Genomic DNA, 288,358 nt, shown 5'->3' on the forward strand with positions numbered 1-288,358 from the left:
GTCCATCCCGCTTTGCAGCAGGCTCTGGTGAAAACCAGCGGCACCTTAGACTCCGCTCCCTGGAATGGCCAACATCATCATCCACACAGGTACAGTGGATCCACTACCTCCGTGAGTTTTACACCTCTCCTCCCTTGTAGAGGCCATCTTGCGCATGACAAAGGACTTGTAAATCGCTGATTTGTGCTGTTTTCACAGTGACTGCGCAGGTAAATTTGTAACTTTGCACATGTCTATGGACCTGAGATATCGCTACTTCAGGTCATTGCAACAGCGCTTGCGCATCAGTTTATTATCAGTGCCACAAGTAGTATGATATGTCGGGCTATCCATATACCGTTTTTTTTTATTTCGTCATAAAGTATTGATATATATTCAATTATCGTGTGAGTAGAAATGTGTCCTAGGATATGAATATCCTCTTCTGTTATTATGTAAGTGGGATGTTCCATACAGAGTCCATTCAGTTACTGTATATGTGAGGATGTTCTATATACAGCATTGGGAAACAATAAATAACAATGAGTGCTCCACGGTTACTATGCAGAATAATATTAGTTGGTGAATTACTGATCACAAGTTATTAGTGATGATCACCACCGATTACTATAATTTAGATGGTCACCAATGACCTATTAGTATTACTATGCTCCACATGTATACATAATCATGTTACCTTCTTATAATGTAGTGATGTCATACTTGTGATCACAGGTCATTGTAGATTAGATTGTGCCATTTCCTAATGTGCTCTATCCTACCCTGTCCGTCTACATAGTCCATTATTATTGCCATGTGGTTGTATTTATTCAGAACCACCTGGTTACAATTGACCACTAATGTCCCACTAGATGATCACCGTACTAAATGTGTCCACACAGTCATATCACCTTATATATATATACACCGTATTTATCGGGGTATACCATGCACCGGCCTATAACACGCACCCTCATTTTACCAAGGATATTTGGGTAAAAAAAGTTTTTACCCAAATATCCCTGGTAAAATGAGGGTGCGTGTGTGCGCGTATATACCCCGATACACCCCCAGGAAAGGCAGGGGGAGAGAGGCCGTCGCTGCCCGCTTCTCTCCCCCTGCCTTTCCTGGGGTCTAGAGCCCTGCTGCCGGCCCTTCTCTCCCCCTGGCTATCGGCGCCGCTGCCCGTTCTGTCCCCCTGACTATCGGTGCCGGCGCCCCACTGCCGGCGCCGATAGCCAGGGGGAGAGAAGCGGCGTCGACAGCCAGGGGGAGAGAAGGGGCAGCGGCACCCATTGCCGGCGCCGCTGCCCCGTTGCCTCCCCCCATCCCCGGTGGCATAATTACCTGGGTCGGGTCCGCGCTGCTGCAGGCCTCCGGCGCGCGTCCCCTGCGTCGTTGCTATGCACGGCACGGCGCACTGACGTCATGCGCCGCGCCGTGCAGCGCATAGCAACGATGCCGGGGACGCACGCCGGAGGCCTGCAGCAGCGCAGACCCGACCCAGGTAATTATGCCACCGGGGATGGGGGGAGGCAACAGGGCAGCGGTGCCGGCAATGGGTGCCGCTGCCCTTTCTCTCCCCCTGGCTGTCGGCGCCGCTTCTCTCCCCCTGGCGATAGCCAGGGGGAGAGAAGGGCCGGCAGCAGCGCTCTAGACCCCAGGAAAGGCAGGGGGAGAGAAGCGGGCAGCGACGGCCTCTCTCCCCCTGCCTTTACTGGGGGTGTATCGGCGTATAACACGCCCATAGACTTTAGGCTAAAAATTTTAGCCTAAAAAGTGCGTGTTATACGCCGATAAATACGGTATATATATATATATATATATATATATATATATATATATATGTACAAAAATAGTTTTGTCTTAGGGAACACTTTGCACATAGAACAGTGTCCGCATGGATAAGATCCTGAGGGGGGTTTAGGTAGCCATGTCTAGTTTGTAGGTACAATCTCATTGAGATGGCTGTGGACCAATAGTTCATGTAGGTTTGATCCTCATCTATACGTAATGCTTGGTCTTGTACCCACCTATCTGAGAGGTCTGTATCAGTTACTGCACTTTATCCTCACTTTTTTCTTTTTGGTGGTACCCTTTACCGACAGGTGAAGGGTACCGCTATGGGAACCATATGTGTACCTATGTATGCAAATTAGTTTTACGGGGGTTGGAGCGCACAATTGTTTTTGGTGATGATTTGAGTTTTTACACCCAGCACATTTTATTTTGGGGAAGATACATTGATGACAACAGCAAACCGCTCTGCCAGCTCACAAACTGCCGGTGCCGACCACGGGGCCGGAGTATCGGGACGTCACGAATGTATAGATATATGCATGACTATGATCCAACGTGAATCTGCAGATCCCATAGGATTTGTGTTTCATATTGGCCATATCGAACGGTGTAATAATCTATTTGAGGATCTGGGTTTTGCAGGTGAAAAACGGATTAAAATTATGGTGCACGGCTAATTTTTTGTTCCAAATTCTCATATATATATTACAATGTATATTCTTTAAATTCGAGGTCCCAATTGTCTCTCACTCAGTACAAAATTATTAATGACTTGTGATTATATGATTAAACATATATATATATATATATATATATATATATATATATATATATAGTATCTCCAAGAATGCAGTAAATGGAAATCCTTCATTACGGCCTGTGGGCTTCTGCTTTGCAGTCGATAGATCCATTTAGCCTCTTCCCTGAGCAGGATTTTATCCACATCCCCCTTTCTAGGTCCCATTCTAATTTGGCGAAGACCCCACAATCTAATCTGATCTATGTGATTGCTATGAACCATCCTCATGTGCCTGGCCACTGGGGTATACTAATGTGTTTACCAATGCGACGTTTCAATTCCTGCGTGGTTTTGCCGACATACAAGTTGGGGCAAGTGCAGCTCGCTACTTATAACACATTTTTGCTACTACAGTTCACAAAGTCTAGAATCTTATAGACTCTCCCATCCACCGGATTGGTAAATTGTTTGGTGTTAGGGAACACTTTGCACGTAAAACAGTGTCTGCATGGATAAAATCCTCGCGGGGGTTTAGGTAGCCATGACTGGTTTGTAGGTACAATCTCATTGAGATGGCTGTGGGCCAATAGTTCACGTAGGTTTGGTCCTTCTCAACATAATGTTTGGTCTTGTACCATTCTGAGAGGTCTGTATCAGATTGCCATATATGCTAGTATGTTTGTAGGATCCTATTAATCTGTGGAGTATATGCATCGAAGGTTCCTACTAATCTGATGGTGGATGAATCTGATCTATTAGAATTTGTAGAGCCAAGTGATGCTGTTCTGTTACTGCTTCGCGCTCTGTTATAGGCCTTTCACAGATGTTTTGCCGCGTATCCCCTTGCTTGGAATCTGGACATAAGATTCTTACTATCAGCGGTGAAGTTGTTGTCACGATGCCGGCTGGCAGGTAGTGGATCCTCTGTGCCAGAGAGGGATTGGCGTGGACCGTGCTAGAGGATCGGTTCTAAGTCACTACTGGTTTTCACCAGAGCCCGCCGCAAAGCGGGATGGTCTTGCTGCGGCGGTAGTGACCAGGTCGTATCCCCTAGCAACGGCTCAACCTCTCTGGCTGCTGAAGATAGGCGCGGTACAAGGGAGTAGACAGAAGCAAGGTCGGACGTAGCAGAAGGTCGGGGCAGGCAGCAAGGATCGTAGTCAGGGGCAACGGCAGAAGGTCTGGAATCACAGGCAAGGAACACACAAGGAACGCTTTCACTGGCACTAGGGCAACAAGATCCGGCGAGGGAGTGAAGGGGAAGTGAGGTGATATAGGGAAGTGCACAGGTGTAAACACTAATTGGAACCACTGCACCAATCAGCGGTGCAGTGGCCCTTTAAATCGCAAAGACCCGGCGCGCGCGCGCCCTAGGGAGCGGGGCCGCGCGCGCCGGGACAGAACTGACGGGGAGCGAGTAAGGTACGGGAGCCGGGGTGCGCATCGCGAGCGGGCGCTACCCGCATCGCGAATCGCATCCCGGCCGGAGGTGGTAACGCAGCGCCCCGGGTCCGTGGAACCGACCGGGGCGCTGCAGTGAGGGAAGTGTAGCGAGCGCTCCGGGGAGGAGCGGGGACCCGGAGCGCTCGGCGTAACAGTACCCCCCCCCTTGGGTCTCCCCCTCTTCTTGGGGCCTGAGAACCTGAGGATCAGACTTTTGTCCAGGATATTGTCCTCAGGTTCCCAGGACCTCTCTTCTGGACCACAACCCTCCCAATCCACTAAAAAAAAGGTTCTTCCCCTGACCTTTTTAGAGGCCAAAATCTCTTTGACAGAGAAGATGTCCGAGGAGCCGGAAACAGGAGTGGGAGGAACAGATTTAGGAGAAAAACGGTTGAGGATGAGAGGTTTAAGAAGAGAGACGTGAAAGGCATTAGGGATACGAAGAGAAGGAGGAAGAAGAAGTTTGTAAGAGACAGGATTAATTTGACACAAAACTTTAAAAGGACCAAGATAGCGTGGTCCCAACTTATAGCTCGGGACACGGAAACGGACATATTTAGCGGAGAGCCATACCTTGTCTCCAGGGGAAAAAATGGGAGGAGCTCTTCTTTTCTTATCTGCGAATCTCTTCATGCGAGAAGAAGCCTGTAAGAGAGAATTTTGGGTCTCTTTCCATATGGTGGAAAGATCACGAGAAATTTCATCCACAGCGGGCAGACCAGAGGGCAAGGGGGTAGGGAGGGGGGGAAGAGGGTGACGGCCGTACACCACGAAAAACGGAGATTTGGAGGAAGATTCAGAGATTCTGAAATTATACGAGAATTCGGCCCAAGGTAGAAGATCTGCCCAGTCATCCTGGCGGGAGGAAACAAAATGTCGTAAATAGTCACCCAAGATCTGGTTAATTCTCTCTACTTGTCCATTGGATTGAGGATGGTATGCAGAAGAAAAATTTAATTTAATCTTGAGTTGTTTACAGAGAGCCCTCCAGAATTTAGACACAAATTGGACGCCTCTATCCGAGACGATCTGTGTAGGCAACCCGTGAAGACGAAAAATGTGTACAAAAAATTGTTTAGCCAACTGAGGCGCTGAAGGAAGACCAGGAAGAGGGATGAAATGTGCCATTTTGGAGAATCGATCAACGACCACCCAAATAACAGTGTTGCCATGGGATGGGGGTAAGTCAGTAATAAAATCCATACCAATCAGAGACCAAGGTTGTTCGGGGACAGGTAGAGGATGAAGAAAACCAGCGGGCTTCTGGCGAGGAGTCTTATCCCGGGCACAGATAGTGCAGGCTCGCACAAAGTCCACCACATCAGTCTCTAGAGTCGGCCACCAATAGAAGCGAGAGATGAGTTGCACAGATTTCTTGATGCCCGCATGACCTGCGAGATGGGAGGAGTGACCCCATTTGAGGATCCCAAGGCGTTGGCGTGGAGAAACAAAGGTCTTTCCTGGAGGAGTTTGCCTGATGGAGGCTGGAGAAGTGGAAATCAGGCAGTCAGGAGGAATGATGTGTTGAGGAGAGAGTTCAATTTCAGAGGCATCTGAGGAACGAGAGAGAGCATCGGCCCTAATGTTTTTATCAGCAGGCCGAAAGTGAATTTCAAAATTAAATCGGGCAAAGAACAGAGACCACCTGGCCTGACGAGGATTCAGCCGTTGGGCAGACTGGAGGTAGGAGAGGTTCTTGTGATCGGTGTAAATAATAACTGGAAATCTTGATCCCTCCAGCAGATGCCTCCATTCCTCAAGTGCTAATTTAATGGCTAGAAGCTCTCGATCCCCGATGGAGTAGTTCCTCTCCGCCGGAGAGAAGGTCCTGGAAAAAAAAACCACAAGTAACAGCATGCCCGGAAGAGTTTTTTTGTAGAAGGACAGCTCCAGCTCCCACTGAGGAGGCATCAACCTCCAATAGGAAGGGTTTAGATGGGTCAGGTCTGGAGAGCACGGGAGCCGAAGAAAAGGCAGACTTGAGTCGTTTAAAGGCGTCTTCCGCTTGAGGAGGCCAAGACTTGGGATCGGCATTTTTTTTTGTTAAAGCCACAATAGGAGCCACAATGGTAGAAAAATGTGGAATAAATTGCCTGTAATAATTGGCGAACCCCAAAAAACGTTGGATGGCACGGAGTCCGGAGGGGCGTGGCCAATCTAAGACGGCAGAGAGTTTATCTGGGTCCATTTGTAGTCCCTGGCCAGAGACCAAGTATCCTAGAAAAGGAAGAGATTGGCATTCAAACAGACATTTCTCTATTTTGGCATAGAGTTGATTATCACGAAGTCTCTGAAGAACCATACGGACATGCTGGCGGTGTTCTTCAAGATTGGCAGAAAAAATCAGGATATCGTCCAGATATACAACAACACAGGAGTATAGTAGATCACGAAAAATTTCATTAACAAAGTCTTGGAAGACGGCAGGGGCGTTGCATAGACCAAAGGGCATGACCAGATACTCAAAGTGTCCATCTCTGGTGTTAAATGCCGTTTTCCATTCATCCCCCTCTCTGATGCGGATGAGATTATAAGCACCTCTTAAGTCCAGTTTGGTAAAAATATGGGCACCTTGGAGACGATCAAAGAGTTCAGAGATGAGGGGTAGGGGGTAGCGGTTCTTAACCGTGATTTTATTAAGACCGCGGTAGTCAATGCAAGGACGTAGAGAGCCATCTTTTTTGGACACAAAGAAAAATCCGGCTCCGGCAGGAGAGGAGGATTTACGGATAAAGCCCTTTTTTAAATTTTCTTGGACGTATTCAGACATGGCAAGAGTCTCTGGGACGGACAGAGGATAGATTCTGCCCCGGGGTGGAGTAGTGCCCGGGAGGAGGTCAATGGGACAATCATAAGGCCTGTGAGGAGGTAGAGTCTCAGCTTGTTTTTTGCAAAAAACGTCCGCAAAGTCCATATAGGCCTTAGGGAGACCGGTTACATGAGGAAGCACAGGGACACGGCAAGGTTTACTGGGAACCGGTTTTAAGCAGTCCTTGGAACAAGAGGGCCCCCAACTCTTGATCTCCCCAGTGGACCAATCCAGGATTGGGGAATGGAGTTGAAGCCAGGGAAGTCCAAGAAGGATTTCAGAAGTGCAATTGGGGAGGACCAACAGTTCAATCCTCTCGTGATGAGATCCGATGCACATTAGAAGGGGCTCCGTGCGGAAACGTATAGTACAGTCCAATCTTTCATTGTTTACACAATTGATGTAGAGGGGTCTGGCGAGACTGGTCACCGGGATGTTGAACCTGTTGACGAGAGAGGCTAAGATGAAATTTCCTGCAGATCCAGAGTCCAAGAAGGCCACAGCAGAGAAGGAGAAGGCAGAGGCAGACATCCGCACAGGCACAGTAAGACGTGGAGAAGCAGAGTAGACATCAAGGACTGTCTCACCTTTGTGCGGAGTCAGCGGACGTCTTTCCAGGCGGGGAGGACGGATAGGACAATCCTTCAGGAAGTGTTCGGTACTAGCACAGTACAGGCAGAGATTCTCCATGCGGCGTCGTGTCCTCTCTTGGGGTGTCAGGCGAGACCGGTCGACCTGCATAGCCTCCACGGCGGGAGGCACAGGAACAGATTGCAGGGGACCAGAGGAGAGAGGAGCCGGGGAGAAGAAACGCCTCGTGCGAACAGAGTCCATATCCTGGCGGAGCTCCTGACGCCGTTCGGAAAAACGCATGTCAATGCGAGTGGCAAGATGGATGAGTTCATGTAGGTTAGCAGGGATTTCTCGTGCGGCCAGAACATCTTTAATGTTGCTGGATAGGCCTTTTTTAAAGGTCGCGCAGAGTGCCTCATTATTCCAGGATAATTCTGAAGCAAGGGTACGGAACTGTACGGCATACTCGCCAACGGAAGAATTACCCTGGACCAGGTTCAACAGGGCAGTCTCAGCAGAAGAGGCTCGGGCAGGTTCCTCAAAGACACTTCGAATTTCCGAGAAGAAGGAGTGTACAGAGGCAGTGACGGGGTCATTGCGGTCCCAGAGCGGTGTGGCCCAAGCCAGGGCTTTTCCAGACAGCAGGCTGACTACGAAAGCCACCTTAGACCTTTCAGTGGGGAACTGGTCCGACATCATCTCCAAGTGTAATGAACATTGGGAAAGAAAGCCACGGCAAAACTTAGAGTCCCCATCAAATTTATCCGGCAAGGATAGTCGTATTCCAGAAGCGGCCACTCGCTGCGGAGGAGGTACAGGAGCTGGCGGAGGAGATGATTGCTGGAGCTGTGGTAGTAACTGTTGTAGCATAACAGTCAGTTGAGACAGCTGTTGGCCTTGTTGCGCAATCTGTTGTGACTGCTGGGCGACCACCGTGGTGAGGTCAGCGACAACTGGCAGAGGAACTTCAGCGGGATCCATGGCCGGATCTACTGTCACGATGCCGGCTGGCAGGTAGTGGATCCTCTGTGCCAGAGAGGGATTGGCGTGGACCGTGCTAGAGGATCGGTTCTAAGTCACTACTGGTTTTCACCAGAGCCCGCCGCAAAGCGGGATGGTCTTGCTGCGGCGGTAGTGACCAGGTCGTATCCCCTAGCAACGGCTCAACCTCTCTGGCTGCTGAAGATAGGCGCGGTACAAGGGAGTAGACAGAAGCAAGGTCGGACGTAGCAGAAGGTCGGGGCAGGCAGCAAGGATCGTAGTCAGGGGCAACGGCAGAAGGTCTGGAATCACAGGCAAGGAACACACAAGGAACGCTTTCACTGGCACTAGGGCAACAAGATCCGGCGAGGGAGTGAAGGGGAAGTGAGGTGATATAGGGAAGTGCACAGGTGTAAACACTAATTGGAACCACTGCACCAATCAGCGGTGCAGTGGCCCTTTAAATCGCAAAGACCCGGCGCGCGCGCGCCCTAGGGAGCGGGGCCGCGCGCGCCGGGACAGAACTGACGGGGAGCGAGTAAGGTACGGGAGCCGGGGTGCGCATCGCGAGCGGGCGCTACCCGCATCGCGAATCGCATCCCGGCCGGAGGTGGTAACGCAGCGCCCCGGGTCCGTGGAACCGACCGGGGCGCTGCAGTGAGGGAAGTGTAGCGAGCGCTCCGGGGAGGAGCGGGGACCCGGAGCGCTCGGCGTAACAGTTGTGTTCCTTAGAGCAATTTCGTCTCGCCCTGAGATATTGTCCAATGGGGATAATTTTGCATAATGATAGAGGGTGCCAGCTACTCCAATGGAGAAAGCTGTTAGTTGGCGTCGGTTTGCGGAAGATATTTGTTTGTATTTTTTATCCCCGTCAATGTATATATTCAAGTCCAAAGAATTTATGGATTTCCACCCTCTATCAAAGTAAACCTCCTTCCATTGTTAAAAACTCAAGAGAAAATATAGATAATTGGTTTTCTCAATCCAAAAAATGATAAAGATATCCCTTGGTGAGAGTAAATAGTATATAGCATAAGCGAAAGATCACCAATAAGGTTTAGATATCAAATCTTAATTTATTTAGTTGATAAAATTGTTATCAAAAAGTGTTAACTAATAATGGGAAGGTGAGGGTACAGGTGAGTGCCTACACTCAGAGCCCTACCTATCTAGGGGGGGGGGGCTCCTAAACTAAGTGTGGATAGGAATAGGGGACATAGAGACAATACATACAGATAAGTTAGCCTCTTCTACCAACGCGTTTCGCCTAATGTAGATACATAGGCTCATCAGGGGACATGAGGACAACAAATATATACAACGATAATAAGATATTGGTACATTAAAGCATTAGTGGGTTAACACTTAGGTACTAAACGATTGACATAGGACAGATACATTCAGATAGGTAAAGATAGGTAAAAATTGGTCTCAGTGGTCAGGGACAGTCAAACTTGAATATATGTCGTCAGTATCTAAATGTCAAGATATAGATGAATAGAGACATTTAGAAATGGGATATAGGATAAAGTATCAGACATAAATGATGTATAACAATGTCCTATACAGGTTAAAGTGATAGTAGAGAAATAATCTTCAGAGTATTTCTAGGTTCACTCCATGTAATATTTCATGCACAGATGTTAATGTGTGGTAGGCGCCATGGTCAATAGAAAATGGTGATAGACCAAAGAGTAACGTTAGGGCCTGATACGGAGACCTGTACATGTTAGATATCCCATATAGACCAGATTCGATTGGTTCCAGATCTAAATTGATGACTGTCCACAGCCAATAGCTAGAGTCAGCGTGTACATAGATAAAGTCAGGCCCATCAGCCCGAGGTGAATCCCAGGTAGCTTATTAGATGGAGGTATGATGTCTGCTACCGAGGATGGTGAGCACCAGCTGATAAAGGCTGCACTGGCAGCTGAAACGTTGCATCTGTATTTATAATGGATTAAAGCTACTATCATTTTTTCACCTATTTTGTGTGCTGCAGCCGCTTTTTGCCTTATATATATATATATATATATATATATATATATATATGTATGTATATACATTCATGAAGCTATTTAGTAATTCTATACTTACCTGGTGAATGGAGGTAAACCGTGGATGACTGATAGGGTCCGGTCGGGGTGTCCTCCTGAGAAACACAACAACAAGGTGATATGACTGTGTGGACACATTTAGTAAGGTGATCACCTAGTGGGACATTAGTGGTCAATTGTAACCAGGTGGTTCTGAATAAATACAACCACATGGCAATAATAATGGACTATGTAGACGGACAGGGTAGGATAGAGCACATTAGGAAATGGCACAATCTAATCTACAATGACCTGTGATCACAAGTATGACATCACTACATTATAAGAAGGTAACATGATTATGTATACATGTGGAGCATAGTAATACTAATAGGTCATTGGTGACCATGGTGCACTATGGTAGCACTATCTAAATTATAGTAATCGGTGGTGATCATCACTAATGACTTGTGATCAGTAATTCACCAACTAATATTATTCTGCATAGTAACCGTGGAGCACTCATTGTTATTTATTGTTTCCCAATGCTGTATATAGAACATCCTTACATGTACAGTACCTGAATGGACTCTGTATGGAACATCCCACTTACATAATAACAGAAGAGGATATTCATATCCTAGGACACATTTCTACTCACACGATAATTGAATATATATCAATACTTTATGATGGAATAAAAAAAACGGTATATGGATAGCCCGACATATCATAATACTTGCAGCACTGATAATAAACTGTGATGCGCAAGCTCTGTTGCGATGACCTGAAGTCCATAGACATGCGCAAAGTTACAAATTTACCTGCGCAGTGACTGTGATGACTGCACAAATCGGCAATTTACAAGTCCTATGTCATGCGCAAGACGGCCCTACAAGGGAGGAGAGGAATGACTGACGGGTATCTCCCGGAGGTGCGCAGATGCAGTGACAAGAAGTGAGTATAGAAACTTGCAAGTTTTCGGGCATGTGCGGCGCTGGAAATAGGCGAATCAGGAATGAGGATGACGCAAGTCTGAGGTGGATGAAGCTGATGGCTCTAACTAGAAGCGATCTGATGTTAAGCATGGTGATTGGATGGTTATGATGCGCATAGTGATGCTCTGATGTGACACGTCACAAACAGAGCACATATAGGCCTGGAGGTCCAATCTCGCAGCCATTAGCCTACATTTCAACTCGCAGTCACTCTGGGCCCGGCGTAGACAGGTTGGTACCTTTTTCATCAGAAGGTAGTTCAACAGCTCTCCACGTCTTCCCACTCGTCCTTGACAGGTTAATCTTGACACCCAATGTTGCTCCATGGCACACAGTTTGGCAGTATTCAGATGTGCCAATGGGTTATTATCCATGTAACACTGTCTCTTGCTCTTCAGCCCACTCAACAAGTAGTCTTCCAATGTAGTTCTCCTTCGCTGTACCCCTGAGGAGAGCCATGAGGGGTTCTGCCTGAGCGAAGTGGGGAATGAAGTGGCAGTAGTAGCTGGAAAATCCCAGGAAGCTTTCACTGTGCGCGGGGTAGGCCAGTTCTTGACAATCTCTACCTTCTCAGGATTAGGCTGGACTCCCTGGGCGCTGACAACATGACCTAGGTAGTGTACCTGAGGTATGAGCAGATGACACTTTGACGGCTTAATCTTCAGCCCGTGTTTGATCAAGACTTGGAAGACGGCTGACAGGTGACTAAGGTGCTCCTAGTAAGACTTGGAGTACACAATGACATCATCTAGGTACAACAGGACACTTTAAAAGTTTAGATGGCCCAGGCACTGCTCCATTAGATGCTGGAAAGTAGCAGGGGCATTGTGCAGCCCAAATGGCATACTCTTGAACTCAAACAGTCCTATGGGTGTCACAAAGGCTGTATTCTCTCCGTCTTCCTCGGCCATAGACACTTGCCAATACCCACTGGTTAAGTGCAGGGTGGAGAAGTAAGCAGCTGACCTGAGAGCTGTGAGTGATTCCTCAATTCTTGGAAGGGGATAAGCATCCTTATTTGTGACAGTGTTCAGCTTCCTGTAGTCTACACAAAATGGATGGTCCCATCTTTCTTCTTGACCAAGACAGGGGGGCGCCGCCCAGGGACTCTGACTCTTGAATGACGTCCGTGTCCTTCATGTCTGTTACGCCTAGCGCTCCGGGTCCCCGCTCCTCCCCGGAGCGCGTACGGCGTCTCTCTCTCCGCAGCGCCCCGGTCGGTCCCGCTGACCGGGAGCGCTGCACTGTCATGGCCGTCGGGGATGCGATTCGCACAGCGGGACGCGCCCGCTCGCGAATCGCATCCCAGGTCACTTACCCGTTCCCGTCCCCTGCTGTCATGTGCTGGCGTGCGCGGCTCCGCTCTCTAGGGCGCGCGCGCGCCAGCTCCCTGAGACTTAAAGGGCCAGTGCACCAATGATTGGTGCCTGGCCCAATTAGCTAATTGGCTTCCACCTGGTCCCTGACTATATCTGACCTCCTCCCATGCACTCCCTTGCCGGATCTTGTTGCCTTGTGCCAGTGAAAGCGTTTTGTGTGTCCAAAGCCTGTGTACCAGAACTTCTGCTATCCACCCTGACTACGAACCTTGCCGCCTGCCCCCGACCTTCTGCTACGTCCGACCTTGCTTCTGTCTACTCCCTTGTACCGCGCCTATCTTCAGCAGCCAGAGAGGTTGAGCCGTTGCTAGTGGATACGACCTGGTCACTACCGCCGCAGCAAGACCATCCCGCTTTGCGGCGGGCTCTGGTGAAAACCAGTAGTGACTTAGAACCGATCCACTAGCACGGTCCACGCCAATCCCTCTCTGGCACAGAGGATCCACTACCTGCCAGCCGGCATCGTGACAGTAGATCCGGCCATGGATCCCGCTGACGTCCCTCTGCCTTATATCTCTGATATCACCACGGTGGTCGCCCAGCAATCCCGACAGATCGCCCATCTAACCCACCAGCTGTCGGAAGTGTTCACCATTGTGCAGCAACTTCAGTCGCAACTTCAGCAGCAATCATCTCCTCCGCCAGCTCCTGCACCCCTTCCGCAGCGAGTGGCCACTCCTAGCCTCCGCCTGTCCTTGCCGGACAAATTTAATGGGGACTCTAAGTTTTGCCGTGGCTTTCTTTCGCAATGTTCCCTGCACTTGGAGATGATGTCGGACCAGTTTCCTACTGAAAGGTCTAAGGTGGCTTTCGTAGTCAGCCTTCTGTCTGGAAAAGCCCTGTCATGGGCCACACCGCTCTGGGACCGCAATGACCCCGTCACTGCCTCTGTACACTCCTTCTTCTCGGAAATTCGAAGTGTCTTTGAGGAACCTGCCCGAGCCTCTTCTGCTGAGACTGCCCTGCTGAACCTGGTCCAGGGTAATTCTTCCGTTGGCGAGTACGCCATACAATTCCGTACTCTTGCTTCTGAACTTTCCTGGAATAATGAGGCCCTCTGCGCGACCTTTAAAAAAGGCCTATCCAGCAACATTAAAGATGTTCTGGCCGCACGAGAAACTCCTGCTAACCTGCATGAACTCATTCATCTAGCCACTCGCATTGACATGCGTTTTTCTGAGAGGCATCAAGAGCTCCGCCAGGAAAAAGACTTAGATCTCTGGACACCTCTCCCACAGTCTCCATTGCAATCTGCGCCTAGGCCTCCCGCCGAGGAGGCCATGCAAGTGGATCGGTCTCGCCTGACCCTGGAAGAGAGGAATCGCCGTAAGGAAGAGAATCTTTGTCTGTACTGTGCCAGTACCGAACATTTTTTGGTGGATTGCCCTATCCGTCCTCCACGTCTGGGAAACGCACGCTCGCACCCAGCTCTCGTGGGTGTGGCGTCTCTTGATGCTAAGTCGGCTTCTCCTCGTCTCACGGTGCCCGTACGGATTTCCCCTTCAGCCAGCTCTTCCCTCTCAGCCGTGGCCTGCCTGGACTCTGGTGCCTCTGGGAATTTTATTCGGGAGTCCTTGGTGAATAAATTCCACATCCCGGTGACCCGTCTTGTCAAGCCACTCCACATTTCCGCGGTCAACGGAGCCAGGTTGGATTGCACCGTGCGTTACCGCACGGAGCCCCTTCTAATGTGCATCGGAAATCATCACGAAAAAATTGAGTTTTTGGTCCTCTCCAATTGCACTTCCGAAATTCTCCTTGGACTACCCTGGCTTCAACACCATTCCCCAACCCTGGATTGGTCCACAGGGGAGATCAAGAGTTGGGGTACCTCTTGCTTCAAGGACTGCCTTAAACCGGTTCCCAGTACTCCCTGCCGTGACCCTGTGGTTCCTTCTGTATCCGGTCTCCCTAAGGTCGTTATGGACTCTGCCCGCCTTAAGAAGTGCCTCTCCCCCCCTCCCAGTCCAGTCAGGCAAGCCTCGGTGCCTCCTCATGGCCCTCGTCCTGGTGTCACACTGCCCCGTGCCAGGCCTCGCCCTCTGCCCTCCCTCCCCATTCCCACTCCTGCTGTACTGCCTGCCGTTGAGAAATCCCTCCATCCTTTCCCGGTGTCCTCATCCCAGGGGGGGCAGTTACCGGACAAAGAGAAGGGGAGACCTAAGGGGGGGGGTACTGTTACGCCTAGCGCTCCGGGTCCCCGCTCCTCCCCGGAGCGCGTACGGCGTCTCTCTCTCCGCAGCGCCCCGGTCGGTCCCGCTGACCGGGAGCGCTGCACTGTCATGGCCGTCGGGGATGCGATTCGCACAGCGGGACGCGCCCGCTCGCGAATCGCATCCCAGGTCACTTACCCGTTCCCGTCCCCTGCTGTCATGTGCTGGCGTGCGCGGCTCCGCTCTCTAGGGTGCGCGCGCGCCAGCTCCCTGAGACTTAAAGGGCCAGTGCACCAATGATTGGTGCCTGGCCCAATTAGCTAATTGGCTTCCACCTGGTCCCTGACTATATCTGACCTCCTCCCATGCACTCCCTTGCCGGATCTTGTTGCCTTGTGCCAGTGAAAGCGTTTTGTGTGTCCAAAGCCTGTGTACCAGAACTTCTGCTATCCACCCTGACTACGAACCTTGCCGCCTGCCCCCGACCTTCTGCTACGTCCGACCTTGCTTCTGTCTACTCCCTTGTACCGCGCCTATCTTCAGCAGCCAGAGAGGTTGAGCCGTTGCTAGTGGATACGACCTGGTCACTACCGCCGCAGCAAGACCATCCCGCTTTGCGGCGGGCTCTGGTGAAAACCAGTAGTGACTTAGAACCGATCCACTAGCACGGTCCACGCCAATCCCTCTCTGGCACAGAGGATCCACTACCTGCCAGCCGGCATCGTGACAATGTCCACCAGCATCCTCTTAACGGTTTGATACATGCCTGGAGCGACCTGACAGTGTCTATCTTTGATAGGTGGGCTGTCGCCTGTCAGAATCCAGTGCTGGATCATGGACGTGCATCCAAAGTCTGTTGGGTGTTTACTGAAAGCCTTGTGGTACCTCTTGGTGGCATTGATGACTCCACTGACTTGATCTCTCGGAATGGTCTCGTCTTCCACTTGGAGTTGTGCCCACTGGGGCTCAGGGGGACTTGCAGCGGATCCCACTGTTGGGCCATCTTGCATTCTGTTAAGATGTCCCTTGACTCCAGAAGATACAGCGGGGCAACTGGGGTGCACTTAGGTAAGACTGTAGCAACATCAGACAGATTGAATAGCCGGACTGGAACTCTCCCATTGGTGACAGTGAAAAGGCTTCTTGCAGCTCAGACTAAGAGATGATCTTCCAACTGCATTCACTCCAGCAGGGCTTGATAGTCCTTGTTTCTTACTCCAGGACGTGCACGGCGCCAGATGATTGTTTCTGTGTTGGTTTGTAAGGTCACCGTCCACTTTAAGTGGTGCTGCGCAGCCCGCTGGCTTGAGGAGGACATGTAGGGGAGAGAGGCATGCAAAAAACCTACGATTTTAGCAAAACAGCATTTCATAATATTCATCCCCAATATAAACTCTGCATACCCTTTATCAGACACATCAGTTACAATCACTCCCTGTCCCCTGAGTACATGCTTCCCCAACTAGATGGTGGGCTCCCAATATCTATGTCTGGGTATTGGTTTCCCGTTACCTGCTACTAACCTAAAATCAACATCGTCTGGTTTACACAACAAATTAGCATTCCAGTACTTATTAAAAAAAAAACATCTTTAGATATAGTAGACACTTGTGATCCTGTATCTATCAACGCCTCCAACTGTACACCTTCTGCAATGATCTTTACCTAGGGGCAGGGGGCGACATAAAGTGAGAGTCCCAACTTAGGTCATTCAGGGTCTGGAGTTGGTGACTGTTTTCCTGAGGGCCGCTCAGTGACCTCAGGGGAAATCCGTTTAAATTCCAACATTGCATTTTCCAATGTCCAGATTTATTGCAATAAGTACAGAAGGGTCTTTGAGTCCCCGGGGGCCTATTGGGCGGAAGATTGCGGGGGTTACCATGGCGGGGAGCAGAAACAAAGACAGGTTTCCTATGTAGGGCGGTTCACGGTCAGGTGAAGTGGCCCGATTGGCGAGCTCCTTTACAGCCTGAGTCAATTGGTCAATATCCTGCTTCACACTCTGGAATTCTGAGGCTGTAGCGACTGGTAGGGTAGTGGACACTGGAGCGGGAGCCAGTGTTGGTGGTGACATGGGTCCTGCTACCAACCCTAGTGGCTCTGGGACAGTGGCACAAATTTCTTCTGACCTGAATAACCAGCCTCTTAAAAGCAGGGAAGGACAAACTGGAGTTTTAGTATGGCTACCATCCTCAACAGAGCTTTGTCCCACTTATTATGAGCCCAATCAATAAATCTGTCCATCAATACTTTGTTGCTCTGATCGGGAGTGATACCATCTAACTTTTCAACAGTCTCTAGGGCATTCTGTAGGGCTATGGCTTAAGCTCTTAGAGTCTCACCTGGCTTCTGTCACCTTTCATACAATCGGAGACGTACCTGGTGCAGTCCTTTGAAGATCTGCTCTACAGTCGTCTTCTCGGAGGCAGGCCAGGTGCGCACTTCCTCTAACGCTGATCCCTGGAGTTGTCCTGTGAGCAATTGCACCTGTTGGTTAGGAGGGAGAGAGTAAAAGACTAACAAACACTGGATCTTCTCCTTGAAATCCCTCTGGGTGAAGGTGTCTCTGTTGTAGGTAGGGAGGACAGGATTCCCCAAGAACACTAGTGCTGATGCTGGAACCCCTACATTGTTGATGTGGGCTGCAAGCGAAATCGCAGCATTCTGGCCACTGGAGCAGCAGGCACTCCCGCTGCTGGCGATGAAGGGGCACTGTCGCCAGGTTGATCTGGAAAGCTGGGTGCTGACATCCTGTAGATCTCTTTGGGTGCGCTGTCACTTTAAGATGATTTGAGTGCGCTGTCGCTTTAAAATGATTTGGGTGTGCTGTCTCTTTAAGATGTCTGGTAAGATGCTGCAGCGGCTTAATCTTGGCTGACTGGGACCCTCTGAGTGGTGCTCACCCACTATATGGTCAGTACCCGGTGACACTGCTGGGTACTAATGGGTTAATGTGACTCTCGCCACCATTGCCGGAGACTTACTGCGGGAGATTGTTGGTTTATGCAGAGTCTGTGCTACAGCTGGTGCTTGACTATACATTGCAAAGCCAGACGCAGCTGCCAGAACCTTCAATACGGCTGCGCCCAGAGAACTTGCTGTTTGGTCCGGCTGGTAAAGTCTTCCCCCAATGCAACATGGGCAGAGCTTTAGTTGCTCCTCACACACTGAAGAGGTGTCACCGCTGGGGACTGACGGGGCAGAGCTGAGGCGCTTGCGTGCGTGGGAAATACCAGACTACGTTTAACCAGGTACACTCCGCAACGACAATTAACTGTCTTTCCTTCACCTCCCCATCTATTTCACCAGCACCGCCAGTAACACTTTGTAGTAACAACAGTCTTTTTTGGCACACACTTCTGTCGTTCAGGTTTGCTGTATCTGTCAGCATAGTGTCCAGAGCATGGAGGCACTACCAGGAGACAGGCCAGTACATCAGGAGACGTGGAGGAGGCCGGAGGAGGGCAACAACCCAGCAGCAGGATCGCTACCTCCGCCTTTGTGCAAGGAGGAGCAGGAGGAGCACTGCCAGAGCCCAGCAAAATGCCCATGCAAATGTGCATGTGTCCACTTAAATGGTCAGAAACAGACTCCATGAGGGTGGTATGAGGGCCCGACTTCCACAGTTGGGGGTTGTGCTTACAGCTCAACACTGTCCAGGACGTTTGGCATTTGCCAGAGATCACCAAGATTGGCAAATTCCCCACTGGCGCCCTGTGCTCTTCATAGATGAAAGCAGGTTCACACTGAGCACATGTGACAGATGTGACAGAGTCTGGAGACGCCGTGGAGAACGATCTGCTTCCTGCAACATCCTCCAGCATGACCGGTTTGGCGGTGGGTCAGTAATGGTGTGGGGTGGCATTTCTTTGGGGGGCCGCACAGCACTCCATGTACTTGCCAGAGGTAGCCTGACTGCCATTAGGTACCGAGATGAGATCCTCAGACCCCTTGTGAGACCATATGCTGGTGCGGTTGGGTTCCTCCTAATACAAGACAATGCTAGACCTCATGTGGCTGGAGTGTGTCAGCAGTTCCTACAAGAGGAAGGCATTGATGCTATGGACTGGCCGCCCTTTCCCCTGAATCTGATTGAGCACATCTGGGACGTCTCGCTCCATCCACCACAGACTGTCCAGGAGTTGGCGGATGCTTTAGTCCAGGTCTGGGAGGACATCCCTCAGGAGACCATCCTCCACCTCATCAGGATCATGCCCAGGTGTTGTAGGGAGGTCATACGGGCACGTGGAGGCCACACACACTACTGAGCCTCATTGGGACTTGTATTAAGGACATTACATAAAGTTGGATCGGCCTGTAGTGGGGTTTTCCACTGTGATTTTGAATGTGACTCCATATCCAGACCTCCAGGGGTTAATACATTTCATTTCCATTGATAATTTTTGGTGATTTTGTTGTCAGCGCATTCAACTATGTAAAGAAGAAAGTATTTCATACGATTAGTTCATTCATTCAGATCTAGGATGTGTTATCTTAGTGTTACCTTTATTATTTTGAGCAGTGTATGTATGTATGGATTATATATATATATATATATATATATATATGTATATATATATGTATGGATTGTATGTATGGATTATATATATATATATATATATATATATATATATATATATATATATATGTATGGATTGTATGTATGGATTTTATATATCTATCTATCTATATATATATATATATATATATATATATATATATGTAGGTATGGATTGTATGTATGGATTATATATATATATATATATATATATATAAATATATATAGGTATGGATTGTATGTATGGATTATATATATATATATATATATATATATATATATATATATATATGTAGGTATGAATTGTATGTATGGATTATATATATATATGTAGGTATGGATTGTATGTATGGATTATATATATATATGTAGGTATGGATTGTATGTATGGATTATATATATATATATATGTAGGTATGGATTGTATGTATGGATTATATATATATATGTAGGTATGGATTGTATGTATGGATTATATATATATATATCTATATGTAGGTATGGATTGTATGTATGGATTATATATATATATGTCACGATTCGGCTGGCTGGAGGTGGATCCTCTGTGCCAGAGAGGGATTGGCGTGGACCTTGTCGGTGGACCGGTTCTAAGTCACTACTGGTATTCACCAGAGCCCGCCGCAAAGCGGGATGGTCTTGCAGCGGCGGTAGCAGCCAGGTCGTATCCACCGGCAACGGCTCAACCTCTCTGACTGCTGAGATAAGCGCGGTACAAGGGAGTAGACAAGAGCAAGGTCGGACGTAGCAGAAGGTCAGGGCAGGCAGCAAGGATCGTAGTCAGGGGCAACGGCAGGAGGTCTGGAACACAGGCTAGGAACACACAAGGAAACGCTTTCACTGGCACAATGGCGACAAGATCCGGCAAGGAAGTGCAGGGGAAGTGAGGTAAAAGTAGGGAAGTGCACAGGTGAAGGTACTGATTAAAACCTGATGCGCCAATCAGTGGCGCACCGGCCCTTTAAATCGCAAAGACCTGGCGCGCGCGCCCTAAGGAGCGGGACCGCGCGCGCCGGGACAGCACAGACGGGGAACGGGTCTGGTAAGGGAATCGGGATGCGCATCGCGAGCGGGCACGTCCCGCATCGCGAATCGCATCCCGGCTGGGAACATTATCGCAGTGCACCCGGTCGGCAGGTCTGACCGCCGCGCTGTGAATAAGAGAATGCTGTGAGCGCTCCGGGGAGGAGTGGGGACCCGGAGCGCTCGGCGTAACAGTACCCCCCCCCCCTTGGGTCTCCCCCTCTTCTTGGAACCTGAGAACCTGAGGATGAGACTCTTGTCCAGGATGTTGTCCTCAGGTTCCCATGATCTCTCCTCTGGGCCGCAATTCTCCCAGTCAACCAAAAAGAATTTTTTACCTCTGACCGTCTTGGATGCCAGAATTTCCTTCACCGAAAAAACGTCAGAGGACCCGGAAACTGGAGTGGGAGAAACAACTTTGGGAGAAAAGCGGTTAAGAATGAGTGGTTTAAGGAGAGAGACATGGAAAGCATTAGGAATACGGAGAGAAGGAGGAAGAAGGAGTTTGTAAGAGACAGGGTTGATCTGGCACTTGACTTTGAAAGGACCAAGATAACGTGGTCCCAGTTTATAACTGGGGACACGAAAGCGGACATACTTGGCGGAGAGCCATACCTTGTCTCCGGGAGAAAAAATGGGGGGAATTCTTCTTTTCTTATCGGCATATTTTTTCATCCGGGATGAAGCCTGTAAAAGAGAATTTTGAGGAGGAGAGGTTCCGAGTCACTTCATCAACAGCGGGCAAACCAGAGGGCATGGGAGTGGGGAGGGGGGGAAGAGGGTGACGGCCGTACACCACGAAGAATGGGGATTTAGCGGAGGATTCGGAGACTCTGAAATTGTACGAGAATTCGGCCCATGGTAGAAGTCATGGTAGCCCAGTCATCCTGGCGGGAGGAAACAAAATGTTGCAAATAGTCACCCAGAACCTGATTAATTCTTTCTACTTGCCCATTGGATTGGGGATGATAAGAAGATGAGAAGTTTAATTTGATTTTGAGCTGATTACAGAGGGCCCTCAATTGAACGCCTCTATCCGAGACGATATGCGTGGGCAACCCGTGAAGGCGAAAAATGTGTATAAAAAATTACTTCGCCAACTGAGGCGCCGAAGGAAGACCTGGAAGAGGGATAAAATGTGCCATCTTGGAGAATCGATCAACGACCACCCAAACAACTGTGTTGCCATGGGATAAAGGTAAGTCAGTAATAAAGTCCATACCAATCTGAGACCAAGGTCGTTCAGGAACAGGCAGAGGATGGAGGAGACCAGCAGGCTTCTGGCGAGGGGTCTTGTCCCGGGCACAGACTGTACAAGCCCGCAAGAAATCAACAACATCAGTCTCCAGAGTCGGCCACCAATAAAATCGAGAGATGAGTTGGATGGATTTTTTGATGCCAGCATGGCCTGCGAGGTGAGAGGAGTGTCCCCACTTGAGAATCCTGAGGCGCTGGCGTGGAGAGACGAAGGTCTTCCCTGGAGGAGTTTGTCTGATGGAAGCTGGAGAAGTGGAGATGAGACAGTCCGGAGGAATAATGTGTTGCGGGGAAGCTTCCACTTCAGAGGCATCTGATGAACGAGAGAGGGCATCAGCCCTAATGTTCTTGTCAGCAGGGCGAAAATGAATTTCAAAGTTAAAACGGGCAAAGAACAACGACCACCTAGCCTAGCGAGGGTTCAGCCGTTGGGCAGACTGAAGATAAGAGAGATTCTTGTGATCGGTGTATATAATAACTGAATATTTGGATCCCTCCAGCAGGTGCCTCCATTCCTCAAGTGACAATTTTATGGCCAGTAGTCCTCGATCACCAATGGAGTAGTTTTTCTCCGCCGGAGAGAAGGTCCTAGAAAAAAAACCACAAGTAACAGCATGCCCGGAAGAATTTTTTTGTAGGAGTACTGCTCCAGCTCCCACCGAGGAGGCGTCTACCTCCAATGAGAAGGGTTTAGATGGGTCAGGTCTGGAGAGTACGGGAGCAGAAGAAAAGGCAGTCTTGAGATGTTTGAATGCGTCTTCCGCTTGAGGAGGCCAGGACTTAGGGTTGGCATTTTTCTTGGTTAGGGCCACGATAGGAGCCACAATAGTGGAAAAGTGTGGGATAAATTGTTTGTAATAATTGGCAAACCCCAAAAAACGTTGGATAGCACGGAGTCCGGAGGGGCGTGTGTTACATTCTTATACTGGTCAAATTTCATTTGACACAGTCACCATTGGAGAGGAATAAATTACTCAGGTTACGTCAAATTTAGTAAACAATCATACATTTATTTTAGGCTCATAGACAAATATGGCAAACAGAATATAGAGTAAATCTTATGTAAATAACAGTTCTTGCTTAAGTATTACAATAATAACATTAGGAAGTGTAGGCATGTTCTCAGAACAATCTCACCAAGTGAGGGTTGTGTGGGCTGGATCCATCATGGAAAGTTCATCTAAGATGGCTTCCTCCTTCATCAGACTGGTCTGGCTCCGCCTCCTTCCTCTTAGCTTGGCTTGGCTTACTTCAATGGTCTTGCTTCATCCATGGTGCTTCCTTAATGATGCTTCCATAATAATACTTCCATAATGATGCCTTAATGATCCTGCCGTCTTCTTAAATACCGTACTTATGGGTGTGTTCTTTACATATGTGGGCGTGGTTATACTAAGCCTTATATCCATAAATATACTTATCTCTATATATCTCCTCCTAGTGGGTTGGTTTGAGTATATCTTTAACTAATGGGTGTATACATTATGTCATGCTTAACTTGCATACTGATTGGACATTAGTACCCTTCCTAGAATAGTATAGTTATGCATACCTCAGCAATTCTATCTATAGTATTCAGCTATAGCTTAACTTTACTAAAGGTCATGGCATCCATTTTAGGTTTGACTTTTGTCAGCCATCTTGTATACCCTTGCATACGTTATATTGTATATTAATCATTTTAACAGCGTGCCCAATCCAATACAGCAGATAGTTTATCTGGGTCCATTTGTAGTCCCTGGCCAGAGACTAAGTATCCTAGGAAAGGAAGAGACTGACATTCAAAGAGACATTTTTCCATTTTGGCATATAATTGATTGTCCCGAAGTCTCTGAAGAACCATGCGGACATGCTGGCGGTGTTCTTCTAGGTTAGCAGAAAAAAATCAGAATATCGTCTAGGTAAACCACAACACAGGTATATAGAAGATCACGAAAAATTTCATTTACAAAGTCTTGGAAGACGGCAGGGGCGTTGCAAAGGCCAAAGGGCATAACCAGATATTCAAAGTGTCCATCTCTGGTGTTAAATGCAGTCTTCCACTCGTCCCCCTCCCTGATGCGTATGAGATTATATGCACCTCTTAAGTCCAGCTTGGTAAAGATGTGGGCGCCTCGTAGGCGGTCAAAGAGTTCCGAGATAAGAGGTAGGGGATAGCGTTTTTTTACAGTGATTTTATTAAGTCCGCGGTAATCAATGCAAGGGCGTAGGGAGCCGTCTTTTTTGGAAACGAAATAAATCCAGCTCCGGCAGGGGAGGAAGACTTGCGGATAAACCCCTTTTTTAAATTCTCTTGGGTGTACTCCGACATGGCTTGAGTTTCCGGAGCAGACAGAGGATAGATTCTGCCCCGGGGTGGAGTAGTACCAGGGAGGAGGTCAATAGGACAGTCATAAGGCCTGTGAGGAGGCAAAGTCTCTGCTTTTTTTTTGCAAAAAACATCAGCATAATCCAGATAGGCCTTGGGAAGACCAGAAAACGGGGGAACCACAGGGTCTTGACTGTGAGTACTGGGAGCAGGCTTAAGACAGTCCTTGTGGCAAGAAGTACCCCAGTTCTTGATTTCCCCGGTGGTCCAATCAAGGGTTGGGGAATGGCGTTGAAGCCACGGTAATCCAAGAAGAATTTCTGAAGTGCAGTTAGAGAGGACCAGAAATTCAATTTTTTCGTGATGGGGTCCGATGCACATTAAGAGGGGTTACGTGCGGTAACGCACAGTACAGTCCAATCTTTCATTATTAACAGAGGCGATGTAGAGGGGTCTGGCGAGACTGGTCACCGGAATGTTGAACCTGTTGATGAAAGAGGCCAAAATAAAATTTCCTGCAGATCCGGAATCCAAGAAGGCCGTAGCTGAGAAGGTAGAAGAAGAAATCCACACAGGCACAGTAAGGCGTGGAGAAGCAGAGTTCACATCAAGAGCTGTCTCACCCTTGTGCGGAGTCAGCGTGCGTCTTTCCTGGCGTGGAGGTCGGATAGGACAATCCTTCAAGAAGTGTTCGGTACTGGCACAGTACAGGCAAAGGTTCTCCATGCGGCGTTGTGTCCTCTCTTGAGGTGTCAAGCGAGACCGGTCAACTTGCATAGCCTCCACGGCGGAAAGCACAGGAACGGATTGCAGTGGACCAGAGGAGAGAGAAGCCAGGGAAAGAAACCGCCTCGTGCGAACAAAGTCCTTTCGGAAAAACGCATGTCAATGCGGGTGGCAAGATGAATAAGTTCATGCAGGTTAGCAGGGATTTCTCGTGCGGCCAGCACATCTTTGATGTTACTGGATAGGCCTTTTTTAAAGGTCGCGCAGAGGGCCTCGTTATTCCAGGACAATTCGGAGGCGAGAGTACGGAATTGGATGGCGTAGTCGCCCACAGAAGAATTACCCTGGACCAGGTTCAGCAGGGCAGTCTCGGCAGAAGAGGCTCGGGCTGGTTCCTCAAAGACACTTCGAATCTCCGTGAAGAAAGAGTGTACAGAGGCAGTGACAGGATCATTGCGGTCCCAGAGCGGTGTGGCCCATGACAGGGCTTTCCCAGACAGAAGGCTGACTACGAAAGCCACCTTTGACCTTTCAGTTGGAAACTGGTCCGACATCATCTCCAAATGCAGGGAACATTGCGAAAGAAAACCATGGCAAAACGTAGAGTCCCCATCAAATTTATCTGGCAAAGATAATCGGAGGCTGGAAGCGGCCACTCGCTGCGGAGGAGGTGCAGGAGCTGGCGGAGGAGATGATTGTTGAAGCTGTGGTAGTAGCTGCTGTAGCATCACGGTCAGTTGAGACAGCTGGTGGCCTTGTTGCGCTATCTGTTGCGACTGCTGGACGACCACCGTGGTGAGGCGACAACTGGCAGCGGGACCTCAGCGGGATCCATGGCCGGATCTACTGTCACGATTCGGCTGGCTGGAGGTGGATCCTCTGTGCCAGAGAGGGATTGGCGTGGATCGTGTCGTGGACCGGTTCTAAGTTGCTACTGGTATTCACCAGAGCCCGCCGCAAAGCGGGATGGTCTTGCAGCGGCGGTAGCAACCAGGTCGTATCCACCGGCAACGGCTCAACCTCTCTGACTGCTGAGATAAGCGTGGTACAAGGGAGTAGACAAGAGCAAGGTCGGACGTAGCAGAAGGTCAGGGCAGGCAGCAAGGATCGTAGTCAGGGGCAACGGCAGGAGGTCTGGAACACAGGCTAGGAACACACAAGGAAAGGCTTTCTCTGGCACAATGGCAACAAGATCCGGCGAGGGAGTGCAGGGGAAGTGAGGTATAAGTAGGGAAGTGCACAGGTGAAGGTACTGATTAAAACCTGATGCGCCAATCAGTGGCGCACCGGCCCTTTAAATCGCAAAGACCCGGCGCGCGCGTGCCCTAAGGAGCGGGGCCGCGCGTGCCGGGACAGCACAGACGGGGAACGGGTCTGGTAAGGGAATCTGGATGCGCATCGCGAGCGGGCGCGTCCCGCATCGCGAATCGCATCCCGGCTGGGAACATTATCGCAGCGCACCCGTTCGGCAGGTCTGACCGGGGCGCTGTGAATAAGAGAACGCTGTGAGCGCTCCGGGGAGGAGCGGGGACCCGGAGCGCTCGGTGTAACATTATATATGTAGGTATGGATTGTATGTATGAATTATATATATATATGTATGGATTGTATGTATGGATTATATATATATATGTATGGATTGTATGTATGTATGGATTATATATATATATGTATGGATTATATGTATGTATGGATTGTATGTATGGATTATATATATATATGTATGGATTGTATGTATGTATGGATTATATATATATATGTATGGATTATATGTATGTATGGATTGTATGTATGGATTATATATATATATGTATGGATTATATATATATATGTATGGATGCATAGACTGTATGTATTGTATATGTGTGATGGGCAGGAGTGAGAGTGATCTGTAAAGTATAAGTAATTTTAAATGTAAAAAAAAGCTGAGAAAAATGGCGCAGCAATGTGCCGTTACCCTTGGCAACCAAGTGTCACTGTGTAGATATGAAAGGTTATGCTCACCTTTTTGGTGTTTCACTCTGGGCATGACACCATATAGCGCTTATTCACCAAGGCAGTCGGCTGTTAACCGTTGCAGGAACTTGGGAGTGCTGCTGGCACCACTCTGTCCCGGAGATCCCCTGGACGGTCTGGAAGGCTGGATGCAAACCACCACGGATAGTGGTAGAAAATAGGATGTGCAGGGCGCTCGTCTCCGGTCGAACAAGTTCTGCTTCCAATCGCAAAGGAGTAAACTCGGTGGGTCTTTCTCACACAGGATTTTGAGGGAATTAAAATAAAATAAAATCAGCATACAACAAACAGCAAAATGGACATGGACTACGCGTTTCAAGGGGCATGACCCCCTCTTCGCCAGGTCAGTGATTGGGTACAGATAGATGACGTAATTTATATGCAGAAAAAAGATTCGCCAAACTGATGCTTTTTTTCCCTTTGTAAAATAGACAAATATACAAGGGGATTTTTCATGCAGTCAAAAAGGAACATATTTATACATCAAACACTTTATTCAGATTTCTACAGGTTTTATATTGTTGTCCGGTTTAAACGGTTAGAAAGTTCTCTTACACAGATCTATGAGTAGTGTGAGTTATTCCCTAATTGGACGGCCTCTCGTTGGACAGATCCGAATATATTGTAATGTTAAATTGACCGTGCACTGGGAATCCCGGCACACAGACACCGCACAGCAGGATCCAAATTTTAAATGGGAAGAAGATATGGTATTTTTTACAATGGATGTATCGGCACTATACACGAATATTAAATATGGCTTGGGACTTAAAAGCACATTAACATTTTTAGAAAATGACCCTGTTTTTAAATGAAATGTTTAAAAATAATTTTAGAAAAAAACTCTTTTACCTATAATGGGGTGACATTCCAGCAAATAAGAGGAATAGCTATGGGGACAAGGGTAGCCCCTTCTTATGCACATTTATTTATGGGGTGTTTTGAGGATAATTTTTTAATAAAAAAGAATATTTTTTTAAAAAACATGCAGTTATCTAAAAAAGATATATCGAGAGCCTAATAAAGGAAATCAATTCTAATAATTGGGGAATAACCTTGGTCCCTAACATTTCAAAAGATAAAATTGAGTTTTTAGATATTTTAATTTCACATGAGGGCGATGCAATAACTACTTCAACTTTCTTTAAGACTGTGGATTCTAATAGTTATATTCCCTTCTCCAGCAGTCACTTCCGAAAATGGAAAAAAAACATACCCTATGGCCAGTTTCGGAGAGAGTTAGAAAGAATTGCACGAACTCACATACTTTTTCACAACAAGCCAAAATTCTCAAAAAACGTTTTAGATCTAAAGGCTACCCCCAAGCCTTAATAGAAAACTCATATGAAAAAGCAAAAAAAACCGTACCCAAGCGGAATGCTTGGTGTCTGGAGGCGAACAGACATGTGGACCAGCCATTGTGGAGAAGACGCTAACTCCAGAATCTGTAAAAGAAAGAAAAAAAAAATAGTGGGGAAAAAAGAGGAAATAAATCTGTTACAGCTTTCAGCAATAATTTTATCATAACTTTCCGGTATTCAGTAGGTCACCAAAATATTAAAAGAATTCTTAAGAAACATTGGAATTTGCTCAGATGCGATCCATATCTTAGAAATATTTTACCCGAAAATCCACAGATAACTTTTAGAAGAGCACCGACTATTAAAAACATGATAGCACTCAGTAGAATAAAAAGACAAAGGCCTGATAGTAGTAAAACTAAAGAAATGTCATCACCAAAAGGGTAAGAAAAAACGGTGTCTTCTGTGTGACCCTCAAAACAGATAGCACTCACTTCTCAAGCGCCCATACAGGGGAAATATTCCCTGTCAAATTACACATGGATTGCCAGTCGGAATTTGTGATATATCTCATAAACTGTGTCTGTGGAAAACAATATACCGGACGCACCTCACAAGAATGACACCAACGTTTGAACCAGCATAGGCGCAATATTAAAAAAGAATTTATGTGCCACAGTCTGTCACGACACACTACTATAAATCATAAAGGAATAACCAATGTGATATCCATTATTCCCATCGACCACATTCCTGAACATGTACCTCAACGTTTTGATGCATTGGCAAAAAGAGAAATGTACTAGGGATCGACTGATTATCGGTTTGGGCGATATTTTCGATTTTGGGCGTTATCGGTATCGGCAATTGCCTTGCCGATAATCCCCCGCCCCCCGCACCGCACCCACCGCACCGCGACCGCCCCCCCCCCCCCCCCCGCAGTATAAGTTATCGGCTATCAGCCCTAACCTCCACAGATTATCGGTATCGGCCCTAAAAAAATTGATATCAGTCGATCCCTAAAATGTACTGGATATATCGCCTTCATTCGTTACAACCATATGGTCTCAATGAGGCGACAGAAATTATTTGTTAAAAACTGAACTTCGTTATTAATATTTGATAATTTTATATAAAACTTTTTTTAATATTCATAAACAAGACAGATCACTATATGTAGTTCTAATACAATTAACCCCATATATTATTTTAGAATTTCAATGCTGGAAATACTCCATTAATTTGAGTTGAATCAATATCTATGAGAAGATCTCTATGACACATCTAGTTTTCTCTACAGTTTTAGATAAAATACCTGTTGGATATCTGCATTTTAAATAAATCCTCTTCTGCACATGTCACTTTAGCGCTGACTAGAATATAATCCTTATTTCTTCCCAAAGGGATTGTCTCCCATTCCGGTTGGGACTGGGGTGGATCCTGCTGTGCGGTGTCTGTGTGCCGGGATTCCCAGTGCACGGTCAATTTAACATTACAATATATTCGGATCTGTCCAACGAGAGGCCGTCCAATTAGGGAATAACTCACACTACTCATAGATCTGTGTAAGTGAACTTTCTAACCGTTTAAACCGGACAACAATATAAAACCTGTAGAAATCTGAACAAATGTGTTTTTTGTATAAATATGTTCATTTTTGACTGCATGAAAAATCCCCTTGTATATTTGTGTTCAGGCTCCATCCATGTACTAGTGACAGGAAATGTTGCCTACCTACCTATACAGAGATCGAACCTTAGTATAGCGGTCTGAGTTGTGCCATAACCGTGTAATGAGGGCACGCCTATAGAGGGCAAAAAGCAACCATGCTAGGATACAATATACAAATACAATTCCTGAAATAACACATCTACACCCAGCATCAATCTTCACATACCCGAAGTAGACTATACCTTGTTTGCTGAAAGAGTAGCCTCGACCACCTAGTGGCTACTAGAGGTGGTAACCATACCTTGGAAACTGTGGTAGTAATGACCGTTTGAAATTGACATTGAAAGGCTAACTTTGTGGCAGGTCTGACAAGCACCAATCCCCTGCTATTTAAGAGGCAAAATTAAACTGACAGGTAAATGACAAGAAATACCTATCTACCTGATAGACCGTGTGGGTCATGTCGCCTGACAAGGTTCCCGAAGCCACCTTACCTGATTGAAACTGTACCGACAGACGAACTCAACTAGCCAATGTACTGACCCAACTGGACTTGGGAGTGATCACCCGTTGCAGATGAGAGGTCCCTGCGTGAGCAACATACCTGCAGACGTGACCAGTGTTTAGATGAACCATCATGCCTGTAGACCTGACAGGTCTTTGTGACACCGTCGTGCCTGTACCCGTCACAGGTCCCTGTTAGACCATCGAGCCTGTAGACATGATAGGTCTTAGAGAAATCATCGTGCCTGTAACCGTGACAGGTCTTATTAAACCATTTTTTTAAATTTACTTCTAATACGTAAGTGTGAAATGCAATAGTGAGATTGTATGAGATCTAAAAACGTGTCAGATTACCTCCACGCCACGTCAAAATCAGTTGTTCTGAAATGAGTCAGCAGCAACCACGATTCAATCCCCGATCCTGCAAAAGCGTCATGAAACTGGGTATTAAATAGACAATATATCTGCAACTAAATACCGGTCATCCTTAAAAGAGAACATGCAACTATGCCGGATAGCTGAATCTGTGTACTATAACGAAATGATAATGTAATCAAGAAATACAACAGACGAGGTTGTATCTGACCTGAAAACGTGTCCGGTCATAACAAATATAACAAACGATAAAATTGCTCTGAAATGAGTCAGTAGCAACCGACATTACCCCTCAACCAGAAGGGAGTCAGACAACTGGGTAATCATCACGGGTATACCTGACAAGAAACCTATATGCAGCTGACGTATTGCTCTGAAAGCGTGTCAGAAACAACAATGACCAATTGTATCCAATACCCTAACCAAATAACCTACGTCCACTGTATGCACCGCATGAAATATGTTAACCGTATATACGGCATAACCTGCTAACAGTATACCCAATGCAACTCGCTACTCGATATGTTATTGCTCTGAAGACATGTCCATAACAATAACCCATGTGGCGCATCCCCCCTGCAGACTTGTCAGGCAAGTATATGCTCGATATAGCTGCTATGAACGTAAGCACGATATGAATACTGTAATCGTGAATTATAAAAATATGTACAACAAGAGATGCAACTGCTAAAAGACACTGGGAAGGTACGCACATAGTAATACTACAGACATACAACTATGGTCGTATGCAACAAATGGTGCATATCTCATACCCCAGCTGGGAGCGTAAGTAACGAGAGAATGTAAAGGACGTAATGAATTATGGCCTGACACCATTATAAGTACAGCTTTAATGAAAATATTGAAGACAACGTGCAACTATGCCGGATAGTTGAATACGTCTACTATAACTAAGCGATAAGGTAATCATGAATACAACAACAAAGTTGTATCTGACCTGAACGTGTCCGGTCATCACTATGTAGCAACAATGAAATTGCTCTGAAAACGAGTCAGTAGCAACCGACATTAACCTCTTAATCTGAAGAGGAGTCAGATAAGTGGGTAACGACATAAGTATTCCTGACAATAGGCCTGTATGAAGCTAGCGTGTTGCTCTGAAGGCGTGTCAGTAATAACAATGACCCAATTTTGCCAAATACCCTACCAATGAAACCTATGTCCACTGTACACACAGCATGAAACATGCTAACTATAAGTATAGAATAACCTGCTAACAGCATGTACAACCCCACTAGCTACTTGAGATGTTATTGTTCTGGTGCTAAACCTGTAACAATAATCTGTGTGGTGCATCCCCCTTGCAGATGTGGCAGGTTTTAAGAATATGTGCTCGATATGCTGCTATAAACTTCAGCACGATATGAATACTGTAAACGTGTATTATATATATGTACGCAAGAGCCGCAACTGCTAGTCAAGACTAGGAATGTATGCATATAATAATCCTACCCGCATAGACACTAAGGTTGAGTGCATCAACGCTATGTACTGGTGCATGTGTCATACGCAAGCTGGGAGCGTGAGAAGCTTGAGAATGCAAAGAACGTATGAATATGTACAACAAGAGATGCAACTGCTAAAAGACACTGGGAAGGTACGCACATAGTAATACTACAGACATACAACTATGGTCGTATGCAACAAATGGTGCATATCTCATACCCCAGCTGGGAGCGTAAGTAACGAGAGAATGTAAAGGACGTAATGAATTATGGCCTGACACCATTATAAGTACAGCTTTAATGAAAATATTGAAGACAACGTGCAACTATGTCGGATAGTTGAATACGTCTACTATAACTAAGCGATAAGGTAATCATGAATACAACAACAAAGTTGTATCTGACCTGAACGTGTCCGGTCATCACTATGTAGCAACAATGAAATTGCTCTGAAAACGAGTCAGTAGCAACCGACATTAACCTCTTAATCTGAAGAGGAGTCAGATAAGTGGGTAACGACATAAGTATTCCTGACAATAGGCCTGTATGAAGCTAGCGTGTTGCTCTGAAGGCGTGTCAGTAATAACAATGACCCAATTTTGCCAAATACCCTACCAATGAAACCTATGTCCACTGTACACACAGCATGAAACATGCTAACTATAAGTATAGAATAACCTGCTAACAGCATGTACAACCCCACTAGCTACTTGAGATGTTATTGTTCTGGTGCTAAACCTGTAACAATAATCTGTGTGGTGCATCCCCCTTGCAGATGTGGCAGGTTTTAAGAATATGTGCTCGATATGCTGCTATAAACTTCAGCACGATATGAATACTGTAAACGTGTATTATATATATGTACGCAAGAGCCGCAACTGCTAGTCAAGACTAGGAATGTATGCATATAATAATCCTACCCGCATAGACACTAAGGTTGAGTGCATCAACGCTATGTACTGGTGCATGTGTCATACGCAAGCTGGGAGCGTGAGAAGCTTGAGAATGCAAAGAACGTATGAATTTATTGTTCCGACACCATTATAAGTACAACTTTAACAACATATTAAAAGACAACGTGCAACTATGCCGGATAATTGAAAATGTCCACTGTAACTAAGAGATAACGTAATCAAGCATACAACAACCGAGGTTGTATCTAACTTGAAACGTGTCAGGTCATCACCATATGACAATGACAAAATTACTCAGAAAATGAGTCAGTATCAACCAACATTGACCCCTAACCTGAAGAGGAGCCAGGCAACTGGGTAACAACATGAGTATTCCTGACAACAAACCTGTGTGGAGCTAGCGTGTTGCTCTGAAGGCGTATAAGTAATAACAATGACCAAATTGTGACAAATACCCTAACCAAAATGCAACCTCCGTCCACTGCATTTTTTTTTAACGCCTGTCAGTGAACCTAGGAGCGTATGTATGATATAAATGTGATGAACGTATGCACAACATGAATGCTATCATCAGACAAACAGTATGAAACTATGAGCGTATGTACGGCATGAATCAAATGAGCATATGACCAACATAACTGCTACAAGCAATATAACAGCACAACACTATGAGCATATGTACTGCATGACGCAACGCTCGTATGAACTGTGTGACTATTATGACGTATAGCAGTATGAGCTATGAGCGTATGTACGGTATAACTGCAAAGCGCTTATGAACAACTAAACGTACCAGCAATTAAGCAGCACACTATGAGCGTATGTACTGTATGAATGTAAAGAACGTGAAACAGCATTCAACCATAAGCATATCGACAAGACTAAAGCCATGAGCGTAACCAGACTACCTACATAGCCACGTGAAATTGGTTGCTCTGACAATGGGACAGTAAAAACCGCAGTTCAACCCTTGATCCTGAAGGATTGAGTCAGGTGACCGGCTATTGAATAGATGATTAGTGCAACTAAACTGACGGCCACCCTAGAACGTGCACCCATGCCGGATAATTGAATATGTACTATAACTAACTGATAATGTAGTCGTGAAATACAGAAGAGGTTGTATCTGAGCTGAGAACGTGTTAGGTCATGACAGTAAGACAATGATGGAATTGCTCTGAGAACGAGTCAGTAGCAACCAACATTAACCCCTTAACCTGAAGAGGAGTCAGGCAATAGGGCAACATCCTAACCCCTTAACCTGAAGAGGAGTCAGGCAATAGGGCAACATCCTAACCAACCTGTATGAAGCTATCGTATGAATACTGTGCACGAATATACAGTATGAATGCTATGCACATACGTACAGTAAAGATACGGGAGCAAATGTGTAGTGTGGACGATAAGGATGAACATGCAGAACAAATACTATTACCAACGTGCAGTAAAACGCTATGGATGTTAGTGCAGAGAACATAACAGAATAAAAGCTACAAGTACACAGAATAATGCTACGGCGTGTCAGCAGAATGACTGCTACAATCGTATAAGCAGAAATAAATGCTGCGAGTGTGTGTAGTGTATTGCTACAATTATATGTGCAATATAAAGACATGAGCATGTATATGGTATAATACAACGAGCTTATGTGCGGTATAAATGCAATGAGCATATATGCGGTATGATACTATGAGCAGTATAATGCTATGAGTATACTTACGGTATCAACTCTAAGAGCGTATGTGCAATATAACCCTAAGTGAATGTGCAGTATACTACTATGAGTATACGTACAGTATAATGCCTATTAGCACGTGCAGCCTAAGTGAGCGTGTGACCAATTTATGAACCGTGAGCGTATGACAAATAAAACCATGAGAGTGTGAACAAAGTAACTGCCATGAGTGTATGAATCGTATAATTGAGCATGGGCAGTATAATGCCGTAACCAGTATGAAATACCCTTAGCAAATGAACAGCATGAAGTTTGAGTGTGTGGCTGTCATGAATGTAACATCGTATGAAGTGAACGTAAGACCACGTACATGCCAAGAACATATGAACAGCATGAAAGTCAAGAGTTTGTTGGCCGTATAAAAACACTAAGCGTGTGGGAGAACCACCACCATGAGGTGAACAGAATAAACGAGTTTGCCAAGTATGAATGCTATGAATGTATTGTCCGTAAGTATATGTACCTATAAATGCTATGGCATATAAAACTGTATAACGACTATGAGCGTATGAGTAGTGCGCCATAAGCTTATGAATTAAACCATGAGCGTATGGACGATAAGCACGTCATGGAGTTTACAAAATGTGAATATGCTCTACCCGTGTGCACATTATAGAAGTGATGCCTGTATGACCAGTATAAGCCAAAACGTATGAATCGTATGGATACCATGATCGTACAATAATAAGTATTAATAACCCGCACACTATAAGCGTATGCACTGCATGAAAGCAATGAGCGTATGAACAGTATCAACTGTAAGCGTGTAGACAGCAACAAGAGTGTGAAACAGTATAATATCATGAGCATATATACAGTATACGCTACCTATGTATAGGTAAATGCTACATATGACGTTTAGTGATGCTACAAGCGTGTGAACCTAAACTGTTAAGGGGTTATGTAAGGTAACCGCTACGAGCGAGTAAACATCGAGACCGTTAAAACCCCTGCCAGTTGAGACTACAAGCGTGTGAATGATATAATGTCATGAACGTATGAACCATATAAATGCTAACAGCAGATAAACAGCACAAAGCTATGGCCGTAAAGTGATGAGCGTATGAACAATACTACAGACAAATAACCAGCACAAGCTATGACCTTACGTACTGCATTTAATACCATGAGTGTATGAACTGTATACCTATTATACATGTATAACAGGAAAACTAAGAGCATATGTATCGCCTGACTGCAATGAGCTTATGAGCAGCACAAATGCTGTAAGTGTATGAACAGAATAAATCTATGAGTGTACGTACACCTGAATGCAATGAGCATGCTATGGGCGTGTTGTATGGTTGCTATGGATTTTGCTCTGAGCGTATGTACCAAACCGCTATGAGCGTGTGAACCAAATAATTTTACTGGTATACGGAATGCTATGGTGCGTGCATGACTAGTAAGAGTGAAAGCGCATCACCAATCTCCGAAGCAGAGCAAGCGACGAGTGCATGAGCCGTACAGAGACTAAGGTACATGCCATAACTGCTGAAAGAGTGGAAGCTGAGAGTGCATGGTGGAGCGGAAAGCCCAGATCGTGGGCGTAACTCCTGGTGACTGCAGCGCTTGTGAACACCTTGATATGTCTGTCTATGTGCGGTGGGGCAGGTTACTGTTATTTGCCGAGAAGGGTGAGTTTGCTTAATGCATGTGTACTGGAGGCGGCCAGCCAGGAATCCCGCCATGAGGCAGCTGCCGGGCTGCGCGAGGTGCCAAGCCCGCACCACCTCCAGTAATAACTTACCTGCCTCCTGCTCCCGGACCCCGACAACGCTGCGGGCAGAGCCAACCGGCAGCTGATGCATGCAGCACGTATATTACCTCTCAGCCCATAGGCAATGCAGCATCGTACTATGAGACAGTCAGCCGTGCTATCAGGGATACTAAATACGCACCCCCCCCCCAGATAGGCTCACGAAGAGCGAGGCTCCGGCACAGTGAGCGAATGCCCAACGATTTATTCGGAGAATTCAAACCAGACACTGCCACTGACCCTGGACTTCCACAAAACATCACGAGCTCTGCCCCTGTAGGAGAGGGGGGAGTTATATACACACGTCCCCCACCTGTTACCAATAAGCCCCACCTGGAAATGCAGGAGGCGATAATTACTTCCGCCCCTCGCACAAATACAGCCCAGCAGGCTGATAACATGTCTATTTTACAAAGGGAAAAAAGCAGTTTGGCGGGATTTTTTCCTGCATATAAATAACGTCATCTTTCTATACCCGATCACTGACATGACATAGAGGGGGTCACGCCCTTGGAACGCGTAGTCCATGTCCATTTTGCTGTTTGTTTTATTCAGATTTTATTTTTAATTCACTCAAATAAAATCCTGTGAGAGAAAGACCCACCGAGTTTACTCCTTTGCGATTGGAAGCGGAACTTGTTTGACCGGAGTAGACCGCCCTGCACATCCTATTTTCTACCACTATCCGTGGTGGTTTGCATCCAGTGATCTGTAAAGCAGAGACAAGAGTGGGACGTGCAGGAGTGAGAGTGATCTGTGGAGCAGAGACATGTGTGTGATGGACAGGAGTGAGAATGATCTGTAAACAGAGATGTGTGTCATGGGCAGGAGTGACAGTGATCTGTAGACAGAGACGTGTGTGTGATGGGCAGGAGGGAAAGTGATCTGTGGAGAAGAGACGTGTGTGCCGGGCAGGAGTAAGAGTGATCTGTGGAGCAGAGACGTGTGTGTGTGACGGGCAGGAGTGAGAGTGATCTGTGGAGTAGAGACGTGTGTGTGATGGGCAGGAGTGAGAGTGATCTGTGGAGTAGAGACGTGTGTGTGACGGGCATGAGTAAGAGGGATCTGTGGAGCAGAGACGTGTGTGTGACGGGCAGGAGTGAGAGTGATCTGTGGAGTAGAGACATGTGTGTGACGGGCAGGAATGAGAGTGATCTGTGGAGTAGAGACGTGTGTGTGACTGGCAGGAGTGAGAGTGATCTGTGGAGTAGAGACGTGTGTGTGTTACGGGCAGGAGTGAGAGTGATCTGTGGAGCAGAGACGTGTGTGTGTTACGGGCAGGAGTGAGAGTGATCTGTGGAGCAGAGACGTGTGTGTGACGGGCATGAGTAAGAGGGATCTGTGGAGCAGAGACGTGTGTGTGACGGGCAGGAGTGAGAGTGATCAGTGGAGTAGAGACGTGTGTGTGATGGGCAGGAGTGAGAGTGATCTGTGGAGTAGAGACGTGTGTGTGACGGGCAGGAGTGAGAGTGATCTGTGGAGTAGAGACATGTGTGTGTTACGGGCAGGAGTGAGAGTGATCTGTGGAGCAGAGACGTGTGTGACTGGCAGGAGTGAGAGTGATCTGTGGAGTAGAGACATGTGTGTGTTACGGGCAGGAGTGAGAGTGATCTGTGGAGTAGAGACATGTGTGTGACGGGCAGGAGTGAGAGTGATCTGTGGAGTAGAGACGTGTGTGACGGGCAGGAGTGAGAGTGATCTGTGGAGTAGAGACGTGTGTGACGGGCAGGAGTGAGAGTGATCTGTGGAGCAGAGACATGTGTGTGTGACGGGCAGGAGTGAGAGTGATCTGTGGAGCAGAGACGTGTGTGTGTGACGGCCAGGAGGGAGAGTGATCTGTGGAGCAGAGATGTGTGTGTGTGACGGCCAGGAGGGAGAGTGATCTGTGGAGCAGAGATGTGTGTGTGTGACGGGCAGGAGTGAGAGTGATCTGTGGAGCAGAGACGTGTGTGTGTGTTACGGCCAGGAGGGAGAGTGATCTGTGGAGCAGAGATGTGTGTGTATGTGTGACGGGCTGGAGTGAGAGTGATCTGTGGAGCAGAGACGTGTGTGTGACGGGCAGGAGTGAGAGTGATCTGTGGAGTAGAGACGTGTGTGACGGGCTGGAGTGAGAGTGATCTGTGGAGCAGAGACGTGTGTGTGACGGGCAGGAGTGAGAGTGATCTGTGAAGTAGAGACGTGTGTGACGGGCAGGAGTGAGAGTGATCTGTGGAGCAGAGACATGTGTGTGTGACGGGCAGGAGTGAGAGTGATCTGTGGAGCAGAGACGTGTGTGTGTGACGGCCAGGAGGGAGAGTGATCTGTGGAGCAGAGATGTGTGTGTGTGACGGCCAGGAGGGAGAGTGATCTGTGGAGCAGAGATGTGTGTGTGTGACGGGCAGGAGTGAGAGTGATCTGTGGAGCAGAGACGTGTGTGTGTGTGTGACGGCCAGGAGGGAGAGTGATCTGTGGAGCAGAGATGTGTGTGTGTGTGTGACGGGCTGGAGTGAGAGTGATCTGTGGAGCAGAGACGTGTGTGTGACGGGCAGGAGTGAGAGTGATCTGTGGAGTAGAGACATGTGTGTGACGGGCAGGAGTGAGAGTGATCTGTGGAGTAGAGACATGTGTGTGACGGGCAGGAGTGAGAGTGATCTGTGGAGTAGAGACGTGTGTGACGGGCTGGAGTGAGAATGATCTGTAGACAGAGACAGGTCAAGGAAGTGAAGCAAGTCAAGTCTTAAGTCAAGTACCAGTTTTTTTGAAGCAAGAGCCATGGTTCTTACACAATTCCTGGTCACATAGGTCATTTATTTAGAAGCTCTAGAGCCGAGGTCTACAGAAGCCTCAATTTTCATTAGAGCCCTAGAATTATGTGCATCTCCATGAAAGTCACCTGACATTCTGTATATTGCATATATGTTCCTGTATAGCTGGCCCAAGTCTACTAGAACTTTGCTTGACTTTCTATCATATGATGGATTTTATTTGGATGAAGCCCCCTTTAATATACCAAGTGATACTCACCCAGCATCAACCTGAGCGGGAATCTTCTATGTCCAAACCATAACCCTCTAACAATGGAAGGAGATGCACAAAAAATAGGAGCCAGAATTGTCTACGGGAAATGTTATTTAATACTCCAGGTGAATCCAAAAGGGAGCAGAAGGAGTTAATGGAAACTCGAGTGAAGTTTCTTGGCCAGAATAAAAAAGCACCAAACAATGCAGAGTGAACACTCCTCTGACTCCTGCAGCTCCGCAGACTCTTCTCTGGGTGACACGGACTCCGGGGACCCTTGGCCATGGGGAGCCAAGCACCCGTATTCACACTCTATGTCTTTGTGGTCATCGCTGCGGCCGGTAAGTTGCATTTATGTCTTATCAGAGAAGGAAGCAACATTGTGAACATGGATAGAGAAGGTCCCACACATCACTGGTGGATATCGGTCATATCAGAGGGGATACATGAGGAGAACATAGAGGGGTTACATGAGGAGAACATATCAGAGGGGATACATGAGGAGAACATAGAGGGGATACATGAGGAGAACATATCAGAGGGGATACATGAGGAGAACATAGAGGGGATACATGAGGAGAACATATCAGAGGGGATACATGAGGAGAACATAGAGGGGATACATGAGGAGAACATATCAGAGGGGATACATGAGGAGAACACATCAGAGGGGATACATGAGGAGAACATAGAGGGGATACATGAGGAGAACATATCAGAGGGGATACATGAGGAGAACATATCAGAGGGGATACATGAGGAGAACATAGAGGGGATACATGAGGAGAACATATCAGAGGGGATACATGAGGAGAACACATCAGAGGGGATACATGAGGAGAACATATCAGAGGGGATACATGAGGAGAACATAGAGGGGATACATGAGGAGAACATAGAGGGGATACATGAGGAGAACATATCAGAGGGGATACATGAGGAGAACATAGAGGGGATACATGAGGAGAACATATCAGAGGGGATACATGAGGAGAACACATCAGAGGGGATACATGAGGAGAACATAGAGGGGATACATGAGGAGAACATATCAGAGGGGATACATGAGGAGAACGTACATATCAGAGGGGATACATGATTAGATTGGTCATATCAGAGGGGATACATGAGGAGAACAGAGGGGATACATGAGGAGAACATATCAGAGGGGATACATGAGGAGAACATATCAGAGGGGATACATGAGGAGAACATAGAGGGGATACATGAGGAGAACATATCAGAGGGGATACATGAGGAGAACATAGAGGGGATACATGAGGAGAACATATCAGAGGGGATACATGAGGAGAACATAGAGGGGATACATGAGGAGAACATATCAGAGGGGATACATGAGGAGAACGTACATATCAGAGGGGATACATGATTAGATTGGTCATATCAGAGGGGATACATGAGGAGAACGTTCATATCAGAGGGGATACATGAGGAGAACATATCAGAGGGGATACATGAGGAGAACGTACATATCAGAGGGGATACATGAGGAGATCAGTCATATCAGAGGATACATGAGGAGATCAGTCATATCAGAGGGGATACATGAGGAGAACGTTCATATCAGAGGGGATACATGAGGAGAACATAGAGGGGATACATGAGGAGAACATATCAGAGGGGATACATGATTAGATTGGTCATATCAGAGGGGATACATGAGGAGAACATAGAGGGGATACATGAGGAGAACATATCAGAGGGGATACATGATTAGATTGGTCATATCAGAGGGGATACATGAGGAGAACGTTCATATCAGAGGGGATACATGATTAGATCGGTCATATCAGAGGGGATACATGAGGAGATCAGTCATATCAGAGGATACATGAGGAGATCAGTCATATCAGAGGATACATGAGGAGATCAGTCATATCAGAGGATACATGAGGAGATCGGTCATATCAGAGAGGATACATGAGGAGATCAGTCATATAAGAGAGGATACATGAGGAGATCAGTCATATCAGAGGATACATGAGGAGATCAGTCATATAAGAGAGGATACATGAGGAGATCAGTCATATCAGAGGATACATGAGGAGATCGGTCATATCAGAGAGGATACATGAGGAGAACGTACATATCAGAGGGGATACATGAGGAGATGAATTAAACGTTACGTTTTAACTGCACCATCGGGACCTGGATTTTTCCTTCTATCTGCCTGTCTTCCACGGGGAAAAGCGGTTCCCTGCATCCGTGCTTCCGAGTCATTATCCACCTGTGCCCGGCCTCCCACAATCTGAGCAGTGAGCTGATCTATTTTTTTCCTTCACTACTGTACTGCATACACTGTGTCATCTGTCTCCCCTCTGTAAAGCTACCATTTGTCTGTAATTTGGAGTCGGTGTCTTCATTGCCCCCGTGCCTAGCCCAGGACCAGCGGTATTACCTTCGGGTGGTTAAGGCTAAACCATGCCCTGGTGTCACGACAAGGAGGGGTTAATAACATCTGCCCCCAGGGTTACAACATCTACCCTGCACCACACACCCCGAACGCCCAACTTTTTGGCATCACGAACAAGATACGGGTATGTGCCATATACCACAAGCCACAAGTCCTCCCCCCTAGTCTGAACTGTGTCCAACCCCATTTGCAAGATTTGCATGCCGATGCGATAGAAGTTTGTTCCAGAAAAGTGTGCGGGACTGTTGTCATTGAAAAAGTGTTTTACTAGTGGTGCTTGTGAAACAGAGGGGAAGGTGGAGGAAAGACTGTTGTTTGCTGCTGTGGAGTGTAAAGAGTCGGTACCTGAAAGGGTTAAATTGGTCCGGTGTTTACAGCACGTGCGAGCGGTTGCAGCTCTGCCCCCTCAGTCCTCTGACGCCTCTTCAGTGTTGTGAGGAGGAACCAAAGATCCGCCCTGTGTTGCACAGGGGAAGACTTTACCGGCCTGACCGAAACAGGAAGTTCCCTGGGCGCAGCCATATTGGAGGTAATGGCGGCTGCGTCCGGATCTGCCGACTCTGAAAGTACCTGCAGGCATCAGTATCCAGTCTCCGGTGCTGGTAATTAGTGTATCTGGACTACTGAGCGATACATGGAAATCTATGTAAATATGCAATAGTAATAGATTTTGCTCACCGATATGCACAATGGAAATGTTGTTGGTCCTGAACTATAATTGTTGTAGTGTAATAAAATGTATATAATTTGTTGAACACCAAAAAGTCATAGTATACCGTATTCTCGGATGTCTGGTAGTTTTCTTGTAGGGATTGTCCTGAACTAATCAGGAGAAGCAACATTTCACCCCATCACCAGCGTCATGTACAGTCAACAGTAAAGTCGTGTACTACACCTAGTCATAAGTACACAGAAAGTCATGTACACATGTTTCATGTACAGTAGGACTGTAACACTCACAGCCACACACTCCATAAATATGTCATATGTCTAAAATGTCAAATGTGATTTCTTGTGTCCTCGTACTAAGGATACTTTGCTGGCCAGAAGGTATTCTTGTTACTCACAAAAGCCTGCAACAAAAAGTCAAAGGTAACAGAATGTCAAATGTTATCTAAACAAATGTCTAGCATAAAAATAACTAGAGCTCTAGGGAGAAGTGTTTAATGCCAAGGGACCCCAGTAGCCAAGGCATTGGGCAGAAAGCCTCCAGCAACCCAATCCGCCAGTGTCATGTCTAGTCACGTATAGAATTTTAAATGTATAGTCAAATGTTATATGTATAGTCAACTGTCATAATATGTATAGTCGGATTTCATAATATGTATTGTCAATTGTCATAGTATACATAGTCATAGTCCATAAGTCGTGTTATACAATAGTCATAGGTATGCTGTTATTCTCCGTTGAATGCATGTATGGACATTTATACAAAGACTCTATTAGATTATCAGTTTTTGTTAAACAAGAGCCTGGAAATGGAGGTTGGGTTACAATGCCCCAGGACTATATTCGGCCCCAAGGCCTCTTCGATTCTCAAGCCTGACAGGACTTTCTCCAAGGGCGACTTCTGTTAAGTAGGGGGGTTTGTGATGTCCCAGTATGGGATATGGTCCCATACAGTACTTACATTTCAATGTGTGTGGACCATGGCATGGAACACACAAAAATGAGGACTTGATCCAGAGTGCTTCCCCTCTTGATATAAATGGCACGTCCAGGCAAAAGGGTTATTAGGATGAAAGAGGTTTATTTCGCAGGTGAAATAAACCTCTGTCATTCTTATAACCCTTTTGCCTGGACGTGCCATTTATATCAAGAGGGGAAGCACCCTGGATCAAGTCCTCATTTTTGTGTGTTCCATGCCATGGTCCACACACATTGAAACTTACTACAAGCACTGAGTGACCATATCACCCAGAGAGGACCCCGGATCTGCTGACCTCACGTCTACCAAGCGAGATTACATGCCTGAATAGGTGTTGTGCCCTCAGCACAACTACTTCTGGTAAGCTCATAGATTTTTTTCCTTGGGGGCTTACCTGTATAAACAATTCACACTAGGAGCGCACCTCTTTTTTCTTTTTCATTTTTTCTTACATATACCATACAGTACTTAGGCCCTGTCAGGTTGAGTCCCTCTGTGTCCTAGGGGCTCTCCTGCAGCATCTCCCCCATAGTGTTATATGTATTATGTATAAAGGACCTTTGAGTTAGTCACATGATAATGTGGTCACATGTTCAATTCACATGTTTGTTACCCAGAGAGCACCAGCTAACCAGGGGACCTGCAGCTTGACCTATGGGCTCCTTGCATAGCCCCCCTTTATAAGGAAGGGAGAAAATGCAATCTGCCTCTTTTGCTCTTGTTCTCTGCTGAGGTCAAGTTCAGTCCAGACATCTCATCCGGTATCCAGCACACCTGGAGGCCTCAAGCCTAACCTACAGCCACATGTCAGTAAGTCTGTCACTACCCTCAGTCAAGTCAAGTCTATTATAGTCAGTGTGGCTGTCCTAAGGTCTGTCAAGTCACTGAAGGTCCCAGCAAGCTGTGAGGTCCCCTCCGTTTTACTGGCCACCTCTCTGAGATCCTGGCCTAACTGTAAAGACTGTTACCATCTGTCTACCTCAGTAAAGCTACCGTTAACCCTGAACTGGCCTTTAGTACCTGTTAATCTGTCAAGGGCCTACTTTTTTAAGCGTATTTTTCTGCCCTTATAAGTGCATACCTACATCTAAGTGGTGTACTATTTTGTACCTGTTAAATTCTCAAGGGCCTAGATACTGTGAAAGTCCAAGCAAAAGGAATCGCCGGCTGGTGTTGTACTCAAATACTTTTTTAAGCGTACTGTAGCGCATTTTTCTGCCCTCATAAGTGCATACCACATATGTATATCTAAGTGTTGTACCATTTTGTTCCGGATAAAGTCTTAAGGGCCTAGTTACTGTAAAAGGACAGCCAATAGTACACACCTGCTGCTGTTCTAGACAAATACTGTTTTAAGTGTAGTGAAGTCGATTGTACTCCCCTCATATACGCACTAAGTATGTCAGGCAGAGAAGTTGCAGGATGTGCACAGAGGAGTGGCAGAGGCCTAAATTCATCAGGCGCAGGCAGAGGTCGCAGCTGAGTAGGGGCGTGTGGCAGCAGGAGTCACAGCGAGAGGCCTGAGCTCCCGGGGTAAGCTAGCAGTCGTGTCTCAACCAGCATTCCAGCAGCCGTGTTTGATTGGTTCATCCAAGTGACATCCGACACCTCCAGTCAACAGTTGATGGGTTCCTCAGACTCAACCCTCAGTTGGCATTGCCCTCATGCTGCTGCAGCCACCTCCAGGCTCAGTTATTGTTCCGCCATATGGTCTCCTCATGCTGATGCTGCCACCTCCAGGCTCTCTCATTGTGCTGCTATATGGTCTCCTCATTCTGATGTTGCCACCTCCAGGCTCTCTCATTGTGCTGCTATATGGTCTCCTCATGCTGATGCTGCCACCTCCAGGCTCTTTCATTGTGCCGCCATATGGTCTCCTCATGCTGATGCTGCCACCTCCAGGCTCTGTCATTGTGCCACCATATGGTCTCCTCATACTAATGCTGCCACCTCCAGGCTCTCTCATTGTGCTGCTATATGGTCTCCTCATGCTGATGCTGCCACCTCCATGCTTTTTCATTGTGCCGCCATATGGTCTCCTCATGCTGATGCTGCCACCTCCAGGCTCTGTCATTGTGCTGCCAAATGGTCTCCTCATGCTGATACTACCACCTCCAGGCTCTGTCTTTGTGGCGCTATATGGTCTCCTCATGCTGATATTGCCACCTCCAGGCTCTGTCATTGTGCCGCTATATAGTCTCCTCATGCTGATGCTACCACCTCCAGACTCTCTCATTGTGCTGCCATGGATACTGCAAAACATAACTATGGTGCTGGTCCCCAGTTTAAGAAATTCCTCTGCATTAGACCACAAGTAAGTATTGAGGATATGCATTAGCTAAAACTTTACTTTTCTTAGGATAAAATTTATGGACCCAGTTGTTTTTTTTTAACCTCTTAAGGCCCATGGACGTGTATACACGTCCAATGGCCCTTAACCGGGTATGACGCAGGCTCCCGACTCGAGCCCACGTCATACCGGCCGGCCCCCAGCTGATTCCTGCAGCTGGGGGCCGGCGTTAATAGCCAACATGTGGCGATCGCCGCGGCTGGCTATTAACCCTTTAGATCGCGGCTGTCAAAGTTGACAGCGGCGTCTAAAGGTGCCTGTATTCAGTCCCTGGTGGTCCAGTGGGGTGGATCGCCCCCGCAGCGCAATCGCGGGAGGGTGATCCACTGTGGAGGTAGCCGGAGGGCTTACCTCTCCTCCAGTGCTGGCTCCGGCTTTCTGAATGATACAACCTGGCAGGGCCAAGCTTTATCATTCTAGCGCAGAGCACACAGATCACTATGGTTCTATACAACCATAGTGATCTGTATGAGGAATCTAATGATTCCTCCTAAAAGTCCCCTAAGGGGACTAAAAGTGTAAAAAAATAAAATTTGAAAAAAAGTTGAAACACACACACACATTAACCCCTTCCTTATTAAAAGTTGAAATCACCCCCCTTTTCCCAAATTCTATATAAAAAATATATGAACATAATAAAAATAAACATATGTGGTATCGCTGCATGCGTAAATGTCCGAACTATAAAAATATATCATAAATGAAACCGCACGGTCAATGGCGTACGCGCGAAAAAATTCCAAAGTCCAAAATAGCGTATTTTTGGTCACTTTTCATACCATAAAAAAAGGAATAAAATGCGATCAAAAAGTCCGATCAAAACAAAAATGTTACCATTTAAAACTTCAGATCACGGCGCAAAAAATTAGCCCTCAAACCACCCTGTACGCAGAAAAATAAATAACTTCTAGGGGTAAAAAGAAGACCATTTTAAATGTATAAATTTTCCTGCATGTAGTTATGATTTTTTCCAAAAGTACGACAAAATCCAACCTATAGGGTATCATTTTAACCCCTTAAGGACGCAGGACGTAAATGTACGTCCTGGTGAGGTGGTACTTAACGCACCAGGACGTACATTTACGTCCTAAGCATAACCGCGGGCATCGGAGCGATGCCCGTGTCATGCGCGGCTGATCCCGGCTGCTGATCGCAGCCAGGGACCCGCCGGCAATGGCCGACGCCCGCGATCTCGCGGGCGTCCGCCATTAACCCCTCAGGTGCCGGGATCAATACAGATCCCGGCATCTGCGGCAGTTCGCGATTAAAATGAACGATCGGATCGCCCGCAGCGCTGCTGCGGGGATCCGATCATTCATAACGCCGCACGGAGGTCCCCTCACCTGCCTCCGTGCGGCTCCCGGCGTCTTCTGCTCTGGTCTGTGATCGAGCAGACCAGAGCAGAAGATGACCGATAATACTGATCTGTTCTATGTCCCATACATAGAACAGATCAGTATTAGCAATCATGGTATTGCTATGAATAGTCCCCTATGGGGACTATTCAAGTGTAAAAAAAAATGTAAAAAAATGTAAAAGTAAAAGTAAAAAAAAAGTGAAAAATCCCCTCCCCCAATAAAAAAGTAAAACGTCCGTTTTTTCCTATTTTACCCCCAAAAAGCGTAAAAAACATTTTTTATAGACATATTTGGTATCGCCGCGTGCGTAAATGTCCGAACTATTAAAATAAAATGTTAATGATCCCGTACGGTGAACGGCGTGAACGAAAAAAAATTTAAAAAGTCCAAAATTCCTACTTTTTTAATACATTTTATTAAAAAAAAAATTCTAAAAAATGTATTAAAAGTTTTTTATATGCAAATGTGGTATCAAAAAAAAGTACAGATCATGGCGCAAAAAATGAGCCCCCATACCGCCGCTTATACGGAAAAATAAAAAAGTTATAGGTCATCAAAATAAAGGGATTATAAACGTACTAATTTGGTTAAAAAGTTTGCGATTTTTTTTAAGCGCAACAATAATATAAAAGTATATAATAATGGGTATCATTTTAATCGTATTGACCCTCAGAATAAAGAACACATGTCATTTTTACCAGAAATTGTGCGGCGTGAAAACAAAACCTTCCAAAATTAGCAAAATTGCGTTTTTCGTTTTAATTTCCCCACAAAAATAGTGTTTTTTGGTTGCGCCATACATTTTATGATATAATGAGTGATGTCATTACAAAGGACAACTGGTCGCGCAAAAAACAAGCCCTCATACTAGTCTGTGGATGGAAATATAAAAGAGTTATGATTTTTAGAAGGCGAGGAGGAAAAAATGAAAACGTAAAAATTAAATTGTCTGAGTCCTTAAGGCCAAAATGGGCTGAGTCCTTAAGGGGTTAATCGTATGGACCTAAAGAATTAAGAAAAAGTGTAATTTTTACCGAAAAATGTACGGCGTAGAAACAGAAGCCCCCAAAATTTACAAAATGGTGTTTTTTCTTCAATTTTGTCGCACAATGATTTTTTTTTCCGTTTTTCCGTCGATTTTTGGGTAAAATGACTAATGTCATTACAAAGTAGAATTGGGGGCGCAAAAAATAAGCCATCATATGGATTTTTAGGTGCAAAATTGAAAGGGTTATGATTTTTAAAAGGTAAAGAGGAAAAAACGAAAGTGCAAAAACAGAAAACCGCATGGTCCTTAAGGGGTTAAACAAAAGGATAGGTGTGCAAAAAAGCCCCATGTGCCACCTACACCACCAAGAATTGATGTGATGAAAAGAACTCTAAAAGGTGGAAGGGAAAGACGTATGGTCCATTGTAACCCCATAATCCCATAGTCACCCCAAGGAGAACTAGTCTGGTCACGAAAATTGTGGAGAGACTGACCTTTGTGAAGATGAATCAGGCATGGATCAGCCAGGATTTCCACCCACCAATGCCAGATGCATCAGAGTAGATTGACCATGGTGCCACACCAACACTTCACAAATATGAATAGGGCCAAACAGTTCCCCAGTTACAAACATTCCTCTGCATCAGACCTTTTTTCACCCACCTTCTTCACCGGGTACTGGTATTGCCACCCACTGCACTCCTCTGTCACCGGGTCACTTACAGGAGTCCTGATGCTGCTGCCACCTCCAGGCTGTCTCATTCTGCTACCATATGGTCTCCTCATGCTTCCACCACATGTGTCATTCAGCCACTATGGGGGAGATTTATCAAAACCTGTCCAGAGGAAAAGTTGCCCAGTTGCCCATAGCAACAAATCAGATTGCTTCTTTCATTTTTAACAAGGCCTCTGCAAAATGAGAGAAGCCATCTGATTGGTTGCTATGGGCTAACTGGGCAACTTTTCCTCTGGACAGTTTTTGATAAATCTCCCTCTATATGGTCTCCTCATGCTTCCACCAACTCCAGGCTGTGCCATTCAGCCACTACATGTTCTCCTCATGCTGCTGCCACCACCAGGCTGTTTCATTCAGCCACTATATGTTCTGCTCATGCTGCTGCCAACTCCAGGCTGTGCCATTTAGCCACTATATGGTCTCCTCAGGCTGCTGCCACCTCCACGCTGTGTCATTCAGCCACTATATGTTCTATTCATGCTGCTGCCATCTCCAGGCTGTGCCGTTCAGCCACTATATGTTCTGCTCATGCTGCTGCCAACTCCAGGCTGTGCCATTCAGCCACTATATGGTCTCCTCATGCTGCTGCCACCTCCACGCTGTGTCATTCAGCCACTATATGTTCTACTCATGCTGCCGCCAACTCCAGGCTGTGCCATTCAGCCACTATATGGTCTCCTCATGCTTCCGCAACCTCCAGGCTGTGTTATTCAGCCACTATATAGTTTACTGATGCTGCTGGGCCTGGGACATTACCTAAAAATGTTTATGGTAGCACTAGCTACCATGAATCTTGAATTTAAATTTTAAAATTCATCTTTTAATCTTAGGGATTGTGAGGCCCTATGGTCTCCTCATGCTGCCACCACCTCCAGGCTGTGTCATTCTGCCAGATTATGGTCTCCTCATGCTGCTGCCACCTCTAGGCTCTGTCATTGTGGCACCATGTGACTCCTTGTTAGATTGGGTTTTGTGGTCATACAGTATTAGTTCAAAGTATATGACGGGACATTAAACTTGGGAATCTAATATAAATCTTAAATTTAAATTAAAAAAAAATCGATGTAATCTTTTCAAGACTGAGGCCCTATGGTCGTCAACGTCATATCACCTGTGGAATTATCACAAGAATCCAATGAAACAGATTGGAGCGATAACAATGATTAAATGAAACATTCGCACTTTCACAGTCAGGGGGCGCTCAGAGGCAGGGGCTGTAACAGGTGGTATCTCACCTCGCGGCGGACTGTCAGCTCGATGCTCACCAGAATGGGTAATCAAAAAATGTAAATAAATTCAAATTAAATTAAAGAAAACTTACATAAAAAATCTGCCACATCCAGATGCTCTGCGGCAGTGATTCTAATAGCGATGCCTGTAATCTGCATGTCATACTGAATAACAGTATTATTTCACTAACACAGCACACTCCCTATGCGTGTTAGGACAAGGCAAAGTGTTCTACACCCCTAGTGAGCCTCTCTGTAGGCCAGAAATGGCCATTTTTAATAGCAATTTGTCACAAATAAATTCTGTCCAAACTGAATTTTTGGGGAAAATTAGGTGAATCTCTAATGACATCACTCAGGGGGTAGGCTTTGAACTCAGAGACAATATCCAGCCATGTCTCCTGTCAGGAGTGAGGGGGAGGCAGAGAGCTGCTGAGACAACACCACACTGACAATAAGAGGACTACACAACTTTCTGTCAGAGGAGAATCATGCAATTAACATGTGGAAGCCAGTACAATATGTGATATGACCATAATAGTTACATATCTTGGAGTGATACTTGTATTTATATACAATTTTCTGATTCCGGAATACCCTTTTATCCCTCAGCTTTGTACATCCTGGGCCACCTAGCAGGATCATAGTGTAGAACCCACATAATAGTGCTAAACAGTGCAAACACCATCCCCCCGATATACAGTGTGTACCCATAGGCACGGCCCTAGTGGTGATGGAAGCTGATTATTACATATTATTATAAGTATGTGCCCCCCCTATGGAGGTGACTGCCCTATAACTGCTTGTTTCTTTTATTCAGAGGCCGCACATAATGTGACCCCGACACCAAACACATCTCCGGGAGCATCAGTGACTGATCTATTTGCTGATCCAGATCCTCGTTGTAAGAAGTTGTTTGAGAAGTTGATTGGTTCCAGCCTCCTGAATATGTCCACAGTGGAGCTCGCAGATCCGGCTGTGAGTCCGTCCACCAATGAGACACGTATTGACTCCATCAGTCTCTTAAAGAAGTTACTGAGAGCACAAGACCTTCTGGACTCACAAACCAACAACAACAAGTCATCGAGCAGCAAACAGGACACTGAGGAAATATATAGAAATAATGTGCGACTGGGCGACATGGACGACTCCGAGGTGATGGCTGGCCCAGGGGTGTCCAACACAACCGCAACAACACAAACAGGTGAAGAGGAACAAAGCATCATGGGAGAAACAACAGACACATCTCAGATTACAACACAGAAAGTCACCCTAACTAAAGGAGCCACCGAGAGCACAACAATGACCAAAACAGAAACTGAAACCAGTCACGTAAAAACCCCAACGACAACTGAGAAAGTCACAGAGATCAGTGAAACCAATAAAACTGCAACAACACCGAGTGAAACAAAGAGCACAACTACAAAGGAACCTGCAGCCTCAACAAGTCCACCAACAAACACAACTACAAAGGAACCTGCAGCCACAACAAGTCCACCAACAAACACAACTACAAAGGAACCTACAGCCACAACAAGTCCACCAACAAACACAACTACAAAGGAACCTGCAGCCACAACAAGTCCACCAACAAACACAACTACAAAGGAACCTGCAACCACAACAAGTCCACCAAACACAACTACTAAGGAACCTGCAGCCACAACAAGTCCACCAACAAACACAACTACAAAAGAATCTGCAGCCACAACAAGTCCACCAACAAACACAACTACAAAAGAACCTGCAGCCACAACAAGTCCACCAACAAACACAACTACAAAGGAACCTGCAGCCACAACAAGTCCACCAACAAACACAACTACTAAGGAACCTGCAGCCACAACAAGTCCACCAACAAACACAACTACAAAAGAACCTGCAGCCACAACAAGTCCACCAACAAACACAACTACAAAGGAACCAGCAGCCACAGCAAGTCCACCAACAAACACAACTACAAAGGAACCTGCAGCCACAACAAGTTCACCAACAAACACAACTACAAAGGAAACTGCAGCCACAACAAGTCCACCAACAAACACAACTACAAAGGAACCTGCAGCCACAACAAGTCCACCAACAAACACAACTACAAAGGAACCTGCAGCCACAACAAGTCCACCAACAAACACAACTACAAAGGAACCTGCAGCCACAACAAGTCCACCAACAAACACAACTACAAAGGAAACTGCAGCCACAACAAGTCCACCAACAAACACAACTACAAAGGAACCTGCAGCCACAACAAGTCCACCAACAAACACAACTACAAAGGAAACTGCAGCCACAACAAGTCCACCAACAAACACAACTACAAAGGAACCTGCAGCCACAACAAGTCCACCAACAAACACAACTACAAAGGAACCTGCAGCCACAACAAGTCCACCAACAAACACAACTACTAAGGAACCTGCAGCCACAACAAGTCCACAAACAAACACAACTACAAAGGAACCTGCAGCCACAACAAGTCCACCAACAAACACAACTACAAAGGAACCTGCTGCCACAACAAGTCTACCAACAAACACAACTACAAAGGAACCTGCAGCCTCAACAAGTCCACCAACAAACACAACTACAAAAGAACCTGCAGCCACAACAAGTCCACCAACAAACACAACTACTAAGGAACCTGCAGCCACAACAAGTCCACCAACAAACACAACTACAAAGGAACCTGCAGCCACAACAAGTCCACCAACAAACACAACTACAAAGGAACCTGCTGCCACAACAAGTCCACCAACAAACACAACTACAAAGGAACCTGCAGCCTCAACAAGTCCACCAACAAACACAACTACAAAAGAACCTGCAGCCACAACAAGTCCACCAACAAACACAACTACAAAGGAACCTGCAGCCTCAACAAGTCCACCAACAAACACAACTACAAAGGAACCTGCAGCCACAACAAGCCCACCAACAAACACAACTACAAAAGAACCTGCAGCCTCAACAAGTACACCAACAAACACAACTACAAAGGAACCTGCAGCCACAACAAGTCCACCAACAAACACAACTACAAAGGAACCTGCAGCCACAACTACAGACACAACTACAGACACAATTACAGACACGTCTACAGACACGTCTACAGACACAACTACAGACACAACTACAGACACAACTACAGACACATCTACAGACACAACTACAAACACAACTACAGACACATCTACAGACACAACTACAGACACGTCTACAGACACGTCTACAGACACGTCTACAGACACGTCTACAGACACGTCTACAGACACATCTACAGACACATCTACAGACACAACTACAGACACATCTACAGACACGTCTACAGACACATCTACAGACACAACTACAGACACATCTACAGACACGTCTACAGACACGTCTACAGACACAACTACAGACACGTCTACAGACACAACTACAGACACATCTGCAGACACATCTACAGACACAACTACAGACACATCTACAGACACGTCTACAGACACGTCTACAGACACAACTACAGACACAACTACAGACACAACTACAGACACGTCTACAGACACAACTACAGACACATCTACAGACACAACTACAGACACAACTACAGACACATCTACAGACACAACTACAGTCACGTCTACAGACACAACTACAGACACGTCTACAGACTCATCTACAGACACATCTACAGACACAACTACAGACTCATCTACAGACACAACTACAGACACATCTACAGACACAACTACAGACTCAACTACAGACACAACTACAGAAACAACTACAGACTCAACTACAGACACAACTATGACTGAAGCTGTACCCACACTGAGTGATATGGGCAGCACAAGTGATATAAATGATTCTCCAGAAGAGGCAACCAGACAAGACAACACCACCACACAATGCCCCCCCATTATACTGCACCCCACTTACCCCTGTCTAGGCAGAGGACCCCTGTCTGACCTCCAGCAGAAACTCCTGAAGATCATGAACAAAGCCTTAGAGGACATGATGTATGAGATCGGGGTGGCCAATCAGGAGAGATGTTGGCCGTAGTCACCAGGAATGTAAACAATTGTCACATAACTCTGTGATACAATGTAACACCATCGACATGTAACTATAACACAACGCAAAGAGTGATGTCACACAACACTACACATTGTACGGTGTTCACTTAAAATATATAATGGTGAAAAGGAATAAACAAAACTAATATAGAGCGAATGTAGTTATGTCCATATATATCCTAATATACAGTATATGACAGTATACCACAGCTAATATAGTTATACAATATCCTCCTGTACATATTCTTATACATAGGTAGCAGTATTATATTAGTTATATTCTTGTATATAGGAGGCAGTATTATAGTAGTTATATTCTTGTATATAGGAGCAGAATTATAGTAGTTATATTCTTGTATATAGGAGCAGTATTATAGTAGTTATATTCTTGTATATAGGAGCAGTATTATAGTAGTTATATTCTTGTATATAGGAGCAGTATTATAGTAGTTATATTCTTGTATATAGGGGCAGTATTATAGTAGTTATATTCTTGTATATAGGAGCAGTATTATAGTAGTTATATTCTTGTATATAGGAGCAGTATTATAGTAGTTATATTCTTGTATATAGGAGGCAGTATTATAGTAGTTATATTCTAGTATATAGGAGGCAGTATTATAGTAGATATATTCTTGTATATAGGAACAGTATTATAGTAGTTATATTCTTGTATATAGGAGCAGTATTATAATAGTTATATTCTTGTATATAGGAGCAGTATTATAGTAGTTATTTTCTTGTATATAGGAGCAGTATTATAGTAGTTATATTCTTGTATATAGGAGCAGTATTATAGTAGTTATATTCTTGTATATAGGAGCAGTATTATAGTAGTTATATTCTTGTATATAGGAGCAGTATTATAGTAGTTATATTCTTGTATATAGGGGCAGTATTATAGTAGTTATATTCTTGTATATAGGAGCAGTATTATAGTAGTTATATTCTTGTATATAGGAGCAGTATTATAGTAGTTATATTCTTGTATATAGGAGCAGTATTATAGTAGTTATATTCTTGTATATAGGGGCAGTATTATAGTAGTTATATTCTTGTATATAGGAGCAGTATTATAGTAGTTATATTCTTGTATATAGGAGCAGTATTATAGTAGTTATATTCTTGTATATAGGAGCAGTATTATAGTAGTTATATTCTTGTATATAGGAGCAGTATTATAGTAGTTATATTCTTGTATATAGGAGCAGTATTATAGTAGTTATATTCTTGTATATAGGAGCAGTATAATAGTAGTTATATTTTTGTATATAGGAGCAGTATTATAGTAGATATATTCTTGTATATAGGAACAGTATTATAGTAGTTATATTCTTAGAAAGAAATGGAGTTGTCCAGAGCAGGATGTCAAGCAATACGATTTTTATTCAGCGGTAACCGTGGGTGATGACAAGGTGACGCGTTTCAGCCGCACTCAGCAGCCTTAGTCATACAAAACAATAGTGCAAGTGACTTGCTTATATGGGGGTGGAAAAATGGGATCCGCCCCGATGGGAGTATTCACAGGGCTTAACCCATTATTCACCTCCATCCAGCAAGTATAGTAAATATAGTAAAAACGCACATAGTGTGAACAGTAGTCAAAATATTAAAACACTTGGGTTACAAGCAATAATATAGAAAAAGACATACGTTAGTACTAAAAATACAAGAACAAATTACAAAATGTCAGATAACATATATACATGTACGATCCTAAAATTAAAAAAGGGGAGAAAAGGGAATTTCCTATAGAAAAATCTATATAAATATTACCCTATATCATATCATATGAATCTGGATGAATTCAAGTAACCCATATGGTTGTATATACTACCATAGGACATGAGAGAAATTTTTAATTTTTTATTCCAATTATATAGTAGGATCGCAAATGAATATACGGACTAATATGGAACAATTGAATTGTCTCAAAAATGTCCCCACATGTGGTATATATATTGTTTGATACTCTGTTATACATATGCTATTAATTATCATATGTGCGGGAAACAATTGTGGGAAAAGAATATAAAAATAAAATTCCTCCCAAACTCCAAGGGGAACCAAAAATGTATAATTTAACAACAGCAGATCAATAATGGAGAATGACATCTTGTCTTAAATTTAAGCCAAGGGGACACCTGGTTTGAAGTTTAATGATCCAGAAGACCTCTTTTTTTGGATCTGATATTGAGGGGTGATCCTTTGAATTATAGGGTCACCACTTCTACATACCGCAAAGAATTGGCCACCAATTCGATACTGCAAGCAGCATCGTGCCACCCACCACATGTGGTTAAGAATCTCCCGGTAGGAGAAATGATTAGAGCCAGGAGGAATAACTCCACATTGGAGTTGTTTGAAAATGAAGCGGAGGACATATCAGTGAGGCTGAGTCAGAGAGGCTATCAGACTTGGTCATTGAACCGAGCCAAGGAAATTGCTAGGAGAAAAAATAGGTCTGACTTGGTATATGGCATCAAAGAGTCTTCATCCCAAGTTCCTGAAAGAAATAGTGAAGCTAAACCCCTTGTTTTTTCGACAAATTATAGCCATGATTTCAAACCAATATGTAAAATAATTGAGAAATATTTACCAATGGTAGCTAATGATAGCCAATATATAACATTTTTTGAACATGGGTATAAATTTGTGTCACGGAGGGCCAAAACCATCGGCCAATGTGTTTCCCCGAGCTTGTTAAGTTCTGGTGAGATTAAGAAACCCACCTGGCTCAATACCAAGGGCAATTTCAAATGTGGACATCTAAAGTGTATTTGTTGTAAAATCATGAAGAATTCCAAAACCTTTATGTCCACAGTAACTGGAGAAACATTTGGTATGTCAGAATATATTAATTGCAACACGAGTCATGTGGTTTATCTAATGACATGTAACATCTGCCAATTACAGTATGTGGGGTGCACCTCCAATCCCCTGAAGGCTAGGACCAGAAAACACCTGTCGGACATTCCCCATTTCCAGACCCGACATCTTTCCATGGTTAGTAAGCATTTTGCCGAAAAGCATGAGGGTGATTTTTCTGGTCTCAGCCTTCAGGGGATTGAGAGGGTCACCAATAATATTAGCAAAAATTATTGGATAGAGAAGTCTTCTGGATCATTAAACTTCAAACCAGGTGTCCCCTTGGCTTAAATTTAAGACAAGATGTCATTCTCCATTATTGATCTGCTGTTGTTCCCGTATAAAATTATACATTTTTGGTTCCCCTTGGAGTTTGGGAGGAATTTTATTTTTATATTCTTTTCCCACAATTGTTTCCCGCACATATGATAATTAATAAATAGTATGTGTATAACAGAGTATCAAACAATATATATACCACATGTGGGGACATTTTTGAGACAATTCAATTGTTCCATATTAGTCCGTATATTCATTTGCGATCCTACTATATAATTGGAATAAAAAATTAAAAATTTCTCTCATGTCCTATGGTAGTATATACAACCATATGGGTTACTTGAATTCATCCAGATTCATATGATATGATATAGGGTAATATTTATATAGATTTTTCTATAGGAAATTCCCTTTTCTCCCCTTTTTTATTTTAGGAACGTACATGTATATATGTTTTCTGACATTTTGTAATTTGTTCTTGTATTTTTAGTACTAACGTATGTCTTTTTCTATATTATTGCTTGTAACCCAAGTGTTTTAATATTTTGATTACTGTTCACACTATATGTGCTTTTTTACTATATTTACTATACTTGCTGGATGGAGGTGAATAATGGGTTAAGCCCTGTGAATACTCCCATCGGGGCGGACCCCATTTTTCCACCCCCATATAAGCAAGTCACTTGCACTATTGTTTTGTATGACTAAGGCTGCTGAGTGCGGCTGAAACGCGTCACCTTGTCATCACCCACGGTTACCGCTGAATAAAAATCGTATTGCTTGACATCCTGCTCTGGACAACTCCATTTCTTTCTACTATTATATGGACTGAGGTCCGGTCCGTGAGCGGGAGGGGCGATCGAGTGAGCTGTGCCGCACCTGTTGTACCTATTAGTTATATTCTTGTATATAGGAGCAGTATTATAGTAGTTATATTCTTGTATATAGGAGGCAATATTATAGTAGATATATTCTTGTATATAGGTGCAGTATTATAGTAGTTATATTCTTGTATATAGGAGCAGTATTATAGTAGTTATATTCTTGTATATAGGAGGCAGTATTATAGTAATTATATTCTTGTATATAGGAGCAGTATTATAGTAGTTATATTCTTGTATATAGGAGAAGTATTATAGTAGTTATATACTTGTATATAGGAGCAGTATTATAGTAGTTATATTCTTGTATATAGGAGCAGTATTATAGTAGTTATATTCTTGTATATAGGAGGCAGTATTATAGTAGTTATATTCTTGTATATAGGAGCAGTATTATAGTAGTTATATTCTTGTATATAGGAGCAGTATTATAGTAGTTATATTCTTGTATATAGGAGCAGTATTATAGTAGTTATATTCTTGTATATAGGAGCAGTATTATAGTAGTTATATTCTTGTATATAGGAGCAGTATTATAGTAGTTATATTCTTGTATATAGGAGCAGTATTATAGTAGTTATATTCTTGTATATAGGAGCAGCATTATAGTAGATATATTCTTGTATATAGGGGGCAGTATTATAGTAGTTATATTCTTGTATATAGGAGCAGTATTATAGTAGTTATATTCTTGTATATAGGAGCAGTATTATAGTAGTTATATTCTTGTATATAGGAGCAGTATTATAGTAGTTATATTCTTGTATATAGGAGCAGTATTATAGTAGTTATATTCTTGTATATAGGAGGCAGTATTATAGTAATTATATTCTTGTATATAGGAGCAGTATTATAGTAGTTATATTCTTGTATATAGGAGAAGTATTATAGTAGTTATATACTTGTATATAGGAGCAGTATTATAGTAGTTATATTCTTGTATATAGGAGCAGTATTATAGTAGTTATATTCTTGTATATAGGAGGCAGTATTATAGTAGTTATATTCTTGTATATAGGAGCAGTATTATAGTAGTTATATTCTTGTATATAGGAGCAGTATTATAGTAGTTATATTCTTGTATATAGGAGCAGTATTATAGTAGTTATATTCTTGTATATAGGAGCAGTATTATAGTAGTTATATTCTTGTATATAGGAGCAGTATTATAGTAGTTATATTCTTGTATATAGGAGCAGTATTATAGTAGTTATATTCTTGTATATAGGAGCAGCATTATAGTAGATATATTCTTGTATATAGGGGGCAGTATTATAGTAGTTATATTCTTGTATATAGGAGCAGTATTATAGTAGTTATATTCTTGTATATAGGAGCAGTATTATAGTAGTTATATTCTTGTATATAGGAGCAGTATTATAGTAGTTATATTCTTGTATGTAGGAGCAGTATTATAGTAGTTATATTCTTGTATATAGGAGCAGTATTATAGTAGTTATATTCTTGTATATAGGAGCAGTATTATAGTAGTTATATTCTTGTATATAGGAGCAGTATTATAGTAGTTATATTCTTGTATATAGGAGCAGTACTATAGTAGTTATATTCTTGTATATAGGAGCAGTATTATAGTAGATATATTCTTGTATACAGGAGGCAGTATTATAGTAGTTATATTCTTGTATATAGGAGGCAGTATTATAGTAGTTATATTCTTGTATATAGGAGCAGTATTATAGTAGTTATATTCTTGTATATAGGAGCAGTATTATAGTAGTTATATTCTTGTATATAGGAGCAGTATTACAGTAGTTATATTCTTGTATATAGGAGCAGTATTATAGTAGTTATATTCTTGTATATAGGAGGCAGTATTATAGTAGTTATATTCTTGTATATAGGGGCAGTATTATAGTAGTTATATTCTTGTATATAGGAGCAGTATTATAGTAGTTATATTCTTGTATATAGGAGCAGTCTTATAGTAGTTATATTCTTGTATATAGGAGCAGTATTATAGTAGTTATATTCCTGTATATAGGAGGTAGTATTATAGTAGTTATATTCTTGTATATAGGAGCAGTATTATAGTAGTCATATTCTTGTATTATAGTAGTTATACATTGTATAAGGTTGTCATGAAATCTTTGGACTCATCACAGGTGTTAAGATTCATTATTTTATTTACTTTTGTTGTATTGTAAAACCACATTCTGCCATTCACACAACATGGACCTGCTGGGGTATCAGAATATACTTGAAACACAGTAAGGTCACTATATGAGGTCATACTGAGGTCACTATATGAGGTCATACTGAGGTCACTATATGAGGTCATACTGAGGTCACTATATGAGGTCATACTGAGGTCACTATATGAGTTCATACTGAGGTCATTATATGAGTTCATACTGAGGTCATTATATGAGGTCATACTGAGGTCACTATATGAGGTCATACTGAGGTCATAATATGAGGTCATACTGAGGTCACTATATGAGGTCATACTGAGGTCACTATATGAGGTCATACTGAGGTCACTATATGAGGTCATACTGAGGTCACTATATGAGGTCATACTGAGGTCATTATATGAGTTCATACTGAGGTCATTATATGAGGTCATACTGAGGTCACTATATGGGTTCATACTGAGGTCACTATATGAGGTCTTACTGAGGTCACTATATGAGGCCATACTGAGGTCACTATATGAGGTCATACTGAGGTCACTATATGAGGTCATACTGAGGTCATTATATGAGGTCATACTGAGGTCACTATATTAGGTCATACTGAGGTCATTATACGGGTTCATACTGAGGTCACTATATGAGGTCATACTGAGGTCACTATATGGGTTCATACTGAGGTCACTATATGAGGTCATACTGAGGTCATTATATGAGGTCATACTGAGGTCACTATATGAGGTCATACTGAGGTCACTATATGGGTTCATACTGAGGTCATTATATGAGGTCATACTGAGGTCACTATATGGGTTCATACTGAGGTCACCATATGAGGTCATACTAAGGTCACTATATGAGGTCATACTGAGGTCACTATATGAGGTCATACTGAGGTCACTATATGAGGTCATACTGAGGTCACTATATGGGTTCATACTGAGGTCACTATATGAGTTCATACTGAGGTCATTATATGGGTTCATACTGAGGTCATATAGAGTTCATCCTGAGGTCATTATAGAGTTCATACTGAGGTCATTATAGAGGTTATTCTGATGTTATTATAGAGGTCATACTGAGGTCATTATAGAGGTCATTAGAGAGGTCATACTGAGGTCATTATAGAGTTCATACTGAGGTCATTATAGAGTTCATACTGAGGTTATCATAGAGGCAATACTTAGGTCATTATAGAGGTCATTGTGAGGTTATTGTAAGGTCATACTGAGGTTATTATAGGGTTAATACTGGGGTCATTATATGAGGTCATTCTGAGGTTATTATAGAGGTCATACTGAGATAATTATAGAGGTCATACTAAGGTCATTATAGAGGTAGTTCTAAGGTTATTATAGAGGTCATACTGAAGTTATTATAGAGGTCATTCTGAGGTAATTGTAGAGACCATACTGAGGTCATTATAGAGTACATTCTTAGGTCATTATAGAGGTCATGCTGAGGTCATTATAGAGGTCATACTGAGGTCCTTATAGAGGTGATACTGAGGTAATTCTGATGTCATTATAGAGTTTATACTGAGATAATTATAGAGGTCATACTGAGGTCACTATAGAGTTCATACTGAGGTCATTCTGAGGTCATTATAGAGGTCATTCTGAGGTCATTATAGAGGTCATACTGAGGTCATTATATGAGGTCCTTCTGAGGTCATTATAGAGTTTATACTGAGGTCATTATAGAGGTCATACTGAGGTCATACTGAGGTTATTACAGAGGTCATACTGAGGTCTCTATATGGATGTAATAAGAAGGGCGGCTGTGAGGAGGAGCAGAGAGCTGTAGAGACCCCCGGCCCCGCTGATGATTCCCCCGGTACACAGGTTCTTCTGCTTATCGTCCTTCAGGTTGAGGTTACAGGCCGTCTTCGTGGCACAACCAGCCATGGCAAGAGTGACTGCAGGAGTAATGGAGGATGGAACAGAATTAGAGACTTCTGATGTCTACAACAACAGTGTCCTCTACAGATCCCCCATAACAGTGTCATCTACAGTTCCCCCATAACAGTGTCATCTACAGTTCCCCCATAACAGTGTCATCTACAGAACCCCCATAAAAGTGTCATTTACAGATCCCCCCCATAACAGTGTGTCACCTACAGAACCCCCCATAACAGTGTCATCTACAGATCCCCATAGCAGTATGTCATCTACAGATCCCCCATAACAGTGTCATCTACAGATCCCCCATAACAGTGTCCTCTACAGATCCCCCATAACAGTGCCCTCTACAGATCCCCCATAACAGTGTGTCATCTACAGATCCCCATAACAGTGTCCTCTACAGATCCCCCATAACAGTGTCATCTACAGATCCCCCATAACAGTGCCCTCTACAGATCCCCCCATAACAGTGCCCTCTACAGATCCCCCATAACAGTGTGTCATCTACAGATCCCCCATAACAGTGTCATCTACAGATCCCCCATAACAGTGTCATCTACAGATCCCCCATAAGTGTCATCTACAGGTCCCCCATAACAGTGTCATCTACAGATCCCCCATAACAGTGTGTCATCTACAGATCCCCCATAACAGTGTGTCATCTACAGATCCTCCCCATAACAGTGACATCTACAGATCATCCCCATAACAGTGTCATCTACATGTCCCCCATAGCAGTGTCATCTACAGATCCCCCCATAACAGTGTCATCTACAGATCATCCCCATAACAGTGTCATCTACAGATCCCCCATAGCAGTGTCATCTACAGATCCCCCCATAACAGTGTGTCATCTACAGATCATCCCCATAACAGTGTCATCTACAGATCCCCCATAACAGTGTCCTCTACAGATCCCCCATAACAGTGTCATCTACAGATCCCCTATAACAGTGTCATCTACAGATCCCCCATAACAGTGTCATCTACAGATCCCCCATAACAGTGTCATCTACAGATCCCCAATAAGTGTCATCTACAGATCCCCCATAACATTGTCATCTAAAGATCCCCCATAACAGTGTGTCATCTACAGATCCTCCCCATAACAGTGACATCTACAGATCATCCCCATAACAGTGTCATCTACAGGTCCCCCATAGCAGTGTGATCTACAAATCCCCCATAACAGTGTGTCATCTACAGATCCTCCCCATAACAGTGTCATCTACAGATCATCCCCATAACAGTGTCATCTACAGATCCCCCCATAACAGTGTGTCATCTACAGATCATCCCCATAACAGTGTGTCATCTACAGATCCCCCATAACAGTGTCATCTACAGATCCCCCATAACAGTGTCATCTACAGATCCCCCATAAGTGTCATCTACAGATCCCCCATAACAGTGTCATATACAGATCCCCCATAACAGTGTGTCATCTACAGATCCTCCCCATAACAGTGTCATCTACAGGTCCCCCATAGCAGTGTCATCTACAGATCCCCCCATAACAGTGTCATCTACAGATCCCCCATAGCAGTGTCATCTACAGATCCCCCCATAACAGTGTGTCATCTACAGATCCTCCCCATAACAGTGTCATCTACAGATCCCCCATAGCAGTATGTCATCTACAGATCCCCCATAACAGTGTCATCTACAGATCCTCCCCATAAAAGTGTCATCTACAGATCCCCCATACCAGTGTCATCTACAGATCCTCTATAACAGTGTCATCTACAGATCCCCATAACAGTGTCATCCACAGATCCCCCATAAAAGTGTGTTTTTCTTAGGTGCAGAGTTTCTGTATGATCACCCTTTATTAGCAGCACTAGGGGGCGGTGTACTCACTATTGTCATACAGCTGCAGCTGGTTGAAGGAGAAGCACTGCACCTCGTTGCCCCGGCATTGGACTGTTATGTAGCCTTCACAGGAGTCGGGGGTGATCTGGAAACATCCGGGGCAGGAGAGATCATTCTTTGGAGCCTCGGGAAGAGCTGACGATGAGATGAGGATTATATATAGATTTAATAACAGGAACAACAAAAAGAAAGGCTCAAAAAGATCAGCACAATCTCCACCTCATCATGTGGGATCCACTCCATGGGATCTACTCCATAAGATCTACTCCATGGGATTTACTCCATGGGAGCTACCACATAAGATCTACTCCATAATATCTACCACATAAGATCTACTTCGAGAGATCTACTTCATAAGATCTTATACATAAGATTTACTTCATGGGATCTACCACATAAGATATACTCCATAAGATCTACCACATGAGATCTACCACATAATATCTACTCCATAAGGTCTACCACATAAGATCTACTCCATAAGATATACTCCATAGGATCTACTCCAGGGGATCCACTCCATAAGATCTACTTTATGGGATCTAGTCCAGGGGATCTACCACACAAGATCTAGTCCATAAGATCTACCACATAAGATTTACTCCATGGGATCTACCACATAAGCTCTGCTCCATAGGATCTACCCCATAAGATCTACTCCATAAGATCTACCACATAAGATCTACTTCAAAAGATCTACTTCAAAAGATCCACCACATAAGATTTACTCCATGGGATCTACCACATAGGATCTACTCCATAAGATCCACTCCTTAAGATCTACTCCATAAGATCTACCAAATAAGATCTAGTACATAAGATCTACTTCATAAGATCCACCACATAAGATTTACTCCATGGGATCTACCACACAAGATTTACTCCATAAGATCCACTCCATAAGATCTACACCATAAGATCTACCACATAAGATCTACTTCAAAAGATCTACTTCAAAAAATCTACCACATAAGATTTACTCCATGGGATCTACCACATAAGATCTACTCCATAAGATCTACCACATAAGATGTACTTCAAAAGATCTACTTCATAAGATCACCCACATAAGATTTACTCCATAAGATATACCACATAAGATCTACTCCATAAGATTTACTCCATAAGATCTACTTCAAAAGATCTACCACATAAGATTTACTCCATGGGATCTACCACATAAGATCTACTCCATAAGATCTATCATTTAAGATCTACCACATAAGATCTACCCCATAAGATCTACTCCATAAGATCTATCATATAATATCTACCCCATAAGATCTACCCCATAAGATCTACCCCATAAGATCTACCACATAAGATCTACCCCATAAGATCTACCCCATAAGATCTACTCCATAAGATCTATCATATAAGATCTACCACATAAGATCTATTCCATAAGATCTTCTTTATGGGATCTACTCCAGGGGATCTACCACACAAGATCTAGTCCATAAGATCTACCACACAAGATCTACTCCATAAGATCTACTTTATGGGATCTACTCCATGGGATCTACCACACACAATCTACTCCATATGATCTACTCCATAAGATCTACTTTATGAGATCTACTCCATGAGATCTACCACACAAGATCTACTCCATACTATCTACTCCATAAAATCTACTTTATGGGATATACTCCAGGGGATCTACCACACAAGATCTACTCCATAAGATCTACCACATAAGGTCTACTTCAAAAGATCTACCACATAAGATCTATCACATGATATTTACTCCATGGGATCTACCACATAAGATCTACTCCATAAGATCTATCATTTAAGATCTACCACATAAGATCTACTCCATAAGATCTATCATTTAAGATCTACCCCATAAGATCTACCCCATAAGATCTACTCCATAAGATCTATCATATAAGATCTACCACATAAGATCTATTTTTATAAGATCTTCTTTGTGGGATCTACTCCAGGGGATCTACCACACAAGATCTAGTCCATAAGATCTACCACACAAGATCTAGCCCATAAGGTCTACTCCATACAATCAACTTTATGGGATCTACTCCATGGGATCTACCACACAAGATCTACTCCATACAATCTACTCCATAAGATCTACTTTATCGGATCTACTCCATGGGATCTACCACACAAGATCTACTCCATACGATCTACTCCATAAAATCTACTTTATGGGATAAACTCCAGGGGATCTACCACACAAGATCTACTCCATTAGATCTACCACATAAGGTCTACTTCAAATGATCTACCACATGAGATCTATCTCATGAGATTTACTCCATGGGATCTACCACATGCGATCTACTCCATAAGATCTATCATTTAAGATCTACCACATAAGATCTACCCCATAAGATCTACTCCATAAGATCTACTCCATAAGATCTACTCCATAAGATCTATCATATAAGATCTACCACATAAGATCTATTCCATAAGATCTTCTTTATGGGATCTACTCCAGGGGATCTACCACACAAGATCTACTCCATAAGATCTACCACATAAGATCTACTCCATACAATCAACTTTATGGGATCTACTCCATGGGATCTACCACATAAGATCTACCCCATACAATCTACTCCATAAGATCTACTTTATGGGATCTACTCCATGGGATCTACCACACAAGATCTACTCCATACGATCTACTCCATAAAATCTACTTTATGGGATAAACTCCAGGGGATCTACCACACAAGATCTACTCCATTAGATCTACCACATAAGGTCTACTTCAAAAGATCTACCACATGAGATCTATCACATGAGATTTACTCCATGGGATCTACCACATAGATCTACTCCATAAGATCTATCATTTAAGATCTATCACATAAGATCTACTCCATAAGATCTATCATATAAGATCTTCCACATAAGATCTATTCCATAAGATCTACTTTATGGGATTCACTCCAGGGGATCTAGCACACAAGATCTACACCATAAGATCTACTTTATGGGATCTTCTCCATGGGATCTATGACACAAGATCTACTCCATACGATCTACTCCATAAGATCTACCCCATAAAATAAACTTTATAGGATCTACTTCAGGGGATCTACCACACAAGATCTAGTCCATAAGATCTACTCCATAAGTTCTACTTTATGAGATCTACTCCAGAGGATCTACCGCATAAAATCTACTCCATGGGATCTACTCCAGGGAATCCACTCTATAAGATCTATTCCATGGGATCTACCACATATGATCTACTCTGTTGGATCTACTTAAAAAGATCTACTTTAGGGGATCTACCAAACAAGATCTAGTCCATGGGATCTACCACTTAAGATCTATCTCATAAGATCTACTACATAAGATCTACTTCAAAAGATCTACTTCATAAGATCTACCACATAAGATTTACTCCATGGGATCTACCACATAAGATCTACTCCATAAGATTTATCATTTAAGATCTACCACATAAGATCTATTCCATAATATCTACTTTATGCGATCTACTCCAGTGGATCTACCACACAAGATCTAGTCCATAAGATCTACTCCATGGGATCTATCATATAAGATCTACCACATAAGATCTATTCCATAAGATCTACTTTATGGGATCTACTCCAGGGGATCTACCACACAAGATCTAGTCCATGGGATCTACTCCATGGGATCTACCACATAAGATCTACTCCATAAGATCTACTTCAAAAGATCTACTTCATAAGATCTACCACATAAGATTTACTCCATGGGATCTACCACATAAGATCTACTCCATAGGATTTACTCCATAAGATCTACAACATAAGATCTACTTCAAAAGATCTACCACATAAGATCTACTCCATAAGATCTACTCCATAATATCTACTCCATAAGATCTACCACATAAGATCTACTTCAAAAGATCTACCTGATAAGATCGACCACATAAGATTTACTCCATGGGATCTACCACATAAGATCTACTCCATTAGATGTATTCCATAAGATCTACAACTTAAGATCTACTTCAAAAGATCTATCATTTAAGATCTACCACATAAGATCTACCCCATAAGATCTCCTCCATAAGATCTATCATATAAGATCTACCACATAAGATCTATTCCATAAGATCTTCTTTATGGGATCTACTCCAGGGGATCTACCACACAAGATCTAGTCCATACGATCTACTCCATAAGATCTACTTTATGGGATGTACTCCATGGGATCTACCACACCAGATCTACTCCATACGATCTACTCCATACAATCTACTTAATGGCATCTACTCCAGGGGATCTACCACACAAGATCTACTCCATAAGATCTACCACATAAGATGTACTTCAAAAGATCTACCACATAAGATCTATCACATGAGATTTACTCCATGGGATCTACCACATAAGATCTACTCCATACGATCTAGTCCATAAGATCTACTCCATAAGATCTACTTTATGGGATCTACTCCATGGGATCTACCACACAAGATCTACTCCATACGATCTGCTCCATAAGATCTACTCCATAGCATCTACTTTATGGGATCTACTCCAGGGGATCTACCACACAAGATCTAGTCCATGGGATCTACTCCAGGGAATATACTCCATAAGATATATTCCATGTGATCTACCACATATGATCTACTCCATGGGATCTACTTCAAAAGATTTACTTTATGGGATCTATCAAACAAGATCTATTCCATGGGATCTACCACTTAAGATCTACCCCATAAGATCTACTCCATAAGATCTACCACATAAGATCTACTTCATAAGATCTACCACATAAGATGTACTCCATGGGATCTACCACATAAGATCTACTCCATAAGATCTATTCCATAAGATCTACTTTATGGGATCTACTCCAGGGGATCTACTACATAAGATCTACTCCATGGGATCTAGTACATAAGATCTACTCCATAAGATCTACTTCAAAAGATCTACTTCATAAGATCTACCACATAAGATTTACACCATGGGATCTACCACATAAGATCTACTCCATAAGATCTACACCATAAGATCTACCACATAAGATCTACTTCAAAAGATCTAATTCAAAAGATCTACCACATAAGATTTACTCCATGGGGTCTACCACATAACATCTAGTCCATAAGATCTACTCCATAAGTTTTACTTTATGAGATCTATTCCAGAGGATCTTCCGCATGGGATCTACTCCAGGGATTCTACTCCATAAGATCTATTCCATGGGATCTACCATATACGATCTACTCCATTGGATCTACTTCAAAAGATCTACTTGATGGGATCTACCAAACAAGATCTAGTCCATGGGATCTACCACTTAAGATCTACCTCATAAGATCTACTCCATAAGATCTACCACATACGATCTACTTCAAAAGATCTACCCCATAAGATCTATTCCATAAGATCTACTCCATAAGATCCACTTCAAAAGATCTACTTCATAAGATCTACCACATAAGATTTACTCCATGGGATCTACCACATAAGATCTACTCCATAAGATCCACTCCATAAGATCTACCAAATAAGATCTACTTCATAAGATCCACCACATAAGATTTATTCCATGGGATCTACCACATAAGATCTACTCCATGGGATCTATCATATAAGATCTACAACATAAGATCTATTCCATAAGATCTACTTTATGGGATCTACTCCAGGGGATCCACCACATAAGATCTACTCCATAAGATCTACTCCATAAGATCTACTCCATAAGATCTACTTCATAAGATCCACCACATAAGATTTATTCCATGGGATCTACCACATAAGATCTACTCCATAAGTTCTATCATTTAAGATCTACCACATAAGATCTACCCCATAAGATCTACTCCATAAGATCTTTCATATAAGATCTACCACATAAGATCTATTCCATAAGATCTACTTTATGGGATCTACTCTAGGGGATCTACCACATAAGATCTACTCCATAAGATCTATCATATAAGATCTACTTCAAAAGATCTACTTCATAAGATCTACCACATAAGATTTACTCGATGGGATCTACCACATAAGATCTACTCCATAAGATCTACTTCAAAAGATCTACTTCATAAGATCTACCACATAAGATTTACTCCATAGGATCTACCACCCAAGATCTACTCCATAAGATCTATCATTTAAGATCTACCCCAGAAGATCTACTCCATAAGATCTACTCCATGAGATCTATCATATAAGATCTACAACATAAGATCTATTTAATAAGATCTACTTTATGGGATCTACTCCAGGGGATCTACTACACAATATCTAGTCCATAAGATCTACTCCATAAGATCTACTTGATGGGATCTACTCCATGAGCTCTACAACACAAGATCTACTCCATAAAATCTACTTTATGGAATCTACTCCAGGGGATCTACCACACAAGATCTACTCCATAAGATCTACCACATAAGATCTATCACATAAGATTTACTCTATGGCATCTACCACATAAGATCTACTCCATAAGATCTATCATTTAAGATCTACCACATAAGATCTTCCCCATAAGATCTACACCATAAGATCTATCATATAAGATCTACCACATAGGATCTATTCCATAAGATCTACTTTATGGGATCAACTCCATTGGATCTACCACACAAGATCTACTCCATACAATCTACTTAATAAAATCTACTTTATGGGATCTACTCCAGTGGATCTACCACACAAGATCTAGTCCATAAGTTCTACTTTATGAGATTTACTCCAGAGGATCTACCGCATAAGATCTACTCCATGGGATCTACTCCAGGGAATCTACTCCATAAGATATATTCCATGGGATCTACCACATATGATCTACTCCATTGGATCTACTTCAAAATAACTACTTTTTGGGATCTACCAAACAAGATCTAGTCCATGGGATCTACCACTTAAGATTTACCACATAAGATCTACCACATAAGATCTACCACTTAAGATTTACTCCATGGGATCTACCACATAAGATCTACTCCATAAGAGCTGTTATTTAGGATCTACCACATAAGATCTACTCCATAAGATCTACTCCATAAGATCTATCATATAAGATCTACCACATAAGATCTATTCCATAAGATCTACTTTATGGGATCTACTCCAGGGGATCTACCACACAAGATCTAGCCCATAAGATCTACTCCATGGGATCTACTCCATAAGTTCTACTTTATGAGATCTACTCCAGAGGATCTACCACATAAGATCTACTCCATGGGATCTACTCCAGGGAATCTACTCCATAAGATATTTTCCATGGGATCTACCACATAAGATCTACTCCATAATCTCTACTCTATTGGATCTATTCCATAAGATCTACTTTATGGGATCTACCAAACAAGATATAGTCCATAAGATCTACTCCATGAGATCTACTTTATGGGATCTACTCCAGGGGATCTACCGCACAAGATCCAGGCCATTAGATCTACTTCATGGGATCTACTCTATACATTCTACTTCATAAGATCAACTTTATGAGATCTACTCCAGAGGATCTACCACATAACATCTACTCCATAAGATCTACTCCATGGGATCTACTCCAGGGGATCTACTCCATAAGATCTATTCCATGGGATCTACCAAATAAGATCAATCACATAAGATCTACTCCATATGATCTACTCCATACTGTTATACTGTTTCGAATGTCGGGAGCTGCACCGAGTTCACGGGGGTCCCAGCAGTGGTGGGAACAGATTCCATTGTGGGGGGCTTTGGGTGGGGGGAGAGCGGACAAGATTTAATCATACGCTGATGACATTGTATTTGGCAGACCCATCATTTTTAGATATTTAATAAAGAACAATAAAGAAGGATACTAAGACAATTCTCACTTGTTGGAATCAACTGATAAAATATGGGAAGGAAATCACATTGTTACTAAAATAGGAAAAACTGTATTTAAACATTACCATCGCTCACCTGTAGGGGTCTCCGGTGTGCACAGATCTGACTTACAGCATCTGCTAATGGTCACCGATCTGCTATACGGCGTCCGGAGTACCACCACATCCGTACACCCCTCCGAATATCCGCAGCCCCTCACAAAAGTCAGAGGGGAAACTGAAAAATATGAGGAAAAGAAAGATTTAAATAGGATCTATGAGAAAGAGATACACAAAGGACACACGATAGGATCCGGAAGTGAATGTCCACGCTGCCAGTGGATTGGTTCAAGCTTGAGCAGAATAGGGTAGGTATCGGTTTATTATGAACACAACGCGTTTCTAGGCTGGGATGCTTTTTCATCAAGTGTGCAAAAGACAAGAAAACAGGTACATAAAGGTGTTTTGACGAAAAGGCCATCCTGGACTAGAAATGCGTTGTGTGTTCATAATAAGCAGTTACCTACCCTATTCTGGCCAAGCTGGTATCGATCCACTGGATATTGAATCAATCAATATCGATCCACTGGCAGCGCGGACAGTCGCTTCCTGATCCTATTGTGTGTCCTTTGTGTACCCGTTGCACAACAGTTTGGCATGGGAAGCCTGCGGCAGACAGATCTTTTACCGTTGTGATTCTCACTCCTGCCCTTACAAGAGTTGTGCCGTGTCTTGTGCCGTGTCTTGTGTTGTGCCGTGTCTTGTGCCGTGTCTTGTGTTGTGCCTTGTCTTGTGTTGTGCCGTGTCTTGTGTTGTGCCATGTCTTGTGTTGTGCCATGTCTTGTGTTGTGCCGTGTCTTGTGTTGTGCCGTGTCTTGTCTTGTGCCGTGTCTTGTGTTGTGCCTTGTCTTGTGTTGTGCCGTGTCTTGTGTTGTGCTGTGTCTTGTGTTGTGCCGTGTCTTGTGTTGTGCCGTGTCTTGTGTTGTGCCGTGTCTTGTGTTGTGCCGTGTCTTGTGTTGTGCCTTGTCTTGTGTTGTGCCGTGTCTTGTGTTGTGCCGTGTCTTGTGTTGTGCCGTGTCTTGTGTTGTGCCGTGTCTTGTGTTGTGCCGTGTCTTGTGTTGTGCCGTGTCTTGTGTTGTGCCGTGTCTTGTGCTGTGTCTTGTGTTGTCCTGTGTCTTGTGCCGTGTCTTGTGTTGTGCCGTGTCTTGTGTTGTGCCGTGTCTTGTGCCGTGTCTTGTGTTGTGCCATGTCTTGTGCCGTGTCTTGTGTTGTGCCGTGTCTTGTGTTGTGCCGTGTCTTGTGTTGTGCCGTGTCTTGTGTTGTGTCTTGTGTTGTGCTGTGTCTTGTGTTGTGCCGTGTCTTGTGTTGTGCCGTGTCTTGTGTTGTGCCGTGTCTTGTGTTGTGCCGCGTCTTGTGTTGTGCCGCGTCTTGTGTTGTGCCGCGTCTTGTGTTGTGCCGTGTCTTGTGTTGTGCCGTGTTTTGCACAACCTGAGAAGGTTGGCGTAAATAGTATCTGCAAAACATTGGTTATGGTATAATTCGTTCTGCACAAAAGAGCGTTCTGTGTTATTTATTTTTTTTGTTCTATAAGGAAGAGACAGAGGAAGAGTCAGAGGAAAGAAGGAAGAGATAGAAGGGGAGAAAAAGGCAGAGGAAAGGAGGAAGATAGGAGGAGTCAGAGGAAAGGAGGAAGAGATAAAAGGGGAGAAAGAGGCAGAGGAAAGGAGGAAGATAGGAGGAGTCAGAGGAAAGGAGGGAGAGATAGAAGGGGAGAAAGAGGCAGAGGAAAGGAGGAAGAGAGGAAGAGTAAGGAAACAGGAAGAGAGGAAGAGTAAGGAAACAGGAAGAGAGGAGGAGTCAAAGGAAAGGAGGAAGAGACAGGAAGAGTCTGAGAAAAAGAGGAAGAAACAGGAAGAGAGAAAGAGTTAGAGGAAAGGAGGAAGAGACAGAGGAAGAGTCAGAGGAAAAGAGGAAGAGACAGGAAGAAAGGAGGAGTCAGGTGAAAAGAGGAAGATATAGGAAGAGAGGAACAGTCAGAGGAAAAGAGGAAGAAACAGGAAGAGAGGAAGAGTCAGAGGAAAGGATAAAGAGATAGGAAACGTCAGAGGAAAGAAGGAAGAGATAGAAGGGGAGAAAGAGGCAGAGGAAAGGAGGAATAGACAAAGGAAGAGTCAGAGAAAAGGAGGAAGAGAGGAGGAGTCAGAGGAAAGGAATAAGAAACAGGAAGAGTCAGAGAAAAGGAGGAAGAGACAGGAAGAGAGGAACAGTCAGGGGAAAGGAGGAGGAGATAGGAAGAGAAAAATAGTTAGAGGAAAGTAGAAAGAAACTGAGAAAGGAAGGGTCAGGGGATCAGAGGAATAGTTAGGAGAATGAAGGAAAAGATAGAGGAACAGTGGAAAAGTGAGAGAAAGGGAGAAAGAGACAGAAGGAGGCAAGGATGAGTCGGGGGAAGGAAGAGACAGGGTAAGGGAGGGAGGGTAAAGGGAAGAGAGGAAGAGTCAGAGAAAAAAAGTAGAGATAGGAAGAGTCAAAGAAAAGGAGGAAGAGATATGAAGAGTCAGAGGAAAGGAAGAAGAGACAGAGGAAGAGTCAGAGGAAAAGAGGAAGAAACAGGAAGAGTCAGAGGAAAGAAGGAAGAGACAGAGGAAGAGTCAGAGGAAAAGAGGAAAAAACAGGAAGAGAGAAATAGTCAGAGGAAAGGAGGAAGAGACAGAGGAAGAGTCAGAGGAAAAGAGGAAGAAACAGGAAGAGAGGAAGAGTTAGATGAAAGGAGGAAGAGATAGAAGGGGAGAAAGAGGAAATGAAGAATAGACAAAGGAAGAGTCCGAAAAGGAGGAAGAGTGGAGGAGTTAGAGGAAAGGAAGAAGAACCAGGAAGAGTCAGAGGAAAGGAGGAAGAGACAGTAAGAGAGAAAGAGTCAGGGGAAAGGAAGAAGAGATAGAAAGAGAAGAATTGTTAGAGGAAAGGCGGAAGAAACTGAGAAAGGAAGGGCCAGGGGATGAGAAGAAGAGTCAGGAGAATGAAGGAAGAGATAGAGGAACAACGGAAAAGTCAGAGAAAGAGACAGAATAATCGTCACATTGTTATTCGCCCCCCGGATAAAGGAGGCGGAAATGTTATTTTACATCACACTGATTATATTGCCGAAGCAATCCCCCTTCTATCCGATACCCTACAGCACAATACAGAGTAACCCTACAGCACAATACAGAGTAACCCTACAGCACAATACAGAGTAACCCTACAGCGCAATACAGAGTAACCCCACAGCACAATACAGAGTAACCCTACAGCGCAATACAGAGTAACCCTACAGCACAATACAGAGTAACCCTACAGCACAATACAGAGTAACCTTACAGCGCAATACAGAGTAACCCTACAGCACAATACAGAGTAACCCTACAGCACAATACAGAGTAACCCTACAGCGCAATACAGAGTAACCCTACAGCGCAATACAGAGTAACCCTACAGCGCAATACAGAGTAACCTTACAGCGCAATACAGAGTAACCCTACAGCACAATACAGAGTAACCCTACAGCACAATACAGAGTAACCCTACAGCACAATACAGAGTAACCCTACAGCACAATACAGAGTAACCCTACAGCACAATACAGAGTAACCCTACAGCACAATACAGAGTAACCATACAGCACAATACAGAGTAACCCTACAGCACAATACAGAGTAACCTTACAGCACAATACAGAGTAACCCTACAGCACAATACAGAGTAACCTTACAGCACAATACAGAGTAACCCTACAGCACAATACAGAGTAACCTTACAGCACAATACAGAGTAACCCTACAGCGCAATACAGAGTAACCATACAGCACAATACAGAGTAACCCTACAGCACAATACAGAGTAACCTTACAGCGCAATACAGAGTAACCTTACAGCGCAATACAGAGTAACCCTACAGCGCAATACAGAGTAACCCTACAGCACAATACAGAGTAACCCTACAGCACAATACAGAGTAACCCTACAGCGCAATACAGAGTAACCCTACAGCGCAATACAGAGTAACCCTACAGTGCAATACAGAGTAACCCTACAGCGCAATACAGAGTAACCTTACAGCGCAATACAGAGTAACCCTACAGCGCAATACCGAGTAACCCTACAGCGCAATACAGAGTAACCCTACAGCGCAATACAGAGTAACCCTACAGCGCAATACAGAGTAACCCTACAGCGCAATACAGAGTAACCCTACAGCGCAATACAGAGTAACCCTACAGCACAATACAGAGTAACCTTACAGCACAATACAGAGTAACCCTACAGCACAATACAGAGTAACCCTACAGCACAATACAGAGTAACCCTACAGCACAATACAGAGTAACCTTACAGCGCAATACAGAGTAACCCTACAGCGCAATACAGAGTAACCCTACAGCGCAATACAGAGTAACCCTACAGCACAATACAGAGTAACCCTACAGCACAATACAGAGTAACCCTACAGCACAATACAGAGTAACCCTACAGCGCAATACAGAGTAACCCTACAGCACAATACAGAGTAACCCTACAGCGCAATACAGAGTAACCCTACAGCGCAATACAGAGTAACCCTACAGCACAATACAGAGTAACCCTACAGCACAATACAGAGTAACCCTACAGCACAATACAGAGTAACCTTACAGCACAATACAGAGTAAACCTACAGCACAATACAGAGTAACCCCACAGCACAATACAGAGTAACCCCACAGCACAATACAGAGTAACCCTACAGCGCAATACAGAGTAACCTTACAGCGCAATACAGAGTAACCCTACAGCACAATACAGAGTAACCTTACAGCGCAATACAGAGTAACCCTACAGCGCAATACAGAGTAACCCTACAGCACAATACAGAGTAACCCTACAGCACAATACAGAGTAACCCTACAGCGCAATACAGAGTAACCCTACAGCACAATACAGAGTAACCTTACAGCACAATACAGAGTAAACCTACAGCACAATACAGAGTAACCCTACAGCGCAATACAGAGTAACCTTACAGCACAATACAGAGTAACCCTACAGCACAATACAGAGTAACCCTACAGCACAATACAGAGTAACCCTACAGCACAATACAGAGTAACCCTACAGCACAATACAGAGTAACCCTACAGCACAATACAGAGTAACCCTACAGCACAATACAGAGTAACCCTACAGCACAATACAGAGTAACCCTACAGCACAATACAGAGTAACCTTACAGCACAATACAGAGTAACCCTACAGCACAATACAGAGTAACCCTACAGCACAATACAGAGTAACCCTACAGCGCAATACAGAGTAACCTTACAGCACAATACAGAGTAACCCTACAGCGCAATACCGAGTAACCCTACAGCACAATACAGAGTAACCTTACAGCACAATACAGAGTAACCCTACAGCGCAATACAGAGTAACCCTACAGCGCAATACCGAGTAACCCTACAGCACAATACAGAGTAACCTTACAGCACAATACAGAGTAACCCTACAGCACAATACAGAGTAACCCTACAGCACAATACAGAGTAACCCTACAGCACAATACAGAGTAACCCTACAGCACAATACAGAGTAACCCTACAGCGCAATACCGAGTAACCCTACAACACAATACAGAGTAATCCTACAGCACAATACAGAGTAACCCTACAGCACAATACAGAGTAATCTTACAGCACAATACAGAGTAACCCTACAGCGCAATACAGAGTAACCCTACAGCGCAATACAGAGTAACCTTACAGCACAATACAGAGTAACCCTACAGCACAATACAGAGTAATCCTACAGCACAATACAGAGTAACCCTACAGCACAATACAGAGTAACCCTACAGCACAATACAGAGTAACCTTACAGCACAATACAGAGTAACCCTACAACACAATACAGAGTAACCCTACAGCGCAATACAGAGTAACCTTACAGCACAATACAGAGTAACCTTACAGCACAATACAGAGTAACCCTACAGCACAATACAGAGTAACCCTACAGCACAATACAGAGTAACCTTACAGCACAATACAGAGTAACCTTACAGCACAATACAGAGTAACCCTACAGCACAATACAGAGTAACCCTACAGCACAATACAGAGTAACCCTACAGCACAATACAGAGTAACCTTACAGCACAATACAGAGTAACCCTACAGCGCAATACAGAGTAACCCTACAGCACAATACAGAGTAACCTTACAGCACAATACAGAGTAACCTTACAGCACAATACAGAGTAACCCTACAGCACAATACAGAGTAACCCTACAGCAAAATACAGAGTAACCTTACAGCACAATACAGAGTAACCCTACAGCACAATACAGAGTAACCCTACAGCACAATACAGAGTAACCTTACAGCACAATACAGAGTAACCCTACAGCGCAATACAGAGTAACCTTACAGCACAATACAGAGTAATCCTACAGCACAATACAGAGTAACCCTACAGCACAATACAGAGTAACCCTACAGCACAATACAGAGTAACCCTACAGCGCAATACAGAGTAACCCTACAGCACAATACAGAGTAACCCTACAGCGCAATACAGAGTAACCATACAGCACAATACAGAGTAACCCTACAGCACAATACAGAGTAACCCCACAGCACAATACAGAGTAACCCTACAGCACAATACAGAGTAACCCTACAGCACAATACAGAGTAATCCTACAGCACAATACAGAGTAATCCTACAGCACAATACAGAGTAACCCTACAGCGCAATACAGAGTAACCTTACAGCACAATACAGAGTAACCCTACAGCGCAATACAGAGTAACCCTACAGGACAATACAGAGTAACCTTACAGCACAATACAGAGTAACCCTACAGCACAATACAGAGTAACCCTACAGCACAATACAGAGTAACCCTACAGCACAATACAGAGTAACCCTACAGCACAATACAGAGTAACCCTACAGCACAATACAGAGTAACCCTACAGCACAATACAGAGTAATCCTACAGCACAATACAGAGTAACCCTACAGCACAATACAGAGTAACCCTACAGCACAATACAGAGTAACCTTACATCACAATACAGAGTAACCCTACAGCACAATACAGAGTAACCCTACAGCACAATACAGAGTAACCCTACAGCACAATACAGAGTAACCTTACATCACAATACAGAGTAACCATACAGCACAATACAGAGTAACCATACAGCACAATACAGAGTAAACTTACAGCACAATACAGAGTAACCCTACAGCACAATACAGAGTAACCCTACAGCACAATACAGAGTAACCCTACAGCACAATACAGAGTAACCCTACAGCGCAATACAGAGTAACCCTACAGCACAATACAGAGTAACCTTACATCACAATACAGAGTAACCATACAGCACAATACAGAGTAACCATACAGCACAATACAGAGTAACCCTACAGCACAATACAGAGTAACCCTACAACACAATACAGAGTAACCCTACAGCACAATACAGAGTAACCCTACAGCACAATAGAGAGTAACCCTACAGCACAATACAGAGTAACCTTACAGCACAATACAGAGTAACCCTACAGCACAATACAGAGTAACCCTACAGCACAATACAGAGTAACCCTACAACACAATACAGAGTAACCTTACAGCACAATACAGAGTAACCCTACAGCGCAATACCGAGTAACCCTACAGCACAATACAGAGTAACCTTACAGCACAATACAGAGTAACCTTACAGCACAATACAGAGTAACCTTACAGCACAATACAGAGTAACCCCACAGCACAATACAGAGTAACCCTACAGCACAATACAGAGTAACCCTACAGCACAATACAGAGTAACCCTACAGCACAATACAGAGTAACCCTACAGCACAATACAGAGTAATCCTACAGCACAATACAGAGTAACCCTACAGCACAATACAGAGTAACCCTACAGCACAATACAGAGTAACCTTACATCACAATACAGAGTAACCCTACAGCACAATACAGAGTAACCCTACAGCACAATACAGAGTAACCCTACAGCACAATACAGAGTAACCTTACATCACAATACAGAGTAACCATACAGCACAATACAGAGTAACCATACAGCACAATACAGAGTAAACTTACAGCACAATACAGAGTAACCCTACAGCACAATACAGAGTAACCCTACAGCACAATACAGAGTAACCCTACAGCACAATACAGAGTAACCCTACAGCACAATACAGAGTAACCTTACATCACAATACAGAGTAACCTTACAGCACAATACAGAGTAATCCTACAGCACAATACAGAGTAACCCTACAGCGCAATACAGAGTAACCCTACAGCACAATACAGAGTAACCTTACATCACAATACAGAGTAACCATACAGCACAATACAGAGTAACCATACAGCACAATACAGAGTAACCCTACAGCACAATACAGAGTAACCCTACAACACAATACAGAGTAACCCTACAGCACAATACAGAGTAACCCTACAGCACAATAGAGAGTAACCCTACAGCACAATACAGAGTAACCTTACAGCACAATACAGAGTAACCCTACAGCACAATACAGAGTAACCCTACAGCACAATACAGAGTAACCCTACAACACAATACAGAGTAACCTTACAGCACAATACAGAGTAACCCTACAGCGCAATACCGAGTAACCCTACAGCACAATACAGAGTAACCTTACAGCACAATACAGAGTAACCCTACAGCACAATACAGAGTAACCTTACAGCACAATACAGAGTAACCCTACAACACAATAGAGAGTAACCCTACAGCGCAATACAGAGTAACCCTACAGCACAATACAGAGTAACCCTACAGCACAATACAGAGTAACTCTACAGCACAATACAGAGTAACCCTACAGCACAATACAGAGTAACCTTACAGCACAATACAGAGTAATCCTACAGCACAATACAGAGTAATCCTACAGCACAATACAGAGTAACCCTACAGCACAATACAGAGTAACCCTACAGCACAATACAGAGTAACCATACAGCACAATACAGAGTAACCCTACAGCACAATACAGAGTAACCCTACAGCACAATACAGAGTAACCCTACAACACAATACAGAGTAACCTTACAGCACAATACAGAGTAACCCTACAGCACAATACAGAGTAACCCTACAGCACAATACAGAGTAACCCTACAGCACAATACAGAGTAACCCTACAGCACAATACAGAGTAACCCTACAGCACAATACAGAGTAACCATACAGCACAATACAGAGTAACCCTACAGCACAATACAGAGTAACCCTACAGCACAATACAGAGTAACCCTACAGCACAATACAGAGTAACCCTACAGCACAATACAGAGTAACCCTACAGCACAATACAGAGTAACCCTACAGCACAATACAGAGTAACCTTACAGCGCAATACAGAGTAACCCTACAGCACAATACAGAGTAACCCTACAGCACAATACAGAGTAACCCTACAGCACAATACAGAGTAATCCTACAACACAATACAGAGTAACCCTACAGCACAATACAGAGTAACCCTACAGCACAATACAGAGTAACCCTACAGCACAATACAGAGTAACCCTACAACACAATACAGAGTAACCCTACAGCACAATACAGAGTAACCCTACAGCACAATAGAGAGTAACCCTACAGCACAATACAGAGTAACCTTACAGCACAATACAGAGTAACCCTACAGCACAATACAGAGTAACCCTACAGCACAATACAGAGTAACCCTACAACACAATACAGAGTAACCTTACAGCACAATACAGAGTAACCCTACAGCACAATACAGAGTAACCTTACAGCACAATACAGAGTAACCCTACAACACAATAGAGAGTAACCCTACAGCGCAATACAGAGTAACCCTACAGCACAATACAGAGTAACCCTACAGCACAATACAAGAGTAACAACCCTACAGCACAATACAGAGTAACCTTACAGCACAATACAGAGTAACCTTACAGCACAATACAGAGTAACCCTACAGCACAATACAGAGTAACCCTACAGCACAATACAGAGTAACCCTACAGCGCAATACAGAGTAACCCTACAGCGCAATACAGAGTAACCTTACAGCACAATACAGAGTAACCCTACAGCACAATACAGAGTAACCCTACAGCACAATACAGAGTAACCTTACAGCACAATACAGAGTAACCCTACAGCACAATACAGAGTAACCCTACAGCACAATACAGAGTAACCCTACAACACAATACAGAGTAACCCTACAGCACAATACAGAGTAACCCTACAGCACAATACAGAGTAACCTTACAGCACAATACAGAGTAACCCTACAGCACAATACAGAGTAACCCTACAGCACAATACAGAGTAACCCTACAGCACAATACAGAGTAACCCTACAGCACAATACAGAGTAACCCTACAGCACAATACAGAGTAACCCTACAGCACAATACAGAGTAACCCTACAGCACAATACAGAGTAAACCTACAGCACAATACAGAGTAACCCTACAGCACAATACAGAGTAACCTTACAGCACAATACAGAGTAACCCTACAGCACAATACAGAGTAACCCTACAGCACAATACAGAGTAACCCTACAGCACAATACAGAGTAACCCTACAGCACAATACGTACAAGAACTGAAGAGTATAACTGCATAAGGCTTCCAGAAAGGGGCGTTAAATAAAAAAGAACAGGACTCTATCCCGATCACCGAACCATCTCTACCAATCTTATTACCTGCCTAAAGTGCCTAAGAGTACGGAGAAACCCCCAGGACGCCCCATCGCTTCTGGCATAAACTCAGTATCATCGAACCTCTCACATTATTTGGAGAAATTACTATAGAAATATGTAAAATCCCATCTGAAGGAGACAACAGATTTGGTTCCATAAAAGCAGAATGGAAAGCGGACAGTCTCGTAGTGACAATGGACATCCCGTCTGCGCAGCCATCAGTCATGACCAGGGTATCAATGCAGTCACATTTCTTACATTAGGACCCCAGTCTGCCCCAAGCACAGCGGGACGTTATTCTAAACGGTCTCAGGTATATACAGTGTTCCCTCAACATATGATGGTAATCCGCTCCAAATGGACCATCGTTTGTTGAAACCATCGTATGTTGAGGGATCCGTGCAATGTAAAGTATAGGACAGTGGTCTACAACCTGCGGACCTCCAGATGTTGCAAAACTACAACACCCAGCATGCCCGGACAGCCAACGGCTGTCCGGACATGCTGGGAGTTGTAGTTTTGCAACATCTGGAGGTCTGCTGGTTGAAGACCACTGGTATAGGAAGTTGTACTCACCTGTCCCCACCGCTCTGGACTGTCACCGCTCGTCACCACTGCCCTGGATGTCACTGTCCATCGCTGTCGCCGCGTCCCCGAGGTGTCCCCGACGCTCCGGCAAGGCCTCTGCTTCCCCGGCATCCTCACTCTCACGTCGCCGCCATCACATCGCTACGTACGCCGCTCCTATTGGATGACGGGACGGCATGCACAGCGACGTGATGACGTTGGAGGAGAGCGCCGACGATGCAGGGATCCCGAAAAGGATGCGCCGGAGCCCTGAGGACAGGTAAGTGATCGTCAGCGGACAACACGGGGCACCGTAAACGGATATCCGGGGGCAGCTGAAGCAGTCTGCGCTGAGGGATAGCCGTTTATGCAATGGCTCCAACATACAAAAGCATTGTATGGTGATGCTGCCTTCAACATGCAATGGACTCTGAGAGGCCATCGTATCTTGAAATGATCGTATGTCGGGGCCATCGTAGGTCGGGGGGGGGGGGGTCACTGTACTGACCCACAACTACTTTGAATTCCAGGGGCTTACTTATTCACAGCACACCGGGACCGCAATGGGCTCAAAAGTAGTACCAAGTTTTGTGAACCTTTCTGTCGGGTCATTTGAAGAACCTTTTATTTACCCTCATGTTTTATTCCAGCATTGTCTATTTTATAAACGTTTCATAGACGATATATTTTTATTTGGCAAGGACCTCGGTATCTTTTAGAAGAATTTTTAGAGTCTATTAATCGCAATTCCTTTGGTTTACATTTCACTCAGACGGTTTTACTGACCATGCTCAATTTTTAGATGTCATCGTTTTTCTTGACGACAATGGCTCGCTCAACACTAAAACGTTTTTTTAAGGAAGTAGACAGCAATAGCTATCTGGACTTTTGTAGTGCCCATTATAAAAAATGGTTAATTAATATACCGTTTGGACATTTCAAACGTATTTGGCGTAATTGCACCAAACCAGGCGATTTTAATCAGCAAAGCAGTATTCTGAAAGCCCGATTCAAGGTGTAAAAATACCCCCACACTTTGATGGAAACTGCCTTTGAGAGAGCCCAGAAATTGTCTCAATCAGACTGTCTTGTCAATTCAAAACCTAAGGACACCACTTCTGACACTTGGTCCTTAAAGGATAGGAAATAAGATGCCTGATCGCGGGGATCCCGCCACTGGGGACCCCCGTGATCTTGCACGCAGCACCCTAGTTATAATCAGTCTCCAGAGCATGTTCGCTCCGGGTCTGATTACCGGGGACCATGGGGCAGGCGGCGTGTGACATCAGCGCAAACCTGCAAACATCTGTGACAGCCCACAACTGGGCCATGCCCCTTTTTTCACCTTGGCGACAATTTACATATAAAAATGACATCTTTGACACTACACACATGCTTCTGATCTGAGGAAGAGGGGAGCCCCTCCTTGAAACGCGTCATCCATCCCCTTTTTTTATTTTTATATATTATATACAATAAAGTCAAGTTTGATTAATACTAAAGGTATATTTGGCCTTTTCTCCCATATGGTGACCGAGTGGGCAGCGCCAGGTAAACATAGGTCTTGTTTTCCTGCTCCTTCGTGTCAGAGGAAAGGAGGAAGAGACTGAGGAAGAGTCAGAGGAAAGGAAGAAGAGAGAGAGGAAGAGTCAGAGGAAAAGAGGAAGAAACAGGAAAAGAGGAAGAGTCAGAGGAAAGGAGGAGGAGTCAGAGGAAAAGAGGAAGAAAAAGGAAGAGAGGAAGAGTCATAGGAAAAGAGGAAGAAACAGGAAGAGAGGAAGAGGAGTCAGAGGAAAGGAGGAAGAGATAGAAGGGGGAAAGGAAATGGGAAATAGAGAGTCAGAGAAAAGGAGGAAGAGAGGAGGATTCAGAGGAAAGGAAGAAGAAACAGGAAGAGTCAGAGGAAAGGATGAAGAGACAGGAAGAGAGGAAGAGTCAGGGGAAAGGAGAAAGAGCTAGGAAGAGAAGAATAGTTATAGGAAAGGAGGAAGAAACTGAGAAAGGAACGATCAGGGGATGAGAAGAATAGTTAGGAGAATGAAGGAAGAGATAGAGGAACAACGGAAAAGTCAGAATGGGAGAAAAATACAGAAGGAGGTGAGGAAGAGTCAGGGGAAGGAAGAGACAGAGGAAGAGTCAGAGAAAGGGAGGAAGAGACAGAGTAAGGGAGGAAGAGAAAGGAGAAGGGAAGAAGGGTAAAGGGAAGAGAGGAAGAGTCAGGATATGAGAGGAAGAGATAAAAGAATAGAGGAACAAAGGAAGGGTTAAGACAATAGAGGAAGAGTGAGAGGAAGGGAGGAATAGACAGGGAAATAAAAGAAGGATCGGGGAAGAGAGGTAAGTCCAGGGCAAGAGAAGAAAAGTCACAGGAAGAGAGAAATGGAAGGAGATGAAAAGTGGAACATAGTAGAGCCATGAGAAGAGAGGAAGACCCGGGTGAAGAGAGAAAGAGCTGAAGGAAGATAAGGAAGAGCCAGGGGAATAAAGGAAAGAACAGGGGAAGAGGGAAAGAGGGGAAAACCTGGGGGAAGAGGGGAAGTGCCAAGGGAAGAGAGGAACAGCCAGTGGAAAAGAGAAAGAGCCAGGGGAAGAGAGAAAGCACCAGAGGAAGCACCAGAGAAAGAGAGGAAGCACCAAGAAAAGAGAAGACTTGCGGAGGGAAGAAAGGAAGTACAAGAGGAAGAGATGAAGTGCCAAGGGAAGAGAAGAAGATCCAGGGAAAGAGAAGAAGAAGAGCCAGGTGTAGAGAAGAAGAGCCAGGGGAAGAAAAGAAGAGCCAAGCCCGGGGAAGTGCCAAGGGAAGAGAGGAAGAGCCAGAAAAAGAGAGGAAGAGCCAGAAAAAGAGAGGAAGAGCCAGGGGAAGAGAAGTGGAGCCAGGGGAAGAGAGGAAGCACCAGAGGAAGAGAGGAAGTGTCAGAGGAAGAGAGGAAGCGCGAGAGGAAGAGAGGAAGCGCCAAGAGAAGAAGTGCCAAGGGAAGAAAAGAAGAGCCAGGGGAAGAGAAGAAGAGTGGAAGAGCCAGGGAAAGAGAGGAAGAGCCAGGGGAAGAAAGGAAGCATCAAGGAAAGAGAAGACGAGCCTGGGGAAGAGAAGAAGAAGAGCGGGGGGGAAGAGAGGAAGTGCCAAGGGAAGAGAAGAAGAGCCAGGGGAAGAGAAGAAGAGCCAGGGGAAGAGAAGAAGAGCCGGGGGAAGAGAGGAAGTGCATGAGGAAGAGAAGAAGAGCCGGGGGAAGACAGGAAGTACAAGAGGAAGAGAAGAAGTGCAAAGGGAAGAGAGAGGAAGAGCCAGGCGAAGAGAGGAAGAGCCAGAAAAAGAGTGGTAGAGCCAGGGGAAGAGAGGAAGCGCCAGAGGAAGAGAAGAAGCACCAGAGGAAGAGCCAGGGAAAGAGAAGAAGAGCCAGGGGAAGAGAAGAAGAGCCAAGGGAAGAAAGGAAGTGAAAGAGGAAGAGAGGAAGTGCCAAGGGAAGAGAAGAAGAGCCAAGGGAAGAGAAGAAGAGCCAAGAGAAGAGAGGAAGAGCCAGGGAAAGAGAAGAAGAGCCAGGGTAAGAGAGGAAGAACCAGGGTAAGAAAGGGAGCACCAAGGTAAGAAAAGAAGAGCCAGGGGAAGAGAAGAAGACCGGGGGAAGAAAGGAAGTGCAAGAGGAAGAGAGGAAGGGCCAAGGGAAGAGAGGAAGAGCCAGGGAAAGAGAGGAAGAGCCAGGGAAAGAGAGGAAGAGCCAGGGAAAGAGAAGAAGAGCCAGGGAAAGAGAAGAAGAGCCAGGGAAAGAGAAGAAGAGCCAGGGAAAGAGAAGAAGAGCCAGGGGAAGAGAGGAAGAACCAAAGGAAGAGAGGAAGTGTGGTGTCCCAGCAACAATAGCTGTCCTGTGGCTTTGGACTCTCTGGCAGCTTGGTAGCATACGGTGTTGGGCCCACCAAAGGACTTATTGTAATTATGATTACATTCTATTGCAAAGTAATATATTTATCTAATCAATTACATTCTTGTTATATGTATATATGTTTTCCATGTTACTAAACCTTTAAATGAGAGCAGTGAACCCCATGTGACCTTGCCTGCCAATGGGAACTCCTAAAGTCTCCCCTATGTAGTTTAGTGGGGGAGGAGTTTTTCAGTTTAGCTCCAGCAAGCTGAGCTACAGTTTGGTTCAGGTGTGCTGTGTGTCGTGTGCTCTGAGGAGAACCCGTGCTCAAATCTAATCTCTCAACTGGTCATCCTGCAAGGATTACGCGCACAGTGGAAGTTCATGTCCCTGCGGAGAAGGTTTCAGTACCATACCTACCAGGATTTATATTTCCATCTCACAAGTCAGGATTCATCTGTTTGGTATAAACACCACAAGTCCCAGCAAGGCAACAGGGCTCTCAAGGGGTTAAGCTGCACTCTCTCACCCAAAACCAGCTGTATGTGTAATACCCTCTGCACCAGCTCAGTAAAGACAATTATCCGTAACCTGACATCGATGTGTTCATTTACTCCCCGTGTCTGGCCCAGGAGAAGCTGTCTCCAACCTTGGACCGTGTATAGGATAATGGTGCCCTGGGGTCACGAAGTGATAAGGTATTCTTACTAACACCTGTGGACACCAGGGCAAGAGAGGAAGAGCCAGGGGAAGAGAAGAAGTCCTCAGTAGAACAGAGGACGAGTGGGGGGAGTCCATGGTTGAAAGGTCAAAGGAAGAGAGAAGGAGACAGGGGACTATACGGAATGCAGGAGTAGAAGAATTTAGTGAAGGTGGTGGAAATTGTCTGGTGTTTGATTTTTGAGAAATGTTACTCACCGACTCCTAAAGAATTCTGTATCTGAGTAGACGTGGAATCTGTCAAAAGTATCAACAGAAAATCAATGGAAGCCATGAAGAAGGAAACACACACACAAGAGTTAATACAATGACTCCATGAAGAAGGAAACACACATGGGTTACTAAGGGACTGGCTGCCACCCACTGAGGAGCACTGACCTATTAACCCACCAGACCTCTAGAGCCCGGGCACTGACCTATTAACCCACCAGACCTCTAGAGCCCGGGCACTGACCTATTAACCTATCAGACCTCTAGAGCCCGGGCACTGACCTATTAACCCACCAGACCTCTAGAGCCAAGGCACTGACCTATTAACCCACCAGACCTCTAGAGCCTGGGCACTGACCTATTAACCCACCAGACCTCTAGAGCCCAGGCACTGACCTATTAACCCACCAGACCTCTAGAGCCCAGGCACTGACCTATTAACCTATCAGACCCCTAGAGCCAGGGCACTGTCCTATAACCTACCAGACCTCTAGAGCCCGGGCGCTGACCTATGAGACCCCTAGAGCCCGGGCACTGTCCTATAACCTACCAGACCTCTAGAGCCCGGGCGCTGACCTATGAGACCCCTAGAGCCCGGGCCCTGACCAATTAAACTACCAGACGTCTAGAGCCCGGGCACTGACCTATTAACCTATCAGACCCCTAGAGCCCGGGCACTGACCTTTTAACCTATTAGACCCCTAGAGCCCGGGCACTGATCTATTAACCTACAAGACCTCTAGAGCCCGGACACTGACCTATTAACCTATCAGACCTCTAGAGCTCGGGCACTGACCTATTAACCTGCCAGACCTCTAGAGCCCGGGCACTAACCTATTAACCTACTAGAGCCTGGGCACTGACCTATTAACCCACCAGACCTCTAGAGCCCGGGCACTAACCTATTAACCTACTAGAGCCTGGGCACTGACCTATTAACCCACCAGACCTCTAGAGCCCAGGCACTGACCTATTAACCCACCAGACCTCTAGAGCCCAGGCACTGACCTATTAACCTATCAGACCCCTAGAGCCCGGGCACTGTCCTATAACCTACCAGACCTCTAGAGCCCGGGCACTGACCTATTAACCTATCAGACCTCTAGAGCCCGGGCACTGACCTATTAACCTACCAGACCTCTAAAGCCCGGGCACTGACCTATTAACCTACCAGATGTCTAGAGCCTGGGCACTGACCTATTAACCTACCAGACCTCTAGAGCCCGGGCACTGACCTATTAACCTACCAGATGTCTAGAGCCTGGGCACTGACCTATTAACCTACCAGCCCTCTAGAGCCCGGGCACTGACCTATTAACCTACCAGATGTCTAGAGCCCGGGCACTGACCTATTAACCTACCAGATGTCTAGAGCCTGGGCACTGACCTATTAACCTACCAGATGTCTAGAGCTCGGGCACTGACCTATTAACCTATCAGATGTCTAGAGCCCGGGCACTGACCTATTAACCTACCAGACCTCTAGAGCCCGGGCACTGACCTATTAACCTATCAGACCTCTAGAGCCCGGGCACTGACCTATTAACCTACCAGACCTCTAGAGCCCGGGCACTGACCTATTAACCTACCAGATGTCTAGAGCCTGGGCACTGACCTATTAACCTACCAGATGTCTAGAGCCCGGGCACTGACCTATTAACCTACCAGACCTCTAGAGCCCGGGCACTGACCTATTAACCTACCAGACCTCTAGAGCCCGGGCACTGACCTATTAACCTACCAGACCTCTAGAGCCCGGGCACTGACCTATTAACCTACCAGATGTCTAGAGCCAGGGCACTGTCCTATAACCTACCAGACCTCTAGAGCCTGGGCACTGACCTATTAACCTACCAGACGCCTGGACATGTGCAGCTCCTAACTGATACTAAGAAGCAGACATGTTCCTCGCAGATAAATGATAGATTTCAGCCACATTTGTTCCCTATTTGGGTTCACTCTGACCCTGTTTAAAGAAAACCTGCAACGGGCTCTGCTCTATAGGGAACAAGAAGGTGAGAAACTGGCCCAAAACTTATGGGAAGGTATTAAGAGGGGAAAATCCATAGTGAGCGGCGAGGACTTACTGATCTCATACTGAACCAACGTGGACAAACAAACATCAGTCTCTGGAGGACAGGTCACCGCGTCCCCGGAGCAGAACCTTCCAGAATAGTCCTTACAGTCAATACAACGTAGGGCGTCACCTGGGAAGAGGAAGAGAAGGAATCAATAACGACTATAAGAAATAAGTCTGCTGAGCTGATGGGAGACATTGCAGACATTATTTATCAGTAACTTCATATATCGAGGACATCGGTCTCTGACATTATCTATATATACAATCTATATAATCTATACATATAATATACTATGGTGCCGGAGAAGAAGACCAGACCAGGGGCTGCTCAGGGACACATAACCTCCAGCTCCAGTGAACTATTTTGGCTTCATGATATGATGTTTGTTATTGTGACACCACTAGACACACTGTGACACCACTAGACAGATGGTGACATCACTAGACACACGTGACACCACTAGACAGATGGTGACATCACTAGACACATGGTGACATCACTAGACACACAGTGACACCACTAGACAGATGGTGACCTCACTAGACACATAGTGACATCACTAGACACATGGTGACATCACTAGACACATGGTGACACCACTAGACACATGGTGACACCACTAGACACATGGTGACACCACTAGACACATGGTGACACCACTAGACACATGGTGACACCACTAGACACATGGTGACATCACTAGACACATGGTAACATCACTAGACACATGGTAACATCACTAGACACATGATGACACCACTAGACACATGGTGACATCACTAGACACATGGTGACATCACTAGACACATGGTGACATCACTAGACAGATGGTAACATCACTAGACACATGGTAACATCACTAGACACATGATGACACCACTAGACACATGGTGACATCACTAGACACATGGTGACATCACTAGACACATGGTGACATCACTAGACAGATGGTAACATCACTAGACACATGGTAACATCACTAGACACATGGTAACATCACTAGACACATGGTAACATCACTAGACACATGGAAACATCACTAGACACATGGTGACATCACTAGACACATGGTGACATCACTAGACACATGATGACACCACTAGACACATGATGACACCACTAGACAGATGGTGACACCACTAGACACATGGGGACATCACTAGACAGATGGTGACATCACTAGACACATGGTGACATCACTAGACACATGGTGACACCACTATACACATGGTAACATCACTAGACACATGGTGACATCACTAGACACATGATGACACCACTAGACACATGATGACATCATTAGACAGAGGATGACACCACTAGACACATGGTGACATCACTAGACACATGGTAACATCACTAGACACATGGTGACATCACTAGACACATGATGACACCACTAGACACATGATGACACCACTAGACAGATGGTGACACCACTAGACACATGATGACACCACTAGACACATGGTGACATCACTAGACACATGGTGACATCACTAGACTCATGGAGACATCACTAGACACATGATGACATCACTAGACACATGATGACATCACTAAACACATGATGACACCACTAGACACATGATGACATCACTAAACACATAATGACACCACTAGACACATGGTGACACCACTAGACAGATGGATACACCACTAGACAGATGGTGACACCACTAGACACATGGGTACATCACTATACACATGATGACACCACTAGACACATGGTAACATCACTAGACACATGGGGACATCACTAGACAGATGAATACACCACTAGATACCTGGTGACACCACTAGACACATGGGGACATCACTAGACACATGGGGACATCACTGGACACATGATGACATCACTAGACACATGGGGACATGACTAGACACATGGGGATATCACTAGACACATGGTGACATCACTAGACACATGGGGACATCCCTAGACACATGGTAACATACTTAGTCACATGGGGACATGACTAGACACATGGGGACATCACTAGAGACATGGGGACATCACTAGAGACATGGGGACACCACTAGACACATGGAGACATCACTAGACACATGGTGACACCAGTAGACTCGTGGTGACATCACTATACACATGGTAACATCACTAGACACATGGGGACACCACTAGACACATGGTGAGATCACTAGACACATGATGACACCACTAGACACATGATGACACCACTAGACACATGGTGACATCACTAGACACATGGTGACACCACTAGACACATGGTGACACCACTAGACAAATGGGGACATCACTAGACACATGGGGACATCACTAGACACATGGTGACATCAGTAGGCACATGGTGACATCAGTAGGCACATGGTGACATCAGTAGACACATGGTGACATCATTAGACACATGGTGACACCACTAGACACATGGGGACATCACTAGACACATGGTGGCATCACTAGACACATGGTGACATCAGTAGGCACATGGTGACATCAGTAGGCACATGGTGACATCAGTAGACACATGGTGACATGATTAGACACATGGTGACACCACTAGACACATGGTAACATCACTAGACACATGGTGACATCACTAGACACATGGGGACATTACTAGACACATGGTGACATCACTAGACACATGGGGACACCACTAGACACATGGGGACACCACCAGAGACATGGGGACATCACTAGACACATGGTGACACCACTAGACACATAATGACATTATTACACACATAAGGACAACCTCTCAGGTTGGATGGGAACATTGTTGAAGCCATTATCGGGTCGCCAGAGATACCTCACTGTAGGGATGGTATTGGGCAGGTGATGGGCAGTGCCTGGTTTCCCCCAGACATGATGCTGCCTCCACCATGATCACTGTAGGGATGGTATTGGGCAGGTGATGGGCAGTTCCTTGTTTCCTCCAGACATGATGCTGCCCCCACCATGATCACTGTAGAGATGGTATTGGGAAGGTGATGGGCAGTTTCTTGTTTCCTCCAGACATGATGCTGCCCCCACCATGATCACTGTAGGGATGGTATTGGGCAGGTGATGGGCAGTGCCTGGTTTCCCCCAGACATGTTGCTGCCCCCACCATGATCACTGTAGGGATGGTATTGGGCAGGTGATGGGCAGTACCTGGTTTCCCCCAGACATGATGCTGCCCCCACCATGATCACTGTAGGGATGGTATTGGGCAGGTGATGGGCAGTACCTGGTTTCCCCCCAGACATGATGCTGCCCCCACCATGACCACTGTAGGGATGGTATTGGGCAGGTGATGGGCAGTACCTGGTTTCCTCCAGACATGATGCTGCCTCCACCATGATCACTGTAGGGATGGTATTGGGCAGGTGATGGGCAGTGCCTGGTTTCCTCCAGACATGATGCTGCCCCCACCATGATCACTGTAGGGATGGTATTGGGAAGGTGATGGGCAGTTCCTTGTTTCCTCCAGACATGATGCTGCCCCCACCATGATCACTGCAGGGATGGTATTGGGCAGGTGATGGGCAGTAACTGGTTTCCTCCAGACATGATGCTGCCCCCACCATGATCATTGTAGGGATGGTATTGGGCAGGTGATGGGCAGTACCTGGTTTCCCCCAGACATGATGCTGCCCCCACCATGATCACTGTAGGGATGGTATTGGGCAGGTGATGGGCAGTGCCTGGTTTCCTCCAGACATGATGCTGCCCCCACCATGATCACTGTAGGGATGGTATTGGGAAGGTGATGGGCAGTTCCTTGTTTCCTCCAGACATGATGCTGCCCCCACCATGATCACTGTAGGGATGGTATTGGGCAGGTGATGGGCAGTAACTGGTTTCCTCCAGACATGATGCTGCCCCCACCATGATCATTGTAGGGATGGTATTGGGCAGGTGATGGGCAGTACCTGGTTTCCCCCAGACATGATGCTGCCCCCACCATGATCACTGTAGGGATGGTATTGGGCAGGTGATGGGCAGTGCCTGGTTTCCTCCAGACATGATGCTGCCCCCACCATGATCACTGTAGGGATGGTATTGGGAAGGTGATGGGCAGTTCCTTGTTTCCTCCAGACATGATGCTGCCCCCACCATGATCACTGTAGGGATGGTATTGGGCAGGTGATGGGCAGTAACTGGTTTCCTCCAGACATGATGCTGCCCCCACCATGATCATTGTAGGGATGGTATTGGGCAGGTGATGGGCAGTTCCTTGTTTCCTCCAGACATGATGCTGCCCCCACCATGATCACTGTAGGGATGGTATTGGGCAGGTGATGGGCAGTACCTGGTTTCCCCCAGACATGATGCTGCCCCCACCATGATCACTGTAGGGATGGTATTGGGCAGGTGATGGGCAGTACCTGGTTTCCTCCAGACATGATGCTGCCCTCACCATGATCACTGTAGAAATTGTATTGGGCAGGTGATGGGCAGTACCTGGTTTCCTCCAGACATGATGCTGCCCCCACCATGATCACTGTAGGGATTGTATTTGGCAGGTGATGGGCAGTGCCTGGTTTCCTCCAGATATGATGCTGCCCCCACCATGATCACTGTAGGGATGGTATTAGGCAGGTGATGGGCAGTACCTGGTTTCCCCCAGACATGATGCTGCCCCCACCATGATCACTGTAGGGATGGTATTAGGCAGGTGATGGGCAGTACCTGGTTTCCCCCAGACATGATGCTGCCCTTACCATGATCACTGTAGGGATGGTATTGGGCAGGTGATGGGCAGTGCCTGGTTTCCTCCAGACATGATGCTGCCCCCACCATGATCACTGTAGGGATGGTATTGGGCAGGTGATGGGCAGTACCTGGTTTCCCCCAGACATGATGCTGCCCCCACCATGATCACTGTAGGGATGGTATTGGGCAGGTGATGGGCAGTACCTGGTTTCCCCCCAGACATGATGCGGCCCCCACCATGATCACTGTAGGGATGGTATTGGGTGGGTGATGGGCAGTGCCTGGTTTCCCCCAGACATGATGCTGCCCCCACCATGATCATTGTAGGGATGGTATTGGGCAGGTGATGGGCAGTAACTGGTTTCCTCCAGACATGATGCTGCCCCCACCATGATCACTGTAGGGATGGTATTGGGCAGGTGATGGGCAGTGCCTGGTTTCCCCCAGACATGATGCTGCCCCCACCATGATCACTGTAGGATGGTATTGGGCAGGTGATGAGCAGTAACTGGTTTCCTCCAGACATGATGCTGCCCCCACCATGATCACTGTAGGGATGGTATTGGGCAGGTGATGGGCAGTAACTGGTTTCCTCCAGACATGATGCTGCCCCCACCATGATCACTGTAGGGATGGTATTGGGCAGGTGATGGGCAGTGCCTGGTTTCCCCCAGACATGATGCTGCCCCCACCATGATCACTGTAGGGATGGTATTGGGCAGGTGATGGGCAGTAACTGGTTTCCTCCAGACATGATGCTGCCCCCACCATGATCACTGTAGGGATGGTATTGGGCAGGTGATGGGCAGTGCCTGGTTTCCCCCAGACATGATGCTGCCCCCACCATGATCACTGTAGGATGGTATTGGGCAGGTGATGGGCAGTAACTGGTTTCCTCCAGACATGATGCTGCCCCCACCATGATCACTGTAGGGATGGTATTGGGCAGGTGATGGGCAGTACCTGGTTTCCTCCAGACATGATGCTGCCCCCACCATGATCACTGTAGGATGGTATTGGGCAGGTGATGGGCAGTGCCTGGTGACATTTCTACTAATGCATGCTTGTACATACAGTGGACAGGTGTCACATATGCTGGGTATTTAATCCACACCCCACTTTTCTAAAGCTCACGATATAAGGAACGCAATAAGTAATAAAAGTTACGCTTTAATACATTCATAGTAAGGGATAAAAGTGGGCATTTTACCTAGTCCAACACTGGCTGGGTTGCTGACTAATTAACATATGTTAGCCCACCCCCATTTAGGTCTCTCCCTTGTTTTTCTTCCACACAATCCTGTCTGTGAGACCTTATATAGACAGGGCTGTATCTGAGCTCTACAGGCAGTTCGTTCCCCCTATAAGACCTTATATAGACAGGGCTGTCTCTGAGCTCTACAGGCAGTTCTTTCCACTTCATGGTGTTTGCTCTAAAATACATTGTCGCCAGTGAGACCTTATACTGACCGGGCTGTATCTGAACTCTACAGGCAGTTCTTTCCACCTGTGAGACCTTATATAGACAGGGCTGTGTCTGAGCTCTACAGGCAGTTCTTTCCACCTGTGAGACCTTATATAGACAGGGCTGTGTCTGAGCTCTACAGGCAGTTCTTTCCACCTGTGAGACCTTATAAAGACAGGGCTGTGTCTGAGCTCTACAGGCAGTTCTTTCCACCTATGAGACCTTATATAGACAGGGCTGTGTCTGAGCTCTACAGGCAGTTCTTTCCACCTATGAGACCTTATATAGACAGGGCTGTGTCTGAGCTCTACAGGCAGTTCTTTCCACTTGTGAGACCTGATATAGACAGGGCTGTGTCTTGTCCAATCAGATGAATTCACCCCATGTGACTCCAACCAAGGTGGAGAAACATCTCAGAGATGATGAAGATAAATGGGAGGAGCCAGCTCTATATATATATATATATATATATATATATATATATATATATATATATATATATATATATTTCACCTGTCATAGTAAGGGGTATGAATACTTATGTCCATGACAAATTATAGTTTTTCCTTTTTTAATTAATTAGCAAAAATTTCTGAAATTCTATTTTAACCCTCTTATCATGGGGTATAAAGGGGAGAATGATGGGGAACACAAGGAGCAACCAAATGTAATAAAAAGTGAAAGGGTATGAATATTTTTCCAATGCACCGTATGCCAGAAAACTGGAGTAAGTTACAGCCGAAATTGCTCCTTGATGGGTGAAACGTTCAGGCGCATGTACTGTGGCGCATGTACAACTCATTAATGGAGAAAGTCCATTCACTTCAATGGGACGAGCGGTCACACCAGGATCGGTCATCAATAGAAAATGGTGGAAAATTCCTTTAAGACCCAAATAGGCTCGGCACGTAAAGGGTTAAATATTCTCGATTACGTGTAGAAATTATTTGTACAAAGTATTAAAAGAAAACAATGATAACGATAACGAAAAAAGTGTCTTCTCTGGGGTGGTCCATAGCTGGTAGTATATATCCGTGGCCGTGGTCTATAAACTTTGGACCTCCAGCTGTTGTCACTGGTATTTATCCCATAGATCCCACTGTGGACCTCCGGGTGTTGCGAAACTACACCTCCCAACATGCCTGGACAGCTGTTGGTTGTCAGGGCATGCTGGGAGTTGTAGTTTTGCAACAGCTGGAGGTCCACAGTTTGGAGAACATTGATCTCTATGATGTCTTCTTCTTTACTGCAGCTACTACCATTGACAACAGCTGGAGGTCCACAGTTTGGAGAACATTGATCTCTGGGATGTCTTCTTCTCTACTGCAGCTACCAGTGACAACAGCTGGAGGTCCACAGTTTGGAGAATATTGATCTCTGGGATGTCTTCTACTCTACTGCTGCTACTACTAGTGACAACAGCTGGAGGTCCACAGTTTGGAGAACATTGGTCTCTATGTTGTCTTCTACTCTACTGCGGCTACTACTAGTGACAAAAGCTGGAGGTCCACAGTTTGGAGAACATTGGTCTCTATAATGTCTTCTACTCTTCTGCTGCTACTACCAGTGACAACAGCTGGAGGTCCACAGTTTGGAGAACATTAATCTCTATAATGTCTTCTACTCTATTGCTGCTACTACTAGTGACAACAGCTGGAGGTCCACAGTTTGGAGAACATTGGTCTCTATGATGTCTTCTACTCTACTGCGGCTACCAGTGACAACAGCTGGAGGTCCACAGTTCGGAGAACATTGAACTCTATGATGTCTTCTACTCTACTGCGGCTACCAGTGACAACAGCTGGAGGTCCACAGTTTGGAGAACATTGATCTCTATAATGTCTTCTACTCTACTGCGGCTACCAGTGACAACAGCTGGAGGTCCACAGTTTGGAGAACATTGATCTCTATAAGGTCTTCTACTCTACTGCTGCTGCTACCAGTGACAACAGCTGGAGGTCCACAGTTTGGAGAACATTGATCTCTATAATGTCTTCTACTCTACTGCTGCTGCTACCAGTGACAACAGCTGGAGGTCTACAGTTTGGAGAACATTGGTCTCTATGATGTCTTCTACTCTACTGCGGCTACCAGTGACAACAGCTGGAGGTCCACAGTTGGGAGAACATTGAACTCTATGATGTCTTCTACTCTACTGCGGCTACCAGTGACAACAGCTGGAGGTCCACAGTTTGGAGAGCATTGCTCTCTATGATGTCTTCTACTCTACCGCTTCTACCAGTGACAACAGCTGGAGGTCCACAGTTGGGAGAACATTGAACTCTATGATGTCTTCTACTCTACTGCTGCTGCTACCAGTGACAACAGCTGGAGGTCCACAGTTTGGAGAACATTGGTCTCTATGATGTCTTCTACTCTACCGCTTCTACCAGTCAGTCACATACACATGATGTCTGAGAAGACATCTTAAGGGGTCTGCACCTTTAGGATGGAACCTAGAAAGATACTATAAGCGATATTGTTGTACGGGGGAGCGGGCACTGACCTGGAGAGATTAGGAAAGCCAGAGCGCAGAGCAGGAGGGCGCGGGACATGGCAGCTCAAGGGACCGGAGGTGACAACAAACACCACAAAAGCCGAAGGTAGATCCTTCCCGGGGAAGTGAGGTGACAAGTGTGAGGGAGTCTACGAGAGTCTTCACCAGACGTGACAGGATAATGAGAGGTAAACCAGTTCCTTCATGGTGGGGCATGTCACCGGTAAGTTCTCAATGGATGACGCGTCTCATCCAGCTATTTATAAACACACGACCTGCTGAGGAGCGGATTATATGAGCAAGCGGGCGCTGACAAACACCGAATTACACACAAAACAGGAAGGAGCGTAAACCTCACCACCAGAGCGCCGAAAGTGACAATTATAGAATCCAGACGGAAGTATTAATGGTCAGGACATAGCACCAATATCAGGAGCAGTATTATAGTAGATATATTCTTGTATACAGGAGCAGTATTATAGCAGTTATATTCTTGTATATAGGAGGCAGTATTATAGTAGTTATATTCTTGTATATAGGAGCAGTATTATAGTAGTTATATTCTTGTATATAGGAGGAGTATTATAGCAGTTATATTCTTGTATATAGGAGGCAGTATTATAGTAGTTATATTCTTGTATATAGGAGCAGTATTATAGTAGTTATATTCTTGTATACAGGAGCAGTATTATATTAGTTATATTCTTGTATACAGGAGCAGTATTATAGCAGTTATATTCTTGTATATAGGAGCAGTATTATAGTAGTTATATTCTTGTATACAGGAGCAGTATTATAGTTGATATATTCTTGCATATAGGAGCAGTATTATAGTAGTTATATTCTTGTATATAGGAGCAGTATTATAGTAGTTATATTCTTGTATATAGGAGCAGTATTATAGTTGAAATTGTATACTTACCGTAATTTCTCTTTCTTCGAGACAGAAGGCAGCACAGAAGGAATAGGCCTGGCCTCTTTTATTCTTCCTAGGACCGCCCACCTAAAAAAAACTCCACAATAGTCAGCCAATGGCATGACAGCATACCTTATAATTAGTCACATCTCATACATTCAAACTGTGTAAATAACTAGACTCTTTTCTCTGATGCTTAATTGATTTTATTGGGTGGGTTATATGTGCTGCCTTCTGTCTCGAAGAAAGAGAAATTACGGTAAGTATACAATTTCAACTTTCTTCTTCGACTTCCGGCAGCACAGAAGGAATTCTCGCTAGCTTAGAGAACAGGGGTAGGGTTTATTGCTGAAATACTGCAGATAGTACCCCAGTGCTAAAGGCTGGATTCTCTGCTTGAAGATTAAGCCTGTAATGGTTGACAAAGGTGGAGGAGGTTGACCACGAGGCTGCATTGCATATATCTGTCAACGGTACTTGTGCTCTCTCCGCCCAAGAAGTAGCAGTGGCTCTGGTGGAATGAGCTCTGATTTGAAAGGGGGGTTCTTTGTTTTCCAACCTATAACACTCCAGTATTACTGACTTCAGCCATCTCGCCAAGGTGTCTTTAGCCGCTTTCTTTCCCTTCCTCATTCCAGAAAATTGAATAAATAGATTTTCATCAATTCTGAAAGATTTCACTCTTTGTAAATACACTAGCAGAGCAGATCTGACATCCAACGAGGAAGATTCGGATGGTAGAAAGGTAGGAAGGAAGATCTCTCTATTGATGTTCTCCATTGAAGCTACTTTTGGGATAAAAGATGGAATTGTACGGAGAAGAACTCCCCCCGGAGTGAACTTGGTGTAAGGGGGATATGCCGACAAGGCCTGCAATTCACCTAGTCTTTTAGCCGACGTGATGGCGACCAAAAAAAGAACCTTGTAGGATAGCCACTTTATTTCCGCTTCCTGTAATGGTTCAAAGGGAGGCAGGGAAAGTCTGGACAGCACTAGAGATAGGTCCCATGCAGAAACCGGAGGTTTTACTGTAGGTCTTAGATTCTTCAAAGCTTTGAAAAACCTAGCAATAAGGGGTTGTCCCATAAATTCTCCATCAGTATAAGCGTTGATGGCTGTGACATGAACACGAAGAGTATTAGGCTTCAAGCCCTTTAGAAATCCCTCTTGTAGAAACTGTAAAATAACAGATACAGAGATCTCTGTCAGCCCCTTCTCTTCTCTCCAGGAGCTAAACTTTTTCCAGAGCTTCGCATACAATAAGTTAGTAGAAGGTCTTCTAGCTGCTAGTAAGGTCTCTATTACTTCATCTGATAACCCTCTCTGTCTGAATTTTTCCCTCTCAAAATCCAGAGAGTCAGATGTAATCTGTCGAGATGTTGGTGATATAATCCGTTCTGCAGGAGGAGATCCTTCTCTAGCGGTAACTTCCAATATTCTCCCCTCGAGAGACGAAATAATAGAGGAAACCAGGCCCTCCGGGGCCAAAAGGGTGCGATTAGTAGAGCTGCCGGCTCGTCTATGATGATCTTGTTCAGAATCTTGTTGATTAATGGAATTGGAGGGAAGAGATAAACAAAGAGGTCTTTCCAGCTCATGGTGAAGGCATCCAGATGATCTGGAAGGTCTGTGCAATATCTTGAGCAAAACTTCAGAACCTTCTTGTTGCGTCTCGTGGCCATCAAGTCCCATACAGGTAACCCCCATTTGCGGGTTATCTGAGCAAAATACTTGGGATTCAGTTCCCATTCGTTGGGATCTAACTTCCGTCGGCTTAACCAGTCGGCTTGATAATTTAGAGACCCTTTTATGTGAGTCGCCATCAGAGAGATGCGATGATGTTCTGCCCAGGACATTATCCTGCTGCATTCTTTTTGTAGAGCTGTAGATCTTGTCCCCCCTTCTTTTTGGATGTAATACACCGAGACCAGATTGTCTGACTGAATCAGAACTGACGCGTTTGAAATCTGTGGAGAGAAATGCATTATGGCTAACCGGATCGCTTTCAGTTCTCTTAGGTTGGATGATAAATGAGACTCTTCTCTTGACCAAACTCCTTGAATCCATTGGGTTCCGAGGTGGGCCCCCCAACCCCATCTGGAGGCATCTGTAGTTATCACCACAGGGTTCTGAGGTTTGAAACTTTTCCCCATATTCAAGTTGTTCTTCTGCAGCCACCAACGTAACTTCAGTCGGGTGTGCCCTGACAATGAGATGGTGGAGTCCAGAGAATTGGGAACTCTGTCCCAAACTGTAAGGATTTCCCTCTGTAAATCCCTCATGTGTGCCCTGGCATAAGGCACTGCGTCTATTGCTGCAGTCATTAAACCCAGTGTCTGCATCGCTCTCCTGATGGATGTAGAGGGAGACTTTATCAGAGTCTTTACTTGAAAGATGATTTTGTCCTGTTTCTCCGCCGGAAGAAAGACTTTCTGACATACTGAATTGATTATCATGCCTAGGAAACGTTTTGTTTTTGTTGGTGAAAGTTCTGATTTCTGGGGATTGAGAATAAACCCAAGCCTGTTCAAGAGATTCAGAGCTGTCTGTAAGTGTTGTAGGAGGAGTTCCTGGGTGGTTGCAACAAGCAACCAATCGTCTAAATATGGTATTATTTGTATTCCTTGTAGTCTTAGGGTAGCTACGACTGTAACTGCGATCTTTGTAAATACCCTTGGGGCCGAAGTCAGGCCAAAGGGCATGGCCCGAAACTGGAAGTGGTGAATTCTTTGGTCTAGGAACACGGCAACTCTCAGAAATTTTCTGGATTTTTCTTCTATGGGGACATGCAAATAAGCGTCCATTAAGTCCAATGAAACCATCCAGTCGTGAGGCTGAATTAGATGAGTAGCGGACCTTACATTTTCCATGCGAAATTTTTCCTTTGCTAAATAGCGATTTAGGTATCGCAGATCTATGATTAATCTCCATTTGCCGTTTGATTTTGGAACGGGGAAGACGTGTGAGTAGACTCCGTAACCTTGCTGTTCTGGTGGAACAGGTTCTAGGGCTCTTTTGTTTAGAAAATCTCTGAGAAGAAGCTGAACAATTGAATTCGCTCTGTTGACGATGAACCTCTCGGGGGGTATCGACACAAAATTTAGACTGTAACCTTCTGCAATAATTCTTAGCACCCACTTGTCTGTAGTCATCTCCAGCCAGGCTGGAAAGAAATTCAGCAGCCTTGCTCCTACTGAACCTGACCCGAGGTAGTCAGAATTCTGTTTTTGGTTGCTTTTGATCCGGCTGTCTTCTCCTATTTTCTTGGAATCTTTTATTGTATCTTCTTTCTTGATACGGTCTTCTTTTAAAACCAGTCTTGCGAAATCTAAAGGGCTGGAACTGCTTCCGCTGTCTGGCGAAGGGAAACGCCAGAGCCTTCTCTCCTTTCTCTGCTTCCAGGATACTTTCCAGTTGTGATCCTACTAGAAAACCAGCTTCAAACGGTAGTGCACAGAAGTTAATTTTAGATGAGGCATCGCCTGGCCATGGCTTAAGGTAGATAGCCCTTCTGGCTGAATTTAATACTGCAAGGTTCTTCGCACATATTCTTGTCACGTCTAGGGGGAGATCACATGCGAAATCCGCCGCAGTCTTTAATGTATCAATTTCCTCCAAGAGATCAATTCTAGAAATTCCCTCCTGAATATTTCTTCCAAGTTGGCTCAGCCAGACTCGAATAGCCCGGGTTACAGGTACAGAAGCAAGGGATGCTTTCATTAAAGCAGCTGTATTACAGTAGGCACGTTTTATCAGAATATCTGTCTTCTTATCCATAGGATCCTTAAGTATAGAAGAATCCTCAGAGGGTAGCAGTGTTCTTCTAGATAACCTGGCTACAGGTCGATCCACTTTAGCAGGGTTCTCCCAGGATTCAGACTCAGATGGATCCAACTTATATACTGCTCTAAATCTAGAACCTAATTCCAGCCTACTGTCTGGTTTTTTAAATTCTTTCTCCACTATAGTTTTTAAGACTGGATGACCTGTCAAAACTTCAGAAGGTTTTTTGGGGAAATAGAAGAGACTCTCCTTATCTTCCCTGAACTTTTGCTTTGAAGATTCCATAATATCTTTTACTGCTCTAATTAATTTTCCCGCATTCTCCTTCTTGAAAAGAAAAAAATCTTCTGTAATAATCTCTTCAGAATCTGAGGAGTCAGACTGAGCTGAAGCGTTTTCTGATGAGGAAGAAGCAGAGGGTTCTGCTTTACGTTCTTCTTTCTTATTTTTCAGACTGACTCCTGAGCTAGAACTAAACTCAGACTTGAACCAAGAAAAAAAGCTTCTTGCATCCTCAAGGAAGGCAGAGGTTTCTTGTGGTTCAGTACATCTTTTACAAACTGTAGAAACTGAGCCTGATGGCAACGGATGAAGACAACTGATGCATAAAGACTTCCGTTTACTCGAAGATGGAGTCAAATGAGATCTGCATATTTCACATAAATCTCCAGATAATTCATCCGGCAGGGGCTGCTGGCAAGAGACACACTCCCTGTGTTTAGTCTTCATCTTCTTTTTCTTAGAGGAGGCGGGGCTTGACATCTAAAAATGTAATAGTACATAATATGAGCAACAGTCCGCACATAAGATCAGAGCGCTCAGCCCTGGCTACTGAGGAGCAGGTCATACCTTTGGAGCAGAGAAATCCGGCTGCCTGCACAGAAAGGCAAGGCACCGCCGTCTCTGCTCCGTTTAAATGCGCTTACCCGCCCGCAAACCAGAGACACGTCACATCCGGTTGCTCCACATCCGCTTCCGGTCTCCGCTGACTGCGCCTGATGCGCGTACTGCCATTCACAAGATGGCGCCCAAACCGGAAGTCCCATAGACGTCCATGCAAATGCCGGGATCGCACGTGAGACGCCTGGTATCCGCGGGAATGGACTGTATGACTGCCGACAATGGGGGAACCGTCACCCCAAGGCAGAACACCTCCTTTTTCACCATACCAGTGATAAGAAGGGAGAAACTTGCAGAAATCTAAAAAGACCTCCTCATATAACCCGGGTTTCCCGCATGGGTCAAAAGGGACTGCAAGACACCAGGTAGGCCAGGGTTACCCACATTGGCCCTCAGATCTGACTGGTGACACTGGTGTAATACAAAACATCAAGGGAATAACATCTAAAATAAAAAAGAAAATATGATTAATGGTGGGCAAAGGTGAATTAACACCTCTGTTATGAAGAAAAGAGGACAGAAAAAAACACAGTTTGAATGTATGAGATGTGACTAATTATAAGGTATGCTGTCATGCCATTGGCTGACTATTGTGGAGTTTTTTTTAGGTGGGCGGTCCTAGGAAGAATAAAAGAGGCCAGGCCTATTCCTTCTGTGCTGCCGGAAGTCGAAGAAGAAAGTAGTTATATTCTTGTATATAGGAGCAGTATTATATTAGTTATATTCTTGTATATAGGAGGCAGTATTATAGTAGTTATATTCTTGTATATAGGAACAGTATTATATTAGTTATATTCTTGTATATAGGAGCAGTATTATAGTAGTTATATTCTTGTATATAGGAGCAGTATTATAGTAGTTATATTCTTGTATATAGGAGCAGCATTATAGTAGTTATATTCTTGAATACAGGAGCAGTATTATAGTAGTTATATTCTTGTATACAGGAGCAGTATTATAGTAGTTATATTCTTGTATACAGGAGCAGTATTATAGTAGTTATATTTTTGTATACAGGAGCAGTATTATAGTAGTTATATTCTTGTATATAGGAGAAGTATTATAGTAGTTATATTCTTGTATATAGGGGGCAGTATTATAGTAGTTATATTCTTGTATATAGGGGGCAGTATTATAGTAGTTATATTCTTGTATATAGGAGAAGTATTATAGTAGTTATATTCTTGTATATAGGAGCAGTATTATAGTAGTTATATTCTTGTATATAGGAGCAGTATTATAGTAGTTATATTCTTGTATATAGGAGCAGTATTATAGTAGTTATATTCTTGTATATAGGAGCAGTATTATAGTAGTTATATTCTTGTATATAATAGCAGTATTATAGTAGTTATATTCTTGTATATAATAGCAGTATTATAGTAGTTATATTCTTGTATATAGGAGCAGTATTATAATAGTTATATTCTTGTATATAGGAGGCAGTAGTATAGTAGTTATATTCTTGTATATAGGAGCAGTATTATAGTAGTTATATTCTTGTATATAGGAGCAGTATTATAGTAGTTATATTCTTGTATATAGGAGGCAATTTTTATTGTGAAAACAAACAAAATTACAATTAACATAAATTCTTACAATGCAAAACAAAAATAACAAGCATTGTACACACAATGACTACTCAACTAGAGTATGTACAGAGTAATATTAAACTTAGAAAGTCCACATTTGCTGGAAAAGGAAAAACACAAAAAAATTTAATAAAATAACATGACATCATCCGTGTTAAACCAAAGAGACATTCCTCCATAATTTCCCATTATTTTGGTTCCTCCGTATCTCTAATGACTTTACCCACTGGAGCTCGGACATGATCTGTCTTACTGCTGTGATGTGGTGGAATGGCTCATTGTGTATGGACACTCTAGTTCTCATGTGCCAATGGTAATATTTAATGATTGTTATAATTATGTACATAGTCCCCCTGTCTACAGTCCTGTTACTGGATGGTACAGCATATATCATGTCAGGATACGTCAGGTTCTGCAGTAATGGGATGTTCAGCTTACTGGACACTTCTTCCCATATCCTCCTCCCGGCCCTGCAGTCAGATATGAAATGCTCCATAGTCTCCTCCTGCTGACAACCCAGAGGACAGTTCCTATCAGAAACGCTTAGATATTTCAGGTTACCCCTGACAAAGAGCCTCCCATGGAGCGACAGCCAAGCTATGTCAAAGAATTTTGCGGGGAGTCGTTTCCCATTGAGGAACTTTAGACTTTCCTGTAAAGTGCTGGTCACACAATCCCTCAAGGCAAGCGGAGAGCAGAAGAAAGCCCTACAAACCCTTACGTATAGATCCTTCCTTGGCTTACTCTCTATATAGGACTTCTCAATGCGCCATCTCTTCAGACATCTGAGCCCGTATTCCAGGTACGGGGGGAGGTAGTCACGCGTCCATCTCCCCCTCTTGAGACTGCCGCCTCGCACCCAAGACTCTGCAAAAGGCAATATCCAGTCCCTGATACTATTCGCCCACAGGGAGCTGTTGTTTGAGTCCATGCAACCAAAATTAACTTTTAGAAACATGGAGTCAAAGAACACCCTTGGATTCAGCATATCCAACCCACCCTCTCTCCTCTGTAGGTAGGTGACCCCTCTTTTTATCAGATTCAACCTGTTCCCCCAGAACATTTGGAAGAACAGGCTAAAGAGCCGAGCGGAGAAAGATTCTGGCAAAGGAAAAACAACAGAGACATATAAGAAGACGGGGACCAGGTAAGTCTTCAACATTTTAACCCTTTCTCTATAGGTCAGCCTCCAGTTCTTCCAGCGCTGAACCTTTGCATTTCCGGCTTCCAACTTCTCTTCCCAATTTAGTTTGGCGTTATCGTCCCTCCCGAATTTGACCCCTAGGATTTTAATATAGGAGGAGGCTCTCACAAATTGGGGCAGATCAAAATCTGGGTCAGTATCTGATACCCAGAGAGCTTGACTCTTCTCAAGGTTGACCAGAGACCCTGAGGCCTCCGAGTAACTTCTGATGGCCGCAGACAACATCTCCACCTCACGAGGCTCAGATATCACTACAGTCACATCATCCGCGTAGGCAACAACACTCAGGGGTAGGCAGTGGGGGACCGGCACCCCCTGAAAACCACACTCCTGCAGTGACCTCAGAAACGGGTCTAAGGCAAATACATACAGCAGCGGGCTCAGTGGGCAACCTTGTCTCACCCCCGCCTCTACCCTGAAGGTGTCACCCTGCCAACCATTGATCAGAGGAAAGCTCTCGGCCTCACAATACAAAGTCCTTAGCCAATCGATGAATTGTCCCGGAATACCGTACTTTGACAAAGTGGCCCATAGATACTCATGATCTACTCTGTCAAAGGCTTTAGCCTGGTCAAGACTGACAACATATCTCCCACACCTCAGGGCTTTACATCTCTCAAACATCTCCCTTATGGAGATCACTGCCCCAGAGATGTTCCGCCCTTTTACTGTGCCATACTGACAGCCTGCCAACAGTGCCGGGGACAGACAAACTAACCTAGAAAACAGGATTTTTGCCAGAATCTTCCTGTCGACATTCAAGAGGGCAATTGGCCTCCAGTTCTTGATGTCACTCGGCTCTTTACCTTTAGACAGCAGAATCAGCGAGGACACTCTCATGGATGGAGGCATCAGGTGACTTTCTAGACAATTTGTGTAAACATCCACGAGGATTGGGGCCAAGAGGTCTCTGAATGTCTTATAGAATTCTGCTGTTATCCCATCCGGACCTGGTGCCTTCTTCAGATGTAACTTATCAATGGCCTCTTTGACCTCCGCCACCGTCAATTCTGCTGTCAAAGGAGAAAAGTCCAAATCATTAGTATCAGGGAGCGGAGTCGCCTCCAAGAATTGGGTCATCTTGTCTCTATCCAAAACCTTCCTCTGAAACAAGTCAGCATAGTACGATCTCACCACCCCCAGGATACCCTCCCGAGATTCCTGCAAAACACCCTGGGAGTCAGTGAGACCGGTGACAGATTTATTTGCCACCCGCTCCCGGCAATTCTCAAAGGGATCAGGAGACCCTAAGGACCCATAATCCCGTTCAAGAACCAGGGAGGTATACCTGCTGTACTGATACTGCCTTATCTCAGATTTCAGCCGGTCTATCCTTTGTTGGTCCCCACCCGCCGAATACAGTGACTCCAATTCTTTGCGCAGCTTGAGATACTGGCCATACTTACTCTTCCCCTTTATAACTGACAGTCTCTTTAAGAGGGTTCTGATCTCATCCTTGACATCCTCCCACCAGGCGGCCATATCATCATAGAAGTCCACCCTCTCTAGTTGACCCTGTATAAGAGAGTGAACCTGTCTCTGCACAGAAGGATCCTCTAATAGACTGGAATTCAGTCTCCACAACCCTCTACCTGTCTCAGGACCCTGTGTGACACCCAAACAGAAATATAAGGCCAGATGGTCAGAATAAGGGACGATCTTCTCATCCTTCTCACCAATGGTCTCTGTGGGACTAACCAGAGCCAAATCTATCCTACTGCTTCTTCCACCACAAAAATAGGTATACTTTGCCTTCCGACCACCCTGCACAAACACATCTGACAACCCGGCCTGTAGAATGATGTTGTTTAAGACCTTGGAGTCTCGTGTTAGAGGTCTATTAGATGTTCTGTCACTAGTTGTTCTGGAGGCATTAAAATCTCCGGCCAAGATGACAGGGACAGACGTGAAGAGATATGGCTTCACTTCATTATAAAGGTTAACCCTTTCAGTCACTGTCTGTGAACCATAGATATTAATGAGTCGGAGCCTTCTACCCCGAATAGTAACTTCTAGCATTAGGCACCTTCCCATCAATACCTCTGTCAGCCTATGTACAGTTACATCATTGGTGGTAAAGAGGATAGAGACCCCGGCACTTGGTTCCACAGCCAGTGACCAAAAGGATGGACCAGACCGCCATTCACGCTCTGCTTCACGTAACAGTCCTTGAGTATTTAAACGTGTCTCCTGTAAGAAGAAGATGTCAGCATCAATAGACTTTAGATGGTCATATACGACGTGTCTGGTCCTCCTCACTCTGACACTGTTCACATTACTGGAGAACACTTTAAGGGTAAAGTCGGCCATCATAACAAAAGAAAGCAGAAGAAGCAGAGATGTCACCCCCATCATCACAGATCTGAGTCCGAGCCCTCCTGCTGACCACCTGTTTCCATGTCCGATTCGGACAGACGTTTATCCCGTGGGGGTCTCCTTTTTGTGGGGGGATCACCCTCTTGGTCTTCATTAAATTCCTCTATCACTCTCTTTAGCTCCCTCTCCATCTCTTCCTCAGCGTCTGACTCTGACAACACACTGTACCTATTTGTGATGGTCATTACACCTGACCCGGGGTCTACTTTCTTTTTGGAAGGTTTTTGGACAGTGGTCCATCCCTCCTCAGGCTTGCAGCTGGTTTTGTCTTTTTTCCGTCTCTTCTGCGGATTTATTGATGCTGGGGCAGAAGAAGACATGGCCACAACCTGCTCAGTGACCTCCCTGTTCCCCTCAGTGGCTCCTGGCTGGGACTGGTCGGGCACTGTGTCACCAATATTGTCACCCATATTGTCACCCCTAGTGTCACCAATATTGTCACCCATATCGTCACCTCTAGTGTCACCCATGTTATGCTGAGGCTCAGGTTGTGTCACTGCTGACCCTGACACCAACGTCTCCTCCTCCAGGTCCTCTGCCCCCTCCAGCAGGTCCTCATCAGGGAAGTCCTTACAGATGTTATGCCAGGCATCAGGACAGTCCCTGTGGGAGTGACCGGTCTTACCACAGAGGTTGCAGCGGATGTTCTGGCAGGTGGCGCTGACATGGCCGATCTCCCCACATAAATTACACTTCACCAGGGTGCACACACTCGCGATATGACCGGTCTTCCCACACTTGAAACATTTTCTGGGCTGACCTGCATAGAAACAAACCCCTTTTTCCCGACCAATGAAAAATGAATTGGGCAGATGTTGGGTAATGTTATTAATCTGCCGTAACTTCACCAGGACCTTCCACCCGCCCGTCCATATGCCGTCCTCATCCCTGGTCTTAGTCAGGTCTGACATTAGGTCACAGTGTCTCTTTAACCACACAACAATATCCTGGGGGGGGACAGACTCGTTCCAGAATATAATGGTGACATTCGCTGTGTCCGGTCTGGAGATGGGGACAAAGCTGAACTTATTCCAGCCATCAGCATCTCTCACCCGGGTGACATGGGCCCAGAAGCGATCCAGGTCAGACATGAGTTTGAAGCTGACGTCATAGCCCTGCCTGTCAGGAAGGTTTATCACTGCCAGGATGTTAGATGGCAGGAAGCCCATTTGGTGGCACAGAAGTTCACGGACCACAAACCTCCTGTCAGGCAGCTCCTCCTTGGCCCCTCTATGTCTGAACCTGACCACGTTCCTCCTCTTGAAAGCCTGACCCGTATAGTTTACATTGGACATGAATGGTGACCCACGACTCCAGGCATTACCAGAGGAGGCGCCACTACTTCTACCCTCCTGCTGTACTTGGGGGCGCTGTGGTGGCTGCTGACCAGCCGTACTAGGGGGGTCTGACACTTGTGTGACTAAAGGGGGGAAGTGTTGTGCATCAGACTGTACAGCCCCCTCCCCACCATCAACCTCTATACTCTGGGGGTCACAAGCCTCTGAAGGCTGAACTAATGGTGGACCTGACCCCAGAGATGACCCCAGATCCCACACAGACTGTGAAGCGCTCCCCTCTGCAGACACATTATCAGTAATATCACATACAGTCATATCAGTGCAGTCACTGGCAGCATGATCCTGCACTACAGAGCCCAGCAAGCCCTGCAGAGCCATGTCCTGTGAACTCTCTGCTGCACTGCTGCCTTCAGGTAAGAGTCCACAGTCCTGCTGCTCTCTACTGCCCCCAGGGGCTTGTGGTGACTGCACTACTGTTACAGAGTTACCTTCAGGTATGTGTCCATAGTCCTGCTTCACCGTGCTGACTGCTGGGACTTGTGGTACCTCTGGAGGAGTCTCTGCAGGTCTCTGATGTTGCTGGACGCTTGCTTCTGCTTGTCTGTACAAATCCCCTTTTTCAAAAGGGAAGCTGGCTGGTCTGAGGAGTGGTCTTGCACAGGACTGCCGGATGTCCTCTTGTCTTGCACAGGACTGCTGGATGTCATCTGGACAGGTTGTAGACTTGGGTTCAGCAGTAGATGGAGAGGACTTTGTTGCTGGTCTTTCCTTATATCCCTGAAATCTTTGCTGATTCCTGAAGATCTCAGCCACTGGTCCCATCTGGTCCAATACGTCCTCCATGTCCTGCACAGTGTCAGCGAGCTGCACAGCGAGGGAGCTCAGCTTCTTGTCATGTACAGCCTGGTTATTGGGGTTTGCTGCCTTTAGCTTGTATATACAGTCTGTTTCTGCAGCTGTAACTTTGTCTTTTTTAAAGTCTCAAGTCTCTTTACCAGAGCGGGGATCTGCTCGGCAAGACATAGTTCAGGCGCCCGCTGAGTATTGGGGGGCCGCGCTGGTGGGGTACTCACAGGACTCTGCTTCTGAGGTGGGATCTGTCTCGGTGTTGCTGTGGTCACTGCTGCAGGGTCACAATCTCCAGACTGGGGACTGGGCCCCTGGTTCTTCTCAGTGACCGCACTTGTGGCCCCCTGAAGCCTTCCTGGTGTACTCCCTCTGGTCCCCTCTGGCGTGCTTGTAACTTTTGCGCTGCTCCCGCTCCCGTATCGTGTGCGGTCAGAACGTATCAGGACAGGCTGCTGCAGATTCTCCTGCATGGTCTGCTTCTCCAGGGATGTTCTCCTCTGTCTGACTGCAGGAGGGGTGGATTGTACCTGCAGCCATTACCTTACTTGATTCCTTCTTTAGTTCCACAGCTTTCTTCTCATCTGTGCTTCTTACTGCACCAGAACTGACAACATTCTGAACATTTCTCACATCCAGAGAAACTTTAGGATTTTCATCCATGGTTTGAGGTGTCTGGGGATTAATTCCCAGAATAGGCCGAGAAGCCTGGGCCTTGCTTGGGGAGCTTCCCCACCCAGGGTGGCCCCTCCCTGGGCTTTCTCCAGACATCAGGAGAGCAACACACACACAACCTCACAGCTAGGAGGCAGTATTATAGTAGTTATATTCCTGTATATAGGAGCAGTATTATAGTAGTTATATTCTTGTGTATAGGAGCAGTATTATAGTAGTTATATTCTTGTATATAGGAGCAGTATTATAGTAGTTATATTCTTGTATATAGGAGCAGTATTATAGTAGATATATTCTTGTATATAGGAGCAGTATTATAGTAGTTATATTCTTGTATATAGGAGCAGTATTATAGTAGTTATATTCTTGTATATAGGAGCAGTATTATAGTAGTTATATTCTTGTATATAGGAGGCAGTATTATAGTAGTTATATTCTTGTATATAGGAGGCAGTATTATAGTAGTTATATTCTTGTATATAGGAGCAGTATTATAGTAGTTATATTCTTGTATATAGGAGCAGTATTATAGTAGTTATATTCTTGTATATAGGAGCAGTATTATAGTAGTTATATTCTTGTATATAGGAGGCAGTATTATAGTAGTTATATTCTTGTATATAGGAGCAGTATTATAGTAGTTATATTCTTGTATATAGGAGGCAGTATTATAGTAGTTATATTCTTGTATATAGGAGCAGTATTATAGTAGTTATATTCTTGTATATAGGGGGCAGTATTATAGTAGTTATATTCTTGTATATAGGGGGCAGTATTATAGTAGTTATATTCTTGTATATAGGAGCAGTATTATAGTAGTTATATTCTTGTATATAGGAGGCAGTATTATAGTAGTTATATTCTTGTATATAGGAGCAGTATTATAGTAGTTATATTCTTGTATATAGGAGCAGTATTATAGTAGTTATATTCTTGTATATAGGAGCAGTATTATAGTAGTTATATTCTTGTATATAGGAGCAGTATTATAGTAGTTATATTCTTGTATATAGGAGCAGTATTATAGTAGTTATATTCTTGTATATAGGAGCAGTCTTATAGTAGTTATATTCTTGTATATAGGAGCAGTATTATAGTAGTTATATTCTTGTATATAGGAGGCAGTATTATAGTAGTTATATTCTTGTATATAGGAGGCAGTATTATAGTAGTTATATTCTTGTATATAGGAGCAGTATTATAGTAGTTATATTCTTGTATATAGGAGGCAGTATTATAGTAGTTATATTCTTGTATATAGGAGCAGTATTATAGTAGTTATATTCTTGTATATAGGAGCAGTATTATAGTAGTTATATTCTTGTATATAGGAGCAGTATTATAGTGGTTATATTCTTGTATATAGGGAACAGTATTATAGTAGTTATATTCTTGTATATAGCAGCAGTATTATAGTAGTTATATTCTTGTATATAGGAGCAGTATTATAGTAGTTATATTCTTGTATATAGGAGCAGTATTATAGTAGTTATATTCTTGTATATAGGAACAATATTATAGTAGTTATATTCTTGTATATAGGAGAAGTATTATAGTAGTTATATTCTTGTATATAGGAACAGTATTATAGTAGTTATATTCTTGTATATAGGAGGCAGTATTATAGTAGTTATATTCTTGTATATAGGAGCAGTATTATAGTAGTTATATTCTTGTATATAGGAGCAGTATTATAGTAGTTATATTCTTGTATATAGGAACAGTATTATAGTTATATTCTTGTATATAGGAGCAGTATTATAGTAGTTATATTCTTGTATATAGGAGGCAGTATTATAGTAGTTATATTCTTGTATATAGGAGCAGTATTATAATAGTTATATTCTTGTATATAGGAGCAGTATTATAGTAGTTATATTCTTGTATATAGGAGCAGTATTATAGTAGTTATATTCTTGTATATAGGAGCAGTATTATAGTAGTTATATTCTTGTATATAGGAGCAGTATTATAGTAGTTATATTCTTGTATATAGGAGCAGTATTATAGTAGTTATATTCTTGTATATAGGGGACAGTATTATAGTAGTTATATTCTTGTATATAGGAGCAGTATTATAGTAATTATATTCTTGTATATAGGAGCAGTATTATAGTAGTTATATTCTTGTATATAGGAGCAGTATTATAGTAGTTATATTCTTGTATATAGGAGCAGTATTATAGTAGTTATATTCTTGTATATAGGAGCAGTATTATAGTAGTTATATTCTTGTATATAGGGGGCAGTAGTATAGTGGTTATATTCTTGTATATAGGAGCAGTATAATAGTAGTTATATTCTTGTATATAGGAGCAGTATTATAGTAGTTATATTCTTGTATATAGGAGCAGTATTATAGTAGTTATATTCTTGTATATCGGAGCAGTATTATAGTAGTTATGTTCTTGTATATAGGAGCAGTATTATAGTAGTTATATTCTTGTATATAGGAGCAGTATTATAGTAGTTATATTCTTGTATATAGGAGCAGTATTATAGTAGTTATATTCTTGTATATAGGGGGCAGTAGTATAGTGGTTATATTCTTGTATATAGGAGCAGTATAATAGTAGTTATATTCTTGTATATAGGAGCAGTATTATTGTAGTTATATTCTTGCATATAGGATCAGTATTATAGTAGTTATATTCTTGTATATAGGAGCAGTATTATAGTAGTTATATTCTTGTATATAGGAGCAGTATTATAGTAGTTATATTCTTGTATATAGGAGTAGTATTATAGTAGTTATATTCTTGTATATAGGAGGCAGTATTATAGTAGATATATTCTTGTATATAGGAGCAGTATTATAGTAGTTATATTCTTGTATATAGGAGCAGTATTATAGTAGATATATTCTTGTATATAGGAGCAGTATTATAGTAGTTATATTCTTGTATATAGGAGCAGTATTATAGTAGTTATATTCTTGTATACAGGAGGCAGTATTATAGTAGTTATATTCTTGTATATAGGGGACAGTATTATAGTAGTTATATTCTTGTATATAGGGGCAGTATTATAGTAGTTATATTGTTGTATATAGGGGCAGTATTATAGTAGTTATATTCTTGTATATAGGAGCAGTATTATAGTAGTTATATTCTTGTATATAGGAGCAGTATTATAGTAGTTATATTCTTGTATATAGGGAGCAGTATTATAGTAGTTATATTCTTGTATATAGGAGGCAGTATTATAGTAGATATATTCTTGTATATAGGGGACAGTATTATAGTAGTTATATTCTTGTATATGGGGGACAGTATTATAGTAGTTATTTTGATAATTCTGTATATCTATAACAGTTCGGTATTATATTGGCATTTGTGAGATTCCCACAGGACCTCTGTGACCTCCATCTTTCCGGTGTTCGGAGCCCCTTATACATTATGTGCTATAGATGTAAAACGTACTGGAATCCTTCCATATTTGTTGCGTTGTTAGTTTTATGTTCCCAGGCCCACTCCCTGCTGCACCTTCACTCCACATTCCTGGGGGTGCACTCACACTTGAGTGATTGATTTTAATGCTGAGACTGAAATAAATCCAATCTCACAGCTGCTGATTGTTTAGGACATGTCTGTCGTTCCTCGCCAATGACTGTGCTGCGCTCCGCTCTGGGATGTGCACTGCGACGACATTATCTCATTCACACCTATAGAGAGATAGTAGAGAAACCATCACTACATCATCATAATCTACATCATCATCCTCATCATCTGCATTATAATCATCTGCATCATCATCATCTGCATCATCATCATCATCATCATCATCAATATCATCAATATCATCTGCATCATCATCCTCTGCATCATCATCATCCTCTGCATCATCATCATCCTCTGCATCATCATCATCCTCTGCATCATCATCATCCTCTGCATCATCATCCTCATCATTTACATCATCATCTGCATCATTATCATCATCCTCTGCATCATCATTATCTGCATCATCATCCTCATTTACATCATTTACATCATCATCTGCAACATCATCATTTTTATCATCATAAGCAGCCTTCCTCTTCACCATCTGTTCTTCATTCACAGTACGTTCTTCACTCCCTATCTGTTCTTCACTCCCTATCTGTTCTTCACTCCCTATCTATTCTTCACTCCCTATCTGTTCTTCACTCCCTATCTATTCTTCACTCCCCATCTATTCTTCACTCCCCATCTATTCTTCACTCCCCATCTATTCTTCACTCCCCATCTATTCTTCACTCCCTATCTATTCTTCACTCCCTATCTGTTCTTCACTCCCTATCTGTTCTTCACTCCCTATCTGTTCTTCACTCCCTATCTGTTCTTCACTCCCTATCTGTTCTTCACTCCCTATCTGTTCTTCACTCCCTATCTGTTCTTCACTCCCTATCTGTTCTTCACTCCCTATCTGTTCTTCACTCCCTATCTGTTCTTCACTCCCTATCTGTTCTTCACTCCCTATCTGTTCTTCACTCCCTATCTGTTCTTCACTCCCTATCTGTTCTTCACTCCCTATCTGTTCTTCACTCCCTATCTGTTCTTCACTCCCTATCTGTTCTTCACTCCCTATCTGTTCTTCACTCCCTATCTGTTCTTCACTCCCTATCTGTTCTTCACTCCCTATCTGTTCTTCACTCCCTATCTGTTCTTCACTCCCTATCTGTTCTTCACTCCCTATCTGTTCTTCACTCCCTATCTGTTCTTCACTCCCTATCTGTTCTTCACTCCCTATCTGTTCTTCACTACCTATCTGTTCTTCACTACCTATCTGTTCTTCACTCCCTATCTGTTCTTCACTCCCTATCTGTTCTTCACTCCCTATCTGTTCTTCACTCCCTATCTATTCTTCACTCCCTATCTATTCTTCACTCCCTATCTATTCTTCACTCCCTATCTGTTCTTCACTCCCTATCTGTTCTTCACTCCCTATCTGTTCTTCACTCCCTATCTGTTCTTCACTCCCTATCTGTTCTTCACTCCCTATCTGTTCTTCACTCCCTATCTGTTCTTCGCTCACTATCTGTTCTTCACTCACTATCTGTTCTTCACTCACTATCTGTTCTTCACTCACTATCTGTTCTTCACTCACTATCTGTTCTTCACTCACTATCTGTTCTTCACTCCCTATCTATTCTTCACTCCCTATCTGTTCTTCACTCCCTATCTGTTCTTCACTCCCTATCTGTTCTTCACTCCCTATCTGTTCTTCACTCACTATCTGTTCTTCACTCCCTATCTGTTCTTCACTCCCTATCTGTTCTTCGCTCACTATCTGTTCTTCACTCACTATCTGTTCTTCACTCACTATCTGTTCTTCACTCACTATCTGTTCTTCACTCCCTATCTATTCTTCACTCCCTATCTGTTCTTCACTCCCTATCTGTTCTTCACTCCCTATCTGTTCTTCACTCCCTATCTGTTCTTCACTCCCTATCTATTCTTCACTCCCTATCTGTTCTTCACTCCCTATCTATTCTTCACTCCCTATCTATTCTTCACTCCCTATCTATTCTTCACTCCCTATCTATTCTTCACTCCCTATCTGTTCTTCACTCCCTATCTATTCTTCACTCCCTATCTGTTCTTCACTCCCTATCTATTCTTCACTCCCTATCTGTTCTTCACTCCCTATCTATTCTTCACTACCTATCTGTTCTTCACTCCCTATCTGTTCTTCACTCACTATCTGTTCTTCACTCCCTATCTGTTCTTCGCTCCCTATCTGTTCTTCGCTCACTATCTGTTCTTCACTCACTATCTGTTCTTCACTCACTATCTGTTCTTCACTCACTATCTGTTCTTCACTCACTATCTGTTCTTCAGTTCTTCTTGTTCCAAACATCGTGGAGAATGGAGTTCAGATCTCTTCATGTAACCCCAGACATCCTGGATGATGGGACCTCCCGACTCTGTGGGGACCATATGATGACTTCCAGGCCTCCTTGTTTACAACCCCCAATGTTTACCCTTTCTATTTGCTTCTTCACAATATCTTTGACAACACACCTTTAAATCCCAGTCTGTTTTAAAAACGTAGCCCAAAGTCTTGTTGCTGTGATCAATAGTGATGTCGCAAACATAAAATTTTCGGTTCGCGAAAGGTGAACCCGAACAAATGTTCGCGAACCGGCGAATCGGGCAAACCGCCATTGACTTCAATGGGCAGGGAATTTTAAAACCCACAGGGACTCTTTCTGGCCACAATAGTGATTTAAAAGTAGTTTCAAGGGGACTAATACCAGGACTGTGGCGTGCCGGAGCGGGATGCATGGCAAAACTCCCATGGAAAATTACATAGTTGATGCAGAGTCTGGTTTTAATCCATAAAGGGCATAAATCACCTATTATTCCTAAATTCTTTGGAATAACGTGCTTTATCCCCCTTTAGGCAGCACATAGAGCCCCTTTAGGCATTACATAGTTAGATCCCCCCTTTAGGCAGAAGATAGATTCCCCCATATTAGGCAACACATAGTTAGATCCCCCCCCCTTTAGGCAGCACATAGAGCCCCCTTTAGGCAGCACATATTTAGATCCCCCCTTTAGGCAGCACATAGATTCCCCCATATTAGGCAGCACATAGTTAGAGCCCCCCTTTAGGCAGCACTGGTTTTATTTCACAGCCAAAAAAGGTATTTATTTTTATTTTTATTGGAAGAACTATCACACCAAATGTGATTTGCACTAGTATGACAATGAGCAAAAAAAAGGTTGCCAGCGGAGTTCCCCTTTTAACCAGCGATTCCCTCCCAACCAGAGTGCCTCCAGCTGTTGCAAGACACACGGACTGACCTTATAGCCCTTTTAATACTGTAGTTAGTTGCTTGAAGAAACTTAAGTTTTACACTGGAGTACCCCTTTTAACCAGCGGTCCTCTACCAACCAGGGTGCCTCCAGCTGTTGCAAGACACACGGACTGATATTTGAGCCCTAAAAAGGGCTTTTTTGGGTGCTGTCCTTAAAGCAGATGTTACACTAGTGCTTTAGGAGTAAAGTGGACCCTGAATACACCACCTAGCAGCAACCTAGCTATCGCTTTCCCTATACAGCAGGAGCAGCTTCTCTGACCCTCCACTTCCTAAGCCTGCAGCATGCTGAATGAGGGTAAAATGGCGTCCGTGCAGGAGGTAGGAGGGTCTGGAAGGGAGGGACTGCTGCTGATTGGCTGTAATGTGTCTGCTGACTCTGACTCACAGGGTCAAAGTTTACCGCAATGTTAAAGTATAGGGGGCGAATCGAACTTCACATATGTTCACCCGGCGATGCGAACGCGAACATGCTAAGTTCGCCGGGAACTGTTCGGGGGCGAACAATTCGCGACATCTCTAGTGATCAATGGTGCTCAGAGTTTGGCTGTTAATCCCCACTTTAAAGCTTCCTGCACAGCTGTTTTGGTTTCAGTTAATGGCTGTGTTTTAATCTACATATGAAAATGATGATCACTATCACCTGTTTGATAGCATAAGCATACTTTAAAATGCCAGTCTGCTCTGAAAACTTTGCCCTATGTTTTGTTGCTCTGCTCAGTCCTGCTCAGAGTTTGGCTGTTACTCGTGCAGTTGTAAGCCTCCAGTACAGCTGTTTCTGTTAATGACTGTGTTTCAATCTACATAGAGAAGTGATGATCATTTGTTATACTTGGTTTGGTATCATTGGTTAATTATACACCTGACTATAATCCTACAAAATCCCTGACTCTGTGAGAGTACCTAGAGGAGCTGATACTGGTTCGAAGGTAGAGGGCGATACTTGGACACAGTCAGGGATTTTGTAGGATTATGGTCAGGTATATAATAAACCAATGATGCCAAACAGGGGATAACAATCATCATTTGTTTACGTAAATTGAAACACAGCCATTAACTGAAACAGAAACAACTGCGCAGGAGGCTTACAAGTGGGCAAGGAACAGCCAAACTCTGAGCAAGGCTGAACACAGCACAAACACAAAAGGCAAAGATTTCAAAACGTGTCTCCAAGTCCCTAAAGAACTGATGGTGAAGTTAAAAAGGTGCTCACCCCAAATATTGATCAGCTTTAGATTTCTCTTCTGCTCATTCACTTCGCATTTCGTTCATCGATATAAAAAAAAAAACTATTAACGCATCTATTTTTTGTAATTCTACGGCTGCGGTGAGAACTGCGAAGGAAACACAAAAAAAGAACACAATGAAAAACATGCAATAAACGGCAGCCAGTAAAACATAAGTTAGGTTGGTGTTCACACGGTGCGTTGCATTTTATTGGGGAATTCTGGGTTAAATAATGGGTGGGGCAATATTCATGATCCCCATGTGTTAGTTAGAGCAGACTTAGTCACTGGCTGGAGGACAGCATTGTAATACTTCATGTCTCCAGCAGGGGAGCTGTGGAGGAATAAAACACTTTCTGCAGGTTTCAGGGGCCATGTGGGAGGAGCATCAACCATCTGTGGTAGCGGGGTGTGATGAGGGCAGATGTTGTTACCCTAGGGGCAGATGGCATTAACCCCTTGTATTCGTGACACCAGGGCGTGGTTTATCCTCGATACCACCCGAAGATATACCGCTGGATCCTGGGCTAGGCACGGAGGCAATAAAGACTCCGACGCCAAGTTACGGATAACAGCCGCTTTACTGAGTGACAGATGGTACAGTCTATACAGTGTAGCCAGGGCCCACATAGGTGACCAGTGACTTCAGAGACCTTAAGGGATTGCTGGGACTTGTAGTAGGACTGGACAATTGAATGCAGACCACGCTGACTTGACAGATGACAGGGACTGACTTGACTCATAAAGCTGTGACTTTATTTTACTTGACTTGATGGCGGCTGCAGGACTGGACTTTGAGGTCTCCAACACTGCGGACACACACACTAGACAGGACTGCACTGGACCTCAGCAGAAGAGCAGAGCTAAAGGTGCGTTCACACCACGCTTTTGCAATACAGTTCCTATGTACGTGTTCAATGTGAAAACCGCACCGAACGTATTGAAAACCGTAGGCATTGATTCTCCATTGAAAGCCGTATGCCTAACGATGCATCCAGTTGCATCTGTTTTGCGTCTTGTCCGGTTTTGTCGGTATTTTTTCCCGTACCCAAAACCGTAGCCGACCACAGTTTGTGTTCCGGGAGAAAAACCATATTAAATCGTATACATTTTTTTAAAAACATGGGAGTCAATGGGAACCGTACAGAGCCGTATGTGCGCGCGGTTCCATCCAGTTTGCACCATACGGTTTTTGACAATCAAACAAGTGAAACTTTATTCATAATGGAGTGAAAAGTTAAAAAACATTTTTTTTCTTAAAAAACGGATGCAACTAGACATCATTTTTCAAACCGTATACGGGTAAAACTTTGCACTCACTATTTTGATACAGTTTAGTCCGGTTTTGAGGATTCCGTTTTTCCATCAAAAACCTGATACGGAAACTGTACTGCAAAAAGGTGGTGAGAATGCAGCCTCAGGGTATGTTCACACTACGGATATGTCGCTTAATCTCCCCTCGCGGAATTCAGTGGGCAGAGTTTCAACCTGGCAACTGGCGGCGACGGTAGGACCGCGCGGCACTGTGCCATCACCATTGACGGCTATGCAGTACTCGCAAACTTCCGCGCAAAAATGAACATGTTCTTTCTTTGTGCGGAACAATTTCAGCGGTGGAATTGTCCGTTTACTGTGCGGAATTCCACAATGTGAACATACCCTAAGAGAGAGAAGAGAGCAAGGAAAGAGAGAGAGAAGCTCCTCCCAGGGTTTAGACTAGCAGGGAGCCCATAGGTCACTCTTGGGGTCACCTGGTCACCGGTACATCCTGGGTAACATGACATGTCACATGGTACATTTCTTAAAGCAACAAACACATTATATATTATAATACATAGAAAAACATATATACAGGGGAGAAACAGGTACAAGGGGCCCAGGGTACACTGAAGGGACGCTGCCGGACAGGGCAGCATGGGTACAGGAACCTGCAACAGCTGGAGGCACCCTGGTTGGGAAACACTGTCTTAACCCCTTAACGACCACGGAAGTAAATGTACGTCCTGGTGCGGCGGTACTTAGCGCACCAGGACGTACATTTACTTCCTGTTTATGACCGCGAGCATCGGAGTGGTGTTCGCGTCATACCCGCCGGTAATGGCCGACATCCGCGATCACGCGGATGTCCACCATTAACCCCTCAGATGCCGTGATTAGTACATGCGCATGTTAAAATAGATGATCGGATCACCCGCAGCACTGCCGCTGCGATCCGATCATCTGTAATGGCGGACGGAGGTCCCCGTCACCTGCCTCCGTCCGTCTCCCGGGGACTTCTGCTCTGATCTGAGATCGAGCAGACCAGAGCAGAAAATCGCCGATAATACTGATCGGTGCTGTGTCCTATGCATAACACTGAACAGTATTAGCAGTCAAATGATTGCTATAGATCGTCCCCTGTGGGGACATAAAATGTGTAAAAATAAAAAGTTGAAAAATGTAAAAATAAAAAATAAAAAAAGTGAAAAATCCCCTCCCCCAATAAAAATGAAAATTGTCAGTTTTTCCTATTTCACCCCCAAAAAGCGTAAATTTTTTTAATAAACATATTTGATATCGTAAATGTCGGAACTAACAAAATATAATGTTAGTGATACCATACGGTGAACGGCGTAAACGTAAAAAATTTTAAAAAGTCCAAAAATGTTGCTTTTTAGTCACATTTTATTCCCAAAAAATTTTATAAAAAATTATCTCAAAGTTTTATATATGCAACTGTGGAATCGATAAAAAGAACAGATGACAGCGCAAATAATGAGCCCTCATACCGCCCTATATACGGAAAAATGAAAAAGTTATAGGTGGTTAAAATAGGGCGATTTTAGATTACTGATTTTGTACAAATCGTTTTAGATTTTTTTTAAGCGGTACAAAAATATAAAAGTATCTATCCATGGGGATCATTTTAATCGTATTGACCCACAGAATAAAGAACACACGTCAATTTTACCTTAAAAAATGTACAGCGTGAAAACGAAACCCTCCAAAATGTGCAAAATTGTGGTTTTCATTTAAATTTCCTAACTAAAAAAATTATTTTTGGGGTTCACCGTACATATTATGGTAAAATCACAGGTTATATTACAAAGTACAATTGGTTACGCAAAAAACAAGCCCTTATATGGGTCTGTAGATGGAAATATAAAGGAGTTATGGATTTTAGAAGGCGAGGAGGAAAAAACGAAAAACGCTAAAATAAAATTGGCCTGGTCCTTAACCCCTTAACAACCAAGGGTATATTTACGTCCTTGGCCGCTTCCCGCGATATAACTCGGGGTCACGCGTTGACACCTTGTCATATCGGGTCGGTCCCGGCATGTATCTGAAGTTTTAACCCTAATTTTAACCCTTTAGACGACGCGTTCAAAGTTGAACCCCACGTCTAAAATGAAAGTAAAAGCTTCCCGGCTGCTCAGTGGGGCTGATCAGGACCACTGCAGTGAAAATGCGATGCCCCGATCAGCTAGGATGCGAGCGGAGGTCCACTTACCTTCCTCCGGCGCGTCCCTTCCTCGATTAATTGCGCCAAGCCTGAGATACAGACTTGAGCAATCAACCGCCGATAACACTAATCAATGCAAAGCTACGGTTTGCAGTGTACAAGATCAGAGTGTGCAGTGTTATGGTCTCCTATGTGATAACAATGATCAGTGTAAGAGATCAGTGTGTGCAGTGTTATAGCCCCTATGGGATAACAACTATCAGTATAAGAGATCAGAGTGAGCAGTGTTATAGTCCCCTATGGGATAACAATGACCAGTATAAGAGATCAGTGTGTCCAGTGTTATAGTCTCCTATGTGATAACAATGATCAGTGTAAGAGATCAGTGTAAGCAGTGTTATAGCCCCTATGGGATAACAACTATCAGTATACGAGATCAGTGTGTGCAGTGTTATAGCCTCCTATGGGATAACAATGATCAGTATAAGAGATCAGAGTGAGCAGTGTTATAGTCCCCTATGGGATAACAATGACCAGTATAAGAGATCAGTGTGTGCAGTGTTATAGTCTCCTATGGGATAACAATGATCAGTGTAAGAGATCAGTGTGTGCAGTGTTATAGCCCCTATGGGATAACAACTATCAGTATACGAGATCAGTGTGTGCAGTGTTATAGCCTCCTATGGGATAACAATGATCAGTATAAGAGATAAGAGTGAGCAGTGTTATAGTCCCCTATGGGATAACAATGACCAGTATAAGAGATCAGTGTGTGCAGTGTTATAGTCTCCTATGTGATAACAATGATCAGTGTAAGAGATCAGTGTGTGCAGTGTTATAGCCCCTATGGGATAACAACTATCAGTATACGAGATCAGTGTGTGCAGTGTTATAGCCTCCTATGGGATAACAATGATCAGTGTAAGAAATCAGTGTGTGCAGTGTTATATCCCCCTATGGGATAACAATTATTAGTATACGAGATCAGTGTGCGCAGTGTTATAGTCTTCTATGGGATAACAATGATCAATATAAGAGATCAGTGTTTGCAGTGCTATAGTCTTCTATGGGATAACAATGATCAGTATAAGAGATCAGTGTGTGCAGTGTTATAGTCTCCTATGGGATAACAATGATCAGTGTAAGAGATCAGTGTGCAGTGTTATAGCCCCCAATGGGATAACAATGATCAGTGTAAGAGGTCAGTGTGTGCAGTGTTTTAGCCTCATTTGGGATAACAATGACCAGTATAAGAGATCAGTGTGTGCAGTGTTATAGTCTCCTATGGGATAACAATGATCAGTGTAAGAGATCAGTGTGCAGTGTTATATCCCCCTATGGGAAAACAATGATCAGTATACGAGATCAGTGTGTGCAGTGTTTTAGCCTCATTTGGGATAACAATGACCAGTATAAGAGATCAGTGTGTGCAGTGTTATAGTCTCCTATGGGATAACAATGATCAGTATAAGAGATCAGTGTGTGCAGTGTTATAGCCTCATATGGGATAACAATGATCAGTAGAAGAGATCAGTGTGTGCAGTGTTATAGCCTCCTATGGGATAACAATGATCAGTAGAAGAGATCAGTGTGTGCAGTGTTATAGTCTCCTATGGGATAACAATTATCAGTATACGAGATCAGTGTGTGCAGTGTTATACTGATCATTGCTATCCCATAGGAGACTATAACACTGCACGCACTGATTTCTTACGCTGAGCATTGTTACCCCATAGAAGACTATAACACTGCGCACACTGATCTCTTATACTGATCATTGTTATCCCATAGGAGGCTATAACACTGCACACACTGATCTCTTACACTGATCATTGTTATCCCATAGGAGACTATAAGAGATCAGTGTGTGCAGTGTTATAGCCCCCTATTGGATAACAATTATCAGTATACAAGATCAGTGTGTGCAGTGTTATAGCCTCCTATGGGATAACAATGATCAGTGTAAGAGATCAGTGTGTGCGGTGTTATAGCCCCCTATGGGATTACAATGATCATTGTAAGAGATCAGTGTGTGCAGTGTTATACTGATCATTGTTATCCCATAGGAAACTATAAGAGATCAGTGTGAGCAGTGTTATAGCCCCATATGGGATAACAATGATCAGTGTAAGAGATCAGTGTGTGCAGTGTTATAGCTTCATATGGGATAACAATGATCAGTAGAAGAGATCAGTGTGTGCAGTGTTATAGCCTCCTATGGGATAACAATGATCAGTATAAGAGATCAGTGTGTGCAGTGTTATAGTCTCCTATGGGATAACAATGATCAGTATAAGAGATCAGTGTGTGCAGTGTTATAGCCTCATATGGGATAACAATGATCAGTAGAAGAGATCAGTGTGTGCAGTGTTATAGTCTCCTATGGGATAACAATTATCAGTATACGAGATCAGTGTGTGCAGTGTTATACTGATCATTGCTATCCCATAGGAGACTATAACACTGCACGCACTGATTTCTTACGCTGAGCATTGTTACCCCATAGAAGACTATAACACTGCGCACACTGATCTCTTATACTGATCATTGTTATATCATAGGAGGCTATAACACTGATCATTGTTATCCCATAGGAGACTATAAGAGATCAGTGTGTGCAGTGTTATACTGATCATTGTTATCCCATAGGAAACTATAAGAGATCAGTGTGTGCAGTGTTATAGCCCCATATGGGATAAGAATGATCAGTGTAAGAGATCAGTGTGTGCAGTGTTATAGTCTCCTATGGGATAACAATTATCAGTATACGAGATCAGTGTGTGCAGTGTTATAGTCCCCTATGGGATAACAATGATCAGTGTAAGAGATCAGTGTGTGCAGTGTTATAGCCCCCTATGGGATAACAATTATTAGTATACGAGATCAGTGTGTGCAGTGTTATAGCCCCATATGGGATAACAATGATCAGTGTAAGAGATCAGTGTGTGCAGTGTTATAGCCTCATATGGGATAACAATGATCACTAGAAGAGATCAGTGTGTGCAGTGTTATAGCCCTCTATGGGATAACAATTATCAGTATACAAGATCAGTGTGTGCAGTGTTATAGCCTCCTATGGGATAACAATGATCAGTATAAGAGATCAGTGTGTGCAGTGTTATAGCCTCCTATGGGATAACAATGATCAATATAAGAGATCAGTGTTCGCAGTGTTATAGTCTTCTATGGGATAACAATGATCAATATAAGAGATCAGTTTGTGCAGTGCTATAGTCTTCCATGGGATAACAATGATCAGTATAAGAGATCAGTGTGTGCAGTGTTATAGTCCCCTATAGGATAACAATGATCAGTATAAGAGATCAGTGTGTGCAGTGTTATAGCCTCCTATGGGATAACAATTATCAGTATACGAGATCAGTGTGTGCAGTGGTATAGCCTCCTATGGGATAACAATTATCAGTATACGAGATCAGTGTGTGCAGTGTTATAGCCTACTATGGGATAACAATGATCAGTGTAAGAGATCAGTGTGTGCAGTGTTATACTGATCATTGTTATCCCATAGGAGACTATAACACTGCACACACTGATCTCTTACGCTGATCATTGTTACCCCATAGAAGACTATAACACTGCGCTCACTGATCTCTTATACTGATCATTGTTATCCCATAGGAGACTATAAGAGATCAGTGTGTGCAGTGTTATAGCCCCCTATGGGATAACAATTATCAGTATACAAGATCAGTGTGTGCAGTGTTATAGCCTCCTATGGGATAACAATGATCAGTGTAAGAGATCAGTGTGTGCAGTGTTATAGCCCCTTATGGGATTTCAATGATCATTGTAAGAGATCCGTGTGTGCAGTGTTATACTGATCATTGTTATCCCATAGGAGCCTATAAGAGATCAGTGTGTGCAGAGTTATAGCCCCCTATGGGATAACAATGATCAGTATAAGAGATCAGTGTGTGCAGTGTTATAGCCTCCTATGATATAACAATGATCAGTATAAGAGATCAGTTTGTGCAGTGCTATAGTCTTCTATGGGATAACAATGATCAGTATAAGAGATCAGTGTGTGCAGTGTTATAGTCCCCTATGGGATAACAATGATCAGTATAAGAGATCAGTGTGTGCAGTGTTATAGCCCCCTATGGGATTACAATGATCAGTGTAAGAGATCAGTGTGTGCCTCCTATGAGATAACAATGATCAGTATAAGAGATCAGTGTGTGCAGTGTTATAGTCCCCTATGGGATAACAATGATCAGTGTAAGAGATCTGTGTGTGCAGTGTTATAGCCTCCTATGGGATAACAATTATCAGTATACGAGATCAGTGTGTGCAGTGGTATAGCCTCCTATGGGATAACAATGATCAGTGTAAAAGATCTTTGTGTGCAGTTTTATAGCCTCCTATGGGATTACAATGATCAGTGTAAGAGATCAGTGTGTGCCTCCTATGAGATAACAATGATCAGTATAAGAGATCAGTGTGTGCAGTGTTATAGCCTCCTATGGGATAACAATGATCGGTGTAAGAGATCAGTGTGTGCAGTGTTATAGCCTACTATGGGATAACAATGATCAGTATAAGAGATCAGTGTGTGCAGTGTTATAGCCCCCTATGGGATAACAATTATCAGTATACGAGATCAGTGTGTGCAGTGTTATAGCCTCCTATGGGATAACAATGATCAGTATAAGAGATCAGTGTGTGCAGTGTTATAGCCTCCTATGATATAACAATGATCAGTATAAGAGATCAGTTTGTGCAGTGCTATAGTCTTCTATGGGATAACAATGATCAGTATAAGAGATCAGTGTGTGCAGTGTTATAGTCCCCTATGGGATAACAATGATCAGTATAAGAGATCAGTGTGTGCAGTGTTATAGCCCCCTATGGGATTACAATGATCAGTGTAAGAGATCAGTGTGTGCAGTGGTATAGCCTCCTATGGGATAACAATGATCAGTGTAAGAGATCAGTGTGTGCAGTGTTATAGCCTCCTATGATATAACAATGATCAGTATAAGAGATCAGTTTGTGCAGTGCTATAGTCCCCTATGGGATAACAATGATCAGTGTAAGAGATCAGTGTGTGCAGTGTTATAGCCTCCTATGGGATAACAATGATCAGTATAAGAGATCAGTGTGTGCAGTGCTATAGTCTTCTATGGGATAACAATGATCAGTATAAGAGATCAGTGTGTGCAGTGTTATAGCCCCCTATGGGATAACAATTATCAGTATACGAGATCAGTGTGTGCAGTGTTATAGCCTCCTATGGGATAACAATGATCAGTATAAGAGATCAGTGTGTGCAGTGTTATAGCCCCCTATGGGATAACAATTATCAGTATACGAGATCAGTGTGTGCAGTGTTATAGTCCCCTATGGGATAACAATTATCAGTATACGAGATCAGTGTGTGCAGTGTTATAGTCCCCTATGGGATAACAATTATCAGTATACGAGATCAGTGTGTGCAGTGTTATCAGTGTGTGCAGTGTTATAGCCTCCTATGATATAACAATGATCAGTATAAGAGATCAGTGTGCGCTGTGTTATAGTCTTCTATGGGATAACAATGATCAATATAAGAGATCAGTTTGTGCAGTGCTATGGTCTTCTATGGGATAATAATGATCAGTGTAAGAGATCAGTGTGTGCCTCCAGTAAGATAACACTGATCAGTGTAAGAGATCAGTGTGTGCCTCCTATGAGATAACAATGATCAGTATAAGAGATCAGTGTGTGCAGTGTTCTAGCCTCATATGGGATAAGAATGATCAGTATAAGAGATCAGTGTGTGCAGTGTTATAGTCCCATATGGGATAACAAAGATCAGTGTAAGAGATCAGTGTGTGCCTCCTATGAGATAACAATGATCAGAATAAGAGATCAGTGTGTGCAGTGTTATAGTCCCCTATGGGATAACAATGATCAGTGTAAGAGATCTGTGTGTGTGCAGTGTTATACTGATCATTGTTATCCCATAGGAGACTATAAGAGATCAGTGTGTGCAGTTTTATAGCCCCGTATGGGATAACAATTATCAGTATACGCGATCAGTGTGTGCAGTGTTAAAGTCCCTATGGGATAACAATGATCAGTGTAAGAGATCAGTGTGTGCAGTGTTATAGCCCCCTATGGGATAACAATTATCAGTATACGAGATCAGTGTGTGCAGTGTTATAGCCTCATATGGGATAACAATGATCAGTAGAAGAGATCAGTGTGTGCAGTGTTATAGTCTCCTATGGGATAACAATTATCAGTATACGAGATCAGTGTGTGCAGTGTTATAGCCCTCTATGGGATAACAATTATCAGTATACGAGATGTGTGTGTAGTGTTATAGCCTCCTATGGGATAACAATGATCAGTAAAAGAGATCAGTGTGTGCAGTGTTATAGCCTCCTATGATATAACAATGATCAGTATAAGAGATCAGTGTGCGCAGTGTTATAGTCTTCTATGGGATAACAATGATCAATATAAGAGATCAGTTTGTGCAGTGCTATAGACTTCTATGGGATAATAATGATCAGTATAAGAGATCAGTGTGTGCAGTGTTATAGTCCCCTATGGGATAACAATGATCAGTGTAAGAGATCAGTGTGTGCAGTGTTATAGCCTCATATGGGATAAGAATGATCAGTATAAGAGATCAGTGTGTGCAGTGTTATAGTCCCATATGGGATAACAATGATCAGTGTAAGAGATCAGTGTGTGCCTCCTATGAGATAACAATGATCAGTATAAGAGATCAGTGTGTGCAGTGTTATAGCCTCCTATGGGATAACAATTATCAGTATACGAGATCAGTGTGTGCAGTGGTATAGCCTCCTATGGGATAACAATGATCAGTGTAAGAGATCAGTGTGTGCAGTGTTATAGCCTCCTATGGGATTACAATGATCATTGTAAGAGATCAGTGTGCGCAGTGTTATACTGATCATTGTTATCCCATAGGAGACTATAAGAGATCAGTGTGTGCAGTGTTATAGCCCCCTATGGGATAACAATTATCAGTATACAAGATCAGTGTGTGCAGTGTTATAGCCTCCTATTGGATAACAATGATCAGTGTAAGAGATCAGTGTGTGCAGTGTTTTAGCCTCCTTTGGGAAAACAATGATCAGTATAAGAGATCAGTGTTTGCAGTGTTTTAGCCTCCTATGGGATAACAATGACCAGTATAAGAGATCAGTGTGTGCAGTGTTATAGTCTCCTATGGGATAACAATCATCAGTGTAAGACATCAGTGTGTGCAGTGTTTTAGCCTAGTATGGGATAACAATGATCAGTATTAGAGATCAGTGTGTGCAGTGTTATAGCCCCCTATGGGATTACAATGAACAGTGTAAGAGATCAGTGTGTGCAGTGTTATAGCCTACTATGGGATAAGAATGATCAGTGTAAGAGATTAGTGTGTGCAGTGTTATAGCCTTCTATGGGATAACAATGATCAGTATAAGAGATCAGTGTATGCAGTGTTATAGCCTACTATGGGATAACAATAATCAGTGTAAGAGATCAGTGTGCGCAGTGTTTTAGCCTCCTATGGGATAACAATGATCAGTATTAGAGATCAGTGTATGCAGTGTTATATAGTGTTGAGCGGCATAGGCCATATTCGAATTCGCGAATATTCGCGAATATATGGACGAATATCCGTCATATATTCGCGAATATTCGCATATTCGTTATATCCTCGTTGTATTTTCGCATATGCCAAAATTCGCGTATGCGAAAATTAACATATGTGAAAATTAGCATATACAAAATTCGCATATGCGAATATTCGCACGCCAGTCTCGCACAGTAGTATTACAGCCTTCTTTACACCACACAAGCTGGAAGCAGAGAAAGGTGATCACTGTGATGTGTACTGTGAAGAAAAAAAAACCAAAAAAAGAAACGAATATTCGTAATTACGAATATGTAGCGCTATATTCGAGAAATTAGCGAATTCGCGAACATGCGATATTCGCGAATAATATTCGAATTGCGAATATTCGCGAGCAACACTAGTGTTATAGTCCCCTAAGGGATTACAATGATCAGTGTAAGAGATCAGTGTGTGCAGTGTTATAGTCTCCTATGGGATAACAATGTTCAGTATAAGAGAAGTGTGTGCAGTGTTATAGCCTCATATGGGGTAACAATGATCAGTGTAAGAGATCAGTGTGTGCAGTGTTTTAGTCCCCTTTGGGATAACAATGATCAGTGTAAGAGATCAGTGTGTGCAGTATTATACTCTCCTATGGGATAACAATGATCAGTATAAGAGATCAGTGTGTGCAGTGTTATAGCCTCCTATGGGATAATAATGATCAGTGTAAGAGATCAGTGTGTGCAGTGTTATAGCCCCCTATGGGATAACAATTATCAGTATACAAGATCAGTGTGTGCAGTGTTATAGCCTCCTATGGGATAACAATGATCAGTATAAGAGATCAGTGTAAGCATTGTTATAGCCTCCTATGGGATAACAATGATCAGTATAAGAGATCAGTGTGTGCAGTGTTATAGCCTCCTGTGGGATAACAATGATCGGTGTAAGAGATCAGTGTGTGAAGTGTTATAGCCTCCTGTGGGATAACAATGATCAGTGTAAGAGATCAGTGTGTGCAGTGTTATAGCCTCCTGTGGGATAACAATGATCAGTGTAAGAGATCAGTGTGTGCAGTGTTATAGTCTCCTATGGGATAACAATGATCAGTATAAGAGATCAGTTTGTGCAGTGTTACAGCCTCCTATGGGATAACAATGATCAGAATAAGAGATCAGTGTGTGCAGTGTTATAGCCTCCTATGATATAACAATGATCAGTATAAGAGATCAGTCTGCGCAGTGTTATAGTCTTCTATGGGATAACAATGATCAATATAAGAGATCAGTTTGTGCAGTGTTATAGTCCCCTATGGGATAACAATGATCAGTATAAGAGATCAGTGTGCGCAGTGTTATAGTCTTCTATGGGATAGCAATGATCAGTAGAAGAGATCAGTGTGTGCAGTGTTATAGTCCCCTATGGGATAACAATGATCAGTGTAAGAGATCAGTGTGTGCAGTGTTATAGCCCCCTATGGGATAACAATTATTAGTATACGAGATCAGTGTGTGCAGTGTTATAGCCCCATATGGGATAACAATGATCAGTGTAAGAGATCAGTGTGTGCAGTGTTATAGCCCTCTATGGGATAACAATTATCAGTATACAAGATCAGTGTGTGCAGTGTTATAGCCTCCTATGGGATAACAATGATCAGTATAAGAGATCAGTTTGTGCAGTGCTATAGTCTTCCATGAGATAACAATGATCAGTATAAGAGATCAGTGTGTGCAGTGTTATAGCCCCCTATGGGATTACAATGATCAGTATAAGAGATCAGTGTGTGCAGTGTTATAGCCTCCTATGAGATAACAATGATCAGTATAAGAGATCAGTTTGTGCAGTGTTATAGTCCCCTATGGGATAACAATGATCAGTGTAAGAGATCAGTGTGTGCAGTGTTATAGCCTCCTATGGGATAACAATTATCAGTATACGAGATCAGTGTGTGCAGTGTTATAGCCTACTATGGGATAACAATGATCAGTGTAAGAGATCAGTGTGTGCAGTGTTATACTGATCATTGTTATCCCATAGGAGACTATAACACTGCACACACTGATCTTACGCTGATCATTGTTACCCCATAGAAGACTATAACACTGCGCTCACTGATCTCTTATACTGATCATTGTTATCCCATAGGAGACTATAAGAGATCAGTGTGTGCAGTGTTATAGCCCCCTATGGGATAACAATTATCAGTATACAAGATCAGTGTGTGCAGTGTTATAGCCTCCTATGGGATAACAATGATCAGTGTAAGAGATCAGTGTGTGCAGTGTTATAGCCCCTTATGGGATTTCAATGATCATTGTAAGAGATCCGTGTGTGCAGTGTTATACTGATCATTGTTATCCCATAGGAGCCTATAAGAGATCAGTGTGTGCAGTGTTATAGCCCCCTATGGGATAACAATGATCAGTATAAGAGATCAGTGTGTGCAGTGTTATAGCCTCCTATGATATAACAATGATCAGTATAAGAGATCAGTTTGTGCAGTGCTATAGTCTTCTATGGGATAACAATTATCAGTATACGAGATCAGTGTGTGCAGTGGTATAGCCTCCTATGGGATAACAATGATCAGTGTAAAAGATCATTGTGTGCAGTTTTATAGCCTCCTATGGGATTACAATGATCAGTGTAAGAGATCAGTGTGTGCCTCCTATGAGATAACAATGATCAGTATAAGAGATCAGTGTGTGCAGTGTTATAGCCTCCTATGGGATAACAATGATCGGTGTAAGAGATCAGTGTGTGCAGTGTTATAGCCTACTATGGGATAACAATGATCAGTATAAGAGATCAGTGTGTGCAGTGTTATAGCCCCCTATGGGATAACAATTATTAGTATACGAGATCAGTGTGTGCAGTGTTATAGCCCCATATGGGATAACAATGATCAGTGTAAGAGATCAGTGTGTGCAGTGTTATAGCCTCATATGGGATAACAATGATCAGTAGAAGAGATCAGTGTGTGCAGTGTTATAGTCTCCTATGGGATAACAATTATCAGTATAAGAGATCAGTGTGTGCAGTGTTATAGCCTCCTATGATATAACAATGATCAGTATAAGAGATCAGTTTGTGCAGTGCTATAGTCTTCTATGGGATAACAATGATCAGTATAAGAGATCAGTGTGTGCAGTGTTATAGTCCCCTATGGGATAACAATGATCAGTATAAGAGATCAGTGTGTGCAGTGTTATAGCCCCCTATGGGATTACAATGATCAGTGTAAGAGATCAGTGTGTGTCTCCTATGAGATAACAATGATCAGTATAAGAGATCAGTGTGTGCAGTGTTATAGTCCCCTATGGGATAACAATGATCAGTGTAAGAGATCAGTGTGTGCAGTGTTATAGCCTCCTATGATATAACAATGATCAATATAAGAGATCAGTGTTCGCAGTGTTATAGTCTTCTATGGGGATAACAATGATCAATATAAGAGATCAGTTTGTGCAGTGCTATAGTCTTCTATGGGATAACAATGATCAGTGTAAGAGATCAGTGTGTGCAGTGTTATAGCCTACTATGGGATAACAATGATCAGTATAAGAGATCAGTGTGTGCAGTGTTATAGCCTCTTATGGGATAACAATGATCAGTGTAAGAGATCAGTGTGTGCAATGTTATACTGATCATTGTTATCCCATAGGAGACTATAACACTGCACACACTGATCTCTTATACTGATCATTGTTATATCATAGGAGGCTATAACACTGCACAAACTGATCTCTTACACTGATCATTGTTATCCCATAGGAGACTATAAGAGATCAGTGTGTGCAGTGTTATAGCCTCCTATGGGATAAAAATGATCAGTGTAAGAGATCAGTGTGTGCAGTGTTATAGCCCCCTATGGGATAACAATTATCAGTCTACAAGATCAGTGTGTGCAGTGTTATAGCCTCCTATGGGATAACAATGATCAGTGTAAGAGATCAGTGTGTGCAGTGTTATAGCCCCCTATGGGATAACAATGATCAGTATAAGAGATCAGTGTGTGCAGTGTTATAGCCTCCTATGATATAACAATGATCAGTATAAGAGATCAGTTTGTGCAGTGCTATAGTCTTCTATGGGATAACAATGATCAGTATAAGAGATCAGTGTGTGCAGTGTTATAGTCCCCTATGGGATAACAATGATCAGTATAAGAGATCAGTGTGTGCAGTGGTATAGCCTCCTATGGGATAACAATGATCAGTGTAAGAGATCAGTGTGTGCAGTGTTATAGCCTCCTATGATATAACAATGATCAGTATAAGAGATCAGTTTGTGCAGTGCTATAGTCCCCTATGGGATAACAATGATCAGTGTAAGAGATCAGTGTGTGCAGTGTTATAGCCTCCTATGGGATAACAATGATCAGTATAAGAGATCAGTGTGTGCAGTGTTATAGCCTCCTATGGGATAACAATGATCAGTGTAAGAGATCAGTGTGTGCAGTGTTATACTGATCATTGTTATCCCATAGGAGACTATAACACTGCACACACTGATCTCTTACGCTGATCATTGTTATATCTTAGGAGGCTATAACACTGCACACACTGATCTCTTACACTGATCATTGTTAACCCATAGGAGACTATAAGAGATCAGTGTGTGCAGTGTTATAGCCCCCTATGGGATAACAATTATCAGTATACAAGATCAGTGTGTGCAGTGTTATAACCTCCTATGGGATAACAATGATCAGTGTAAGAGATCAGTGTGTGCAGTGTTATAGCCCCCTATGGGATTACAATGATCATTGTAAGAGATCAGTGTGTGCAGTGTTATACTGATCATTGTTATCCCATAGGAGACTATAAGAGATCACTGTGTGCAGTGTTATAGCCCCGTATGGGATAACAATTATCAGTATAAGAGATCAGTGTGTGCAGTGTTATAGCCCCATATGGGATAACAATGATCAGTGTAAGAGATCAGTGTGTGCAGTGTTATAGCCTCATATGGGATAACAATGATCAGTAGAAGAGATCAGTGTGTGCAGTGTTATAGTCCCTATGGGATAACAATGATCAGTGTAAGAGATCAGTGTGTGCAGTGTTATAGCCCCCTATGGGATAACAATTATCAGTATACGAGATCAGTGTGTGCAGTGTTATAGCCCCATATGGGATAACAATGATCAGTGTAAGAGATCAGTATTTGCAGTGTTATAGCCTCATATGGGATAACAATGATAAGTAGAAGAGATCAGTGTGTGCAGTGTTATAGTCCCCTATGGGATAACAATTATCAGTATACGAGATCAGTGTGTGCAGTGTTATAGTCCCCTATGGGATAACAATTATCAGTATACGAGATCAGTGTGTGCAGTGTTATCAGTGTGTGCAGTGTTATAGCCTCCTATGATATAACAATGATCAGTATAAGAGATCAGTGTGCGCAGTGTTATAGTCTTCTATGGGATAACAATGATCAATATAAGAGATCAGTTTGTGCAGTGCTATGGTCTTCTATGGGATAATAATGATCAGTATAAGAGATCAGTGTGTGCAGTGTTATAGTCCCCTATGGGATAACAATGATCAGTATAAGAGATCAGTGTGTGCAGTGTTATAGCCCCCTATGGGATTACAATGATCAGTGTAAGAGATCAGTGTGTGCCTCCAGTAAGATAACACTGATCAGTGTAAGAGATCAGTGTGTGCCTCCTATGAGATAACAATGATCAGTATAAGAGATCAGTGTGTGCAGTGTTCTAGCCTCATATGGGATAAGAATGATCAGTATAAGAGATCAGTGTGTGCAGTGTTATAGTCCCATATGGGATAACAATGATCAGTGTAAGAGATCAGTGTGTGCCTCCTATGAGATAACAATGATCAGTATAAGAGATCAGTGTGTGCAGTGTTATAGTCCCCTATGGGATAACAATGATCAGTGTAAGAGATCTGTGTGTGTGCAGTGTTATACTGATCATTGTTATCCCATAGGAGACTATAAGAGATCAGTGTGTGCAGTTTTATAGCCCCGTATGGGATAACAATTATCAGTATACGCGATCAGTGTGTGCAGTGTTAAAGTCCCTATGGGATAACAATGATCAGTGTAAGAGATCAGTGTGTGCAGTGTTATAGCCCCCTATGGGATAACAATTATCAGTATACGAGATCAGTGTGTGCAGTGTTATAGCCTCATATGGGATAACAATGATCAGTAGAAGAGATCAGTGTGTGCAGTGTTATAGTCTCCTATGGGATAACAATTATCAGTATACGAGATCAGTGTGTGCAGTGTTATAGCCCTCTATGGGATAACAATTATCAGTATACGAGATCAGTGTGTGCAGTGTTATAGCCTCCTATGGGATAACAATGATCAGTAAAAGAGATCAGTGTGTGCAGTGTTATAGCCTCCTATGATATAACAATGATCAGTATAAGAGATCAGTGTGCGCAGTGTTATAGTCTTCTATGGGATAACAATGATCAATATAAGAGATCAGTTTGTGCAGTGCTATAGTCTATGGGATAATAATGATCAGTATAAGAGATCAGTGTGTGCAGTGTTATAGTCCCCTATGGGATAACAATGATCAGTGTAAGAGATCAGTGTGTGCAGTGTTATAGCCTCATATGGGATAAGAATGATCAGTATAAGAGATCAGTGTGTGCAGTGTTATAGTCCCATATGGGATAACAATGATCAGTGTAAGAGATCAGTGTGTGCCTCCTATGAGATAACAATGATCAGTATAAGAGATCAGTGTGTGCAGTGTTATAGCCTCCTATGGGATAACAATTATCATTGTAAGAGATCAGTGTGCGCAGTGTTATACTGATCATTGTTATCCCATAGGAGACTATAAGAGATCAGTGTGTGCAGTGTTATAGCCCCCTATGGGATAACAATTATCAGTATACAAGATTAGTGTGTGCAGTGTTATAGCCTCCTATTGGATAACAATGATCAGTGTAAGAGATCAGTGTGTGCAGTGTTTTAGCCTCCTTTGGGAAAACAATGATCAGTATAAGAGATCAGTGTTTGCAGTGTTTTAGCCTCCTATGGGATAACAATGACCAGTATAAGAGACCAGTGTGTGCAGTGTTATAGTCTCCTATGGGATAACAATCATCAGTGTAAGACATCAGTGTGTGCAGTGTTTTAGCCTAGTATGGGATAACAATGATCAGTATTAGAGATCAGTGTGTGCAGTGTTATAGCCCCCTATGGGATTACAATGAACAGTGTAAGAGATCAGTGTGTGCAGTGTTATAGTCTCCTTTGTGATAAAAATGTTCAGTATAACAGATCAGTGTGTGCAGTTTTATAGCCTCCTATGGGGTAACAATGATCAGTGTAAGAGATCAGTGTATGCAGTGTTATAGCCTCCTATGGGATAACAATGATCAGTATTAGAGATCAGTGTATGCAGTGTTATATAGTGTTGAGCGGCATAGGCCATATTCGAATTCGCGAATATTCGCGAATATATGGACGAATATTCGTCATATATTCGCGAATATTCGCATATTCGTTATATCCTCGTTGTATTTTCGCATATGCCAAAATTCGCGTATGCGAAAATTAACATATGTGAAAATTAGCATATACAAAATTCGCATATGCGAATATTCGCACGCCAGTCTCGCACAGTAGTATTACAGCCTTCTTTACACCACACAAGCTGGAAGCAGAGAAAGGTGATCACTGTGATGTGTACTGTGAAGAAAAAAAAACCAAAAAAAGAAACGAATATTCGTAATTACGAATATGTAGCGCTATATTCGAGAAATTAGCGAATTCACGAACATGCGATATTCGCGAATAATATTCGAATTGCGAATATTCGCGAGCAACACTAGTGTTATAGTCCCCTAAGGGATTACAATGATCAGTGTAAGAGATCAGTGTGTGCAGTGTTATAGCCCCCTATGGGATAACAATGATCAATGTAAGAGATCAGGGTGTGCAGTATTATAGCCTCCTATGGGATAACAATGATCAGTGTAAGAGATCAGTGTGTGCAGTGTTATAGCCTCCTATGGGATAAGAATGATCAGTGTAAGAGATTAGTGTGTGCAGTGTTATAGCCTTCTATGGGATAACAATGATCAGTATAAGAGATCAGTGTGTGCAGTGTTATAGCCTCGTATGGTATAACAATGATCAGTATAAGAGATCAGTGTGTGCAGTGTAATAGTCCCCTATGGGATGACAATTGTCAGTGTAAGAGATCAGTGTGTGCAGTGTTATAGCCCCCTATGGGATAACAATTATCAGTATTCAAGATCAGTGTGTGCAGTGTTATAGCCTCCTATGGGATAATAATGATCAGTATAAGAGATCAGTGTGTGCAGTGTTATAGCCTCCTATGGGATAACAATGATCAGTGTAAGAGATCAGTGTGTGCAGTGTTATAGCCTCCTGTGGGATACCAATGATCAGTGTAAGAGATCAGTGTGTGCAGTGTTATAGATTTCTTTGGGATAACAATGATCAGTATAAGAGATCAGTGTGTGCAGTGTTATAGCCTCGTATGGTATAACAATGATCAGTATAAGAGATCAGTGTGTGCAGTGTAATAGTCCCCTATGGGATAACAATTATCAGTATACAAGATCAGTGTGTGCAGTGTTATAGCCTCCTGTTGGATAACAATGATCAGTGTAAGAGATCAGTGTGTGCAGTATTATACTCTCCTATGGGATAACAATGATCAGTATAAGAGATCAGTGTGTGCAGTGTTATAGCCTCCTATGGGATAATAATGATCAGTGTAAGAGATCAGTGTGTGCAGTGTTATAGCCCCCTATGGGATAACAATTATCAGTATACAAGATCAGTGTGTGCAGTGTTATAGCCTCCTATGGGATAACAATGATCAGTATAAGAGATCAGTGTAAGCATTGTTATAGCCTCCTATGGGATAACAATGATCAGTATAAGAGATCAGTGTGTGCAGTGTTATAGCCTCCTGTGGGATAACAATGATCGGTGTAAGAGATCAGTGTGTGAAGTGTTATAGCCTCCTGTGGGATAACAATGATCAGTGTAAGAGATCAGTGTGTGCAGTGTTATAGTCTCCTATGGGATAACAATGATCAGTATAAGAGATCAGTTTGTGCAGTGTTATAGCCTCATATGGGATAACAATGATCAGTAGAAGAGATCAGTGTGTGCAGTGTTATAGTCTCCTATGGGATAACAATTATCAGTATAAGAGATCAGTGTGTGCAGTGTTATAGTCCCCTGTGGTATAACAATGATCAGTGTAAGAGATCAGTGTGTGCAGTGTTATAGCCCCCTATGGGTTAACAATTATCAGTATACGAGATCAGTGTGTGCAGTGTTACAGCCTCCTATGGGATAACAATGATCAGAATAAGAGATCAGTGTGTGCAGTGTTATAGCCTCCTATGATATAACAATGATCAGTATAAGAGATCAGTCTGCGCAGTGTTATAGTCTTCTATGGGATAACAATGATCAATATAAGAGATCAGTTTGTGCAGTGTTATAGTCCCCTATGGGATAACAATGATCAGTATAAGAGATCAGTGTGCGCAGTGTTATAGTCTTCTATGGGATAGCAATGATCAGTAGAAGAGATCAGTGTGTGCAGTGTTATAGTCCCCTATGGGATAACAATGATCAGTGTAAGAGATCAGTGTGTGCAGTGTTATAGCCCCCTATGGGATAACAATTATTAGTATACGAGATCAGTGTGTGCAGTGTTATAGCCCCATATGGGATAACAATGATCAGTGTAAGAGATCAGTGTGTGCAGTGTTATAGCCCTCTATGGGATAACAATTATCAGTATACAAGATCAGTGTGTGCAGTGTTATAGCCTCCTATGGGATAACAATGATCAGTATAAGAGATCAGTTTGTGCAGTGCTATAGTCTTCCATGAGATAACAATGATCAGTATAAGAGATCAGTGTGTGCAGTGTTATAGCCCCCTATGGGATTACAATGATCAGTATAAGAGATCAGTGTGTGCAGTGTTATAGCCTCCTATGAGATAACAATGATCAGTATAAGAGATCAGTTTGTGCAGTGTTATAGTCCCCTATGGGATAACAATGATCAGTGTAAGAGATCAGTGTGTGCAGTGTTATAGCCTCCTATGGGATAACAATTATCAGTATACGAGATCAGTGTGTGCAGTGTTATAGCCTACTATGGGATAACAATGATCAGTGTAAGAGATCAGTGTGTGCAGTGTTATACTGATCATTGTTATCCCATAGGAGACTATAACACTGCACACACTGATCTTACGCTGATCATTGTTACCCCATAGAAGACTATAACACTGCGCTCACTGATCTCTTATACTGATCATTGTTATCCCATAGGAGACTATAAGAGATCAGTGTGTGCAGTGTTATAGCCCCCTATGGGATAACAATTATCAGTATACAAGATCAGTGTGTGCAGTGTTATAGCCTCCTATGGGATAACAATGATCAGTGTAAGAGATCAGTGTGTGCAGTGTTATAGCCCCTTATGGGATTTCAATGATCATTGTAAGAGATCCGTGTGTGCAGTGTTATACTGATCATTGTTATCCCATAGGAGCCTATAAGAGATCAGTGTGTGCAGTGTTATAGCCCCCTATGGGATAACAATGATCAGTATAAGAGATCAGTGTGTGCAGTGTTATAGCCTCCTATGATATAACAATGATCAGTATAAGAGATCAGTTTGTGCAGTGCTATAGTCTTCTATGGGATAACAATTATCAGTATACGAGATCAGTGTGTGCAGTGGTATAGCCTCCTATGGGATAACAATGATCAGTGTAAAAGATCATTGTGTGCAGTTTTATAGCCTCCTATGGGATTACAATGATCAGTGTAAGAGATCAGTGTGTGCCTCCTATGAGATAACAATGATCAGTATAAGAGATCAGTGTGTGCAGTGTTATAGCCTCCTATGGGATAACAATGATCGGTGTAAGAGATCAGTGTGTGCAGTGTTATAGCCTACTATGGGATAACAATGATCAGTATAAGAGATCAGTGTGTGCAGTGTTATAGCCCCCTATGGGATAACAATTATTAGTATACGAGATCAGTGTGTGCAGTGTTATAGCCCCATATGGGATAACAATGATCAGTGTAAGAGATCAGTGTGTGCAGTGTTATAGCCTCATATGGGATAACAATGATCAGTAGAAGAGATCAGTGTGTGCAGTGTTATAGTCTCCTATGGGATAACAATTATCAGTATAAGAGATCAGTGTGTGCAGTGTTATAGCCTCCTATGATATAACAATGATCAGTATAAGAGATCAGTTTGTGCAGTGCTATAGTCTTCTATGGGATAACAATGATCAGTATAAGAGATCAGTGTGTGCAGTGTTATAGTCCCCTATGGGATAACAATGATCAGTATAAGAGATCAGTGTGTGCAGTGTTATAGCCCCCTATGGGATTACAATGATCAGTGTAAGAGATCAGTGTGTGTCTCCTATGAGATAACAATGATCAGTATAAGAGATCAGTGTGTGCAGTGTTATAGTCCCCTATGGGATAACAATGATCAGTGTAAGAGATCAGTGTGTGCAGTGTTATAGCCTCCTATGATATAACAATGATCAATATAAGAGATCAGTGTTCGCAGTGTTATAGTCTTCTATGGGGATAACAATGATCAATATAAGAGATCAGTTTGTGCAGTGCTATAGTCTTCTATGGGATAACAATGATCAGTGTAAGAGATCAGTGTGTGCAGTGTTATAGCCTACTATGGGATAACAATGATCAGTATAAGAGATCAGTGTGTGCAGTGTTATAGCCTCTTATGGGATAACAATGATCAGTGTAAGAGATCAGTGTGTGCAATGTTATACTGATCATTGTTATCCCATAGGAGACTATAACACTGCACACACTGATCTCTTATACTGATCATTGTTATATCATAGGAGGCTATAACACTGCACAAACTGATCTCTTACACTGATCATTGTTATCCCATAGGAGACTATAAGAGATCAGTGTGTGCAGTGTTATAGCCTCCTATGGGATAAAAATGATCAGTGTAAGAGATCAGTGTGTGCAGTGTTATAGCCCCCTATGGGATAACAATTATCAGTCTACAAGATCAGTGTGTGCAGTGTTATAGCCTCCTATGGGATAACAATGATCAGTGTAAGAGATCAGTGTGTGCAGTGTTATAGCCCCCTATGGGATAACAATGATCAGTATAAGAGATCAGTGTGTGCAGTGTTATAGCCTCCTATGATATAACAATGATCAGTATAAGAGATCAGTTTGTGCAGTGCTATAGTCTTCTATGGGATAACAATGATCAGTATAAGAGATCAGTGTGTGCAGTGTTATAGTCCCCTATGGGATAACAATGATCAGTATAAGAGATCAGTGTGTGCAGTGGTATAGCCTCCTATGGGATAACAATGATCAGTGTAAGAGATCAGTGTGTGCAGTGTTATAGCCTCCTATGATATAACAATGATCAGTATAAGAGATCAGTTTGTGCAGTGCTATAGTCCCCTATGGGATAACAATGATCAGTGTAAGAGATCAGTGTGTGCAGTGTTATAGCCTCCTATGGGATAACAATGATCAGTATAAGAGATCAGTGTGTGCAGTGTTATAGCCTCCTATGGGATAACAATGATCAGTGTAAGAGATCAGTGTGTGCAGTGTTATACTGATCATTGTTATCCCATAGGAGACTATAACACTGCACACACTGATCTCTTACGCTGATCATTGTTATATCTTAGGAGGCTATAACACTGCACACACTGATCTCTTACACTGATCATTGTTAACCCATAGGAGACTATAAGAGATCAGTGTGTGCAGTGTTATAGCCCCCTATGGGATAACAATTATCAGTATACAAGATCAGTGTGTGCAGTGTTATAACCTCCTATGGGATAACAATGATCAGTGTAAGAGATCAGTGTGTGCAGTGTTATAGCCCCCTATGGGATTACAATGATCATTGTAAGAGATCAGTGTGTGCAGTGTTATACTGATCATTGTTATCCCATAGGAGACTATAAGAGATCACTGTGTGCAGTGTTATAGCCCCGTATGGGATAACAATTATCAGTATAAGAGATCAGTGTGTGCAGTGTTATAGCCCCATATGGGATAACAATGATCAGTGTAAGAGATCAGTGTGTGCAGTGTTATAGCCTCATATGGGATAACAATGATCAGTAGAAGAGATCAGTGTGTGCAGTGTTATAGTCCCTATGGGATAACAATGATCAGTGTAAGAGATCAGTGTGTGCAGTGTTATAGCCCCCTATGGGATAACAATTATCAGTATACGAGATCAGTGTGTGCAGTGTTATAGCCCCATATGGGATAACAATGATCAGTGTAAGAGATCAGTATTTGCAGTGTTATAGCCTCATATGGGATAACAATGATAAGTAGAAGAGATCAGTGTGTGCAGTGTTATAGTCCCCTATGGGATAACAATTATCAGTATACGAGATCAGTGTGTGCAGTGTTATAGTCCCCTATGGGATAACAATTATCAGTATACGAGATCAGTGTGTGCAGTGTTATCAGTGTGTGCAGTGTTATAGCCTCCTATGATATAACAATGATCAGTATAAGAGATCAGTGTGCGCAGTGTTATAGTCTTCTATGGGATAACAATGATCAATATAAGAGATCAGTTTGTGCAGTGCTATGGTCTTCTATGGGATAATAATGATCAGTATAAGAGATCAGTGTGTGCAGTGTTATAGTCCCCTATGGGATAACAATGATCAGTATAAGAGATCAGTGTGTGCAGTGTTATAGCCCCCTATGGGATTACAATGATCAGTGTAAGAGATCAGTGTGTGCCTCCAGTAAGATAACACTGATCAGTGTAAGAGATCAGTGTGTGCCTCCTATGAGATAACAATGATCAGTATAAGAGATCAGTGTGTGCAGTGTTCTAGCCTCATATGGGATAAGAATGATCAGTATAAGAGATCAGTGTGTGCAGTGTTATAGTCCCATATGGGATAACAATGATCAGTGTAAGAGATCAGTGTGTGCCTCCTATGAGATAACAATGATCAGTATAAGAGATCAGTGTGTGCAGTGTTATAGTCCCCTATGGGATAACAATGATCAGTGTAAGAGATCTGTGTGTGTGCAGTGTTATACTGATCATTGTTATCCCATAGGAGACTATAAGAGATCAGTGTGTGCAGTTTTATAGCCCCGTATGGGATAACAATTATCAGTATACGCGATCAGTGTGTGCAGTGTTAAAGTCCCTATGGGATAACAATGATCAGTGTAAGAGATCAGTGTGTGCAGTGTTATAGCCCCCTATGGGATAACAATTATCAGTATACGAGATCAGTGTGTGCAGTGTTATAGCCTCATATGGGATAACAATGATCAGTAGAAGAGATCAGTGTGTGCAGTGTTATAGTCTCCTATGGGATAACAATTATCAGTATACGAGATCAGTGTGTGCAGTGTTATAGCCCTCTATGGGATAACAATTATCAGTATACGAGATCAGTGTGTGCAGTGTTATAGCCTCCTATGGGATAACAATGATCAGTAAAAGAGATCAGTGTGTGCAGTGTTATAGCCTCCTATGATATAACAATGATCAGTATAAGAGATCAGTGTGCGCAGTGTTATAGTCTTCTATGGGATAACAATGATCAATATAAGAGATCAGTTTGTGCAGTGCTATAGTCTATGGGATAATAATGATCAGTATAAGAGATCAGTGTGTGCAGTGTTATAGTCCCCTATGGGATAACAATGATCAGTGTAAGAGATCAGTGTGTGCAGTGTTATAGCCTCATATGGGATAAGAATGATCAGTATAAGAGATCAGTGTGTGCAGTGTTATAGTCCCATATGGGATAACAATGATCAGTGTAAGAGATCAGTGTGTGCCTCCTATGAGATAACAATGATCAGTATAAGAGATCAGTGTGTGCAGTGTTATAGCCTCCTATGGGATAACAATTATCATTGTAAGAGATCAGTGTGCGCAGTGTTATACTGATCATTGTTATCCCATAGGAGACTATAAGAGATCAGTGTGTGCAGTGTTATAGCCCCCTATGGGATAACAATTATCAGTATACAAGATTAGTGTGTGCAGTGTTATAGCCTCCTATTGGATAACAATGATCAGTGTAAGAGATCAGTGTGTGCAGTGTTTTAGCCTCCTTTGGGAAAACAATGATCAGTATAAGAGATCAGTGTTTGCAGTGTTTTAGCCTCCTATGGGATAACAATGACCAGTATAAGAGACCAGTGTGTGCAGTGTTATAGTCTCCTATGGGATAACAATCATCAGTGTAAGACATCAGTGTGTGCAGTGTTTTAGCCTAGTATGGGATAACAATGATCAGTATTAGAGATCAGTGTGTGCAGTGTTATAGCCCCCTATGGGATTACAATGAACAGTGTAAGAGATCAGTGTGTGCAGTGTTATAGTCTCCTTTGTGATAAAAATGTTCAGTATAACAGATCAGTGTGTGCAGTTTTATAGCCTCCTATGGGGTAACAATGATCAGTGTAAGAGATCAGTGTATGCAGTGTTATAGCCTCCTATGGGATAACAATGATCAGTATTAGAGATCAGTGTATGCAGTGTTATATAGTGTTGAGCGGCATAGGCCATATTCGAATTCGCGAATATTCGCGAATATATGGACGAATATTCGTCATATATTCGCGAATATTCGCATATTCGTTATATCCTCGTTGTATTTTCGCATATGCCAAAATTCGCGTATGCGAAAATTAACATATGTGAAAATTAGCATATACAAAATTCGCATATGCGAATATTCGCACGCCAGTCTCGCACAGTAGTATTACAGCCTTCTTTACACCACACAAGCTGGAAGCAGAGAAAGGTGATCACTGTGATGTGTACTGTGAAGAAAAAAAAACCAAAAAAAGAAACGAATATTCGTAATTACGAATATGTAGCGCTATATTCGAGAAATTAGCGAATTCGCGAACATGCGATATTCGCGAATAATATTCGAATTGCGAATATTCGCGAGCAACACTAGTGTTATAGTCCCCTAAGGGATTACAATGATCAGTGTAAGAGATCAGTGTGTGCAGTGTTATAGTCTCCTATGGGATAACAATGTTCAGTATAAGAGAAGTGTGTGCAGTGTTATAGCCTCATATGGGGTAACAATGATCAGTGTAAGAGATCAGTGTGTTCAGTGTTATAGTCTCCTAAGGGATAACAATGATCAGTATAAGAGATCAGTGTGTGCAGTGTTTTAGTCCCCTTTGGGATAACAATGATCAGTGTAAGAGATCAGTGTGTGCAGTGTTATAGCCCCCTATGGGATAACAATGATCAATGTAAGAGATCAGGGTGTGCAGTATTATAGCCTCGTATGGTATAACAATGATCAGTATAAGAGATCAGTGTGTGCAGTGTTATAGCCTCGTATGGTATAACAATGATCAGTATAAGAGATCAGTGTGTGCAGTGTAATAGTCCCCTATGGGATAACAATGATCAGTATAAGAGATCAGTGTGTGCAGTGTTTTAGTCCCCTATGGGATGACAATTGTCAGTGTAAGAGATCAGTGTGTGCAGTGTTATAGCCTCCTATGGGATAACAATGATCAGTATAAGAGATCAGTGTGTGCAGTGTTATAGCCCCCTATGGGATAACAATTATCAGTATTCAAGATCAGTGTGTGCAGTGTTATAGCCTCCTATGGGATAATAATGATCAGTATAAGAGATCAGTGTGTGCAGTGTTATAGTCTCCTATGGGATAACAATGATCAGTGTAAGAGATCAGTGTGTGCAGTGTTATAGCCTCCTGTGGGATACCAATGATCAGTGTAAGAGATCAGTGTGTGCAGTGTTATAGCCTTCTTTGGGATAACAATGATCAGTATAAGAGATCAGTGTGTGCAGTGTTATAGCCTCGTATGGTATAACAATGATCAGTATAAGAGATCAGTGTGTGCAGTGTAATAGTCCCCTATGGGATAACAATTATCAGTATACGAGATCAGTGTGTGCAGTGTTATCAGTGTGTGCAGTGTTATAGCCTCCTATGATATAACAATGATCAGTATAAGAGATCAGTGTGTGCAGTGTTTTAGCCTCCTTTGGAATAACAATGATCAGTATAAGATCAGTGTGTGCACTGTTATAGTCTCCTATGGGATAACAATGATCAGTATAAGAGATCAGTGTGTGCAGTGTTTTAGCCTCCTTTGGAATAACAATGATCAGTATAAGATCAGTGTGTGCACTGTTATAGTCTCCTATGGGATAACAATGATCAGTATAAGAGATCAGTGTGTGCAGTGTTTTAGCCTCCTTTGGAATAACAATGATCAGTATAAGATCAGTGTGTGCACTGTTATAGTCTCCTATGGGATAACAATGATCAGTATAAGAGATCAGTTTGTGCAGTGTTATAGCCTCATATGGGATAACAATGATCAGTAGAAGAGATCAGTGTGTGCAGTGTTATAGTCTCCTATGGGATAACAATTATCAGTATACGAGATCAGTGTGTGCAGTGTTATAGTCCCCTGTGGGATAACAATGATCAGTGTAAGAGATCAGTGTGTGCAGTGTTATAGCCCCCTATGGGATAACAATTATCAGTATACGAGATCAGTGTGTGCAGTGTTACAGCCTCCTATGGGATAACAATGATCAGAATAAGAGATCAGTGTGTGCAGTGTTATAGCCTCCTATGATATAACAATGATCAGTATAAGAGATCAGTGTGTGCAGTGTTATAGTCCCCTATGGGATAACAATGATCAATGTAAGAGATCAGTGTGTGCCTCCTATGAGATAACAATGACCAGTATAAGAGATCAGTGTGTGCAGTGTTATAGTCCCCTATGGGATAACAATGATCAGTGTAAGAGATCAGTGTGTGCAGTGTTATAGCCTCCTATGGGATAACAATTATCAGTATACAAGATCAGTGTGTGCAGTGGTATATCCTCCTATGGGATAACAATGATCAGTGTAAGAGATCAGTGTGTGCAGTGTTATAGCCTCCTATGGGATAACAATGATCAGTGTATTAGATCAGTGTGCGCAGTGTTATAGGCTTCTATGGGATAACAATGAACAATATAAGAAATCAGAGTGTGCAGTGTTATAGCCTCCTATGGGATAACAATGATCAGTGTAAGAGATTAGTGTGTGCAGTGTCATACTCTCCTATGGGATAACAATGATCAGTGTAAGAGATCAGTGTGTGCAGTGTTATAGCCCCCTATGGGATTACAATGATCAGTGTAAGAGATCAGTGTGTGCAGTGTTATACTGATCATTGTTATCCCATATGAGGCTATAACACTGCACACACTGATCTCTTGCACTGATCATTGTTATCTCATAGAAGACTATAACACTGAACACACTGATCTCTTATACTGATCATTGTTATTCCAAAGGAGGCTAAAACACTGCACACACTGATCTCTTATACTGATCATTGTTATCCCATAGGAGGCTATTATACTGCACACACTGATCTCATACACTGATCATTGTTATCCCATAGGAGGCTATAACACTGCACACACTGATCTCTTATACTGATCATTGTTATTCCACAGGAGGCTATAACACTGCACAAACTGATCTCTTACACTGATCATTGTTATCCCATAGGAGACTATAAGAGATCAGTGTGTGCAGTGTTATAGCCCCCTATGGGATAGCAATTATCAGTATACAAGATCAGTGTGTGCAGTGTTATAGCCTCCTATGGGATAACAATGATCAGTGTAAGAGATCAGTGTGTGCAGTGTTATAGCCCCCTATGGGATTACAATGATCAGTGTAAGATATCAGTGTGTGCAGTATTATACTGATCATTGTTATCCCATAGGAGACTATAAGAGATCAGTGTGTGCAGTGTTATAGCCCCCTATGGGATAACAATTATCAGTATACAAGATCAGTGTGTGCAGTGTTATAGCCTCCTATTGGATAACAATGATCAGTGTAAGAGATCAGTGTGTGCAGTGTTATACTCTCCTATGGGATAACAATGATCAGTATAAGAGTTAAGTGTGTGCAGTGCTATAGTCTCCTATGGGATAACAATGATCAGTATAAGAGATCAGTGTGTGCAGTGTTTTAGCCTCCTTTGAGATAACAATGATCAGTATAAGAGATCAATGTGTGCAGTGTTTTCGCCTCCTATGGGATAACAATGACCAGTATAAGAGATCAGTGTGTGCAGTGTTATAGCCCCCTATGGGATTACAATGATCAGTGTAAGATATCAGTGTGTGCAGTGTTATACTGATCATTGTTATCCCATAGGAGACTATAAGAGATCAGTGTGTGCAGTGTTATAGCCCCCTATGGGATAACAATTATCAGTATACAAGATCAGTGTGTGCAGTGTTATAGCCTCCTATTGGATAACAATGATCAGTGTAAGAGATCAGTGTGTGCAGTGTTATACTCTCCTATGGGATAACAATGATCAGTATAAGAGATCAATATGTGCAGTGTTTTCGCCTCCTATGGGATAACAATGACCAGTATAAGAGATCAGTGTGTGGAGTCAGTGTTATAGTCTCCTATGGGATAACAATGATCAGTATTAGAGATTAGTGTGTGGGAGCTATAACACTGCAAAAAAAGTGAAAAAAGTTAATAAATGTGATGTAACCCTTTCCCTAATAAAAGTCCAAATCACCCCCCCCCCCCTTTCCCCATTAAAAAAAAACCCCATGTAAATAAAAATAAATATAAACGTATGTGATATCGCCGCGTGTGTAAATGTCTGAACTATAAAATTATATAATTCATTAAACCGCACGGTCAATAAGGTATTTTTGGACAGTTTTATATCATGAAAAAATTAATAAAAAGCGATCAAAAAGTCCGATCAATACAAAAATGTTACCGATAAAAATGTCAGATCACGGCGCAAAAAGTGAGCCCCCATATCGCCCAGTACGCAGTACAATAAAAAGTTATAGGGGTCAGAAGATGACAATTTTAAACATATATATTTTTCTGCATGTAGTTATGATTTTTTACAGAAGTGCGAGAAAATCACCTATATAAGTCGGGAATCCGTATAATCGTATGGACCTACAGAATAAAGAGAAGGTGTCATTTATACCGAAATATGCACTGCGTAGAAACGGAAGCCCCCAAAAGTTACAAAATGACATTTTTTCTTCAATTTCGTAGCACAATGAATTTTTTTTTCCGTTTCGCCCTAGATTTTTGGGTAAAATGACTGATGTCACTGAAAGTAGAATTGGTGGCGCAAAAAATAAGCCATAATATGGATTTTTAGGTGCAAAATTGAAAGCGTTTTGATTTTTAAAAGGTAAAGAGGAAAACACGAAAGTGCAAAAACGGAAAACCCCCGGTCCTTAAGGGGTTAAGGTTAAAATGGTCGAGCTGGGTGAGTGAGATGAGGGTGAAGGGTGTCATGGCTGCCGGTCACCATGGCGATGCTGTGTAATTCATTTTATACCTATTTGGGGGATTTTATTTGTTGTGTCTGTGAGAGGAGGAGGAGGGGCGGACATGTACGAGCGGGAACCGGATCCTGAGGGCCACAACATCATCCCGCAACAAAAATATAGGGCCCCCGGGGGCCACAATCCTGAGGAGGCGGAGAAGAACATGTAGTAGATGTGACCTGCAGTCCTATGTAACACCACAGATAACAGTGATAACTCTCTGAGTACAGATAATGTATAGATGTGACCTGCAGTCCTATGTAACACCACAGATAACACAGTGATAACGCTCTGAGTACAGATAATGTATAGATGTGACCTGCAGTCCTATGTAACACCACAGATAACAGTGATAACTCTCTGAGTACAGATAATGTATAGATGTGACCTGCAGTCCTATGTAACACCACAGATAACACAGTGATAACTCTCTGAGTACAGATAATGTATAGATGTGACCTGCAGTCCTATGTAACACCACAGATAACACAGTGATAACTCTCTGAGTACAGATAATGTATAGATGTGACCTGCAGTCCTATGTAACACCACAGATAACAGTGATAACTCTCTGAGTACAGATAATGTATAGATGTGACCTGCAGTCCTATGTAACACCACAGATAACAGTGATAACCCTCTGAGTACAGATAATGTATAGATGTGACCTGCAGTCCTATGTAACACCATAGATAACACAGTGATAACTCTCTGAGTACAGATAATGTATAGATGTGACCTGCAGTCCTATGTAACACCACAGATAACACAGTGATAACTCTCTGAGTACAGATAATGTATAAATGTGACCTGCAGTCCTATGTAACACCACAGATAACACAGTGATAACTCTCTGAGTACAGATAATGTATAGATGTCCCCTGCAGTCCTATGTAACACCACAGATAACAGTGATAACTCTCTGAGTACAGATAATGTATAGATGTGACCTGCAGTCCTATGTAACACCACAGATAACAGTGATAACTCTCTGAGTACAGATAATGTAGTAGATGTGACCTGCAGTCCTATGTAACACCACAGATAACACAGTGATAACTCTCTGAGTACAGATAATGTATAGATGTGACCTGCAGTCCTATGTAACACCACAGATAACAGTGATAACTCTCTGAGTACAGATAATGTATAGATGTGACCCGCAGTCCTATGTAACACCACATATAACACAGTGATAACTCTCTGAGTACAGATAATGTATAGATGTGACCTGCAGTCCTATGTAACACCACAGATAACAGTGATAACTCTGAGTACAGATAATGTATAGATGTGACCTGCAGTCCTATGTAACACCACAGATAACAGTGATAACTCTCTGAGTACAGATAATGTATAGATATGACCTGCAGTCCTATGTAACACCACAGATAACACAGTGATAACTCTGTGTACAGATAATGTATAGATGTGACCTGCAGTCCTATGTAACACCACAGATAACACAGTGATAACTCTCTGAGTACAGATAATGTATAGATGTGACCTGCAGTCCTATGTAACACCACAGATAACAGTGATAACTCTCTGAGTACAGATAATGTATAGATGTGACCTGCAGTCCTATGTAACACCACAGATAACAGTGATAACTCTCTGAGTACAGATAATGTATAGATGTGTCCTGCAGTCCTATGTAACACCACAGATAACACAGTGATAACTCTCTGAGTACAGATAATGTATAGATGTCACCTGCAGTCCTATGTAACACCACAGATAACACAGTGATAACTCTCTGAGTACAGATAATGTATAGATGTGACCTGCAGTCCTATGTAACACCACAGATAACAGTGATAACTCTCTGAATACAGATAATGTATAGATGTGATCTGCAGTCCTATGTAACACCACAGATAACACAGTGATAACTCTCTGAGTACAGATAATGTATAGATGTGACCTGCAGTCCTATGTAACACCACAGATAACAGTGATAACTCTCTGGGTACAGATAATGTAGTAGATGTGACCTGCAGTCCTATGTAACACCACAGATAACACAGTGATAACTCTCTGAGTACAGATAATGTGTAGATGTGACCTGCAGTCCTATGTAACACCACAGATAACAGTGATAACTCTCTGAGTACAGATAATGTATAGATGTGACCTGCAGTCCTATGTAACACCACAGATAACACAGTGATAACTCTGAGTACAGATAATGTATAGATGTGACCTGCAGTCCTATGTAACACCACAGATAACACAGTGATAACTCTCTGAGTACAGATAATGTATAGATGTGACCTGCAGTCCTATGTAACACCACAGATAACACAGTGATAACTCTCTGAGTACAGATAATGTAGTAGATGTGACCTGCAGTCCTATGTAACACCACAGATAACACAGTGATAACTCTCTGAGTACAGATAATGTAGTAGATGTGACCTGCAGTCCTATGTAACACCACAGATAACACAGTGATAACTCTCTGAGTACAGATAATGTATAGATGTGACCTGCAGTCCTATGTAACATACAGATAACAGTGATAACTCTCTGAGTACAGATAATGTATAAATGGGACCTGCAGTCCTATGTAACACCACAGATAACAGTGATAACTCTCTGAGCACAGATAATGTATAGATGTGACCTGCAGTCCTATGTAACACCACAGATAACAGTGATAACTCTCTGAGTACAGATAATGTATAGATGTGACCTGCAGTCCTATGTAACACCACAGATAACACAGTGATAACTATCTGAGTACAGATAATGTATAGATGTGACCTGCAGTCCTATGTAACACCACAGATAACAGTGATAACTCTGAGTACAGATAATGTATAGATGTGACCTGCAGTCCTAGGTAACACCACAGATAACACAGTGATAACTCTCTGAGTACAGATAATGTATAGATGTGACCTGCAGTCCTATGTAACACCACAGATAACACAGTGATAACTCTGAGTACAGATAATGTATAGATGTGACCTGCAGTCCTATGTAACACCACAGATAACAGTGATAACTCTCTGAGTACAGATAATGTATAGATGTGACCTGCAGTCCTATGTAACACCACAGATAACAGTGATAACTCTCTGAGTACAGATAATGTATAGATGTGACCTGCAGTCCTATGTAACATACAGATAACACAGTGTGATATTGCACTGAGCTGTACCCCATAACACACTCAGCTCTGCTCCATCTCCCGTCCCCCTCACATAATTAGAACCTTCTGGGACCCCTCTCCGCTCTCCTCTCCTCCTCTCCTCTCCTCTCTCTCTCCTCTATCCTCCTCTCCTCTCCCCTCTATCCTCTCCTACCCTCTCTCCTCTCCTCCTCCTCTCCTCCCCTCTCTCCTCCTCCTCTCCTCTCCTCTCCTCCTCTCTCCTCCCTCCCCTCTCCTCTCTCCTCTCTCCCCTCTCTCCTCCCTCCCCTCTCTCCTCTCTCCCCTCTCTCCTCTCCTCCTCCTCCTCTCTCCCCTCTCTCCTCTCCTCCTCCTCTCCCCTCTATCCTCTCCTCACTCCTCTCCTCTCCTCCCCTCCCCTCTTCTCCTCCCGTCTCCTCCTCCTCCTCTCTCTCCTCTCCCCTCTCCTCCCCTCTCCCCTCTCCTCCCCTCTCTCCTCTCCTCCTCCCCTCTCCTCCTCCTCCCCTCTATCCTCTCCTCCTCCTCCCCTCTATCCTCTCCTCCTCCTCTCTCCTCTCCCCCCTCTCCTCTCCCCTCTCCCCTCCTCCCGTCTCCTCCTTCCCTTGGGGCCATTTATTCCCTGGGAAGAAGCTTTAGGAAATTCTCAGCCGGGAAGAAGTGTCAGGACTTGTTCTCTGGGGCCCCTGAGCCGGGCCCTCCCTGTCTGTACACTGAAGGAGCTCTGACCGGTCAGTACATTCCCTCCTCTGACCCTCACACCTGGTTGTGTCCCCCAGGGGCCCCTCCTCTGACCCTCATACCTGGTTGTGTCCCCCAGGGGCCCCTCCTCTGACCCTCATACCTGGTTGTGTCCCCCAGGGGCCCCTCCTCTGACCCTCATACCTGGTTGTGTCCCCCAGGGGCCCTCCTCTGACCCTCATACCTGGTTGTGTCCCCCAGGGGCCCTGCTCAGACCCTCATTGATTTTCTCCTGGATCCTGTAGGATCCCCCGTTATGGATCCAGTGATCTGACAGGATGAGATCCTCCAGGACGATGGCTCCTCTGCTCCTCCTCCTCCTCCTGGGATCTTCTGCCCCCAGTGATCCACTGACCGCTCCTCAGGACCCGATCCCCGCAGATTCCCAAGGATCCATAACAAAGGTGGAGGGGGCCGAGCCGGGGACTGTGGGGACCATGACTGAGGGATCTACAGCGGGGCGGCCGGTGAGTAGAATCACAATGCAGAGGATATGAGGGGTTAATGTCCTATAACTGGTGACAGATTTATTATGGCCCCAATGTTCACACTAAGGGGAGATTTATCAAAACCCGCGCAGAGGAAAAGTTTCTGAGTTGCCCATAGCAACCAATCAGATCGCTGCTTTCATTTTTAAAAAGGCCTCTGCAAAATGAAAGCAGCGATCTGATTGGTTGCTATGGGCAACTCAGAAACTTTTCCTCTGCACAGGTTTTGATAAATCTCCCCCTAAGTGTCTATAGGACCAGGCTCCTCCCATCAAAGATGGCCGTACACATATATAGTAATGGCGCAGACCATGTGATGGGGCACGTCTGTGCTGTATGAGGTATATATAGTAATGGCGCAGACCATGTGATGGGGGCACGGCTGTGCTGTATGGAGTGTATATAGTAATGGTGCGGACCATGTGATGGGGGCACGGCTGTGCTGTATGGGGTATATATAGTAATGGCGCAGACCATGTGATGGGGGCACGGCTGTGCTGTATGAGCTGTATATAGTAATGGCGCAGAGCATGTGATGGGGCACGGCTGTGCTGTATGGGGTATATATAGTAATGGTGCAGACCGTGTGATGGGGCACGGCTGTGCTGTATGGAGTGTATATAGTAATGGTGCAGACCATGTGATGGGGGCACGGCTGTGCTGTATGGAGTGTATATAGTAATGGTGTGGACCATGTGATGGGGGCACGGCTGTGCTGTATGGGGTATATATAGTAATGGTGCAGACCGTGTGATGGGGCACGGCTGTGCTGTATGGGGTATATATATAGTAATGGTGCAGACCATGTGATGGGGTACGGCTGTGCTGTATGAGGTATATATAGTAATGGCGCAGACCATGTGATGGGGGCACGGCTGTGCTGTATGGAGTGTATATAGTAATGGTGCGGACCATGTGATGGGGGCACGGCTGTGCTGTATGGGGTATATATAGTAATGGCGCAGACCATGTGATGGGGGCACGGCTGTGCTGTATGAGCTGTATATAGTAATGGCGCAGAGCATGTGATGGGGCACGGCTGTGCTGTATGGGGTATATATAGTAATGGTGCAGACCGTGTGATGGGGCACGGCTGTGCTGTATGGAGTGTATATAGTAATGGTGCAGACCATGTGATGGGGGCACGGCTGTGCTGTATGGAGTGTATATAGTAATGGTGTGGACCATGTGATGGGGGCACGGCTGTGCTGTATGGGGTATATATAGTAATGGTGCAGACCGTGTGATGGGGCACGGCTGTGCTGTATGGGGTATATATAGTAATGGTGCAGACCATGTGATGGGGTACGGCTGTGCTGTATGGGGTATATATAGTAATGGTGCAGACTATGTGATGGGGGCACGGCTGTGCTGTATGGGGTATATATAGTAATGGTGCGGACCGTGTGATGGGGGCACGGCTGTGCTGTATGAGGTATATATAGTAATGGTGCAGACCGTGTGATGGGGGCACGGCTGTGCTGTATGAGGTATATATAGTAATGGTGCAGACCATGTGATGGGGCACGGCTGTGCTGTATGGGGTATATATAGTAATGGTGCAGACCATGTGATGGGGGCACGGCTGTGCTGTATGGGGTATATATAGTAATGGCGCAGACCATGTGATGGGGTACGGCTGTGCTGTATGAGGTATATATAGTAATGGTGCAGACCATGTGATGGGGCACGGCTGTGCTGTATGGGGTATATATAGTAATGGCGCAGACCATGTGATGGGGGCACGGCTGTGCTGTATGGGGTATATATAATAATGGTGCGGACCATGTGATGGGGGCACGGCTGTGCTGTATGGGTATATATAATAATGGTGCGGACCATGTGATGGGGGCACGGCTGTGCTGTATGGGGTATATATAGTAATGGTGCAGACCATGTGATGGGGGCACGGCTGTGCTGTATGGGGTATATATAGTAATGGCGCAGACCATGTGATGGGGGCACGGCTGTGCTGTATGGGGTATATATAGTAATGGCGCAGACCATGTGATGGGGCACGGCTGTGCTGTATGGGGTATATATAATAATGGTGCGGACCATGTGATGGGGGCACGGCTGTGCTGTATGGGTATATATAATAATGGTGCGGACCATGTGATGGGGTACGGCTGTGCTGTATGGGGTATATATAGTAATGGTGCGGACCATGTGATGGGGGCACGGCTGTGCTGTATGGGTATATATAATAATGGTGCGGACCATGTGATGGGGGCACGGCTGTGCTGTATGGGGTATATATAGTAATGGTGCAGACCATGTGATGGGGGCACGGCTGTGCTGTATGGGGTATATATAGTAATGGCGCAGACCATGTGATGGGGGCACGGCTGTGCTGTATGGGGTATATATAGTAATGGCGCGGACCGTGTGATGGGGCACGGCTGTGCTGTATGGGGTATATATAGTAATGTTGCGGACCATGTGATGGGGCACGGCTGTGCTGTATGGGGTATATATAGTAATGGTGCGGACCATGTGATGGGGGCACGGCTGTGCTGTATGGGGTATATATAGTAATGGTGCGGACCATGTGATGGGGGCACGGCTGTGCTGTATGGGGTATATATAGTAATGGCGCAGACCATGTGATGGGGGCACGGCTGTGCTGTATGGGGTATATATAGTAATGGTGCAGACCATGTGATGGGGGCACGGCTGTGCTGTATGGGGTATATATAGTAATGGCGCAGACCATGTGATGGGGGCACGGCTGTGCTGTATGGGGTATATATAGTAATGTTGCGGACCATGTGATGGGGCACGGCTGTGCTGTATGGGGTATATATAGTAATGGCGCGGACCATGTGATGGGGGCACGGCTGTGCTGTATGGGGTATATATAGTAATGGTGCGGACCATGTGATGGCGGCACGGCTGTGCTGTATGGGGTATATATAGTAATGGCGCAGACCATGTGATGGGGGCACGGCTGTGCTCTGGTCACAGTGATTATATGATCAGCAGATTCACCTGTTTATGTTCTTTATTTGCTTTCTCTTTCAGGTTTCAGGTGACCTCAGTACCAGCCCCTCAGGGAAAAGCACCGACCACCTCCCAGGAGGTAAGTACCCCTCTGTCCTCCTCCAGACCCCTCTGTCCTCCTTCAGACCCCTCTGTTCCCCTTTTCCTCCATACTCCTCTATCTTCCTCCTCCAGACTCCTCTGCCCCTTCCTCCTCCTCCTCCTCCAGACTCCTCTGTCCCCTTCCTCCTCCAGACTCCTCTGTCCCCTTCCTCCAGACTCCTCTGTCCCCTTCCTCCAGACTCCTCTGTCCCCTTCCTCCTCCTCCTCCAGACTCCTCTGTCCCCTTCCTCCTCCTCCTCCAGACTCCTCTGTCCCCTTCCTCCTCCTCCTCCAGACTCCTCTGTCCCCTTCCTCCTCCTCCTCCAGACTCCTCTGTCCCCTTCCTCCTCCTCCTCCAGACTCCTCTGTCCCCTCCTCCTCCTCCAGACTCCTCTGCCCCTTCCTCCTCCTCCTCCTCCAGACTCCTCTGTCCCCTTCCTCCTCCAGACTCCTCTGTCCCCTTCCTCCAGACTCCTCTGTCCCCTTCCTCCTCCTCCTCCAGACTCCTCTGTCCCCTTCCTCCTCCTCCTCCAGACTCCTCTGTCCCCTTCCTCCTCCTCCTCCAGACTCCTCTGTCCCCTTCCTCCTCCTCCTCCAGACTCCTCTGTCCCCTTCCTCCTCCTCCTCCAGACTCCTCTGTCCCCTTCCTCCTCCTCCTCCAGACTCCTCTGTCCCCTCCTCCTCCTCCAGACTCCTCTGTCCCTTCCTCCTCCTCCAGACTCCTCTGTCCCCTCCTCCAGACTCCTCTGTCCCCTCCTCCAGACTCCTCTGTCCCCTTCCTCCTCCAGACTCCTCTGTCCCTTCCTCCTCCTCCAGACTCCTCTGTCCCCTCCTCCAGACTCCTCTGTCCCCTTCCTCCTCCAGACTCCTCTGTCCCCTTCCTCCTCCAGACTCCTCTGTCCCCTTCCTCCTCCAGACTCCTCTGTCCCCTTCCTCCTCCAGACTCCTCTGTCCCCTTCCTCCTCCTCCAGGCTCCTCTGTCCCCTTCCTCCTCCTCCAGGCTCCTCTGTCCCCTTCCTCCTCCTCCAGGCTCCTCTGTCCCCTTCCTCCTCCTCCAGGCTCCTCTGTCCCCTTCCTCCTCCTCCAGGCTCCTCTGTCCCCTTCCTCCTCCTCCTCCTCCAGGCTCCTCTGTCCCCTTCCTCCTCCTCCTCCTCCAGGCTCCTCTGTCCCCTTCCTCCTCCAGGCTCCTCTGTCCCCTTCCTCCTCCAGGCTCCTCTGTCCCCTTCCTCCTCCAGGCTCCTCTGTCCCCTTCCTCCTCCAGGCTCCTCTGTCCCCTTCCTCCTCCAGGCTCCTCTGTCCCCTTCCTCCTCCAGGCTCCTCTGTCCCCTTCCTCCTCCAGGCTCCTCTGTCCCCTTCCTCCTCCAGGCTCCTCTGTCCCCTTCCTCCTCCAGACTCCTCTGTCCCCCTCCTCCTCCAGACTCCTCTGTCCCCTTCCTCCTCCTCCTCCTCCAGACTCCTCTGTCCCCTTCCTCCTCCTCCTCCTCCAGACTCCTCTGTCCCCTTCCTCCTCCTCCTCCTCCAGACTCCTCTGTCCCCTTCCTCCTCCTCCTCCTCCAGACTCCTCTGTCCCCTTCCTCCTCCTCCTCCTCCAGACTCCTCTGTCCCCTTCCTCCTCCTCCTCCTCCAGACTCCTCTGTCCCCTTCCTCCTCCTCCTCCAGACTCCTCTGTCCCCTTCCTCCTCCTCCTCCAGACTCCTCTGTCCCCTTCCTCCTCCTCCTCCAGACTCCTCTGTCCCCTTCCTCCTCCTCCTCCAGACTCCTCTGTCCCCTTCCTCCTCCTCCTCCAGACTCCTCTGTCCCCTTCCTCCTCCTCCTCCAGACTCCTCTGTCCCCTTCATCCCCCTCCTCCAGACTCCTCTCTCCCCTTCATCCCCCTCCTCCAGACTCCTCTGTCCCCTTCATCCTCCTCCTCCAGACTCCTCTGTCCCCTTCCTCCTCCTCCTCCAGACTCCTCTGTCCCCTTCCTCCTCCTCCTCCAGACTCCTCTGTCCCCTTCATCCTCCTCCTCCAGACTCCTCTGTCCCCTTCCTCCTCCAGACTCCTCTGTCCCCTTCATCCTCCTCCTCCAGACTCCTCTGTCCCCTTCATCCTCCTCCTCCAGACTCCTCTGTCCCCTCCTCCAGACTCCTCTGTCCCCTTCATCCCCCTCCTCCAGACTCCTCTGTCCCCTTCATCCTCCTCCTCCAGGCTCCTCTGTCCCCTTCCTCCTCCTCCAGACTCCTCTGTCCCCTTCCTCCTCCTCCAGACTCCTCTGTCCCCTTCCTCCTCCTCCAGGCTCCTCTGTCCCCTTCCTCCTCCTCCAGGCTCCTCTGTCCCCTTCCTCCTCCTCCAGGCTCCTCTGTCCCCTTCCTCCTCCTCCAGGCTCCTCTGTCCCCTTCCTCCTCCTCCAGGCTCCTCTGTCCCCTTCCTCCTCCTCCAGGCTCCTCTGTCCCCTTCCTCCTCCTCCAGGCTCCTCTGTCCCCTTCCTCCTCCTCCAGGCTCCTCTGTCCCCTTCCTCCTCCAGGCTCCTCTGTCCCCTTCCTCCTCCAGGCTCCTCTGTCCCCTTCCTCCTCCAGGCTCCTCTGTCCCCTTCCTCCTCCAGGCTCCTCTGTCCCTTCCTCCTCCAGGCTCCTCTGTCCCCTTCCTCCTCCAGGCTCCTCTGTCCCCTTCCTCCTCCAGGCTCCTCTGTCCCCTTCCTCCTCCAGGCTCCTCTGTCCCCTTCCTCCTCCAGACTCCTCTGTCCCCTTCCTCCTCCAGACTCCTCTGTCCCCCTCCTCCTCCAGACTCCTCTGTCCCCTTCCTCCTCCAGACTCCTCTGTCCCCCTCCTCCTCCAGACTCCTCTGTCCTCCTCCTCCTCCAGACTCCTCTGTCCCCTTCCTCCTCCTCCTCCAGACTCCTCTGTCCCCTTCCTCCTCCTCCTCCAGACTCCTCTGTCCCCTTCCTCCTCCTCCTCCAGACTCCTCTGTCCCCTTCCTCCTCCTCCTCCTCCAGACTCCTCTGTCCCCTTCCTCCTCCTCCTCCAGACTCCTCTGTCCCCTTCCTCCTCCTCCTCCTCCAGACTCCTGTCCCCTTCCTCCTCCTCCTCCTCCAGACTCCTCTGTCCCCTTCCTCCTCCTCCTCCTCCAGACTCCTCTGTCCCCTTCCTCCTCCTCCTCCTCCAGACTCCTCTGTCCCCTTCCTCCTCCTCCTCCTCCAGACTCCTCTGTCCCCTTCCTCCTCCTCCTCCTCCAGACTCCTCTGTCCCCTTCCTCCTCCTCCTCCTCCAGACTCCTCTGTCCCCTTCATCCCCCTCCTCCAGACTCCTCTGTCCCCTTCCTCCTCCTCCTCCAGACTCCTCTGTCCCCTTCCTCCTCCTCCAGACTCCTCTGTCCCCTTCCTCCTCCTCCAGACTCCTCTGTCCCCTTCCTCCTCCTCCAGGCTCCTCTGTCCCCTTCCTCCTCCTCCAGGCTCCTCTGTCCCCTTCCTCCTCCTCCAGGCTCCTCTGTCCCCTTCCTCCTCCTCCAGGCTCCTCTGTCCCCTTCCTCCTCCAGGCTCCTCTGTCCCCTTCCTCCTCCAGGCTCCTCTGTCCCCTTCCTCCTCCAGGCTCCTCTGTCCCCTTCCTCCTCCAGGCTCCTCTGTCCCCTTCCTCCTCCAGGCTCCTCTGTCCCCTTCCTCCTCCAGGCTCCTCTGTCCCCTTCCTCCTCCAGGCTCCTCTGTCCCCTTCCTCCTCCAGGCTCCTCTGTCCCCTTCCTCCTCCTCCTCCTCCAGGCTCCTCTGTCCCCTTCCTCCTCCTCCTCCTCCAGACTCCTCTGTCCCCTTCCTCCTCCTCCTCCTCCAGACTCCTCTGTCCCCTTCCTCCTCCTCCTCCTCCAGACTCCTCTGTCCCCTTCCTCCTCCTCCTCCTCCAGACTCCTCTGTCCCCTTCCTCCTCCTCCTCCTCCAGACTCCTCTGTCCCCTTCCCCCTCCTCCTCCTCCTCCAGACTCCTCTGTCCCCTTCCCCCTCCTCCTCCTCCTCCAGACTCTTCTGTCCCTGTCCCCTTCCCCCTCCTCCTCCTCCTCCAGACTCTTCTGTCCCCTTCCCCTTCCCCCTTCCTCCTCCTCCTCCAGACTCTTCTGTCCCCTTCCCCTTCCCCCTCCTCCTCCTCCTCCAGACTCTTCTGTCCCCTTCCTCCTCCTCCTCCTCCAGACTCTTCTGTCCCCTTCCCCTTCCTCCTCCAGACTCTTCTGTCCCCTTCCTCCTCCTCCTCCAGACTCTTCTGTCCCCTTCCTCCTCCTCCTCCAGACTCTTCTGTCCCCTTCCTCCTCCAGACTCTTCTGTCCCCTTCCTCCTCCAGACTCTTCTGTCCCCTTCCTCCTCCAGACTCTTCTGTCCCCTTCCTCCTCCAGACTCTTCTGTCCCCTTCCTCCTCCAGACTCTTCTGTCCCCTTCCTCCTCCAGACTCTTCTGTCCCCTTCCTCCTCCAGACTCTTCTGTCCCCTTCCTCCTCCAGACTCTTCTGTCCCCTTCCTCCTCCAGACTCTTCTGTCCCCTTCCTCCTCCAGACTCTTCTGTCCCCTTCCTCCTCCAGACTCTTCTGTCCCCTTCCTCCTCCAGACTCTTCTGTCCCCTTCCTCCTCCTCCTCCAGACTCTTCTGTCCCCTTCCTCCTCCTCCTCCAGACTCTTCTGTCCCCTTCCTCCTCCTCCTCCAGACTCTTCTGTCCCCTTCCTCCTCCTCCTCCAGGCTCTTCTGTCCCCTTCCTCCTCCTCCTCCAGGCTCTTCTGTCCCCTTCCTCCTCCTCCTCCAGGCTCTTCTGTCCCCTTCCTCCTCCTCCTCCAGGCTCTTCTGTCCCCTTCCTCCTCCTCCTCCAGGCTCTTCTGTCCCCTTCCGCTTCCCCCTCCTCCTCCTCCTCCAGACTCTTCTGTCCCCTTCCCCCTCCTCCTCCTCCAGACTCTTCTGTCCCCTTCCTCCTCCTCCTCCAGACTCTTCTGTCCCCTTCCTCCTCCTCCTCCAGACTCTTCTGTCCCCTTCCTCCTCCAGACTCTTCTGTCCCCTTCCTCCTCCAGACTCTTCTGTCCCCTTCCTCCTCCAGACTCTTCTGTCCCCTTCCTCCTCCAGACTCTGTCCCCTTCCTCCTCCAGACTCTTCTGTCCCCTTCCTCCTCCTCCTCCAGACTCTTCTGTCCCCTTCCTCCTCCTCCTCCAGACTCTTCTGTCCCCTTCCTCCTCCTCCTCCAGACTCTTCTGTCCCCTTCCTCCTCCTCCTCCAGACTCTTCTGTCCCCTTCCTCCTCCTCCTCCAGACTCTTCTGTCCCCTTCCTCCTCCTCCTCCAGACTCTTCTGTCCCCTTCCTCCTCCTCCTCCAGACTCTTCTGTCCCCTTCCTCCTCCTCCTCCAGGCTCTTCTGTCCCCTTCCTCCTCCTCCTCCAGGCTCTTCTGTCCCCTTCCTCCTCCTCCTCCAGGCTCTTCTGTCCCCTTCCTCCTCCTCCTCCAGGCTCTTCTGTCCCCTTCCTCCTCCTCCTCCAGGCTCTTCTGTCCCCTTCCTCCTCCTCCTCCAGGCTCTTCTGTCCCCTTCCTCCTCCAGGCTCTTCTGTCCCCTTCCTCCTCCTCCTCCTCCAGGCTCTTCTGTCCCCTTCCTCCTCCTCCTCCTCCAGGCTCTTCTGTCCCCTTCCTCCTCCTCCTCCTCCAGGCTCTTCTGTCCCCTTCCTCCTCCTCCTCCTCCAGGCTCTTCTGTCCCCTTCCTCCTCCTCCTCCTCCAGGCTCTTCTGTCCCCTTCCTCCTCCTCCTCCTCCAGGCTCTTCTGTCCCCTTCCTCCTCCTCCTCCTCCAGGCTCTTCTGTCCCCTTCCTCCTCCTCCTCCTCCAGGCTCTTCTGTCCCCTTCCTCCTCCTCCTCCTCCTCCAGGCTCTTCTGTCCCCTTCCTCCTCCTCCTCCAGGCTCTTCTGTCCCCTTCCTCCTCCTCCTCCAGGCTCTTCTGTCCCCTTCCTCCTCCTCCTCCAGGCTCTTCTGTCCCCTTCCTCCTCCTCCTCCAGGCTCCTCTGTCCCCTTCCTCCTCCTCCTCCAGGCTCCTCTGTCCCCTTCCTCCTCCTCCTCCAGACTCTTCTGTCCCCTTCCTCCTCCTCCTCCAGACTCCTCTGTCCCCTTCCTCCTCCTCCTCCAGACTCCTCTGTCCCCTTCCTCCTCCTCCTCCAGACTCTTCTGTCCCCTTCCTCCTCCTCCAGACTCTTCTGTCCCCTTCCTCCTCCTCCAGACTCTTCTGTCCTCCTCCAGACTCTTCTGTCCTCCTCCAGACTCTTCTGTCCTCCTCCTCCTCCTCCAGACTCCTCTGTCCCCTTGTGTAAATGACAGATACCAGATAATAAATATCTTTTTACACCATCTTGTGCATAAACTACGTCCGTATAGCGTCAATGACCACTTCAGTAAAGCGATGTATGTCCTAGCGCCATATTGCATCCACATCGTCCTCTGCTCTATTCGAGATCCCGCTGACTTCTTTATTTGCAGATGTGGATGAATGTGCCGCTCCGGTGCCCCCTTGTGGACCATATGCAAATTGCACCAACACAATCGGCTCCTTTATCTGTCGCTGTAATCGAGGTTTCCTCAAAGGGTCCAGTGGTTGTGCAGGTGAGGAGAACCGGACTATTCTACATAATACACTACAGAGTGGGGGAATAGTTGGGGTCTTCACCCTCTGCTCATCTACAATAATGTTTAGGATCTTCATGGGAACCTTCCCTGGTACCGTAGGGACAATAGGGATCACTCCGCTGGTCGTGGGACAATGTTCTGTCCTTAGTTCGGGCAGCACTGAGGAGAATGTCTTGTGGTTCCTTCTAGACGTGGATGAATGTCTCGTGGCGGAGATAACGGGGCTCCAGGCCTGCCCCCCGCACTCCACCTGCCAGAACGCCATCGGCTCCTTCAGCTGCAATTGTGACCCGGGTTATGTCCTTGGGTTGGACGGGAAACATTGTGTCGGTGAGTATGGAGTCGGTGCTGGTTCACATTACGGCCCAGGACAAAAAACCCTGGTATTTACCCCACCACAGTCCGTCCCTTGTAGGAGAGAAGACCCCCAGTCCACCCCCCCCCCCCCCCCTCTCACTTGTTAGAATTGGGATTAGGGTCATGGATGGAAAAGACTTACCTATACAATATTCTACTATATAGTCCAACATGCTGGGAGTTGTAGTTTTGCAACAGCTGGAGGCACCCCTGGTTGGGAAACACTGACCTATACTATATACTAGAGGTGCACCGAAATGGAAATTTCAGAACCGAAACGAAACCGAAATAAAAAAAAATATGTCCGGCCGAAACCGAAAATGACTTCTCCCCATCTTCTGGTAAAATGCAGCGCTCCGCTCATTAGATTAGATTCCCCCACATTAGATTGCCAGCTCCCCCACATTAGGTCGAGAGTTCCCCCACATTAGTAGGCAGCTCCCCCGCGATAGTAGGCAGCTCCCCCACAACAGTAGGCAGGTTCCCAAATTAGGTCAGCATTTCCCCCACAATAGTAGGCAGGTTCCCCACAATAGTAGGCAGCTCCCCCCAACAATAATAGGCAGTTCCCACACAATATTAGGCATCTGCCCCCAACAATATTAGGCAGCTCCCCCCACATTAGGTCAGCATTTCCCCCACAATAGTCCGCAGCTCCCCCCAACAATAGTAGGCCGTTCCCACACAATATTAGGCAGCTCCCCCCACATTTGTAGGCAGCTCCTCCCCACAATATTAGGCAGCTCCCCCCCCCCCCAACAATATTAGGCAGCTCCCCCCCCCCCCCCCACAATATTAGGCAGCTCCCCCCCCCACAATATTAGGCAGCTCCCCCCCCCCCCACAATATTAGGCAGCTCCCCCCCACATTAGGTCAGCAGTTCCCCCACCCCACAGACATACAGTCATATACAGTGTATGGCTGGAGGCTGTATGTCTGTACTGCTGCCCCCACAGTGTTCCGGTCACCGCTCCTGCGGCCCGGGGTCACATCTACTGCTATGGCCTAAGGACCATAGCAGTAGGTGCCGGGACCGGGGGAGCGGTGACCAGAACACTGAAGAAGATGACGCGGTCACTTACCAGGCCCCGGCCGGCGTGCGTTCTCCTGCGACGATCCTGCGGTCCTCCTGCGTCTCTATGGTTGTCAGTGATGTTCCGTGCGTACGACCATAGAGGCGGAGAAGCAAGGGACCGAAGGAGGATCGCGGGAGGACGCCGGGGAATGGTGAGTGACCGCCGGACATCCTTATGTCCCGAAAAGATTTTTCGGGACACAGGGATGTCCGGGATAGGATTAGGAATACTTCTTTTTATGTGCCCGGGCCGGCTCCCGTGTGTGGCTGCAGGTGGGGGCCGACCAGAGCATATAAAAACTAATACTGTATACTAAAAACCAGGGGGCCTCCAGCTGTTGTGAAACTACAACTCCCAGCAATGCCCGAAGTCTGTCCGGGCATGCTGGGAGTTGTAGTTTCACAACAGCTGGAGGCCCCCTGGTTTTTAGCATACAGTATTAGGTTTTATATGCGCTGGCCGGCCCCCGCCTGCAGCCACACATGGGAGCCGGCCCTGGCACATAAAAAGAAGTATTCCTAATCCTATCCCGGAGAGCGCAACCCCCTCCCCCCCCCCAGATGTTGCGGCCCCCCCTGCACCGCCCACGAGTGCCTCTGCCACTGGCAGTGTTTGTAACTTGTGCTGTGGGCGGGCAGGGGAGGTGGTCATTATCGGCAGATTTTTAGTTGTTTCGGCATTTTGCCGAAATAGCTATTTTCGGCCGATCTGTATCGGCCGCCGATATATCGGTGCATCCCTACTATATACTACTATATGATCCAACATGCTGTAAGTTGTAGTTTTGGAACAGCTGGAGGCACCCCTGGTTGGGAAAAAGCTTTCGTTTGGGGCAGCTGCTGAGCCACAGGCTGTATCAGAGCATGCTGGGAGTTGTAGTTAGTAACTAACTGCAACTCCCGAATTTAATTTAAAAGAAAAAGCCACATTGAAACAAAAAATGGTTCTGTTAAAAATTACAGAGAAATGAGCCATTGTACAGGCCGTATAAGGAGAAATAAAAAAAAAAAGTAATAGGGGTCAGAATAGGACAACATTTGTCATACATATATGTATCCTGTGATGTCACGCATATATAATTAATTATGCAAATTAGCATGGCCGGTATTTTTTTTTTTTTTGCACGAAAGGTGGTGCCCCTAATTGGGATGGTGGTGATGAGAACCTCGTAGCCCCCCAAATCTATCTCCCAGACCACTACTGCTGAGTGGTGACCAATATGACCACCATGAAGGACGTGTAGTTGTGTGATCACATGTCACAGTTACATTATTTATGTTGGACAGATGTGGACGAGTGCGCTTATGAAGAGCGGTGTCGACGTGAGTTGGGGAACCTTTGTGTGAACACGGAGGGGAGTTATCGCTGCAGCTGTCAGGTGGGATTCAAGGAATCGGGAGTCTCCTGCACCGGTGAGTGACCGATGGACCAAAGAGCTGGACTATGTAGTCAGACGGCAAAGTTTGATGTTATTCTAATCTAGAGTTAGGAAACAGCTGTAATCCATAGACCAGGACAACCCCTTCTCGTTTCTTCTACAATGGGCACTGAACATGGAGCAAATGGAGACGGCAATGACAGGACTGATATGGTCCTCATTACCCAGCTCAGGACTGAAACTGTCCTCATTACCCAGCTCAGGACTGAAACGGTCCTCATTACCCAGCTCAGGACTGATACGGCCCTCATTACCCAGCTCAGGACTGATACGGCCCCCATTACCCAGCTCAGGACTGATACGGCCCTCATTACCCAGCTCAGGACTGATACGGCCCTCATTACCCAGCTCAGGACTGATACGGCCCTCATTACCCAGCTCAGGACTGATACGGCCCTCATTACCCAGCTCAGGACTGATACGGCCCTCATTACCCAGCTCAGGACTGATACGGCCCTCATTACCCAGCTCAGGACTGATACGGTCCTCATTACCCAGCTCAGGACTGATACGGCCCTCATTACCCAGCTCAGGACTGATACGGCCCTCATTACCCAGCTCAGGACTGATACGGTCCTCATTACCCAGCTCAGGACTGATATGGTCGTAATTGCTCAGAACTGGTGTCCCTTCCCTCAGATGTGAATGAATGTGAGGAGGACCCCAATATCTGTTCCGGGATCGGGGTCTGTGAGAACGTGGTTGGGAGTTATCGCTGCGGCTGTCGAGTCGGTTTTCGCGGCAACGGAACCTATTGTGAAGGTCGGTATCAATAAGTCCTCTGTGTTAGATTGTGGACAATCACTCTCATCATCTCCCTCGGTTGTTGTCGTAAAATTTGAGACTTTGCCGCATCTATGGTTGTGTTCCTTGTACAGATGAGAACGAGTGTGCCTCGGGGGGACATGGCTGTGACAACAACGCCCACTGCGGCAACGTTATCGGCTCCTACTTCTGCCAATGCTACCAGGGATTCAATGGAGACGGCTACAGCTGCTTTGGTGAGGATGAGGGACACGTGTGGTGTGTGGGACATGGTGGAGATCTGGGACACTGTGAAGGGTGTGTGGGACATGGTCGGGATCGGGGACACTGAATGGTGTGTGGGACATGGTGGAGATCGGGGACACTGAATGGTGTGTGGGACATGGTGGAGATCGGGGACACTGAATGGTGGGTGGGACATGGTGGAGATCGGGGGAAACTGGTGGGTGGGACATGGTGGAGATCGGGGACACTAAAAGGTGGGTGGGACATGGTGGGTGTGACGGACTGACTCTGCCAAAAGTGACTTCTCCTTCCGGATGACAAGCCCCAGCAGATCACAGGCAATATCCCCAGGCAGAACTAGAGATTATTGCATGCTTGTACCCAAAGAACCAGGCAACACCAGTCTTCAGGTATAAAATCAGAACTCTTTATTGAGGAACAAGTGTCTTCTTTTATAGGAAGGACATCACAGGGGGAAGGGTCAGTAAAGACAATAAAGGTGACAGATAGTCTGGGAGCTAATCTAACAAAGGTAATTCAGGTGACAGGTAGTCTGTGAGATAATCCAATAAAGGTAATTAGCTCTCCCTATACAGTGCCTTGAGTGCCAAAGGTGTATTGTGCACAGAAAGTGTATGAAAACAGTAAATAAAAGTATTTTAACTCTGAGCTTTATGTCACTGGACAACATAAACTGAGGGGTACAAATAGTGATGTCCTAAAGTCCATCCAGGTAGATAGGGTGACTCTAGGATCCATCACAGTGCTCCCCCTTTTAAAACGGCAGACCCGGTGCGATCCCAACTGATCCACTTGGGGCTGTCCGGGCGTCAACCACCAGACTCAGTTGTCCTGGTCCTCCTCCTGGTTGGGGTGTGTGGCAACAATGTAATCCAACACCAGCAAACCCTGTATGAAGCTTACTGGGGCTCCCCTCAGAAAATGTTTCTGCTTTTCCCCCCCTCCCCGGCCAGGGGAGGGAAAAGGCCTGGCCTGGCCCGTAGTCTGTGGGAAGGAGGCTAGCTTCCGAGCCCCTCCCAAGCAACATTTCCCAAAGGAAAACTCCATCGGTCACCAGTTGAAGGGGCAGGGGGCCGACTGCTTCCTCACTCGGTTGCAATATCTGCCACTGAGGAGCCGCACCGACTGTGCAAACCCCTGTACTGTTCCACAGCCGCTGGGGATCCGGGTCAACCGTCTGGGATCCTGACTGGACCGATGCAGGGACCACAGTCCCATCTGTAACTGCAGACCTGCCGGCAGTCTTCAGTGCTAGGCAGATTGTAGCAAAACTCTGCCCTGATGCCGGCCCTTCAGCCGGAGAAGTGATCGCTAGGTGGAGAGGGAGGTCGACTACCTTCTCACCTGTTTGCAATGTCTGGTGCTGGGGATGTAAACTGACCACTCCATCTCCCAAAATGGAATTCTGCAGTGGGGGAGCTGCACCAACTGTGCTTTCACCAGTACCGTTAACCAGCCGCTGGGGATCCAGGCCGACTGCCTGTGATCCCGGCTGCACAAGTGTAGGGATCACGGTTCCCTCTGTAGCTGCAGTATTCGTTGTTGAGCAGAGTATAGTAGGACTATGCCCTGAAGCCGGCACTTCAGCCGGGGCTGTGCTCAGTAGGTGGAGAGGGAGGTCAACTGCCTCCTCCTCCGGTTGCAACCTCTTGCGCTGGGGAGATGAGCCGACTGCTCCATCTCCTGGCGTAAAATTCTCCTTCTGGGGAGCCGCACCGTCTGTGCTTGCTCCTGTGCTGTTGAACAGTCTCTGTGGATCCAGGCCAACTGCCTGCGATCCAGGGTGGACTGGTACAGGGATCACTGACCCCTCTGTAGCTGTAGAGCTGGCACTGGTGTCTGATGCTGGACAGAGTGTAGCAGAACTAAGCCCTAATGCCAGGCTTCCACCCTGGTGTCCTGACCGGATACTGCTAGAGCGTCGCGGTCCGGTGTGCAATCCAGGGGAAGGGGAAGACAGAGACCAGCCGTCTCATCTGTGCTGGTTTCCTCTGCTGTACATGGCTCGTGACCGTAGAAATCCCCCTCAAACAAGGACAGGTAGTCTTCCTCGAGGTACCATTCCTGATACGTCAGCCAAGATAGATCCAGTTCCAGGTCTGGCACCTCCGACTGCGGCAGCATCTCTCTCCAATTGTCCTGGATGTCCCAGAGTCTGTATGCCTCGGTATGGCCAAAGTCGTACCGCTCCTCGAATGCATCCCACAATAGACCAGGCCAGCCGAAGCCTGTCCCTTCCGGAGCACAGACTGTGTTTGGGTCTAACTGCCTGCAGCTTGCCCACCAGTACAGGGCACGGTAATGAGCCTCGAGCTCCATTTCTTTCTGCACCAATCTGTGCAACTCAACCATTTCGCTGCCCGTGGGTTTCTCTCTGAGGTAGCGAAGCCGCAAGTGGACCTCCTGAAGCACTGTTCTGGGGTGGGCAGGACTTGTGCTCGGCTTCTCACCGACTCCTCAAGAACAACTTACCAAATCTGCAAGCAAATTAAGGCTCTCTCTTGCATGGACATCTCTTCCATTGCATACTGCAGCTTCGTTATACGGTGTTGTGTCAGCTGTGTAAGGACCCTGTTCACACTCTCGTGGAGGATCTTTGAAGAGACCCAGGAACCATTGCACCTCTCTTCGGAAATCCTCCATCCTTACAGGCTCTTCCTCGCCAGGGTAAGTTGCTGAGACCGGGGTCAAGCCAGAACTCTTTATTGAGGAACAAGTGTCTTCTTTTATAGGAAGGACATCACAGGGGAAAGGGTCAGTAAAGACAATAAAGGTGACAGATAGTCTGGGAGCTAATCTAACAAAGGTAATCCAGGTGACAGGTAGTCTGTGAGATAATCCAATAAAGGTAATCCAGGTGACAGGTAGTCTGTGAGTGTTAAAGCGTGCGCTCCGGTCCCCGGATCGGAGCGTCCGCCCCCTCGGCCTTCTGCCCTGGGATCCCGGCGTCTCCCGGTCAGTCACACTGGCCGGGAGCCCGGGTTCCCTTGTGTCGGGGACGCGGCTGCCATGACGGCTGGCTCCCGTTCACGTGCCGCGTCCCAGCTCCACTCACCTGGCTCCCCGCTCCTTGCGCCGTCCTTCTCTGCCTCCCGGCGCGCGCGGTCCCGTTCTCTAGGGCGCGCACGCGCCGACCTTCAGTAAATTTAAAGGGCCAGCGCACCGGTACTTGGTGCGCTGGTTCCTCACTTCCCCTGCCTTCCCTATAAAAGGCACCTGCCCCTTCCTGCTCTTGCCGGATCTTTGTGCCCTAGTGCCTCTGAGAAAGCGTTCCTATTGTGTGTATTGCCTTGCCTGTTGCCGAACTCGTTGCTACCGCCTACTCGCCTGTGAACCCTTGCCGCCTGCCCTGACCTCTGCTACGTCCGACTACGCTCCTGCCTGCTCCCTGTGTACCACGCCATATCAGCTGCCTGAGAGGTTGAGTTGCTACTGGAGGATACGACCTGGTGGTTACCGCCGCAGCAAGACCATCCCGCCTTGCGGCGGGCTCTGGTGAAAAACAGTAACCACTTAGAACCGGTCCTCTGGTACAACCCGCGCCATCGCTTCTCTGGTCCAGAGGATCCACTACCAGTCCAGCCGGTACGTGACAGTGAGATAATCCAATAAAGGTAATTAGCTCTCCCTATACAGTGCCTTGAGTGCCAAAGGTGTATTGTGCACAGAAAGTGTATGAAAACGGTAAATAAAAGTATTTTAACTCTGAGCTTTATGTCACTGGACAACATAAACTGAGGGGTACAAATAGTGATGTCCTAAAGTCCATCCAGGTAGATAGGGTGAGTCTAGGATCCATCACAGTGGGGATCGGGGACACTGAATGGTGGATGGGATATGGTGGGGATCGGGGACACTGAATGGTGTGTGTGGGACATGGTGGAGATCTGGGACACTGAATGGTGTGTGTGGGACATGGTGGAGATCTGGGACACTGGTGTGTGTGGGACATGGTGGAGATCTGGGACACTGAATGGTGTGTGTGGGACATGGTGGAGATCTGGGACACTGAATGGTGTGTGTGGGACATGGTGGAGATCTGGGACACTGAATGGTGTGTGGGACATGGTGGAGATCTGGGACACTGAATGGTGTGTGTGGGACATGGTGGAGATCTGGGACACTGAATGGTGTGTGTGGGACATGGTGGAGATCTGGGACACTGAATGGTGTGTGTGGGACATGGTGGAGATCTGGGACACTGAATGGTGTGTGTGGGACATGGTGGAGATCTGGGACACTGAATGGTGTGTGTGGGACATGGTGGAGATCTGGGACACTGAATGGTGTGTGTGGGACATGGTGGAGATCTGGGACGCTGAATGGTGTGTGTGGGACATGGTGGAGATCTGGGACGCTGAATGGTGTGTGTGGGACATGGTGGAGATCTGGGACACTGAATGGTGTGTGTGGGACATGGTGGAGATCTGGGACACTGAATGGTGTGTGTGGGACATGGTGGAGATCTGGGACACTGAATGGTGTGTGTGGGACATGGTGGAGATCTGGGACACTGAATGGTGTGTGTGGGACATGGTGGAGATCTGGGACACTGAATGGTGTGTGTGGGACATGGTGGAGATCTGGGACGCTGAATGGTGTGTGTGGGACATGGTGGAGATCTGGGACGCTGAATGGTGTGTGTGGGACATGGTGGAGATCTGGGACGCTGAATGGTGTGTGTGGGACATGGTGGGGATCGCGGATACTGAGAATGGTGGGGGGGACATGGTGGGGATCGGGGACACTGAGAATGGTGGGTGGGACATGGTGGGGATCGGGGACACTGAGAATGGTGGGTGGGACATGGTGGGGATCGGGGACACTGAGAATGGTGGGTGGGAAATGGTGGGGATCGGGGACAGTGAATGGTGTGTGGGACATGGTCGGAATCTGGGACACTGTGAAGGGTGTATGGGACATGGTGGAGATCTGGGACACTGAATGGTGGGTGGGACATGGTGGGGGATCTGGGATACTGAATGGTGGTTGGGACATGGTGGAGATCGGGGACACTGAATGGTGGGTGGGGCATGGAGGAGATCTGGGACACTGAATGGTGGGTGGGACATGGAGGAGATCTGGGACACTGAATGGTGGGTGGGACATGGTGGGGGATCTGGGATACTGAATGGTGGGTGGGACATGGTGGAGATCTAGGACCGGCACAGGTTGACTAGAAAGGGGGCTTGAGCCGCTGCCCTTATGATGTTACTCATAAAAGTGCCCTGGGCAGTCTGGCATTATTATGTGGACATTTACATAAATAATTATGGGAAGTGCCTTTTTTTTTTTTTCATTTTAGCCCCTGCCCCCCAAAATGTCTGTGCACGTCCCTGGTGCAGATCACCCGCGTCCTCCACGATCTTCCATCATCTGAACGATCTCCATCCTCCCATCACCTGACGTAGCCATAGACCAGATATCTGTTAGTCTACTGGATGGACGTGAGATGCAGATCAGCGGCTGCCACATGTACCTGGTTCTGCTTGTCTTAAAGGGGTACTCTGCCCCAAAACATCTTATCCCATATTTAGAGGATAGGGGAGAAGATGTCTGATCACGGGGGTCCTGCTGCTGGGTATCCCCGCAATCTTCCTGCTGCACCTGGTGTTCGTTTAGAGCATCGGTTGCCACGCCGGAGGCTCGTGACGTCACGGCCACGCCCCCTCATTGCAAGTCTATGGTAGGGGGCGTGATGCCCCGCATCCCCAGTCCATGCACTGGATGTCTGGGGTGCCACAGCCGAGATCACAGGGGGTACCCAGTGGCAGGACCCCATGATCAAACATCTTATCCCCTATCCTTTGGATAGAGGATAAGATGTCTAGGGGAGGAGTACCCCTTTAAAGGGGTACTCCACTGCTCAGCATTTGGAACAAACTGTTCCGAACGCTGTAGCTGGGAGCTCGTGATGTCATAGCCCCGCCCCACGTCATGCCCCGCCCCCTCAATGCAAGTCTATGCGAGGGGGCGTGACGTCATGAGGGGGTGGGGTCATGACGTGACGAGCTCCCGACTCCTGCTGCCTTGTCCATGAACTCCTCTTATGATTGTCTCTATATATATATATATATATATATATATATATATATATAATATATATACACAAAGAATAAGTCAGCCAGCACTTTAGTTGATACCAAACTATTATATGGACCTGGCCTACAGGTGCACGCTACTAGGCTAGATATACAGCAACAGAAGAATACAGCAGCACACTGCCAGCACAAGGATATAGGTGAAACATGAACATGCAGATAAAACATGGAGAGCTATACAGCTATGGTGTAATAGATGCAAATGTGAAACTATGAAATAGTGAGGCACTTAGCTCGCAAATTTGTCTCCGCCGGCGGTCAAATAGCTTGGACCGTCCCACCGCGATAAGGTGGCCTCATTGGGACGGACCCTACACTGTGAATATGCCTCTGTGTGAACAGTTCAGTAAGCATGGCAGGGTCTGGAACATCCAAGACACCTTATATACCCCCGATAGAGGTGGGTGGGGTGTAAGGCCAACATGGAGGTAGCCACTCCCCCGTATGTACAATACAGACAAAGAATAAGTCAGCCAGCACTTTAGTTGATACCAAACTATTATATGGACCTGGCCTACAGGTGCACGCTACTAGGCTAGATATACAGCAACAGAAGAATACAGCAGCACACTGCCAGCACAAGGATATAGGTGAAACATGAAAATGCAGTTAAAACATGGACTTATATATAGGAACATGACTTCTCCTGGATCCACCATATGGGTAATCTCAAGGTGACCATTGTCGTCTCCTGATATTTGTATCTATATTTACAGATATTGATGAATGTTCGGTGGATAACGGGAACTGCGAGCAGCTGTGTGTGAACCAGGCCGGAAGCTTCAGGTGCCAGTGCCACCAGGGATACCATCTCCTGCCCAACGGAAGGAACTGTACAGGTGAAGATCGGTTGCCATAGACTTTACATTGCAGATGGTTTTCCATCGTGTTATAGAATAGATGTTTTTGAGTCGGTTGCGGTAGAAGAAATCACAATTTCCGTCCTTCTTTCCATTAGACATCGATGAATGTCAGACGGACAATGGAAATTGCCGGCAGACGTGTAGAAACACGGAAGGATCGTATCAGTGTTCGTGCGGGAAGGGTTTTCAGCTCCATGTGGATCAACGTCAGTGTGTGGGTAAGAAGGCCGAGCCGTCATAACTGATCCAGATAAACGTCACGAATAGGAAGGAATCCAGAGAGGGATCTGTACTGACACCGAACCAGCAGGGGGCACTCATAGACATGAGTGAGACGTAACCTTCTGCTATTGTTTGAGCCAAATCTTGTAGGCGTTTCCTAAAAACAGGTCATGTAAATGATCCAGAAAATTATCACCTGGGGGTGAAATCGAGGGGGGGGGGGGGGGGGGTGACCTCTGTAGTTGCCACCATTCAGCCTCTTTTTATCTCCCATCTTCTATCCATTACATTATCATAATGCCAGTTTACACGGGTCGCTCTCCGGGTCTTGGGGTCTCATTCTGTCGTCTCATTCTCCTCAGATATTGATGAGTGTAAGATCGATAGCGGGGGCTGCTCCCACTCCTGTAATAACACTGAGGGGGGGTTCGTCTGCCTGTGCCCCCCACACCAGGCTCTGGCCAAGGATCAGCGGAGCTGCATCAGTGAGTACGGGGGGAGCTCATTCATGTTTATAAGGGATGATAGATATAATGGCGCCATCACCCGCCCCTCACTATTCTTTATCTTCCTGATCCGTCCTGACAGACATCACCTCATGTGAGCAGAATAATGGCGGCTGTGAGCAGCGGTGCAGCCATCGCCAGGAGGGCGGCATCGAGTGCAGCTGTCGGGCTGGTTATAGCCTTAGTGGTGATGGCAGAACGTGTGATGGTGAGGACCGGGCAGGAGGAAAACGGGCATCATCATGGAGGCCCCAACAACCCTCAAGTCTACATATAATAGAGCCAACACTAAGGTTATATAGTGGCTCCAATATATATGGAAGTGCCAACAATATAGAGTCAGAGCAGTATCAACACAATAGAGCTGTATACTAGAGCCAACATAATAGAGCTGTATACTAGAGCCAACACAGTAGAGCTGTATACTAGAGCCAACACAATAGAGCTGTATACTAGAGCCAACACCATAGAGGTGTATACTAGAGTCAACGCAGCAGTGTTATATAGTATAACCAACACAGTAGAGCTGTATACTAGAGTCAACACAATAGAGGTGTATACTAGAGTCAACACAATAGAGGTGTATACTAGATCCAACACAATAGAGCTGTATACTAGAGCCAACATAATAGAGCTGTATACTAGAGCCAACACAGTAGAGCTGTATACTAGAGCCAACACAGTAGAGCTGTATACTAGAGCCAACACAGTAGAGCTGTATACTAGAGCCAACACAATAGAGCTGTATACTAGAGCCAACACCATAGAGGTGTATACTAGAGTCAACACAAGAGGTGTATACTAGAACCAAGACAGTAGAGCTGTATACTAGAGCCAACACAATAGAGCTGAATACTAGAGCCAACACAGTAGAGCTGTATACTAGATCCAAGACAGTAGAGCTGTATACTAGAGCCAACACAATAGAGCTGTATACTAGAGCCAACACAGTAGAGCTGTATACTAGAGCCAACACAGTAGAGCTGTATACTAGAGCCAACACAGTAGAGCTGTATACTAGAGCCAACGCAATAGAGCTGTATACTAGAGCCAACGCAATAGAGCTGTATACTAGAGCCAACGCAATAGAGCTGTATACTAGAGCCAACGCAATAGAGCTGTATACTAGATCCAACACAATATAGAGCTGTATACTAGATCCAACACAATATAGAGCTGTATACTAGAGCCAACACAATAGAGCTGTATACTAGAACCAAGACAGTAGAGCTGTATACTAGAGCCAACACAATAGAGCTGTATACTAGAGCCAGCACAATAGAGCTGTATATTAGAGCCAACACAATAGAGCTGTATACTAGAGCCAACGCAATAAAGCTGTATTCTAGAGCCAACACAATAGAGCTGTATACTAGAGCCAACACAGTAGAGCTGTATACTAGAGCCAACACAGTAGAGCTGTATACTAGAGCCAACACAGTAGAGCTGTATACTAGAGCCAACACAGTAGAGCTGTATACTAGAGCCAACACAGTAGAGCTGTATACTAGAGCCAACACAATAGAGCTGTATACTAGAGCCAACACAATAGAGCTGTATACTTGAGCCAACACAATAGAGCTGTATACTAGAGCCAACACAATAGAGCTGTATACTAGAGCCAACACAATAGAGCTGTATACTAGAGCCAACACAATAGAGCTGTATACTAGATCCAACATAAGAGCTGTATACTAGATCCAACATAAGAGCTGTATACTAGATCCAACACAATAGAGCTGTATACTAGATCCAACACAATAGAGCTGTATACTAGATCCAACACAATAGAGCTGTATACTAGATCCAACACAATAGAGCTGTATACTTGAGCCAACACAATAGAGCTGTATACTAGATCCAACACAATAGAGCTGTATACTAGATCCAACACAATAGAGCTGTATACTTGAGCCAACACAGCAGTGTTATATAGTATAACCAACACAGTAGAGCTGTATACTAGAGTCAACACAATAGAGGTGTATACTAGATCCAACACAGTAGAGCTGTATACTAGAGCCAACACAATAGAGCTGTATACTAGAGCCAACACAATAGAGCTGTATACTAGATCCAACACAGTAGAGCTGTATACTAGAGCCAACACAATAGAGCTGTATACTAGAGCCAACACAGTAGAGCTGTATACTAGAGCCAACACAGTAGAGCTGTATACTAGAGCCAACACAATAGAGCTGTATACTAGAGCCAACACAATAGAGCTGTATACTAGAGCCAACACAATAGAGCTGTATACTAGAGCCAACACAGTAGAGCTGTATACTAGAGCCAACGCAATAGAGCTGTATACTAGAGCCAACACAGTAGAGCTGTATACTAGAGTCAACACAATAGAGGTGTATACTAGAGCCAACACAATAGAGCTGTATACTAGAGCCAACACAGTAGAGCTGTATACTAGAGCCAACACAGTAGAGCTGTATACTAGAGCCAACACAGTAGAGCTGTATACTAGAGCCAACACAATAGAGCTGTATACTAGAGCCAGCACAATAGAGCTGTATACTAGAGCCAGCACAATAGAGGTGTATACTAGAGCCAACACAATAGAGGTGTATACTAGAGCCAACACAATAGAGCTGTATACTAGAGCCAACACAGTAGAGCTGTATACTAGAGCCAACACAGTAGAGCTGTATACTAGAGCCAACACAATAGAGCTGTATACTAGATCCAACACAGTAGAGCTGTATACTAGAGCCAACACAATAGAGCTGTATACTAGAGCCAACACAGTAGAGCTGTATACTAGAGCCAACACAGTAGAGCTGTATACTAGAGCCAACACAATAGAGCTGTATACTAGAGCCAACACAATAGAGCTGTATACTAGAGCCAACACAATAGAGCTGTATACTAGAGCCAACACAGTAGAGCTGTATACTAGAGCCAACGCAATAGAGCTGTATACTAGAGCCAACACAGTAGAGCTGTATACTAGAGTCAACACAATAGAGGTGTATACTAGAGCCAACACAATAGAGCTGTATACTAGAGCCAACACAGTAGAGCTGTATACTAGAGCCAACACAGTAGAGCTGTATACTAGAGCCAACACAATAGAGCTGTATACTAGAGCCAGCACAATAGAGCTGTATACTAGAGCCAGCACAATAGAGGTGTATACTAGAGCCAACACAATAGAGGTGTATACTAGAGCCAACACAGTAGAGCTGTATACTAGAGCCAACACAGTAGAGCTGTATACTAGAGCCAACACAATAGAGCTGTATACTAGAGCCAACACAGTAGAGCTGTATACTAGAGCCAACACAGTAGAGCTGTATACTAGAGCCAACACAGTAGAGCTGTATACTAGAGCCAACACAATAGAGCTGTATACTAGAGCCAACACAATAGAGCTGTATACTAGAGCCAACACAGTAGAGCTGTATACTAGATCCAACACAGTAGAGCTGTATACTAGATCCAACACAGTAGAGCTGTATACTAGAGCCAACACAATAGAGCTGTATACTAGAGCCAACACAATAGAGCTGTATACTAGATCCAACACAGTAGAGCTGTATACTAGATCCAACACAGTAGAGCTGTATACTAGAGCCAACACAGTAGAGCTGTATACTAGAGCCAACACAGTAGAGCTGTATACTAGATCCAACACAGTAGAGCTGTATACTAGAGCCAACACAGTAGAGCTGTATACTAGAGCCAACACAGTAGAGCTGTATACTAGAGCCAACACAATAGAGCTGTATACTAGATCCAACACAGTAGAGCTGTATACTAGAGCCAACACAGCAGTGTTATATAGTAGTGCCCACTTTACCATATTTAATGCCACATAGGATCAATATACTAGGTCAGTATACAATACTACATGCATTGCAGTTATATATATTATGAAGTAAGAGTATATAGCTTTTCTTTGTGTTGTCAGATGTGGACGAGTGCGCGGACTTCACCCGTGGCGGGTGTCAGCAGACCTGTGACAACTTCCTGGGCGCCTATAACTGCAGCTGCTACGCGGGGTTCACTGCCCGCTCTGATGACCGCACCAAGTGCCAACGTAAGGAGACCCGTCACATGACCGTATCCCGGGGCGAGGGGTTAACCACTTTACAGAACTCCAATATAATGAGATCTATGTCATCACAACCTGTGCAGAGGAAGGCTGGCCCGTCGTCCATAGCAACCAATCCGATCGCTGCTTTCATTTTTGTTTTGTTGCTATGGGCGACTGGTGAACTTTCCCTCTCCTGGGATTTGGATAAATCTCCCCCTATGTATCTGATGAGGGGCGCCACCTTTCTTGTAAAAAATACCGGCCAAGCTAATTTGCATGAATAATTATATATTCGTGACATCACAGGATACACATATGTGGGGAAATGTCCTGTTCTGACCCCTATAACTTTTTATTTCTCCTTATACGTTCCTGTACGAGGGTCATTTATTTTTTTGCCCCCCGGTCTGTAGTTTTTAACAGAACCATTTTTTGTTTTGATGGGACTTTTTAATCGCCTTTTTTTTTTTTTTTTTTTTTAATTAAATTCGGGAGTTGCAGTTAGTTACTAACTACAACTCCCAGCATGCCCAGATACAGCCTGTGGCTCAGCAGCTGCCCCAAATGAAAACTACAAGTCCCAGCATGTTGGACCATATAGTATAGATCAGTGTTTCCCAACCAGGGGTGCCTCCAGCTGTTTCAAAACTACAACTCCCAGCATGCCTGGACAGCCGTTGGTATCCTGGTATTGGCCAAAAGATGTCAACTGTTCCTAATGCAGTGATGGTTCAGTGTATGTAGGAATACCCCCCCCCCCCCCCCCCCCGATATCTATTATGACTGTATGGTGATGGGATGGTGACAGTAATTGTGACTGTATTGTGACTGTATTGTGACTGTATTGTGACGGTATGGTGACGGTATGGTGACGGTATGGTGATTGTGACAGTATTGTGACAGTATTGTGACTGTATGGTGACTGTATGGTGACTGTATGGTGACTGTATGGTGACTGTATGGTGACTGTATGGTGACTGTATGGTGATGGGATGGTGATGGGATGGTGATGGGATGGTGACAGGATTGTGACAGGATTGTGACAGGATTGTGACAGGATTGTGACAGTGATTGTGACAGTGATTGTGACAGGATTGTGACAGGATTGTGACAGGATTGTGACAGGATTGTGACAGGATTGTGACAGTAATTGTGACAGTAATTGTGACAGGATTGTGACAGGATTGTGACAGGATTGTGACAGGATTGTGACAGGATTGTGACAGGATTGTGACAGTAATTGTGACAGTAATTGTGACAGTAATTGTGACAGTAATTGTGACAGTAATTGTGACGGGATTGTGACGGGATTGTGACGGGATTGTGACGGGATTGTGACGGGATTGTGACGGGATTGTGACAGTAATTGTGACAGTAATTGTGACAGTAATTGTGACAGTAATTGTGACAGTAATTGTGACAGGATTGTGACAGGATTGTGACGGGATTGTGACAGGATTGTGACAGGATTGTGACAGGATTGTGACAGGATTGTGACAGGATTGTGACAGGATTGTGACAGGATTGTGACGGGATTGTGACGGGATTGTGACGGGATTGTGACGGGATTGTGACAGGATTGTGACAGGATTGTGACAGGATTGTGACGGGATTGTGACTGTATTGTGACTGTATTGTGATGGGATGGTGACAGTAATTGTGACAGGATTGTGACAGGATTGTGACAGGATTGTGACAGGATTGTGACAGGATTGTGACGGGATTGTGACGGGATTGTGACGGGATTGTGACGGGATTGTGACGGGATTGTGACGGGATTGTTTTGATCACTTTGCTTGTCCTGTATTTTCAGCCGTGTGTAATCCGCCCTGTCAGAATTACGGGGTGTGTGTGGCCCCTGACACATGTGACTGCCCTGCAGGCTACCCGGGGCCCGGCTGTTCAGGTAGGTGGCCATTATTTCACTTATATTATCATTATCTAGATACAGGGGCTGGATCCTCTGGGGACAGATGGATGGAGCGGCCCTAGTGGCCCCCATACTGCCCCCATCTGGTCCGCCGCGCCTCCATCACTTTGTATTGTTTGTATATTTCATATCTCTTCTGTATATAACCGCACGTCTCCCCCTTCTCAGCCATGTGCTCCCTGCCCTGCGCCCACGGAGGAACCTGCTTAAGACATAACATGTGCTCCTGCCCGTCAGGATGGACAGGGCCCAGCTGCCAGACAGGTGAGGACCCATGTGTGATGCCAGGAGGTGTTATCCAGTCACATCCAGAGCCGCAGAGTGCGGAGCGTTCCCATACACTGCCCCATGGCAGATCAGGCTGTATTCACACTGAACCAGATAAGACATGATAGAACAGCAGAATAGTGAGTGCAGCTCTGGAGGATAAGACATGATGTAACAGCAGAATAGTGAGTGCAGCTCTGGAGGATAAGACATGATATAACAGTAGAATAGTGAGTGCAGCTCTGGAGGATAAGACATGATGTAACAGCAGAATAGTGAGTGCATCTCTGGAGGATAAGACATGATGTAACAGCAGAATAGTGAGTGCAGCTCTGGGGGATAAGACATAATATAACAGTAGAATAGTGAGTGCAGCTCTGGAGGATAAGACATGATAGAACAGTAGAATAGTGAGTGCAGCTCTTGAGGATAAGACATAATATAACAGCAGAATAGTGAGTGCAGCTCTGGAGGATAAGACATGATGTGACAGCAGAATAGTGAGTGCAGCTCTGGAGGATAAGACATAATATAACAGCAGAATAGTGAGTGCAGCTCTTGAGGATAAGACATAATATAACAGTAGAATAGTGAGTGCAGCTCTGGAGGATAAGACATGATGTGACAGCAGAATAGTGAGTGCAGCTGTCAGGCCCAAGGCCTGATTATGGAATCATACATGTGTATTATAATAGTATTTGTGTATAATGATGGATCAGAGCGAGCGCTGATCCTGTATAATGGCGCCGCTTCTCTCTTTTCAGCCGTCTGTGAGCTGCCGTGCGGTAATGGCGGTCGGTGTGTGGCCTCGGATACCTGTCAGTGTCCATCAGGATACAGCGGAGAACAATGTCTGACACGTATGTACAAGGGGAATCTGTAACAGCACAGCGCAATGTACTAAGTATTACCTGCAGTCCTATGTAACACCACAGATAACACAGTGATAACTCTCTGAGTACAGATAATGTATAGATGTGACCTGCAGTCCTATGTAACACCACAGATAACAGTGATAACTCTCTGAGTACAGATAATGTATAGATGTGACCTGCAGTCCTATGTAACACCACAGATAACACAGTGATATCTCTCTGAGTACAGATAATGTATAGATGTGACCTGCAGTCCTATGTAACACCACAGATAACAGTGATAACTCTCTGAGTACAGATAATGTATAGATGTGACCTGCAGTCCTATGTAAGACCACAGATAGCACAGTGATAACTCTCTGAGTACAGATAATGTATAGATGTGACCTGCAGTCCTATGTAACACCACAGATAACAGTGATAACTCTCTGAGTACAGATAATGTATAGATGTGACCTGCAGTCCTATGTAACACCACAGATAACAGTGATAACTCTCTGAGTACAGATAATGTATAGATGTGACCTGCAGTCCTATGTAACACCACAGATAACAGTGATAACTCTCTGAGTACAGATAATGTATAGATGTGACCTGCAGTCCTATGTAACACCACAGATAACACAGTGATAACTCTCTGAGCACAGATAATGTATAGATGTGACCTGCAGTCCTATGTAACACCACAGATAACAGTGATAACTTTCTGAGTACAGATAATGTATAGATGTGACCTGCAGTCCTATGTAACACCACAGATAACAGTGATAACTCTCTGAGTACAGATAATGTATAGATGTGACCTGCAGTCCTATGTAACACCACGATAACACAGTGATAACTCTGTGTACAGATAATGTATAGATGTGACCTGCAGTCCTATGTAACACCACAGATAACAGTGATAACTCTCTGAGTACAGATAATATATAGATGTGACCTGCAGTCCTATGTAACACCACAGATAACACAGTGATAACTCTCTGAGTACAGATAATGTATAGATGTGACCTTCAGTCCTATGTAACACCACAGATAACAGTGATAACTCTCTGAGTACAGATAATGTATAGATGTGACCTGCAGTCCTATGTAAGACCACAGATAGCACAGTGATAACTCTCTGAGTACAGATAATGTATAGATGTGACCTGCAGTCCTATGTAACACCACAGATAACACAGTGATAACTCTCTCTGAGTACAGATAATGTATAGATGTGACCTGCAGTCCTATGTAACCCCACAGATAACAGTGATAACTCTCTGAGTACAGATAATGTATAGATGTGACCTGCAGTCCTATGTAACCCCACAGATAACAGTGATAACTCTCTGAGTACAGATAATGTATAGATGTGACCTGCAGTCCTATGTAACACCACAGATAACACAGTGATAACTCTGAGTACAGATAATGTATAGATGTGACCTGCAGTCCTATGTAACACTACAGATAACAGTGATAACTCTCTGAGTACAGATAATGTATAGATGTGACCTGCAGTCCTATGTAACACCACAGATAACACAGTGATAACTCTCTGAGTACAGATAATGTATAGATGTGACCTGCAGTCCTATGTAACACCACAGATAACAGTGATAACTCTCTGAGTACAGATAATGTATAGATGTGACCTGCAGTCCTATGTAACACCATAGATAATATTCTCTCTCCCCACAGCTCTCTGCTCTCCCCCCTGTCAGAACGCAGGACGATGCATTGATGTTAATCGGTGTGTGTGCCCCAGTGGGTGGCTCGGTGCCCGGTGTCAGATAGGTGAGGGGCCGATCATATAACATTTATGGAGTTTTTACCTTTGGTCGGTAATGAAGCCTCCGACACAGCGCGATCTGTATTATACTTCAGAGCTGCATTCACTGTTCTGCTGAGTTATTGGAGACAGTAAGGAAAGACGAGGATAGATTCAGATCAGGAAATCCTGGTATGTGCAGGGAATTTTGGGAAATTACAGCTCTGCTCTAGCTAATTGGAATCTTCCAGGTGGGGGCGCTATTTGTAGGCAGGTGCAGTCAGGGATTGGCTCTGTTAGGTAGTGGATAGATGAGGGGTGATAGGTAGCCCTGCAGGCAGGGGGTATAAGATGAGGGTTGATACATGGCCCTGCAGGCTGATGGGTAATGGATTTGGGTAGATGAGGGGTGATACATGGCCCTGCAGGCTGATGGGTAATGGATTTGGGTAGATGAGGGGTGATACATGGCTCTGCAGGCTGAGGGCAAAAGATGAGGGGTGATATGTGGCCCTGCAGGCTGAGGGTATAAGGTGAGGGGTGATAAGTGGCCCTGCAGGCTGGGGGGGTATAAGGCGATGGGTGATATGTGGCCCTGCAGGCTGAAGGTATAAGATGAGGGGTGATATGTGGCCCTGCAGGCTGGGGGTATAAGATGAGGTGTGATATGTGGCCCTGCAGGCTGAAGGTATAAGATGAAGGTTGATAAATGGCCCTGCAGACTGGGGGGTATAAGATGAGGGGTGATATGTGGCCCTGCAGGCTGGGGGGTATGAGATGAGGGGTGATAGGTGGCCTTGCAGGCTGGAGGTATAAGATGAGGCGTGATATGTGGTCCTGCAGGCTGGGGGGTATGAGATGAGGGGTGATAGGTGGCCTTGCAGGCTGGAGGTATAAGGTGAGGGGTGATATGTGGCCCTGCAGGCTGGGGGTATAAGATGAGGTGTGATATGTGGCCCTGCAGGCTGAAGGTATAAGATGAAGGTTGATAAATGGCCCTGCAGACTGGGGGGTATAAGATGAGGGGTGATATGTGGCCCTGCAGGCTGGGGGGTATGAGATGAGGGGTGATAGGTGGCCTTGCAGGCTGGAGGTATAAGATGAGGCGTGATATGTGGTCCTGCAGGCTGGGGGGTATGAGATGAGGGGTGATAGGTGGCCTTGCAGGCTGGAGGTATAAGGTGAGGGGTGATATGTGGCCCTGCAGGCTGGGGGGTATAAGATGAGGGGTGAAAGTGGCCCTGCAGGCTGGGGGGTATGAGATGAGGGGTGATAGGTGGCCTTGCAGGCTGGAGGTATAAGATGAGGGGTGATATGTGGCCCTGCAGGCTGGGGTGTAAGATGAGGGGTGATATGTGGCCCTGCAGGCTGGGGGGTATAAGATGAGGGGTGATATTTGGTCCTGCAGGCTGGGGGGTATGAGATGAGGGGTGATAGGTGGCCTTGCAGGCTGGAGGTATAAGGTGAGGGGTGATATGTGGCCCTGCCGGCTGGGCTGTAAGATGAGGGGTGATATGTGGCCCTGCAGGCTGGGGGGGTATGAGATGAGGGGTGATAGGTGGCCTTGCAGGCTGGAGGTATAAGATGAGGGGTGATATGTGGTCCTGCAGGCTGGGGGGGTATAAGATGAGGGGTGATAGGTGGCCCTGCAGGCTGGAGGTATAAGATGAGGGGTGATATGTGGCCCTGCAGGCTGGGGGTATAAGATGAGGGGTGATAAGTGGCCCTGCAGGCTGGGGTATAAGATTAGGGGGGATATGTGGCCCTGCAGGCTGGGGGTATAAGATGAGGGGTGATATGTGGCCCTGCAGGCTGGGGTATAAGATGAGGGGTGATATGTGGCCCTGCAGGCTGGGAGTATAAGATGAGGGGTGATAAGTGGCCCTGCATGCTGGGGTATAAGATGAGGGGTGATATGTGGCCCTGCAGGCTGGGGGTATAAGATGAGGGGTGATAAGTGGCCCTGCAGGCTGGGGTATAAGATGAGGGGTGATATGTGGCCCTGCAGGCTGGGGGGTATAAGATGAGGGGTGATAGGTGGCCCTGCAGGCTGGAGGTATAAGATGAGGGGTGATAAGTGGCCCTGCAGGCTGGGGGTATAAAGTGAGGTGTGATATGTGGTCCTGCAGGCTGAAAGAATAAGATAAGGGGTGATACATTGCCCTGCAGGCTGGGGGTATAAGGTGAGGGGTGATATGTGGCCCTGCAGGCTGAAGGTATATGTTGAGGGGTGATATGTGGCCCTGCAGGCTGGGGGTATAAGGTTAGGGGTGATATGTGGCCCTGCAGGCTGAAGGTATATGTTAAGGGGTGATATGTGGCCCTGCAGGCTGGGGGTATAAGGTTAGGGGTGATATGTGGCCCTGCAGGCTGAAGGTATATGTTGAGGGGTGATATGTGGCCCTGCGGGCTGGTGGGTATAAGGTTAGGGGTGATATGTGGCCCTGCAGGCTGAAAGAATAAGATAAGGGGTGATACATTGCCCTGCAGGCTGGGGGTATAAGGTGAGGGGTGATATGTGGCCCTGCAGGCTGAAGGTATATGTTGAGGGGTGATATGTGGCCCTGCAGGCTGGGGGTATAAGGTTAGGGGTGATATGTGGCCCTGCAGGCTGAAGGTATATGTTAAGGGGTGATATGTGGCCCTGCAGGCTGGAGGTATAAGGTTAGGGGTGATATGTGGCCCTGCAGGCTGAAGGTATATGTTGAGGGGTGATATGTGGCCCTGCAGGCTGGGGGTATAAGGTTAGGGGTGATATGTGGCCCTGCAGGCTGAAGGTATATGTTGAGGGGTGATATGTGGCCCTGCAGGCTGGGGGTATAAGGTTAGGGGTGATATGTGGCCCTGCAGGCTGAAGGTATATGTTGAGGGGTGATATGTGGCCCTGCAGGCTGGGGGTATAAGGTTAGGGGTGATATGTGGCCCTGCAGGCTGAAGGTATATGTTGAGGGGTGATATGTGGCCCTGCAGGCTGGGGTATAAGATGAGGGGTGATATGTGGCCCTGCAGGCTGGGAGTATAAGATGAGGGGTGATAAGTGGCCCTGCATGCTGGGGTATAAGATGAGGGGTGATATGTGGCCCTGCAGGCTGGGGGTATAAGATGAGGGGTGATAAGTGGCCCTGCAGGCTGGGGTATAAGATGAGGGGTGATATGTGGCCCTGCAGGCTGGGGGGTATAAGATGAGGGGTGATAGGTGGCCCTGCAGGCTGGAGGTATAAGATGAGGGGTGATAAGTGGCCCTGCAGGCTGGGGGTATAAAGTGAGGGGTGATATGTGGTCCTGCAGGCTGAAAGAATAAGATAAGGGGTGATACATTGCCCTGCAGGCTGGGGGTATAAGGTGAGGGGTGATATGTGGCCCTGCAGGCTGAAGGTATATGTTGAGGGGTGATATGTGGCCCTGCAGGCTGGGGGTATAAGGTTAGGGGTGATATGTGGCCCTGCAGGCTGAAGGTATATGTTAAGGGGTGATATGTGGCCCTGCAGGCTGGGGGTATAAGGTTAGGGGTGATATGTGGCCCTGCAGGCTGAAGGTATATGTTAAGGGGTGATATGTGGCCCTGCAGGCTGGAGGTATAAGGTTAGGGGTGATATGTGGCCCTGCAGGCTGAAGGTATATGTTGAGGGGTGATATGTGGCCCTGCAGGCTGGGGGTATAAGGTTAGGGGTGATATGTGGCCCTGCAGGCTGAAGGTATATGTTGAGGGGTGATATGTGGCCCTGCAGGCTGGGGGTATAAGGTTAGGGGTGATATGTGGCCCTGCAGGCTGAAGGTATATGTTGAGGGGTGATATGTGGCCCTGCAGGCTGGGGGTATAAGGTTAGGGGTGATATGTGGCCCTGCAGGCTGAAGGTATATGTTGAGGGGTGATATGTGGCCCTGCAGGCTGGGGTATAAGATGAGGGGTGATATGTGGCCCTGCAGGCTGGGAGTATAAGATGAGGGGTGATAAGTGGCCCTGCATGCTGGGGTATAAGATGAGGGGTGATATGTGGCCCTGCAGGCTGGGGGTATAAGATGAGGGGTGATAAGTGGCCCTGCAGGCTGGGGTATAAGATGAGGGGTGATATGTGGCCCTGCAGGCTGGGGGGTATAAGATGAGGGGTGATAGGTGGCCCTGCAGGCTGGAGGTATAAGATGAGGGGTGATAAGTGGCCCTGCAGGCTGGGGGTATAAAGTGAGGGGTGATATGTGGTCCTGCAGGCTGAAAGAATAAGATAAGGGGTGATACATTGCCCTGCAGGCTGGGGGTATAAGGTGAGGGGTGATATGTGGCCCTGCAGGCTGAAGGTATATGTTGAGGGGTGATATGTGGCCCTGCAGGCTGGGGGTATAAGGTTAGGGGTGATATGTGGCCCTGCAGGCTGAAGGTATATGTTAAGGGGTGATATGTGGCCCTGCAGGCTGGGGGTATAAGGTTAGGGGTGATATGTGGCCCTGCAGGCTGAAGGTATATGTTGAGGGGTGATATGTGGCCCTGCGGGCTGGTGGGTATAAGGTTAGGGGTGATATGTGGCCCTGCAGGCTGAAAGAATAAGATAAGGGGTGATACATTGCCCTGCAGGCTGGGGGTATAAGGTGAGGGGTGATATGTGGCCCTGCAGGCTGAAGGTATATGTTGAGGGGTGATATGTGGCCCTGCAGGCTGGGGGTATAAGGTTAGGGGTGATATGTGGCCCTGCAGGCTGAAGGTATATGTTAAGGGGTGATATGTGGCCCTGCAGGCTGGAGGTATAAGGTTAGGGGTGATATGTGGCCCTGCAGGCTGAAGGTATATGTTGAGGGGTGATATGTGGCCCTGCAGGCTGGGGGTATAAGGTTAGGGGTGATATGTGGCCCTGCAGGCTGAAGGTATATGTTGAGGGGTGATATGTGGCCCTGCAGGCTGGGGGTATAAGGTTAGGGGTGATATGTGGCCCTGCAGGCTGAAGGTATATGTTGAGGGGTGATATGTGGCCCTGCAGGCTGGGGGTATAAGGTTAGGGGTGATATGTGGCCCTGCAGGCTGAAGGTATATGTTGAGGGGTGATATGTGGCCCTGCAGGCTGGGGGTATAAGGTTAGGGGTGATATGTGGCCCTGCAGGCTGAAGGTATATGTTGAGGGGTGATATGTGGCCCTGCAGGCTGGGGGTATAAGGTTAGGGGTGATATGTGGCCCTGCAGGCTGAAGGTATATGTTGAGGGGTGATATGTGGCCCTGCAGGCTGGGGGTATAAGGTTAGGGGTGATATGTGGCCCTGCAGGCTGAAGGTATATGTTGAGGGGTGATGTGTGGCCCTGCAGGCTGGGGGTATAAGGTTAGGGGTGATATGTGGCCCTGCAGGCTGAAGGTATATGTTGAGGGGTGATGTGTGGCCCTGCAGGCTGGGGGTATAAGGTTAGGGGTGATATGTGGCCCTGCAGGCTGAAGGTATATGTTGAGGGGTGATATGTGGCCCTGCAGGCTGGGGGTATAAGGTTAGGGGTGATATGTGGCCCTGCAGGCTGAAGGTATATGTTGAGGGGTGATATGTGGCCCTGCAGGCTGGGGGTATAAAGTGAGGGGTGATATGTGGTCCTGCAGGCTGAAAGAATAAGATAAGGGGTGATACATTGCCCTGCAGGCTGGGGGTATAAGGTGAGGGGTGATATGTGGCCCTGCAGGCTGAAGGTATATGTTGAGGGGTGATATGTGGCCCTGCAGGCTGGGGGTATAAGGTTAGGGGTGATATGTGGCCCTGCAGGCTGAAGGTATATGTTAAGGGGTGATATGTGGCCCTGCAGGCTGGGGGTATAAGGTTAGGGGTGATATGTGGCCCTGCAGGCTGAAGGTATATGTTGAGGGGTGATATGTGGCCCTGCAGGCTGGTGGGCCGGTTACGTTCCTGGTTCCGGACTCATGGCTTCCCCTTCTCTTTCAGAGCCCGTTCGCTGTGAGAAGCCATGTCTGAACGGGGGCCGGTGCTCGGGGTATAACGTCTGCCATTGCCCCACAGGATTCCTGGGGCCACAGTGTGAATCAGGTAAAGGGGCTTCTCCCCCCAACTATATATATGACTGTACAGGGCCCTCAGTGCCGGAGGAGGGGCCACTGGTGTCCTCTTAGTTATTGGGGGATCGGTGGCCCCAACAGGTGAGAACGTCCCCTCATAATGGACCAAACCTGAAGAATATAAGAGCGATGGTGTCCCACCGATCCAGCACAACTAGTGACCCTCTCCTGGGGTCGGATCTATGAACTGGTGGGATTCTGCTGATGAGAGGAGGCGACGCTGGGGGATCTAAGACCCTGGAGACCCCCAACCGTAGTGACCCCGGGATTACAATGTGTCAGAAATGACCTGGTGCCCGGATGTGACCGTTAGGTGGTCTCTTGTAGTGGTGACCCCCCCCCCATGATAATAATGTGTATCCTGTGATGGTGCCCGGATGTGACTCTGCGGTGGTCTCTTGTAGAGGTGACCCCATGATAATAATATGTATCCTGTGATGGTGCCCGGATGTGACCCTGTGGTGGTCTCTTGTAGAGGTGACCCCCATAATACTAATGTGTATCCTGAGATGGTGCCCGGATGTGACCCTTCGGTGGTCTCTTGTAGTGGTGACCCCCATGATAATAATGTGTATCCTGTGATGGTGCCCGGATGTGACCCTTCGGTGGTCTCTTGTAGTGGTGACCCCCATGATAATAATGTGTATCCTGTGATGGTGCCCGGATGTGACTCTGCGGTGGTCTCTTGTAGTGGTGACCCCATGATAATAATGTGTATCCTGTGATGGTGCCCGGATGTGACTCTGCGATGGTCTCTTGTAGTGGTGACCCCATGATAATAATGTGTGTTCTGTGATGGTGCCCGGATGTGACCCTTCGGTGGTCTCTTGTAGAGGTGACCCCATGATAATAATGTGTATCCTGTTATGGTGCCCGGATGTGACCCTTCGGTGGTCTCTTGTAGAGGTGACCCCATGATAATAATGTGTATCCTGTTATGGTGCCCGGATGTGACCCTTCGGTGGTCTCTTGTAGAGGTGACCCCATGATAATAATATGTATCCTGTGATGGTGCCCGGATGTGACTCTGCGATGGTCTCTTGTAGAGGTGACCCCATGATAATAATGTGTGTTCTGTGATGATGCCCGGATGTGACCCTTCGGTGATCTCTTGTAGTGGTGACCCATGATAATAATGTGTATCCTGTGATGGTGCCCGGATGTGACCGTTCGGTGGTCTCTTGTAGAGGTGACCCCATGATAATAATGTGTATCCTGTGATGGTGCCCGGATGTGACCCTTCGGTGATCTCTTGTAGTGGTGACCCCATGATAATAATGTGTATCCTGTGATGGTGCCCGGATGTGACCCTTCGATGGTCTCTTGTAGAGGTGACCCCATGATAATAATGTGTATCCTGTGATGGTGCCCGGATGTGACCGTTCGGTGGTCTCTTGTAGAGGTGACCCCATGATAATAATGTGTATCCTGTGATGGTGCCCGGATGTGACCGTTCGGTGGTCTCCTGTAGTGGTGACCCCATGATAATAATGTGTATCCTGTGATGGTGCCCGGATGTGACCCTACAGTGGTCTCTTGTAGAGGTGACCCCATGATAATAATGTGTATCCTGTGATGGTGCCCGGATGTGACCCTTCGGTGATCTCTTGTAGTGGTGACCCCCCCCCCCCCCATGATAATAATGTGTATCCTGTGATGGTGCCCGGATGTGACTCTGCGGTGGTCTCTTGTAGTGGTGACCCCATGATAATAATGTGTATCCTGTGATGGTGCCCGGATGTGACTCTGCGGTGGTCTCTTGTAGTGGTGACCCCATGATAATAATGTGTGTTCTGTGATGGTGCCCGGATGTGACCCTTCGGTGGTCTCTTGTAGTGGTGACCCCATGATAATAATGTGTATCCTGTGATGGTGCCCGGATGTGACCCTTCGGTGGTCTCCTGTAGTGGTGACCCCATGATAATAATGTGTGTTCTGTGATGGTGCCCGGATGTGACTCTGCGATGGTCTCTTGTAGTGGTGACCCCCCCCCCCCATGATAATAATGTGTGTCCTGTTATGGTGTCCGGATGTGACCCTTCGGTGGTCTCCTGTAGTGGTGACCCCCATAATACTAATGTGTATCCTGTTATGGGGCCCGGATGTGACTCTGCGGTGGTCTCCTGTAGAGGTGACCCCATGATAATAATGTGTGTTCTGTGATGGTGCCCGGATGTGACCCTTCGGTGGTCTCTTGTAGTGGTGACCCCCCCCCATGATAATAATGTGTATCCTGTGATGGTGCCCGGATGTGACCCTGCGGTGATCTCTTGTAGTGGTGACCCCATGATAATAATGTGTATCCTGTTATGGTGCCCGGATGTGACCCTTCGGTGGTCTCCTGTAGTGGTGACCCCATGATAATAATGTGTATCCTGTGATGGTGCCCGGATGTGACTCTGCGATGGTCTCTTGTAGTGGTGACCCCATGATAATAATGTGTATCCTGTTATGGTGCCCGGATGTAACCCTTCGGTGGTCTCTTGTAGTGGTGACCCCATGATAATAATGTGTATCTTGTGATGGTGCCCGGATGTGACCCTTCGGTGGTCTCTTGTAGTGGTGACCCCCATAATACTAATGTGTATCCTGTTATGGTGCCCGGATGTGACTCTGCGGTGGTCTCCTGTAGAGGTGACCCCATGATAATAATGTGTGTTCTGTGATGGTGCCCGGATGTGACCCTTCGGTGGTCTCTTGTAGTGGTGACCCCCCCCCCCCCCATGATAATAATGTGTATCCTGTGATGGTGCCCGGATGTGACCCTGCGGTGATCTCTTGTAGTGGTGACCCCATGATAATAATGTGTATCCTGTGATGGTGCCCGGATGTGACCCTGCGGTGGTCTCTTGTAGTGGTGACCCCCATAATACTAATGTGTATCCTGTTATGGTGCCCGGATGTGACCCTTCGGTGGTCTCTTGTAGTGGTGACCCCATGATAATAATGTGTATCCTGTGATGGTGCCCGGATGTGACCCTGTGGTGGTCTCTTGTATTGGTGACCCCCATGATAATAATGTGTATCCTGTGATGGTGCCCGGATGTGACCCTTCGATGGTCTCTTGTAGTGGTGACCCCATGATAATAATGTGTATCCTGAGATGGTGCCCAGATGTAACCCTTCGGTGGTCTCTTGTAGAGGTGACCCCATGATAATAATGTGTATCCTGTGATGGTGCCCGGATGTGACCCTTCGGTGGTCTCTTGTAGTGATGACCCCATGATAATAATGTGTATCCTGTGATGGTGCCCGGATGTGACCCTTCGGTGGTCTCTTGTAGAGGTGACCCCATGATAATAATGTGTATCCTGTGATGGTGCCCGGATGTGACCCTTCGGTGGTCTCTTGTAGTGGTGACCCCATGATAATAATGTGTATCCTGAGATGGTGCCCAGATGTGACCCTTCGGTGGTCTCTTGTAGTGTTGACCCCCTCCCATGATAATAATGTGTATCCTGTTATGGTGCCCGGATGTGACTCTGCGATGGTCTCTTGTAGTGGTGACCCCCATGATAATAATGTGTATCCTGTGATGGTGCCCGGATGTGACCCTGCGGTGGTCTCTTGTAGTGATGACCCCCATGATAATAATGTGTATCCTGTGATGGTGCCCGGATGTGACCCTGCGGTGGTCTCTTGTCGTGATGACCCCCATGATAATAATGTGTATCCTGTGATGGTGCCCGGATGTGACTCTGCGATGGTCTCTTGTAGTGGTGACCCCCATGATAATAATGTGTATCCTGTGATGGTGCCCGGATGTGACTCTGCGGTGGTCTCTTGTAGTGATGACCCCATGATAATAATGTGTGTTCTGTGATGGTCACGGATGTGACCCTTCGGTGGTCTCTTGTAGTGGTGACCCCATGATAATAATGTGTATCCTGTGATGGTGCCCGGATTTGACCCTTCGGTGGTCTCTTGTAGAGGTGACCCCATGATAATAATGTGTATCCTGTGATGGTGCCCGGATGTGACCCTTCGGTGGTCTCTTGTAGAGGTGACCCCATGATAATAATGTGTATCCTGTGATGGTGCCCGGATGTGACTCTGCGGTGGTCTCTTGTAGTGGTGACCCCATGATTATAATGTGTATCCTGAGATGGTGCCCGGATGTAACCCTTCGGTGGTCTCTTGTAGAGGTGACCCCATGATAATAATGTGTATCCTGTGATGGTGCCCGGTTTTGACCCTTCAGTGGTCTCTTGTAGTGATGACCCCATGATAATAATGTGTGTTCTGTGATGGTGCCCGGATGTGACCCTTCGGTGGTCTCTTGTAGTGGTGACCCCCCCCATGATAATAATGTGTATCCTGTGATGGGGCCCGGATGTGACCCTTCGGTGGTCTCTTGTAGTGGTGACCCCCATGATATTAATGTGTATCCTGTTATGGTGCCCGGATGTGACTCTGCGGTGGTCTCCTGTAGAGGTGACCCCATGATAATAATGTGTATCCTGTGATGGTGCCCGGATGTGACCCTTCGGTGATCTCTTGTAGTGGTGACCCCCCCCCCCCCCCATGGTAATAATGTGTATCCTGTGATGGTGCCCGGATGTGACTCTGCGGTGGTCTCTTGTAGAGGTGACCCCATGATAATAATGTGTATCCTGTTATGGTGCCCGGATGTGACTCTGCGGTGGTCTCTTGTACTGGTGAACCCATGATAATAATGTGTATCCTGAGATGGTGCCCGGATGTGACTCTGCGGTGGTCTCTTGTAGTGGTGACCCCATGATAATAATGTGTGTTCTGTGATGGTGCCCGGATGTGACCCTTCGGTGGTCTCTTGTAGTGGTGACCCCATGATAATAATGTGTATCCTGTGATGGTGCCCGGATGTGACCCTTCGGTGGTCTCCTGTAGTGGTGACCCCATGATAATAATGTGTGTTCTGTGATGGTGCCCGGATGTGACTCTGCGATGGTCTCTTGTAGTGGTGACCCCCCCCCCCCATGATAATAATGTGTGTCCTGTTATGGTGTCCGGATGTGACCCTTCGGTGGTCTCCTGTAGTGGTGACCCCCATAATACTAATGTGTATCCTGTTATGGGGCCCGGATGTGACTCTGCGGTGGTCTCTTGTAGTGGTGACCCCATGATAATAATGTGTATCCTGTTATGGTGCCCGGATGTGACCCTTCGGTGGTCTCCTGTAGTGGTGACCCCATGATAATAATGTGTATCCTGTGATGGTGCCCGGATGTGACTCTGCGATGGTCTCTTGTAGTGGTGACCCCATGATAATAATGTGTATCCTGTTATGGTGCCCGGATGTAACCCTTCGGTGGTCTCTTGTAGTGGTGACCCCATGATAATAATGTGTATCCTGTGATGGTGCCCGGATGTGACCCTTCGGTGGTCTCTTGTAGTGGTGACCCCCATAATACTAATGTGTATCCTGTTATGGTGCCCGGATGTGACTCTGCGGTGGTCTCCTGTAGAGGTGACCCCATGATAATAATGTGTGTTCTGTGATGGTGCCCGGATGTGACCCTTCGGTGGTCTCTTGTAGTGGTGACCCCCCCCCCACACCATGATAATGTGTATCCTGTGATGGTGCCCGGATGTGACTCTGCAATGGTCTCTTGTAGTGGTGACCCCATGATAATAATGTGTATCCTGTGATGGTGCCCGGATGTGACCCTGCGGTGATCTCTTGTAGTGGTGACCCCATGATAATAATGTGTATCCTGTGATGGTGCCCGGATGTGACCCTGCGGTGGTCTCTTGTAGTGGTGACCCCCATAATACTAATGTGTATCCTGTTATGGTGCCCGGATGTGACCCTTCGGTGGTCTCTTGTAGTGGTGACCCCATGATAATAATGTGTATCCTGTGATGGTGCCCGGATGTGACCCTGTGGTGGTCTCTTGTATTGGTGACCCCCATGATAATAATGTGTATCCTGTGATGGTGCCCGGATGTGACCCTTCGATGGTCTCTTGTAGTGGTGACCCCATGATAATAATGTGTATCCTGAGATGGTGCCCAGATGTAACCCTTCGGTGGTCTCTTGTAGAGGTGACCCCATGATAATAATGTGTATCCTGTGATGGTGCCCGGATGTGACCCTTCGGTGGTCTCTTGTAGTGATGACCCCATGATAATAATGTGTATCCTGTGATGGTGCCCGGATGTGACCCTTCGGTGGTCTCTTGTAGAGGTGACCCCATGATAATAATGTGTATCCTGTGATGGTGCCCGGATGTGACCCTTCGGTGGTCTCTTGTAGTGGTGACCCCATGATAATAATGTGTATCCTGAGATGGTGCCCAGATGTGACCCTTCGGTGGTCTCTTGTAGTGGTGACCCCCTCCCATGATAATAATGTGTATCCTGTTATGGTGCCCGGATGTGACTCTGCGGTGGTCTCTTGTAGTGGTGACCCCATGATAATAATGTGTATCCTGTGATGGTGCCCGGATGTGACCCTGCGGTGGTCTCTTGTAGTGATGACCCCCATGATAATAATGTGTATCCTGTGATGGTGCCCGGATGTGACCCTGCGGTGGTCTCTTGTAGTGATGACCCCCATGATAATAATGTGTATCCTGTGATGGTGCCCGGATGTGACTCTGCGGTGGTCTCTTGTAGTGATGACCCCATGATAATAATGTGTGTTCTGTGATGGTCACGGATGTGACCCTTCGGTGGTCTCTTGTAGTGGTGACCCCATGATAATAATGTGTATCCTGTGATGGTGCCCGGATTTGACCCTTCGGTGGTCTCTTGTAGAGGTGACCCCATGATAATAATGTGTATCCTGTGATGGTGCCCGGATGTGACCCTTCGGTGGTCTCTTGTAGAGGTGACCCCATGATAATAATGTGTATCCTGAGATGGTGCCCGGATGTGACTCTGCGGTGGTCTCTTGTAGTGGTGACCCCATGATTATAATGTGTATCCTGAGATGGTGCCCGGATGTAACCCTTCGGTGGTCTCTTGTAGAGGTGACCCCATGATAATAATGTGTATCCTGTTATGGTGCCCGGATGTGACCCTTCAGTGGTCTCTTGTAGTGGTGACCCCATGATAATAATGTGTGTTCTGTGATGGTGCCCGGATGTGACCCTTCGGTGGTCTCTTGTAGTGGTGACCCCCCCCATGATAATAATGTGTATCCTGTGATGGTGCCCGGATGTGACCCTTCGGTGGTCTCTTGTAGTGGTGACCCCCATGATATTAATGTGTATCCTGTTATGGTGCCCGGATGTGACTCTGCGATGGTCTCTTGTAGTGGTGACCCCCATGATAATAATGTGTATCCTGAGATGGTGCCCGGATGTGACTCTGCGGTGGTCTTTTGTAGTGGTGACCCCCATGATATTAATGTGTATCCTGTTATGGTGCCCGGATGTGACCCTGCAGTGGTCTCTTGTAGTGATGACCCCATGATAATAATGTGTATCCTGTGATGGTGCCCGGATGTGACCCTTCGGTTATCTCTTGTAGAGGTGACCCCATGATAATAATGTGTATCCTGTGATGGTGCCCGGATGTGACCCTACAGTGGTCTCTTGTAGAGGTGACCCCATGATAATAATGTGTATCCTGTGATGGTGCCCGGATGTGACCCTTCGGTGATCTCTTGTAGTGGTGCCCCCATGATAATAATGTGTATCCTGTGATGGTGCCCGGATGTGACTCTGCAGTGGTCTCTTGTAGTGGTGACCCCATGATAATAATGTGTGTTCTGTGATGGTGCCCGGATGTGACCCTTCGGTGGTCTCCTGTAGTGGTGACCCCATGATAATAATGTGTATCCTGTGATGGTGCCCGGATGTGACCCTTCGGTGGTCTCTTGTAGTGATGACCCCATGATAATAATGTGTATCCTGTGATGGTGCTCGGATGTGACCCTTCGGTGGTCTCTTGTAGTGATGACCCCATGATAATAATGTGTATCCTGTGATGGTGTCCGGATGTGACTCTGCGGTGGTCTCTTGTAGTGATGACCCCATGATATTAATGTGTATCCTGTGATGGTGCCCGAATGTGACCCTTCGGTGGTCTCTTGTAGTGGTGACCCCCCCCCCCCATTATAATAATGTGTATCCTGAGATGGTGCCCGGATGTGACCCTTCGGTGGTCTCTTGTAGTGGTGACCCCCCCCCCCATGATAATAATGTGTATCCTGTGATGGTGCCCGGATGTGACCCTGCGGTGGTCTCTTGTAGTGGTGACCCCATGATGATAATGTGTATCCTGTGATGGTGCCCGGATGTGACCCTTCGGTGGTCTCTTGTAGAGGTGACCCCATGATATTAATGTGTATCCTGTGATGGTGCCCGGATGTATGTGACCCTTCGGTGGTCTCTTGTAGTGATGACCCCATGATAATAATGTGTATCCTGTTATGGTGCCCGGATGTGACTCTGCGGTGGTCTCTTGTAGTGGTGACCCCATGATAATAATGTGTATCCTGTTATGGTGCCCGGATGTGACCCTTCGGTGGTCTCTTGTAGTGGTGACCCCCATGATAATAATGTGTATCCTGTTATGGTGCCCGGATGTGACCCTTCGGTGGTCTCTTGTAGTGGTGACCCCCATGATAATAATGTGTATCCTGTGATGGTGCCCGGATGTGACTCTGCGGTGGTCTCTTGTAGTGGTGACCCCATGATAATAATGTGTATCCTGTGATGGTGCCCGGATGTGACTCTGCGATGGTCTCTTGTAGAGGTGACCCCATGATAATAATGTGTATCCTGTTATGGTGCCCGGATGTGACTCTGCGGTGGTCTCTTGTAGTGGTGACCCCATGATAATAATATGTATCCTGTGATGGTGCCCGGATGTGACTCTGCGGTGGTCTCTTGTAGTGGTGACCCCATGATATTAATGTGTATCCTGTGATGGTGCCCGGATGTGACCCTTCGGTGGTCTCTTGTAGAGGTGACCCCATGATAATAATGTGTGTTCTGTGATGGTGCCCGGATGTGACCTTTGGTGGTCTCTTGTAGTGGTGACCCCATGATAATAATGTGTGTTCTGTGATGGTGCCCGGATGTGACCCTGCTGTGTTGTGGTCTCTTGCAGTGGTGACAGAGCCGTGTGTCCCCCCCTGCCAACATGGAGGAACCTGCAGGCCCTTCAATAAGTGTGAGTGTGCGTCGGGCACCGCTGGGCATCGCTGCGAGAAGCTGTAAGTGACATCGGGCGAAACGTGGTGAGAGCTGGAATAACAATGATACATTGCTGAGTGCACCGACACAGAGCTCCAAACCCCCTGCTGGGTCATAGACTTACATGAGAAGGTACCTGCAGCCACCACTAGGGGAGCTCACTGCACACTGTACAGTCCTGTGATGTCATAGATCATGTAGGAGTCCGGCACTGTACAGTCCTGTGATGTCATATATCATGTAGGAGTCCGGCACTGTACAGTCCTGTGATGTCATAGATCATGTAGGAGTCCAGAACTATACAGTCCATGTGATGTCATAGATCATGTAGGAGTCCGGGACCGTACAGTCCATGTGATGTCATAGATCATGTAGGAGTCCGGCACTGTACAGTCCTGTGATGTCATATATCTTGTAGGAGTCCGGCACTGTACAGTCCTGTGATGTCATATATCATGTAGGTGTCCAGCACTGTACAGTCCATGTGATGTCATAGATCATGTAGGAGTCCAGCACCGTACAGTCCTGTGATGTCATATATCATGTAGGTGTCCAGCACTGTACAGTCCTGTGATGTCATATATCATGTAGGAGTCCAGCACCGTACAGTCCTGTGATGTCATATATCATGTAGGAGTCCAGCACTGTACAGTCCATGTGATGTCATGGATCATCTAGGTGTCCGGCACTGTACAGTCCTGTGATGTCATATATCATGTAGGAGTCCGGCACTGTACAGTCCTGTGATGTCATATATCATGTAGGTGTCCAGCACTGTACAGTCCTGTGATGTCATATATCATGTAATAGTCCAGCACTGTACAGTCCTGTGATGTCATAGATCATGTAGGAGTCCGGCACTGTACAGTCCTGTGATGTCATAGATCATGTAGGAGTCCTGCACTGTACATTCCTGTGATGTCATATATCATGTAGGAGTCCAGCACTGTACAGTCCATGTGATGTCATGGATCATCTAGGTGTCCGGCACTGTACAGTCCATGTGATGTCATGGATCATGTAGGTGTCCAGCACTGTACAGTCCTGTGATGTCATAGATCATGTAGGTGTCCAGCACTGTACAGTCCATGTGATGTCATATATCATGTAGGAGTCCGGCACTGTACAGTCCTGTGATGTCATAGATCATGTAGGAGTCCGGCACTGTACAGTCCTGTGATGTCATAGATCATGTAGGAGTCGGGCACTGTACAGTCCATGTGATGTCATAGATCATGTAGGAGTCCGGCACTGTACAGTCCTGTGATGTCATAGATCATGTAGGAGTCGGGCACTGTACAGTCCATGTGATGTCATAGATCATGTAGGAGTCCAGCACCGTACAGTCCTGTGATGTCATATCTTGTAGGAGTCCGGCACTGTACAGTCCTGTGATGTCATAGATCATGTAGGAGTCCGGCACTGTACAGTCCTGTGATGTCATATATCATGTAGGAGTCTGGCACTGTACAGTCCTGTTTTGTCATAGATCATGTAGGTGTCCGGCACTGTACAGTCCATGTGATGTCATATCTTGTAGGAGTCCAGCACTGTACAGTCCTGTGATGTCATAGATCATGTAGGAGTCCAGCACTGTACAGTCCTGTGATGTCATAGATCATGTAGGAGTCCAGCACTGTACAGTCCTGTGATGTCATATATCTTGTAGGAGTCCGGCACTGTACAGTCCTGTTTTGTCATAGATCTTGTAGGAGTCCAGCACTGTACAGTCCTGTGATGTCATATCTTGTAGGAGTCCGGCACTGTACAGTCCTGTGATGTCATAGATCATGTAGGAGTCCGGCACTGTACAGTCCATGTGATGTCATAGATCATGTAGGAGTCCAGCACTGTACAGTCCTGTGATGTCATATATCATGTAGGAGTCCAGAACTGTACAGTCCATGTGATGTCATAGATCATGTAGGAGTCCGGCACTGTACATTCCTGTGATGTCATAGATCATGTAGGAGTCCGGCACTGTACAGTCCTGTGATGTCATATATCATGTAGGAGTCCAGAACTGTACAGTCCATGTGATGTCATAGATCATGTAGGAGTCCGGCACTGTACATTCCTGTGATGTCATAGATCATGTAGGAGTCCGGCACTGTACAGTCCTGTGATGTCATAGATCATGTAGGAGTCCGGCACTGTACAGTCCATGTGATGTCATAGATCATGTAGGAGTCCGGCACTGTACAGTCCTGTGATGTCAAAGATCATGTAGGAGTCCAGAACTGTACAGTCCATGTGATGTCATAGATCATGTAGGAGTCCGGCACTGTACAGTACTATGATGTCATAGATCATGTAGGAGTCCAGTACTGTACAGTCCTGTGATGTCATATCTTGTAGGAGTCCGGCAATGTACAGTCCTGTGATGTCATAGATCATGTAAGAGTCCGGCACTGTACAGTCCTGTGATGTCATGGATCATGTAGGTGTCCAGCACTGTACAGTCCTGTGATGTCATAGATCATGTAGGAGTCCAGCACTGTACAGTCCTGTGATGTCATATATCATGTAGGTGTCCAGCACTGTGCAGTCCTGTGATGTCATATCTTGTAGGAGTCCGGCACTGTACAGTCCTGTGATGTCATATCTTGTAGGAGTCCAGCACTGTACAGTCCATGTGATGTCATAGATCATGTAGGAGTCCGGCACTGTACAGTCCATGTGATGTCATATCTTGTAGGAGTCTGGCACTGTACATTCCTGTGATGTCATATATCATGTAGGAGTCCGGCACTGTACAGTCCTGTGATGTCGTATCTTGTAGGAGTCCAGCACTGTACAGTCCTGTGATGTCATGGATCATGTAGGTGTCCAGCACTGTGCAGTCCTGTGATGTCACAGGTCATGTGAAAGATTAATTTCCTTTCTGCAGGACATGTCCAATTGTAACGACCAAGCTGAGCACAGCCCGAGCCGTACGCCAAGGTGTGAGAGAAAGCTACGTGGAACGCTGTGGACCCCTAGGGGCCCAGCTCTGCACCAAGTACAGGTACAGGATTACTGAGGAGGCCGTCACTGTGGGCCCTGGTGCCCCAGACTATAACTATTAAAATAACGTATCTCCCATATGTTCCCTCTGACAGAATAAACCAAGTCCGGGTCTATGTCCAGGCCTACGTGGTCGGCTACAAAATTCAGTGTCCAATGAAGAGCTGACTATGAAGAGAGAATAGCAAGGACAACCCAAGGGCCAGGACCAGCTACATTACTGTGCATATCAGTCCTGTCCCTGCTCCATCAGTCTGTCCCTGCCCCATCAGTCATGTCCCTGCCCCATTAGTCCTGCCCTATCAATCTTGCTCCTGCCCAATCAGTTCTGTCCCCATCAGTTCTGCTCTTGCCCTATCAGTCCTATCCCTGCTCCATCAGTCCTGTCCTTGTACCCATCAGTCCTTCCCCTGTCCCTATCAGTCCTGCCCGTGCTCAGATCAGTCCTCACTATTGATTATTATGGATTGCCATATCTCACAGACATTTGTTTCCCACGGGCAGATTTGGACTTTATACATATTATATATTTCTTTTCTATAAAATTCATACAATCAAAAATGTGTTTAACTAACCGCCTCGTACTGTAACTTGAGCCTAATGAGGAGACAATTTATCGTTGTTGTCACAATCACACCCTATCAGTCCAGCCAAGACGCTAGAGAGAGTGTGATGGTGCAAGGGTTAAAGCCACCAGACCTCTGGGTATCCACTGCTAGTCTAAGCAAGTCACCAAATTAACCCTTTGATAGACGTGTTTCACCAGAGCTTCTTTCAGAAAGGTGAGCTCCTATATTTAGAGATCAAAGACCAGAGCTGATTAATTAAAGGGTACCTTTCATCAAAAAAACTTTTGATATATTATAGATTAATGTATGCAGAATAACTTTCCATTAGCATGTTATTAAAAAATATGCTTCTTTCTATTTAATTTTCCACTTTGAAAAAATGACCACTAGGGGTCTCTCTACTAGACCTTTTTTATAGATTTTCAGACATGCAGGAGTCCTAAATCTCAGACTGCAGCCGGGACACAGACAAACTCACCACTGTTCACTGCCAGGGAGCAGTGCTGAGCTTGTCTGTGTCCCAGCTGCAGTCTGAGATTTTAGACTCCAGCATGAGTCTGAAATCTATAAAAAAAAAAAAAAGGACTGGTAGTGGTCATTTTTTCAAAGTGGAAAATTAAATAGAAAGAAGAATATTTTTTAATAACATGCTATTGGAAAGTTATTCTGCATACATTAACCTATAATGTATCAAAAGTTTTTTTTTGATGAAAGGTACCCTTTAAACATTTAAACTGATAAAAGGTATCACAGTGCTACGTATAAAAGAAACATGACAGAGGTACAAAATTTATAAAAAAGAGTTCAGCAAGACAAGTTCAGAAACAAAAAGAAAATGTCCTTACAGCATAATGGTCTAGCACTCCTTGTGAGTGAGTCTCCAGCTGTATCTTAGGGTCTTGTCAGCTTTTGCCAAAGGCGCGAACAAAGTTTTGTCCAGCATCTCAGTTTTATATTGGCTTTTTAGGAGGGAAAACTCCATCCCCCCTCCCCTCTGATCCCACCAGGTGGGGGGCATCTCTCTTCCGGGTCCCTTATCTCAGTTTGATTTATGATGGCCTTAGCGCCTGATTTCAAAGGAGGTATAACACAGATAGACAGACCCCCCAATAATACTGCAATACACACAAACAGATACCCAGTCTGAATGAGCCCTCACCAATGCCTTCGATTATAATACTCATGAATGATCCCATCATCCGGCCTTGAGCCTGACAGTTGTCCATTTGTCTAATAAATAATATATAGGGTTTTATTTTGCTGTAGATTTCTGTTGTTCCTTATTATTCTGCTGGTTACACATTAAACCATAGAAGTTTTGTATTAATCGTTACGGTTACGATAAGGAGTGTGAAGGTTTTATCTGTCCATAAAGAAATTGGGAAATCCTCCATATTATTCTTCCCCACCGCTTTTGCTGTCTTTGGGATAATTTCAAGTAGGGACTTTACCATTCACTGTGAGAGCCGAGATGACAAAGGTGCGGGTTATGTTCTTGTCTTCTCATGGATCTTATTATTGTGGAGCACCGGGAGCCATTTCTGTTTCTGCACATATGAAGGACCATTGGTCTGTAGCCTGTTATATCTGGTAGACCTCACCACAGCTGGACCATATCTACCACATGAAGGACCATTGGTCTGTAGCTTGTTATCTCTTGTGGACCTCACCACAGCTGGACCATATATACCACATGAAGGACCATTGGTCTGTAGCCTGTTATATCTGGTAGACCTCACCACAGCTGGACCATATCTACCACATGAAGGACCATTGGTCTGTAGCTTGTTATATCTGGTGGACCTCACCACAGCTGGACCATATCTACCACATGAAGGACCATTGGTCTGTAGCTTGTTATCTCTGGTGGACCTCACCACAGCTGGACCATATCTACCACATGAAGGACCATTGGTCTGTAGCTTGTTATCTCTGGTGGACCTCACCACAGCTGGACCATATATACCACATGAAGGACCATTGGTCTGTAGCTTGTTATCTCTGGTGGACCTCACCACAGCTGGACCATATCTACCACATGAAGGACCATTGGTCTGTAGCTTGTTATCTCTGGTGGACCTCACCACAGCTGGACCATTGGTCTGTAGCTTGTTATCTCTGGTGGACCTCACCACAGCTGGACAATATATACCACATGAAGGACCATTGGTCTGTAGCTTGTTATCTCTGTTGGACCTCACCACAGCTGGACCATATATACCACATGAAGGACCATTGGTCTGTAGCTTGTTATCTCTGGTGGACCTCACCACATCTGGGCCATATCTACCACATGAAGGACCATTGGTCTGTAGCTTGTTATCTCTGGTGGACCTCACCACATCTGGGCCATATCTACCACATGAAGGACCATTGGTCTGTAACTTGTTATCTCTAGTGGACCTCACCACAGCTGGACCATATCTACCACATGAAGGACCATTGATCTGTAGCTTGTTATCTCTGGTGGACCTCATCACAGCTGGACCATTGGTCTGTAGCTTGTTATCTCTGGTGGACCTCAACACAGCTGGACCATATCTACCACATGAAGGACCATTGGTCTGTAGCTTGTTATCTCTGGATCCTCTGTTGAGCTTTGGGTTTTCTACATTGTTTATCGTATTTTTAAAGATCTTCTATAATGTTCCATTCTTACACTCTTTAAAAATGTTTCATTTTTTTTTGTTCTTTGTATAAAACTACTTGTCACTTCTTCAAGACCAATATTGAAAAAACATAAAAAGTAAGAATATAAAAAAACATGTCAAAAACATGTCAATATTCTCACGCATGCGCAGTGAGAACGTAGGGAAGAGGCTGGACATCCTCACGGCACGTGCACTGGCACCATGACAGCCCATGGAGAGGTCTCTGTACACATTGGGGGACATGTATCAAAGATTTCACCCTTATGCGAAATTTTGCGCAAGCATTTTTTTTTGCGTCTTTTTTTGCGTACATTCCGGTGGAGCATTTCCTCCAGATGTGTAGGTTTCGGTGTAACCTTGGAGTGATATATTTAGTACGCACAAATTTATTACATTTCATTTACCCGCAGAAATCTTGCACAATGACCATATTTTTAACGCAAATATAAGCCATCTTGGACTGCACATAGAAAGATGCTCTAAATCATCGATTTCATTTTTAAAAGAGTGGAGGTAGGAGGAGATTACTATATTTGCCCGCAATTTATGAAAATCTTTGCGCTTGATTGATAAATTTAGCGCATCTGCGCATTATTTAGAATTCAGCAAAAGGGGTAAACTGCTTCTACCATACACAAATAATGATACATGTCCCAGAGTGTATGCTGAGGTAGACACGGGCTTCACCCCCCCCCCCCCCCCCCATGGGCCCTGCACCACAATGTGCATCTACAGCACAGGATTTGGTGGTAAGACGAGCCCTCCAGAGGTTCTCCAGACTTGGGTCGCGCCACTTTGACTCTGTACAATCATCCTTATGCCTTTAGATTTTTTGATGGGATCAAAATTTCAGACATTTTATCCATCTCTTTATTTCCTCCCAACATTCTGCAGAGAGCAAAATTACTCCAGAATCTGTCCTTGACTTAGATGAAGAGAGAAGGCGGCCACCATTCAGGAAAATAATCTATAATCTTCTGCTCCTTATTGACTGAGACCTCGCAGAATGTTCAGCATCCTGCTCGGTGGCATTTACCATCTTTAAGCCAAATGGGGCAGAGTTCCAATTGTATATAATTAATCTGCCACAAGTCATGTATGTCAATGGCACCTGTGTATTATGTATTAGACACTTTCATGCTTCACTTGACAAGGGTTTTGCAGATAGAAGAAAGGATTGAGAGTACCAAGATTTTGTGCACCAAGAATCTGTCAAAATTTTGTCAAATTTTTGGTTTACAAATTGTAAGCCAAGTGGTGATGTAAAGATAGAATAGACAGTGTAAATATACCGACATGAGTCCCAGTGAACGGTCAATAGATCTGGCCCATGTTCAGACCATATATCTACACCGTCCAAGGATTACACAATATTTATAAATCCGGGTCAATGATCTCATCAGAACACCGTCCATCCGCTCAGCCCGCGACAAGGGCAGTGTTATTTTGGGCCTTCTCTGCCTGTTGTGTCTGTAAATGACTAATCTGAGTCAGACTGACCCAATGCTGGAGAATGATTAAAGGGATACTCCGACCCTGAGACATCTTATCCCCTATCCAAAGGATAGGGGATAAGATGTCTCCCCACGGGGGTCCCACCGCTGGGGACCCCCGCAATCTTGTATTCGCCACCCACCTGTTTGAGCTGCACACTGCAGTGCCAGTTCACAAACAGCCGGCTGGTCGCCACACAGCTGTTGGCACCGCGGCGTGCAACAAAAACAGGTGGGTGGTGAATACAAGATTGTGGGGGTCCCCAGCGGCGGGACCCCGTGGGGAGACATCTTATCCCCTATCCTTTGGATAGGGGATAAGATGTCTCAGGGTCGGAGTATCCCTTTAATCATTCTCCAGCGTTGGGTCAGTCTGACTCAGGTTAGTCATTTATAGACACAACAGGCAGAGAAGGCCCAAAATAACACTGACCTTGTCCCGGGCTGAGCGGATGGACGGTGTTCTGTTATGTCTCAGGGCCGGAGTACCCCTTTAACCCCTTAAGGACCAGGCCATTTTACACCTTAGGACCGGAGCGTTTTTTTGCACATCTTACCACTGTCACTTTAAACATTAATAACTCTGATGCTTTTAGTTATCATTCTGATTCTGAGATAGTTTTTTCGTGACATTTTCTACTTTAACATAGTGGTAAAATTTTGTGGTAACTTGTATCCTTTCTTGGTGAAAAATCCCCAAATTTGATGAAAAATTAGAAAATTTTGCATTTTTCTAACTTTGAAGCTCTCTGCTTGTAAGGAAAATGGATGTTCCAAATAAAAAAAAATTTATTCACATTTCCAATATGTCTACTTTATGTTTGCATCATAAAATTGACGTATTTTTACTTTTGGAAGACACCAGAGGGCTTCAAAGTTCAGCAGCAATTTTCAATTTTTTCACAACATTTTCAAACTCACTATTTTTCAGGGACCAGTTCAGGTTTGAAGAGGATTTGAAAGGTCTTAATATTAGAAATACCCCACAAATGACCCCATTATAAAAACTGCACCCCCAAAGTATTCAAAATGACATTCAGTCAGCATTTTAACCCTTTAGGTGTTTCACAGGAATAGCAGCAAAGTGAAGGAGAAAATTCACAATCTTCACTTTTTACACTCGCATGTTCTTGTAGACCCAATTTTTGAATTTTTACAAGGGGTAAAAGGAGAAAATGTATACTTATATTTGTAGCCCAATTTCTCTCGAGTAAGCACATACCTTATATGTCTATGTAAATTGTTCGGCGGGCGCAGTAGAGGGCTTAAAAGCGAAGGAGCGACACGGGGATTTTGGAGAGTACGTTTTTTCTGAAATGGTTTTTGGGGGGCATGTTGCATTTAGGAAGCCCCTATGGTGCCAGAACAGCAAAAATCCCACATGGCATACCATTTTGGAAACTAGACCCCTTGGGGCACATAACAGGGAATAAAGTGAACCTTAATACCCCACAGGGGTTTCACGACTTTTGCATATATAAAAAAATATATATATTTTTTCACTAAAATGTGTGTTTCCCCCAAAATTTCAAATTTTTGCAAGGGTTAATAGCAGAAAATACCCCCCAAAATTTGTAACCCCATCTCTTCTGAGTATGGAGGTACCCCATAAGTTGACCTGAAGTGCACTACGGACGAACTACAATGCTCAGAAAAGAATGAGTCATATTTGGCTTTTTGAGAGCAAATTGTGCTCAGGGGCATGTCACATTTAGGAAGCCCCTATGGTGCCAGAACAGCAAAAAAAAAAACACATGGCATACCATTTTGGAAATTAGACCCCTTGGGGAACGTAACAAGGAATAAAGTGAGCCTTAATACCCCACAGGGGTTTCACGACTTTTGTGTATGTAAAAAAAAGAAAAAAAATTCACTAAAATGTGTGTTTCCCCCCAAATTTCACATTTTTGCAAGGGTTAATAGCAGAAAATACCCCCCAAAATTTGTAACCCCATCTCTTCTGAGTGTGGAAGTACCCCATAAGTGGACCTGAAGTGTACTGCAGGGGCGCTACAATGCTCAGAAGAGAAGGAGTCACATTTGCAAACTGTGCTGAAATGGGGGGGACATGTCGCATTTAGGAAGCCCCTATGGTGCCAGGACAGCAAAAAAAAAAAAAACACATGGCATACTATTTTGTAAACTAGACCCCTTGAGGAACGTAACAAGGAGTAAAGTAAGCCTTAATACCCCACAGGGGTTTCACGACTTTTGCATATGTAAAAAAAAAATGTTTTTTTTCACTAAAATGTGAGTTTTCCCCAAAATTTTACATTTTTACAAGGGTTTATTTTTATTTTTTATTTTAATATTAAACAATTACAAAGATATATTGTACAATTCAGATAAAACAACGTTACCAATCAAGAGAAAAACAAAAGCCATAGAGGCCAAATAACCATGCTTGTTTACATCTAAGAGTATACCTAATCAACACCCCCCCCCCCCCCCATACCACCCCCACCCCACCTACTGGCACTGAGAAGAGTCAAAAGAGGGAAAAAAAATAAAAAAAACTTTTAGGTCTACCATAAATTCCAAATTTTTCTACATTCTCTTTGACCCCCCCCCCTTTCTCCTCATCCATCTAAACTCCTTATTTTTCATGGTTTTCAAACCTTCCTTCCATTCCTCTATTTGCAGTTCTTTAGGGGATATCCAATTCCTTAATATGGTCAGTCTGGCGAAGAACAAAATCCGATGTAGTAGGCACTCAAATTGTCCATTAGGGCTCGGCCTAGGCGGGCAGGGCAGGAGCATCACTACCACTGTAATTAGGCGTATTGTAACTCACTTCTCATGTGTAGCAACCAAATAGCCCCCCCAAGGGGATCAGCTAATAATATACATGTCTGCCTCATAAAAACATTTAGTAAACTCAATAGGTGCTCCATAGTTACCAACCATCACAGGGGGAAGAGGGGGGAGACCCGGACATATGCATTGCCACCGCTGTCACTCACCAAATCGCTAGGAGGAGTGACCAGGCAGAGAGTCAGGCATCCAATATTGTCCATTCCACATGGGACCAGTGCAGGGGGCTGCTGCTGTTCAGAATATTGCCGAGGTATTAATCAATGGTTTCACCTAGTTGGAGGGAATCCGTGAGTAGGTTTCATGGCAGTTTGTCCTCATGTAAAACACATCCATGCAGAGAGACTGCTGAATAAGAAAATCTGCCCCCCAAAAGGGAGCAATAACTCACCGGCTTCTGCACTGTTAGATATTCATCACATGTAGCATCTGATCGTTTTACTCAGTTCCACTCTTCATCCACAAGAGAGGGTCTGGTCCAGCCTAACCAGATCCCAACAAGGAGTAGCGGAGCTCCACACATGCCCCTCAACACCTCCACGTCGCTGTGACCTGCTGTGAGGCAGGTGCCACCATATATGGGCCTCCGGAACAAGCCCGAAGCTCCTCTCAATAGCTGGCCGCAAAAGACCACACACCCCCCTCTCTCACCTCCTCTCCGGCATCCCCTTCCACAGCGCCTCCCGTCCTGTCCGATGACGGGTCGCGTCACCGCCGTCTCACTCCTCCCTCCTCCCACAGCAAAATCCAGCGCCCCCAGCTCTTCACGAGACGTCCGGGCAGGAGAGCCCCACTGTCGGCGTTAGACCGTGAGTATCCCGGCATCGTGAGGTCGGCATCCACTCTACATCCGTCCCGAGGGCTCAGGGGGCGGGGCCAGAGCCCCGGAGTGCGCAGCCCTAGCTCATGCCGCCGTCACTTCCTCCCTCCCCTTTTACAAGGGTTAATAGCAGAAAAGACCCCCCACAATTTGTAAATACATTTCTTTTGAGTAAGGACATACCTTATTTTTTGATGATAATAGCTCGGCGGGTGCACAGCAGGTCTTGCTGGAGTGGGAGGGCAGTCAGGGGCCTTGAGCTTCATATGGAGCCAGGATGTGGGACCCCCCCTCAAGGAGCGTTAATGGGGGAGCACTATGCCCTAAAATAAGGGAACACTATGGGGGACAACGGGCCGTAACTGGGGTATACAGGTGGGGTACAGAGGCCGGTAATATGGGGTACAGTGGGCCAGAAAATTATAATAAAAAAGGATATATTCCCAGAATGATGAACCAGAGCATAGCCAAAACTAAAAAAAATATGCCCACCCCAAACCCTATGCTCTGAATCATCATTCTGGGAATGTGATGTGTGTGGCCGTCCCTAACTTTTTGCCTCAAATGCCGCTCAGGTGGAGAGAGCGCGCTGCGCATTTGAGGCAACATAAAAAAGTCCCCAATGATAGTGACTCAGTGACCTATGATCCATTTTTGAAAAAAATACCCCAGAGGTCTTATCAGGTTTTTTTTTTTATTTTATTTTTTTATTTATGGGGTTAAAAATTTGGAATGTACTCTGGACTTGGTACATTGGTCAAATTATGGAAAATTTACATAAAAAGGGAAAATTTAGTGCTCCATGGAAGTGTGATACTCCCTGAAGCAGCCTATGCAGAGGAACGGATTATCTGGGCAAGTGTCACATTGATATGTGGTGTCCTTCCAAATCCCCCTCCTGTAACACACTCTGCATTTTTTCTGGGTTCGTCCCTTCTTTCCATTGGGGGGATCACACCTGGACGATCCTGGCGCCTATAACTCCAGACCCTTGGGAAGTCCGGCCTGATCTTTCCTGGTCAACAAAGATCAGGAACCTTAGGACTTCTTCTTGGTACTGAAGGAATGTCTCTATGTTGCCAGTGTTGTACCATGTAGACCGCAACTTTTTTTGTACCATACACGTGTTTTCCGCATGGCGTTATATGGCTTGAGGACCTGATCTGAGAGATCAACTCCCCCCATATACCGATTGTAGTCCAGAATACAATCGGGCTTGAGGACCGGTCCCACGGTACCTCGGACAGGGACAGGTGAGCTGCCGTTCCCATGAATAGTGGTCAGCATAAGGACATCCCTCTTATCCTTATCCTTCACCAACAACAGGTTATCATGGGTCATGGCACGGGACTTACCCTTGGGGATAGGCGTCTGGACCAAATTTAGAGGGAGGCCTCTCTGGTTCCTCCGCACGGTCCCACAAGCGGACGTGGATCTGGAGGAAAGGGATGTGAAGAGAGGGATGCTGGTATAAAAGTTGTCCACGTACACGTGGTAACCCTTATCTAGCAATGAGTGCACAAGCTCCCAAACGATTTTCCCGCTAACACCCAGAGTGGGGGAACAATCTGGGGGTTCAATAACGGAATCTCGTCCCTCATACACTCTATACTTGCAAGTGTACCCGGAGATACTCACAAAGTTTATAGAGTTTCACGCCATACCGCGCCCGCTTCGAGGGAATATACTGGTGGAAGATGAGTCTCCCCTTAAAACTGAGAGACTCATCTACAGAGAGGTCCCTGAGGGGAACGTAGGCCTCCAAAAATTTGGCCCCAAAGTGATCGATGACCGGCCTCACTTTGTAAAGCCGGTCATGGGCGGGATCACCTCGGGGCGGACATGCCGCATTATCTGCATAATGCAGGCATTTCCGAATCGCCTCGAACCGCCTCCGTGTCATCGCCATACTGTACAGCGGGGTCTGGTATAGGACGTCCCCGCTCCAGTAATGACGAGCACTTGTTTTTTTGTCCAGGCCCATATGCAGCGTGAGGCCCCAAAATGTCCTCATTTACGCTGCATCAATGGCGCGCCATTCATTGGACCTGGCCAAAAACAAATCGGGGTGGTGGGCAATGAACTGCTGGACATACAAGTTTGTTTGCTCCACCATGTGATTGACCAGGCTGTCACTGAAAAAAAACTTTAAAAAGTCCAGATCAGTGAAGCCAGCATGGTCAATCCGGAGTCGCCAACAAACTCCGGAACCCGTGGCTGATAACCCTCTGGGGGGCTCCAGACAGGGTCATCAGAAGGGGGCTCCGGTGCACTTGTCTGGGGGGGGCCAGACTCCTATTACGAGCAGCATTGCCACTAGTAATAGTGTCAGCCACTGGGTCACTCTCATGGGGGGGTGCTTGGCCTCGCCTGGTGGCGTCTCCGCTGCCGTACAGGGGACTCATCATCACTACTAGATGATGAGGAGGACGAGGAAGAGCACAAAAATGTAGGATCTTCCTCGTCCTCACTGGCAGATTCGGAGGCTAAAAAAGCGTAAGCCTCCGCTGCCGAAAATGCCCGGCGGGCCATCACTTTTTCTCTACGGTGGCAGGGGTGGGGCGGTTTGGAGGGTGTGTGTGCGGAGGGGGCAGGGAAGTGTGTAGTGTGCGGTGCTTGGTGTAAACTTACAGGAAAAAAAAAAGCTGCAGCCAAAAAAATAAATGGGTGGCACTCGCAGCATCCTGAACCCCTAATAGGGCCCGGGGTCACACGGATCAGGTGACAGCAGACCTATTAGGGGGTCAGGGGGGGTTACTTTTTTTTTCTTTTCAGTTTTTTTCACTTTTTTACTTTTACTTTCTTTTGATTCCCTACCTGTCCCTGGAAAAAAGCTCACCCTGATCTGGGGTCCTCTTCTTCCTGGGGGTCTCCGATGCTCTGAGGGGGGATCCCGGTCGTTATCTTCCCGCACTGCCCGCTGACTGAACTCAGTAAGTGCGCAGAGCGGGGAGAAGGAGCCGTTAACCCCTCCTCTGCCGCACTGCTATTGGCTGGACGATCGCCGGCCAATAGCAGCGTTGCTGGGGAGGTGACAGTATTGTCACCTCTCCCCAGCAACGGCAGGTGATTGGCGGTGTATCGTACACCGCCGATCATCATTTATTACCGGGTCATCGGGTCACAATTGACCCGAATGACCGGAATCGGCACAGATCGCTGGCGTGAATTTGCTTGCGATCTGTGCCGATCGCCGACATGTGGGGGTCCCGGGACCCCTCTCGGCATTTGCACGGCATGCCTGCGGAACGATTTCAGCAGGCATGCAGTTCCGATCTCCGCCCGGTAAGCGGCGGAGACCGGAATGACTCAGTACGTATGCATACGTCCTTAGTCCTTAAGTACCAGGGTCCCAAGACGTATGCATACGTCTTGGGTCCTGAACAGGTTAAAGTGTCCCTGACGTCAACAAAAAACTTTTTATATAATGTAGATAATACGATTATATGTATATTTGTAATATACATTGGTTAAAAATTGTGTATATTTTTGGGTGAAAAAATGCTGTCCCTGCAGCTATTGTCTGTGTGTCTCAATGATGAGTCCAAAAACAGGAAGTGAGGACAGGAAAAGCAGGGATCTGTGCCGACTCCTGGCTTGTCAATCATCCTGATGTATGAGCCAGGAGCATATTATAGAGCCTCAGTGTCCTGCTTTTTCTTAGTATACAGACCCCTGCTTGTCCTGCCCTCACTTCCTGTATTTGGACTCCTCATAGAGACACAGGCAATAGCTGCAGGGACAGCCTTTTTTCACCCAAAAATATAAAAAAATAAATTATCAATGTGTGGTGTCCCGGTACCGTATCCTATCCAGTACCTGCGTGTGTGGGTCCCCTTAGCCAGAGTCCCTAGAACGTCGGGGTCCCCATTGTCTAGTTCACCCCTAGTCACCTCTCATCCAGATAGTTATTGCACTGATAGCTTACTTAGGAAGCATGTAAATGTTATATAAATGCCCCATAAATAGTTAATTACCTGTCTATAGCGTAACAGGACCTTCGGGTCACGTGGTTAGGTGAACTCTATGGTATTTCTACTTTAGGACCTTTGGAGGTCCTTGTGACATAGTTAATCTCATCACACTGTGTAACAGTGAGAGACAGATGTTCGGACCAATCAGATTCGCCCCGCCCCTGCCCATATAAGGGAGCGACGGCCATTGTTCTCTCTCTTGTTCCCGGGCTGTCAAACGAGCAGGATCTGCGCAGCTGTCTATCGCAGTGAGTTAGGCCTGAGCCTTGCGGCAACAGCTGATATATCTGGAATCGTGAGTGTATCAATCCCTAAGCACTCTGCAGGATCACCGGACCTTATCTATCCCCTAAATCAAGACGGATCTGCAATAATTACCCTAAATTCAGAGACTTTAATTTATTTCAAGGTCCGCAACAATTGTCAGTCATTGAGATATATAGAGACTGTTTACCTGAGACTGTTATTGTTAATTGGATGTACCGCAATCATCTAAGTAAAGTTCTTCAAGTAAAAGTTCAACTATTTTGCGGATCTTCAGTCATTTTATTACATGCACCTATCGTTACTGGGAAGGGCGGCGATAGGCCGGAGAATTACCTCAGCATACTAGCCCTCAGCCTGGCATCATGAACTATAGGGTTAACATTAACCCCTCATTTACTGAAACAATACACCCACTACCAACACCCCCCAAGGGCTACCACAAAGCCTGTTTGGCATTGCACAAACAGGATACGGGTGTTTGCCTACTACAGTCGCCATTAGTGAAAGTGTACTCCCCCCCAGAAAAAGAACTTTATTCATGTGCTGTAAACTGTGTTGCTGTGTACAAGAACGGTGCTTGTGGTGCACCACACAAGGGGGCGAAAATTCTGTTACAACTAAAATGTGTAAACTGCGTAATGAGCTCATGCTGCGATCCTTTGGTCCGGTCGGCACAGGCGGAGCCGAACTGCTGCCGGAAAAGCGCACGAAGAAAGCCCGCACTGTGCCACACCCCGCCCCTGGACGTGGCCGCCAAGTTGCTGTGTCGCAGCCAAAAGGGAACTCAGAGATACAGGAGTAATTTCTGGAGGGACCGGAAGTCAGGGCTGCACCGACAGTGTCCTTGCTGCCCAGCGCCATTTTGGAGAAGCCCACTATAAGAGACGCCATGCACAGCGACCTCTTCAGTCTGCACGGAGAGCCGGAGAGTACAGACATGGCGGAGAGCAGCGTTCCACGTGGTGAAGTTAGCAAAATGGCGCCGGAAACACGGAAAGTTGTGGCAGTCGCAGCCCAACTTTTTCAAGAACTTGCTGACCGTCTGCAGCGGTTGTCATTAGACGAAGAGGGGGCCTACAATCTTCCCCCACTGCCTGATGATGATGACGATTGGCCAGAGACACCTCCAGCGGAAAGCACAGGGACACCTGGAGGTGCATCACCGGTGAGATTGTCCCCTCACCACAGAACCTGGGGCTCGTGGGCCGAGATCCCGTGGGAGGAGTCTGCTGTAAGTACCCCGCCAGAGGCGGCCTATTCTTCCTCCTCCAGCCCAGAAGTCATTCCTCGATCAAGTTTGCCAAGTGCACGACCGTGCTCACCAAAATTGCCGCAAGGGGTGTTCGGAGATGAGCCGGAGCTGATCGAGTACATGCACAGAGTACTTCAACCATTATCTGGGAAGCCACTCCCACCAATCCCAACTGCAGAAAGGGAAAGGGCCCGTCAAGAAGCCGAGCTGGCCGAATTGATGGAAAAGCTAAAGGCCTGACACAAAGAACTCAAGAAAATACCAAAGAAATGGAGGCATTGTACATACGTAAATGGGATCACCCCCGAGAAGGGGAGGAGCCATTAGAAAGAAGAAGAGCAACTGTGGCCAATTCGACAAGGTCAGAGGTTATGGGACACTCCTTGACTGCCACACTGGGCAGACCATCCTCATAAACCGGCGAGCAGTGCAAAGGCCATATCTCCATAAGAAATTCTACACCTTGGAGGTGGGTGAAATTGTGGAGTACACCCCTGTCCAGAGCCTTCGTGGAGAATGGGCTGCAGTGGTCACCAGACCAACAGCCCCAACACAGCTTCCCTTCAAATATTTCCCGTCAACGGATTGGGAGTCCGATTCCTTCAACTTGAGGCCGAAAAGGTCTGCTCCTAAAGCCTCCACCAGCGCACCCAAGGAGGAGGAGCTTCAAGAGTCAAGTTGATCATCTTCCATGTACAGCAAAGAGTCAAGTTCATCATCTTCCATGTACAGCAAAGAGCCAAGTTCTTCAGTTTCTACAGATCGTCGAGAGTCAAGTCCTGCTCAAGTTCAGGAATGCAATCCCAAATTGCTGGCACCAAAGACCGTACCTAGGCCCTCTCGGAGCAATGAGAGTTTGCCTGCTTCCAGGGTACCAACGAAAGAGTCATGGGTCCATCCTGGTTTGGAGATGGTACTCAAGCCCTATTTCCCCCAATGTGATCCCGGCTAGTAAGCCTATAACCCCTTCTCAAGCTGCTTTCCACCACTCCATCCTCACCAATGTGGTGTGGCAAAGCTATGTTAAGTCTGATCCTGCCCCTGATGTTGGCAGATATAGGGGAACCAAGAGAGGCACTACAAAAGTGAAGAAGAACATCTTCTAAAGAGACTCTAAAGTAATGTCCTATTGTTTTTCTGTCTAACCATTTTTGTCTTACAGCAACCAAGTTCAAGAATTGTGCCTAGCAGGACTGTGCTAAGTTTTGTTTCAGTTCAAAGTTCAGCAATGTAACCACTAAGCTTGTGCCTGACTATTAACTCAAGAGACTCCTAGCCTGTAGGAGATTCATTAAGGACTGTACCCGGCTGAGTTGTGGTAAGGCCGTGTTTACCTTTCCCTTCCTATGAACTCTTAGTATAGGTGGACTGCTGATCCTTACACGCCAATTTGTATATTTGCCTTGGACTCCTAGTGTAGGTGGACTGCTGATCCTTACACGTCTGTTCTATGTATATACCAGCAGCTTCATAAGAACTCCTATGCTAAATGTTGCACTTATCGGGTGAATGCACCTGAAACATGTTGGAGTGTTGATAAATGTATAGTAAAGATGTATATAATTCTTGTACACAAGAAGGTATCCTCATGTGTGTGTACATAAATAGTAAGTGTTACGCCGAGCGCTCCGGGTCCCCGCTCCTCCCCGGAGCGCTCGCAACATCCTCGCATTTGCAACGCCCCGGTCAGACCTGCTGACCGGGTGCGCTGCAATACCCCTCTCAGCCGGGATGCGATTCGCGATGCGGGAGGCGCCCGCTCGCGATGCGCATCCCGGCTCCCGTACCTGACTCGCTCTCCGTCGGTCCTGTCCCGGCGCGCGCGGCCCCGCTCCTTAGGGCGTGCGCGCGCCGGGTCTCTGCAATTTAAAGGGCCACTGCGCCACTGATTGGCGCAGCTGGCTTAATTAGTGTGTTCACCTGTGCACTCCCTATTTATACCTCACTTCCCCTGCACTCCCTCGCCGGATCTTGTTGCCATTGTGCCAGTGAAAGCGTTTCATTGTGTGTTCCTAGCCTGTGTTCCAGACCTCCTGCCGTTGCCCCTGACTACGATCCTTGCTGCCTGCCCTGACCTTCTGCTACGTCCGACCTTGCTCTTGTCTACTCCCTTGTACCGCGCCTATCTTCAGCAGTCAGAGAGGTTGAGCCGTTGCTGGTGGATACGACCTGGTTGCTACCGCCGCTGCAAGACCATCCCGCTTTGCGGCGGGCTCTGGTGAATACCAGTAGCAACTTAGAACCGGTCCACCAGCACGGTCCACGCCAATCCCTCTCTGGCACAGAGGATCCACCTCCAGCCAGCCGAATCGTGACAGTAGATCCGGCCATGGATCCCGCTGAAGCCCCACTGCCAGTTGTCGCCGACCTCACCACGGTGGTCGCCCAGCAGTCGCAACAGATAGCGCAACAAGGCCACCAGCTGTCTCAACTGACCGTGATGCTACAGCAGCTATTACCACAACTCCAGCAATCATCTCCTCCGCCAGCTCCTGCACCTCCTCCGCAGCGAGTGGCCGCTTCCGGCCTACGATTATCCTTGCCGGATAAATTTGATGGGGACTCTAAGTTTTGCCGTGGCTTTCTTTCACAATGTTCCCTGCACTTGGAGATGATGTCGGACCAGTTTCCTACTGAAAGGTCTAAGGTGGCTTTCGTAGTCAGCCTTCTGTCTGGGAAAGCTCTGTCATGGGCCACACCGCTCTGGGACCGCAATGACCCCGTCACTGCCTCTGTACACTCCTTCTTCACGGAGATTCGAAGTGTCTTTGAGGAACCTGCCCGAGCCTCTTCTGCTGAGACTGCCCTGCTGAACCTGGTCCAGGGTAATTCTTCTGTTGGCGAGTACGCCATCCAATTCCGTACTCTTGCCCCCGAATTATCCTGGAATAATGAGGCCCTCTGCGCGACCTTTAAAAAAGGCCTATCCAGCAACATTAAAGATGTGCTGGCCGCACGAGAAATTCCTGCTAACCTGCATGAACTTATTCATCTGGCCACCCGCATTGACATGCGTTTTTCCGAAAGGCGTCAGGAGCTCCGCCAGGATATGGACTTTGTTCGCACGAGGCGGTTTCTCTCCTCTGGTCCTCTGCAATCCGTTCCTGTGCCTCCCGCCGTGGAGGCTATGCAAGTTGACCGGTCTCGCTTGACACCTCAAGAGAGGACACGACGCCGCATGGAGAATCTGTGCCTGTACTGTGCCGGTACCGAACACTTCTTGAAGGATTGTCCTATCCGTCCTCCCCGCCTGGAAAGACGTCCGCTGATTCCGCACAAAGGTGAGACAGTTTTTGATGTCAACTCTGCTTCTCCACGCCTTACTGTGCCTGTGCGGATATCTTCCTCTACCTTCTCCTTCTCTGCCGTGGCCTTCCTGGATTCCGGATCTGCAGGAAATTTTATTTTGGCCTCTCTCATCAACAGGTTCAACATCCCAGTGACCAGTCTCGCCAGACCCCTCTACATCAATTCTGTTAACAATGAAAGATTGGACTGTACCGTGCGTTACCGCACGGAACCTCTCCTAATGTGCATCGGACCTCATCACGAAAAAATTGAATTTTTGGTCCTCTCCAACTGCACTTCTGAAATTCTTCTTGGATTACCGTGACTTCAACGCCATTCCCCAACCCTTGATTGGTCCACAGGAGAAATCAAGAACTGGGGTACTTCTTGTCTCAAGGACTGTCTTAAACCGGTTCCCAGTACTCCCTGCCGTGACCCTGTGGTTCCCCCTGTATCCGGTCTTCCTAAGGCTTATATGGACTATGCTGACGTCTTTTGCAAGAAGCAAGCTGAGACTTTACCCCCTCACAGGCCTTATGACTGTCCTATTGACCTCCTCCCGGGTACTACTCCACCCCGGGGCAGAATCTATCCTCTGTCTGCTCCAGAGACTCTTGCCATGTCAGAGTACATCCAGGAGAATTTAAAAAAGGGCTTTATCCGCAAATCCTCCTCTCCTGCCGGAGCTGGATTTTTTTTTGTGTCCAAAAAAGATGGCTCCCTACGCCCTTGCATTGATTACCGCGGACTTAATAAAATCACGGTAAAAAAACGCTACCCCTTACCTCTTATCTCGGAACTCTTTGATCGCCTTCAAGGTGCCCACATCTTTACCAAACTGGACTTAAGGGGGGCTTATAATCTCATCCGCATCAGGGAGGGGGACGAATGGAAGACTGCATTTAACACTAGAGATGGACACTTTGAGTATCTGGTTATGCCCTTTGGCCTGTGCAACGCCCCTGCCGTCTTCCAAGACTTTGTTAATGAAATTTTTCGTGATCTCTTATATTCCTGTGTTGTGGTTTATCTGGACGATATTCTGATTTTTTCTGCCAACTTAGAAGAACACCGCCAGCATGTCCGCATGGTTCTTCAGAGACTTCGGGACAATCAACTTTATGCCAAAATGGAGAAATGTCTGTTTGAATGTCAATCTCTTCCTTTCCTAGGATACTTGGTCTCTGGCCAGGGACTACAAATGGACCCAGATAAACTCTCTGCCGTCTTAGATTGGCCACGCCCCTCCGGACTCCGTGCTATCCAACGTTTTTTGGGGTTCGCCAATTATTACAGACAATTTATTCCACACTTTTCCACTATTGTGGCTCCTATCGTGGCTTTAACCAAGAAAAATGCCAATCCTAAGTCCTGGTCTCCTCAAGCGGAAGACACATTTAAACATCTCAAGTCTGCCTTTTCTTCTGCTCCCGTGCTCTCCAGACCTGACCCATCTAAACCCTTTTTATTGGAGGTAGATGCCTCCTCAGTGGGAGCTGGAGCTGTCCTTCTACAAAAAAATTCTTCCGGGCATGCTGTTACTTGTGGGTTTTTTTCTATGACCTTCTCTCCGGCGGAGAGAAACTACTCCATCGGGGATCGAGAACTACTGGCCATTAAATTGGCGCTTGAGGAATGGAGGCATCTGCTGGAGGGATCAAAATTTCCAGTTATCATATACACTGATCACAAGAATCTCTCCTATCTCCAGTCTGCCCAACGGCTGAACCCTCGCCAGGCCAGGTGGTCGTTGTTCTTTGCCCGTTTTAACTTTGAAATTCATTTTCACCCTGCTGACAAGAACATTAGGGCCGATGCCCTCTCTCGTTCTTCTGATGCCTCTGAAGTAGAAGTCTCTCCGCAACACATCATTCCTCCGGACTGTCTGATCTCCACTTCTCCAGCCTCCATCAGGCAAACTCCTCCAGGGAAGACCTTCGTTTCTCCACGCCAGCATCTCGGGGTTCTCAAATGGGGACACTCCTCCCATCTCGCAGGCCATGCGGGCATCAAAAAATCCTTGCAACTCATCTCTCGTTTTTATTGGTGGCCGACTCTGGAGACGGATGTTGTTGATTTTGTGCGGGCCTGTACTGTCTGTGCTCGAGATAAGACTCCTCGCCAGAAGCCTGCTGGTCTCCTTCATCCTCTGCCTGTCCCCGAACAGCCTTGGTCTCTGATTGGTATGGACTTTATTACAGACCTACCCCCATCCCGTGGCAACACTGTTGTTTGGGTGGTCGTTGATCGATTTTCCAAGATGGCACATTTTATTCCTCTTCCTGGTCTTCCTTCAGCGCCTCAGTTGGCAAAGCAATTTTTTGTACACATTTTTCGCCTTCATGGATTGCCCACGCATATCGTCTCGGATAGAGGCGTCCAATTCGTGTCTAAATTCTGGAGGGCCCTCTGTAAACAGCTCAAGATTAAATTAAACTTCTCTTCTTCTTATCATCCCCAATCCAATGGGCAAGTAGAAAGAATTAACCAGGTCCTGGGTAACTATTTACGGCATTTTGTTTCCTCCCGCCAGGATGACTGGGCAGATCTTCTACCATGGGCCGAATTCTCATACAACTTCAGAGTCTCTGAATCTTCTGCTAAATCCCCATTTTTCGTGGTGTACGGCCGTCACCCTCTTCCCCCCCTCCCTACTCCCTTGCCCTCTGGTTTGCCCGCTGTGGATGAAGTGACTCGTGATCTTTCCACCATATGGAAAGAAACCCAAAATTCTCTTTTACAGGCTTCATCCCGCATGAAAAGGTTTGCAGATAAGAAAAGAAGAACTCCCCCCATTTTTGCTCCCGGAGACAAGGTATGGCTCTCCGCTAAATATGTCCGCTTTCGTGTCCCCAGTTACAAACTGGGACCACGCTATCTTGGTCCTTTCAAAGTCTTGTGCCAGATTAACCCTGTCTCTTACAAACTCCTTCTTCCTCCTTCTCTTCGTATTCCCAATGCCTTCCATGTCTCTCTCCTTAAACCACTCATCATTAACTGCTTCTCTCCCAAACTTGTTTCTCCCACTCCTGTTTCCGGTTCTTCTGACGTCTTCTCCGTGAAGGAGATTCTGGCCTCCAAGACGGTCAGAGGGAAAAAAAATTTCTTGGTGGATTGGGAAGGCTGTGGTCCAGAAGAGAGATCCTGGGAACCTGAGGACAACATCCTAGACAAAAGTCTTATCCTCAGGTTCTCAGGCTCCAAGAAGAGGGGGAGACCCAAGGGGGGGGGGTACTGTTACGCCGAGCGCTCCGGGTCCCCGCTCCTCCCCGGAGCGCTCGCAACATCCTCTCATTTGCAGCGCCCCGGTCAGACCTGCTGACCGGGTGCGCTGCAATACCCCTCTCAGCCGGGATGCGATTCGCGATGCGGGAGGCGCCCGCTCGCGATGCGCATCCCGGCTCCCGTACCTGACTCGCTCTCCGTCGGTCATGTCCCGGCGCGCGCGGCCCCACTCCTTAGGGCGCGCGCGCGCCGGGTCTCTGCAATGTAAAGGGCCACTGCGCCACTGATTGGCGCAGCTGGCTTAATTAGTGTGTTCACCTGTGCACTCCCTATTTATACCTCACTTCCCCTGCACTCCCTCGCCGGATCTTGTTGCCATTGTGCCAGTGAAAGCGTTTCCTTGTGTGTTCCTAGCCTGTGTTCCAGACCTCCTGCCGTTGCCCCTGACTACGATCCTTGCTGCCTGCCCTGACCTTCTGCTACGTCCGACCTTGCTCTTGTCTACTCCCTTGTACCGCGCCTATCTTCAGCAGTCAGAGAGGTTGAGCCGTTGCTGGTGGATACGACCTGGTTGCTACCGCCGCTGCAAAACCATCCCGCTTTGCGGCAGGCTCTGGTGAATACCAGTAGCAACTTAGAACCGGTCCACCAGCACGGTCCACGCCAATCCCTCTCTGGCACAGAGGATCCACCTCCAGCCAGCCGAATCGTGACAGTAAGTAAAGATTTGTTAATGTAAAAATAGTTTAATGTCTATCTATGTACATAAAAAATTAGTCAGAGCCGTACACAGAAAATATTGACGTACTACACGTGTACACTCAACACTAAAAACATAAATTATTCTTGTACATACAAATGTATAAAATGCTAAAGGTGTTTAGTAGGCACCTTGACAGGGGACACCTCGGCTCCTCCGAGGGTAGTATTATTGCTGTCGCCCATCGCTAGCACCTGTCTCAACAAAAATAATAGGGAACATTGCCCCTTAAAATAGTACTTGTACACATAGTACCCTAGATTACTAACTTAAATGTACTACCTCAAGTTTCTCTAGTACATACATCAAAATAAATATCTCACTTAAGAAAACACTTAGGAATTGTAGCATATTGATACCCAATTCCTGCCACTGTTAGGTACACTCCTTCTCCTTCATTGTGTGTGTGAGATGCTCTGCCTGGCCAGTAGGTGCTCTTGCTAATACAGAATCAAACGCGTAATTCTAAGAATAACCTAGTTAGGTTGTTTTGAAAGTGCTCTAGGGGTAAGTAGCGTGTAGCCGATAGACCCTAGCAGCCACCCTTACTGTGACCTAGCTTCCGGCTAGCCAGTATAACCTTATGTGTACTTACAGGTAACTTATTGTTGGCAAAGAAATAAAATGTGTGAGATTATAAAATTGTCTAGTCAGCTTGACGCTAAAGGTATATAGAGCTGAACTAATGTCTAGATAATCTCATGTATAGAGAGTTATGCTGATGTTCAGTTTAACCACCAAGAATGTGTAGAGAGCTACCAAAATGTCGTAGGAGCTAGAAACTACATGTCAGATAGATGCCTAATCGTCTAGTAAGCTTTAAAATGTTTAGTAAGCTTAATAAAATGTTTAAGAAGCTAGAAACTAAAGGGTAGATAGCTTCCTCAAATGTCTAGAAAGCATTTATGTCTAGATAGCATTTATGTCTAGATAGCACCAATGTCTAGATACATTTCTATTGTCTAGTCCAGATACTAGTAAGAGTATCAGAGAATGTAAATGTGTTCTATATTTACTTAGGATGTATAGCAAAGTTATAGCTCATCCTGTCCTAGTCCTAGTCCCTCTGTCTTAGGGGACAGGCGTCGAGGTCGACTTATCTTAAGTAAGGGGGTTTGTGGTATCCCGGCACCATATCCTATCCGATACCTGCGTGTGTGGGTCCCCTTAGCCAGAGTCCCTAGGACGACGGGGTCCCCATTGTCTAGTTCACCCCTAGTCAGCTCTCATCCAGATAGTTATTGCACTGATAGCTTACTTAGGAAGCATGTAAATATTATATAAATGCCCTATAAATAGTTAATTACCTGTCTATAGTGTAACAGGACCTGCAGGTCACGTTGTTAGGTGAACTCTATGGTATTTTTGCTTTAGGACCTTTGGAGGTCCTTGTGACGTAGTTAATCCCATCAAACTGTGTAACAGTGAGTGACAGATGTTCGGACCAATCAGATTCACCCAGCCCCTTTTCATATAAGGGAGCAGCGGCCATTGTTCTTTCTCTTTTTCCCGGGCTGTCTAAACGAGTAGGATCTGCGCAGCTGTCTATCGCAGGGCAACGGCTGATATATTCAGGATCGCGAGTTTATCAATCCCAAAGAACTCTGCAGGATCACCGGACCTTATCTATCCCCTAAATCCGGACGGATCTGCAATAACTACCCTAAATTCAGAGACTTTAATTTATTTCAAGGTCCGCAACAATTGTCAGTCATTGAGATATATAGAGACTGTTTGCCTGAGACTGTTATTGTTCATTGGATGTACCGCAAACATCTAAGTAAAGTTCTTCAAGTTAAAGTTCAACTATTTTGCAGATCTTCAGTCATTTTATTACATGCACCTATCATTACTGGGAAGGGCGGCGATAGGCCGGAGAATTACCTCAGCATACTAGTCCTCAGCCTGGCATCACGAACTATAGGGTTAACATTAACCCCTCATTTACCGAAACAATACCCCCACTACCAACACCCCCCAAGGGCTACCACAAATGTATATCACAAATATATCTACATTATATCAAAAGTTTTTGTTGGCGACAGGGAGACTTTAATCCCCGAGAGATCAGTGAGGAGGATCCTGACCGGCGTCATAGACCTCTGCTGGGTCGGATCTACCTTATCTATAGACACCTTCTCATAACTATAATGACTATAAGCTGCTAAAACAGACTCCTGAATATTGGAGGGGAAGGGGTTAATTGTAATTTTTTTAAAGTGTTTTTAAAAAGTGTTAACAAATCCAAAAGTCCATTTAGAAAACAACAATGAACCCAAAAGAGACGCTCTGCGGGCTGTCATCCTGGTGATTGGTGTATTTAAAGGGGTACTCCTGTTCCGAATGCTGGAGCCAGGAGCTTGTGACGTCAAAGCCCCGCCCCCTCATGACATCATGCCCCACCCCCTCCCATAGACTTGCATTAAGTGGGCGGGGCTATGGCGTCATGAGCTCCCGGCGTCGGCTCCAGTGTTTGGAACAGTTTGTTCCAAACGCTGAGCAGCGGAGTAGCCCTTTAAGGCCGGTTGTATGCACATTATGGACACAACATGGAAGGATACGTGGATGGAAGTATACGGGATGTCTGGAGCAGCTCAGAGGTGGTGAATACAATCAGAAGAGAAGATCCGGGAGATCCTCGGGAGCCTATGGAAGAAATGGACGTCTGGAGATGGCGCTCCTGGCTGTGAATATAATATCACGGCTGTGATGTCACGACCCCCCCCCCCCCCCGCCACCCACTCCAAGTGTTCAGGACAAAATGTTCAGAGCGCCGAGCAGCGGAGTACCCCTTAAGTGCTGATTCCAACCCGGCAAACCATCTCTCTGGTATCCATACCAGTGATGCTTTTCATATATATAAGAACTGCGGCAAGATAGCCATTTTTATTATTGCCGCCCTATCGGCCTGGGAAATGGGCAATTTACACCATACTGATATTTCTAGTCGAGTTTTTGGAAGATGCGTCAAGTTTAATTTAATAAAGTTTTCTACATGTTCGATCTGTTGTGACACTTGTCTTTTTCTACACTGTTTGTTACACGTTTTCCATGTTTTTCTGCACAGTTTTCGCGATATCCACCTAATTGGGAGCGACACCACGGCTGTGAGGTCCACGCGGACATGTGACAGGTGACATCATGTCTTTTGGGCATAGTCCAGCTGATTGGGTATTTGTGTACACCTTGTGGGGTACATGGGGCCTCGGATTTGTGATCATAGTCATTGGGTATTTGTGTACACCTTGTGGGGTACATGGGGCCTGTGATTTGTGATCATAGTCATTGGGTATTTGTGTACACCTTGTGGGGTACATGGGGCCTGTGATTTGTGATCATAGTCATTGGGTATTTGTGTACACCTTGTGGGGGTACATGGGGCCTCGGATTTGTGATCATAGTCATTGGGTATTTGTGTACACCTTGTGGGGGTACATGGGGCCTCAGATTTGTGATCATAGTCATTGGGTATTTGTGTACACCTTGTGGGGTACATGGGGCCTCAGATTTGTGATCATAGTCATTGGGTATTTGTGTACACCTTGTGGGGTACATGGGGCCTGTGATTTGTGATCATAGTCATTGGGTATTTGTGTACACCTTGTGGGGGTACATGGGGCCTCGGATTTGTGATCATAGTCATTGGGTATTTGTGTACACCTTGTGGGGGTACATGGGGCCTCAGATTTGGGATCATAGTCATTGGGTATTTGTGTACACCTTGTGGGGGTACATGGGGCCTCGGATTTGTGATCATAGTCATTGGGTATTTGTGTACACCTTGTGGGGGTACATGGGGCCTCAGATTTGGGATCATAGTCATTGGGTATTTGTGTACACCTTGTGGGGGTACATGGGGCCTCGGATTTGTGATCATAGTCATTGGGTATTTGTGTACACCTTGTGGGGGTACATGGGGCCTGTGATTTGTGATCATAGTCATTGGGTATTTGTGTACACCTTGTGGGGGTACAGGGGGCCTGTGATTTGTGATCATAGTCATTGGGTATTTGTGTACACCTTGTGGGGGTACATGGGGCCCCGGATTTGTGATCATAGTCATTGGGTATTTGTGTACACCTTGTGGGGGTACATGGGGCATCGGATTTGGGATCATAGTCATTGGGTATTTGTGTACACCTTGTGGGGGTACGTGGGGCATCGGATTTGGGATCATAGTCATTGGGTATTTGTGTACACCTTGTGGGGGTACGTGGGGCCTGTGATTTGTGATCATAGTCATTGGGTATTTGTGTACACCTTGTGGGGGTACAGGGGGCCTGTGATTTGTGATCATAGTCATTGGGTATTTGTGTACACCTTGTGGGGGTACAGGGGGCCTGTGATTTGTGATCATAGTCATTGGGTATTTGTGTACACCTTGTGGGGGTACGTGGGGCCTGTGATTTGTGATCATAGTCATTGGGTATTTGTGTACACCTTGTGGGGGTACAGGGGGCCTGTGATTTGTGATCATAGTCATTGGGTATTTGTGTACACCTTGTGGGGGTACAGGGGGCCTGTGATTTGTGATCATAGTCATTGGGTATTTGTGTACACCTTGTGGGGGTACAGGGGGCCTGTGATTTGTGATCATAGTCATTGGGTATTTGTGTACACCTTGTGGGGGTACGTGGGGCCTGTGATTTGTGATCATAGTCATTGGGTATTTGTGTACACCTTGTGGGGGTACAGGGGGCCTGTGATTTGTGATCATAGTCATTGGGTATTTGTGTACACCTTGTGGGGGTACATGGGGCCTCGGATTTGTGATCATAGTCATTGGGTATTTGTGTACACCTTGTGGGGTACATGGGGCCTCAGATTTGGGATCATAGTCATTGGGTATTTGTGTACACCTTGTGGGGGTACATGGGGCCTCGGATTTGTGATCATAGTCATTGGGTATTTGTGTACACCTTGTGGGGTACATGGGGCCCCGGATTTGTATTTGGGTATTTTCTGGTGTATCAGACATTCTGCTTCGCTTGTTCTCGAGTCCTATAAGGTTCGGCTCCTTATAGGATGTAGATTGTGTAATGGATACCGGATGGTAATAGAGATATTAGGATTTGTGGGGTATTTCTTTCTATACATTTTCCTTTTATGTCTTTATGATTATTAATAAAGTGATACTATTTCTGTCCGGGCTTTTTTGTGTATTGTATTTATGTTGTATATTGGCCTTATTATGTGGTGGTTAATTGTTTTTTGTACCTTCTATATAGGTTCTTCTACCTATATGGTGGGGGGGAGGGGTTATCTACTTACTATATAGTAATATACCTACCTACTGTCTACATGGGGGGTCTGTCTACCTACTTTATAGTTATATACCTACCTACTGTCTACATGGGGGGTCTGTCTACCTACTATATAGTAATATACCTACCTACCGTCTACATGGGGGTCTGTCTACCTACTATATAGTAATATACCTACCTACTGTCTACATGGGGGGTCTGTCTACCTACTATATAGTAATATACCTACCTACCGTCTACATGGGGGTCTGTCTACCTACTATATAGTAATATACCTACCTACCGTCTACATGGGGGGTCTGTCTACCTACTTTATAGTTATATACCTACCTACTGTCTACATGGGGGGTCTGTCTACCTACTATATAGTAATATACCTACCTACCGTCTACATGGGGGTCTGTCTACCTACTATATAGTAATATACCTACCTACCGTCTACATGGGGGTCTGTCTACCTACTATATAGTAATATACCTACCTACCGTCTACATGGGGGGTCTGTCTACCTACTATATAGTAATATACCTACCTACCGTCTACATGGGGGTCTGTCTACCTACTATATAGTAATATACCTACCTACTGTCTACATGGGGGGTCTGTCTACCTGCTATATAGTAATATACCTACCTACCGTCTACATGGGGGGTCTGTCTACCTACTATATAGTAATATACCTACCTACCCTCTACATGGGGGGTCTGTCTACCTACTATATAGTAATATACCTACCTACCTACTTTATTGGTGGATCTAACTATATATAAATATACCTACCTACTATATGGGGGCTTTATCTAGCTACTATATTGTAGGGAATCTACCTACCTATATATGAATATACTTCCTGCTATATGGGAATGGGGATCCAACTACCTACCTAGAAATATACCTACCTATGCAGTATATGAGGAGGAATCGATCTACCTATATATGAATATTTGATAAAGAAGAAACTGAGCAATTACTACTGATATCTGTATATACCTTATTAATCAAATGTAAGTAACGAGATATACAGGAAACATCAGGAATTATGGAAACAATATTGGAGGAACTGGATGTTTGTAGAGATTAATAAATACTCATGTATAGACAATAGTAATAAATACAACAGGGTGAAGTGGGGGGAGGGGGCCTGAAGGATGAAATGACATAAAGCACATAGCCCGTATACTGCACAATACAGAGGTCCCTCAAGTTAGAATATTAATTGGTTCTGGGACGACCATTGTATGTTGAAACCATTGTATGTTGAAACCATTGTATGTTGAGACCATAACTCTATGGAAACCTGGTAATTGGTTCTAAAGATCCAAAATATCATCCAAAAATAGGAAAAAGTGAGGATTAAAGAAAATTAAGTAGATAAATAATATAGATAAAGCAAATCCTTACATATAAAAGTAAGAAAGATCTGCTGGGAACTATGTCAGTGTTTTCCCAGCAGGGAGCCTCCAGCTGTTGCAAAACTACAACTCCCAGCATGCCCAGACTGCCAAATGCTGTTGTAGTAAGGGAGTTGTAGTTTTGCAAAAGCTGGGGGCACCCTGCTTGGGAAACACTGGTCTATGTAGAGGACAGGAGCTTCTTCGTGGTCCTGTACAGTACAGGCAATGTCCAAAAAAAGTAACATGGAGCCGCCCTCACCTGGTGTCCAAAGGAACAGGTAACCTTGGTACAGGTAAAGAGTACAGAACATGTAATACCTCCCTGTACTGTAGGGGGCACTACCAGACATCAGTCAGTGCATACACTTCAGTAATACAGGTAAAGAGTACAGAACAAGTAATACCTCCCTGTACTGTAGGGGGCACTACCAGACATCAGTCAGTGCATACACTTCAGTAATACAGGTAAAGAGTACAGAACATGTAATACCTCCCTGTACTGTAGGGTGCGCTACCAGACACCAGTCAGTGTATACACTTCAGTAATACAGGTAAAGAGTACAGAACATGTAATACCTCCCTGTACTGTAGGGGTCGCTACCAGACACCAGTCAGTGCATACACTTCAGTAATACAGGTAAAGAGTACAGAACATGTATTACCTCCCTGTACTGTAGGGGGCGCTACCAGACACCAGTCAGTTCATACACTTCAGTAATACAGGTAAAGAGTACAGAACATGTAATACCTCCCTGTACTGTAGGGGGCGCTACCAGACACCAGTCAGGGCATACACTTCAGTAATACAGGTAAAGAGTACAGAACATGTAATACCTCCCTGTACTGTAGGGAGCGCTACCAGACACCAGTCAGTGTATACACTTCAGTAATACAGGTAAAGAGTACAGAACATGTAATACCTCCCTGTACTGTAGGGGGCGCTACCAGATACCAGTCAGTGCTTACACTTCAGTAATACAGGTAAGGAGTACAGAACATGTAATACCTCCCTGTACTGTAGGGGGCGCTACCAGACACCAGTCAGTGCATGCACTTCAGTAATACAGGTAAAGAGTACAGAACATGTAATACCACCCTGTACTGTAGGTGGCGCTACCAGACACCAGTCAGTGTATACACTTCAGTAATACAGGTAAAGAGTACAGAACATGTAATACCACCCTGTACTGTAGGTGGCGCTACCAGACACCAGTCAGTGTATACACTTCAGTAATACAGGTAAAGAGTACAGAACATGTAATACCTCCCTGTACTGTAGGGGGCGCTACCAGACACCAGTCTGTGCATACACTTCAGTAATACAGGTAAAGAGTACAGAACATGTAATACCTCCCTGTACTGTAGGGGGCGCTACCAGACACCAGTCAGTGTATACACTTCAGTAATACAGGTAAAGAGTACAGAACATGTAATACCTCCCTGTACTGTAGGGGGCGCTACCAGACACCAGTCTGTGCATACACTTCAGTAATACAGGTAAAGAGTACAGAACATGTAATACCTCCCTGTACTGTAGGGGGTGCTACCAGACACCAGTCAGTGTATACACTTCAGTAATACAGGTAAAGAGTACAGAACATGTAATACCTTCCTGTACTGTAGGGGACGCTACCAGACATCAGTCAGTGCATACACTTCAGTAATACAGGTAAAGAGTACAGAACATGTAATACCTCCCTGTACTGTAGGGGGTGCTACCAGACACCAGTCAGTGCATACACTTCAGTAATACAGGTAAAGAGTACAGAACATGTAATACCTCCCTGTACTGTAGGGGGCACTACCAGACATCAGTCAGTGCATACACTTCAGTAATACAGATAAAGTGTATAGAACATGTAATACCTCCCCGTACTGTAGGGGGCGCTACCAGACACCAGTCAGTGCATACACTTCAGTAATACAAGAAGCAGGAAATGTCCAGCGAGGTAAGATGCAAAACAGGATACTTTATTAGGACAAATGGTCAGCACATAAAACTAACGCGTTTCGGGTCAGACAGGACCCTTAGTCATGGCATACTAGCATTACAAAAAAGCAGGTTTAAATAGAACTATACATGGTCACGTGTTAGATGACATCATCACAGTAAAAGCAGTTACAAATAAAACCTGGACTGGAGTGTACTATAGAGATACGTCTGGAGGGCTTACAGAAAAACTAGAATAAGAGCCATCAACCCCACCCGTCTCTATTCAGACAGAGATGCTACAATAGGGAATCTAGACGTTCAGTATGTAATCAGATCATGCCTGAGATTCATCCCCGATGGTTCTCTAGTATTCAGCATGAAAATCCAATAAGATTCCCTATACAGCAGTCTCCTCCTGAGATCTCCACCTCTGACATTAATCTTAACCCTTTCAATCCCATATACTTTTAATGAGGACACATCCCCCATCATGTGTATCTCTGAAATGCTTAGATAAAGATGATAATTTGAATTGATTATTTTTAGCATCCGCTATATGCCGCCGTATTCTGACCTTAAGGGCGTTAGACGTACGGCCCACATACTGGCCTTGGCAGCTCCAGCATGACCCTAAATATACTACAGAGGTGTTACAGGTAACATATGTTTTGTTTGAAAATCGTTGTCCGGTAGAAAAAGAAATGAAGGAGTCAGAAATCGCTATGTGCGAGCGCGTGATACACTGGGTGGGGCCACATTTCCACGTACCGGGATATGTAAACCAGGTAGAGGTGCTTGGACCCTTGTCTGAAGTAAGAAAAAGACTGGGAGACAACTTGGAACCTAAGGAGGGGCCCCTCCTAGATACCACCCTAACCCTAGACTTGTCATAATTGACTAACGCATTGTCATTTTCTAGGATGGGTAGGTATTCTTGTCAAATAGGGTATGTTGCGGGTTACGTGCCGGGGATGGCATGAAGTTGCCTGCGGACTCCTTTCTATACGGTTTAACAATAATTTTATTCTCTGACTTATCCTGAGGAGCGCAAAGCATGATGTCCAAGAATGGGATAGAAGATGCAGAAAATTGTGATGTAAACCGCAGATTTAGATCATTATCATTTATGTATAACATGAATTCTTGTAATCTGGTTTCACTATCCCTCCTCACCAAGACAAGGTCGTCTATATAGCGTCCCAAATATTTGATGGAAGAAAAAAACGGATTACTTATGTTAAAGATGTAAAGTTCCTCCCAATATGTCATGTAAATATTAGCGAATGAGGATGAAAATTTCGCCCCCATCGGAGCTCCCCTGATCTGATAGAAAAATTGTCCATTAAAAATGAAAAGATTATTGGATGATAAAAAATCTGTAACCAAAATAATAAACTCCTTCAGATCAGGGGAGTAACTGCTCTGTGTATTAAGATGGTGGGATGACGCCAATAGACCCTGTGGTCTTGGGATGGAGGGATACAACGCGGTGACGTCACAGGTAGCCCATGAATACTGTTCAGACCACGCAATTTGGTCAACTACTTCTAGAATGTGTTTGGTGTCTCTTAGGAATGTGGGGGTGACTCGTGTCAGAAGTTGTAAATAAGAGTCAAGCCAGTCTCCCAGTCTCTCCCCAAGTGACCCTATACCAGCCACAATAGGGCGGAGGGGCGGTGGAAATAAACCCTTGTGTAGCTTGAGGAGGGAGTGGAAGACTGGCGTGACTGGGGTCTCCACGTACAGATATTCCTTTACATGTGTATTAATCCCCCCCATAGTCAGACCTTTCAGAGTAATCTGACATGACTTGGTGGGACCACCTGATAGTCTTCTGTACGTGGACGTGTCACTGAGGAGATCCATGAGTTCAGCAGAACCACCGCGCCCCCTTTATCAGCATTTTTAACTACTAAATCCTTGTTGTTCATGATTTCTTTTAGGGCGGTTTGTTCTGCCGAGCTCAGGTTACTGTGGGTATTTTGTAATTTAAGAGAGGAGTGTAATTGAACCAAATCCCTCTCTACAAGTTCCTGATATCTATCTAAGGCTGGTGTGCGAGATGTAAGTGGATAAAACCTACTGTTAGATGTTCGAAAGAAGGGAATGGAACTAACACAATTACCAGAATCCACACTCAATGAATGCAACAGTAATGAATTATATTGATCTAAAAAATCCAAACATTTTAAATCCCCAGTGTTACAAGGAATATCTCCATTAGTAATGTCTCATTCTGAGTCCTCACAAAGAGAAAAATGTCTCCTGACTGTTAAATCATGAGCCCACTTGTTGATATCCAAAATAGTGGCTACCAGACACCAGTCAGTGCATACACTTCAGTAATACAGGTAAAGAGTACAGAACATGTAATACCTCCCTGTACTGTAGGGGGCGCTACCAGACACCAGTCAGTGCATGCACTTCAGTAATACAGGTAAAGAGTACAGAACATGTAATACCTCCCTGTACTGTAGGGGGCGCTACCAGACATCAGTCAGTGTATATACTTCAGTAATACAGATAAAGAGTACAGAACATGTAATACCTCCCTGTACTGTAGGTGGTGCTACCAGACACCAGTCAGTGCATACACTTCAGTAATACAGATAAAGAGTACAGAACATGTAATACCTCCCTGTACTGTAGAGGGCGCTACCAGACACCAGTCAGTGCATACACTTCAGTAATACAGGGGTTTTACCAGTAAATTGCCCATTCTGATTGGTCAGTTATTCCAGCCATTGACACGTTTCACAGATCTGGACTGTCTGTACATTTTATGGTGAGTCTGGTTTCAACTTACAATGGTCCAGAAAAGACCATGTTGAGGCCATTGTAAGTTGAGGGATCACTGTATTAAGTCCTAAGTGGAATGCACTATATCCCAGCCAGTCTTAACGACTATAACCCCCCCCCCCTCATGTACTGCTACCATGTCCTTCCTTGAGAAAGTCATCCCGACGAAACGTACGTCGGAACGAGCGGTACTGGGCATAACATGGGTGAGTACACTGGCAGCTAAATATGAGACATGGGTAGACATTGTAGCAGTACATGAGGGGTGGTGATAGTCCTTATGACTGGCCGGGACATTCCGCTTAGGACTCTGACTTAGTATTGTGCAGTATACGGGCTATGTGCTTTATGTCATTTCATCCTTCAGGCCCCCTCCCCCCACTTCACCCTGTTGTATTTATTACTATTGTCTATACATGAGTATTTATTAATCTCTACAAACATCCAGTTCCTCCAATATTGTTTCCATAATTCCTGATGTTTCCTGTATATCTCGTTACTTACATTTGATTAATAAGGTATATACAGATATCAGTAGGAATTTCTCTGTTTCTTCTGTATTAAATATCTGTTTTTTGGGCTTTACTGAGTCCGATTATGTTACAACCACAGTCCATTATAGGAAAGGATATGCCTGGTCGGGCGTTGTTTGTATAATGCTATATATGAATATACCTACCTACTATATGGCTAACCTATCTGCCTCTAATATATCTACAATATAGGGATCTACCAACCTACCTTATAAATAGGGGCCTATCTATCGACTATATACCAAGTGTACAGGGGTCTACCTGCGTTTTTGGGGACCTATCCTCCTACTTTACAGATACTTCATTAAGTAGTGTACTTGCATCTGTGGTCTACCTACCTAGTATATGGGAGCACCTACCTACAATGGGGGGGGGGGGGCATTATTAACATTTTGGACATTGTAGTTGGGGAAAAGCTGGTGACTAAGTACTGTAATGTGCCACAGGGTGTGAAGGTGAGGTGTATGGGGCAGATGTTGTAGCCCAAGGGCAATTGCTATTAACCCCTAAATGTACGTGACGCCAAGGCGTGGTTTTCCTAAGTAACCACCCGAAGGTAGCTCCACTATCCCAAGGTTAGGCAGGGCAATAATAGTCCAAGGCCAGGTTAGGGTTAACGGTAGCTTTACTGAGGTAGAAGATTGTAATAGTCTTTACACCTAGGCCAGGATCCCAGAGAGGTGACCAGTAACACAGAAGGACCTCGCAGCTTGCTGAGACTTGTAGTGACTTTGACAGACTTTAGGACAGCCGCGCTGACTATGATAGACTTGACTGTAGGTAGTGACAGCAGACAGAGATGACCTGACTTACTGACATGTGGCTGTAGGTAGTGACAGCAGACAGAGATGACCTGACTTACTGACATGTGGCTGTAGGTAGTGACAGCAGACAGAGATGACCTGACTTACTGACATGTGGCTGTAGGTGGCTTGAGGCCTCCAGATGTGCTGGACGCTGGTTCTGAGAGATTGTAATGGCCGCCCCTCTTATAAAGGGGGCTGAGCAAGGAGCCCATAGGTCAAGCTGCAGGTCACCTGTAGAGATAAGCGAACTTACAGTAAATTTGATTCATCACGAACTTCTCGGCTCGGCAGTTGATGACTTTATCCTGCATAAATGAGTTCAGCTTTCAGGTGCTCCCGTGGGCTGGAAAAGGTGGATACAGTATTAGGAGACTCTTTCCTAGGACTGTATCCACCTTTTTCAGCCCACCGGAGCACCGGAAAGCTGAACTCATTTATGCAGGAAAAGTCATCAACTGCTGAGCCGAAAAATTCGTGACAAATCGAATTTACTGTAAGTTTGCTCATCTCTAGTCACCTGGTTAGCTTGTGCTCTCTGGGTAACAAACACAACATGTGAACACATTATCATGTGACTAACTTAAAGGTCCTTTATACATAACACTATACATAACATATATTTCTATGGGGCAGACACTGCAGGAGAGCCCCTGGGACACAGAGGGACTGAACCTGACAGGGCCTAGGTACTATACAGGACTATATCCCGTACTGGGACATCACAATACCATCTAAGAAACACCTAGAGATGGTTGTGCATGAAAATCCCAGAAATACTCAAACCGAACCATCTTCAAAATCACTTATATTCCCTTGTTTCTCCATTCTGATATTCGGAAAGATCTTCAACAAGTTGTCTTGACCACATCTACATGCCCAAGTGCATTGAGAAAATCCAAAAAAGGAAAAAATACAGCTCGGCGTATCGTGAATGTGAAGGAGTCCATGGACTCCAACTCCAGGTGACCGGGGAAAGCGGCAGCCGTCTTGCGATGAAGATGGATGATCCCAGGTTCAGTATGAAGACCAAACAAAAAGGAATGATAATGTAAAACGCAGTCTTTATTTAAAGGGGTACTCCGCTCCCAGCGCTGGGGACCCCGGCGATCTCGGTGCAGCCCCCGGATGGCGAAAAGGGACATCAAACCTGGATCCTTGCAGATGCCTTTTGGTCCGGAGGGGAAGGGTAGGTTTGTTGGGGGTCTCTCTCCTGTCGTAGAAGGGTTTGCGATATTCCGCATCCTCGTGCACGTTTTTTTAGTGTAACACGTTTGCACATTTTCTTGCACTTTGTGTGATTCGAGAGCACGTTTTTTGGCTCTTAAAAGACAACACAGGTTCACACAAATGCCCACGTACTCGATGGTGTTGGGCTAAGAGCGTGAATATAGAGATGGTTGTGTGGCTGCCCAGACCTGGATCCCACCGCACAGGGAGGATTAAACGGATGCCTTGAAGCGCTGGATGGCGTCCGCCGGAGAAGAAACAGCGGCTTTCATTACTGGGCGCACACCGCACTGGGTGACACACACTCACTGAGCCGGGGACTGCTAACACGTGGTCACTGTATACCTTACTTCTCAGCAGAGATGTGGAAATTGTATCACCTGACGCCCGGGACATGCAGATCCGGGCGCCGAGCAGGTGAATTCTTCAAGCAGGGCTAAATGCCTAAACAATCAGTTCTGCCCTGTAACCAAACTCCTATAGACTGCAGCCTATAGCGAGCTGCGCAGGACGACAGCGTCCCGGCATAGGCGCGTACAATGACGTCACTCATCACGCGCCCCTCCGTCCGGACCGAGGATGCGGTTCTGTAACAACAGTGACCGCCGAGCCCCTGAGCCTGCCGGAGCGAACATGGGGGCGGACAGGAAGCAGGGGATCGAGATCAGGGTACAGGAGAGGACGGTTGGGCTGAAATATAATGACACGGGGGCATCAGAGGGGGGGGGGGGGTATAACGGCGCAGGGGGCATGAGGGGGAATATAATGGCGCAGGGGGCGTCAGAGGGGGGTTGGGGAATATAATGGTCCAGTAATTATTAGCTGCTGAATACTACAGAGGAAATTATTTTCTTTTTGGAACACAGAGCTCTCTGCTGACATCACGAGCACAGTGCTCTCTGCTGACACCTCTGTCCATTTTAGGAACTGTCCAGAATAGGAGAAAATCCCAATAGCAAACATATGCTGCTCTGGACAGTTCCTAAAATGGACAGAGATGTCAGCAGAGAGCACTGTGGTCATAATGTCAGTAGAGAGCTTTGTGTTCGAAAAAGAAAAGAATTTCCTCTGTAGTATTCAGCAGCTAATAAGTACTGGAAGGATTAAGATTTTTTAATAGAAGTCATTTACAAATCTGTTTAACTTTATGGCACCAGTTGATAAAAAAAAAAAAAGTTTCCACCGGAGTACCCCTTTAAGATTTTTTAATGGAAGTAATTTACAAATCTGTTTAACTTTCGGGAGCCAGCACATAAAACGGGTAAATATCTGTTTCTAATGTTTTTTTATCCCGGTAAATTGTTTACTGTATTTAGTAGATAAGTGTTACGCCGAGCGCTCCGGGTCCCCGCTCCTCCCCGGAGCGCTCGCTACACTTCCCTCACTGCAGCGCCCCGGTCGGTTCCACGGACCCGGGGCGCTGCGTTACCACCTCCGGCCGGGATGCGATTCGCGATGCGGGTAGCGCCCGCTCGCGATGCGCACCCCGGCTCCCGTACCTTACTCGCTCCCCGTCAGTTCTGTCCCGGCGCGCGCGGCCCCGCTCCCTAGGGCGCGCGCGCGCCGGGTCTTTGCGATTTAAAGGGCCACTGCACCGCTGATTGGTGCAGTGGTTCCAATTAGTGTTTACACCTGTGCACTTCCCTATATCACCTCACTTCCCCTTCACTCCCTCGCCGGATCTTGTTGCCCTAGTGCCAGTGAAAGCGTTCCTTGTGTGTTCCTTGCCTGTGATTCCAGACCTTCTGCCGTTGCCCCTGACTACGATCCTTGCTGCCTGCCCCGACCTTCTGCTACGTCCGACCTTGCTTCTGTCTACTCCCTTGTACCGCGCCTATCTTCAGCAGCCAGAGAGGTTGAGCCGTTGCTAGGGGATACGACCTGGTCACTACCGCCGCAGCAAGACCATCCCGCTTTGCGGCGGGCTCTGGTGAAAACCAGTAGTGACTTAGAACCGATCCTCTAGCACGGTCCACGCCAATCCCTCTCTGGCACAGAGGATCCACTACCTGCCAGCCGGCATCGTGACAGTAGATCCGGCCATGGATCCCGCTGAAGTTCCTCTGCCAGTTGTCGCTGACCTCACCACGGTGGTCGCCCAGCAGTCACAACAGATTGCGCAACAAGGCCAACAGCTGTCTCAACTGACTGTTATGCTACAACAGTTACTACCACAGCTCCAGCAATCATCTCCTCCGCCAGCTCCTGTACCTCCTCACAGGCCTTATGATTGTCCCATTGACCTCCTCCCGGGCACTACTCCACCCCGGGGCAGAATCTATCCTCTGTCCGTCCCAGAGACTCTTGCCATGTCTGAATACGTCCAAGAAAATTTAAAAAAGGGCTTTATCCGTAAATCCTCCTCTCCTGCCGGAGCCGGATTTTTCTTTGTGTCCAAAAAAGATGGCTCTCTACGTCCTTGCATTGACTACCGCGGTCTTAATAAAATCACGGTTAAGAACCGCTACCCCCTACCCCTCATCTCTGAACTCTTTGATCGTCTCCAAGGTGCCCATATTTTTACCAAACTGGACTTAAGAGGTGCTTATAATCTCATCCGCATCAGAGAGGGGGATGAATGGAAAACGGCATTTAACACCAGAGATGGACACTTTGAGTATCTGGTCATGCCCTTTGGTCTATGCAACGCCCCTGCCGTCTTCCAAGACTTTGTTAATGAAATTTTTCGTGATCTACTATACTCCTGTGTTGTTGTATATCTGGACGATATCCTGATTTTTTCTGCCAATCTAGAAGAACACCGCCAGCATGTCCGTATGGTTCTTCAGAGACTTCGTGATAATCAACTCTATGCCAAAATAGAGAAATGTCTGTTTGAATGCCAATCTCTTCCTTTTCTAGGATACTTGGTCTCTGGCCAGGGACTACAAATGGACCCAGATAAACTCTCTGCCGTCTTAGATTGGCCACGCCCCTCCGGACTCCGTGCCATCCAACGTTTTTTGGGGTTCGCCAATTATTACAGGCAATTTATTCCACATTTTTCTACCATTGTGGCTCCTATTGTGGCTTTAACAAAAAAAAATGCCGATCCCAAGTCCTGGCCTCCTCAAGCGGAAGACGCCTTTAAACGACTCAAGTCTGCCTTTTCTTCGGCTCCCGTGCTCTCCAGACCTGACCCATCTAAACCCTTCCTATTGGAGGTTGATGCCTCCTCAGTGGGAGCTGGAGCTGTCCTTTTACAAAAAAACTCTTCCGGGCATGCTGTTACTTGTGGTTTTTTTTCCAGGACCTTCTCTCCGGCGGAGAGGAACTACTCCATCGGGGATCGAGAGCTTCTAGCCATTAAATTAGCACTTGAGGAATGGAGGCATCTGCTGGAGGGATCAAGATTTCCAGTTATTATTTACACCGATCACAAGAACCTCTCCTACCTCCAGTCTGCCCAACGGCTGAATCCTCGTCAGGCCAGGTGGTCTCTGTTCTTTGCCCGATTTAATTTTGAAATTCACTTTCGGCCTGCTGATAAAAACATTAGGGCCGATGCTCTCTCTCGTTCCTCAGATGCCTCTGAAATTGAACTCTCTCCTCAACACATCATTCCTCCTGACTGCCTGATTTCCACTTCTCCAGCCTCCATCAGGCAAACTCCTCCAGGAAAGACCTTTGTTTCTCCACGCCAACGCCTTGGGATCCTCAAATGGGGTCACTCCTCCCATCTCGCAGGTCATGCGGGCATCAAGAAATCTGTGCAACTCATCTCTCGCTTCTATTGGTGGCCGACTCTAGAGACTGATGTGGTGGACTTTGTGCGAGCCTGCACTATCTGTGCCCGGGATAAGACTCCTCGCCAGAAGCCCGCTGGTTTTCTTCATCCTCTACCTGTCCCCGAACAACCTTGGTCTCTGATTGGTATGGATTTTATTACTGACTTACCCCCATCCCATGGCAACACTGTTATTTGGGTGGTCGTTGATCGATTCTCCAAAATGGCACATTTCATCCCTCTTCCTGGCCTTCCTTCAGCGCCTCAGTTGGCTAAACAATTTTTTGTACACATTTTTCGTCTTCACGGGTTGCCTACACAGATCGTCTCGGATAGAGGCGTCCAATTTGTGTCTAAATTCTGGAGGGCTCTCTGTAAACAACTCAAGATTAAATTAAATTTTTCTTCTGCATACCATCCTCAATCCAATGGACAAGTAGAGAGAATTAACCAGATCTTGGGTGACTATTTACGACATTTTGTTTCCTCCCGCCAGGATGACTGGGCAGATCTTCTACCTTGGGCCGAATTCTCGTATAATTTCAGAATCTCTGAATCTTCCTCCAAATCTCCGTTTTTCGTGGTGTACGGCCGTCACCCTCTTCCCCCCCTCCCTACCCCCTTGCCCTCTGGTCTGCCCGCTGTGGATGAAATTTCTCGTGATCTTTCCACCATATGGAAAGAGACCCAAAATTCTCTCTTACAGGCTTCTTCTCGCATGAAGAGATTCGCAGATAAGAAAAGAAGAGCTCCTCCCATTTTTTCCCCTGGAGACAAGGTATGGCTCTCCGCTAAATATGTCCGTTTCCGTGTCCCGAGCTATAAGTTGGGACCACGCTATCTTGGTCCTTTTAAAGTTTTGTGTCAAATTAATCCTGTCTCTTACAAACTTCTTCTTCCTCCTTCTCTTCGTATCCCTAATGCCTTTCACGTCTCTCTTCTTAAACCTCTCATCCTCAACCGTTTTTCTCCTAAATCTGTTCCTCCCACTCCTGTTTCCGGCTCCTCGGACATCTTCTCTGTCAAAGAGATTTTGGCCTCTAAAAAGGTCAGGGGAAGAACTTTTTTTTTAGTGGATTGGGAGGGTTGTGGTCCAGAAGAGAGGTCCTGGGAACCTGAGGACAATATCCTGGACAAAAGTCTGATCCTCAGGTTCTCAGGCCCCAAGAAGAGGGGGAGACCCAAGGGGGGGGGTACTGTTACGCCGAGCGCTCCGGGTCCCCGCTCCTCCCCGGAGCGCTCGCTACACTTCCCTCACTGCAGCGCCCCGGTCGGTTCCACGGACCCGGGGCGCTGCGTTACCACCTCCGGCCGGGATGCGATTCGCGATGCGGGTAGCGCCCGCTCGCGATGCGCACCCCGGCTCCCGTACCTTACTCGCTCCCCGTCAGTTCTGTCCCGGCGCGCGCGGCCCCGCTCCCTAGGGCGCGCGCGCGCCGGGTCTTTGCGATTTAAAGGGCCACTGCACCGCTGATTGGTGCAGTGGTTCCAATTAGTGTTTACACCTGTGCACTTCCCTATATCACCTCACTTCCCCTTCACTCCCTCGCCGGATCTTGTTGCCCTAGTGCCAGTGAAAGCGTTCCTTGTGTGTTCCTTGCCTGTGATTCCAGACCTTCTGCCGTTGCCCCTGACTACGATCCTTGCTGCCTGCCCCGACCTTCTGCTACGTCCGACCTTGCTTCTGTCTACTCCCTTGTACCGCGCCTATCTTCAGCAGCCAGAGAGGTTGAGCCGTTGCTAGGGGATACGACCTGGTCACTACCGCCGCAGCAAGACCATCCCGCTTTGCGGCGGGCTCTGGTGAAAACCAGTAGTGACTTAGAACCGATCCTCTAGCACGGTCCACGCCAATCCCTCTCTGGCACAGAGGATCCACTACCTGCCAGCCGGCATCGTGACAATAAGACTGATTGTGTTGGCGAGGAATGTTCTTGTAGAAAATCTGAATGAGGTTTATCTTTTATTTGATTTTTAGTAAAGTTAATAATTCTCTGGGAATAACCTCGATCCTTGAGCCTTTTCCCAATAACATTACATTCTGTCTGTGGACATAATCTAGGGGCTCCAATGAACTCCCCTCCTCGTAGGTTATTAATAGTAGTTTTTGATGCGAACTCCTGGCGTGTAACAGGGAATTACCTGAGATTTGTTTGGTTAGTTGAGATTTGTTTGGGTAGTTGGTTTTCCCACTAAAGTTACGTACAAAAAGCATCTGATGCTAAAGTAAAGCTAAGATTATCCTGATTATAATTTATGTAACTCAAAAAAAAAAAAACTCCTGTAATTCAAGATTCCAATTCCCCCACCGCACCACCAGGACGTCATCAATATAACGTATTAATATTTCATATGTAAATTTATAAAGAAATGGTTAACGGGTCAATGGTTTAAGGGTTAATGACTCGGCCTTCTAGTCTGTAATAGTCTTGATTAAGGGGCGGTCTTTCTAGCGATTTGTTATTTATTCGTTACCTAAGGTGGATAGCCTTGATAAAGGATAGACGAAACGCATCGGTGTTTTTATACTTCTCTGTCTTGTACCATTTTATCCCTATGGTTTAAAGGGGTATTCCAGCTTTATACATCTTATCTCCTAAGCAAAGGATAGAGGATAGGCTGTAGGATGGAAGGGGTCCCGCCGCTGGGGACCCGGGCAATCTCGGTGCAGCCCCCGGCATTCTGTGCCAGGCGCTGCACCGAGATCGCCGGGGTCCCCAGCGGCGGGACCCCTACTATCATACATCTTATCCTCTATCCTTTACTTAAGGTGTAAGATGTATTAAGCTGGAATATCCCTTTAAATAAAGACTACATTTTATATTGTCACTCCGGAGTGCTGGAACCCTTTTTGTATGGACTTCGTCTTCATACTGAACCTGGGATCATCTAAATGCATTGAGCTATTAACGAGTAATAGAACAGGCGACCTGATCTGTAAAATTAATTTATACTGGGTTACAAATAGAAGAACACCAATAAAATACCTTTTACCTATATATATATATATATATATATATATATATATATATATATATGCTTCAGGGTAAATCCCTGAGCTGTCAAAACAAGAGAAGAATGGAAGAATGTCCAGTGTAACCAGAAGGGGCGGCGCCTAGAATGTGGGAAAACATGTTATACACCAAGGGGTTAATCATTACTGTATTGTAAGACGTAAGTCTAGGTATGTAAAGAAAACTCATCTGACATTAACCTGAGGAGAGGTGTCAGAGGATACAGGTCAGTGCAAGATCGAGGGGATAAGATCTATAGGGGTGTACATGTGGACAGTGTCGGGCTCAGTGAGGGGATAGGATCTATAGGGGTATACATGTGGACAGTGCCGGGCTCGGTGAGGGGATAGGATCTATAGGAGTATACATGTGGACAGTGCCGGGCTCAGTGAGGGGATAGGATCTATAGGGATATACATGTGGACAGTGTCGGACTCGGTGAGGGGATAGGATCTATAGGGGTATACATGTGGACAGTGCCGGGCTCAGTGAGGGGATAAGATCTATAGGGGTATACATGTGGACAGTGCCGGGCTCAGTGAGGGGATAGAATCTATAGGGGTATACATGTGGACAGTGCCGGGCTCAGTGAGGGGATAGGATCTATAGGGATATACATGTGGACAGTGCCGGGCTCAGTGAGGGGATAGGATCTATAGGGGTATACATGTGGACAGTGCCGGGCTCGGTGAGGGGATAGGATCTATAGGAGTATACATGTGGACAGTGCCGGGCTCAGTGAGGGGATAGGATCTATAGGGATATACATGTGGACAGTGCCGGGCTCAGTGAGGGGATAGAATCTATAGGGGTATACATGTGGGCAGTGCCAAGCTAGGTGAGGGGATAGGATATATAGGGGTATACATGTGGACAGTGCCGGGCTCGGTGAGAGGATAGGATCTATGGGGGTAAACATGTGGACAGTGTCGGGCTCAGTGAGGGGATAGGATCTATGGGGGTATACATGTGGACAGTGCCGGGCTCGGTGAGGGGATAGAATCTATGGGGGTATACATGTGGACAGTGCCGGGCTCGGTGAGGGGATAGGATCTATAGGGGTATACATGTGGACAGTGTCGGGCTCGGTGAGGGGATAGGATCTATGGGGGTATAAATGTGGACAGTGCCGGGCTCAGTGAGGGGATAGGATCTATAGGGATATACATGTGGACAGTGTCGGGCTCGGTGAGGGGATAGGATCTATAGGGGTATACATGTGGACAGTGTCGGGCTCAGTGAGGGGATAGGATCTATAGGGGTATACATGTGGACAGTGTCGGGCTCGGTGAGGGGATAGGATCTATAGGGGTATACATGTGGACAGTGTCGGGCTCAGTGAGGGGATAGGATCTATGGGGGTAAACATGTGGACAGTGCCGGGCTCGGTGAGGGGATAGAATCTATGGGGGTATACATGTGGACAGTGCCGGGCTCGGTGAGGGGATAGGATCTATAGGGGTATACATGTGGACAGTGTCGGGCTCGGTGAGGGGATAGGATCTATAGGGGTATACATGTGGACAGTGCCGGGCTCAGTGAGGGGATAGGATCTATGGGGGTATACATGTGGACAGTGCCGGCTCGGTGAGGGGATAGAATCTATGGGGGTATACATGTGGACAGTGTCGGGCTCGGTGAGGGGATAGGATCTATAGGGGTATACATGTGGACAGTGTCGGGCTCGGTGAGGGGATAGGATCTATGGGGGTATACATGTGGACAGTGCCGGGCTCAGTGAGGGGATAGGATCTATAGGGATATACATGTGGACAGTGTCGGACTCGGTGAGGGGATAGGATCTATAGGGGTATACATGTGGACAGTGTCGGGCTCAGTGAGGGGATAGGATCTATAGGGGTATACATGTGGACAGTGCCAGGCTCGGTGAGAGGATAGGATCTATAGGGGTATACATGTGGACAGTGTCGGGCTCAGTGAGGGGATAGGATCTATAGGGGTATACATGTGGACAGTGTCGGGCTCGGTGAGGGGATAGGATCTATAGGGGTATACATGTGGACAGTGTCGGGCTCAGTGAGGGGATAGGATCTATGGGGGTAAACATGTGGACAGTGCCGGGCTCAGTGAGGGGATAGGATCTATGGGGGTAAACATGTGGACAGTGTCGGGCTCAGTGAGGGGATAGGATCTATGGGGGTAAACATGTGGACAGTGCCGGGCTCGGTGAGGGGATAGAATCTATGGGGGTATACATGTGGACAGTGCCGGGCTCGGTGAGGGGATAGGATCTATAGGGGTATACATGTGGACAGTGTCGGGCTCGGTGAGGGGATAGGATCTATGGGGGTATACATGTGGACAGTGCCGGGCTCGGTGAGGGGATAGGATCTATAGGGGTATACATGTGGACAGTGTCGGGCTCGGTGAGGAGATAGGATCTATAGGAGTATACATGTGGACAGTGCCGGGCTCGGTGAGAGGATAGGATCTATGGGGGTAAACATGTGGACAGTGCCGGGCTCAGTGAGGGGATAGGATCTATAGGGATATACATGTGGACAGTGTCGGGCTCAGTGAGGGGATAGGATCTATAGGGGTATACATGTGGACAGTGCCGGGCTCAGTGAGGGGATAGGATCTATAGGGATATACATGTGGACAGTGTCGGGCTCAGTGAGGGGATAGAATCTATGGGGGTATACATGTGGACAGTGCCGGGTTCGGTGAGGGGATAGGATCTATAGGAGTATACATGTGGACAGTGTCGGGCTCGGTGAGAGGATAGGATCTATGGGGGTATACATGTGGACAGTGCCGGGCTCAGTGAGGGGATAGAATCTATAGGGGTATACATGTGGACAGTGCCGGGCTCAGTGAGGGGATAGGATCTATAGGGATATACATGTGGACAGTGTCGGGCTCGGTGAGGGGATAGGATCTATAGGGGTATACATGTGGACAGTGCCGGGCTCAGTGAGGGGATAAAATCTATAGGGGTATACATGTGGACAGTGTCGGGCTCGGTGAGGGGATAGAATCTATAGGGGTATACATGTGGACAGTGCCGGGCTCAGTGAGGGGATAGGATCTATAGGGATATACATGTGGACAGTGCCGGGCTCAGTGAGGGGATAGAATCTATGGGGGTATACATGTGGACAGTGCCGGGCTCAGTGAGGGGATAGGATATATAGGGGTATACATGTGGACAGTGCCGGGCTCAGTGAGGGGATAGGATCTATAGGGATATACATGTGGACAGTGCCGGGCTCAGTGAGGGGATAGAATCTATGGGGGTATACATGTGGACAGTGCCGGGCTCAGTGAGGGGATAGGATATATAGGAGTATACATGTGGACAGTGCTGGGCTCGGTGAGGGGATAGAATCTATAGGAGTATACATGTGGACAGTGCCGGGCTCGGTGAGGGGATAGGATCTATAGGGGTATACATGTGGTCAGTGCCGGGCTTGATGAGGGGATAGGATCTATAGGGGTATACATGTGGACAGTGTCGGGCTCGGTGAGGGGATAGAATCTATGGGGGTATACATGTGGACAGTGTCGGGCTCGGTGAGGGGATAGAATCTATGGGGGTATACATGTGGACAGTTCCGGGCTCAGTGAGGGGATAGGATCTATAGGAGTATACATGTGGACAGTGCCGGGCTCGGTGAGAGGATAGGATCTATAGGGGTATACATGTGGACAGTGCCGGGCTCAGTGAGGGGATAGGATCTATAGGGGTATACATGTGGACAGTGCCAGGCTCAGTGAGGGGATAGGATCTATAGGGGTATACATGTGGACAGTGTCGGGCTCGGTGAGGGGATAGGATCTCTAGGGGTATACATGTGGACAGTGCCGGGCTCGGTGAGGGGATAGCATCTATAGGAGTATACATGTGGACAGTGTCGGGCTCGGTGAGGGGATAGAATCTATGGGGGTATACATGTGGACAGTTCCGGGCTCAGTGAGGGGATAGGATCTATAGGAGTATACATGTGGACAGTGCCGGGCTCGGTGAGAGGATAGGATCTATAGGGGTATACATGTGGACAGTGCCGGGCTCAGTGAGGGGATAGGATCTATAGGGGTATACATGTGGACAGTGCCAGGCTCAGTGAGGGGATAGGATCTATAGGGGTATACATGTGGACAGTGTCGGGCTCGGTGAGGGGATAGGATCTCTAGGGGTATACATGTGGACAGTGCCGGGCTCATTGAGGGGATAGGATCTATAGGGGTATACATGTGGACAGTGCCGGGCTCAGTGAGGGGATAGGATCTATAGGGGTATACATGTGGACAGTGCCAGGCTCAGTGAGGGGATAGGATCTATAGGGGTATACATGTGGACAGTGCCGGGCTCAGTGAGGGGATAGGATCTATAGGGGTATACATGTGGACAGTGCCGGGCTCAGTGAGGGGATAGGATATATAGGGGTATACATGTGGACAGTGCCGGGCTCAGTGAGGGGATAGGATCTATAGGGGTATACATGTGGACAGTGCCGGGCTCGGTGAGAGGATAGGATCTATAGGGGTTTACATGTGGACAGTGTCGGGCTCAGTGAGGGGATAGGATCTATAGGGGTATACATGTGGACAGTGCCGGGCTCGGTGAGGGGATAGAATCTATAGGAGTATACATGTGGACAGTGCCGGGCTCAGTGAGGGGATAGGATATATAGGAGTATACATGTGGACAGTGCCGGGCTCGGTGAGGGGATAGAATCTATAGGAGCATACATGTGGACAGTGCCGGGCTCGGTGAGGAGATAGGATCTATAGGGGTATACATGTGGACAGTGCCGGGCTCAGTGAGGGGATAGGATCTATAGGGGTATACATGTGGACAGTGCCGGGCTCGGTGAGGAGATAGGATCTATAGGGGTATACATGTGGACAGTGCCGGGCTCGGTGAGGGGATAGGATCTATAGGAGTATACATGTGGACAGTGCCGGGCTCGGTGAGGGGATAGGATCTATAGGGGTATACATGTGGACAGTGCCGGGCTCCATGAGGGGATAGGATCTATAGGGGTATACATGTGGACAGTGCCCAGCTCGGTGAGGGGATAGGATCTATAGGGGTATACATGTGGACAGTGCCGGGCTCGGTGATGGGATAGGATCTATAGGGGTTTACATGTGGACAGTGTCGGGCTCAGTGAGGGGATAGGATCTATAGGGGTATACATGTGGTCAGTGCCAGGCTCGATGAGGGGATAGGATATATAGGGGTATATATGTGGACAGTGCCGGGCTCAGTGAGGGGATAGGATCTATAGGAGTATACATGTTGACAGTGCCGGGCTCGGTGAGGGGATAGAATCTATAGGAGTATACATGTGGACAGTGCCGGGCTCGGTGAGGGGATAGGATCTATAGGGATATACATGTGGACAGTGTCGGGCTCGGTGAGGGGATAGGATCTATAGGGGTATACATGTGGACAGTGTCGGGCTCGGTGAGGGGATAGGATCTATAGGGGTATACATGTGGACAGTGCCGGGCTCCATGAGGGGATAGGATCTATAGGGGTATACATGTGGACAGTGCCCAGCTCGGTGAGGGGATAGGATCTATAGGGGTATACATGTGGACAGTGCCGGGCTCGGTGATGGGATAGGATCTATAGGGGTTTACATGTGGACAGTGTCGGGCTCAGTGAGGGGATAGGATCTATAGGGGTATACATGTGGTCAGTGCCAGGCTCGATGAGGGGATAGAATCTATAGGAGTATACATGTGGACAGTGCCGGGCTCGGTGAGGGGATAGGATCTATAGGGATATACATGCGGACAGTGTCGGGCTCGGTGAGGGGATAGGATCTATAGGGGTATACATGTGGACAGTGCCGGGCTCGGTGAGGGGATAGGATCTATAGGAGTATACATGTGGACAGTGCCGGGCTCGGTGAGGGGATAGGATCTATAGGGGTATACATGTGGACAGTGCCGGGCTCGGTGAGGGGATAGGATCTATAGGGGTATACATGTGGACAGTGCCGGGCTCAGTGAGGGGATAGGATCTATGGGGGTAAACATGTGGACAGTGCCGGGCTCAGTGAGGGGATAGGATATATAGGGGTATACATGTGGACAGTGCCGGGCTCAGTGAGGGGATAGGATCTATAGGGGTATACATGTGGACAGTGCCGGGCTCGGTGAGGGGATAGAATCTATAGGAGTATACATGTGGACAGTGCCGGTCTCGGTGAGGGGATAGGATCTATAGGAGTATACATGTGGACAGTGCCGGGCTTGGTGAGGAGATAGGATCTATAGGGGTATACAGGTGGACAGTGCCGGGCTCCATGAGGGGATAGGATCTATAGGGGTATACATGTGGTCAGTGCCAGGCTCTGTGAGGAAATAGGATCTATAGGGGTATACATGTGGACAGAACCGGGCTCAGTGAGGGGATAGGATCTATAGGGGTATACATGTGGACAGTGCCAGGCTCGGTGAGGGGATAGGATCTATAGGGGTATACATGTGGACAGTGTCGGGCTCGGTGAGGGGATAGGATCTATAGGGGTATACATGTGGTCAGTGCCAGGCTCGATGAGGGGATAGGATCTATAGGGGTATACATGTGGACAGTGCCGGGCTCGGTGATGGGATAGGATCTATAGGAGTATACATGTGGTCAGTGCCAGGCTCGATGAGGGGATTGGATCTATAGGGGTATACATGTGGTCAGTGCCAGGCTCGATGAGGGGATAGGATCTATAGGGGTATACATGTGGACAGTGCCGGGCTCGGTGATGGGATAGGATCTATAGGAGTATACATGTGGTCAGTGCCAGGCTCGATGAGGGGATAGGATCTATAGGGGTATACATGTGGACAGTGCTGGGCTCGGTGAGGAAATAGGATCTATAGGGGTATACATGTGGTCAGTGCCGGGCTCGATGAGGGGATAGGATCTATAGGGGTATACATGTGGACAGTGCCAGGCTCTGTGAGGGGATAGGATCTATAGGGGTATACATGTGGACAGTGCCAGGCTCGGTGAGGGGATAGGATCTATAGGGGTATACATGTGGACAGTGCCTAGCTAGGTGAGGGGATAGAATCTATAGGGGTATACATGTGGTCAGTGCCGGGCTCGGTGAGGGTATGGGATCTAAAGGGGTATACATGTGGATAGTGCTGGGCTCGTAAGGGGATAGGATCTATAGGGGTATACATGTGGTCAGTGCCGGGCTCGTAAGGGGATAGGATCTATAGGGGTATATATGCGGACAGTGCTGGGCTCGGTGAGGGTATGGGATCTAAAGGGGTATACATGTGGATAGTGCCGGGCTCGTAAGGGGATAGGATCTATAGGGGTGTTACGCCGAGCGCTCCGGGTCCCCGCTCCTCCCCGGAGCGCTCGCCACATCCTCGCTACTGCAGCGCCCCGGTCAGATCCACTGATCGGGTGCGCTGCGATACCGCCTCCAGCCGGGATGCGATTCGCGATGCGGGTGGCGCCCGCTCGCGATGCGCATCCCGGCTCCCGTACCTGACTCGCTCTCCGTCGGTCCTGTCCCGGCGCGCGCGGCCCCGATCCCTAGGGCGCGCGCGCGCCGGGTCTCTGCGATTTAAAGGGCCACTGCGCCACTGATTGGCGCAGTTGTTCTAATTAGTGTGTTCACCTGTGCACTCCCTATGTATACCTCACTTCCCCTGCACTCCCTCGCCGGATCTTGTTGCCATTGTGCCAGTGAAAGCGTTTCCTTGTGTGTTCCTAGCCTGTGTTCCAGACCTCCTGCCGTTGCCCCTGACTACGATCCTTGCTGCCTGCCCCGACCTTCTGCTACGTCCGACCTTGCTCTTGTCTACTCCCTTGTACCGCGCCTATCTTCAGCAGTCAGAGAGGTTGAGCCGTTGCTAGTGGATACGACCTGGTTACTACCGCCGCTGCAAGACCATCCCGCTTTGCAGCGGGCTCTGGTGAATACCAGTAGTAACTTAGAACCGGTCCACTAGCACGGTCCACGCCAATCCCTCTCTGGCACAGAGGATCCACCTCCTGCCAGCCGAATCGTGACAAGGGGTATACATGTGGTCAGTGCCGGGCTCGTAAGGGGATAGGATCTATAGGGGTATACATGTTGTCAGTGCCGGGCTCGTAAGGGGATAGGATCTATAGGGGTATACATGTGGTCAGTGCCGGGCTCGGTGAGGGGATAGGATCAACAGGGGTATACATGTGGACAGTGCCGGCCTCAGTGAGGGGATAGGATCTATAGGGGTATACATGTGGGCAGTGCCAAGCTAGGTGAGGGGATAGGATATATAGGGGTATACATGTGGACAGTGCCGGGCTCGGTGAGAGGATAGGATCTATGGGGGTAAACATGTGGACAGTGCCGGGCTCGGTGAGGGGATAGAATCTATGGGGGTATACATGTGGACAGTGTCGGGCTCGGTGAGGGGATAGGATCTATAGGGGTATACATGTGGACAGTGCCGGCCTCAGTGAGGGGATAGGATCTATAGGGGTATACATGTGGGCAGTGCCAAGCTAGGTGAGGGGATAGGATATATAGGGGTATACATGTGGACAGTGCCGGGCTCGGTGAGAGGATAGGATCTATGGGGGTAAACATGTGGACAGTGCCGGGCTCGGTGAGGGGATAGAATCTATGGGGGTATACATGTGGACAGTGTCGGGCTCGGTGAGGGGATAGGATCTATAGGGGTATACATGTGGACAGTGCGGGGCTCGGTGAGGGTATAGAATCTATGGGGGTATACATGTGGACAGTGCCGGGCTCGGTGAGGGGATAGAATCTATGGGGGTATACATGTGGACAGTGCCGGGCTCGGTGAGGGGATAGGATCTATAGGGGTATACATGTGGACACTGTCGGGCTCGGTGAGGGGATAGGATCTATGGGGGTATACATGTGGACAGTGTCGGGCTCGGTGAGGGGATAGGATCTATGGGGGTATACATGTGGACAGTGTCGGGCTCGGTGAGGGGATAGAATCTATAGGGGTATACATGTGGACAGTGTCGGGCTCGGTGAGGGGATAGGATCTATGGGGGTATACATGTGGACAGTGCCGGGCTCGGTGAGGGGATAGAATCTATAGGGGTATACATGTGGACAGTGTCGGGCTCGGTGAGGGAATAGGATCTATAGGGGTATACATGTGGACAGTGTCGGGCTCGGTGAGGGGATAGGATATATAGGGGTATACATGTGGACAGTGTCGGGCTCGGTGAGGGGATAGGATCTATGGGGGTATACATGTGGACAGTGCCGGGCTCGGTGAGGGGATAGGATCTATAGGGGTATACATGTTGTCAGTGCCGGGCTCGTAAGGGGATAGGATCTATAGGGGTATACATGTGGTCAGTGCCGGGCTCGGTGAGGGGATAGGATCAATAGGGGTATACATGTGGACAGTGCCGGCCTCAGTGAGGGGATAGGATCTATAGGGGTATACATGTGGGCAGTGCCAAGCTAGGTGAGGGGATAGGATATATAGGGGTATACATGTGGACAGTGCCGGGCTCGGTGAGAGGATAGGATCTATGGGGGTAAACATGTGGACAGTGCCGGGCTCGGTGAGGGGATAGAATCTATGGGGGTATACATGTGGACAGTGTCGGGCTCGGTGAGGGGATAGGATCTATAGGGGTATACATGTGGACAGTGCGGGGCTCGGTGAGGGTATAGAATCTATGGGGGTATACATGTGGACAGTGCCGGGCTCGGTGAGGGGATAGAATCTATGGGGGTATACATGTGGACAGTGCCGGGCTCGGTGAGGGGATAGGATCTATAGGGGTATACATGTGGACACTGTCGGGCTCGGTGAGGGGATAGGATCTATGGGGGTATACATGTGGACAGTGTCGGGCTCGGTGAGGGGATAGGATCTATGGGGGTATACATGTGGACAGTGTCGGGCTCGGTGAGGGGATAGAATCTATAGGGGTATACATGTGGACAGTGTCGGGCTCGGTGAGGGGATAGGATCTATGGGGGTATACATGTGGACAGTGCCGGGCTCGGTGAGGGGATAGAATCTATAGGGGTATACATGTGGACAGTGTCGGGCTCGGTGAGGGAATAGGATCTATAGGGGTATACATGTGGACAGTGTCGGGCTCGGTGAGGGGATAGGATATATAGGGGTATACATGTGGACAGTGTCGGGCTCGGTGAGGGGATAGGATCTATGGGGGTATACATGTGGACAGTGCCGGGCTCGGTGAGGGGATAGGATCTATAGGGGTATACATGTGGACAGTGCCGGGCTAGGTGAGGGGATAGAATCTATGGGGGTATACATGTGGACAGTGTCGGGCTCGGTGAGGGGATAGGATCTATAGGGGTATACATGTGGACAGTGTTGGGCTCGGTGAGGGGATAGGATCTATGGGGGTATACATGTGGACAGTGTCAGGCTAGGTAAGGGGATAGAATCTATGGGGGTATACATGTGGTCATTCCCGGGCTCGGTGAGGGGATAAGATCTATAGGAGTATACATGTGGACAGTGCCGGGCTCTGTGAGGGGATAGAATCTATTGGGGTATACATGTGGACAGTGCCGGGCTCGGTGAGGGGATAGAATCTATTGGGGTATACATGTGGACAGTGTCGGGCTCGGAGAGGGGATAGGATATATAGGGGTATACATGTGGACAGTGCCGGGCTCTGTGAGGGGATAGAATCTATTGGGGTATACATGTGGACAGTGCCGGGCTCGGTGAGGGGATAGAATCTATTGGGGTATACATGTGGACAGTGTCGGGCTCGGAGAGGGGATAGGATCTATGGGGGTATACATGTGGACAGTGCCGGGCTCGGAGAGGGGATAGGATCTATAGGGGTATACATGTGGACAGTTCCAGGCTCTGTGAGGGGATAGGATCTATTGGGGTATACATGTGGACAGTGCCGGGCTCGGTGAGGGGATAGAATCTATTGGGGTATACATGTGGACAGTGTCGGGCTCGGAGAGGGGATAGGATCTATGGGGGTATACATGTGGACAGTGCCGGGCTCAGAGAGGGGATAGGATCTATGGGGGTATACATGTGGACAGTGTCGGGCTCGGAGAGGGGATAGGATCTATAGGGGTATACATGTGTGTGGAGAACCGTACTGCAGCATCTTGTGGATGAGGTAGATAGGACGGGTTATATTGGGGGGGTTCGCCTTTTCTTTTACCTGGTTTTCCTTGATGGATTTGGCGCACAGCATGTGGTAAATTTGGCGCAGATTACACAGCGTCCAATATTTGTTGTGCATAGGCACTTTTCTAAGTGTGTTTTGGGATTGCAGCTTCGAGGGTGGTTTGCACCAGACTTTTATAAAGTCGCAGTAAATGAATGACCATAAAAACCAACTATGGTAGAACAGAATATTTTCTGAAATATTCCCTGTACCACGAGCCGCACCAGAGAGGCAGCGGGAGATCAGGGACCTGTACCACGAGCCGCACCAGAGAGGCAGCGGGAGATCAGGGACCTGTACCACGAGCCGCACCAGAGAGGCAGCGGGAGATCAGGGACCTGTACCACGAGCCGCACCAGAGAGGCAGCGGGAGATCAGGGAGGTAACAAGTGGCTCAGAAGATGGTGGAGGAATGAGGGGTTTGGGTTCATGGAGAACTGGGCCAACTTCGCTGTCTGATATCCGCTCTACCGTAGGGACGGGCTGCACCTCAATGGGGAGGGGGCACTGTGCTTGGGGAGAAGATGGCTAGAAAGGTGGAGGAGTGTTTAAACTAGGGACTGGGGGAGGGAACCTACAACATAGATGGGGAAGATAGTGTAGATAGAGATGTGGCGTGCGGGGGGTGCAATGCAAGGAAGCTGTTGTAACCCTAGAGGCAGATGTTATTAACCCCTTCTTGTCGTGATGCCAGGGCGTTGTTTAGCCTTAACCACCCGAAGGTAATACCGCTGGTCCTGGGCTAGGCACAGGGGCAATGAGTTACGGTAGCTTTACTGAGGATAGACTATGCAGAACAGCCAATATCCCAAGGAGGTGACCAGTGACACAGAGACCTCGCAGCCTTGCTGGGACTTGCAGTTTGTAGAGACCCTTTAGTGCAGGCCACGGTGACTATATAGAAGACTTGACTGACTTGACAATTGACATGAAGATGACTTTATCTTACTTGAGCTGACTTGTGGCTGCAGACTTTAGGCTTGAGGCCTCCAGTGCTCTGGACGCAGACACAGAGATGACTGCACTGGACCTCAGCAGGAGCAAGAATGCTGGAAGAAGAGAGATTGTAGCCCTTCCCCTGGTTTTATAGGGGGGCTGTGCAAGGAGCCCATAGGTCACTTGGGGGGGTCATCTGGTCACTAGTGCCTCCAGGGAAACAATCACATGGTAACAGCTATTAAAGAAACCGTACATTTTATTATACAACTTATGTACATAGGGGATAACACATAAAGGGGGCCCTGGGGACATGGAGAGACTCTGCCTGAAAGGGCAGAAGAAGTACAGGGACACACCATCCCGTACTGGGCCACCACAAACTCCCCCTCTTTAATGCAGTAGTCCTCGATGCCCAGTCCTGGAGGGCGGAAGGACCGGAATTACCACAGGGGGCCACAGACAGTTCCTGGGGCATTTCAAACAATTTCCATTTCCAGGTCTGATGTAAAGAAACAGAGGAACACAAGAGTCCATGTAGCATAAAATGTCCTCACACACTCCAAACATGTGAGGGTTATTAGACCTAGTAACTGCTTTAGGAATACGACTATAGGGCAATATACATAACAATGTACATGAGTCTTTCGGATTGGCTGCCAGAGGCTTTTTACCCAATGCCTTGACTATTGGGGTCCCTCAGTGGGACACGCTTCTCCCCAGAACTCTATACATTGCTAGACAACATTAGACATTTGTTATCTCCTTTTTACCTGCACAGTGGATTAACAGGAATACCTTCTGGCCATAAAAGTATCCTGGGCACGTGGACACAAGAAAATATTAGACATTAAACATTATAAACTTTTTGTGGATTGGTACTATGGTAAATGCTACGGCCCTAATGTGATTATAGACCTGTGTGCATGACTTAACGTGATGTCAGTGGACTATGTGTAGCACAGGGCTTTATATGGTATTTTAATCTGTATACCTAGCTGGAACTTGGCCTTAAGTTGACCGTTGGGACCTACGCAGCACCACCTCTTGGGATTCAGGAACGCCTACTTTTTCTAATGACTCAATTGGAATTGCAACAGGCTCTCCCTCGTTGAATGCTGGAGTAGGTAGCGGTTCAGGACAATACAGAGATCTCTCCATGATCTATTTATACCCAGGACTGTATATATAACAAGGAGGTGACCTAATAATATATATAATATATCAGGACAGTACAGAGATCTCTCCATGATCTATTTATACCCAGGACTGTATATATAACAAGGAGGTGACCTAATAATATATATAATATATCAGGACAGTACAGAGATCTCTCCATGATCTATTTATACCCAGGACTGTATATATAACAAGGAGGTGACCTAATAATATATATAATATATCAGGACTGTATATATAACAAGGAGGTGACCTAATAATATATATAATATATCAGGACAGTACAGAGATCTCTCCATGATCTATTTATACCCAGGACTGTATATATAACAAGGAGGTGACCTAATAATATATATAATATATCAGGACAGTACAGAGATCTCTCCATGATCTATTTATACCCAGGACTGTATATATAACAAGGAGGTGACCTAATAATATATATATAATATATCAGGACAGTACAGAGATCTCTCCATGATTTATTTATACCCAGGACTGTATATATAACAAGGAGGTGACCTAATAATATATATATATATAATATATCAGGACAGTACAGAGATCTCTCCATGATCTATTTATACCCAGGACTGTATATATAACAAGGAGGTGACCTAATAATATATATAATATATCAGAACAGTACAGAGATCTCTCCATGATCTATTTATACCCAGGACTGTATATATAACAAGGAGGTGACCTAATAATATATATAATATATCAGGACAGTACAGAGATCTCTCCATGATCTATTTATACCCAGGACTGTATATATAACAAGGAGGTGACCTAATAATATATATATAATATATCAGGACAGTACAGAGATCTCTCCATGATTTATTTATACCCAGGACTGTATATATAACAAGGAGGTGACCTAATAATATATATATAATATATCAGGACAGTACAGAGATCTCTCCATGATCTAATTATACCCAGGACTGTATATATAACAAGGAGGTGACCTAATAATATATATAATATATCAGGACAGTACAGAGATCTCTCCATGATCTGTTTATACCCAGGACTGTATATATAACAAGGAGGTGATCTAATAATATATATAATATATCAGGACAGTACAGAGATCTCTCCATGATTTATTTATACCCAGGACTGTATATATAACAAGGGGGTGACCTAATAATATATATATAATATATCAGGACAGTACAGAGATCTCTCCATGATTTATTTATACCCAGGACTGTATATATAACAAGGAGGTGACCTAATAATATATATATAATATATCAGGACAGTACAGAGATCTCTCCATGATCTATTTATACCCAAGACTGTATATATAACAAGGAGGTGACCTAATAATATATATAATATATCAGGACAGTGCAGAGATCTCTCCATGATCTATTTATACCCAGGACTGTATATATATATAACAAGGAGGTGACCTAATAATATATATAATATATCAGGACACTACAGAGATCTCTCCGATGATCTATTTATACCCAGGACTGTATCTATAACAAGGAGGTGACCTAATAATATATATAATATATCAGGACAGTACAGAGATCTCTCCGATGATCTATTTATACCCAGGACTGTATATATAACAAGGAGGTGACCTAATAATATATATAATATATCAGGACAGTACAGAGATCTCTCCATGATCTATTTATACCCAGGACTGTATATATAACAAGGAGGTGACCTAATAATATATATATAATATATCAGGACAGTGCAGAGATCTCTCCATGATCTATTTATACCCAGGACTGTATATATAACAAGGAGGTGACCTAATAATATATATATAATATATCAGGACAGTACAGAGATCTCTCCATGATCTATTTATACCCAGGACTGTATATATAACAAGGAGGTGACCTAATAATATATATAATATATCAGGACAGTACAGAGATCTCTCCATGATTTATTTATACCTGTTACGCCTAGCGCTCCGGGTCCCCGCTCCTCCCCGGAGCGCTCACGGCGTCTTTCTCCCTGCAGCTCCCCGGTCAGTCCCGCTGACCGGGAGCGCTGCACTGTCATGGCCGTTGGGGATGCGATTCGCACAGCGGGACGCGCCCGCTCGCGAATCGCATCCCAGGTCACTTACCCGTTCCCGTCCCCTGCTGTCATGTGCTGGCGCGCGCGGCTCCGCTCTCTAGGGCGCGCGCGCGCCAGCTCCCTGAGACTTAAAGGGCCAGTGCACCAATGATTGGTGCCTGGCCCAATCAGCTTAATTGGCTTCCACCTGGTCCCTGACTATATCTAACCTCCTCCCATGCACTCCCTCGCCGGATCTTGTTGCCATTGTGCCAGTGAAAGCGTTTCCTTGTGTGTTCCTAGCCTGTGTTCCAGACCTCCTGCCGTTGCCCCCGACTACGATCCTTGCTGCCTGCCCCGACCTTCTGCTACGTCCGACCTTGCTTCTGTCTACTCCCTTGTACCGCGCCTATCTTCAGCAGTCAGAGAGGTTGAGCCGTTGCTAGTGGATACGACCTGGTCACTACCGCCGCAGCAAGACCATCCCGCTTTGCGGCGGGCTCTGGTGAAAACCAGTAGTGACTTAGAACCGATCCACTAGCACGGTCCACGCCAATCCCTCTCTGGCACAGAGGATCCACTACCTGCCAGCCGGCATCGTGACAATACCCAGGACTGTATATATAACAAGGAGGTGACCTAATATGTATGATGCTGTATGACCTAATATGTATGAGCTGACCTGATATATAATATCAGGACAGTACAGAGATCTCTCCATGACCTATTTATACCCAGGACTGTATATATAACAAGGAGGTGACCTAATAATATATATAATATATCAGGACAGTGCAGAGATCTCTCCATGATCTATTTATACCCAGGACTGTATATATATATATAACAAGGAGGTGACCTAATAATATATCTAATATATCAGGACAGTGCAGAGATCTCTCCGATGATCTATTTATACCCAGGACTGTATATATAACAAGGAGGTGACCTAATAATATATATATAATATATCAGGACAGTACAGAGATCTCTCCATGATCTATTTATACCCAAGACTGTATATATAACAAGGAGGTGACCTAATAATATATATAATATATCAGGACAGTGCAGAGATCTCTCCATGATCTATTTATACCCAGGACTGTATATATATATAACAAGGAGGTGACCTAATAATATATATAATATATCAGGACACTACAGAGATCTCTCCGATGATCTATTTATACCCAGGACTGTATCTATAACAAGGAGGTGACCTAATAATATATATAATATATCAGGACAGTACAGAGATCTCTCCGATGATCTATTTATACCCAGGACTGTATATATAACAAGGAGGTGACCTAATAATATATATAATATATCAGGACAGTACAGAGATCTCTCCATGATCTATTTATACCCAGGACTGTATATATAACAAGGAGGTGACCTAATAATATATATATAATATATCAGGACAGTGCAGAGATCTCTCCATGATCTATTTATACCCAGGACTGTATATATAACAAGGAGGTGACCTAATAATATATATATAATATATCAGGACAGTACAGAGATCTCTCCATGATCTATTTATACCCAGGACTGTATATATAACAAGGAGGTGACCTAATAATATATATAATATATCAGGACAGTACAGAGATCTCTCCATGATTTATTTATACCCAGGACTGTATATATAACAAGGAGGTGACCTAATATGTATGATGCTGTATGACCTAATATGTATGAGCTGACCTGATATATAATATATCAGGACAGTACAGAGATCTCTCCATGACCTATTTATACCCAGGACTGTATATATAACAAGGAGGTGACCTAATAATATATATAATATATCAGGACAGTGCAGAGATCTCTCCATGATCTATTTATACCCAGGACTGTATATATAACAAGGAGGTGACCTAATAATATATATATAATATATCAGGACAGTACAGAGATCTCTCCATGATCTATTTATACCCAGGACTGTATATATAACAAGGAGGTGACCTAATAATATATATAATATATCAGGACTGTACAGATATCTCTCCATGATCTATTTATAACCAGGACTGTATATATAACAAGGAGGCGACCTAATAATATATATATATAATATATCAGGACAGTACAGAGATCTCTCCATGATCTATTTATACCCAGGACTGTATATATAACAAGGAGGTGACCTAATAATATATATAATATATCAGGACAGTACAGAGATCTCTCCATGATCTATTTATACCCAGGACTGTATATATAACAAGGAGGTGACCTAATAATATATATAATATATCAGGACTGTACAGAGATCTCTCCATGATCTATTTATACCCAGGACTGTATATATAACAAGGAGGTGACCTAATAATATATATAATATATCAGGACAGTACAGAGATCTCTCCATGATCTATTTATACCCAGGACTGTATATATAACAAGGAGGTGACCTAATAATATATATAATATATCAGGACTGTACAGAGATCTCTCCATGATCTATTTATACCCAGGACTGTATATATAACAAGGAGGTGACCTAATAATATATATAATATATCAGAACAGTACAGAGATCTCTCCATGATCTATTTATACCCAGGACTGTATTTATAACAAGGAGGAGACCTAATAATATATATAATATATCAGGACAGTACAGAGATCTCTCCATGATCTATTTATACCCAGGACTGTATATATAACAAGGAGGTGACCTAATTATATATATAATATATCAGGACAGTACAGAGATCTCTCCATGATCTATTTATACCCAGGACTGTATATATAACAAGGAGGTGACCTAATAATATATATAATATATCAGGACAGTACAGAGATCTCTCCATGATCTATTTATACCCAGGACTGTATATATAACAAGGAGGTGACCTAATAATATATATAATACATCAGGACAGTACAGAGATCTCTCCATGATCTATTATACCCAGGACTGTATATATAACAAGGAGGTGACCTAATAATATATATAATATATCAGGACAGTACAGAGATCTCTCCATGATCTATTTATACCCAGGACTGTATATATAACAAGGAGGTGACCTAATAATATATATAATATATCAGGACAGTACAGAGATCTCTCCATGATCTATTTATACCCAGGACTGTATATATAACAAGGAGGTGACCTAATAATATATATAATATATCAGGACAGTACAGAGATCTCTCCATGATCTATTTATACCCAGGACTGTATATATAACAAGGAGGTGACCTAATAATATATATAATATATCAGGACTGTATATATAACAAGGAGGTGACCTAATAATATATATAATATATCAGGAAAGTACAGAGATCTCTCCATGATCTATTTATACCCAGGACTGTATATATAACAAGGAGGTGACCTAATAATATATATAATATATCAGGACAGTACAGAGATCTCTCCATGATCTATTTATACCCAGGACTGTATATATAACAAGGAGGTGACCTAATAATATATATATAATATATCAGGACAGTACAGAGATCTCTCCATGATTTATTTATACCCAGGACTGTATATATAACAAGGAGGTGACCTAATAATATATATATATATAATATATCAGGACAGTACAGAGATCTCTCCATGATCTATTTATACCCAGGACTGTATATATAACAAGGAGGTGACCTAATAATATATATAATATATCAGAACAGTACAGAGATCTCTCCATGATCTATTTATACCCAGGACTGTATATATAACAAGGAGGTGACCTAATAATATATATAATATATCAGGACAGTACAGAGATCTCTCCATGATCTATTTATACCCAGGACTGTATATATAACAAGGAGGTGACCTAATAATATATATATAATATATCAGGACAGTACAGAGATCTCTCCATGATTTATTTATACCCAGGACTGTATATATAACAAGGAGGTGACCTAATAATATATATATAATATATCAGGACAGTACAGAGATCTCTCCATGATCTAATTATACCCAGGACTGTATATATAACAAGGAGGTGACCTAATAATATATATAATATATCAGGACAGTACAGAGATCTCTCCATGATCTGTTTATACCCAGGACTGTATATATAACAAGGAGGTGATCTAATAATATATATAATATATCAGGACAGTACAGAGATCTCTCCATGATTTATTTATACCCAGGACTGTATATATAACAAGGGGGTGACCTAATAATATATATATAATATATCAGGACAGTACAGAGATCTCTCCATGATTTATTTATACCCAGGACTGTATATATAACAAGGAGGTGACCTAATAATATATATATAATATATCAGGACAGTACAGAGATCTCTCCATGATCTATTTATACCCAAGACTGTATATATAACAAGGAGGTGACCTAATAATATATATAATATATCAGGACAGTGCAGAGATCTCTCCATGATCTATTTATACCCAGGACTGTATATATATATAACAAGGAGGTGACCTAATAATATATATAATATATCAGGACACTACAGAGATCTCTCCGATGATCTATTTATACCCAGGACTGTATCTATAACAAGGAGGTGACCTAATAATATATATAATATATCAGGACAGTACAGAGATCTCTCCGATGATCTATTTATACCCAGGACTGTATATATAACAAGGAGGTGACCTAATAATATATATAATATATCAGGACAGTACAGAGATCTCTCCATGATCTATTTATACCCAGGACTGTATATATAACAAGGAGGTGACCTAATAATATATATATAATATATCAGGACAGTGCAGAGATCTCTCCATGATCTATTTATACCCAGGACTGTATATATAACAAGGAGGTGACCTAATAATATATATATAATATATCAGGACAGTACAGAGATCTCTCCATGATCTATTTATACCCAGGACTGTATATATAACAAGGAGGTGACCTAATAATATATATAATATATCAGGACAGTACAGAGATCTCTCCATGATTTATTTATACCTGTTACGCCTAGCGCTCCGGGTCCCCGCTCCTCCCCGGAGCGCTCACGGCGTCTTTCTCCCTGCAGCTCCCCGGTCAGTCCCGCTGACCGGGAGCGCTGCACTGTCATGGCCGTTGGGGATGCGATTCGCACAGCGGGACGCGCCCGCTCGCGAATCGCATCCCAGGTCACTTACCCGTTCCCGTCCCCTGCTGTCATGTGCTGGCGCGCGCGGCTCCGCTCTCTAGGGCGCGCGCGCGCCAGCTCCCTGAGACTTAAAGGGCCAGTGCACCAATGATTGGTGCCTGGCCCAATCAGCTTAATTGGCTTCCACCTGGTCCCTGACTATATCTAACCTCCTCCCATGCACTCCCTCGCCGGATCTTGTTGCCATTGTGCCAGTGAAAGCGTTTCCTTGTGTGTTCCTAGCCTGTGTTCCAGACCTCCTGCCGTTGCCCCCGACTACGATCCTTGCTGCCTGCCCCGACCTTCTGCTACGTCCGACCTTGCTTCTGTCTACTCCCTTGTACCGCGCCTATCTTCAGCAGTCAGAGAGGTTGAGCCGTTGCTAGTGGATACGACCTGGTCACTACCGCCGCAGCAAGACCATCCCGCTTTGCGGCGGGCTCTGGTGAAAACCAGTAGTGACTTAGAACCGATCCACTAGCACGGTCCACGCCAATCCCTCTCTGGCACAGAGGATCCACTACCTGCCAGCCGGCATCGTGACAATACCCAGGACTGTATATATAACAAGGAGGTGACCTAATATGTATGATGCTGTATGACCTAATATGTATGAGCTGACCTGATATATAATATCAGGACAGTACAGAGATCTCTCCATGACCTATTTATACCCAGGACTGTATATATAACAAGGAGGTGACCTAATAATATATATAATATATCAGGACAGTGCAGAGATCTCTCCATGATCTATTTATACCCAGGACTGTATATATATATATAACAAGGAGGTGACCTAATAATATATCTAATATATCAGGACAGTGCAGAGATCTCTCCGATGATCTATTTATACCCAGGACTGTATATATAACAAGGAGGTGACCTAATAATATATATATAATATATCAGGACAGTACAGAGATCTCTCCATGATCTATTTATACCCAAGACTGTATATATAACAAGGAGGTGACCTAATAATATATATAATATATCAGGACAGTGCAGAGATCTCTCCATGATCTATTTATACCCAGGACTGTATATATATATAACAAGGAGGTGACCTAATAATATATATAATATATCAGGACACTACAGAGATCTCTCCGATGATCTATTTATACCCAGGACTGTATCTATAACAAGGAGGTGACCTAATAATATATATAATATATCAGGACAGTACAGAGATCTCTCCGATGATCTATTTATACCCAGGACTGTATATATAACAAGGAGGTGACCTAATAATATATATAATATATCAGGACAGTACAGAGATCTCTCCATGATCTATTTATACCCAGGACTGTATATATAACAAGGAGGTGACCTAATAATATATATATAATATATCAGGACAGTGCAGAGATCTCTCCATGATCTATTTATACCCAGGACTGTATATATAACAAGGAGGTGACCTAATAATATATATATAATATATCAGGACAGTACAGAGATCTCTCCATGATCTATTTATACCCAGGACTGTATATATAACAAGGAGGTGACCTAATAATATATATAATATATCAGGACAGTACAGAGATCTCTCCATGATTTATTTATACCCAGGACTGTATATATAACAAGGAGGTGACCTAATATGTATGATGCTGTATGACCTAATATGTATGAGCTGACCTGATATATAATATATCAGGACAGTACAGAGATCTCTCCATGACCTATTTATACCCAGGACTGTATATATAACAAGGAGGTGACCTAATAATATATATAATATATCAGGACAGTGCAGAGATCTCTCCATGATCTATTTATACCCAGGACTGTATATATAACAAGGAGGTGACCTAATAATATATATATAATATATCAGGACAGTACAGAGATCTCTCCATGATCTATTTATACCCAGGACTGTATATATAACAAGGAGGTGACCTAATAATATATATAATATATCAGGACTGTACAGAGATCTCTCCATGATCTATTTATAACCAGGACTGTATATATAACAAGGAGGCGACCTAATAATATATATATATAATATATCAGGACAGTACAGAGATCTCTCCATGATCTATTTATACCCAGGACTGTATATATAACAAGGAGGTGACCTAATAATATATATAATATATCAGGACAGTACAGAGATCTCTCCATGATCTATTTATACCCAGGACTGTATATATAACAAGGAGGTGACCTAATAATATATATAATATATCAGGACTGTACAGAGATCTCTCCATGATCTATTTATACCCAGGACTGTATATATAACAAGGAGGTGACCTAATAATATATATAATATATCAGGACAGTACAGAGATCTCTCCATGATCTATTTATACCCAGGACTGTATATATAACAAGGAGGTGACCTAATAATATATATAATATATCAGGACAGTACAGAGATCTCTCCATGATCTATTTATACCCAGGACTGTATATATAACAAGGAGGTGACCTAATAATATATATAATATATCAGGACAGTACAGAGATCTCTCCATGATCTATTTATACCCAGGACTGTATATATAACAAGGAGGTGACCTAATAATATATATATCAGGACAGTACAGAGATCTCTCCATGATCTATTTATACCCAGGACTGTATATATAACAAGGAGGTGACCTAATAATATATATAATATATCAGGACAGTACAGAGATCTCTCCATGATCTATTATACCCAGGACTGTATATATAACAAGGAGGTGACCTAATAATATATATAATATATCAGGACAGTACAGAGATCTCTCCATGATCTATTTATACCCAGGACTGTATATATAACAAGGAGGTGACCTAATAATATATATATCAGGACAGTACAGAGATCTCTCCATGATCTATTATACCCAGGACTGTATATATAACAAGGAGGTGACCTAATAATATATATAATATATCAGGACAGTACAGAGATCTCTCCATGATCTATTATACCCAGGACTGTATATATAACAAGGAGGTGACCTAATAATATATATAATATATCAGGACAGTACAGAGATCTCTCCATGATCTATTTATACCCAGGACTGTATATATAACAAGGAGGTGACCTAATAATATATGTTACGCCGAGCGCTCCGGGTCCCCGCTCCTCCCCGGAGCGCTCGCTTCTCTCTCTCTGCTGCAGCGCTCCGGTCACGTCCTCTGACCCGGGGCGCTGCGATCCCGCTGCCAGCCGGGATGCGATTCGCGATGCGGGTAGCGCCCGCTCGCGATGCGCACCCCGGCTCCCCTACCTGACTCGCTCCCCGTCTGTTCTGTCCCGGCGCGCGCGGCCCCGCTCCCTAGGGCGCGCGCGCGCCGGGTCTCTGCGATTTAAAGGGCCACTGCGCCGCTGATTGGCGCAGTGGTTCCAATTAGGGTAATCACCTGTGCACTTCCCTATATTACCTCACTTCCCTTGCACTCCCTTGCCGGATCTTGTTGCCTTAGTGCCAGTGAAAGCGTTCCCTTGTCTGTTCCTAGTCCGTGTTCCTGACCTCCTGCCGTTGCCCCTGACTACGATCCTTGCCGCCTGCCCCCGACCTTCTGCTACGTCCGACCTTGCTTCTGCCTACTCCCTTGTACCGCGCCTATCTTCAGCAGCCAGAGAGGTGAGCCGTTGCTAGTGGATACGACCTGGTCACTACCGCCGCAGCAAGACCATCCCGCTTTGCGGCGGGCTCTGGTGAAAACCAGTAGTGGCTTAGAACCGGTCCACTAGCACGGTCCACGCCAATCCCTCTCTGGCACAGAGGATCCACCTCCTGCCAGCCGGCATCGCGACAGTAGATCCGGCCATGGATCCCGCTGAAGTTCCTCTGCCAGTTGTCGCTGACCTCACCACGGTGGCCGCCCAGCAAGCCCGACAGATCGCCCTTCTAACCCGTCAGCTGTCGGAAATGTCCACCATTTCGCACCAACTTCAGTCGCAACTTCTCCAGCAATCTTCTCCTCCGCCAGCTCCTGCACCTCCTCCGCAGCGAGCGGCCACTCCTAGCCTCCGCCTGTCCTTGCCGGACAAATTTAATGGGGACTCTAAGTATTGCCGTGGCTTTCTTTCGCAATGTTCCCAGCACTTGGAGATGATGTCGGACCAGTTTCCTACTGAAAGGTCTAAGGTGGCTTTCGTGTTCTGCCTTCTGTCTGGAAAAGCCCTGTCATGGGCCGCACCGCTCTGGGACCGCAATGACCCCGTCACTGCCTCTGTACACTCCTTCTTCTCGGAAATTCGAAGTGTCTTTGAGGAACCTGCCCGAGCTTCTTCAGCCGAGATTGCCCTGCTGAACCTGGCCCAGGGTGTTTCTTCCGTTGGCGAGTACGCCATTCAGTTCCGTGCTCTTGCTTACGAGTTGTCCTGGAATAGTGAGATTCTCTGCGCGACCTTTAAAAAAGGCCTATCCAGCAACATTAAAGATGTTCTGGCCGCACGAGAGACTCCTGCTGACCTACATGAACTCATTCATCTAGCCACTCGCATTGACATGCGTTCTTCCGGATGGCGTCTGGAGCTCCGCCTGGATATGGACTTTGTTCGCACGAAGCGTTTTTTCTCTCCGGCTCCTCTCTCCTCTGGTCCTCTGCAATCTGTTCCTGTGCTTCCCGCCGTGGAGGCTATGCAAGTTGACCGGTCTTGCTTGACACCTCAAGAGAGGACACGACGCCGCATGGAGAATCTTTGCCTGTACTATGCCGGTACCGAACACTTCCTGAAGGATTGTCCTATCCGTCCTCCCCGCCTGGAAAGACGTACGCTGACTCCGCACAAAGGTGACACAGTTCTTGATGTCAACTCTGCTTCTCCACGCCTTACTGTGCCTGTGCGGATATCTGCCTCTACCTTCTCCTTCTCTACTATGCTCTTCTTGGATTCCGGATCTGCAGGAAAATTTTTTTTGGCCTCTCTCATCAACAGGTTCTACGTTCCTGTGACCAGTCTCGCCAGACCCCTCTACATCTATTGTTTTTACAATAAAAGATTGGACTGTCTCGTACGTTTCCACACAGAACCCCTCCTAATTTGCATCGGACCTCATCACGGAAAAATTGAGTTTTTTTTCCTCAGGTTCTTTGGCCCCAAGAAGAGGGGGAGACCCAAGGGGGGGGGTACTGTTACGCCGAGCGCTCCGGGTCCCCGCTCCTCCCCGGAGCGCTCGCTTCTCTCTCTCTGCTGCAGCGCTCCGGTCACGTCCTCTGACCCGGGGCGCTGCGATCCCGCTGCCAGCCGGGATGCGATTCGCGATGCGGGTAGCGCCCGCTCGCGATGCGCACCCCGGCTCCCCTACCTGACTCGCTCCCCGTCTGTTCTGTCCCGGCGCGCGCGGCCCCGCTCCCTAGGGCGCGCGCGCGCCGGGTCTCTGCGATTTAAAGGGCCACTGCGCCGCTGATTGGCGCAGTGGTTCCAATTAGGGTAATCACCTGTGCACTTCCCTATATTACCTCACTTCCCTTGCACTCCCTTGCCGGATCTTGTTGCCTTAGTGCCAGTGAAAGCGTTCCCTTGTCTGTTCCTAGTCCGTGTTCCTGACCTCCTGCCGTTGCCCCTGACTACGATCCTTGCCGCCTGCCCCCGACCTTCTGCTACGTCCGACCTTGCTTCTGCCTACTCCCTTGTACCACGCCTATCTTCAGCATCTTCAGCAGCCAGAGAGGTGAGCCGTTGCTAGTGGATACGACCTGGTCACTACCGCCGCAGCAAGACCATCCCGCTTTGCGGCGGGCTCTGGTGAATACCAGTAGTGACTTAGAACCGGTCCACTAGCACGGTCCACGCCAATCCCTCTCTGGCACAGAGGATCCACCTCCTGCCAGCCGGCATCGTGACAATATATATAATATATCAGAACAGTACAAAGATCTCTCCATGATCTATTTATACCCAGGACTGTATTTATAACAAGGAGGAGACCTAATAATATATATAATATATCAGGACAGTACAGAGATCTCTCCATGATCTATTTATACCCAGGACTGTATATATAACAAGGAGGTGACCTAATAATATATATAATATATCAGGACTGTACAGAGATCTCTCCATGATCTATTTATACCCAGGACTGTATATATAACAAGGAGGTGACCTAATAATAATATATATAATATATCAGAACAGTACAGAGATCTCTCCATGATCTATTATACCCAGGACTGTATATATAACAAGGAGGTGACCTAATAATATATATAATATATCAGGACAGTGCAGAGATCTCTCCATGATCTATTTATACCCAGGACTGTATATATAACAAGGAGGTGACCTAATAATATATATAATATATCAGGACAGTACAGAGATCTCTCCCATGATCTATTTATACCCAGGACTGTATATATAACAAGGGGGCATCCTCTACGTCTAGAGGAAAGAAGGTTTCTACACCAGCACAGACGGGGGTTCTTTACTGTAAGAGCAGTGAGAATTCTCTCCCGGAGGAGGTGTCATGGGGAACTCTGTAAAAGAATATAAAGGGGTCTGGATGTATTTTTGGAGAATAATAACATTGCTGGTTATGTATATTAGATTTATAGGGACAGAACGCTGATCCAGGGATTTATTCTGATATTTGGAGTCGGGAAGGAATCTTTACCTCTAGTATGAGGGTTTTTGCCTCCTCTGGATCAGTAGGGACTCATTAGGGATATAGGTAGAACTTGATGGACTCTGATCTTTTTTCAACCTTATGAACTATGGGGGAGATTTACCAAAAACCTGTCCAGAGGAAATGTTGCTGAGTTGCCCATAGCAACCAATCAGATCGCTTCTTTCATTTTTAACAAGGCCTCTGTAAAATGAAAGTAATGATCTGATTGGTTGCTATGGGCAACTCAGCAACATTTCCTCTGGACAGGTTTTGATAAATCTCCCCCTATGTTACCTTACAAATTTATTTAATTCAAAAGGCGCATATTTTTGATAAACAAAAAAAATGCTGCGCCAAAAATAGACAAATGTCATTGTTCTGCTCCCTGTACAATAGTGTTTTCAAACAGTGTGTCTTCAGCTGTTGCAAAACTACTCCACAGTTAGTGCTCCCTCCAGACTTGTAAATTACTTCTATTTAAAAATTGTAGTCCTTCCAGTACTTATCAGCTGCTGTATGCTCCACAGGAAGTTGTGATCTTTCCAGTCTGACCAGTGATCTCTGCTGCCACCCCTGTCCGTATCAGAAACTGTTTGCTATGGGGATTTACTCCTACTCTGGACAGTTCCTGACACGGACAGAGGTGTCAGCAGAGAGCACTGTGGTCAGACAGGAAAGAACTACACGACTTCCTGTGGAGCAAACAGCAGCTGATAAGTACTGGAAGGATTAAGATTATTATATAGAAGTGATTTACAAATCTGTTTAACTTTCTGGCACCAGTTGATTTGAAAAAAAATTTCCCACCGGAGTACCCCTTTAACCCTTTCCCGACCTATGACATACCTGTACGTCATGAACATTTTTGCCGCTACTCGCGGCATCCCGCAGCGCCCGGTAAGATGGCGGCTATCACTGATAGCCAGCCATCTTACCATGCGACCACGGGGGGTTTCATCACCCACCCCCCCAGCGGGGTCCCGAGCGGTCCCGGCGCGAGCGACGTCCTCCAGGCGGTCCCGGTGGCGCTGCGTCCCGGAGGTGAGTTTCCGGCAGCAGTGCGGCATCTTCATTGGCAGCAGTGAGATCGCCGTAAAGCGATCTCACCGCTGCCTCTGGGAGTTCCAAAACTGCAACTCCCAGCATGTCCAGACAGCCTTTGGCTTTCTGTGCATGCTGGGAGTTGCAGTTTTGCAACATCGGGAGGTCCACAGTTTGGAGACCACTGTATAATGGTCTCCAATCTGTGCTCTTCCAGATGTCGCAAAACTACAAATCTCAGCATGCTCAGTCTGTCCAGGCATGCTGGGAGTTGTAGTTCTGTAACATCTGGAAGAGCACAGATTGGAGACCATTATACAGTGGTCTCCAAACTTTGGACCTCCAGATGTTGCAAAACTACAACTCCCAGCATACCAGACTGCCCAAACATGCTGGAAGTTGTAGTTCGGCAACATCTGATCCTTCAGATATTGCCAAACTACAACTTCCAGCATGCCTGGGCAGTCTGGGTTGTAGTTTTGCAACAACTGGAGGCACACTAGTTGGGAAACATTGTCCGTTTCCTACCTCAGTGCCTCCAGCTGTTGCAATTGTTGCAAAACTATAACTCCCAGCATGCACTGACAGACCATGCATGCTGGGAGTTGTAGTTTTGCAACAGCTGGAGGCACACTGGTTTGGAAACGCTAAGTTTGGTAGCAAAACACTTGAAAGTTTATTACTTAACTTAGTGTTTCCAAACCAGTGTGCCTTCAGCTGTTGCAAAACTACAACTCCCAGCATGCACGGACAGCCAAAGGGCATGCTCGGAGTTTGCAACAGCTGGATGTTTGCCCCCTCCCCCCAATGTGAATGTACAGGGTACACTCACATGGGCGGAGGTTTACAGTGAGTGCTGCAAGTTTGAGATGGAGCAAATTTTGCGCTGCAGCTCAAACTCCCAGCGGCAAACTTGCTGTGAACCTCTGCCCATGTGACTGTACCCTAAAAACACTACACTACACTAACACTAACCTAAAATAAAAAGTAAAAAACACTACATATACACATACCCCTACACAGCCCCCCTCCCCCCAAAACGTCTGGTACGCTGCGGTTTCCAAAACGGAGCCTCCAGCTGTTGCAAAACAACAACTCCCAGTATTGCCGGACAGCCATTGACTGTCCAGGCATGCTGGGAGTTTTGCAACAGCTGGAGGCACCCTGTTTGGGAATCATTGGCGTAGAATACCCCTATGTCCACCCCTATGCAAATCCCTAATTCAGGCCTCAAATGCGCATGGCGCTCTCTCACTTTGGAGCCCTGTCGTATTTCAGGGCAACAGTTTTGGGACACATATGGGGTATCGCCGTACTCGGGAGAAATTGCCTTACAAATTTTGGGGGGCTTTTTCTTCTTTAACCCCTTATGAAAAGGTGAAGTTGGGGTCTACACCAGCATGTTAGTGTATAAAAATTAAATTTTTTACACTGACATGCTGGTGTTGCCCTATACTTTTCATTTTCACAAGAGGTAAAGGGGAAAAAAGACCCTCTAAATTTGTAATGCAATTTCTCCCGACTACAGAGATACCCCATATGTAGGCGCAAAGTGCTCTGGGGGCGCACAACAAGGCCCAGAAGGGAGAGTGCACCATGTACATTTGAGGCGATTTGCACAGGGGTGGCTGATTGTTACAGCGGTTCTGACAAACGCAAAACAATAAATATCCATATGTGACCCCATTTTGGAAACTACACCCCTCACGGAATGTAATAAGGGGTGCAGTGAGCATTTACACCCCACTGGTGTATGACAGATTTTTGGAACAGTGGTCTGTGAAAATGAAAAATAAAATTTTTGATTAGCACAGCCCACTGTTTCAAATATCTGTCAAACGCCAGTGGGGTGTAAATGCTCACTGCACCCCTTATTAAATTCCCTGAGGGGTGTAGTTTCCAAAATGGGGTCACATGTGGGGGGTCCACTGTTCTGGCACCATAGGGGCTTCCTAAATGGGACATGCCCCCCAAAAACCCTTTCAGAAAAACTCACTCTCCAAAATCCCATTGTCGCTCCTTCCCTTCTGAGGCCTCTACTGCGCCCGCCGAACACTTTACATACACATATGAGGTATTTCCTTACTCGAGAGAAATTGGGTTACAAATTTTAGGGTGATTTCTCTCTTTTTACCCCTTGTAAAAAATCGGGTCTACAAGAACATGCGAGTGTAAAAAATGAAGATTTAGAATTTTCTCCTTCACTTTGCTGCTATTCCTGTGAAAGACCTAAAGGGTTAATACACTTACAGAATGTCATTTTGAATTCTTTGGGGGGTGCAGTTTTTATAATGGGGTAATTTATGGGGTATTTCTAATATGAAGACCCTGAAAATCCACTTCCAACCTGAACTGGTCCCTGAAAAAGTACGATTTTGAAAATCTTGAGAAAAATTGGAAAATTGCTGCGGAACTTTGAAGCCTCTGGTGTCTTCCAAAAGTAAAAACTTGTCAATTTTTTAATGCAAACACAAAGTAGACATATTGTATATGTGAATCAATATGTAATTTATTTGGAATATCCATTTTCCTTACAAGCAGAGACTTTCAAAGTTAGAAAAATGTTAAATTTTCAAATTTTCATGAAATTTTTAGATTTTTTACCAAGAAAGGATGCAAATATCAGTGAAATTTTACCAATAACATAAAGTAGAATATGTCACGAAAAAACAATCTCTGAATCAGAATGATAAGTAAAAGCATTCCAGAGTTATTAATGTTTAAAGTGACAGTGGTCAGATTTTCAAAAAATGCCCAGGTCCTGAAGGTGAAAATGGGCTGGGTCATGAAGGGGTTAATGGGGTTATCCAGGAAAAAACTTTTTTTATATATATCAACTGGCTCCAGAAAGTTAAACAGATTTGTAAATTACTTCTATTAAAAAATCTTAATCCTTTCAGTACTTATGAGCTTCTGAAGTTAAGGTTGTTCTTTTCTGTCTAAGTCCTCTCTGATGACACCTGTCTCGGGAACCGCCCAGTTTAGAAATCCCCATAGAAAACCTCTTCTACTCTGTGCAGTTCCCAAGACAGGTGTCATCAGAGAGGACTTAGACAGAAAAGAACAACCTTAACTTCAGAAGCTCATAAGTACTGAAAGGATTAAGATTTTTTAATAGAAGTAATTTAAAAATCTGTTTAACTTTCTGGAGCCAGTTGATATATGTAAAAAAGTTTTTGCCTGGAATACCCCTTTAAGGCAGGGTGAGCCAGAGCTGCAGCCAAATCAAGTAGATCTGTTTCTTTGTTATCATTTGGTAAAATGTATTAGGAGCCGAAAGTCTTTTATTTTTTGGGCATTTAATTTCATTTTACCATAAAATGTACAGCGCAACCAAAAAATATATTATTTGTTTCAGGAAATTCAAAAGAAAGCCACAAATGTACAACTTTTGTCGGGCTTCGCTTTTACACAGTGGATTTTACGGTATAAATAACACGTTCTCTTTATTCTGTGGGTCGATACGATTAATAAGATCACCATGGTTACAGCTTTTCTATTACTGTACAAGTAAGACAAGAAAATGGCCCTGATTCACTATTGTAAACCCGACATCTCTGGGGGTTACAGGGAGACAGGAATGTGGTTTATGTAAAATAATAGCTTTTTTAACCCAAATATGTGTCTCTTTAAAGGGGTACTCCGCCCCTAGACATCTTATCCCCTATCCAAAGGACAGGGGATAAGATGTCTGATTGCGGGGGTCCCGCCGCTGGGGAACACCGCGATCTCGGCTGCAGCACCCCAGACATCCGGTGCATGGAGCGAACTTCGTCGGTGCTGGAGGACTTTCGATGTGGGATGGTGGCTCGTGACGTCACGCCCCCTCCCATAGACTTGTATAGAGGGGGCATGGCCGTGACGGCACGAGCTTCCGGCGCTGCACCCGATGCTCTAAACGAACGCCAGGTGCCGCAGGGAGATAGCAGGGGTCCCCAGCGGCGGGATCTCTGCGATCACACATCTTATCCCCTGTCCTTTGGATAGGGGATAAGATGTCTAGGGGCGGAGTACCCCTTTAAGACTGTAGAATTTTGGGAAATGAATATTGTGTCCGGGGGGGGGATGGTCTCCAGTTCAGACTGTATGAGTTTTGGGACGTACTTACCAATAAAGTTGCTGCAACCTAGGTTTCCTGAATCTTTTTTTTTTCTCAAAATAAATATAAGCGTTTAGACGGAGCATCAGAATGGGGAAGAAAGGAAATGTAAGTGGTGGTGAGCATGGCATGGTTGTTGGTGGTGAGCATGGCATGGTTGTTGGTGGTGAGCATGATATGGTTGTTGGTGGTGAGCATGGCATGGTTGTTGGTGGTGAGCATGGAATGGTTGTTGGCGGTGAGCATGGCATGGTTGTTGGCGGTGAGCATGGCATGGTTGTTGGTGGTGAGCATGGCATGGTTGTTGGTGGTGAGCATGGCATGGTTGTTGGCGGTAAGCATGGCATGGTTGTTGGTGGTGAGCATGGCATGGTTGTTGGTGGTGAGCATGACATGGTTGTTGGTGGTGAGCATGGCATGGTTGTTGGTGGTGAGCATGGCATGGTTGTTGGTGGTGAGCATGGCATGGTTGTTGGTGGTGAGCATGGCATGGTTGTTGGTGGTGAGCATGATATGGTTGTTGGCGGTGAGCATGGCATGGTTGTTGGCGGTGAGCATGGCATGGTTGTTGGTGGTGAGCATGGCATGGTTCTTGGTGGTGAGCATGGCATGGTTGTTGGTGGTGAGCATGGCATGGTTGTTGGTGGTGAGCATGGCATGGTTGTTGGTGGTGAGCATGGCATGGTTGTTGGTGGTGAGCATGGCATGGTTGTTGGCGGTAAGCATGGCATGGTTGTTGGCGGTGAGCATGGCATGGTTGTTGGTGGTGAGCATGGCATGGTTGTTGGCGGTAAGCATGGCATGGTTGTTGGTGGTGAGCATGGCATGGTTGTTGGCGGTGAGCATGATATGGTTGTTGGCGGTGAGCATGGCATGGTTGTTGGTGGTGAGCAAGGCATGGTTGTTGGCGGTGAGCATGGCATGGTTGTTGGTGAGCATGGCATGGTTGTTGGCGTTGAGCATGACATGGTTGTTGGTGGTGAGCATGGAATGGTTGTTGGTGGTGAGCATGGCATGGTTGTTGGTGGTGAGCATGGCATGGTTGTTGGTGGTGAGCATGGCATGGTTGTTGGTGGTGAGCATGACATGGTTGTTGGTGGTGAGCATGGCATGGTTGTTGGTGGTGAGCATGGCATGGTTGTTGGCGGTAAGCATGGCATGGTTGTTGGTGGTGAGCATGATATGGTTGTTGGCGGTGAGCATGGCATGGTTGTTGGTGGTGAGCATGGCATGGTTGTTGGCGGTGAGCATGGCATGGTTGTTGGTGGTGAGCATGGCATGGTTCTTGGTGGTGAGCATGGCATGGTTGTTGGTGGTGAGCATGGCATGGTTGTTGGTGGTGAGCATGGCATGGTTGTTGGTGGTGAGCATGGCATGGTTGTTGGTGGTGAGCATGGCATGGTTGTTGGTGGTGAGCATGGCATGGTTGTTGGCGGTAAGCATGGCATGGTTGTTGGTGGTGAGCATGGCATGGTTGTTGGTGGTGAGCATGGCATGGTTGTTGGTGGTGAGCATGGCATGGTTGTTGGTGGTGAGCATGGCATGGTTGTTGGTGGTGAGCATGGCATGGTTGTTGGCGGTAAGCATGGCATGGTTGTTGGCGGTGAGCATGGCATGGTTGTTGGTGGTGAGCATGGCATGGTTGTTGGCGGTAAGCATGGCATGGTTGTTGGTGGTGAGCATGGCATGGTTGTTGGCGGTGAGCATGATATGGTTGTTGGTGGTGAGCATGGCATGGTTGTTGGTGGTGAGCATGACATGGTTGTTGGTGGTGAGCATGGCATGGTTGTTGGTGGTGAGCATGATATGGTTGTTGGCGGTGAGCATGGCATGGTTGTTGGCGGTGAGCATGGCATGGTTGTTGGCGGTGAGCATGGCATGGTTCTTGGTGGTGAGCATGGCATGGTTGTTGGTGGTGAGCATGGCATGGTTGTTGGTGGTGAGCATGGCATGGTTGTTGGTGGTGAGCATGGCATGGTTGTTGGTGGTGAGCATGGCATGGTTGTTGGTGGTGAGCATGGCATGGTTGTTGGCGGTAAGCATGGCATGGTTGTTGGTGGTGAGCATGGCATGGTTGTTGGTGGTGAGCATGGCATGGTTGTTGGCGGTAAGCATGGCATGGTTGTTGGCGGTGAGCATGGCATGGTTGTTGGCGGTGAGCATGATATGGTTGTTGGCGGTGAGCATGGCATGGTTGTTGGTGGTGAGCAAGGCATGGTTGTTGGCGGTGAGCATGGCATGGTTGTTGGTGAGCATGGCATGGTTGTTGGCGTTGAGCATGACATGGTTGTTGGTGGTGAGCATGGAATGGTTGTTGGTGGTGAGCATGGCATGGTTGTTGGTGGTGAGCATGGCATGGTTGTTGGTGGTGAGCATGGCATGGTTGTTGGTGGTGAGCATGACATGGTTGTTGGTGGTGAGCATGGCATGGTTGTTGGTGGTGAGCATGGCATGGTTGTTGGTGGTGAGCATGGCATGGTTGTTGGTGGTGAGCATGGCATGGTTGTTGGTGGTGAGCATGGCATGGTTGTTGGCGGTAAGCATGGCATGGTTGTTGGTGGTGAGCATGGCATGGTTGTTGGTGGTGAGCATGGCATGGTTGTTGGTGGTGAGCATGGCATGGTTGTTGGTGGTGAGCATGGCATGGTTGTTGGCGGTGAGCATGGCATGGTTGTTGGTGGTGAGCATGGCATGGTTCTTGGTGGTGAGCATGGCATGGTTGTTGGTGGTGAGCATGGCATGGTTGTTGGTGGTGAGCATGGCATGGTTGTTGGTGGTGAGCATGGCATGGTTGTTGGTGGTGAGCATGGCATGGTTGTTGGCGGTAAGCATGGCATGGTTGTTGGCGGTGAGCATGGCATGGTTGTTGGCGGTGAGCATGGCATGGTTGTTGGTGGTGAGCATGGCATGGTTGTTGGTGGTGAGCATGGCATGGTTGTTGGTGGTGAGCATGGCATGGTTGTTGGCGGTAAGCATGGCATGGTTGTTGGTGGTGAGCATGGCATGGTTGTTGGTGGTGAGCATGGCATGGTTGTTGGCGGTAAGCATGGCATGGTTGTTGGTGGTGAGCATGGCATGGTTGTTGGCGGTGAGCATGATATGGTTGTTGGCGGTGAGCATGGCATGGTTGTTGGTGGTGAGCAAGGCATGGTTGTTGGCGGTGAGCATGGCATGGTTGTTGGTGAGCATGGCATGGTTGTTGGCGTTGAGCATGACATGGTTGTTGGTGGTGAGCATGGAATGGTTGTTGGTGGTGAGCATGGCATGGTTGTTGGTGGTGAGCATGGCATGGTTGTTGGTGGTGAGCATGGCATGGTTGTTGGTGGTGAGCATGACATGGTTGTTGGTGGTGAGCATGGCATGGTTGTTGGTGGTGAGCATGGCATGGTTGTTGGCGGTAAGCATGGCATGGTTGTTGGTGGTGAGCATGATATGGTTGTTGGCGGTGAGCATGGCATGGTTGTTGGTGGTGAGCATGGCATGGTTGTTGGCGGTGAGCATGGCATGGTTGTTGGTGGTGAGCATGGCCTGGTTCTTGGTGGTGAGCATGGCATGGTTGTTGGTGGTGAGCATGGCATGGTTGTTGGTGGTGAGCATGGCATGGTTGTTGGTGGTGAGCATGGCATGGTTGTTGGTGGTGAGCATGGCATGGTTGTTGGTGGTGAGCATGGCATGGTTGTTGGCGGTAAGCATGGCATGGTTGTTGGTGGTGAGCATGGCATGGTTGTTGGTGGTGAGCATGGCATGGTTGTTGGCGGTAAGCATGGCATGGTTGTTGCTGGTGAGCATGGCATGGTTGTTGGCGGTGAGCATGATATGGTTGTTGGCGGTGAGCATGGCATGGTTGTTGGTGGTGAGCAAGGCATGGTTGTTGGCGGTGAGCATGGCATGGTTGTTGGCGGTAAGCATGGCATGGTTGTTGGCGGTGAGCATGGCATGGTTGTTGGTGGTGAGCATGGCATGGTTGTTGGCGGTAAGCATGGCATGGTTGTTGGTGGTGAGCATGGCATGGTTGTTGGCGGTGAGCATGATATGGTTGTTGGCGGTGAGCATGGCATGGTTGTTGGTGGTGAGCAAGGCATGGTTGTTGGCGGTGAGCATGGCATGGTTGTTGGTGAGCATGGCATGGTTGTTGGCGTTGAGCATGACATGGTTGTTGGTGGTGAGCATGGAATGGTTGTTGGTGGTGAGCATGGCATGGTTGTTGGTGGTGAGCATGGCATGGTTGTTGGTGGTGAGCATGGCATGGTTGTTGGTGGTGAGCATGACATGGTTGTTGGTGGTGAGCATGGCATGGTTGTTGGTGGTGAGCATGGCATGGTTGTTGGCGGTAAGCATGGCATGGTTGTTGGTGGTGAGCATGATATGGTTGTTGGCGGTGAGCATGGCATGGTTGTTGGTGGTGAGCATGGCATGGTTGTTGGCGGTGAGCATGGCATGGTTGTTGGTGGTGAGCATGGCATGGTTCTTGGTGGTGAGCATGGCATGGTTGTTGGTGGTGAGCATGGCATGGTTGTTGGTGGTGAGCATGGCATGGTTGTTGGTGGTGAGCATGGCATGGTTGTTGGTGGTGAGCATGGCATGGTTGTTGGCGGTAAGCATGGCATGGTTGTTGGTGGTGAGCATGGCATGGTTGTTGGTGGTGAGCATGGCATGGTTGTTGGCGGTGAGCATGGCATGGTTGTTGCTGGTGAGCATGGCATGGTTGTTGGCGGTGAGCATGATATGGTTGTTGGCGGTGAGCATGGCATGGTTGTTGGTGGTGAGCAAGGCATGGTTGTTGGCGGTGAGCATGGCATGGTTGTTGGCGGTGAGCATGGCATGGTTGTTGGCGTTGAGCATGACATGGTTGTTGGCGGTGAGCATGGAATGGTTGTTGGTGGTGAGCATGGCATGGTTGTTGGTGGTGAGCATGGCATGGTTGTTGGTGGTGAGCATGACATGGTTGTTGGTGGTGAGCATGGCATGGTTGTTGGTGGTGAGCATGGCATGGTTGTTGGCGGTAAGCATGGCATGGTTGTTGGTGGTGAGCATGATATGGTTGTTGGCGGTGAGCATGGCATGGTTGTTGGTGGTGAGCATGGCATGGTTGTTGGCGGTGAGCATGGCATGGTTATTGGTGGTGAGCATGGCATGGTTGTTGGCGTTGAGCATGACATGGTTGTTGGTGGTGAGCATGGCATGGTTGTTGGCGGTGAGCATGGCATGGTTGTTGGCGGTGAGCATGGCATGGTTGTTGGCGTTGAGCATGACATGGTTGTTGGTGGTGAGCATGGCATGGTTGTTGGCATTGAGCATGACATGGTTGTTGGCGGTGAGCATGGCATGGTTGTTGGTGGTGAGCATGGCATGGTTGTTGGTGGTGAGCATGGCATGGTTGTTGGCGGTGAGCATGGCATGGTTGCTGGCGGTGAGCATGGCATGGTTGTTGGCGGTGAGCATGGCATGGTTGTTGGTGGCAAGTATGGCATGGTTGTTGGTGGTGAGCATGGCATGGTTGTTGGCGGTGAGCATGGCATGGTTGTTGGCGGTGAGCATGGCATGGTTGTTGGTGGTGAGCATGGCATGGTTGTTGGCGCTGAGCATGGCATGGTTGTTGGTGGTGAGCATGGCATGGTTGTCGGCGGTGAGCATGGCATGGTTGTTGGCGGTGAGCATGGCATGGTTGTTGGTGGTGAGCATGGCATGGTTGTTGGCACCAAACGGGCCACGTTGAGGATTTCACAATAGCTAATGATATAATCTTCTGTTTTCTCCTTTCCCAGGAGCCATGGAGCCGTTCACTATCCTCGCTCTGTCTCTAGTCTTCCTCCTCACTCTCTACATTCTCCTCTCATGGTCCAAACAGCATGGAAACCCCTCACTGCCCCCCGGGCCCACCCCAATCCCTCTGCTGGGGACCCCCAAGTACATGGACCTAAGAGCCGCCACCAAGAACTTCCAACAGGTACGTTAAGGAGACCCGATGCAGTGTATGCTGGGTAACTAGGCCATAATTTCTGGCCTGCTACATGGGCCGGGCTCGGAATCATTGAATAAAAACAGCATCAGATTTCAGGAGGGTCGGGGGCCGGGGGTCAAGTCCTGGGAAAAAAAAGTGTGGGAACTCAGCCAAGATTTACATTTAAAGGGATACTCCTGTGCCCCAGCCTTCTGAACATCCGGTTCAGAAGGCTTGGAGCAGCGGCCGCGGTTGTTATGTCACGGCCACGCCCCCTCCATTGATGTCTATGGGAGGGGGCGTGTTGTAATAGACATCAATGAAGGGGGCGTGGTGTCACGAGGGGGGTGGCTGTGACATCAGACCGGATGTTCAGAAGGCTGGGGCACAGGAGTATCACTTTAAGGGCTGGTCCTGCTAACGGAGCCGGTGTTCCTGCTGTGGAAAAAGGGCAGGAACTCAGTTCCCACACGTTCCTGTAAGACTTGAGCCCTGGTTGGGAGAGAATATAATGCTTATTATGTCTTTGTTCAGACTCATTGACACTAAGGCAATTAAAAATGTCTCCCCTACACTCCAGGCTAAGCAGTAGGATACGTCCCCTATATAAAGGGGCACTCATATAAGTGAGAGGTCCATATCAGGATGTAAGCTGTGTGCAGACACTGAACAAGCAGGGAATGCTGGAGCGGCCGTTATTGAAAGAGCTTTATTGATCGTTCAGTCATTACAAGTCATACAATAAACTACAATCACACAAAGCATGACAGTACAATACACAGCAAAGGTTCACTAAGCTATACACCGTACCACATGCTACACTAACACTCCGCTCAATCCTGTAAGAGAAAAGAACAAGAAATCGAGAAAGCCAAACAATTCAATCTGTGTTCGGGATAGGGGCGTGGGCTATGGGGCAGGGCTGGGGACATTGGGGAGTGGGCGACTATGTGGGGGTAGGGAGAAGGCAGATCACAGGGCCAAACTACTAGGATATAACTTCAGGGGGAAAAGTGGGAAGGAGAGGGGTCTTCATCCCTCTCCTTCATCGACGGCCGGGCTATCCAAGATGGAATAGTCTTTCAGCAGGCTCCAAATGAACATGCGGCAGTCCCGGACGGACATGTTCTCCCTGTTGATCATGAGGTGGTTCTTGGCAAGCCACACTATGCCCTTAAAACAGTTCATAAGATGCCAGGCCTCCACGTTTTTGGTCCCAGGGAACAGACCGTAAAGCACCAAATGGTACGATAGGAAGTTCCTGGGTACAGAGTCTCTGAGTTTGTGTTCCAGGGCATCCAACAGACCCTGCGCAAAGGGCACTACCAAAACATGTGCAAAGATGTTTTCTCCACGTAGGGGCAACGGGGGCAGTACCGGGTTCTGCACAGGTCGCGAGCATGCGACCTGTGAAATTATTGATCGTTCAGTCATTACAAGTCATACAATAAACTACAATCACACAAAGCATGACAGTACAATACACAGCAAAGGTTCACTAAGCTATACACCGTACCACATGCTACACTAACACTCCGCTCAATTCTGTAAGAGAAAAGAACAAGAAATCGAGAAAGCCAAACAATTCAATCTGTGTTCGGGATAGGGGCGTGGGCTATGGGGCAGGGCTGGGGGCATTGGGGAGTGGGCGACTATGTGGGGGTAGGGAGAAGGCAGATCACAGGGCCAAACTACTAGGATATAACTTCAGGGGGACAAGTGGGAAGGAGAGGGGTCTTCTCCCCTCTCCTTCATCGACGGCCGGGCTATCCAAGATGGAATAGTCTTTCAGCAGGCTCCAAATGAACATGCGGCAGTCCCGGACGGACATGTTCTCCCTGTTGATTACGAGGTGGTTCTTGGCAAGCCACACTATGCCCTTAAAACAGTTCATAAGATGCCAGGCCTCCACGTTTTTGGTCCCAGGGAACAGACCGTAAAGCACCAAATGGTACGATAGGAAGTTCCTGGGTACAGAGTCTCTGAGTTTGTGTTCCAGGGCATCCAACAGACCCTGCGCAAAGGGCACTACCAAAACATGTGCAAAGATGTTTTCTCCACGTAGGGTCAATGGGGGCAGTACCGGGTTCTGCACAGGTCGCGAGCATGCATGAACGACCTAAGAGATAGTCCTCCCTTAATGGCCATCCATGACAAATCCTTATGTCCATTGGTAAGCCGCTTTGAGGCCATATTAGTCCATACAGTCTCTGCAGTGGCTGCAGGGAGCCCCAGAACGAGCTCCAACAAGTCCTTAGCTCGGATGAGCTTGTAGATGGTCTTTGGCTTCCACAGATCAGGTTTCAGTCCCTCCAGCTGATGCTTCCTCACAAACCGTACCAGGTCCCCATAGAACCAGGGAGTCTTTCAGTTGTAGGGGATGGAGCTGTCCCACTTGTCCCAGCAGAGCTGTCACCAGAGGGGCAAGAGAAACAAGCGAGACATGGACCTGCCTGCTGAGCCAGTCTTTTCCACAAGAGTCCCCTGCACGCTGACACATGCAAAGGAAGCCCGAAGCAAAGTGGGGATATAAGGGATTCCTTTTCCATCCTTGCAGGGCTCCTTATACATCACGGTCCGCTTGACTCTGTCCATTTTGCCCCAGATGAAGCGGTCCGGGTATGGCCTTGCAAACGGTGGCATGGGGAGGCCAGGCCTGTGCGGTGTACTGGAGCACAGGCAAAACTTCACTCTGCAAGACCAGTGTTTTGCCCTCCAACGAGAGCTTTCTGGAGCTCCACAGTCCAATCTTAGAGTTAATTTTTGCCCATCTTTGCCAGTCTGTCTTGCCAAGACTTAAGGGCCGCTCCTTCCTTCCCGAACCAGACTCCCAAGATTTGGATGAAGTCTGGTTTAACAGTAGAGGGGGCAGAAGAAGCTAGGTTCCACTCCCCAAAGAGTATGGCTTCCGACTTCCCACAGTTGACTTTTGCCCCCGAAGCTTTGACGAAGTCCTCAGGTCTGGATGAGTGCAGTCACCAAACGATGGTCAGCGTAGAAGATTTTCACGTCATCCATGTAGAGCAAACGCTTGACCTCGTAGCGATCTGGTCCTGGTGCAGTGATCCCTCTGATCTCTCCATTATGCCAGATAGACTCAGCTAAGAGCTCTATATCACAAACAAAAAGAAGAGGTGAAAGAGGGCAACCTTCTGACCCCTGAAAGAATTGGGAAGGGGTCAGTCTTCCAGCCGTTCCCCGACACCATGCTGCAAGTATCAAAATACATGATGTTAACAAAAGAGCAAAACATCTTCCCCAGACCCAGCCTGTGCAAAGCCCTGCCCATGAAAGCGTGGGAGACACGGTCAAACGCTTTCTCCTGATCCAAACTGACCAGGGCGGCGCGGGCCCGATGGTCCTGGATGTAATAGACCGTGTCTCTTACAAGGGCAAGGCTATCGGCGATCATGCGACCGAGGATGCCGCAGGTCTGGTCCGGGTGGACGATCTGCCCGATGACAGATTTCAGCCTGTTGGCTAGCACCTTGGCGAGGATCTTGTAGTCCACATTAAATTTTTCAAGTCACATCTATCCCCATTCCGCTTATACAAGATCGTGATCATCCCTTCCCTCAACAATGGAGGCATTTTGCCCCCCCCCCCCCCACCTTCTCCTCGTACACCTCCAACAGGTCCGTACAGATCAGGTCCCCCAGCGCTACATAGAGCTCGACCGGGAGACCGTCACTGCCCGGGGTCC

At 45.9% G+C, this 288,358-nt stretch overlaps 5 protein-coding genes and 1 long non-coding RNA gene across 9 annotated transcripts in view; 4 read left to right on the forward strand and 2 right to left on the reverse strand.

Annotated features, from left to right (window-relative positions):
* Positions 1–61,323: 61,323 nt before the first annotated feature.
* On the reverse strand, positions 61,324–72,757 carry LOC130311598 (phospholipase A2 inhibitor gamma subunit B-like). Its single transcript, XM_056552492.1, has 4 exons — positions 72,736–72,757; positions 72,196–72,336; positions 64,268–64,414; positions 61,324–62,421 (listed from the first exon to the last, which is right to left on the reverse strand). The coding sequence occupies exons 1-4, from the start codon at positions 72,755–72,757 to the stop codon at positions 62,258–62,260; spliced, it is 474 nt and encodes a 157-aa protein (XP_056408467.1). The 3' UTR covers positions 61,324–62,257.
* A 2,141-nt stretch (positions 72,758–74,898) lies between these two features.
* Positions 74,899–85,395, forward strand: LOC130311599 (cilia- and flagella-associated protein 251-like). The gene is made up of 2 exons (XM_056552493.1): positions 74,899–75,014; positions 85,026–85,395. The coding sequence occupies exons 1-2, from the start codon at positions 74,899–74,901 to the stop codon at positions 85,393–85,395; spliced, it is 486 nt and encodes a 161-aa protein (XP_056408468.1).
* Positions 85,396–86,121: 726 nt separating this feature from the next.
* Positions 86,122–86,871, forward strand: LOC130311600 (uncharacterized). The gene has a single exon (XM_056552494.1). The coding sequence runs from the start codon at positions 86,122–86,124 to the stop codon at positions 86,869–86,871; it is 750 nt and encodes a 249-aa protein (XP_056408469.1).
* A 29,058-nt stretch (positions 86,872–115,929) lies between these two features.
* Positions 115,930–156,245, reverse strand: LOC130311606 (uncharacterized). The gene is made up of 3 exons (XR_008859926.1): positions 156,121–156,245; positions 120,556–120,676; positions 115,930–116,201 (listed from the first exon to the last, which is right to left on the reverse strand). It is a non-coding gene; the product is annotated as an uncharacterized LOC130311606 (long non-coding RNA).
* On the forward strand, positions 156,215–205,576 carry LOC130311602 (fibropellin-1-like). Of its 4 annotated transcripts, XM_056552495.1 has the most exons (20): positions 156,215–156,403; positions 159,449–159,506; positions 165,952–166,074; positions 166,288–166,428; positions 168,818–168,943; positions 169,609–169,731; positions 169,848–169,970; positions 176,798–176,920; positions 177,040–177,162; positions 177,529–177,651; positions 177,755–177,880; positions 181,598–181,726; positions 183,537–183,629; positions 183,822–183,917; positions 184,685–184,780; positions 186,482–186,577; positions 192,456–192,557; positions 201,632–201,737; positions 204,608–204,724; positions 204,819–205,576. In XM_056552495.1, exons 1-20 carry the CDS (start codon positions 156,215–156,217, stop codon positions 204,889–204,891), a joined length of 2,286 nt encoding a protein of 761 aa, XP_056408470.1. In that variant the 3' UTR covers positions 204,892–205,576. The 4 variants fall into 4 exon arrangements, 3 of the variants coding, with proteins under 3 accessions (XP_056408470.1, XP_056408471.1, XP_056408472.1); XR_008859924.1 differs by lacking the exon at positions 204,819–205,576 and having other exon boundaries at positions 201,632–201,849; XM_056552496.1 differs by lacking the exon at positions 204,819–205,576 and having other exon boundaries at positions 201,632–201,694.
* A 72,400-nt stretch (positions 205,577–277,976) lies between these two features.
* LOC130311603 (cytochrome P450 2C20-like) overlaps positions 277,977–288,358 on the forward strand; it is an 88,619-nt gene continuing 78,237 nt past the window's right edge. The window contains exons 1-2 of the mRNA XM_056552498.1: positions 277,977–278,041; positions 284,480–284,661. Of these exons, the coding sequence (XP_056408473.1) occupies positions 277,996–278,041; positions 284,480–284,661 (228 nt within the window). The 5' untranslated portion in view covers positions 277,977–277,995. The remainder of the gene's footprint in view (positions 278,042–284,479; positions 284,662–288,358) is intronic.

This window comes from Hyla sarda, unplaced genomic scaffold, assembly GCF_029499605.1.
Source record: "Hyla sarda isolate aHylSar1 unplaced genomic scaffold, aHylSar1.hap1 scaffold_165, whole genome shotgun sequence".
In the NCBI taxonomy this organism is placed as follows: domain Eukaryota; kingdom Metazoa; phylum Chordata; class Amphibia; order Anura; family Hylidae; genus Hyla; species Hyla sarda.

Coding starts and splice junctions, on each gene's coding strand:
- LOC130311598 (XM_056552492.1), bottom strand. CDS start 72,757: ATGCCAAACTGTTGTGCAACGG. Junction 72,337..72,735: donor GCCAAACTGTTGTGCAACGG/GTACACAAAGGA, acceptor CATATTTTTCAG/TTTCCCCTCTGACTTTTGTG. Junction 64,415..72,195: donor CACACCGGAGACCCCTACAG/GTGAGCGATGGT, acceptor TCTCATCGTCAG/CTCTTCCCGAGGCTCCAAAG.
- LOC130311599 (XM_056552493.1), top strand. CDS start 74,899: ATGAAGAATAGACAAAGGAAGAGTCCGAAAAGGAGGAAGAGTGGAGGA. Junction 75,015..85,025: donor GAGACAGTAAGAGAGAAAGA/GTCAGGGGAAAG, acceptor CCTTCGTGTCAG/AGGAAAGGAGGAAGAGACTG.
- LOC130311600 (XM_056552494.1), top strand. CDS start 86,122: ATGAAGTGCCAAGGGAAGAGAAGAAGATCCAGGGAAAGAGAAGAAGAA.
- LOC130311602 (XM_056552495.1), top strand. CDS start 156,215: ATGAGATCCTCCAGGACGATGGCTCCTCTGCTCCTCCTCCTCCTCCTG. Junction 166,075..166,287: donor AGGGTCCAGTGGTTGTGCAG/GTGAGGAGAACC, acceptor GGTTCCTTCTAG/ACGTGGATGAATGTCTCGTG. Junction 184,781..186,481: donor CGGAGAACAATGTCTGACAC/GTATGTACAAGG, acceptor CTCTCCCCACAG/CTCTCTGCTCTCCCCCCTGT.